The 288,358-nt window shown below is 44.7% G+C and overlaps 5 protein-coding genes across 12 annotated transcripts; 2 read left to right on the forward strand and 3 right to left on the reverse strand.

The window, feature by feature from the left end:
* Nucleotides 1-11,530: 11,530 nt before the first annotated feature.
* On the reverse strand, nt 11,531-54,431 carry CCDC50 (coiled-coil domain containing 50). Of its 2 annotated transcripts, XM_086843036.1 has the most exons (12): nt 54,200-54,379; nt 36,443-36,505; nt 34,987-35,116; nt 30,497-30,587; nt 27,710-27,827; nt 23,428-24,126; nt 21,760-21,866; nt 21,149-21,193; nt 20,502-20,606; nt 19,527-19,606; nt 18,450-18,547; nt 11,531-17,468 (listed from the first exon to the last, which is right to left on the reverse strand). In XM_086843036.1, the coding sequence occupies exons 1-12, from the start codon at nt 54,246-54,248 to the stop codon at nt 17,449-17,451; spliced, it is 1,605 nt and encodes a 534-aa protein (XP_086699162.1). In that variant the 5' UTR covers nt 54,249-54,379; the 3' UTR covers nt 11,531-17,448. The 2 variants fall into 2 exon arrangements, with proteins under 2 accessions (XP_086699162.1, XP_086699163.1); XM_086843037.1 differs by lacking the exon at nt 23,428-24,126 and having other exon boundaries at nt 54,200-54,431.
* A 10,240-nt stretch (nt 54,432-64,671) lies between these two features.
* UTS2B (urotensin 2B) lies at nt 64,672-73,863 on the forward strand. Its single transcript, XM_023933059.2, has 5 exons — nt 64,672-64,909; nt 67,071-67,172; nt 70,066-70,103; nt 71,433-71,526; nt 73,244-73,863. The coding sequence occupies exons 1-5, from the start codon at nt 64,786-64,788 to the stop codon at nt 73,267-73,269; spliced, it is 384 nt and encodes a 127-aa protein (XP_023788827.1). The 5' UTR covers nt 64,672-64,785; the 3' UTR covers nt 73,270-73,863.
* A 4,188-nt stretch (nt 73,864-78,051) lies between these two features.
* OSTN (osteocrin) lies at nt 78,052-146,065 on the reverse strand. 4 transcript variants are annotated; one of them, XM_086843657.1, is made up of 6 exons: nt 124,394-124,742; nt 112,621-112,702; nt 88,062-88,160; nt 85,720-85,937; nt 78,691-78,787; nt 78,052-78,405 (listed from the first exon to the last, which is right to left on the reverse strand). In XM_086843657.1, the coding sequence occupies exons 3-5, from the start codon at nt 88,158-88,160 to the stop codon at nt 78,703-78,705; spliced, it is 402 nt and encodes a 133-aa protein (XP_086699783.1). In that variant the 5' UTR covers nt 112,621-112,702; nt 124,394-124,742; the 3' UTR covers nt 78,052-78,405; nt 78,691-78,702. The 4 variants fall into 4 exon arrangements, with proteins under 4 accessions (XP_086699783.1, XP_086699782.1, XP_023788825.1 ...); XM_086843656.1 differs by lacking the exons at nt 112,621-112,702; nt 124,394-124,742 and adding an exon at nt 146,018-146,065; XM_023933057.2 differs by lacking the exon at nt 112,621-112,702 and having other exon boundaries at nt 124,394-124,666.
* Nucleotides 146,066-166,886: 20,821 nt separating this feature from the next.
* On the forward strand, nt 166,887-177,564 carry GMNC (geminin coiled-coil domain containing). The gene is made up of 6 exons (XM_086844161.1): nt 166,887-167,120; nt 167,237-167,446; nt 169,822-169,978; nt 170,064-170,149; nt 171,544-171,660; nt 173,035-177,564. The coding sequence occupies exons 1-6, from the start codon at nt 166,887-166,889 to the stop codon at nt 173,677-173,679; spliced, it is 1,449 nt and encodes a 482-aa protein (XP_086700287.1). The 3' UTR covers nt 173,680-177,564.
* A 38,795-nt stretch (nt 177,565-216,359) lies between these two features.
* IL1RAP (interleukin 1 receptor accessory protein) lies at nt 216,360-269,677 on the reverse strand. 4 transcript variants are annotated; one of them, XM_086843384.1, is made up of 11 exons: nt 269,528-269,668; nt 252,744-252,811; nt 240,870-241,155; nt 239,929-240,121; nt 238,053-238,218; nt 237,043-237,114; nt 235,760-235,889; nt 234,689-234,837; nt 231,880-232,029; nt 230,872-231,015; nt 216,360-221,383 (listed from the first exon to the last, which is right to left on the reverse strand). In XM_086843384.1, exons 2-11 carry the CDS (start codon nt 252,808-252,810, stop codon nt 220,665-220,667), a joined length of 2,076 nt encoding a protein of 691 aa, XP_086699510.1. In that variant the 5' UTR covers nt 252,811; nt 269,528-269,668; the 3' UTR covers nt 216,360-220,664. The 4 variants fall into 4 exon arrangements, with proteins under 4 accessions (XP_086699510.1, XP_023788822.2, XP_086699511.1 ...); XM_023933054.2 differs by having other exon boundaries at nt 269,221-269,660; XM_086843385.1 differs by lacking the exon at nt 216,360-221,383 and adding an exon at nt 224,171-228,283 and having other exon boundaries at nt 269,528-269,677.
* Nucleotides 269,678-288,358: the final 18,681 nt, after the last annotated feature.

The following is a 288,358-nucleotide window of genomic DNA, read 5'->3' on the forward strand; positions in this document are numbered from 1 at the left end:
CCAGGAACATCCCTGGTCTCCTTATGACCCACTCCCACACAGAGCTGGCTTTCCTGTTTATGGCAGCACACAGCAATTCCTCCATGCAAGACCCCACCAGGCAATGGGGAGGATTTTGGCCTCATATTTGCTAAGCTTCATCTTCTGTAGGGAGACACTGCACCAGTCTGGCATCTTGGGCCCCTTCTGGCACTGCATTTCTGCAGAGGGGAAGCAGACAGAGATGGGGCTGGCCAGGACTCCCTGTCCCAGATTTCTGGGGCAGGTTCTAGACCTACAGCACTGATGGGTGCAGAGCCTCATCAGCTCCCTGTGGAAACTGGCTAACCAAATCTTCCTGCTTTTCCAACTGTCCTGAAAATCTGAAGCTCAGTAACGGGAAGAAGCAGGGAAGGGGAATGGCACAGAACTCTAGCAAAGGTTCTCTTCTGAGGAGCAAATCCATCCCTGCTGCTGCTTCCATCCAGCCCCAGGATGACCTCTGTTGATTTACCCATGGCTCTCCACAACCCACAGAGACATCAAGTGGCCAAAGGATCCAGTTGCACAAGCTGAGCACACTGCAGACCTGCTGAGAAAGGTTTGGGAGGGCAGTGGAACATCTGAGCTTAAGCAAAGTTGGGCCATTCACAACCCAGCAAGGATGTTTTCACCCAATGTTATTTCATTTTATTCTTCCTTTCTCTCTTTTGATTATAAGCAAAAAAAATTTAAAAGAACCCACAAAAACAAACATAAAATAGAACAGTTGATCCCTGAAGACCGAATGTGGGCACACACAAGTCCACACAGACACTGCCCCTGAAGGGTGAGTGGCAAAGCCCCTCAGCACAACAGTCTGCTAAAGGAGACCCTGGCACTGGGGCCTGTGCTCAGGCAAGAGAGGCATCACAATAAACAGGTTGTGCAAATTTATTTCCTGGAGTCTGCCCTCCCTCTTCTTCTCCCTGTATAAAGTAAATTGACTACTATTTATTACTAAGTATTAGTATTAGTATTAGTATTAGTATTAGTATTAGTATTAGTATTAGTATTAGTATTATATTTTGGGTTTGGTTGGGGTTTTTTCCCCTGAATCCCTGCTGTGATGTTATCAGCAACACAAAGCAGAACAGACTAGAGGGAGATATCTTTCTCTCAGGAAGTTGAAAAAGAAACACTTCAAAGCTAATCCTGGAGCAAAACTCACATCACTTGCTTCTTTCTACTCCTTCCCCTCTGCCAGTGACAGGCTGTGGCTGGGAACCTGGGCAGCAAGTCCAGGAGCCCCAGAGGTGCTGGTAGGTACCATCCCCAGCTGATGATGCTGTCAGGAGCCTGCCAGCACCTTCTGGGAACCAGCTTACTAAATCTTGTATGAAATCACTTGATTCCAAGGGGTTTCTCTCCCACCAGAAGCCAAGAGGGTGAGGAATTATAGGACAAGTGTTGTGTGCAGGTGCCAGAGGTGAAGGGAAGTCACAGCTTTTGCAAGCCAGCCTTACAGGTTTCCTGTGCTTCAGCTCTTAAACACCCCAACAGGGTCTCTGCTTCCTGCAGTGCTATTTCAGAAGAGACTTTTGCTTTCCCACTACCAAGGAATTCCCATCATAGTCTGCAAAAGAACTGAGACCATGATCATGCCTCCTTCAGCTTTCCCAGGAACCATCTTAATTAGATGCACAGTCAGTCCCTCCTGCTCGGAACAAGTAACTCCTCAAGTTTCCAATTTCCTAGAAGGAACAAGAAGGAAGAGTCCTGGGACAGAGACCATGGACACTTGAACAGAGAGGCCAGGCTGAAGGCATGAGGAAATGTGTCCCCAGCCACAGAGCAGAGAAGAAAGCGTTCACCAGGACCCACCAAGGACGTGGCTAGGTCAGCTCTCAGTCTCCCTGCTGCTGTAAGCTTGCCAGGATAAAAGGAAAGCATGTGTGATGGGATTGTTACAGAAAACCTGGATTAAACCTGCCAAGAGACAAGTGTTTCACACTGAGGTTCAGGCACTCATTTGAACCAGCAGCCCTTGCAGCCCTGAAATGCTAAATCATGACAAATTTCCCCCTAAGACACACCGTCACTCCTTCCCCCACTGTTGCCTGTGGAGGTTTAATACCCAACTCAAATTCAGCTGCCTGGCTCTGGGGAGAACCAAATATGCATTGCTTCCTGAGCTGCAGAACATGCCAAACCTATTTTCCCTCACAAGCAGCAGTGTGGATTCTCTTGTTGAGCACCCACAGCAATGCCTAAGATGCCTCTGCCCAATTTCACTGAGGCTCACCTATTGTAGGTTCAAAGGGTAAAGGAGCACTGACAAAAGCTTCAGCTCAAACCACAGGAAGCCAGGCAAGGGAAAAGGTATATCCCAAAGGAATTTTCACAGAGGAGAGTTTCCCCAGCTTAAACCAATACCTCCACAGTAGCTAGACAATAATTGTGTTTGGCAGAGCAAAGCTTGTTTTAGTGCACTTTAAATGTCCTCTCTGGGGAGACCAGAGCTCCCCAGGGCTCCCAGCAGTGCCCTTTCATACACATTTGAAAATAACATCCAGATAAACTCTTTCCAGCTGGATTTGTCTTTCCAATTCAGGTTTAAAAGCTGTGCAGTCTGTAAGAACTGACATTGCTGCAGTCAGAGCTGCACGAGGAAATTCCATTTTTAAAAGACAAACTTTGTTTGCCATTGTGCTCAGTTCAGCACAGGTTCCAGGAGTGCAGCTGGGGTAGACATCACCCATGGGTGTTCCCTCTCCTGGCAGTGCTCTGACACTGCCCCTACTGTGTTGTCTAAGTCAGGACAGGGCTGCAGAGAGCTGCTCCAGATCTGTGGATATCAACCAGACAGCTCTATTAAACCCAAAGGACAGTTGTCCTCCCTGTGTTTCAGATTGATCTAAAACTGTGCTACAGGGGACAATTAATCTTCAAAATCAATTTTTTGTCAGGAGTCTACATTTCAATTCTCAGGAATGGTGGTGCTGGGCTGGTAATAACTGTCTGATGAGGCAGCCTCTGAATTCACTGCCCAAGAGAACACTTCTTATTAATAACTTTTGTCACAAACCACAGTTACTTTTTTTGACTTTGAGAAAACACGTTGCTTTATTTACTGTGTAAAAAAACTCGTGCTGTCAGGAGTCAGAAGATTTGCTTTGGGTTTCCATTGCATTGTGAGACAGGGAATATTTTAAGTAAGATATTCCCTTTTCCCCAGGAAGGCAAAGCAAACCTCCCAGTTTCTTCTAGAAGAAACACAATAAAAATGCTCTTTTTCCTTCCTTTGCATTTGTGGCCTTTCCCCCCATGTCCCACTCCACATTAATCCTGATTTCCCTTCATCTCCCTCCAATTATTTGTTGACACAGTTGTTTGCTGTCTGGCTGCTGCATTTGGCCCCCAGGCTCACTGCTTGTTATGATCCAGGGGGACACAGCTCCCAGAAGATCCTTGGAATCCTCAAATGCACCAACTCCACCCATGTGCTGAAGGTGAGGCTGCCCCAGGACTGCAGCCCAGTGAGTGCTGAGCTTGGCTCCCTACAGCGAGGATATCTCAGTTTAATCCATGACCCTGCCAGTGCCTGAATCACTGCAGGAGCAGGGCTGACCCAGGACTCTCCTCTTTCCAAGGGACACTGAGGCTCCCCCTTGCACTGCCTCCCTTGGTCTGGGAGCTCAGTTCATCAGGAAACAGCGCATTCTGAGCAGCAGGGCTGGAGATCACAGCAAACCTGTGTAGCCAGCACACTCTCCTGGCTCACTGGAGACATGGCTTTGCATCTCAGTGAGCAGGCAGAGTAAACCCCGGCTTTTCAGCTTGCCAAACACCTATTTTTTGGATGCAGATCTGCTATGCTAATGCAGAGGGTGCTGCCTGGAGGCTGTCTAGATCTCCTCGAGCCATGGGAGCCCATGTCAGGCACATCCCACACACATTTCCTGCTGAATAGTCCAAAGCATGTTGATACACTGAGCTCCTAAATCATGCTTCTGAAATCCCAGATTTCCCCAGGAGAGGTCTGGTGTTGGCAATGTGTTTCACATACCTTGCTTGGCACCAGGCACCTCTCACTGGTACCCTCAACCTTGCCAACACTGCACTTCCACTGAACATGGCCCAGATCTCCCATTTTCTGCTACAATTGTCCTTCCTACAGAGGAATCTCCAGTGTTTCAGGAAATTTGACTCTCCAGGAGCTACTTTTTACTAGCAGAGGGATACTAATGAATTGAATTGCTTTTAAGTCCCTGCATGTTCTTTATTTCCAGCTCACCCAGCTAAAGCTCATTTGATTTGAAAGATAATCCAATAAGCATCAATTAATAAAATTAACTTTGCAAGGATTGGATTTCCCTAGTGCACGAGACAGATTAAGGACAGGCCAAAAGCGAAACAGAGCTGAAACTTCTTTTACAAAAAGGTAATTTTGTTAAATCCTGGGCATTTTCCTTCGTGCTTGTGAAGGTTCAGAGGACTCCTACCCACAGAAGGCCAGGCCAACACTGTCTGTGGGTGAATAAATCCCTCCCAGGTATTGAAACTGGCACTGCACAGGTCCTGAAAAACTGGCTGAAAAAATGGCTCCTCCAGGCTGGTCCTGCAGGCCCTGAGAAGCTGCAGAAGTGTTACAGACAAGGCAGACCTGCCAGGTCCCAGCTCACTGCTGCAGGCTCTGCTGTCCCCAGAGTCACTCTGAGCCCCATCCAGCCCACACAGGCTGGAGCATCTCCACCATGGAACACACAATCATTATCCTGAGGAGTGAACAAGTGGAAGGAAGACTCAGGAGGAGAAAGGCATATGCAGAATGCTTGGAACTGAGGACAGCAGTATCTGAAAGACCTGTAAGAGTGTTCCTTTGCATCCTGTAACATTTGTATTGCTGCTTGCATTACCTGATCACAGCTGGAAGGACTCATTCTTTGTTACTGAAGACCAAATTGAGCTTTCTATAAGCCCTGAAAACAAAGGTTTGGTAAAAGCTCTCTGCTGTCCAAATATGCTTTTGAATGACTAGCACCAGATTAGGCTCTTTCACTTCTAACCATAGAACCATTTTCTTACCACAGCCAGAGGACTTCTGAGACAGTTCCCCCTACATGGCTAAAGGCAAAACACATCACAAGGACTCTCCTGAGCTGCTGCAGTATTTTCAGATCAGGTTGGCTTCCAAGCACTGAAATGGGAGTAATCCTCTTAGTGACCACAAATACATTCTCAAGCACAAAACTTACTTTCAATTCATATATCATGAAAACACCATGTATGTCAAGGGAAATAAAAAAAATAGAGCAGTTTGCTGAGTTACAAGGAAATGCCATTAACCAGCAGTCTGGGGTTGCTGCAAGACTGAGCTCAGCCTATGAAAAATTAAAAGCAACAGAGACCTCTAATGCATCACGTATCTGGAGAACCATTAAGTAATCAGTCAGCATCCAGTTTTATAGGCATTTTGGGCATAATTCAATCTCCATTCATTTTAGATCATTTCCTTAATGAAGTAATGCACTGGACATGAATATTTCAGTGCAACTCTCCAATGCTCTTTAAGTAGTAAGCAGCTTTCAGTAACACAGAACCTAATTAAGCTGTACAGGATAAAAACTGGCATTCAAAAAAAACTACAGAAGGACTAGATGCAGGAACAGGGATGTGCCTAAGTCCACAAGACTGTGGATTATAGATACAGCTGTGCTCCTGAAGAGCCATTACAGACAACAAACAAAATCAGAATGGAAGAAAAATCTGGGGCTATTAAGATGCTATTCTATAGCTAGACTGCCTCTCCCTTACATGTGCACCTCAAGCAATTTGGGGTAAGGATTGCTTTTCTGTTTCAGGTTTGTTCAGCATCAACACAGTGAGATGAGTATTTTGAAGGGAATTTCCCAGTTTTCTGCACAGCAGTGATGCTTTTCCTGCCTTCATGCTTAGCAAAAAAGGAATGGGTTGGCAAAAAAAAGGTTTCCTTCAGTGCTTTTTCCTGTCGTTCACAGCACTGAGTGGTAGTTTTGCTATAGAACATCTCTTTTCCACAGGTTATGGTAGCTCAGTAAGATATTTACTGGGAGGTTACTACAGCAGGCATGTACCCATCCAGACCTTCCTGCACTGCAGAAGCCACCCACTCCTGTCCCCTTCGGAGGGAGGCTGCCAGGCCAAGTTTTCAGACAGGTTGCTTGACACACAGGTATCCAGCACAGCCTTACAGAGGTGCCACACATCCAAAAGTCACTGCAGGCTTCAAAGCAGCAGCCACAGGTTTCTCTGGGATTCACACCACAGTATGACAAGATTCTTCAAAACAGAAAACACTGCAAGTCCAAGAAAAGCATTTAATGCCTTTGAACCACAGGCTGAAGTATTTCACACCAGAAGTTACAACAAACATGGGGGAGGTAAGCTTGGGAATTAATTTTAGCATGTAAGAGTCAATTTTTAATCCTCTGAAGGGTAAACCAAAACACTTCACAACAAAAAAGAGAGAAAAGTTTAAATCCATCAGAAGGATGGGAAAGAGTCTTTCCAGGTGTGAAAAAGCCTATTCCCAGGAGAGCAAGCTGGGAAGGGCAGGTGATAAAAGGGAGGAGTCGCTTCAGGGCATTAAGTGCTTATAGGGGAAGGTGATGGAGATTCTGGCTCCTAGCTGGATTTGGGTGTGAGTGGTTGTGTTTCTTGTCAAGCAGAACTCCCTGGGGAGTTTTGACTTGATGTAATGCTTTAGAACTTGTCAAATTTTCTTTTCTGTTTTTTCTCTCCCATAATGTCCTCGTAGCTGATGTGCTGTGTTGGTAGAGAACAGCATTCCTGTGGCTGCCAGCACAAGTCTGAGATCATGGCAGCTCTACTCACAGCTCATCACAGTGAGCTTGCCCTGGGCTGGAGGCAAGAGCCCAGGGAAAAGTACTGCCTCTGATCTTCCCTGGATTACACTGTGCACTGGCAAAGGGGCTTCTATTGCTTCAATTCTGCTATTTTTTAAAGTTTTTGGGTGTTTGAGAGTGACAGCTCTCAAAATGAGTTCTGTAGTGAGTAACTGCCCCATGCAGCTCTTACAGGAATGCTCAGCCCTGCAGCTCCTGGAGGGTTTCAAATGCCTTCATTCAGCACAGCTCCCTTGCATTTTTTTCACCCTGAGGACTTTGCAGGACAAAGTCTGTCCCAGGTTTATTTCTGTCTCTGCACACCCCAAAGGTGTGAGCTGCATTTCCCTGTGCTCCTCGGGTCTGATCAGAGAGCCTGTGGCTTATCTTCTGCGTGCTGGGGGCTGTCAGCACCCAAAATCGCAGCCCCTGGGTGCAGGTGTGTGTCTCTGGGTGCAGGTGTGTGTCTCTGGGTGTACACACACACACAGGTGTGTATCTCTGGGTGTAGGTGTGTGTCTCTGGGTGCAGGTGTGTGTCCCTGGGTGCAGGTGTGTGTCTCTGGGTGTACACACACACTCAGGTGTGTGTCTCAGGTGTGTGTCTCAGGTCCGTGTGTCTCAGGTCCGTGTGTCTCAGGTCCGTGTGTCTCAGGTGTGTGTCTCAGGTGTGTGTCTCAGGTGTGTGTCTCAGGTGTGTGTCTCAGGTCCGTGTCTCAGGTCCGTGTCTCAGGTCCATGTCTCAGGTCCGTGTCTCAGGTGTGTGTCTCAGGTGTGTGTCTCAGGTCCGTGTCTCAGGTCCGTGTCTCAGGTGTGTGTCTCAGGTCCGTGTCTCAGGTGTGTGTCTCAGGTGTGTGTCTCAGGTCCGTGTCTCAGGTGTGTGTCTCAGGTCCGTGTCTCAGGTGTGTGTCTCAGGTGTGTGTCTCAGGTCCGTGTCTCAGGTGTGTGTCTCAGGTGTGTGTCTCAGGTGTGTGTCTCAGGTGTGTGTCTCAGGTGTGTGTCTCAGGTGTGTGTCTCAGGTGTGTGTCTCAGGTGTGTGTCTCAGGTCCGTGTCTCAGGTCCGTGTGTCTCAGGTGGTGTCTCAGGTGTGTGTCTCAGGTGTGTGTCTCAGGTGTGTGTCCCAGGTGTGTGTCCCAGGTGTGTGTCTCAGGTGTGTGTCTCAGGTCCGTGTCTCAGGTCCGTGTGTCTCAGGTGGTGTCTCAGGTGTGTGTCTCAGGTGTGTGTCTCAGGTGTGTGTCTCAGGTCCGTGTGTCTCAGGTGTGTGTCCCAGGTGTGTGTCCCAGGTGTGTGTCTCAGGTGTGTGTCTCAGGTCCGTGTCTCAGGTGTGTGTCTCAGGTCCGTGTCTCAGGTGTGTGTCTCAGGTGTGTGTCTCAGGTGTGTGTCTCAGGTGTGTGTCTCAGGTGTGTGTCTCAGGTCCGTGTCTCAGGTCCGTGTCTCAGGTGTGTGTCTCAGGTGTGTGTCTCAGGTCCGTGTGTCTCAGGTCCGTGTCTCAGGTGTGTGTCTCAGGTCCGTGTCTCAGGTCCGTGTCTCAGGTGTGTGTCTCAGGTGTGTGTCTCAGGTGTGTGTCTCAGGTCCGTGTGTCTCAGGTGTGTGTCTCAGGTGTGTGTCTCAGGTGTGTGTCTCAGGTGTGTGTCTCAGGTCCGTGTCTCAGGTGTGTGTCTCAGGTGTGTGTCTCAGGTGTGTTTCTCAGGTGTGTGTCTCAGGTGTGTGTCTCAGGTCCGTGTCTCAGGTGTGTGTCTCAGGTCCGTGTCTCAGGTCCGTGTCTCAGGTGTGTGTCTCAGGTCCGTGTCTCAGGTCCGTGTCTCAGGTGTGTGTCTCAGGTGTGTGTCTCAGGTGTGTGTCTCAGGTCCGTGTCTCAGGTCCGTGTCCCTCGGGCAGGTGCAGCGCTGCCGTCTTTGAGCGTCTGTTCAGCCTTTCCTTTCTGGCCACTAGAGAGAGCCCCGGGATAGAACTGGATGCTGCTGGAGCATCCCGAGCCCGGGCACGAGGGCCATAAGAACCACTTAGAAGAAGAATAAAGCATTTTTCTGCCTTTCTGCCTACTTTTTCTTTTTTCCCTTTTTTTTTTTTTTTCTCCCAAAAATTGTTGATTTTATTCTTTATTAATCCGATTTCATTTTCAAGCCATTGTTTTTAGTTAGATCTTCATTTCGCAGGGGAGAGCTGGATTGGTAGGTCATAGTTTTCTCCCATCCCTTGTCAGGGATATTTGTAAGAAAAAAAAGTCTTACCAGGAAGGACTGGACTGCACACCATAGCTGGCACTAAAGCTGCTGTGTAAAGGAACTTATTAAAGTTCCTTTTCAGTTTTGCTGGGACAAAGCCCACACTCCCCAAGCACCCTCTGGTACCATGGCCATGTCAGCACTCTCTGGACACTGCCTGCACCGGGGGAGGATGAGGAGGGGAGGAAGGCAGCAGTGTGGAGCACTCTTGGGTCACAACCTGTCACAGCTCCAAGCTCAGCCCAGGGAAGGAGATGCTGGTGCACTTCTGCTCTCCTGGGTATGAACCCCACCAGTGAGACACACGTGGGTTCCTCTGGCTCACAATTAAACCCTGCATGTGTCAACCATGTTTGCAGTAAAACGAGAAATCATTCAAATCTAAAATAGCCAGGAAAAACCTGTCCTGTGACGCAGCATTACGCTGTTCACACATAAACAGAAATCATGTGTAGCATGACTTGGAGCCCTCAGCACCAGCCAGGGGCTCACTGTGCCTGTGCTTGAAGCCTGGCCTCGAAAGGCCATGAGGTGACTCACCAAGGTGGAATTAGGATCTGTTTGGGGGGAAAAGGGCAGGATGGGAGCTATTACTGAGCAAAAGTAGTGCCAGGGGAAAGGAGACCATGAAAACTGGTGTCAGAGCTCCTGCGCACCAGCAACAACATGAAACAGGAGCAGGTTTTGGCAGAGCTGCTTGGGTGCTTGTCTGGGGCTCTCTGGGGTCAGGGAGGCACTGACATTCAACAAACAGCCAGCTGCCAGACTCAAGTTCTGTGCTTGTTTTAAACTTGTTTTGCAGCCTGATCCCAGGTCTCACTTAGTAAATCTAATTTTTGTCATTAACTGTGACAGGAATTCTGGCCAGAGTGATTCAGGACCAACTCAGAGCATTGCTCAGGGATCACTGTCTCTGAAAGAAGGAATCAGGGTGACAGACACATGTACCTCAGACCTGAGATAACTGTTTGGTGCCAAGAGCTGTCACTGGTTTGCTAGCAGGATGCAAAGAATGTAGGGACTAGCTTTGCTCAGTACTGAAACTGAGAAGGAATAGTTTCAGGAATAAACCACGGTTTCACATAGCAGAGAGGATGTTCTCCACCTCCAGCCATGTTTTAACCCACCAGGTCTCTGGAAGATGAACTGGGAACGGTACATACCTACCACATGTACTACAACAAGTCATTTGTGCCTCAGATACCTCACCTGGTTTAGGTTCTGGGTCTCTGCAGCCATGATTTGCCTTCTGAACAAAAGGAGCATTGGTTCCAGGTAGGGAACCCCTACCAGCATGGAGCTGGGCAGGAGATGAGGATCTGGATATGCACACAGGTGGGAGAGTGCAGCTGCCACCTGAACTCCCACCTTGCAGGGCACTCAGGCTGCTGGGCACCCAGCAATGGTGATTTTTAATAATCCTCACTGGCTTAACTTTCTCCACAGACGGAGGATACATGGCACAATGATCATCACCAGTGGCACAATGGATTCACCCACCATGGTATACCCACAGCCTGAGAGCTGCATGCAACTTGGAAACTCAGAGACCAATGTTTTCTAGTACAGAAAAACGTCCCCAGGGGCTCTTCAGTGCTCTTTTTTGTGGTCCCCACACCCAGTTCCATGTGCATATCACTGCAGCAGGTGGAAGATGTTTTTCTGGGCTCCAGCTGGCCCTGCTCCCACCACAGCCTAGTGCTTCAACAAGTGCCAAGGTTGGAATGAAAGAAGCCTTTCAGAGAAAACAGAGTGACCCAGTCACTCCAGACAGGAGGCTGCAAGAGGTTGTAAGCTGGCAGAGCTCTTGGCACTCCCAGGAGCCCTGTTTTTACAACCAGGCTCTTCCCCTGCCAGCCCCATGTGTGTTTTGCTGATTCCTATTTCCACTCACTGCTAATACCCAAGGGACTCAGAGATGCAGGAAGATACAGATGACATCGAGGCACCTGGAAGCACTGGGGTAGTGGTGTGACATAGACCCTAATCTAGCCCAAAAATGAACTCTGTTGGAGTCAGCACTCACTTGTGCAGCCCCAGCCCCTGGCCCATGGAGGGAAAGCCTGGTGCACCCTGTGCTGAGGTGCCAAAGGGCTCTCTGCTCCCCTGTGCAATGCTTATTCTCGGCAAGCAGGGAGAAATGAGTAAATAAGCATTTAAGAAAGGTTTACAGTCTGGTTGCAAGATCCAGAATTTATATTTTGTAGCCCCCTCTTCATTTCAGCACGTTCAGTCACAAACTGAGCTTGTGAAATGAGTAGGATCTGGTCTGCTCCTGTTTGAGCTGCATGTGGCTGCATCCTCAGCTGATGCCTTTGAAGACAGCAGTCAGTCCCAGGGCATTTGCCATTTTTCCTTCTTGTATTCTGTCCCGCCGCTGTAGCTACGTGCTGTTTGATGGAATCAGCAGGCTCTTTGCAAACTTAAAAGCTATGTTAATGAAATAAGAAAGAGCATCCTATCCTTGCAAATAATCATACTGCTTTATTTTTCCGTATCACAGTCCCAGGAAATCAAACAGTCCAGATCTTTTCCAAGATATTACATAGCCTTTTTTCCATGTCTGTCAACAAAATAATCAAATTAAATACAAATTTGTTTGTTTGCTACATCTATTACAGTGGAAGAACATAATTGTTGGTAGAAGCAGCTAAGTTTCAGGAACAAAGGGTGGAACAAAGTCTTACTTTCCCCTGCTCTTGTGTAACCCTCTTAGGTTTCCAGAAAAGCACACGGAGGGACAGAAGGAAGTGGCGAATAACAAAATACGGTGATTTATTGAACAAAATGGGGAAAGGCAATGTTCCCTTTACATTCAGGACAATTCAGGAGTATGAAGCAAAACATGCTATACACACACACAGACATGATACTTTGGTTAAATGTCATTCAGAAGTTCTATGCCAAACCTGGTAAAATTATAGAGTGAACAGTCAAAATAAAACCAAGAATAGGCTTGCATAGACAAGATTATTGTCAGTGTGCAATTCATATTTAAGGATTAGCTGTTACAATGCAGGATACACTTGCAGCTCTGAGGAATTTAAGCCTTCTGACTAATCCAGCTCATTGCATGGCTAATATTTAGATTCAACCAGCTGAAAGTTTACCCTGAAGAGCTAAATGAGACAACTGTGGTTATTTATCCGAGGCAATTAACTATATTGCAGTGCACAGATGCAGCTGGAGACAGACCATGGAGTCTACTTAGAGTGAACACTGATACAGTGGAACTTGTTTACCATGAAGTAGAAAATAGTCATTTGTGTGTGCCACTGTCCTCTCTGGGACTCTCCTGAAGAGCCCAAACTGCCTAGCTAAGCCTTGCCCTGTGCTGCTGATGGGGAGGAGGTGGCTGATAGTATTTCCAGCCCAGAAGCTGAGGCTTGGGCAGCTCCTGAACATGAAACCCATGTCCCAGCACCTGTCCTGAGCAGGGCAGTCCAAGTGGCACCTGTGTGCAGCACAGCCAGTACTGCCCCAGCTGCACAGCCACGAATGTGCTGGAGTGCAGCAAACTGGGAGCTCTCCAGGTTTATGCCTGTCCTCTGAAACAAAAAGAAGATGCCCATGGTGCGCTCCATGCGAGGGACTGTGTCCCACACCCACCTCCCAAAGCAACTGCAAAACTAAGCCCTGAACACCTTGGGAGAGTGGAGCAAAATCACCTGTCCCCTGGCTGGGGACAGGTAAAGAGCAAACCTCAGACACCACCACCCTGCTGGGCATTCCTGCTGCAGCACCCACCCTGGCACAGGACAGCACCGAGCTCAAGCACCCGTCAGGCCGTGCTGGGAGCTGTGCTCCAGTTCCTATTGCACCCCACACACTCCTGCAGTGTCAGTGCTGCCAGGAGGGACAGCAGGAGCCATCTGCTCAGGGGACAAACACAGCAGATTGCTCTGGGAAGCAAGCAGTGAGTTTCATGGACTGGCTGTGCTCAATTACAAGAGTGTAAACTAAGTAGGGGAATCCTCACACTGTCTCCAAGTGCTCCCCTTTATATATATATATATAAATTAGCAATCCACAGTTAGTTTGCATACAGGTAATATGAATTAAAATAAAAACTTGATAATAAAAATATATAATATACACATTGATGAACAGCAATAAACTGAATGAAAACACTAGAATGTAACAGTGGCTGTAATTTGGCACAAAATAAACACACAGATGTTTAGCACTGTAAAAATAACAACCCATTTTTTTCCATAAGTAGAGAATGTTATCAATCCCAATTCAAATCCTGATAGGTGGGAATGCAGAGATATAAAAATACTGTACATACAAGATCCCTTTTATAGAGAGAGAAGCAGACTGCAGCATCTGTAACTTCTGTCCTTCTTCCCCAAGAGGAGAAATTCAACGATGAGAATTCGTCTATCCCTTAACAGCTGATATTTCCTCACCCCACCAAACTCAAACCCATGAAGTTCTTTAAAAAAGATGAAATAAACCTGTTGGATCTATCCCTGTGACAACAACTGCTTCTTGCTGCAGGAAGCTTCACAGTCCACATTAAGACAGTGTTTCATAGCAAGGTGACTCAGGTCAGCCTGCTGAAGACATCGAGCATCCCTGCGTGTAAGGCACGATCCCTCCAGGTCACCCGACCTCTTCTGCAGATCATTGTGCTTTGGACGGAGGGGAGGAGATGGTGAGAGCTCCTTCTGCTGAGATGAGCCTACTAGGAAGGTTAGGAAGTGCCAGGATTTCAAGGAGATGAACTTTCCGTGTGGTACCAGATGCCTTGTTAATGCACAGTCAGAAAGGGATGCAGGACCTGAACGACCTGGGCAGGGGTCCCAGCCAGGGCTCCAACATGCTACTAAATCCAGAGCAAACCCACAGGCAAAGCTACTGAGACTTGGCAAGAGCAAACAAGTGAAAAAAATCAAGATACTTAAACGTTTTTCTGTCATAGGAAAGAAATATTGCTCTGAGTGTTTTTTTCAAAAGATCAGCTTCATTGTGCCTCTTTCCAGGGACACATGTACAAGGTGCTGATTTTGTATCTCACCTACACAAACTGCACCTTCTTGACCCTCAGCAGAACTGTGGCTGCTGAGCCTGGAGGAAAGTGGCTCTTTGTTCATCCATAATCTTAACTCTTGTTAACTTCAGTGGGACCATGGAATCCCTTTTCAAAAGTAGTCTCTAAATATGCAAGTTCAGTTTCAACCTCTTCCTCAGGAGGTCTCTAATCTGTACAGCTGCATAAGGACCCAAACATGTAGAAGATGAACAATTGCTCTGTTCTTATCCCATTTACTACCTGCTTTCCTCAGCTGCCATTCCTAGCATTCCTCTCTCTCTTCTAGCAAAACCTTGGGAACCCCCATTTCACAAGGACTATGGAGTAATAAAACAGGAGAAACACAAGGGACAGCAAGTGAATAAAGACAGGGAGAAAGAAAAAAGGATAAGGACTAAGGGAGGATACAGAGCAAACCAGCCCATAAAGCATTCAGCATCCCTCAAAGGCACCCAAGAAAGCAGCAACTGCTCCTGGGACCCTTCTCTTGGGCTCTTGTCTCTTGGTGTCTTGAGTGGAGAGCTTGACTGGCCACTAAGGAGATCCTACAGCTCCACAGGGAGGCACTGAGGTGTTCTTCAGACTCTACTCAGCTTCCAAACTGAATCTACCACAGTTTTCCTTCACATTTCTACTCACTACCATTGACACCAACAACTTGGATACTCCCAAGCGTGCCTCCTGAATTAATATGTTCTTCAAATGTGAGAGGGCTCAGGGTCTTCATGACTTTTCTGACTAGGTTAAGACAAAAGTGACACCAGCCAACTGCAGTGCAAGAAAGTCCATCACAGCCAGACAGAGAGGCCCATGGAGGGCTGAATTCCTAGTTGGTGATCTCCCCTTGCCTTTAGCAGAGAGTCACCAGTTTTCTGCCAACACAGCCAGTACAAAGCTCAGCCTCTTTCTGATTTGGCAGGACTTTTCTCCATCCACTTTTCACAAGTGCACCAGGTGGTACAAGCAGCAGTGCCTGGACTAGGGTGTTTGTAGGAAGTATTAATTCTTACAAACCCACCAGGCATCCATTTCACAATAATAATTACTCTGATGGCAATGGAAGGGAAAAGCCCACAGGAAAAAAAAAAAAAAGGCATTTTCAGCAGTAGAAATGTTGACTGTTACATGAAATACAAAAATAAATCCTTACAAAATAAAACCTTGGTAGATGAAGCTGCCACACTGGGCCAAGTTATCAAATAAGAAAGAAAAAAATAGCATCTATTTTGTTGGGTTTTTTTGTCTTTTTAACCAATATGAACACTTCTGAATGGAGAGAGACAGAATGAGAAGAGGGAACAAAGTAAGGACAGTAAAATCTAGCTGCTGACTGGGATATTTCCTGAGAAGCAGCAGCAAGGAAGACCTTAAAAGTCACTTTGGAGCCCATGCAGGCATGTAAGCCACAGTCTGGAAGCAAGGGTATGCAGGTAGCAGGATTCTGCCCATACACAAAGTCCTATATGGCAAAGTTTTTGGTTGGGGTATCCCTGGAACAGAGATCTGTTGGGGCTATGTGGTTCTTCACAGGTACTGAACTTCTGCCAATGGGCCAGTGGGGGAAGGAGATGGAAGTCTCTTGAGCTGTTGGTCAAGGCAAGACATGGGCTTATGGTGTGGTATTAAACCTGCCCCTGCAACTTATGTAAAAAAGGAGCTGCACTGTTTTCACAGTGATTTGGCCCAGAAACTATTCTGACCAAGGACAATAGCCAAGGTTAAAGCCCTACAGCTGCCTTGGGGCTTGAGCTGTGCACAAGAGGAACAGCAGACAGCCACGCTCTCTTCCTGCTTCCTAGAGGTGCTCCCTCCGCACAAAACTCCCAAGAGCTGCAAAGGCCCCTTTCCCAGGCAGATCAGTGATGAGGAAAACAAGTCCATGCCCTGGGCACAGGTGTCTCCCCTCCTCTGCAGAGCCTGAGGCAGAACTGCAGCTGCTGGAAACAACAGAGTGGTGAGACAGACTCAGTGTTGGCACTAAAGTCAGGCTGCAGGGGCAAGGCAGCCAAGCTCTCTGCCATGAACTGGGCTAGCCCATGAATAACCAGCTTGCCCTGGCTGAACAGACTCCAAGACAGTGTCCAGATATTCAGCTTTGTAGTTCAAAAATACACCTGAAAATAATGGCAAAAAATATTATAAAGACAAAAGCATTGAAATGAGGGGAGGCCAAGGGAAAAGGCTACATAGACAATAAACCTGCAGACCCTACTGTGCCTTAGAGAGCAGTGATTTTTTTTTATTCCTGACAGGAGCTAGCCTGGGGTGCTGGACAGAGCAGTAGAGAGGAAAAGCAGTCAGCCCAGACATCATGGGACTGTTCAGCCCTCTGTGTCTGGTTCAGGTTGCCTGTAACTGTAGATTCTAAATTCGATGCTCAATGCCCATACGGCCCATCCTCCATCAGCCCCATGTTTACAAGACATATCCAAGTTCAGAAACAAGTTACTCTATGCATCAAAAACTGAGCTGGGAGATCCTACTTGGCTTCAGTGAAATTCCTTGGCTTCTACCACACTGAATCTCAAAGCAGGTAACCACAAAGATCCCTTCAGACACATAGATCTGTTTGTATGAGTCTTTCCAAACCACAACTCACAGCTTCTTGAACTCCTTGGCAACTCTTAAAAGTCATGCACACAAGGTCTAATTTCAGTTGAAATTGTCTTTCCTTTTAACTATTCTATCCTATATCCTGGAGCTAAATGCCTATACACGTTCTACTCAGGTTGTTGGAAACCCTAGAAAGAAATACAGCAGTTAAAAAATTCTGTTTCATAGGCAATTCCTGCCTCACCAGTCTCAGGGTTTGGCTTTTGCTGGTATATGTTTGACAATGCCCTCTCCTTCCTGCAAGCTCATATGACTCGCTCAGCTATCCAACACAGGAAGAAACACAATTCCTCTTACAGCTGTCCTTGCTAAGTTACCCTAATACAGAAAGGACTTGTACTTCTGATGTTCTGCTGCATTGCCATAACCCAACTCATTTCTTCCATTTTCCTCGATTGTACATGCATCTCAATTTGTTCCATTTGTCAAAGCTCCAGCCAAACTTAAAAATAAAAAGAAACCCTCAAAAGAATGTATGAGAGAGCTGCTGAGCCAGCTGGTTGATTTGCACAGCCCAGTGGCAGCTAGATTATACTGCATTGCTCAAGTCATCACAGATGAGTAAGAAATTGAAACAAACAATTTTCCTTAAGATGATGACACTTAAAGAGATGATGCTGGGAGCAGAGGATGGGCTTTCCATCAGGTCAGAAATGGAGAAAGTTGCCTGGCAGTTCCAGTAATGTTTGCTACAGAAGAGTCAGTACCAAAGCAAAGGCTAGCACAGTTTACTGCTTCCTACGGGAACCTGGAAAACAAAACAGAAAGGAAACAGTCTGTGAGGCTAGATCCTGGTGAAAAGATTACTACCTGCAGTCATATTTTACCTCTTCTGCCCTCTTGTCTGTCTGTCTTCTAGGGTACTAGTAAAGTCAAAGGCTAAAATGAAACTATATGTTACATGACTCAAGCAACAGGAAGGACAGATCCACAAGACAGGCAGACATGCATTTCTTCTAGGGTGTGAATGGTGCTGCAGCCCCTTTGCACAGTCTCACTAAAGCAAGCAGACCCTACAAAGTGCCATGAACTTTTCAGTTTGCTTGATGAAGACAAAGTATGTTTACTAAACTAAATTTTGGAAAGTGTCCACATTTAAGTCTCACTAGTGGAGTTGGAAGAAATCTGAGACTAAGCCATACTCAGACCGCCCCCTTCCTTCCCCAGAGGCTCTACAGATAACTCACACAATGGGCATTCACATTTAAAACAACTGCAGGGGTGACCCTACCCACACTGCTCTGTGCCAAGTGATTTCAGGAAACAAACCAACAAAGCAGTGCTGAGATGCTCCAGCCTGCTCTCAGGACAAGTTTCTGTCTGATCATCCCATCTGCTCACCCGACAGGCGAGGTTCTGTCTTGTATTGGATTGTTGGAGAGTAGTGAGTCACCTAAAATCCATCATAATGTTGTCTTCATGTCATTTCTTTGTCATTTGCTACCTGGATTTACAGTCATTCATCATTAAGAGATCACAGAGGACATACAGACAGCACCTTGACAAATGCCAGGCAAACCAATTCTGTTTTTCAGTCTCTCAGCCTGCAACGTGCTCAGCAAGTCCAACCCAAACACTGCCCAGCATCACCTGCCTGCTGGGGCATTAATTCCTACTGCCCTTCTCTATTTGCATCACTTTCAATCACTCTGTCCCCTGCAGGCTCCTTGTGGGAAGAAAACAGCTGCCAATAACCCAAGTTATTGGGCAGCCCTGGGCTTGGTCCTACCTTTAGGAGAATGCTCAGGTTTGGGGATCTGGCGCAAGGGGCTGGGCTGGCTCGTGTAATACCGAGAGTGTTCCAAGTCATCCAGGAGAGGCTGTGACCTGCAAAGCACAGTGTGAAAGGGTTGTTGGGAAATAACAGCACAACAGGGTAGTAAAAGCAACATCTCAGCTGTCTGGTCTGCTACTGTTAGTTTGATGCAAACCCTGGCTGGCCCAGGCTTTCTGCCTGAAGAACAGCTCCTCTGAGCACAGCCCATTACTGTTTCTGCAGTGAGAAAACCAGAGTATTTACTGCTTGTCATGGACTTCTTTCATTTAATAATAGTTAGAGTTGTCAGGAAATAAAGAACTTCCATTATTAAGTTTGCTGCAAACTTCATTTAAAAGGGCAGCGTTTTAAAGTGGTTAATGTTTGCACAGTTTTACTCCCAAAGTATTTTAATATGATCTCTCTCAGTTTACACCTGCACACTCCATTTGCTGTTTCTTTTGCATGTTCAACAAGAATTTCTAGGTTCCTTTCTGGAATGGAAATCAAAGCCAGTGGGGTCACTTCCAGGGTTTAGTACCTCATGAAAAGCATTGAGTATTAAGGGATTCAGAAGCAGCACTGGGCTACAGCATGTACCCAGCTTGGGATGCACAATGCTCTTGCTTGCAGGGTGGTATTCACATGGAGCAGTGGGAGATGTATACAGTGCTTAACTGGGAGCAAGGACCAAGGGAGCAGCTGTGCAAATGCCATGGTGATTATGCCTTCCTGCCCAGAGATGACATTTGGTTTCACATCCCCCAAAGCTGTTTAACCCTCTCAGTGTTTCTCTGGCATTTAACAAATGTCACTGCACAAGCTCATCAATCTCTGTCAGCACCGGGCACGGGGACCAAGATGGACAAGTGCCACGAGCACAGTGAGTGACGCACATCACCAAACACCTCATGAGCTCCGTGCCCCCCATCGCCCTGCTCTCCACCGAGTCCCTTGAGGGTGGGTCATCCCACAGCTCCTCCCTAAGTCTCAGCTTCTCAGCAGCTTCCCAGCTGCACTCCCCATTCTTGCCAGCCAGTTCAAGCTCACCTTGAAGGCCTGTCACTTCTGTGTCGCTGAGTTTCGGGCCCTTCTCTTGACCTTGACCGTGTGGAGTCACCTGCATCAGGCTAATGGGAAGAAGGGAAATCAGCTCATCTGTGTGCCATGCAAGACACCAGCCAGTACACTGGGAGTGCCACAATTCCACACAGACCTTTTGTGCTTAGTTTACACACAAAATTAACTACAGCCAGACACGCAAATGGCAGCATCAGGACTTGTTTTCAGTAAACCAAACACAGCCTTGCTGAACAAAACTCAAATTTTGCACTAAAACATGACAGCAGTAAGGGACTGTTCTGAAGCTGGGGCTGAACAGTCTGTAATGACTGTGCACAAGGCTGGGCTGAGCAGGAAGGACCAGCTGCAGGCAGCTGTGCTCCTACAACCACTGAAACTCAGTGAGGCTGAAAACACCAGAGCTGCCATCATCCAGCCCCAAGATTAACACCATATCCCCTTTAGCATCTTAGCAGTGCTGACTATAAAACCTGCTGCCTATCCCCTTCCCTGCTGGCCAGCCAAGCCTCTCTGGTGTTACTCCTACAAAAATCAAGAATGATAGACTCAGGACTTTCATTACACAGCCAGTTATGAGGCAGAGTGACAACTGAAGCAGCTGCATTACCCTTACACAAACAGAACCAACTCCTGCTTTTATTCCTGCAGTCAAGATTTCAGCAAAGGGAAGATCCTGCACCAGGGACTGACAGTGCTTCAGGGAGGCCACAAGGTGCTGTGACATCCAGTGCCATCCTCCAAGGCCAGAGCCCAAGGATTACCTTGCTTGAGGCTGAAGCCAAAAGCATCTAATCAAGGAGGAGGCTCCAAAAGGCTCGGGAAGCAGCTGAATAACGGACAGCAAGACCCTTTAGATGCATCACCACACACAATCACCTCCCTCTGGAAATGGGAATAATGTTATAGCACCTTATCTGTGGTGCCTCCTGAAGCCTGGCATACCTTCCAATCTTGGTCATGCCTCCTCTTTTCAAAGGAAGACTTTTCTCTCTCTTTCTCTTTTCTTAAAGCTTTTTTCTCCTCAGCCATCAAGAGTCGAGCAATTTCCTAGAAGGGAAACACAGACTGTCAGACAATTTTACTGCACTTGCGGGTTCAAGTTATTCAAACCCTTTCCCATGGACAATTGCTGAATGGGAAGGGTGCAAATCCAGGATTTCATCCATCTGTGATCAGAAATCAAGGGACAGGGCAAAATTAAGACTGGTGACATGCAGCATGTCTAATAGCTCCCTGATTTACCAGAACTGCATTTGCAGAACCTTTCTGCCCTCTATCCCTTCTCCTTAAAGGGGTTGGTGGTTTATCTCACAGCATCTTGGATAGTCTCTCATGGGGTTCAGTTACAAGAAATGCTCTTCCAGAACCATGAACTTCCTGCTTTTGTCATGGTTGCAACAGGCAGCACAACTCCCTACTTGGCCAGCCTGAGCATATACACAAAACCCATCTGGGAGAAAATCCCACTGGAACCCCAAGCTTCCCCTACAAGGAGAGAAATTAACAATTGGAGGGTCAGAGGAAACAAGGGCTGTTCAGCAGCTTCTGCAAAGTAAAGGAATTCCACAAGTATTTGACTTGTTGCTCACCTCATCTTGGGCTACCTGAGCTGCCTTCTGATCTGCTTCATTAGCCTGGGTTGGGGGAGGGAAGTGGGGAAGGAAAAACAGAGACAAAAAATTAGCATCTCTGAATTAATCATGCTCATTAACCTGCTGGGCAGGGCAAGTAAGTGCCCATACAAATACACCATCATCCTCTCCAAATATATTTAGGTACCCCAATACTCACCTCAGAGCCCAACTTCTATCTCCCATTTCAGTTTTTCAACTGAATTTTGCCCTCATGTACCTGCCAGGCCACATCACAATGCATTTCCCACTCTGCTGTCTTCTCTCTCAAAGATGGGCAATGGCCTGTCTCACCCGTGAGCTGCTCACACTAACTATATCTTCATCTGCCTGGAAACATCCACTTAATATCACTCTGCTTCAGTACTTTAATTCTGGAGTTTATTTCAAAAAATAGGGCTTATTAGTTGGAAGCCAGCTGTCACTCCATATTCACATGTATGGAAGACAGAGGTAATTAGCAGAATGCACAAGAGCAAGACCTCATATATTAAAGATTTTCAAATTAAAGTTGTCCATGTTGGTTGCCTTAGTTTCTTCAAGTTGACCAATGCACCCTCTCTACTCACCAGGAGCTCTTCCTCCTGCAGCTTGCGAGCAATCTCTGCATCAGACAATTCCTGTTCCATTCGGCGTCCATCGTACATGCCTTGTTTCATCCCCCTCAAGTTGGTGCCTACAGAATTATAAAAAAACCCAGTCAACTCAACCATTCTCCAAATTCTTTGGTAAGGAGATGCCCACAATCTCCTCAGCCACCTGCAAACCCTCCACTCAAGAGAAGCAGAGATCACCACTGTGTACCTGCCATACCGCTGGTGTGCGAGCACCTTTAGCTGAGGTGCAGCACACACCTCAGGGAGGTTTCTCTATGCACATAGCAGTACCTGGCACACCCTGTCTTAAATAACAAATGCAACTCCACAGCACAACAGGCCATGTCCCTTGAAGCAGTCTTTGGTGACAGCAATGCTAGCAAAGGAATTGTAATTTGTCACTCTCTGCATCGATAGAGATACAGTGGCAAAACTAGGCAGTAGAGAGCAGCCCAACGTTTGATGTGAGCACAGCAGAGTCTGAACACACTGCTGAAGCAGCAGGGGCTGCACGTGTTACCTGGGACAGGCTCAGACAATGAGTTTTCATACAATTTCTTCCTTGGGACGAGCCATGAATTTTACAATTCAATGAGAAAACAGACAAAAGCATTACTGAAGTTCATGTAACGTTCAGTTCTTGTATTGAGTACAGAGTTCTGTTATTTTAAGCTTAAACTGATTAACACTTATTTTCCTACAGAAAGCATTCGTATCATGAGGAAGAAGAAAAATTGTCCCAGTATCTCCAGAGACAGACACACATTATCTATCTTTCTCACCTTATCTTATGTGAAGATCAGTTAGATGGCTTAAAGCATAAGCTGCCCCACACATTGACAGACATAGATCCAAGTCTCTAAACTCCTACTTTCACTAGGTCACCCCTACTTCCACTGTGGCTTTAAAAGTAGAAAGATGGATCTGGATCTTTAAAGCCTCCAATCCCCAAGTGCCTGTTGTGCAAAGACTACACAGGTACACATTTCCCAGAAAATTCCACTTGTAAAGAATTTGGCAATAATCTTACAAATAGAACCCAGCTGGATGCCCAGTGCCACTAGTGAAATTTGCCCAAAATGAATTAATTAAGATGCCAGCAGGCTTTTCAGTAAGAAGTGGATGAAAATTGTTGGGTTTTTAGTGCTTAAGCAAAGTGTCCTCACTTACAGTCCTGCATCTCAGCTCTACAAAATACAACCATAACCTAACATTCCGGGTTTTGTTATTTTTTTTCCTCCTGTACAAGGAGGCCACCACACAAAATGTATCACAAAAACAAAAGCTGGGTGTTGGTTGGAATTTTTGGGGGGGGTCTTTTTTTGGGGATGGTGTGGTGTTTTTTTTAGTGAGGGGGGGAGAAATTTCTTTTCTTAAACAGAAGAATGCCAAGGGCACCACTTCCAACAATACCTTCTTACTCATCCTCTCCAAAGCCATGGAACATCAGGACACAGCAAGAACATCAGTGGATAGGAAGAATCCTGCTAAATCAGGGAGAAACCTGGGCAAGATTCCCTGTGTACACATTGCAGGTAGATACTGGAGAGAAGCATCTTCAAGGAAGCCAAACAGACACCAGCATGGGGCACACAAAGGTCCAAACCACACATATGCACACCTTCCCCATCTCTTGGTTACCTGGGTCTCGCTGGCAGTCTCCAACCTTCCCCTGGCTCACAGCATGAGGGGATGGGGAGTGTCTCTTGTGTCCTGCCATTTTGTAGGCTTTTGCCTCACCCCTCCTATGGTCATCTCTAGATGCAGCATCATAGAGCTTCTCATCACGTGCCATCCTGTGTGACGAGTGGCCCTGATGACGAGATTTATGTTTCTCAGGGTGCCGTCTGCCACCCCGATGCCAGGTCTCCTGCTCTGCCTCCAATTCCATGTCAAGAAGAGGAAGGTGCTTTTCTCTGTCTTGCCTTGGTGGCTTTCTGCTGTGCCGTGCTTCTTCTGTGAATCCATGCTCCAACTCCAGGTCAAGACTGAGAGGTCTCCTCTCCTTCTCCCTGCCAGCTGTCCTCCTCTCCCGCAGCTCCCAGCTATTGCTGTGATCATAGGCACGGTGCTCGGTCTCTCCTTCCAGGTCAAGGCTGGGATGTCTCCTGGACCTTCCCTGGCTGGCTGTCCTCTGCTGCTGCTGATGGCCATTGCTGGCCTCCCTCAGCTGAGGAGACCTTTGGCAGCGCTCTGAGGTGGAGTGCCCGTGTTTGGGGGCACTGCCAGGCAAAGGCGAGTGGGGTCCTCGGCGTTCTCTCTGCTGGTGCCTGCACCTGCCGTGACTGTGTGCTCTGGGAGGTTCACAGATCTGCTCTCTGGGGTCACCCCAGGGCTGCTCTGAGCAATGTAGGGACAAACAAGGAGCGGGTTAGTGGTGCAGGGGTTAATGGGGGTTCAAGGCCAGACTCACAGCAGGGAGATGAAGGAGCTTGATACAAGGTGCTAAAAATGCAGGCAAAGCAAGATGAAAGAAAGAATAATAACAGGGACAAAAAAGGCTTGCAGGATACAAGAGGGGACTCAGTGAAATGGCAGGCTGGCTAGCAGGGCAGCACAGGAGGCAACAAGGTTGGAGCAGAAAGCACAGGTCCAACCCAAAAGTGTCTGAGCACCTCCTAGATAAGGACTAGTCAATATAAAGACAAGTGACTTTTAATGATGCCACTGAGGCTGAAAAACAGCCAAGAGAGCAGCTCATCTCCTGATGACACATCACTGCTGCAGGATCCTGAAGCCACCTGGGAAAGGTTTGCAAAGAGAGGCACAAGAGGCAGGAAAGGCCAGGAGACAATGAGGGGCATAAGACCGGGAGAGGCCAAGCAGAGTGATCAGGTTAGACCCTGGTTTGTAAGCATGGGTGCCTTGCCCTGGCCTCAGGCACAAGGTTTTTCATCAGAAAAAAACAGTCTCACCAAACTGGGGGAAAGACCCACACAAAGCAGAAAGGAAGTAAACAAGTAGGATAGCATTTTTTGTTTTTTGGGTTTTTTTAAATACAAGATGAGGATAGCTGCAGCATCCAAACATCCTCCACCACAGGCTGTCACATATCTTTTGCAGACCCACAAGTTTCAGGGCCTGCACTTATTCATTGTCTAAATCAGCTCTGAAAGCAAAGACAGTTATGGATAGAAATTTTAGGATAGAATAAGATTTCACAAAACCCAGGCTCCTGACCTCAGCGTTGTAGCTAGAAAAGCTGTTTACTTGACATTTTGGTGGGGTTGTTTCCTCTGTGCTTTCCAGAAAGCAGGTAAATTTTCACTGCTTTTTATTTCAGTAGTAAACCTGAAGCAGCTAGGAGGATGCAGCAGTCTGCCTGCATACAATCTAGTAATTGATTTATTTTTTCAACTAACCTATTTACTAAGAAAAATCATTGCACTGAGTGAACTATTATCTCTCTACAGCAGCTTTTCAAAATGAAAAAAAATGCCTCGAAGCAGAGATTGATTTGAAACAGAACTACATACACAACCCCCACCAAAAATCCCTGCAGCAGCAGACTTTCTTCAACTGTCCGGAGTTTGTTTTATAGTATCTCAAAATATTTAAAATATATTTCACTGCACATGAATTACATTCTGTTTTAATGAATAGCTCTGTCTCACTTACAATCTATCTAGATTTCAGAGGGAGAAAAAACAAACCTCACACCAAAACTGAATGTTCCCTTTGAGTCATTCTATTCAGAAAAAACATTGTCAGAGCCAGTAAAAATAGACCCTACAGAAAATCCACCTTCAAAACAAGTCTGTGTGACTTTTATCCAGAACAAGTGAATTTTTTAAAAGTCCAAGAACTCTAACAGGAACTGCTGTGGTTGCTCTTTAACTGGTTGGATTTTTTCTGTTCAGTTTTAGATCATTCATATGATTTACAGAAAAAAAATACCCAATCAAACAATCCAAGTGACTTACTGAACAACAGAGACCAGAATCTGAAAGCAAGAGTCAGTTCTGAACAATACCCATAAGGATCTAAAAATTAATTCAATTTTGTCATTGAGGAAAGCTCAATAAATACAAGAGCAGAGTGCAGGAGAACACAAAAGATCAAAGCCTGGCTGTGCTGGGAAAGGATTGCAGCAGGTAGCACAACCATGCCAAATAACCCAAGCAGAACATTTGTTTTTAGGGTATCTCAGGGTGATTAATTCATCAGCAGGTGCTGGTTCCTGTGGCACCTTCCACAGGGGCAGTAAACACTCCACTGACCCTGGTGTTACTCCCTGAAGCAGCAAGTGACTGAGTGAATACAAAACTGTTTTTCATGGCACAAACACTTCTGGGAGGAACTCTGCCTTTTCTCATGTTTATTTTTCCACTTTTAAAGAGCTCATATTGCTTTGGAGCAATAGGCCTAATCCACGTTCCTCCTGGAGGTGGATAAATTTTACCTCAGTCTCAAACAACAGAAAAAAGCCCCAAAAACACACCCCACCCCCCACTAAAACAAAAGAAATTTAAATCAAGGAGGTTTTATTTGCTTCAGTTTACAACTAATGAGGAAAATACAAACCAAGGCTTCTGAAGCCTAATCACATGGTGCCCAAGTAATTAAGAGTTCCCAGAACAAGAAGCTAGATGATCCAGGCATAAAATCCACTCCAGTCGTTCACAGCTTTTAAGGAGCACAGATCGAGAACAGCAGGAAGAAAACTTAGACCCATGAGATATCCTGCTCTCCAAATCCACACCACAGTCTTACTTCAGGAAGACACAGGCTTTGTCAGCTGATTTGATATAAAAATCCATTCTGTCCTACTATCTCTGCAGGCACACTGTTATCTATGCTGCATTTTTTCACATTTTTCCCATTTAATTCTGGAAATCTGAAGTGTGGGTTAACCATAGTACTCCAAGATCAATTTTTCCCAGCTTTGAACATGTAGCAGGACTTGTGATCATGAAGTTTCCACTTGGTTACTGTTTTGCACTTTTGAACTTTGTGCTTTGTACTTTCTTGGTTATCTTTGACTTTCTTCCAAATTGAAACTAAATACTTTGTGTAAGTTCAATTAATAGGCTTTAAAACTGCCAATGGCATTGATGTTAAAATAAGAAATGAGGTTTGATCTTCATCTTCACAATCTGTTAATCAAAAGCAATCCATCTTCCCCACCAGATTTTAGAAGAACAAACACAGGAACCACCACCAGTGCACAGCAAAGCCATCCAGAGATTGCTCCATAATTAAACACACCCTGATTCTCTCCTCCCAGTTCAAAGAAGGTCTGTATTCAATCACAGAAGCTGACCAAAAGAAAGCAATAAAGCATTGTGGATCAAATCATTTCCACACTGTACAGTCCCAGATGATAATCACAGCAGAGACATTCTGTAGAGATGACCTTGTTCTTCAGTAAGTCATTCAAGGCAGTTGTGCTAATTATACAGCTTGGGTACATACCTGCAAGGAGCTATTTTTGAAACACATCTCCATGAACCAGCATTTGCTCCTTCATGTAGCTGTGCCAGCATCACAAATGAAACGGCATGGAACAGTCTCTCTTCAAATGCAAGCATGGAATTTCACCAGCATTTCTTCCCCACATCCTTGGTGTCACACAGCAGTAACTGCCTTATCAGCCACTGTCTTTTTCCACCAACACTTTCAGAACATGTATGTGTGGCTACACTTGCACATACACACACACCACGCTCCCTATCCCTGCCATTTAGGCCGCCTTCAAGGACAATAAAAACTACTAAATTGTCTTCTCTGGTTTTCTTTTCTTTTTTTAAACTAAATACTTCCTGATTATGAAATAATCCCATTCTAACACCGGAAACTGATGTAATGCCACAGTGCTAAATGCAGGACTGTAGGATAAAGGGAGTTTCCCAAACTGGTTGTCAGACCACCAAGTCCACCTTACACTGCCACGAGCCTGACCTTTTATCTTGCAGAAACATACCTCCATTTTCTGCATAGTAACTCTCTTCATAGCCTGTGTGTCCCTGGGACTCTGGGTAGTGCTTCTTGCGCTTTTTTTCTTCCTGCAGTTCTTTCTGTTGTAGGAGACGGGCAATATCCTGCAGATATGAAAGAAAACAGATATTAAATCACCACTAAAAAGTATTTCCAGATTCTTTTACTCAAATTCTTTATTCAATTATTAAAATCCCTACAAAAAAAAAAGTTTAATTTTTCAGACAGTCAACAACAGTTACTCAAATTTAGCCCCTGGGCTGGATGAGGCTTTCAAATTAATGGGTGACAAAAGGGACCATGTCAGCAATCAGTATTCAACCTCACGCAGGCCCAGTGCTGAAATTCCAACACCATGGTAAACTCACAGGTTCCTGCTCCTCCTGCACACGAGCCTGCTAAGCCCTAATGACCAAGGCAGGGCAGAAGGTACCACATGTGCAATCTCAGGCTTTCAACAAGGATTTGGAAGTCACAGAAGTGCACACCCACTCACGGGAGTGGGCAGGATCTCCCCCCAGCACTCTGCCAGGGAAGGAAAAACACAGCGGCAAAGACTGTCCAGCTAAAGGCACTTCTGACTGGAAGGAGCTCCCAGAGCAAACTGTGAACTCACTTCACACTAGCTGTAATTTTCAGGCACTACAGGATGCCAAGCATAGAAATGCATCAGTTTGACAGACAGAGACTTGAAGGAAAAGAAAATCGAAAGGACATTAGGAAGAGCAAACTAGGCACAAGGCAGGAGCACAGTGGGGACTGCAGCCGTTTGTCTTCTGTCACAGTTTTGGTAGATATGCCAAAGAGAAGAGCACTCCATTTTCCTAATTGGTTTTCTTTCGAGATGACTAATGGATCAACAAGGCCTAGGAACTGCAAACAGCTCCCTGGGCCTTGCTCCTCTGAGGCCCAGGAGCTTGTGAGTCAGTGAAGCCAGTCTGGAGCTAATGAACAAAGCTGGGAGATACCAGCAGGGCATGCTGCCCCTTTGGATGCTATTCATTTAAGCCTTCCTAATCCTCAGGACCTTTACAGAGCCATGCATGTAAAGTGGACACTGCAGGCAGGAAAGGCATGGCTGAAATGCAAACTAAGAGTCAACACCCTCCAGAGCCAAGCCAGCACTGGAGGACATTGGATGGCTGCTCAAGTACAAAGCATTACTTCAGGATTCAGGTAAGATCTGCTCTGAAAACAGCACTGTGAAAAATCTGGGAATGCCACAGGCTCCTTAAAAAAAAAAAAAAAAAAAAAAAAAAAGAAATAAAGAAAAAGCCCCAAACCAAACAAACCAAAACATTACAAACCTCCACAAACTCCTTCGCTGACAAGGTTAACCTTTCTAGCAAGTACAGTAAGTCTATAAATACATGAGCTAAAGCACATTATCTCCAGGACTGAGACAGCTCAGGACTTGCAAATCCATACAAACCACTTCTTACAAACAGGATTCATAAGCAGGCAGGGCAGGAAGGTTTAGTGCTTCATTTAAAAACCCTGCACTCCAGAAAGGATCTGCCTCAGTCCTCAGCTACATTTCAGCCACACTTGGGAACTTCCCACGTACCAGCAGGAAGAGATAGAATATTTATGACTTCTCCTTGCTTTAAGCCACAGTCAGCTGAAGCCTGCTTCCAACAGCACAAGATGGTCAGCAGGCAGGTTTGACAGGCTGCAAGGACCTGTTGTCAGACCGCTAACATCCCTGCAGTTCTCTACCTAAAGCAGGAAGGAAAGGTGCAATTCCAAGAGTCAACATTAGTTTTGCATCTCCTTCACCTTCCCGATAAAAAAAATGACAGACTGGCTACGGGATTTTTGCTTAAGAGGTAGTAAAGTGTTCCTCCCATCCTGTTACCACAAGCTCTTCTTGGAAGCCAAGCCATTTCCATCTGTCTGGGCAGCCTTTCAGTACTTGTTTGGAATTAATCGTAGAAAAAGAAAATGAAGTCTTGCAAAAAAACCCCATGCATCTGTCAGGTAAGGGCAGATTCTTATTTCAGGCTCTTCCAGGAAATACAGCCTTGTGTTCAAGCTCTTTGTTTACAGAGAATGCCACCAGGTGCCTCTTAAACATCCTGAGACAACTCAGGCCACTTTGGAAATCATCTGAAATCAAAAATGGGGACATACTCCAGGCTCTCACAGGTGTTCCTCTACTCTGTGGATTTCTTGAAAACTTAATCTGACAGGCTGATGACTGAGGTGACCAACAAGCAAAATCCTTTGTGCACTAAGAACAAACCACACCACCCACTCTCAAGCAAAAGCAGCAGAGAAAATTCTGAAGTCACAAAAGGAATCTGCTAGCTAGAAACTCTAACAGGGTGCTCAGGCTGTGAAAGACTAAACTGAAGAGTGGAGAAGCCAGAAACAGATGGCTGGGCTGAGAGTCCTGCTGAAATCTTTGCATCAAAGACAAAGAAATCACAGCCTGTCTTGCATTTGAGAAAGCAAGCGTGTCTCAGAGTGTATAAACAATTACAATTTCCTACAGCAGGGCAATAAATACCCCAACAAGACTAACCTATTACTTGCCCTCTTCATTAGCAAGGCCACTGGCATCAACAACCCTTATGACACTTGAGCGTGAGTACTACGACTGTATCTTATTCCTATAACAGGACTCCCCAAAATCTCTGTGCATACAGAGATCTGTCAAGACAAGGACTGCCACCATGCAAGCCAGCTCCTGTGGCCACTGGCCAAGAAATGTCTATCCTGAAAGGGCTGCTACAAATAGCCCTGCCATCCCTGCAGCTTTAAAGGTTACCTCGTCTTTTTCCTCTTGCCTGCGGCGTTCCTCTGCTTCAAATGCAAGCTTCACTTGGATTTCCTGAGCAATCTCGCAGTCCTGTCGTTCCCTAGAAGGCAAGGAGACAGGGATTATAGGCAGCTGAAATCACAGGCATCAGTCAGCCTGGAGAAAGGGATAAAATAGCTAAAAAAAAATCCACCTGATTTACAACAAAAGAATTATTACTCAGTGTTAGTGCAGAGCTATGAATCCTCATCAGGGACCAGAACTCCCTGTACTTACTGGTGGCCAAATCTAGAAAATACTTCCCAAAATATCCACGGAGTAAAAAGTAAAAAGAGATTCATGGGCAGATTGCTAAGAAATGAGATAGGTACTACAAAATAGGGCAGGCCAAGGTAGTGCTCAGGAGTCTGCAAAGCTAATTCTGCTGAGTTTTCGTACGTGTGGTATCAAAGGAGGGGTTCACATGTATGGTTAATGCAGGCACTTCTGGGAAGTGGCTTTCACTTGTAAGCCAAGGAGAAGGAAGTGCAGGAATATGGTACATAGGCCAAGTGGAGGCTGGAGGTGGCAGTTAAGTAATGAATGAGAAATGCCACTGAGGTGGGATGAGACACGAAAGCAGGACCAGTGCCAAGAGGCAAGGAGAAACATGTCTCAAAACAAGGGGGAAGGAGCCATTGCTACAGTGCCAGTAAGGATGCAGGAACACAAGACTGCATTAACTGGGGACAGGGAGAGATCAGAGCAATTGAGACATGAGAGGTTTGGCTGTGCAGACAGACCAGGAAGGCTGGAAATCATCTGCAAGAACAGTGCCACATTCAGCAGCATGCTCTGATGTCCATCAAACAGGCTGGAACAATAGCCAAGGATTCTTCAGGACAATTCAGAAACGAGCTGGGAGATTTGAAAAGAAAGACTAAAACCTCTCTCTTTCGGCACTGTTGAGATTGAGCTAAAGAGCAGCTCTAAACAGGTCAGAAAAGTCAATCCCCACAATGGCAGCTACTGAAAGGCAAGGCATAGGAGGAGAACAGCTGGGAGCAGCAACAAGCAGAGCTATCAGAATACAATCTTTTGCAGAACAAACTGACAATGAACAGATAGGTGATGAGAAGACTACCAAGAGTGGAAAATAAGCAAATAACTGAAGCGGACCAAGCTATGCCGAAGCTGTGCTACGTGGGCTGGAGCGAACAGCTCTAGGTTTGAGGAAGAATCTGGGCATAAATGACCTAGTGAATCTGGAGGCAAAAGACTGGAAGAGAACTGAGGACATGAGAAGAGGAAGATAAAACACTTAAGTACAGACAAGCACTTTTTGTTGCAAAACCAAGAAATGTGGCATGGCTGGAGCAGCCAGTGGCACAACAGGGCCTTCTTTTACAGAAAGTGGATAGAAGAAGGAGAGAAGCAGACAGGGTGGATATGTGGCAAGGGTGGAGAGGAAGGACATTGCAACATGAGTGTTTGGAGGACAGATGTCACTAAGAAACAACTCATTTGTCATAGGCAACAAAAAGGCACACAGAGCAGGAAGGAAAAGAAGACTATTTCTGTCAACAGCTCCTTGGAAGCAGACCTGCAATCAGGCTGGAGTTATCAATAGGTTAAACATGACATCTTACGACATGAGTTTCTTTCATCCAGGTAACAAAACCTGGCTACATTTGCATGTGCCTATGTGTGTTTCATTTGACTCTGGGGACAGATCTGTTCAAAGCCACAGGAGTTCACACAGCAGCACATCTAGCTCTTAAGCGTGCTTTTTAAAACAGGGACCTTGGCAAAGCTGGCACCAGCAGAGAACCACATCTCCCAGCAAAACAATAGCTGAATAAGTAAATCCTAGGGAGCAGGCTGTCAGTGAGCCTGGTAGTGGATCCTTTACAACCCCAGGCTCTGAGGACATGAAACCAGGTAGAAAATAAGTTAGAAAGGTCAGACACATCAAGGCATTGCACGTCTCCAGTTCCCCTGGCACCTGTGAGCAGAGCTAAGGTGCCAAGTTCATCAGCACAAAATGACTTGCTAAATGCTTAAAATACATCCTATTGCAGACAAACAGGACAGAAAAATAACTAATCATCTTTCACAGCCAAGGCAACAAGGTCATTGCCTCTCTGTTAGCAGCAAAGAACACCACAAGTATTGGAAACACAAAAGTATTTTCTTCTTTCTCATGGCACACCACATCAATTCCTAAGAACTAAACAGCCACAGAGGATTAGATTTGGGGTTTTATTGCTCAGCAGTAATTAAATACTGAGACTTGATTAGTCAGTCAACAAAGTAATGTATGAACTTGTATGAGCATAAGAAAATAGGTTCAAGAGTTTTGACAGCTCTTCTTGTCCTTCAGTTTCCTTAATGTGAGCTCCAGTGCCCATCAGACCCCAGAAATCAACCAGAGCAACATAAAAATCACCATTCCTGAACATCCCACTCATGTCCTTCACTCCTGGACAGCCAGGAGTGTTAAGGATGTTGTGAAAACTCTACATCAGTTTATAAAACTAAAATTTTGTGTGATCAGAAAGCTCCCTCCCCTTCACAGTGACTGCAGCTACTAGTTGCTGCCAGGTAAGGATTAAAAAGGGAATGTTTAAGGGAACTGTTCAAAGTAACTGTTCACATCAGTGCGACAGAGCTATCACAGCACTGGGAGCAAAACAGGGAAAGAACATATTTTCACACTATTTTATTTTAGTAATCTTGCTACTATGCTTAGCAGTGTGCAGGCTGCTCAGCTAGATGTGAGAGATGCTTTTAAAGCACAAAAATCAGGTTTGATGCTTCCCTGAATTCTTAAAAAGAAATGTTTCTATTCTCTCATTTATCTTCACAAAGTCTTCCTGAGAGAAATTAGGACTTGAATGAGAAGAAAGAAAATAAATTTGAAGAGTTTTTTTGTTTCCTGCTTCTAAAGACCTCTTAGTTCTGCCCTCTTACTCCTCCCATCACCCTGTTCTTCAAACTGTCCTAGATGACACAGAGAGCAACCACAGGGATTATTTTGTTGCCAGATCATGGACAAGGAAGAGACAGTGGGAACATACAAAAAACTAAGGAAGAAAAAGATCCAATTATAAAAGGATGCCTCCAACTTCTTTTACTATTCTTGCAAAAGAGCTCCTGCTCTCAGAAGCAGAACTGCTGCTGACACAACATTTTACATCAGCAGTTCTGCCTGTGCTTTAGCTCCAAAGTTCGTAAATCCCATTTTACAGAGTCCTACAAGAAAATTGTTTGCAGCTCCTAGCAAGAAGAATCATGTCTGCCATACAAAATCAATTTTTATGTTGTCATTTACTCACATCTCTAATTGGTAATAAGACAAAACTATTGTCTTAATAAGACTTGAGAGATGCATATGTACATAAGGTCTGTCCCAGTGTGCTGATCTGTCACGCCCCAGCTTCAAAGCTTTCATGAGACACTGCTTTGAAGCCAGTCCTGCATCTCCCACATCTGCAGCACAGAGCTCTTCTGCTCTGTCACTGGTCCTGTCAGATGAGCCACCCAGGCTCTGTGATCCACCACCAACTGCACCTGGTGGGTGGCATCCCAGAGCCCAACAAAAGCCAGGAGGCAGCACAGCTGCTAGGAGATGCATCCTGCCTTGTAGACCTTGTATTTGCAGGGACCCCCATCCAGCCACCTCTCACAAGTGGGATCTGGCTGAGCCCGGTCACACAAACTCTGCAAGTCCACCCTGGATTGGAAACAGTTTGTTTTGACCTGTGCTGCCATGTTTAGCTTCTACAGCAGCTCCACAGCTGAGAGCCGTGACACACAGAGAGCCAAACCACAGACCACAGGGTTAAGATGTGGTGAGTAGGGACTGAGCAAACCTGCAGAGCAAACTGGATCACTGATTAAATACCCTCCCACAGTTGCTGCAGAAGTCAGTGACTGCAAGAGAAGGCCTGTCCCCCAACACCCATCCCATCGAGCCACCCTGGAGCAGCAATTCCCCTTCCCAGGTCATTTCACACTGAACATCTGCAAGCACAGGCAGGGGCTTTCAGCTGTCAGCAGGACACCAAAAAGCATCACACCCAGCTCCTCAAAAGCACATCATCAGGCACAGGGAAAACACACTAACATCTGCACTTACCACATAAGGGAGATTTCCCCTGTAGCACTGTGGCACAGGTCCCTCACTCTCAAACTTCAGCCAGGGACAAGGTCAACACAAGTGGCCAAGTTACCCCATTTTGACAACAAGCAGTACAATGGAAAGGCTCCTTCTGATCAACAGACAACAGTATCTAAGGCAGGATGGGCTTCAGGACCACCTGCTCCCACCCTGTTCTCATTCCTCTGCGCCAGAGCCTGCTATCAATACTTTTACAGCAATGGACAGCCAAAGCAAAAAAGAAACAAAAGCAAAAGGCTGATGAACTGCAAGCACTGCCAACTCAAAGCAGCTGATATTAGTGCTCTGACCAAATTGGACTAGCATTCCCATTCCAAGATCTCCAGCACAAACTCACAAGTCTTTTTGGTGTTTCTGGATTTGAGCACGGGCTTTCTTATCCTCCTCTTCTTGCAGTTGCTTGGCCATCTGCAAGTCATGTTGCACCAGACGATTACGCTGAACATTTGTGGCCAAGTGATGCTCAACTGGAAATAAACACAGACAAGAACCCTCAAATCAGGCTGCAGAACTTCACTGTGTGAACAAGATAAACCAAGTGGGAGGGAGATTCCAGCCCAGAAAGGAAGGCAGATCTTGGCAGGGAAACACCGAGCAATCTCTCTAAAGGTGGGAAAGTCCTGAACTGAAATTATGCTAGCAGCTTGAGATTGCCTCTTTTCAGCACTGAGGGGGCTGTATACGTGTCTGTTACCAAAACAAGCTCTGCATGTCTTAACATATCCACGTTTATGGGGAACAGTTTTTAGGCTTTGGATTTCATTTTCTGACCATGGAAAATCACCTTAGATAAATGAAGTGGGTCTGGGAGGGACCACCAGAGGCCAGTGAGGATGTGCTGAACCTAAACCACTCCTTATGGATACTTTCCAAATTTGTTCTCAAGAACCTCTACAGAAGAAAACTCCTCTCACTCTCAGCATAATCAGTTCTAAAAATCTCACTACCTTTATATTTAGCAACAGAGCAACTTAGTGCTCCAGTGAGTCCTTTACCATACATGGATATTGCCTGCCAGAAAAAATGGCTACATGAACTGCAGCCCAGTCATCTTTAATTCAGTGGTCTCAGGTTCCAGCACCAAGGGCACAAGCAGCTGCACCCTTGGTGGAGCAGCAGGAATGGCATTAGCACCTGGTACTGGCAGATACCAAATTGGTGAGAAGTTGATTAGAGAGGCCACCACACTTGAAACTGCAATGTAAACATACCCAAAGTAACAGATAAGCATGTAAAAAAAAATCATTAAAAAAAGAAAAAAAAAAAAAAAAGGACCAATCACTTTGAAGTTCCTGGCTGTACTTTTATTTCTCCTTTATAAACCCTTCAAGTGTACAGCTGCCCTACCTCAAAATGTCTGAAAAGGAAGGCTCCTTTCAAAAGGCAGACACTGGCAATTCTGAAATAAGTAAACAAACAGACCTCTTCTGGTTGTACTTCAGGTCAGACTATAAAACTTGAAGCTTCCAAAATTGCTAGTCATTTCTAAAATCCTTGCACAGCAACAAAACCCCAAGTGCACTCCTACATGCAATTTTATCATAAATGGCATAAACAAACTCAGCACAAAATTGAAATATGAAATGCAACTATCTCTGGGGTACAATGTGAGTTGGAGCAGAGCAAAGTGTAGTATTACAGGATAGTGAAGACAGCAATAATAAACTGTATTCCATTAAAAGGAAAAAAATTAAATAAAAGCAGGAAGCATTTTTCTTGGCAAAATCAAATAAAGCCAGATATCTGTTGGGACAAGGTTGCTTCAGTTTGTTCTGAAGATGATTGCTACTTACTCTCTTGTTCCTGTAAATTATGGGCCAAGGTATGATCTTCCAGAATAGCAAAGTCTCGACATACTGAATAGGGAAACAAAGTAAAGATAATTAGCATCAGGAAAAACAAAAACAAACAAAAAAGCATCAAACGAGCTATGGCAGTCAGGGGAGCATAGAGACATATGGACTTCTGACACACTTTCTACCAGCCAAGGTTCAGACTTCTGTTTTCCCCTGCTCCTGCCATCATGTCTATTTTCGTATGTATTTATTTCTTTGTCCTTGTTGGCATAAAATGCCTTCTCCACTCTCCCCTCCACCTTCATTTAAAGAACAGAACTGTCCATGCTACCACTGGATCAGATCTTATGTACAAACCTCTGCATTCCATTCAAACAGAATATATATTATATATTTATAGCAATGCCCACACTGACTGCATTGGGTTAAAACCAAGGGCAAGCATTTGTGCTTACTGTGACTTCCTGTGCCAGGTTAAAGAGTCTGAGAATACTATTTTCATGGCACAAGGGGTATGTGCACACTGGCACCCCTCCAAAACTGAACAGACTGAGCTCCATGGCTCTCACTGCAAGGCATTTCCACCAGCTCAGGCATTATTTTCAATTGTTTCTTGTAAGCTTTACTGATTTAAAGTGCAGATGCTGGATTTGCACCTAGAACCCAGATATGGGATCAACAACAGCATTATGGGCAGGGAGAAGTAGAGCTTCTTCAAAAGATGTTGAAAATGACCTTGAAAAAAGTGAAATCGGAAACAGATGAACTCTCTTTAGCACCAGTTTAAAAGCAGATTTTTGCCAATGCCTATCACTTTCCCACCTTGACTTTTACAGGAATGCTCTACTTGCATTGTATAAAAACACCAGAGTGTATTTTTAACTTGTTATGATATGCAGTAGGGCAACAAAACACAAGCCACATACATACTGGGACAGGGACAGACACACAGCATCAGGCTCAGCCTTTTGGTGGCAGGTTCACATCGGCTTCTCAGTGAACCCAAGACAGAAAGTGACCTGTCTCACACACCTGCCAGACCTGGCATTTCTGCCTGCTTCAAGAGAAGTTTAAGGCAGTGGCACCAAAAATTTACACTAGAGAGGTCTGTCACTTATTTTTTCCTCAATGTGACAAGCTAAGAAGCTTAACAGCACCCACAGAGGGGAGTATCTCCCACTTGAAACACATCACAAAACAGAGAACTACAAGGTGCTTCTAAAGCCACAGAGGGAAGTACAAACTCCTCCTGCTGCACTCCACTAGCAAAACCTCTGGGGAAGACCAAGATTTCTCTTTAGCAGAGCACAGGTACAGCCTAAAAGATTAACTGAAAATAATCCCAAAACCCCCAGCATGCATCAAAAGTACAAGGGGAATTTATGAGGATTCTGTTTGTGAAAGGGTTCAGTCAGAAAAGATAAAACATTTCCATCACCACAAAGGAAATGAGAAAGTAGCTGCATTTTCCTGAGCCACAATCCCACAAGCCTTCCCTTTTCTCACAGATGCACATGCCCCACTAGAGAAGTATCAAGACATTACTCTACACCCAGGTATCCTCACAAAATATGTGCAAGAGTTTCTAGTAGTCTGTACCAAGAGATCAGATAATACTTTACCATATTCAATGGTACTTTTGGTCCAGTCTGCATTGAAAGCTGTTTTCAGATGACAAAAATCTCCTAACAGCCAGAGCAACACTTCAGGGAAGTGACATGCAGCAGGGTGGAGATGAGGACAAATGTTAGTTATATGATCCCAAAGTGGCCCACTTTAAGCACAAACAAATCTGGATGGTGTAATTAAGGTTTTGTTGTTGCTTTTTTTTCATTGCAACTTCTTTTAAAAAAGGAAAGATGATATGAAACTCAATAGCATTGAAATGCTTCCAGTGGCCATTTCTGTACAAAGAAAGAAACGTTGCCTTGAGCCACAGATCTGGAAAAGCCACAGCTGAGTCACAGGCAGCAGTGCTATTCACAGGTGACAAACCCAGAGTGCTCGGTGGTCACCATCACATGCTTTTTACTGGACAGGGCAAGAGAATCTTGCCCTAGAGACTAATTTTGAGATCCCTAATACTACTTCAGCTTCCTGATTTTGGAACAACTACCTTCTGCTCACAAGAAGCATCATCTGGCTTGCTGGAAGGACACATCTAACTCAAGAGGTTTGAGCCTTACCATGAGTTCAGAGCTAATCAAAGACACCTCAGCACAGAGCCAGTCTGCTCAAATCTAGGGCTGACATTACTGCTATGTATTTAAGAAGCAGCACTTACTCTTGCCTGTTTAAAAACAACCAACCACAACAACGACAGAGAGAATGGGAGGATGGGAGGGAAGTGATATTTTTAACTGCAATAGGTCTCTGAGCAAGTCCACAACACAGCTGCCTGAACTGCTGTACCAGTAAGACAAGGCAGGCAGCACAGGAGCAAGGATGAATATTTCAGAGATACACATTTTTTTTTGCATAGGGATCACTGCTACAAGAAATGCTTATAAAAGTACATCCTAGCCCTTCCCAAACCCATCCTGCACAGGCTTATACACTGTTCTGATCCCTGTGGTATTCAAGAGCTCTGTCTTGTTAGTCAGTCATGGTGCTAGCAGTGCTGGTGGGCGCTTTCTCCAGCCTCCCCAGAGACATAAGCATGGGAGGACTTTAGCTTTAGTTTTGTTTTTTTGGTTTTTTACTTCATTCTACTCACACCCAGACACACTTCTCTGCTTGGAAAAATACACGTTACAGAAACATGTTTGGCACATGGTAAGAAAGTGGGAAGGCCATGGTAGGACATTGATCCTTGTATTCTGATAGTCTTGCACCAACCCCAGAACCTCATCTGTATCACTGAGCTTTATTCCTACAATACAGCAATGATTGTTTAACGTTTTTGGATTTACAGGCCACTAAAGACTTCCTAAAGAAAGCATGTGCTCAAAATAAAAAGGCAAAATCCATACAGACTCGTGTTCCATAAACAGGCCTGCTTCTTCTAGATGCTCCTCCAGAGAAGTGCTGGAAGTTGTCCATGGCTCTCCAAACAAACAAGCAAAACAAGCTCCTCAAATTCTCAGCTCTGACAGGCTACAGCTGAAAGCTGCTGGATGTCACAGACATAAAGCAGGGACAAAGGCTCCTGTTTAGATTGTTTTGAAGTTCAGTGCCAGGAACAAGAAGCACATACAGGCCAGAGTACCAACTTCCCTGGTGCAGCTTCCAGCTCCTGACCCAAAGGTGCCTAGGTCCAGTGCCATCCGCAACATGGCCACACAGCACCCAGACCTGAGGCTGTGCCCTGCCACCGCCTGTCCCACATCCACACGACACAGCAAAGTGAATGGGGACGCTGCCCTGGGATGAGCCACCAACTTGCAGGCTTCAACATGAATAAAGAGGCTGGGTCTTAAACCAGGGATATTAACCCACCAAGGTCCAGTACAGAGAGAGGGAAGCTGGACAGTTAGCACAGATATGCACACTGGAGGCTCCTCAGTGTCCGTGTTCCCTGGTATTCCCATCTCACAGAGGACACAGCATGGAACAGACTGGTAGGGCAGCAGCAAGCCTTGGGTTTGTCCACACATTTGGAATTATTTGAGCATTGCTGAAGAAGCCATTTGGCTGCACACACACTCCTGTTACAAACCCAAACAGACAGTTCAAGCACACAGCCCTCTCTTTGTGCTGCTGTGGCTGCTGGCAAGGCAGGCAGCACAAGACCTTTCGTCACTGTCAGAAACTTGGCTGGGCTGGCTGCCTCCAACTCATCTGAGCACATTATTCTCAAGTCCCATCAGCCTGAGAACAGCATGCAAAGGAAGATGAGAACATCCCATTATGAAGACAACGAAGCCCTGTCAGACAGCCATGTGGCAAGGCATGGGGACACCTGCACCTCCCTAGCAGATTTTGGGCTGATGGCAGTGTAGAGCATTCCCTCACAACTAGACCCAGTACCCATGGGACCCAGCCAAGCATGACAGCAGCTGCAAGTGAGGCCAAGGATCCTTGAAGACTCACAATGAGACAACTATGAAATAATTGGAGATGTGGACTGGCTAGGCACAGCCCAAACTGAAGTTTCATCAGCACTAGTTCTCATTCCCTGCCCTATCTCAGCAGGGTACAGCACAACTATTACTAGGTATTATGTACACTGGGTTTGTGCTGAGAAATAGGATGGCCCCAATGAAAACAGACTCAATTTCTCCTCTCTGAAACACTTCATATTTAAGGGACAAGAAATCCATTTCCTTGCTCCCTAACTGTATGTCTAAAAAATGAAAGGTGAGATTAATATTACCTTCACTGTTGTAAATTAACTTCCCATCCCTGGGCCCTGGCTGGGAGTGACCAGGCAGTCAAACAACAGCAGGGTGCAATCAGAGCTACAATTGGCAAGTCCAGTGAAGCCTGAAACAGTCACACCAGGCTTACCATAGTCTGATTAAGCCAATCTGCCTTGGCATAGCAGGGAGCAGACCAGGAATACACTCTGGCACAGCTGTCAATAAAGAAATGCCTGCCCAGACACAGTGGCTGCTGTGTCCAGCAGAGGTGCCAGCTGGGAGGATGAGGGCAGAAGCATCACCCTTAACAGTGATCCAAAATCCATGTACAGAAGAGGCTCACTTGCCAGCTCACTTGTCTTGAGGAATCCTCGAGAGCCTCTCTGCAAGCTTCAAGCACAGGTCTTCTCCTCTGGTAGTTCTCACTGGAAATATGTCTTTTTGTGCATTGGTGCATCTGATGCTCTTGGAAGCAAGGCTGCAGCCCTGCCTTTATGGCAGAAAGTCCCTAGGTACAACAGCTCAGCAAAATTTCATTAAATAACCTCTTCCATTTTACATTCTGCCACCCACCTCACTAACTTTCTACAGCATTACCTCAGTTCCACAGCTCAGCATTTCTGACACCCCAAACTGCTTCAAACAGATCAAGGTAACCACAAGAGAGGAGCAAAGGCAGCCTTAGATGTTGTTAGTGATACTCAGGTGTGTGACAAAGAGGTAGGTAACACCCAAGAATGGGTGGTGTGGAACACACAGTCTCAGCAAGAGGTCAGCCCCCACTGGCTTTTCCAGAAAGATTCACAGAAAAACACCGTCCTCACTTGTGCCTGAAGTCTTAGATCATGTTTTGACATCCACTGCAGGTCCCAAGGGCCCCCATGGCTCATGAGGCTCACATAATGTGTCCAGGATACAGGCCAGTTCAATGACCCAGGGACCACAGATGCATGTTCCAAGCATTTCCTTTTGGGTCTTAAAAACCATCTCTTTCTCCCCACCCCCTCCACTCCCAGAATTTTCCGTCAGCACTGTGCGCTGGGTAATTCACAAAATAAACTAGGTGTGAGTCATACGCAGTTTAGAACATCTGCAGTTTCCAAGTTCTAATCTGAAGGACAGGAGGGAGAGGAAAGACAAAAGTAACATGAAAAAGCAGTATCATCAGTTAAAAAGTCATTTTTAGGGCCTACAGAGCTGATAAATTAATGCCAAGCAGCAAATGCAGCCTTTTACAAGCCAGCAGTCGCAGAAGGACGCCTGAGTTATGTAGATTCCTGCAGATTAGAAAGCAGGTTGGGATCTCTTAGAGACTCTTACCAGTAGGGACTGGTCAGGCCACTCCAAGCCAGGTAAATCTCCAAAACCTGCAATTTCCTTGAAACAAAGCCAACCTGACCCAGCTGGAGGTGAGAGGCTGCCCTGAGGGCAGCTTTCAGATAAAACATGCAACTGGGACCTTTCCTTCCCAGACCCAGCAAAGCTGCTCTGTGAGATACATGGCCCAGCCTCGCAATTCCCATTTCTGCCCTGCCTCTCCCATCACACTAGGACATACCCAAGCTCCTGCTACTACACATGGGTGCTGACAGAGACTGGCTAGGACACGTCTGGCTGCTGCAGTTACACAGATGACATTCCTAGGGCCTTGCTCACCAGGCCCCATCACGCCATGGAAATCAGAAAATCATCCAGGGAGAAGGTGGATCCCCCCCAGACAGAGGGCAGGTCTGGGCAGCATGAGAACTGGAACAATTTCTGCTTCTCAGCCACAGCACCAGAGCATCACACATAGCTGAGAGTTACAAGGCACCACAAGGAGCCTGAGTGACTCCATGAGGAACCAAACTCAGAGGTCTGAAAGTGTAAACATGCAAAATAATAATTAAAAATAAATAAATCACCAAACAACCATGGTTTTTCTAACAGCAGTCTTGGCCTGGAAGCTAAGAACATCTTGGGATTTGGGAAGGAGGTTATTCTCTCTGCTCTAAGATAAATGCCTTGAGGTCAAGGCCATGAGATCTTTGTGCTCTGTCTGCACCATTCTCCAACATTAAACTCTCATTCGCCAAACAATGCTTTAAAAAGGAACACTGTATGCATTTTGGAATCAAACCCTCAGGACATCATTTTATTTTTTAACCTGCCTTGGGACAGAAATCATCAACATTCACAAAGTGCCTTCTCCAAGGCTACTAGTTTGGCAATCTCACTTCTGTAAGGAAGCCTGTACACTGTACCAGAGACCAGTCCTAAAGCTGAGAGAGAGTATCTGCTGAACACCTCAAAGCAGAAGGTGACGTGCTTGCAGTGTAAACAGGAAACTGGAGATACTCAAGATAGTGAAAAAATAGCACAAGGCACCTCAAAAGGTTATCCTTTGAGCAAGCCTCAGCCACAAAATTTGATAAGATTTATCATTCTTCTTTTTTATAGAAGGCTGCCATGTTTTTAATCACTGGATAATTCTACCCTACCTGGTTTCACCTACAATGTTTCTAAATAATAACTAGTCTTCTTATTCCCAAAGCTTAAAACACAACCCTTAGGTCAAGAATATTAAAGACCATCTCTTTGACGAGTTGGAATATTTCAATCACAAAATCCTAGAATAACTTGGGCTGAAAAAAACATTAAGTCATCAAGTACAACCACTGACCTGGCACTGCCAAGCTCCCCACTAAAGCATGTACACTCCTTACTGCCACATGTACACATCTTTTTAATATCTCCTAGAATGGTGACCCAAATACTCTCCTGTTTCGATCATTGGCCATCCTTACACTGAAGACTTTTTTCTAACATCCAATATAAACTTCCCCTGACAGAACTTGGGCCAATTCCTCTTACCCATCATTTGGTACTTGGAAGAAGAGGCCACGGTCACCTGGCTGCAACCTCCTGCCAGGGACTTGTAGAGAGCAATAAGGTCTTCCTTGAGCCTCCTCTCCTCCAGGCTAAACACTCCCAGCTCCTCAAGGACTTGTGCTTCAGACCCTTCCCAGCTTCACTGCCTTTCTCTGGACTCACTCAGCACCTCAGTGTCTGTGTTGTAGTGAGAGGCCCAGAACTGAGTACAGGATTTGAAGTGTGGCCTCACCAGTGCCCAGTACAGGTGATGGTCACTGGCCACACTATTGCTGATCCAGGTCAGGATGGCACTGGCCTTCCTGGCCACCTGGGCACACACTGGCTCATATTTAGCAGGCTGCCAACCAGCACCCCCAGGTCCTTTTCCACTGGGCAGTTTTCCAGACACTTGGTGCCAAGACTTCAAGATGTACCTAAAAGCAGCATTGAGCCTTAAGAAGTAATGACACCCATGCTTTGAAAATTCACCCTTTTCAGCCATGTCCAGTTGGGCCCTCAGACACAGAGTAACCTGAGCAACAAAAACTGTCCAATACTCCCAAGTCCTACTGCAAACATTGCTGTTACAGTTGCTGCTTTCTATTGCAGAGGCTCACCACACAGAATATATTAATACTTTAAAGCAGAGAGCAGATAGATAATACGATATGTGTTAATGTCTGCAAGTCATTACCTGCCAGGCTTAGAACACTCATCTCTGTAGAAATTTATTGATTGCCCCAATGTACATCTACCTGTCTAGGACTGCCTACACCCAAAAGAGCACCAGTGAGCTCAGCCATTGCACTGCAGACCCACCAGTAACACCCAGGTGGACAACTACAAAAACTTCAAGCTATACCTGACAAGGTATACTTGTCAGGAATGGCTTGGCTGGTTTGACAGCATAGTCAAATAGTAGACCTCAGGCAGCCAAACATCTCACTCACAGCACCTGAGATGTAACTGAGTCTGTATATGGAAGAAGATAATCTCAATCATCAGCAAGAACAAAAGCTGTTTGTGTAGTTCATCCTCTCCAGCATTTGACACAGCTTCAGTTGACTCAGCTAATACCACATGTGCAAAAGGAACAACCAGCCAGAAAGGCAGGGAGAAGTTTTCCTAGAAGTTAGTTTTAACCACTGCCTCCCAACATGGACCACAGCAAAACAAACACCACTTGACTCCAACAGCTGTGCTTCACCCTCATTTAGCCCAAAGGCAAACTACCACGCACATCACTAGAGAGCAGGGCAGGAGCTGCCTTCATCAGGAGGAGTCAAAATCCCTGGCCCAGACAGGCCCCAGTGAGCATCACTGTAGCTCTAAGACATGCCTTCAGCTGTGCCCCATAGATCATAGGATACCCCTTTTCTGGAAGGTTTTCTGGTTTCTTTTGCAGACAGAATGTCACAGCACCTTTAGCTTTAAGCTAAGCACCACTCCTTTAAATTGGTGTAAGGGAGGGGGAATAGCAAAACAGTCTCTTAGCAAGTGCAACTCAAAACAGCCACCCACTCAGAAAACTGCTGGGGGAATGGAGCTTGAATCTCAAGAGATTTGTACTGTATGTACACTCCCTTACCCCACACCCATCTCCAGTGATGATCACTGTATTCTGTTGCATTATCTGTTTAATTCAGCTTTTATTTCAGAATTTTAGCCAATTTTACACCAATTTTACATTTTATTTTTTTCAGAAGGACACACTGAGTTTCCCAGATAGCCAAAACTTTTGTTCTCTGATGAATGCACAGCTAAACCCCTTGTTCAGTTCAGCAGCTTCTCTGCAGAGCTGGCAGGCCCACTGTGATTCAGGGTGGCTTTCAGGAGCCATGACTCCCTGGATTGCAGATACTTCACCAGCATTTCTCAGCCCTGAGGCTGCGGTGAATAACCTCACACAGCAGCTCCAAAGAGGCAGCTGGGAGCAGAGATAATGAAAAGTGTCAGCTCTCACAGGGATATCCTCCTGCTCAATCCTGAAAGATAATGTAGCAAAAGACAAGGGAGACAGAATGCAAAAAGGAAGATTTGAATGCCCCTCTGGTACAACTTCATGCCCTGACTCAGTTTGGTGACTGCTTACAAAAGGCTGACTGCTGGAAACCTCACACCCACACAGAAGCTGCCAAGTGCCAAAAAAAGGATCAAGTTCCTCTCTAAACCCCACAGTGTGGTTTTACATGACAGTGACCTGCAGTTGTACAGAGAAACAAGAACCGCTGGAAAAAACAAGCAGAATCAAGAGTCCCCAGAGATGCCACTTTCTCTTCAGACTTGGGATGACTAGAGCCAACCCTGAGACTGCTCCATGCTCTGGTAGCTAAACCAGCTAAACCAGAGCTGCAGCTGAAAGGACACATCAGACTGTCAGTGCACATTTAAACCAGGTTTTATTCCTCCAGATCAGATACCAAGAGAAGTAAAGTTCCAGCAGGATGGGCCTCTGGGCAGCCTCCCGGCCTTGATGGAAACCCTGCCAGCTGCTGCATTTGAAGCTGAAGGTATCTGAACTAATCCTGCAGTCAGCTCCAATTCTTGCACAGATTCCCATCAGCTTCCTTTTCCCTAGAAAGGTGGCTGCTAGGATGCAAGCAAAGACAGCTGTCTGCCACCCATTCAGCTGCTGCCAGCACTGTAAAGATGCTCTGCAAGAACAACTATCCTCTTCCTAACTGAGGTTATTGGTTTGTTTCAAAACCCTTCTCCTTTGCTTTGCCAGCTCCCCACGAGTACTCTCCCCTCTCCTCCCTTGCTTCCTGTGTTTAAGTTCCCCAGGTTTATTAGTCAGCTCTGGGGAACACAAAGTACCAAAGCTGGCCCCAGATCAGTCAAAATTCCACATCCATCTACAAGTCACAAATCAGTAAAGCTGCAGCACTAACAATACATGTCCCCTTTCCTGTCACAGCCTTGTGTTGGCACACTGCCATAAATGCAACTACAGATTTAAAACACTGGCATACAAGGGAAAGAATAAGTCCCTGGCTTCTGAGGCCAGACGGACGGGGAGGCAGAGCTCCCTGCATCATTCTGAAGCAAACTGCTTTATGGCATCTGAGCCCACAGCTCATATGCATTGCAAAGCATGAGGAAGAAGCAGGCTGGAGCCTTTTCTTTTCTCTTCTCTGAGTGCACTAAATGACTTCCAGGTCAGTAAAGGTAAATTTGTTTTTGCTTTGGGAATTTTATCACCTTCAGGTGGATATTGCATACCCACAGCTTCTTAAAGGGAAAAAGTGAAAAAAGAACAGTTAAATCAGGACCAAGTTAAACTCACCTGTTACCCAGCCAGAGTTGATGCTGTGGGCAATACCAGCTGCCTGGAATACCAGGTAACTGAGCACTGAGCTTTATGCACCTTGCACCAGGGATGTGCAAAATCCAGGCAGGGCTGAGCAGCCCTAGCCAAGGACTCAGTCCTTCCAGCACTCAATTAAGGTCAGGAGAGCCCAGCCTCTTCCCAACATCAACTTTCTTCAGAAACCTGGCACCAACCAGATGGCCTGCAGGAGAGCACAGCCCTGCAAACGGCAGAGCTCTCTGCCTGCCATGAAAACAGCCAGCACCCTGGTGGCTTGGCAAATTCCCAGGCCTTCTCCGTGCTGTGCTCCACCACATCACCTCAGCACTGCCAAAGGCTCCAGGAGCTGCTGGTGAATTTAGGACATAAATCCTTCCCATCTCAACAGCCAGCACCCCAGTAATAAACTAACACCAGAGCAGAAGGAGAAGCCATTTCTTTGCACCAGGATACTACAAGTAATGCTTGCTGTATCCAGAACAGATAGATATAATAAGCTGCTTTTGCAGTGCAAAGTCACTGTGCTGTGCAGAGGTGGAGAAGCTTTCCATTCAGCCCAGGGGAGGCTTCCCTGAGCTAGACCAGCATTACCCCAAACCATGTGCCAAGTCAGTGGCAACAGTCCCTCTGTGAGGAGCATTTCCAGCCAGAGCACACTCCAGCCTCTTGTCCTGTCTGGATGTAAAGAACCAATGCTACACATACAATGAAGAATGGAATTAAAACTCCTGCCTTCTCAGTGCCAGAAAATGCTGCTGTTTGCATAAACTTCCTTCCTCCCTGTTGCCCCATTACTTCTCATGTCACTCCTGTCAGTATCCTTATGGAATGTCTGTGTCTCAGTGTTTTCAAATATTTCCCCACTTATGTCCTTTCCCTCTTTGTCATCACTTACTGAGCACTGCATACTAAGCCCACAAAACATTTCCCCTTAGACCTGACTCTAGCTACCAAGTTCTGGTTCAGCAAAAGGGCTCAGGAAAGGATAAACTAAAATGCACACAGGAACTCAGTTTTACTGCACATGGCTTATTACACCTCTTCTGAAAAGAGAAGTGAAAAAAAGTGACTCACAAACCCACTTTGACTTTCTGTCCTCAAGAGCACCTAATGTAGGGCAGAGCTACCAAGAGCACACAAACCAAACCACTATCAACCTAGGCCAAAGACAAAAAAATCTCACCATTTTAGTTTGGCTGACAGACCATTGTGGTGGTGACATCGTGGGTTGGTGTGCAATTAAAATAATCATCAGTTGAGCTTCAGGAGCCTGACACAAATAATATGGGCAGGTGAATATGGGCTGTGCTAGGCTCTGAGTAGGTTTTCATCTACATCTTTCTCCCCAGGAAGAGTAACACTTCTGGCAAGCATAATTCACAGCATGCCTGGGGTTACCAGGTAAATTTTATGAGCACTAAGGCCTAACTGATCCCCTTCACTCAAGACAAAGTTCACAACATCACTGCCCTGTACCCCTTACACAGACAGCCTGATGCTGCACTCTCCTGTTCTCTTTCCAGCCCTGCCAGAAGTCTCTCCCAGCAGCTGTACAGTGTCAAGGCCACACTACACTCAGCGAGCTGTGTGGTATCTTTTCAAGTACTGAGAAAGAAAACAGCAGGAAGGCTCCAATTTCTACTTCTTAAAAAGGAAGTATAAATGAAGTGCCAAGGGACCTTCACGAAGTCCTATATATGTTCTGTGAAAAAGCCAGTGCTGTAAGGTGAACAGAGAGCATCACCGATACATGTTAGCCTCCAGGGAGACAGCAGCTTTCCCAGTGGGAATGTCCAGCAAACATGCCCTTTGCTCCCTGCAATGCAGCCAACCAGCAGCAGAACAGCAGCTGTCATTATCACCTTCTTGGAGAACAGCTGAAGGTCAAGCCAGCAGTAAGTGTCACACTAGAAAATGGACCTAAAGCTTCTGAAGTTTTAAAGCAGTTTCATCAACAGACCAACCTCCTTCCTCAGTCCTTCAGCCTTCAAACCAGCACTACACACAAGCAGCAGTGACGGAGCAGGATGCCAAAGAGCTGGGGACACTCTGGAAAGGGGAGAAGGAAGCAGGCAGGGGACTTGTTGCTCTGTCTTCTAAATCAGTGCATTCATGTGAACTGGATGACTCTGAGCAAGAAAAAGAAAGCTTATTCCAGCAAAACAGAAGTTTCACACAGGCCCAAGGCATATCCCATTGTTTTTCCAAGTGGAGTTTTTCTTGCACCAGAAACAGCAGAACTGGCCTTTCCTGCTCCTTGCAGCAGCCATCTCAAACTCCTGCCTGGCATCCTCTGACATTTCCCATGGCCACAGGAAATGAAGGATTAAACAGAGGCCTGTGGTGACCGTAAACACACCGCTCAGCTGGGAGCAGTACTCAGAATGGGTGATGGACGATGCCACAATGTATTGTAAACGAGAGAAAAGCCTCCGTGGATATCCCTCTATCTATCCCCAGGAATCAGTGCAAAAATAGGCTGTGTCCCCTCTTATCCCCATCCAAAAATCTGCCAGAAGCCAAGGAAACATCTCTGCAAAAAGCATCAACAGGAGTCTTGGAGTGTCTTTCTGCCAAAGTCTGCTTTTCGAGCAATCTTTTTGCCTCAGTACAACCTCCACAGCAGCTCACAGAGGACAAGTGTTAAGGATTTAGGGATGGGAGGAGGCAGACCTGCTTGCTCAGTTGCCTTTCAGAGCCAAGAGCATGAAATATGCTAATCCTGCCCATCTCTGCCAAGTACTGCAGACCCAGAACCACTGAATGCATAATAAAACTTATACCCAGCTTTAACCAGAAGAGAAATAAGTGCCACAGCCTCAGCTACTGAATTCATGCATGCTGGAAAAACAGATCTTGTATTACCCAGAAGAGCTGGATATGAACCAGTGACCTGTATCTATGTCCCATCACTCTCCACCTCCCCGCTGCCCTCAAGCCATCCATCTTGCCTGAATTTCTCAGTGCCCTTAAACAAGGAAGTCACAAAGCAGAAAATCATGATGCTGCAAGGAAAAATCCCAGCTGGAGCCAAAGGGCATGGGGAAGGTGGCTTTACAATGACCCGCCTGACCCCCAGCTGCTCTCAAAATTGTTGTCGTGATTATACTAATCCAGTTAAAGGCCAATGCTTCCTTCAGATGAATATAGCTGACAGCCCATCCCTCAAAACCATTCCCCTGAAAAAACCCTAAGCAGAATCTTTCATCATCAGACATCATGCCAGCCATTCACACTTCCTCAATCCTCCTCCACCTCTGACAGACATCAAATTTATCTTGTCCACTGTCATGTTGCTGAGCACAGACAGGCACCAAAGGCCTCGTTATAAGCGTATAACCTCAGCCTGTTCCATGAGAGCCTGACACATTGCACACCAGAGCTCATCCCCCTCCCCAGTCACTTGGAGGGTCAGTAGCCAGGAGGTTTTTATTGCAGGAGTCTCAGCAAAGGTCATGTTAAGCTGCAGAGATCAGCAGAAAGGTCTGTAGCTGGGAGAAAGAGGAAGACTGATGGTAACAGAAAACTTCTATTCAGTTTATGCTAAGGTAAAAGAGAGCCAGCCAGACTGCCTGCCCCAGAGAACGCCTTGCCAAGACAGAAAATATTCAAGCTCCTCCTGATTCCCCGAGGTCGCAGTCAGAGCTGTATCTTTTATGACCACATTTGGGATACTGGCCTCTCATGCAGCAGATTACAACCAGCAGCATTTGAATTTATAGCTCAGGAGCTCCCAAAAGTCAAACCAGGTGCTTAACACAGAGTAGAAAGCATAGTGTGAGCATTCTTGTGTCTCTCCGAGCACAGGCGCCACAATCACCCTTTGTCAAGGCTGAAGCTCTAGACAGCAGTAGCAGGGTCAATTCTAAACATCATCTCTGACATATCACCCTTGCGTTTCTTTACGGTACTACTAAAAATAAAATTCAATAAAAACACTTTACCCACTGCAAAATTCCATAGTTCTCCAGAGCTGCACACTGCTGGGGCAGAGTTTACAGTCCCCCCCGCAGCCACCTCTCCCTTTTGTCTTCTCACAGAGGATTCAAACTGGCAGGAAGATGAGGAGCCCCTGGGAGAATGCCCAGACCTGGGTTTTTTTCTGTTGCTGCTAACCACTGATGGCTCTTGGAGACTCCAATGGATGAGAGAGTGAGCCTCAACCTGAGCAGACAGGTATTCCCTTCACAAAGACGTTGCCTCAGACCTTTGGAAAGGCAACAGCAGACAGGACCACAGGTACATCCTCCAGAGAGGACTATGGTTTGCACAAAACACCTCCCGTGCAGCTCAGCCTGCCTGCAGCCAGAAACGCCTCTCAACTCCAAGGGCTCGCTCGCAGCAGGCAGCCAAAAGAGGGTGGAGCCCTTCCCAAACACAGCTCCTCGTAATGCATCAGGTCACAGGAGATGAGAGGCAGTTAGAGATCAAGCAGAGCCCAAGACAGTTTCATTTGCTTTATAAGTAGCTAATCAAAATAATGTTTCTAGGATGTTTTTAATTACCAAAAGGCTCACAAATGAGACCTCTAGTAAAAAAGATCTACATACACAAAGCTGAGCGATCTCCTGAGGCAGGTCAAAAGAGCAAACAGCAAAGGCTGCTTTGTGAAAAGCAAATATGTCACACACTTGGCAGGTGAACAGAAATGCAGGCAGATAAGCACAGGCCACAGATTGCAACTAACACCAAAACCTTCAACAAATAATTTACAAGAGGTTTACTCACCACAGAGGTCAGATCCACTCTACTACTCATGGAAAAATGGGTCTGTAACACCAGGCTGCAGCAGCAAGGTGTAGTTTATGCTACAAAAAGTGTGTTTTGAAGGTATAATTTACACCAGTAAACTCCTGCCCACAAAATAAACTGGATCAGCTGAAGTGGTTTTCAATAGCAAAATGCCATCCACATCAGGCCTTCAGCTGATATAAATGCTTTTGGATTTATATAGAGGAAAGCAAACAGAAGCAGCAAGACTTGCTGCAGCACCTAGCTACAGTTATCAGATTTTCACTGCTATCGCTGCACTAAAATTATCCCACTTTTAGAAAAGCTTTTGAGATCACTCCAAAAGAGGAGGATGACACTGTCTCTCAGCAGCCCTGGCTACCTACAGACAGGGAGAATCTGGACACAACACCTCCTCTCCCAAAGCAGAGCAAAGTACTCAAACCAGAACACTGTTCTTCATTGTTAATGAATGACTAAACCGACCTTTACCCCAAACAAAGAAAGGGAATTCTTTTTCCAGAAAGATCAACAGTGATTTCTCTATCAGGAACAATAAATATTTCCCTCAGTATGGCAGGCAATGCATTTCTTTCCTTGGCTGGCATTGACACAGAGCACGAAAAGACCTAATCCAAAGCATAGCTCAGTCTCAACGCTTTCCAAAACAAAAAGAAGTGATGCCATTAAACTAAAAGCGTGACACATGCCTGAGGCTTTGCAGAACATGGCTCAAACCTCATCTACTTTGCACGTTGCTCTGGGACACTACTTTAATCCCATTGCTATCAAGTAACAACAGATCATAGTAACAGGACACTCCTGAAGCTTAATCCACACTATACCATAGGTGCAAATTTCCCATGGACTGGTTGAGTTACACTTTAACACTGTAAATGTACTTTCATTCAGCATGTAAACGACCTTTGCTCAGTCTAGTTAGCTCAATTCAAAAAATTAATAAAGGCAAATCAAATCCAGCCTACTTAAATTGTGAATATGAGCATCTACACAGGGATTTAATTCACTTTAATCAACCCACTGGAAAGGTTAATTGGATTCATTTTCTTGAGTAACCAACCATGTGTGGACAGACTCTAAGGATGAGATCTTGACCACACTAAAATGGCCAACAACAGCGTTGCTTCATAGGAGGAACATTAACCCCTAAAATGTCAGTTTCAGCTTTTGTTCCAGTAACACTAAGTGAAGCATTAAAGGATGACAGAAGGTCAAAAGGAACGCCCAGCTGCCTGCACAAAAATATGTTTTCTATTCTCGGACAGCTAAATCATCAAATTCACAATTGCAATTTTGTAAGAATTGAAATTTGAAAAAAAAAATACCATTGGCATGGGAAACAATTTTAAGGAAGTTTGGTTTCTTTTAGGTAGGAAACCATTGTTCTCTATTACTAGAGAGTAAATCTAAACTAACTTGATTATGATGGAGCTTCTACTGGTTTATATCACAAATCACTGTCAGAAAGAACAACCCATCTCCTACAAAGCTTTCTAAAACCAAAGCAGCTCCGGGGCACATTTAATTCAGCTCAAAGGCGCCCGTGTGAGGCAGACACTGTTCTAACTGTGCTAGCAGGGGAGCCGAGGCCAGCCCGGCCCAACAGAAGGTGAATCCGGGCTCTGAGCACAGGCCAAGCCAGCGGGACCCCTGAAAGCGAGGGGGGCACGGGGTCTGCGGGGCGAGAGCGGCTGCTTGGCGCTCCCAAGCTCAGTGCAGGCCAGTCTCCATAAAAACCGGTGGGAGTAATTGTTTATAACCGGGGCCTCAAGATCACCAGTAGCCCTCCAATCGCCAAATCTCTGTATATTCACAGTTCCGCTCCCATTTTTCCAACGGCCCGAGCGGAGCCTGCGAGCCCGGCCGAGCCGTAACTGCGAGGGGCGGACGGACGGACGGACAGAGAGACATCCCTCCTCGTCCATCTCCCGCAGGGTGCCCCGGCTGCCTCATCCCCCGCGGGAGCGCAGCCCCGGCCGGCGCCCCCAGCCCGGCTGCCCGGGCGCGGCGGGGGGAGCGCGGCGGAGGCGCTGGCGGCCTCGGCCCCGGCGCAGACAAAGGGCTGCGCCCTCCCCCAGCGCCGCTCCTCGTCTTCTCCCGGGGAGAAGCGGCGCTGCCAGCCCGCCCCCCGCCGCTCGCCCGGGGAGGGGAGCCGGGAGCGGGGCCGGCAGAACGGCCACGGTTCTCCGTCCAGCGACTGCGGTTCTCTGCCCATCGACCGCCGCTGCTTCGCCGCCAGCCTCCCCCTCTCGTCCCCTCCCGCCACCCGCCGGACAGCCCGCAGCGGCGCCGGGACAGCCCCGCCAGCGCCGGGAGCCCCGGTGCCAGGGCCGGAGCACGGAGCGCCCCGTCCCCTCCCGCTGACCCGGCTCCCCGCCAGCACCGCGAACCGCCGCGGCGCCTGGAAATTGTAAAATGATAATGTTGTAAAAAAAAACACCCCAAGCCAACTGCTTCTCCCCTGCCTCGCTCCCATTTGCCCCACACCGCCCCGTCCCGTCCAGCGCCCCCTCCTCCCCGCGCCGGGGTGAGCCGCACCTTCCTTGACTCTGGGCAGCTTGGAGTGGTCGATGCCGATGCCGGCCATGGCCGGGCCCGCGCCCCGCTGAGGGCGGCCCGGCTGAGGGCAGCGCGGCGGTGCCGCCCGCGCCCCGCACCACAAAGTTGGGAGCGGATGGAGCCGGCGCGGCCGGGCCGTACGGCGCGGGAGAGCGGACAGAAAGCGGCGGGCGGGGCGGAGCGGGGCCGCCTCGCCGCCCCTCGCCCCCCTTCCGGGAGGCGGACGGGGGCGTCCCGGGCTGCTTCCCCCTCCCCTTCCCTGGCGGGGCTCGGGTACCAGCTCAGCGGGACGGGCAGCTTCCGAGGACAGTTATTTATAAATTTTGGGGTTTTTTTTTCATTTTTTTTATTATTGTTTTATTATTTGGCGGGGGACAGGGGAGTTGTGTTGGCTGCTTTGAGGCCGCGGCGGGAGATCCTCGGCACCGCCGGGGCGGCTGTGGGACCGCTCGGACAGCTCCGCTCCCCCGGCGCTCTCGCCTACCGGCTCCGGCTGCCTCTGTCCCTTCATCCCAAACCATCCCATCCCTGTGCTCGCAATGGGAAAAGCGGACGTGTCCCGGTGGAGCCGCAGAGCCACTGCCCAGCGGTGTCACGGCGCCTTGTCCCTCGGGGCGGGGCGGTGACACTGTCGGGACGGACACCTCTCGAGCAGGGCAGTGAAGGCGAGAGGTTTTGGAGCGCTGTGAGAGGCTCAGCAGTGCTCTGCCACACGCGGGTTGGTGTCTCGATGGAGACGGGAGGACTCACAGCTGATGCCCACCTTGGTTTGCAGGCAGCAAAGAGAGCGAGGTGATGTTCCGTGGGCAAAGGGGAGAAGAGGAAGAGGATTTGGGGTTTAGGGACGTCTGAGCTTCTCTGGGCTGTGCTCAGCACAACCAGTCACTCATGCCAGCTGTTATGTTTGATCATAAATGCATGACGCTGAGGACTGTGCAAGCAGAAGTTAATATTGCCACTTTCAAAAGGAGTTGCTCCCAGCGTCTATTCCAATTGTCCATGACCTCCATGCCAGTGGTGAGCAGGGGGGCACAGAAGCTGAGCCTGTTTCCTGCTCCCCCTCTCCAAAAGGCTCTGGGAAGGTCTGTGCGGTGGCAGACTGGGATGGGAGCTGAGAGGGAGACAGAGTAGGATGTCAGACGTCAGAAAAAAACATCAAAGGGAATAATATTTCCATTTTACTAAAAAGCAAAAAACATTAAAGATAATGACCAAAATAATTTATTTCCAGAAGATTAGTCTTGTGCTACTCCTGAATTTTCTAGCCCTATTTACTGAAACTCAGGAACTGTCTGTCCTGAATTCTGCCCCTTTCAAACAATACTTTACCTGCCCCAATGTGGGAATGGATAGACTGTCTTGAATCTGACTGCCTTCAGCTTGTCTTCAACTTCTTAGCCTCCTGCACAGAAAAAGCCACGGAATTGTGTGTATTTTTGGTCCCTTCTCACACTGCACACACCTAGCACACCTCTCCTGTGTGCTGGCACACTCTGAGAGCTGATGGGCCTCCTGCCTAGAGGGATGTAGAGAGAGGAGAGCGGTGCACAGCTGAGCCCCACTCCACAGGTCCTCCATATGATCACACAGATGGCAATTAGTCACAGGGTCTTGCCCCTCCAAGGGGCAGCTCACACAGATTATCTCCTGTCACAGTCCCAGCTCTGCCCAGCCCCTCCTTCTAATCCCTCTGCCATCCACACAAGCAGTACAACTGGGCTTCTTGCAAATAATCCCCATTGTTTCAGCCATCTCTGAGTTAATGACAGGTCTAAAATCCAATTCTAGTTTCTCTTAAAGTTTTTCTGAATTCAGTGTATTCCTCTGGACATCCTTCACCATTTTCATAATCAAGATTTTTGATAGCTTAATAAGATTTTTTATTAGACATAAGCATGGACGAAAAAAGGAGGCCAAGCAACTAGGACTATAGAGGAGAAGTGGCAATGAAAGTACTGATCTGACACAGGTCACAGCTTTCCAAGCCCAGAGTATGGTTTTCTCCTGTCCTCCCATTATGAAGTATTCAAGTCAGAGCAGCAGAAGCTGAAATCCTGGAGCATTCACATTTACACAGAAACTTTAATGCAATAGAGCTGCTTTATGACCCTACAGTTATGAACAAAGCTTTAAAGCTGTCCATCCCAATGCTCTTGCACTTTACTCCACAAATACAGCTCTTTGCTCTAATCTTCAGTAATGAATTTATATTGTATGAAGTTGTCTGTCTAGGGCCAAAACCAGCAACATAAATTAGTCATAAATCTGCACTGCATTCAAGAAGTTCCATGTTGGGCTGGTGTGGCTTTGGCTGCTGTTATGAGTGAACCGTCTCCCTGGATGTGTTTAACTTCACTAAAGTGAGATCTGTACCCAGTGCTCAGAGTCACAGCAGAGAAGTTCCTGATTTCAGGTTTGTAATACACAAATTATGGGCTCCTCATTCTTCCTGTAGCTGTATTTAATTATCTTGCAAGGTCTGCTGAAGCTCAATGATAGCCAGTGGATGGTGAGCTCTGCTAGGACCTAAGGAAACTACAGGAACACTAAGTAAGTGAGACTTTGCTCTTACTGCTGGAAATGCAGGGAACATACCCAGTTGTCAGAGCACAGAAAGGCTGGAGCAGGCTCCTGGGAAGGGTAATGCAGGCAAAACCCTGTCAACACTGTCAACCCTTTCCCTAAGGCAGTGTATTACACACCAAAATATTTTCTTTGCCTTCTTTACATCAGATTTCTCTCTCATTTTAGCTTGATTTTTGAGAGATTATTCAGATAAAGTCTCTGAAATTGGAAGATGGTATGAATCACTTGATCATAGAAGATCCACAAATGACCATAGCAGGGCTGAGGATGAGAAGGAATTAAACAGGAACCAGGAAATGAGTTAGTGATGTAATGCCAGCACTGCAGCAGCATCACATCTTAGGCTCCCCAAAGGACTTCTCAGTGTGGTCATCTCAAATCACCCTCCCAACTCTCACTTGTGTCTACAAGCTGCAGCTTCTAGGCAAAAAGCACGAAAGGTGTTTGTTCTGAGAGGCTGTCATCAGCTTTTCCTGCGGAAATTGTACAGCACCTAGCTTGACAAGTAGCATGTGTTGCAGTGGGTAGGTGAATCCCAGTGAAGCTGGGAAAAGTAACCACTTCCTTTTATTGAAGATAACAAGACAATGACACTCCAATCTTTTATAAAAGCAGGCACTTATTCTCACAGGACCTTCTGTCAGAAGAAAAGTCCATATTGTTTCCCATGCAAAAGAGCAGAATTATATCTGACTTTAACTCTTCCCTCATGGACTAATTTCATTCTGAAGAGATTTTGAAGGGCGCTAGTCCAAACCCCTGCTCAAAGCAGGACTGCCTTAAAAATCTGATGAGGTTGCTCAGTGCCTTCCCCAGGTGTGGTTTGAAAATCTGCAAAGCTAAAGATCACACCATCTCCCACTGTGATTTTTCTCCTTGTGTCTTGGTGGACTTCTCCTGGCTGCAGCCTGCAAGTCTGGACCCTTGTCCTTGCACTTTGTGCCCAGTTTGGCTCTGCTTTCCAGCTGCCCCTCTCCATGGCAGAGCACATACAGCAGGCACATCTGTGAGGGGTGTGCTCCACCAGGCAGCTGGGACAGGGGCTCGGACATGGCACTGCAGCTGGACCGTGCCACCACACAGGTATTAAACACCAGGGAGCTCCAGCCCTGGGCACTTTGCTTACCTGCATCCAGGCATCTGATCTGCCCCTGAACACTGGAGAAAAGCCAGATTGTTTATGCTGGTACACCACATAACACTTTCCCAGCTTTCACAGCACCAAAAACACTCCTGAGATGATGCACAAAGGAGAGGCTGGGACACTTTAAAAGAGAAAAAAAACAACGAAATCTGGACTGGCCCTCAGAAAAGCCACAGTGAGCTTTGATGAGTAGGAGCTGCCAGACAGAGCATTGGGACTAGGAGCTAGGATTGCTTTATGCTGCTAAGATCTTTCTCCAGGCAGGGAGAGACTGTTTTGTGCTTGCTTCTTAAATAAGCTGGGCACCTCTCCAAGTCTCCTGCTGTCATTTTAGGTCAACAGGATGACAACAACTGTGAAATAAATTAAGTCTCATCAAGATGTTCACTTTCCACAGAACAGTCTTTGTTAAAGTCTCCTTAATGACGGCAAAGCTCTCTTCCAACTGATGAGGCTGCTGTCTGAATACACACAGAGGATAATAATCCTACAGGCAAGAACTTGTGCATCCATTGATGCCTAATGCAAAGGGATGGGAAAAAATGGTCCTAGGTCTCTCATGCTATCAGGTGCTGCACAAGCCCATGTCCAAAACTAGCATGTCAGTGGTGACTGATGCCAGGGAACTGACCTTTCTGGGGACATGGGCTCTGTTTTTTTTCCAAAGCCAAATTCCTGTATAAAACTTTAAAACCCAGTGCAGGACTCCATTTGATCTGCAGGAAGCCTGAATGATGTGAGTGCATTGTTTTCCCCTGTGATAAATAAAAGTAACATTTGGGGGCTCAAACAGGACCTGCCCCCAGCCTGAGGCAAGGATGCCTCAGGGCTGTCCAGGGAGGGAGGCAGGTGATGTAGTGATGCAGGGGAAAAAACAGGGAAAAAAAATAATGCTTCTGTCATCAACCTCCCTGCATTTCTAAGCTAAGACACTTCAAGAGAGGTTTGAAGTCCTGTGCCAGAAAGGGTGTATGAGAGGAAGTGAACATTACAGCACTGGTGAAGAGCACCAAGAAGCAGGTGTGTAATTTCCGTAGGTAGCGGAATGGTGCCTGTGGGAATTCAGGCTCCCTGAAGAACAAGGAGAGCAGAAGCCTGCAAGGATTAAGGTATTATAAAGCTCACCGAGGTAATTAATGGGGTAATTGCAAAGAATGAGCAAAGAGGAAACATAATTTGTGCTTACATGTAACATAACAAGAAGCACTAGGAAAATCATGAGCCATGCCACAACAGAACAAGGGGGTTTTATGACTGTCAAGTTGGAGAGTAAACATGTGCAATCTGAAGTGAGGTATGCCCTCCAAAAACCTCAGAAGAAAGTGTTATTGAAAGTGTTACATAGTAGATGAGGGAAGAAGAAAGTAGCTAAATGTGTCATTCCTGACTCTTATGTCACAGGAACAGAATACCCACGAGAATAGTCAGTTACTCTCTTAGCGCTCTTCAGGGAGCTGCCTCCATGCCCACTCAATCCAGGCATAAGAAACATTAAAAATGCAGCAGGTAGTGATGAACCACCTTGCTGTTTCTCAGATATTCACAGGAACTACCACCTGGATGAAACCTCAACACACTGATGTTGTAAGAGAGAATTTGGTGGGGGCTGAAGTAAGCGCAGTTCTTGCCTAGAAGTGACTTTTCTATATTCCACTGAAAAATTTCTAGGTCTACCTAAAAAAACAATCACCTAATATGATTGCACCTGTCCCTCCTCTTCTGGATTAAAAAATATTTTTAAAAAATTAAAATTCCTGTATTATTACTTGTGCCAGCTTTGCTTCCCAAGCTGCAGAGTGGTAAGGCATGAATATGTCCTACAGCCTCAGTTGGAGCCCTCATTTCAAATCACTTTGTATGTGCAGGTCTACAGCCATAACACATTGTTCATACAACAAAACACCCTTCTGCATGTGCAGAATTCTCACAGAGTCTCAGTAGATCAAGGTGCAAATGAAAAGCTAAGTAAGAAGACAGGCTGTCCAAAGGGCAAAGTTTATGGTTATCTGCACAAGTTTCACCAAAACACTACAGCTCTGTGTATGCTCCAAGCCCTACCTGGGGTGACTTGTATTGACAGTTTTCCAAAAAAATAGGCAATATTTCTCAATAAACCAAAACACCAGATGGTAACTGAGAGCAGGAAGACAGGGAAAGGGGAATGGCAGTGAAACTTGTCACTGTTAGCAGATAGAGATAACCTCCACAACCTTAAAAGTGTCCTTACTGGTATTTTTAGCAGAAAATTACCCAGCCTTGTCTTTACTCAAAGTAATGCATACACAAGCTACATTCATCATCCAGGATGAACTCGGGGCTTGGAGAAGGCAAGGCAGAAGAGAGAGAGGTCAAGCTGAGGGTAAATCTGGTGGTTTAACCAGGTCATTCCAGATCATGCCTCTTCAGGACACTGTCCTGGCATGGAGGTCAGATTAGTCCTACACAGGCACACCAACATTTACCATTCAGGAGCATCACTGGAAGCATCTTTGAGACCAGCAGGTCATGGCACATTTAAAAGCAGAATTGGTTTCAGTATTGCCTTTCTCTCCTCACCAGGGACCTCAGCCAAGTCACCCCAGTCAGTAGGGAGGCTGAGTCTGGAGGAGGTGTTTCAGTTCAGGATTAAGAGGCAGAAGTGAGAACTAGGGCATGACTGCCTCTGCCCCCTGTTTTCTCCATAGGCTGCCTCCTCCCACGTCCAACACCTTTAGATTCCTGATTTACTCTTTCAGCCCCTCACTCCAGGGCAACAGTTTGGAGCTGGCTTGCTCTCTGAGAAGTTTAATGGTTTCCTGGCAAACCCTGGGCTGTAAATGAAAGGCAGACAGGCAGTACATCTTTATTCCTTACCCTCCACAGCCTTAACCTCAAGGAACTGGTTCTCTTTAGTAGAATGCCCATTGGGTGTGAGCTGGTAACACTTCCCTCTGTGTGTGATCCTTGGCTGCCTGCAGTGAGGTGGCAGCTGAGCTGCTCTACACACTGCCTTGGACCTTTCCCTTTTCTTTCTCTGAGCAAGGATACAGTTGAACCACAGCATCTAATTTTATATCAGTAGCAGGCCAAGCAACAGCTGAGCCCCAAAGACAAGCACATAGAAGGGGGAACAAATTGCGTGAGTCAGACTAAAAGCTTCATAAATATTGACTGGTTTTAACAGTCCCCTAAGGAACAGAGAATCTCATTTTATAACTACATCTCCCTCCCCGTTATGCACTCCCTCCTCTTAGGAAGTTGCAAGAGGAGTTAGTCTCCTGGCTTATGAGTACAATATTTTAATTCTTCTCTGCAGTCAAGTTGCTCTGGCTGGGACTTTGCACCACACATCAGCAGGTTATCTGAGTACTTTCCAGTCATGCTTTAAATAACATTCTGGAGTGGCCTTTGTTCTCTCAAGTTGGCTCCAGCATAGAAGTGACTTGGTTAGAGGAGAAATCTGACATTAAAAGTGTAAGAGATGAAGGCTGTAGAGCACAGGATGCATTTCAGTACCTTCTCCTCTGATTCCTATCAGATAAAGCATGGTTGGAGACCCAGAGGAGCAGACATGCAGTAGGAGGTGGTGGCACCATTCACATGTGTTTTCTTAAGCACCTTAAGTAAAGGCACTTCCCTGACAGGTCCTCCCTCAGCAGGTTGTTTGCTTTGAGATGAAACAAGCTATGCTTATGTGGAGTCCATAAGACCATGCAGCAGGACAGGAGCCCATCCTGAGAGGGGCAAGCAGGGCAGGATCAGAGACTGCAGCCAGGTTCAGTCAAGAGCCCCAGCGTTCAGGGAAGCCCATGATGACGAGGTAGATCCCAGGTCAAGATGGAAACCAATACGCTGGTCAGCATCAGGCCTGATGACAGCAGGCAGAGACAAACAAAGCTCAGTGAGCACCAGACAGGTCCACAGAGATGGGACATATCCACAGTCCAGCAGGGAAGTCCACTTGCAGGTCTGGATCCAGATCAATAGGAACCATGGGCAGGCAAAGACATAGCTGAACTCTAGACCAGAATTCCTCCAGCATAGCTCTGGGAAAAACAGGAGACCAGGCTGAGACTAAATGGGTCTCCTGAGATGACAGGCAGAGAGGGCAGTGGGGCCCCACCTGAAGATGCTCAGGACCATTGACACCCTCCAGGCACTGATACTTGTTCATCTCTCTCACACTGAGAGCTGGTGCAGCTGGATTTGGTGGCCCTGCTTGAACCAAGTCCTCTCTATTCCTGCCCTCTGGGCTGTTGACCCTTGCCATTTTTCCAATCTGGTCATGTTGGGTTACCTGAATTCCACATAGCGTGGTGAAAAGAGAAACTTCAACATGAAGGGACAGATTGGGATCATGGGAGGTAGAGATGGAGCTCACATCTTCATGTTCTCGTTATCCTTGAACTCCAGACACAAATGGATGCTTATCAATGACATTATCAGTTATCAGACATTATCAATGAGTGAAGTAATAGAAAGAATGTGGACACTGCATTGTTTTCCTACGGAGAATAAAATACATAAGAAAAATAAAATGTAATATTATTTCCAGCACCTGGACTAATGGGAAAGAAGCAAAGGAATTTTCCAAGTGGGAGCCTTAGAGAAGCTCAACAGTGCAAATCAATTACCTCCTAACTCCAAAAAATAAAAAAATTCCACTAGTGCCTGGCAGCAACTGACAGGCTTCTCTCCACCAACCCATCCCCTGAAAGCATCCACTCCTCACAGCATCCAGTCATCTTACTTCTCATATGTAAATCTGGCATGGCAGTTCCCCACCTTCACCAGAGGCATCACTTGAAAGGCCTGGCACACTCTCTACTCTCTCTGTGAGTTGCTTTGGGGGCTGAACCATTGCAATGATCCAGAACTGAAGTTTCTGTGCAGGGAAAGAGGAAATCCCAGGAATAGCTCAACTTCCTGAAAGAGCCTGCCAATAGCCCATGAGGTCTTGTATCCAAAGGTGGGGAAAAACAGTCAGATATCTGTGGATTTTGCATAAACTTAGATGAGATGGAGAAACTCACCTTCTCTATCCAGGCAAAGTCGATTTCAGAGAAGTCTCAAGACAGACTGAGATTTAGCCATTTAGCACTAAATTGAAATAGACTTGACCTTCCCTTAGGCATATAGTTTTGAGCAAAAGCTGCTGTTTTCCAGGTTGGACTCCTGTGCAAAGTGGTGCTCATCAAGCTATGGCCTCTGCTTCATGGGGGCTGCTCACCTCTGACCAGTTTGAAACTTGTACCTTGGGAAGATGGAGGTAGCTGGAAAAGTGTTCCAATAGGACATAGGTGTCCCTCAGTCCAAACAAAACTTTGTGAAGAGGGTGAGTAGTTCAGATAGCTGTTCATTAGTTCACAAGTCTGAGGGAAACTACAGGTTTGGTTAATTTGTACATATTATATCTCCAGGGAAAATTTTGGAATATTTTCTCAGTAGAGAACCCTTTGTTAATGAAAGCATCACATTCATTTTTATAGGCATATCCCACAAAAATCTGAGCCTCTTCCCCTCCATTTTGTTGATAATATATCAAATAATAAAATAATACAAGGGTTATTAAAAGGCTTGCCATCAATACCTATCGAAGGCACAAGTTGTAGGGAGAGCTGGGGACCTGAAGCCAAAAGCCCAAACATGGAAATTATACTTTTAGATGAGATGAAGTGCAGGTACCATCAGATGAAACTATCTTGGGTAATCTGGCATGACGTGGTGTCAAAAAAGCACACACAGTGAGTCACTAGGAGTGTATGTACAAATCAGAGCTTTCCCTGATCCTCTCCCCCATCCCACCATGGGGGGAGTGAGCTGGCAGCTGTGTGGTGCTTAGCTCCTGGCTGGCCTTAAACCACGACAAGTACAGATGATTCAGTTCTGCAGGAAGAGGGGAAGTGAAGAACAAAGCCTAGAACTGTTACTATTACAATATTTTTCTTGATAAGGTTTTTGTGGAAAAGTAGTTGCAGGTCCCTGATCAATAGTGATGGATAGGCAACAAAGGTAAGTCAAACCAAAATGTAGTCATGGCCTGAGAAGACATGGAATATATGCAATGTGTCGCTGTACTTTGCTCTAAAATTATAAAACAAGGCTGTGCAGCCAGAACCAGCATCTGACCTTCCACTTCTTTTTTTTTCCCCAAGAAAAAAACTGAAGACTCTTGCCCATCCTTGACGTATTCCATACCTACTGCCAAATCTGCACTCCCCCACTCAGACATAATCCCAAAATAGGATGTGATGCCTTTCCCGTTGACAAAGCCATAAGTCACAGTGAGCAAGACACACTCAACGTTCTCCAATCAGTTAAATGAAAAGAGCTCTCCCCCTCTGTTTCCCATCACTTCAGCAGTCATTATATCTCACATTAATTAATACAGGCACTAGGAAGTGAGATGATAAATTACAAAACCCCATTAACCTGATTCTGTCCAAACTGGTAAAATATGGCAGCTTGTACACTAGGCAAACCTTCCATGCTAACGTGGGAGTCCTCATGCCTGAACTCTGTTAAAGCAGCAGCCCTGAGAAAGTATTTTTAATGTGTGTATGTATGGAATGTGTATCAACGTGCGTGAACAGTGCACGCCTGTGGGAACATCAGAATTCATTAGATCAGTCTGATATGAGATATATTGAACAGGTTCCATCTGACATATGTTACTGGGTTGTTCTGTCCACTCCCAGCGGAGTGAATCATATTGACAGGTTGAATTATATCTCAAGAGATATTTTTCTCCCCTCCTCCAAAGGCCATTTGCAATCACGGCACATCCACTGCCTCTTAAAAGTGAGCTCATCTGGTGCTGGTTGCATTGAAGTCCTCCACCGTGCCTGAAGGAAGGATGCTTTTGGGCGCTGGGAACGTGGAGAAGATGTGGTCTGCCCAGCTGTGTCTGGCAGTGCTAACCATCCTGACCATGGCTCTCTGTGTCCCATCTACGCATGGAGACCCTTTTTTACTCCAAGGTAAGCTGGAATACAGGCTACATGACACAGGTAGGTGGTTACTTTTTTGTTTGCTGCTTGCCATGGCCAATGCAAGATTCACTTTTCTGGGAAATAAAACAAAATGAACCCCGAGCTGTACTGAACAATCTGTTAACCTGGGTGCTAATGAGAGGCTTTTTCGTATTATCATGAGCTAAAGCTGTCCTTCTGCTCTGCAGCTGGCTGTATGACACCTTCTGATAATCAGTGAAAATATTAGATCTGTTGAAATCTGGTAAGGGTAGCTCTTTCCCTCCCATTAAAAAAAATAAAATAAAAATAAAAATAAAATATCAGAGAGTAGCAATTCCAGTATGTACCATAAGAGATTTGACAGCTCATAAATGTCAGTAGTACAGCAATGCTGAACTTTTTTTTCTTCACAGAACTTCTTTTTATATGTACTTCTCCAGTAATTTAAATTAATCTTAACTTGAATTTATACTGCAAGGAAATGTCAATCATTAGTGCTCTTTCTCAAAGAGGCTTGGCAGTGGAAGAAAAGAAAGAGCCGCTAAATATAGGCTTGAAAATAACATTGCTTTTCAAATGATTTTTCCTCTTATATCACCTATTTATTTTTGTAATTATAACCAAAACATTCCCCAGGCCACTCTATCTAAATCCTGCTTCTGTTTAGCTTTTACTGGAGTGTTTATAGCATTGGTTTTGGTCTTTTTTTTTTTCCCTGTAGAAAATCCCCCAAAAAACCATGAGTAACTATTTTAAAATTGTAACTGTCCTTCATACGTAGGACTGAGGTTTATGATGGCACTCCATGCTAACTGCAGGCTGCTCTGCTCGCTCCCCTGGGTTTATTTCCAGAGATCGCAATCGGGACCAGCAGCTTCAGCCGCAGCGTGAGGCAGGGTTGAGTCTGGCCAAACACTTAAAACATCCCTTTGGCCAGTGTCCCTCAGCTTCTGCAGATTTATGTGACGTTGGCTAATGGAGCTGATTCCCTCATACTCTTGAGCATCCTTCAGGCTCATCTGGTGCAACATTTCGTTTCATGTGTACCAAGAATAATCGCATTCATCCCATCAGAGGGCTGATAGACATATGAGACTGCATTGAGCCGAAGTCCTAAAGATCCTGGAAGAAGAGGAAAAAATCCTTTCTGTAGAATCTCAGTATTTTCCATGGAATTCTGTAGGCATCTTTTAGGGCTCTGTAGGGTCTGGGTGTAGGGTACGGCTGTTCAGACCAAAGATTTTTTGAATGGCCACTCTTCCTATAACGTCTGCTCCTGGTCTATCATTCTCAAAAATTAGTGCAACATTCCAGTCTCAGATGACTCTGGAAATCTGTTGAGCAGGGCTGGGAGGGTCTCAGAACCTCCAAGGCACTGAGCTGCCCCATCCCCTGTGTCTGTTGGTTTCTGCTGAACTCTTGACCTTCACAACCATTCATTTGAGGGCATAGCCACAACCACTAAAGTAAAACCACTGAGAAAGCAACCTAAAGGGACCTCTTAGAGAGCTCCAAATTGCTTTAAGATAGCAGCCAGGGAAGGTTTTTCCTGGAAAAATTTTGCATGGTCTTGCTTTAAGTTCCTCCACACTTGAACTCTGTTCAGGAGGAATCCTTCAGTACCACTGGCAATCAGAGAGAGAAGCCCCATGTCTGAGTCAAGCTCAAGGAAGGGCTCTGGGGCTGCAGGGCTTTTCAGCCCAGTGAGGAGGGACTTCCCACCTCTGTCAGCCCTGGGAAGGTACAGGGAGTGAGCGGGGGAACTCCTGCAGTTTTGAGAAGAGAGGATGTTGTGGGTGCCTGTCTGGCTTTGCAGAGGTGCCCACTCCGCCCGCCTTGCAGAAGAGCTCGGGACTGTGTAAATCAAGGTGATGTCTCCAGCTTCTGCAGGCAGTCATGCTGATGAGGCTGCAGTGGGACTGGCCAGCAGCCCAGGGCTGGCAGGGAGGGCTCCCCATCCCACACCCTTCCACTGCGCAGCCCTCGCTGCCTGGACGTTTTATTCTGTGCTCACACACCTTCCTTTTCCACCCTGATGAGTGCTGACAGGAGACATTTTCATTCCACTTCTTAGCCTTCTTAATTTGATTAAGAGATTAATTGCATCAATTGATTAATTGATTCTTAATTTGATGAGATTGAGAAAGATATGTTTTATGTGCTGCAGAGAACCGAGTGCTGCCAGAGAGAGAAGACACAAATCACGAGGACACATTGCTGACTCTGCTTCTTAATAAGAAATTCGCATGGCGGAGACCAGAAAATATTGGTAAGTGAAGAGGAGAGCTCTGCTTCTTGAGTCTGTGTTTGCATGAATGCAAGGAACCTGCTTCTCAGGTTCTTCAGAAATACCAACTGCTCAGCAAGTGGAAGCAGCAGTGGGTATGGGGCCTACTTGTGATTAATGTCAGGTGCTCTCCATCATGGGACTCTGGGACATGCTTTTGCAAAGTAAAGCCACCAAAAACCACATACCCTAGAGCCTCAGCCACTCAAGATTTTTCTGGGAACGTAAGTAAAAACAAGAAAATTTTCTGCTGAGTCCTTGTGGCCCTACTGTCCCTTAGATGTTGTGTGCATTGCCCAGGCCATGGACCAGCTTTGGGAGCCACCTCTCTGCCCACACCCCAAACAGCCCTGTGTGCTTTTGAGAGACAGCAGCATCGTGTTATCCTTTGGGGCAGGGGGATTTTGCCAAGATTTTCCAGTGAGATCCCTTGGGGTCAGGTGTAGTTCAGGACAAGGGCAGGGGGAGCTCCTGGCCTGGGCCTAAGCCTCTGCTACTGCTGGAAGAGATTGAGACAACTGGCTTTTCCCACCCAGCCACCAAAGGTGGGCCAGGGAGAGGCTCTTCCTGGTCTGTGCTCTGTGAACAGACATCAAATTTAAAAGCCACCCACCTGTGGCTAAACTCAGACCTGCTGAAGAGAAACTTGGGCTTTCCCTGATGAGGCACAGCGATCACAAGCACCAAATGGATTAGAGAGGTCAGCTATTCCCATGGCCACTGCAGCCAGGGGAGGGTTTGGGCTGGATGTGGTGCTCTTGGAGCAGGAATCTGCCCTTCCCTGTGAAAACAGCTGAGAGGGGTCCCAGCAAAAACATTATGAAAATCCATTTATCAAACTCACTCAGTGCTCTTCCCCAGACCCTTGTTAATGCAGCAAGGCAGTGGTTAAACAAGCCTGGGACAAATAAATAAACATAAATAAATCAAGCCCTTATACTAACAAAGGCATTCTTCTTGCAAAGGGGATGCATTCAAGAAATAACATTTTTATGATAAGTTTATGGATTATTGCACTTATTACTCCTAGAGGAAAGGCTGCATTTTATGCCAGACAATTGAATATAATGAATCTCTGAGCAGAGCACAGACAGAGGATTTACAGCAGGCAGTTTCTCAGGGCTTCCTCCATAAATTAACTTCCTTCTCCCTGTCTGAGATAATCTGTTCCAAATTTCAGCCGCTGTTCATTTTCTATTCATAGCAGTCACTGGCCAAACTTACAGTTTGAAAAAAGTCAAGCCAAAACAGGCACTTGAAACTCGGAAAGAGGTAGTAGTAGTAGTAATAATAATAATAATAATAATAATAATAATAATAATAATAATTAATACTTAAGTGACACTTTTGACTTACAGATATGCCAGGGTCTGTCTGTCTCTACCTTATGGGTATGTCAAGACATACTTAGCAGAAATCTGCCTGAGGTCCTTGCTGTTAGTGCCAGGAACAGAGCCCACACCTTCTGATTCCATCCCCACCCCCATCCCTGTCTCATCTCTCAAATCGAATCCTGATGTAATGGATTTGCTTAGGAACTGCTGCTTTTACTGTTGGATGAATATCAGAAAACATTCAGGATTTTTCAACAAAACTGTTTCTTTCTTGAAGGAGAAATCAAGAAGGCAGTCAGCTCTTTCTTGGCACCCTCCTGCTCAGTTTCAAATGTTAAAAAAAACCCAAAAAAACCCCTGAGTCTGGCAATGTGTCTGTGTGCTGAAGTCTTATCTGAAATCTGAAATCAAGGGGAATTATGTCTTAAATCCTCCTGATGATCCAGACCAATGCCTGCTGCCATGTTAGGAATAAAGAGCCATCTCCAGGCCTGTTTTTTTTGTTGTTGTTTGCTTGTGGGGCCCAGCAAAAACATTCTTTTAGCCCTTTCCTGGCTCTTCTGCTTATTTTAGTGCATTTTTTCCCAACCTAGCACTTAAAACCAGTTGATCACTTTGCACTCTCCTCCCAGGAGAACTACTGTAGCCAGTCACTCAGCTTTGACTGTGCCCATCTCTCTTATTAAAAAATTAACCGATTTTGACATCAGTTTGTGTCTGGCATAAGAGAAGTGAGACTGAAATTCCCCACCCCTGCAGCTTTTTCCTTTGCTATTCCAGGCTCTTCTGAGTTCAGCTGGATGTTTTAGATGCTGTTCTTAGGCACCTAACTCTCCCCTCTTTCTGCATGGGCAGTTCATTCATCCACCTGCATAGTTTTTTTGACAGTAGTAGAGTACTGACTAGCCTTGAGATCTCTAAGTCTGATCTATGAGGCTGGGCCCCAAGTCCTCATGCTCCCCTAACATTTACAAGTGTGGAACCTGTGCACTTACCACTATATGACTTTTCCTGTTGCTCCTCTCTGCCAGCCTGGATCTTTGCTGGTTTATAAATCAATAACTTATGCTAGGCTAAATTAGTGTCTTCTGACTTCTGCCTGCATGGGTGATGTGAGGATAAACAAGTCTTAAAGGAAGCAATGGGATTTCATATAAAAGCCAGTGACAGAAAAGCCAGCATTTGAGGTTTGCAGTTAGCAGGATAAAAATCAAAAAGCAAGAGTTTCTCCTGCATTGGTATCACACAGTATGTGACCTCATAGGGAAAATTCCCCTACGGCCTGGTGAACAGTAAAGAAGCCTCCCTCTTAATGGAGAATTAGGATAAGATCCCATAGGGTTCAGCAGAGAAAACCTGCTTTTCTGTCTGTTTTTGCTGTCATTCATTTGAAGATCACTAGCAGGAGTTAAATGATAACTAGGTCTTAGCTTTGTTGTAACTTGTCTTTGCCCTCCGGAGAGGGCAAATGAAGAAATGGTTTTTAATTTGAGCTTTGGGAAGCAATGCAGATGCTGATGTTACTCTCTCCCCTCTTGCAGACTGGGAGCTGGCAAGGAAATTTGAAGAGCTTGAAGAGGTGAGAGGAGAAAATGCACAGACACATAGATGCATGTTCTTGCATGGGTAGTTAAACAATTTTGTAAGCTGTCTTTATGCCCTATCCTTCCATCTTTGCATCCTGCTACCCTTCCCCCTGCTGCTATAATTTAAGCATGGACTGAGAAAAGGGAAAAGCAGAACCTGGGCTAAACATCTGCACAAGCTGGAAAAGGCAAAAAGAGAACAGGGCTATGGACTGGTGAAATAAAAGCTGATCAGCTCCTGCCTCTGTCACCAGTGAAAGGCCAGGGAAGGCCAAGCCAAGAAAGAATTAAGCACCAAAGGACATCTCCATAGGAGAAAAGGGAGTGGGAAGAGGAGGTTGTGCTGCCTTCCTAGGCACTGTATGAGCTGGCTGCATTAGGTAACAGGTTGAAGTTGGAGGGAAAGCCACTGCCTGCCTAAACCAGAATTTTTTCTCTGCTTGTAAGAGCAGCCCTACTCAAGGTCAGAGCCCTTCTGGGTTTATCAGAGCACACATATACAAATACCTACATCTGCTGCCCAGGAACAGGGAAAGGTCTGCAGCAACTTTGGCGTGACTCCCACTGTGATCCAAACCCTGCAAGCAGTGGAAGTACTTTTTTCCCCTTCTCAGGGCAAGTTCAGTTGTTCCAGATGTTTGCATGGGTGCTGGAGGTCCTGCTAAGTTCCACATGGCACTTTTCATTTCAGACTGAAAAACCCCCAGTGCATCGTGCCAGTCAGGAGGCTGCCAGCCCTACACTAGCCTCTCGCTCCAGTGCTGGGGGACATAAGCCCTGACTTTTTGAGAGCAACTCTGCCAGAGCAAAAGTTGGGATAAAGGCTGTAGATGTCCCCAGTCCACAGGAGGAGAGTAGCTAAAGATGACAAAGTGCAGCAGACTGCCCGCATTATAACCAAAGAAAGAACTGTGAGGGAGAGAGAGGAAGGACAACCACGGGCAATGGAGTAGCAATGCCCTCTGCTGCAGTGCCTGGATGCCTGCAGACTTCCTGCCCCAGCACTGTCCTGACTCTCTGTCCTGCAATCTCCTTCTACACAGCCTCCTCTCCTCAGGGACTCACACAGAGGGTGGAGGGAAAGAGCAGGGAGTGCCCACACCACTGCCACCAAACAAGCAGCTTAATGAAGGAGGCCGTGAGGGTAGGAGTGTTCCAAAGGCAGATCCTCTGGGAACGGTCCTGCTCCAGGGAGCACTCTATCCTTGCCAGTGATGCTGCCAGCCAATCTACATGTAGCCCCTTTGCCCTGCATTTCCCAGCACTCTGTGGAGCTCCTCATGGAGGGGCCCTTGTTTACTGCTGTGTTTGTGTTTAAACAGCTGGAGAAGTTGAAGGATCAGCTCTCAGCTGAGGATGGGTCAGAGGTGGCCTATGCTTTGGAAAGTCTCTCAGCGTCCCAGCCCAAAAAACGCGGTAGGTTTTGAATTTGAGCCTTGCAGCCATCCTGTCCACTCTCATTTCCAGGGCTTCCTTTGTGCAACAAAGACAGCCACAGTAAACATGCCCCAAATATGTTGAAAAACAGCTGGCTGGCAGCTTTTTGAGCAGTCCTGGCCTTCTCTTATGGCTGGCTGGTTTAGCAGTTGGTGAGCAGGATTGTGTTCCCCAACTCTGTCTGCTGTCGAGGCAGATACACCAGGTCTGCACACCCAGGAGCTCGTGGAGGCAGGCAGTGTCACATCCTGCTTCTCACAGAGGAACGTGGGGTTATATGAGCCATGAGTGCTGCCCTGGAGTGGGGGAGTTCTGTATGAACATGTCCCCACCGTGTACCCCTCGCCTTGCTCTGGCCTCAAAGCAACTGCTGGAGGCATAATGAGGCATGTGGACTGCAGGCATTCCCCTCTGCCAAGGTCAGTGCCTCCCCACAGAGAAAAAAGGAGTGCTTGTCTGCTGCTGAAAAACAGCTAAAAAGGATGTGGAAATCAACCAAGAATGCAGGGAACTGAGATCTGGTATGTCCCCCAGCTGGTCTCCAAGCTTTGTCCAGTCTGTATCCAGTGACTCAGGAGCGTATTGCACCAGTGCTCCCGTGAAGCTGCCCCTGACAAGCACATGGACAATGCTGTTCATGCTGGCTATCAATGGATTCCTCCACAAAGCAGTAGCAGCTGTGAACCAGAAGCCACTGCTGACAGATCTGGCCTAAAAACAAAAGAGCTGGTTCTGCCCTTAGCCCACATGTTCTGTGCACATGGAAGCTGACAACTGCCAGACAGCCAAGAGAAAATCCCTTTGTGCAAGGCTTGCTTAGACCGTAGGTGATCCTTGGGCAATATGCAATTTATAATCACCCCTGGAGGCTGTCATTAATTTGGCTACTGCAATTCATGCCCCCACCAGTCTGGAAGGTTTAATGTAGATAAAACTACTTCCTATTTCCACGTTTAAATCAGATTCTGACATAAATGAAAGCAGAGAATTGTTGTCTTCATCTAATGTCCTTCCAGGGGGGAGCTCATGTCTCAGCATAAGCGCTGCTGATTCAGTAGGAGATTTTTTCCAAGATCCTGGTTTCAAAAACCAGGTACAAATCTCTTATCATACTTGATAACAGGAAACTCACATGGGATTCACACTTGTTGTTATACAGTTACTTTTTCCAACACCAAAATATGCATCTTTCCCTAATTCAGTCTTGTTTAAAGATTCTACAGAAATCAGTGTTGTTTGGAGGATGGTTGGTAGCAGAAAGGTAGTGACTGGGTTTAAAAAAAGAGTAAGAACCAGATCCAATCTCTCCAAGTCAGTATCCTGTTCTTCCAGTCAGCCACAGGTGAAAACCCCTGCACACACCCCTGAAGCAGCAAAACTGCTGACCAGTAGACAGGAAAGAAAAAGCTGGTTCATGACATTGCTGAATTAGAACAAAAGGAAACATTTTAAATCAAGAAACATGAAGACAATTTATACCCCACGTTTACACTAGGAGTAGCTAAAAGAAACACCTTCTAAAAGTGTTATATGAACTCAAAGCTGGTTACTGAGATGTGTCCTGAAAGCACAATGCTGGCTGCATGCTCCAGCTCTCTCAACACATGGGTCTTTTGAAACCTTCTCCAGGGCTAGAGTGGGAAGCTGAAAAAAGGCCCTTGTATGCTGACATCTTTTTTTTTGTATTCCTTCACAGCCTGCTTTTGGAAATACTGCATCTGAAGGCTTGTGAGGACTGGAGGGTGAAGATAAGCCCTTCCCCAAACTGCCTCGCTGGGTATTAACGTGTTAAGAGTTTGTTCTGTTCCCTCATCGTGCTGCTAATTTGGAAGCCATCCTCCACGACTGCACCACAGCCAAGACTAGCAGGGGCCGTGACAGGAGCTGGCAGCACACTGCCAGTCTCTCCTGTCCTCTTCCAGGTTTAACCTACCATGGTCTTCTACTCAGAAGATGCTTCCCAACTTTCTGTGCTGTCCTGTGTGTGCCATTCAGGCTGCTGCCACTGTACACTCTCCCCCTTCTCACCAGGTCCCCTGAGGCACCGAACACTGACTCAGCTTCCCCGGGCTTGGGGCTCTGGCCACCCCTGCAGGCTCTGCTCTCAGCGGTCTCTGGGCTCCTGGGCAGGTCTGTGCTGCCCTGGTGGCCGCTGCTGGGACAAGAAGGCAGGCTGGGTGTGATGTGAAGGGCTCAGGGCTGGATTGCTGAGCCAGAGCTGCTCCTCGCCGTGTCCCACAGCGCACAGGGGAGGGCAGGCAGACAGCTCTGGATCCTTTGGATACCATTCCAATAAAGATTTTTTGTTGCACAGAAGCATGTGTTATTTGCTTTCTCAACCCCTGCAGGGACCCAAAGTGCAGCACATTTCCCTTGATGTCGGCTCTTATTACCTTAATGGTTCATGTGGAGTTCACAAAGGAAGAAAGTCTCCCATTAAACACCTAGGGTTTGAATGTGCCGGGTAATACAGACCCTTCCTTTTGGCCAGGATGGGGAATGAGACCTGGGTCTTTTTCATAGGTATTTATGGGTTACTGTCCTCATTGGACTGGACCAGACCCACTGTTTTTTCTACTTACTCACTCCAAAGACATATTTTGAGAAGAGATTTTTGGTTCATCTGGCTGGTCAATGCAGGTGCTAGCTGGCCTTTTCTACTGCAGAATTATATCTGGCCCTGTCCAAAAGGAAAAGATCACAATCCATTAGTGATTCCTGCCTATATTCATTTCAAGTCACATTACCTACATTTATTTGCAAAAGCAAAGGACCTAATTCCCGAAAATGTAAATTCAAAATAAATCCTGATGTTAACTTTGAGGTTTCCAACAACATAAATGAGAGCAGGATCTGGTAGCCACTGTGACTGTGTGGAATGATTTTGACTAGCACTGAACTGTCTCTCCAGCTCTATTGAGCCATGTGATTTAACTGCAGCTTGCATATTACATATTCTTCCAAACGTTACCTCCCCAAAGCTGTAATTGCCATTCTACACTCATTGCCTTGGGCTCTGGCAAGAAGCACATGCTTACCTCAGCAGTACCTTGCATGTACTTCATTAACAGGAGACCTATTCATCCTGTTGCAGTCCAAAGCCAGCATCTAGGGAATAAAGCCAGCTTGCTTGATTGTATCAGTGAAGTCTAATGATTTGCAAATGACATGCAAAATACTGTTTCCTGTTACCATTAGTTGTTTGTTATTTCTTTGGTGGTGATTCAGGACACATTTCCCATTTTCTGTTGCTTTTGTGTGAGTGAAAAGGTACGTGGGACCACACTTTCACATATCCTTACATTAGCACCAAATCCAGGAACAAATTATACCCTGTGGACAAGAATAGTCTCTCTCCTTCTTTAAAAGTTTGGTGCTCCAGGTGAAAGAGAGGTGTGTTCCAAGAGTTGCGCTGCCCCAAGCTGGTGTTGAGCTCAGATGACTTCAGCCTGCAGGAAATCACAGTGCAAGGAAAGGCCGGAGCAGCAGGCTCCATCTGTCACCTGTTTGCTGTGGCCATGCCTTCCTGACCCGGTGTGACAACTCATCAGCAAGTCAGGAAAACGAATACCGTGTCTGCGGATATTTAACAGCCTGCTCTGACCCTAGACAGGAATTCCCTGGAGTGCAATGCATCATGCTGCTTAGTAGTGATTTTCTGCTACATCCTATCTGTGCAGTTATTTAAGTGCTTGCGGTACCCAAACCAGCCCCTGTTTCCTGACAGGCACTCTGCTGCTGCATTAGCTGCTTGTGCTGCAGAGATCAGCATGTATTGAATGTAATTTATTAACTAACTAGAAGCAGAGGTGGTGTTCCCCCCTCCAAGGCTTAGCCTCTACATGGCACTGTGGGAGTCCTGTCCTTTCTCCTAAACACACAGAACAGAAACTCTTCTCCTCCACAGAGTAGCTGCTCACACTCTACCCATGCCTGGACAGTCACTCTTGCTAAAGTTAATGAGCCACAGGCAATAATTAAACAGATTTCCCTGAGACATTCTAGTAGATCATGTGGATTTATTAGAAGAAAATTCTCAGAGACATCTGAATGGATTTGCAAATCGAGGCAGCACAGGACAAGTTAGTGTGCAATGGATGCTGCAGTTTATCCTCATTTTCACGTTTGCTGATCTTCATGCTGTGCACAATGGCTGGAGCCATCCAACATTGCCTACAAAAACAAATTGTGGTGTTTGGCCTTTCAGACTTTATCATATTTGAAACAGCACTTGCTAATTTACAGATTTTAAAAGAGCGATTCTTGAGCCACAGGAAGTCTCAGTGTGCTCAGTGATGGATGAGACAAAACAGAAGGACTGTTGCTTTCTCCCATGTAATCCACACAGTGGGGTGGAAGCAGGATGAAGCTTCCAGCTCCCAGTTCTACCAACACCACCAGAGACCTGTCTGTCCTGCTTTGCTTTCACATTTCCCTTCAGATGAAGGTCATTTCTGAACACTACTTTCAGCCTTTAAAACCCTGCTTTTTTCTGGAAGCCCCAGCTAATACCTGCCAATTATTAAACACTTCTATGATCTGGCAGTATCTTTGCACAGCTGCTGTGTTAGCACTAGATACCTCTGGTCTCAGCCTCAAAAAATATGTCACACACTGACTGCCCATGGTTCTTTTGACTGGCAGCTGTTGAGTGGTCAGGCCACCACTCCCATAATCTGCCCATGCCCCATGCATATGGCTGCCCTACAAGCAGATTATCTGCAGCCTGTCTGGATGAGCTCAGTGCAAGAAGATAAATGTTCCCTAAACCACAGGGCAGGCTCAGGATGGATGGTGGCAATGCCCTGCAGAGGATTGCCTGGGACTGCATTTGCAGGCTTGCTTCTAGCAGGGACTGAAACCCTAGAGTCAGTCAGTCTACATGCACCCAGAGTCCAGTTCCCTTCACCTGGGAGCTTAAAGGCAGAAAATCAGCAGTGGGACCAGGAGAAAAGCAGGAAGCAAAAACCCAAGATCATCACATATGGACTTACAGGCCTTCTTTTTTCCTCTGACTTTTGAGACATTGGTCTGGAAAGCATGTGCAGTGCTTCACCTCACACACAAACACTGTCAGCTCACTCACTGAAGGGAGAATGATCTCCTAACTCAGCTGCAGTGCTCTGGCAGATGGCAAGGATAGGGACACCTCTTGATGTGAGTCACTGCTTTGTGCTGCTGCTCTCAGACGCATCAGCCTATATTAGAAATATCAATAAAAGTGAAGTTTCTTGTAAATTTTCTAAGCCTGGGCCAGTCTTGGTCTCTGGGCAGCGCTGAAGGCAAGGAGGAAAATGGGATAGGCCCTTGTTATGTCTGAGCACATGAATTAGATGTTACCTGACCTTCTGAGTGGGAGCCTCATGTCCCACCATGGCTGAACCAGGGCAATTGTCCCAAAATCCCAACCCTCACAGTAGCTTTTAACTTTCATTGATTTCCAAAGTACTTTTTTTTTACTTCTTTATTATTATTATTATTATTATTATTATTATTATTATTATTATTATTATTATTATTATGGATATACATTAGGGAATAATAATAATAATAATAATAATAATAATAATAATAATAATAATAATAATAATAATAATAATAATAATTTTTAAAATTTTTTTAGAGCTGACTCTATTTCTCCCCTTTTTGCTAGCTGATGGCCAGGTACTTTTTGCCTCATACAAGATTAGGAAATTAACACTTAATTCCCATCTCCAGCATTACTTCCTGCCTAACAGGGTGTTTGGCAAGAATATTTTTTTTTTCCTTAATTCTGCATAATCCCTTTCTCAATGGATCTTCTTTTGCAATGCTAAGGGTGATTTATACCCAAGAACAGCAATCTGAGGAATTTAGCTGACATGGACCCAAGTCCAAAACAGAGAGAGAATGTGAGGTTTAGAAAACATCAGCTAGGAATCTGAGCATTGAGATGTCAGCAGACAGCACTTCTCAGATATATTTTATAATCTGGAAAGGAGTGAAAAGGATGAAAGAGGATTTAAGACAAGCTGTTTCATTACGAAATGGAGAGGACATGTTTAAATTTTGCCAGAGTGAGAAATACTTGAACTTTTAGAATTGGATTCTGACCATGCCTTGTGCACACATCAAGAGGCTAAAATAAGGCATATGATGCAGATGGCCTTGGAAGTAGATGACTTCATATTTGGACACTATCCTCTGTTATGCATAGGGAGGAGTAAAATGTATCCATCCACTAAAAGTCCCACCACATTTCAGGATCTGCCATACAATGAAAACATGTCTAAATATGCTGCAGAGATAAGAGAGAGACTACTCAAAACATCAAGAAAAATACTAAGGTCTTGTCACTGTTCTTATTCAGACTAACTCCTAGTGAAGGCAGAAAACATCTCCTCCCAAACAGCAGTTCAAATGCATTCTAGCTTTGTCCCATAACTGTTCTATCCTCCCTTCATCTACCAAACAGCTCCCCTCCAGAAAGAAATGTGCAAAGCAAACTCTCTGCTTTTCATGGACTGCTGTTTGTACCTTTGGAAGTTTTATTTTCAATCCAAAAAATCTCAGTCCTGCCTAGGATAATAAAATTTCGCAAGTTTAACAAAAGAATGCCATGCAATAAAAATAAAAACATATTCTCTGTTCCCTCCTACCATGCCAATGTGCATATCTGTGAGAGCATTCTGACCTGATGAACTGAATATGTTATTATTTATAAATGCAACATTTGTAAAATGCAGCTTGAAACAGATTTTGCAGGAGGTCAACTCCTTGAGTGCCATATCATTAGGCAAAAACAAGACATGGTGTGAGGCATCTTCCACATCTCTGTAATGTTTCCAATGCAGCATCACTCATTCAGAATAGACGCATCTGTAGGCAAAAAAAGAGCAGTAAAATTACATTTTCCAATGTCAGAAATGGAAGGCTTGGGCAAACACACTATAAGGTAGACTAGAGGATGTTAATGTTAGGAATACTGGTTTGCTTGTAGAGAGACACTCTCTAGAATTAGGGAAATTAGGGCATTCCATGTTCTAAGAAACCATCATTCCCTGAACCACTCCTCCCGAGCCTGCTGACATGACTGAGTACCTCCAGCAACAGAGAACAGGTGGTTTCTCCAAGCCTGCCCACACCTGGAATACTTTGGCTCACCTGCAGGAACTGCTAACCCCTGGTGTTGCCAAGGTGGTTCACTCCAATCCGGTCCAGAGGAACTCCAAACCTTCTCTTAGGCAGCTCAAGCACTTTCCTGCACGAGGAAAATGAGCAGAGAGGGAGGGAAGCAAATGGGAAAAGACATCTATGAATAATCAAAATGTTTCCTCGTGTTTGATTCCTCCATTCCCACTAACACCTTATTATTCAGATAGAACAGTGTGCAGGAGCAGCCAAAGATGTGATTGTTTAAGATGCTGCACTTGTCTTACAAAAGGCCTCAGCTGCAGCTGTTTTACAGACTGGCTGAGCTTGAGCCACTATCCCTATTTTTATTTGGCAGCAAACTAACTTCACAGGTTAACTGCTATTCATAAAACAGAGGTGATACACTGCATTTATAAAGGGGAATTGTTTCCTGCACAGCATCACATACTGCAGGTGACCCATTACCTGGGTCTTTGAAAGCTCCAGGGGCAGCTGGAGCTGGGCTAAGGTAAGCAAGGAGGTAGAAAGTATTGCACAGTAATAGAGGGACAAGTCAGAGATGCTCTAGCAGATGTTTCCTGTAGGTTCTCTGGCAATGTAGTGTTCATCAAAATTGTATAGGAGCAGTCCTTTGATGAGATTGAAAACGTGAAGATTTTGGGGTTGATTTTTTTTTCCTATGTATGGTACATTTCCTGACAATTTGATGAATGAGGGCACATGGAACATGTGAAAGAATTTCTACACAGCAATTTTTTTTTAAGTCCTTTTTATATAAAATAATAAGTTTTCCAAGCTAAATTCAGTATTTTTTTGAGCATTTTTTCCACCAGCAGAAGAAGAAGGCTGCAACAGAATAATGACCCACAGACCAAAACCAGGTTCTTCACTGCAGTCTTAATCAGAAAGTTTGGTAAGCATTGTGCATGGACGAGGAAGAAGAGCTCTAAGACAGATGTAGGATAAACTTTGGAATAAAACAACCTTATATTAGTGACCTATTTTCTGAAACCAGCTTATCTTATATTGAGTTTCTGTCCTGCTAAGCGTATCAGAATTCTTCAGCACCAAGATAGCTTCCTCACAGGGAGAGCTTGTTTCAGCCAGTCCTGCACAGAACTGTGTTCCATGTGCTCCTTCTCGTGCCCAGTATTAGACAACAGTAGTGTGTGTAGTGTCTGTTAGCTTAGGATGTGGTCATGGAGCTACAAATATATTGGTTCAATCCTAGCAGCTTTGCTTCATTAATGCTAAAGATCGTTGTGTTACTAATTGATATTGAGCTTGATCTATTTATCAAGTCTTTTACAAGCAGGAGCTGAAGAATTAAAGCCACTTCATCCTTCACAGAGAGTAAGCAATAACTACTTATTATTTTGAAGGGATCTTCCTATTGTTTCACAATATACCTTAATTGTATAATGCAATCCATCATAATTCATCACCATAATCCTCCAGTATTTATTTTACAGCAGTTACAGCAGTTTTATTCTAATGCAGATTTTTAATAAGAGATACTCTCTTTTATCCATAAGAAAAATAATAAACTATTAATCATGATATGAAGAATCTCTCTTAGCACTGACAATGACTTCTTGCTTAAGATGAAGCATTTTCATCAGTGAGCTAGTTGTTATGCATTACCAGCATGTATGCAGTAGCCTAGCATGACACCAATTTGCATAATTTCCCTCCTCTAACAGGCTTCAAAAATAATAATAGGCATATGAGATAGAATCCATTATTTTAAACTTACTTCAGCAGCTATCTTCAATGAGCAGTTATCTAAAGAACTTCTAAAGAATTAAGTTAAATAAATTATAAATGTATAATTTGGGTTATGCTTTCTGGGCCTATAGCAAATAAGCTTAGTTCTGTAACAAAGACCAAGGCAAAACCACCAAGCAATTGGTTTGATGTCTTCCCAGAAAAGAGGCAGGACTTGGATACTAAGCAAGTTCACAGATGATGCAAAACTGTGAAGAGCTGCTGACTCCCTCAAAGGCAGGGAGGCCCTGCAGAAAGACGTCAACAAATTAGAGGGCTAGACAGTCACCCACCATATAAAGCTGAGCAAGGGAAAGTGCCAGGTTCTGCACCTGGGATTGGGCAAGCCTGGATGTACAGACAGACTGGGGAGTGATGTGCTGGAGAGCAGTGCCACAGAGAGGGACCTGGGGGTCCTGGTGAGTTGAGTGTGATCAGCAGCCCTGGCAGGCAGGAGGGCCAGCCCTGTCCTGGGGGGCACAGCATCACAGCTGGGCAAGGGAGGGACTGGCCCACTCTGCTCTGCTCTGGGGCAGCCTCACCTTGAATATCACGTGCAGTTTTGGCCACCACAATATAAGGCATTAAAACTATAGAGAAGTGTCCAAAGAAGCACAACAAAGATGATGAAGGCCTTGAAGGGAAGCTGTATGAGGAGCAGCTGAGGTCTCTTGGCCTGCTCAGTCTGGAGAACAGGAGACTGAGGGGAGACCTCACTACAGTCACAACTTCCATGTGAGAGGAAGAGGAGGGACAGCACTGATCTCTTCTCTCTGGTCACCAGTGACAGGACCCAAGGGAATGGCCTAAAGTGAAAAGACACAAGCACCCCAGGAGAAACAATAGATGCCAATACCAACAAGAACAAAAATTCTCAGAGCTTGCTCTTGTCAGCTATTTCACACTGAGAAGCACTAATCAATTTCAATTCCTACTGATTCAGGGGATTTGAAAGAGATTAACGCCTCCAAGAGTTGTGATCTTGAGGAGAAACAATTTAATAACAACAAAAAAATTGCCCATGAACTTTCAGAATAGAATTTAAACACAGGATAAAGTACCAAGCTGGCCTTTCTCCCAGATTAACCCTTGGGCTGCTGCAGATTGTCTGGAAGAAACTTAAGAGAATGCCTGAACTTAATTTACAGAGAGAAAATATGACAGGTAAGAATGCTGTATCACACACTGGGTCATAAGCACCAATTTAGTTTTCTTTTATACATACTGTTGAGCTTATGTAACAGCTCTGTGTTCAATACTGGGGGGTTTCAAAACTCAGAAGAAAACATTTTGTGGTACCATTTTGAAAAACAGAAAGAGAATAGATAAAATAGTTGTATGTCACCACAAGCAGCACTGAACTATCAGTTAAGGTAGACTAAAAGTAGATTAGATTGTACAGACAATATGAAACAGGATCTACTGTATTCCATTTTTAACAATGCTTCACCTTCAGCCATCTTCTGTCACTTCATACAACAGTGGGTCATTTCCCCTTTAGGAGGGATTCCCTTTGCAAATAGCCCCAGCTCCTAACTTATTGTTCAAGCAGAGAGTACCTGCTAAAAGAACAAAGTTTGAAGCACCATAAAAGCATGATAAGCAAAACAGAAACTGACATGATCCTGTTTAGAAGGATATCTTTATATGGTGTGAGTGATGTGCTGTAATGAGGATGCTTCTTTTGCAAGATAGCATTACAAATAAAGACAACACTTCAAATAAAATCCGAGGAGTTCGGAGAACTCAAGAGATCCTCTTGACTAGAACTCACCTCCTGTACTGCAGAAATCATATTTTATATATGCTTTAGGTTCTATTTACAAATTGTACAAACTAGTACCTTTCAACAGTAACACCTTGTATTGAAAGGTGTCTCCTGCACAGACATACCAAGCTACAACTCCCTGCACATTACAGCAATGTCCCCCTGCAACAGCCCTCTCAGAAGTCTCATCAACTGTTGCCAGGTAACTGTGGCTTGCCGTAAGCATCCCTTGAAGCTCAAAGCATGTACGTTTTGGTTTCTCTTGTCAGACATGTGACTTTGTAGACTACCTCAGCCACAGAGGCATGCTGGCAGCTTGTTCTCCCTTGCCTTGAAACCCTCTCTCAGCTCCACAGCAAGCGTATTTTTAAATACCTTTTAAAAATGATATTTAAAGATATGTGTGAGGTGAAATAAATATATGCACAGACTTAACAGGGTTTCTGAAAACCCCTTTACTTCACCTATTGAAAGGAATTGGTACGTGTCCTGTGCAAGGGGAGCCCCACATCAGTGCTGGAGCAGTTACAGAACACCACAAAGGAACAGGAGACATTTGTTTGGCCTGTTCCTTCCTCAGGCACCAGCACCGCTGCTGCACCAAGCCCTAGGCAAGGCAAAGGGAAGGAAATTTTAGCAGCAGGATGCTCAGCCTGTTACCTGAAGGGAAGCACTGCTTTCCCCACAAGTGGGGAGGCACAGGAGGGACACTTGGGCGAGCAGAGCCATCCTGAGCCTTCCTGGAGAAAAAGGGATTAATTCCCCGGACTGGCACTGGGTGGCGAGGGTAGGGCGGTGTCTGTGCCGCCGGGGCTGTGCTCGCAGGAGGGATGCGGAGCGGTGCCCCTGGGATGTTTTTGGAGGAGGGATGTGGAGCGGTGCCCCTGGGATGTTTTTGGAGGAGGGATGCAGAGCGGTGCCCCTGGGATGTTTTTGGGAGATGCAGAGCGGTGCCCCTGGGATGTTTTTGGAGGAGGGATGCAGAGCGGTGCCCCTGGGATGTTTTTGGAGGAGGGATGCAGAGCGGTGCCCTGGGATGTTTTTGGAGGAGGGATGCAGAGCGGTGCCCTGGGATGTTTTTGGAGGAGGGATGCAGAGCGGTGCCCCTGGGATGTTTTTGGAGGAGGGATGCGGAGCGGTGCCCCTGGGATGTTTTTGGGAGATGTGGAGCGGTGCCCCTGGGATGTTTTTGGAGGAGGGATGCAGAGCGGTGCCCCTGGGATGTTTCTGGAGGAGGGATGCAGAGCGGTGCCCTGGGATGTTTTTGGAGGAGGGATGCAGAGCGGTGCCCTGGGATGTTTCTGGAGGAGGGATGCAGAGCGGTGCCCTGGGATGTTTTTGGAGGAGGGATGCAGAGCGGTGCCCCTGGGATGTTTTTGGAGGAGGGATGCAGAGCGGTGCCCTGGGATGTTTTTGGAGGAGGGATGCAGAGCGGTGCCGCTGGGATGTTTTTGGGAGATGCGGAGCGGTGCCCCTGGGATGTTTTTGGAGGAGGGATGCGGAGCGGTGCCCCTGGGATGTTTTTGGGAGATGCGGAGCGGTGCCCTGGGATGTTTTTGGAGGAGGGATGTGGAGCGGTGCCCTGGGATGTTTTTGGAGGAGGGATGCGGAGCGGTGCCCCTGGGATGTTTTTGGGAGATGCGGAGCGGTGCCCTGGGCTGTTTTTGGAGGAGGGATGCGGAGCGGTGCCCCTGGGATGTTTCTGGAGGAGGGATGCAGAGCGGTGCCCTGGGCTGTTTTTGGAGGAGGGATGCAGAGCGGTGCCCTGGGATGTTTTTGGAGGAGGGATGCGGAGCGGTGCCCTGGGATGTTTCTGGAGGGGGGATGCAGAGCGGTGCCCCTGGGATGTTTTTGGAGGAGGGATGCAGAGCGGTGCCCTGGGATGTTTCTGGAGGAGGGATGCAGAGCGGTGCCCCTGGGATGTTTCTGGAGGAGGGATGCGGAGCGGTGCCCTGGGATGTTTTTGGAGGAGGGATGCAGAGCGGTGCCGTGCGATGCCCCTCTTGCGGCCGCTCCTCGCCACGGCAGCGCTGCCGCCCTCCGCTCTGCACTGTCCCCGTGTCGTCGCGTCCGAAGGACAAACAGGCTTTTTCTACCTAAAACAGCCTTGTCTAAGATTCCCTGAGGTTCTTTGTCTCGCTCCCGTTTCCCATGCTTTTCAAAGCAAGCGATGTTGGTGCCCGACCAGGATCTGGGTTCTCTCGGTGGGTGTAAGAACAAGCTGCTAAGCAGACTAACATTTGATCTCCTCTTTTCCAAAAGCTTCTGCTTTGTGCCAGGCACTGTACACACTGCATTGATTCGGGGGGCTCAATCTATTTATTTCACAAATTTCACAAATTAATTTCCGGGTCTCTAAAGGTGATGGGCTGAGCTGGTACAGGAATGAATGAGCTGCTGGCTGAGCGGCTGTGACACGGTGCTCAGGCCTCCGCTCTACTCCTCCGAGTGCAGCAGCCTCTGCCTGTTTCTATCTAAAGGCACTTTTCTATCAAAAGCCTTATTACTCTTCCATAGCATCCGTCTGATCTGTGGTCCATGCTGCCGGTGGTGTCAGACCCTCACTGCAGCCATCAAAGCAGCTCAGGAGGTTCTAATAAATGGCTCAATCCCAAATTTAAAAGCTAAACAGCTCCTCCAAAATGATAATCCCAGCTCAAAACTGCAAACTGTGCTGATGCTGCTGGGAAAGGGGGAATTTTGTGCAGCATGGCACTCATTTTCAGGAGCTCATTATTCAGAGACCAGATGTTTTTCACCACAGTTTCCCTTTTTCAGTTTTGTTTGTTTGTTTTTTGTTGTTGTTTTGGGGAATTTTTTGCTTGTTTCTTCATTTAGTTTTTCCATTGTACTGCACAAAGAATGAAAGACTTCCATCCAAAAAACATGATAGAAATGGAGAATACCATGTACCTTCCATGGGGAACAGCCCCAAACTCACTGTCTCTCTGCAGCCACATCAAGCATCATTCATTGCTTAGCCCTGTTATAAACAAGTTTATCTTCAAACACACATTGCTGTATTGATTAAACCCTGACTTATCCAAAGCTGATGGAAGTCCTGAAGCTCATTCTACTGTCTGCCTGCTCATTTTCATGTTTTGTCCTTCATCTTTGTGTTCAAAACATCCATTCCACCACACCTTCTTCCCATCCCAGTCTCAGGATCACCCAGCCCTGTCCCTCTGCTTGTGAACCTCAGGCACATTTTTTTGCTTTAAATAAGCTCATGATCAGAAATGTAGTTTTAAACTGAATGTTAGCTCACACCAGTGGAGCTGAAGTACTGGAAAATCACATATACTGGAATGTCTGGTAGCTGTGCAGCACTGTAGAGATGAATGAACTAGTGCATGTATCATACATCACACTCTGTTCAAATGGTTTCTGATCAGAGGCATCTCACAACTGACCAGCAAACCTGCTGGGGGCTAAAGTGTCCAGGACACCTAGCAACAGCCTTCCTCCAACTTCATCACTGGCAGAAACATTTAAGAGTTTACCTCTGTTTGCCTCTAGCATCCACAGAGGTTGAAGAAATTCTGTCAATTGGGGAGCCAAATCCTGGGAAGCTTCTTTTCTTCTTGGTCTCAGTCACCTCATTCTCCAGAGACACCAAGTCATCAAGAAGGAATAGTTTGGCTGCCAGGTTGGTGGCTGACTTCTCTCCACTGCCTGTGGAATGGTCTCCCATGCCCAGAGCAGTAGAAGGCTCCAGAGGCTGCGAAAGAAAGCAGTATGTGCTGGTTTGCTTGTTTTCTTTACTTAATTACAGCATTAGTTTTAACACCATTTCAAAACCAAACTTTGCTATAAGAATAGCTGAGAATAGTGGGGTCTATCGGGAAAGAAATGAAACTAATCAAAGTGAAATAGTTGTTTTGCATGTAACAGAAAAATACAGGGCAGCAGTTAGTCTACAAATGAAATGCACCTTCTTGTTCACTTGATCATCACAGAATTAGATAGAAACATTACAGCTTGCACCATCAAACAGGTTTTATTCTGTCTTTACAAGCACACCACTACCGTTGTTATTCACAGATGGTGGGTTTAGCACACGTGTGAAGGAAGCACATGGATGACACAATATCCTTGTCCACTCCAGCTGTGGTGGGGATGCTCCCCACTACTGATGGGTGGCAGACAGTGATGGAGTGTATAAAACTGACCTTTATATGAGGAGGAGCACATGACCACAATGATCACACCAATGGTGTAGCACTGTTGAAACCTTTATAAAGGATCTCACATTGCCCCCTGGCTCTGCTTTTTGTGAGCCTCAGGTACACAGAACAGTCCTCTCTGTTCTCCTTTAGGGTGATAAAACTTCCATAGAGGTATTCAACTGAATGTTGCCTTTAAAAAAGACTGAGCTCTTCCTTCTGGTTAGTGGGGATAAATACCTACAGTTGAAACTAGAAGGGCAAAAAAGAGACTCTGCTCTTGAATGCCTTGCAACTCCATTTACTTTGTCTTCAAAAGATATAATAGAATTGTAAGAAGTAAAGTGACAGCTAAAATGATAATCAGAAGTAGAAAACAGTTTTCTTCTGGTGAAGCACTGAACAAAGTACAATTTCACAGATAAGCAGAGATGAGAGTGGGTGTAGGTGGTATAGTGCAGGGTTTGCAAACTCAGGAACAGCCATGAAATGAATAAAAACTAGTAATTTTTTCCTCAAGAGAAAGAGCTTCCCAGTCCACCCAGTGAAGTTACCAGATGGTGGATTTAAAATAAATATAAGGAGTTACTTTTTAAACACAGCACACAGATGAAGTGGAATACATTGCCAAAGAACATTGTGGATACTGAGATTTTAAACTGGTTCAAAGACAAATTCTGGCCCATCAGCAGCTAAAATATGCCCTGGTCCAGTGCAGGTCTCTAGATCTAGAAGGCTGCAAGGATGTTCTGTTCCTGTATCCTTTTCACAAAAATCTATCACTGATGGAGGCAGGATACCAGGTGCCCATGGCACCAGAACAGCAGCTACTGCAGCAATTTGGAGAATCAGGTCATGTTTAAGTGAAGACAGAGAGAAAGCTAGAAGGATCCATCAGTATTTTTCAGTAGCCATCTAATGTTTAAGTTGATCTTAAAACCGATGCAAAAACCCTAGAGGCAAACAGTGCTACTTTGAGAAAACTTTTAGATAGTTGATTTTTATTTTTTTTTTTATGGCATGAAACCATTGCATAAATATCTTTAGTGCCAAATCTGCCTTATGTCAAGATGACATAAAATTAGGGAATGCAGTAGAAGTATTTCCAGGTGCAACCTCTACATATCATCCCAGGTGAAACATGAGACAACTCATCCATTTCATCTCCTGCTTTCCTTTGCAAGCTTAGGCAAGTGATTTTGCTCCTTCCCCCTCCTGGTCTAGTCCATCTCCTTTAATTTGTAATTTTTGTGCTGGTGATCTTCTCCCAGGGATCTCCTTATGGCTTCTGAAAGCTTCAGCTTTCTCACGCTATTATTTGTCTTTAAGAAGAAGAATTAAACTTTTCCGTTCGAGATATTTGCTTTTCCCCCTGCCATCACCTCCTTTCTCTCTTCAGGAAGTTCTCTATCCACTGGACAATGTTTTAACACACAGGAAGTCCCCAGATGTTTTGGGAGGGGCTGTGAGAATTTGGGTGAGGCCTCGTTCTGTCTGTCCCCCAGAGCCATGCAATTTGCATCTCTCTCTTCTTGAGGCTCCTCCTTGGCCCTTACAGAGTCAATACTGATCCTTCACCTTCCAGCTGTGTTTGGATACTCCAGTGTCATCCTCATGCTGTGGCTAAAAACGCCCAAGGAAGAGCAGTTACCTGACAACCATCAGAAACCTTCACCTACCTCTGGAGCCGCCTCTGCAAGGAGCACAGAGCTGGAGTTCCACCACAGCAGGGCAATCACAAGGGCCAAATGCACCACCATGAGCTGGAACTGCAGCATCTGCAAAGGAGAACAATCCATAAATGACTCCACAGCTGCATCCCCTGAGGAATCTTGCTCCACAGGCCTTAAAGAAGTAAAAACAAAGGGAGACTCTCTTCATGACTGTTAATAAGTTGTATCTGTCACTGTATAAAGCCTGGCAACCAAATAATGCCAGCTGAATGCTCCTCACCCTTGCATGCAGAATGAGCTCCCCCCTCTGCTCCTTCCTGTACAGCCCTGCCAATCTCTTCACTCCTTTCTGCACAGTGGTGCAATCCTTGCAGCAGCAGCAGTGAGGAATGCAAACTTGCCTTCAAACCAGATGAACTGGATGCTCACTTGTAAGCAGGGAGACTCTGGCTTGTAGCCCAGGCTGACCCTGACCTCCCCACATGCTGGAGAAGTGCTTAAAGCTGTGACAGAAGTCATATACCCCTCCAGGAGTATTTTGAAAGCAAGGCTGCATTTTGCTAGTTCTCAACACAGTCCAGTGGGAGCCACAACTTGCAATGGCATTCTGCAATGCAATTATTCACAATAAGCTTGCAAAGGGATGTGTTGCTGAGACTGGTGGTGATCTGGCCATGTGTCACAGCTGCAGGACTGCGGATGCCCACCAAGCCTTTAAATAGTGCAGGGAGTTTTGGGAGGCTCAGGATGGGGAAGGTGCTTGCTTACCTCTGGACATGGGTTTAGCCTACATTTGTTTAGACCCTTGTTTGGATCTAGATCTTAAAACCTAATGTGCCTCCAATTCCCCAGGTGGGAATGTTACAGATGACGTTAGGAAGAGCTGTGCTGGGGCCTTTTGCCAAAGGCATCTGATAATTTGATTTCTCTGTCTCCAGGTCCTGTCCCAGAGTGTAATTCAAGTCTGATTCTTCCATTCTTTGCTGACTCTCCACTTGGCAAAAGCAGAAATTCAAAGAGTGTATGAATATAAATACACATATATAATTAATATCACTGTTGTCCACAAGGGATGGGCAGCTAGGAAGAAGGCTGCTGGTTGTGCTGTAGGGGTGAGGCAGAGAGCTCACCAGAATCAAAGGACAAAGTCAAAGCACTAAGCCAGGTGGTACCACTGCCTCAGTGCCATTGCTTGACATAAACACAGGGGTCTGTCTGCGTGGTTTTAAAGCTGTAACCCTCTACAATGTGTATTTTTGTATGTGGGTGTGCACTGAAATTTGAAGTAGCAGTCTACTACCTTCACAGGTAACCACATCCTGATTACTTGGATACAGAGATGTAAAAATAAATGGGCAAGGTTAAAAACATATGTTTATTATGGTTTAAGATCTGTGCTGGTACTCATTCAACTCAAAGACTAAAGAGCTAAAAGTAGCAACTGGTACACTAAGGAAAATAAACAGTAAGGCACATGCAACACTTAAGATATTTGATTAAGTGGTCAGAACTCAAAGCCAGTGAAATTAGAAGCAGAGGAAATTGTAAGGACTTAAAGCTTGGCTCTACTTCTTAAAGAAATAAGCAGCTAAAGAGGTGGTGTCACTGACTGAAAAGGGAGCAAAACATAAGTCCAGCAAGACCCTGTTGTACTGATTTTCATGCAGCAAAGGGACCAAGGCAGAAGAAAAAGGCAGGGTTATCGTAGTGGAACAGTTTGGCTTTAGAAAAACAATTGCAAAACTAATGATGCAGTGAGGACTATGTAAATACAATTAAAATCACACTTTCTTATGCCACTTTCTTCTGGGACTTAGTTTTACCTGATTCAGCCTTGTCATAGGACCTTAGTTGTTAAAAGAAGTTACTGGTATTTCTCCTTGAGCTCATTTGCAATTATCCAAGCAGAGCCCTCTGGCCAAAAAGGGGTTTTCCCTGTCATGCACTGGCTATTGCTTCACCCCATCCATATTTTACCTTGACACATTCCAAGAGAGGCTTTAAGAGAGGCTGGACAGTATATTTTACTGAACGAGAGCAAGCAAAGCTCTGACAAGCTTTTCAAGATGCACCCTTACTATATGTATTGAAATTCCATCCTTCCAGAAAATTCTTCACCACCAACTTCACAGAGCTAGGTCAAGAGATTGGTGTATAATCCCATGTCTGTAGTATCTCAGGGTCTTGTGTTATCTGACATAAAATATGGTTTTCCCTTCTCCAAATGTAATTGCAAGTCTGAAATCCAGACATATTTATGTGTCTTAGCGATACTTTAGCTTGAAATGTGTCAAAACTAAAATTCCTCATATAATTAGGTATCTTTGTTGCAGGTCCAATTAAAATAAAACTAAAAATAAAAGAAAGAACAGTGTTCTACCTTATCAAAGTAGGATAAACATACAAAACTTTTACTTAGGAACCTGTGCAGAGCCATTTTCCAAGAAAAGATCACAAAAAAGCAAAAAGCTTTACCAACAGAAACCGTTAAGTCTCCGACATCAAACCAAAGGACTTAAAAGATGTTTTTCTTACAAAGAAAAAAACAAAACTCAAAATGACATCCTGAAGATAAGTGGGCTGAACAAACCCCAGACAGAATGCAATTCATCAACCAAGCTCCAAACCCATTGCCTGTCAAAAATGGTAACAGCCATCATTGTTCTTACCCATTTGAACTACGGTATTTCACATTACTGTGGAGATTACTCTGCAAGCATAAATCACAAGGGACTTATTTTTCTTCCTGGCCTGTTTGCAAGAGAACTGAGGGAAGACATCATGCCTTGCACTGCAATCCTTCACTCCAGCTGCCAGTCTGTATTGATGGCTGTGCTCTGCTTGCTGCTGCACAGCACAGGACGTGCCCCAGCCACCTGCAAACGAGGACCTTGCCCTTGCAATGAGAATTGTGGCAAGCCTTGAAACCCCTGAGGTTTTGCCCTGGCTGCTACCAAAATGACCTGATGCAGAGCCAAGGCTTGGCTGTCCCACAGGCAGTGGGAACATCCTGGCAGTGCCTCTTTGGCCTCCAGTGCTCCTCTCGTAACACTGGGATAGCCCTGGGAAGCCTTCATCATCTGTTAGGCAGGAAAGTCTCTGGGACTGGGCAGATTCCAGCCATGTGAGGGAAATCAGGGCTGTCTGTGTCTGCAGGACAGTTATTGAGCTATTTTGTTACTGCTCAAGCACCACAAAATAGAATATTAACTGCTGCTACCTATCTTAATCAAATTGATTAATTAAATTGAGTACTCACACTGGCCTTGCCATCCTCGTGTTGTACACCTGATGGGAATATAAGAAAAATTTGTGATGGATGATTATCTTTCTAAAAGAACAACTGTGGCAAGCTCTAAGAAGTCTTCTCCTGCTGGAACAGAACTTTTCTGACTCTTAGAAGTCGTAAAAGGTATCCTCTGATTATATACATCACCACAAAGCCAAAAGTACTGCCCCTACCACCAGTCCTAGTGATTTCAGAACTGCTAAAGGACTCTGTGTTTCTCAGATACAATCTTACAGTTATGTAAATGTCAAGGAAAAGGAAACAAAATCAAAACGAATCCCACCCTCAGGATAAAAAGCAGAGCTCAAAAATAGGTTAGAGTGGTGTTTTTGTTCTAATCCCTCAGATGAGATATGGATCATTTCTCATATACTGCTTTCTATAACATACTGAAGCCACACATTGAAACAGAACTTTTGTGACAAAATGAAATGTAAGCTGACAGTGTCAGGCCCTTAATGTTATTAATAATGTGTTTTCTGTTATTAATAATGTGTTTTCTGGAGTAGGCGTAGCTTTTTAAACAATGCCATATATTTTGTTATACACGGTACAGACACTGACAACTTCTACAATGTGTATTTCCTTCTGTTTTCAGTTTCCTGAATATAAATAATTAGAGGCAGGTAGGTTTCATCTAGTGGAACCAGAGAGAACTTAAAATTCATAAACTTATGCAAGAGGCCTATAATTAGTTATTTTGAGATAACTAAACGAACCCAAACAAAACTTTTTGTCAGACAGTATATCAAAGCATGTTCCACTTCCTGAAAATGAAGTTCCTTCAAGGTTTCTCAAGGCAGTCAAGATTCATTGATTGATTTCCAAAGTCTTCATTTCAGTAATCTCATTCCCTGTCACATGATTTCCAGTGTTTGGTCCTGATGTGCTGTCACATCACCTCTTTAGTCACCTTTGCCTGTTTGACAGCTGTGCTTTGGCTCAGAAGATGCTGGAGCACACAGCTGTTCCTACCACTTGTACTCAGATAAAACAGAGTTTTATGTCATGGCTTCAGTCATGGTTTAGTCACTGCAGGGCTCACCTGGACCCTGCCCACACAGGACACGACGCCTGTGGGAGCAGCACTCGCGTCATGTGAAGAAGGGATGGAAAGGTGACGCTCTAATTCCCATGAGGAATTCAAGAAGTGCATTAATGAACACAGCCCTGACAGGGCACCTCTGCTGAACAGACACCAGCATGATTCAGGAGCAAATTAACTGACAGACACTTGTGAAAGGCTAGTCAGTGATGGTTCTCATCTTTCCTCTTGAAAACAGGGAGTGAAACCAAATGGTCATACAGAACAAATGAGGACAATTTTCTTTAGAATGGGCTGGAAGGACACAGTTTGGACATCTTGCAAAGCTGACTACACTTTTACACTATTACACTGTGCAATAAATCAATTTTTAGAAGCAGATTTCAAAAACTAAAGACCCCAAACTCAGATACATACCATAAAAGTAGGAGACCATGAAGCAACAGACAAACAGAAGTGATGAAGCCCATGTAGAAGCAGAGGGGCTATTGAAAAAGAAGGATGCTATGAAGTGTAAGAAAATATCTCTTAGTGGGAAAAACCTAATTGCTACTTTCCTCAAAAGATAATTGAGTGAGCTGCAATGTTCCTGGTATGCACAATGGAAAACAAAACATTATTAGGCTATTCTTCATTGCCAACAAATTCTCAATCCTACACTATTTTTATAGGTACTGACTAAACATGCCAATTTTTCTTAACATTTCTAATAACTTGACATTCAGCTTTCTTTCTTCTTTACCGCAAGAGCAAAAAACTTTTCACTGTTAGAGTGCCATCTTCAGCATTTGAAGCAGAAATGAGAAACCTTTCCATCAAGAAAAATACAGAAATAGATTGTAGTTTCCTATAGAAAAAAAAAAAATATTTCCTAACATCATTGGAGTGATAAGTAGAAGATCTTCACACCAGGTATAAAGAGTATATTAACAAAATAGGTTATCAATATAAAACCAGACAATTTAAAGTATAATAAAAAGATCCCTCAACATAAGCTTTTAAGAGACAAGACTGGCATTGGAATTTCTTAAAAAGACTCAAACATTGATTTACTGGATAAACACTTAAACATTCTGATCAAGGATATTACTTGGAGAAGAAAGTCTTGGGGGAAATGCATTGCAAATGTAAATTAGAGAGTAACTCATCTCTCTGAGTTAAGTAAGAAGAAAAGGAAAGCTGCAAGCTCTTGCAACCTTTGTCAGGGTCTAACAACAGAGCTCTTACAACTGTTTTATGTTTCAATTGGCTATTCAAGAATCCCAGAAAGGCATTTGTCATTAATTCAAAGAGTGAAAACAAAGTCCTAATCTGCTGAAATCAGACTGGCAGGTATTTATGAAAAATGAAGAATGCCTGGTCCAGTCAGATACATTTTGCAGTTTCCCCATCATTTACACCATAGATTTGTGTGATTTGAGCAGGGTTTTTTTGCCTGTTATTCCTCATAATGTTCAAAGTATTTTACAGGAAAGGTAGATTGAGCAGCATTTTGAATACAGGTGAGCAGAGACAGATAAATGCAATAATGTTTCCTGAGTTAAGCAGTGGGCAGAGGCACGAAATGCCCTCTCAGCTCCTCAGCTTTCAGCTCTGCCCTCCCCATGAGAGAACAGTGACTTCAAACTGAAAAAACAAGTAAGGAAAACTGAGGGCACTGCATGCTAGTGCTTCAAAAATTAGATTCTGAACTTTACTGTAGCCTCTGGACATCTAAACCAAACATCATTTGCATGTATTTACTTGTAGTTGTACTTTACAACTTCAGCGTAGGAGGAAAAAAAAAGTGAAATAGTTTTGAACTCAGAATGGAGAAATTACAATGACTATCACAGAATCAGTCTGTCTTCACTTACAGGGGTACAAAACTGAACTAGTCAGATCACTGGATAATGATAATTGCTCTGTCAGTGTTGGAATGTTTTTGCAGTTATTCTATTATTGCAGGAATGCAGCAGAATCTGCAGCAACATTTATCTAATATGGGATATAGTAAAACCCTTTTGCAGATCCAAAATTACAGACTTTTCCTAAATCATTTATCTCATGTTTTCCAATATGTTAGATGCAGCAAACTTGTCTACCACATATGATATCTAGTAATGTAAAAGAATTATTCTGTCACATTTCTTCAGCCTATTTTAAGAAGTAATATACATTTGACAATAACTTACACAAAAGGAAAATCCATAACAATATAAACAGGCAGCAGTTTACTGCAAAGCACTGCAAAAGCATAAAAGTAATTTGCCACTGTTGTAAAATGCACTGACATTCTGTTTAAATATTGACTGATTAACTGAAGGAAATAAGTCTCCACTGAATATTTGTAACTCAGTTTTAATATACCAAAAATCCTAGGTGATAGGCACCTTATTTTCTTAATTCCAAACAGGAAAAGGTAGTTGTGCTTTTCCCATCAGATCTGGCCATCTTTATACCTTTTGCATGTCTGTTAATAAAATAAAAAGAAAAAATGAAGAAAACATCAAAAAGAGGAAAACACAGAAGGGAAGAAAGTTTATGTAAAGAGAGCAGAAGACACAAAACACTCCCAGCACATTCTGCCCTCAGTTCCCTTACCTTGCATTGGATGCAAGCAATTCCAACCTTAATGGTCCTGCTATGTTCTTCCTCCTAACTTATCCTTAATGTTCAGCTTTCTTTCAGAGTTTTTTATAGTCTCTGGTGTAGACTACAAACTCCAATCCCTGCCTTTGCTTTCTCTTACATCATTTCTAAAGATTTTCCACTGATCCTTGCCCTAAACCTTTCTCTGTCCTGCACTCTCACACACATACTTGACTCACATTTGTTATATTTATTGCTGTGATCAAAATGATTAGGTTATAATTAAAGGTCTAGGGGTTTGTTTTGTTGTGGTTTTTTTCCTTTTTTTGCATTTAGTTTCAAGATTCAGACAGTCATGGGAATAGAAAGATTTTCAGCAGCATCACCATTCCTCTAAACTCTCACTTTTGTAAACTGTAGTACAGAAACATGATGTCCTGAGCTATTACTATGGTTCATTTTTAAACTTAATTTCTTTGGGATATAAGGAGTACTGTATTAGCTTTGGAAAGAAATAAGTGTGTTTTTAGTACACCAACCACCACTGTAAACTAAGCATTAGGAAATGAGTGTGCTTTGTAAAGCAAGTGACAAGAACTAAACTTTATTTCTGTTATTGAAATGTTCAGTTGTTGAATTGTAAAGCATGAGCTGTGGAGATGCTTGTCTTTTCTAGGCAGTACCAGAGGACTTATTTCTTTCCCTGTTTGCCTCCTTACAATAAGTCTATCTTATTTTTTGCCCCTTTTCAAAACTCTCAGGTTTTAATAGATTTGTGGAGCATTTTAGACCTGCTTTAGGGTTTAAAATTCTGACCAGTGCAGACTCCTCAAGAGTTAATTCACAGTAATTTTATTCTCTAAATAGGTAGCCACTGTACTTTCAAAGTAGTTTTTACTCTGACTTGCCAGAAGCTGTTCCTACAAGCCATGGACAACATAAGGAAATTTGCAGTATGTGGAGAAAAATGCCAGTCAGGAAGCAAACACTTTAATTTCGTTTGTCTTGGTCAAAGTGATTAGAAAAAAATAAGAATTTAGTCATATTGAGTAAGAACATCTGCCCCATCCCTGGGCATGTTCCAGGCCAGGCTGGATGGGGCCCTGAGGAGCCTGGCCTAGGGGAAGGCACACACAGGGGTTTGGCACTAAATAATGTTTAAGGTCCCTTCCAGCCCAAGGTGTTGTGTTTCTACAGCATCTCTCAGTACAGACCAAGGTGGGAATGTGGCCCAGAGCAGACCTGCAGAAACACTGCAGACACACAAATGTGTTGGCCACAGGAGCAGCCACACCGGTGTCAGGCAGGTTGGGACTTCTCCACTGCAGGTGTAACAGAGCACTGATGGCAGCTGCAGAAGTCCAAATGGGCTCTGTGGCTACTAGAGGAGCAAGAGAATCCAAAGAGCAGAGCCAAACACCACGAGACTGCTGAAACACAGCTGAAAACACTGCTGCATAAAGAGACTGTGGTCCATTTCACTGCATTTAGGTGGTAGTTTGCTGCTGGAAGTCCAAGGACACAGCAGTACTTGACTGATGTGTCTAAAACAAGCAAGCAGGATCTCAGGAAAAAAAAAAACAACAAACCCAAACAATCTAACAGGGAGGTATTATTAGTTTGTGGGGTAACTTAATGACATATGACCACAAGGTGCTGCTGACTGGCTATTGCACTTCCAGGCACTGTTCTTTCTTCTGTTGGAAAGACACAAGGTGGCACTCACAGGCATTTACTCCTCTTGGGAGTTTTTACAGGTTCTATCTTAAGATGTTCAAGCAGAATCTCTGCAGGACTCCATTCTGCCACCATGCTGGTGTGGCTGGTAGCAGACCTGGGCTGTGACAGTAAGCTGATGACAGAGAGCTGAGTGCTGGCAGTGAAGGCGTTTTGGTGTTTCACAACACAGGGGAAAGTCTGGAGAACAGCTGAGACTCAGCCATCCACAACTCAGCACCTCACAAGAGTGAGGGAGAGGAGGGAGGACTGCAGAAAAACCAGCAGGAGAAGTGCAGCCATAGTGTCACCTCCTTTGGCTCCAAGAGGATGTCTCAGAACGAGCATCAAAATTTTCTTTTATGCTCACCATGGATCAGTGATGCTGTAGCAAAGCTCCAGCCGTTTTTGTTCTACTTATTGGACCTACTCTGAGGCTGAGGTTCTTTCTTTAAGGAAAGTTATTTTCTATTTCACAATTTATCACTGTATCCTCCCTACAAAATCTGAAAGATTTCAGAAATGGCTGCTGATACACAGAACTATCATCAATTCTGACTAGGAGGTGTGAAGGGGTAATTTGTCATCTTCATGGGCTACTTCTGACCTTAGCATGAGACATTTTAGCAGCACATGTGTGTTTTCTCTCAGGGGGAAAAGAAACCCCAACAAAGCAACCAATAAACAAAGAAAGCAAATAAGCGAACAAACAAAACAAAGTAAGAAATACTACTAATAAAGATGAATAGTGTTAACATTTAATTTCCTACTCTAAAATGACTTTGATCTATTAGCACCTTTTTAACACCTTCTAGTGAAGACTGCCAAGGAAGCTTCCCAGACAATGAAAAAGGTATATGGTGGTTACTCTGCTGGCAGATCATCTAAGGAACAGATATCCTCAACAACATTGTGGTTTAATTACACTTACAATACAATTAAGTTAGAGCAGCCAAGAGTTTGGAAGGAGTCTTTATTGTCTTAACCATGAATGAATAAACAAATATAATGTGATTTTTCTCAACTATGAAGACAGAAAAAAAAAAAAGGAAATTAGAGGAGGTAAGGACACAATAAATGAAGCTCTTTTTGTCACCATCCAAGAGAAAGGCAAACTCACCTCCCTACTGCCCTCATGATCCCACAAGAACTTATATAAATCTTCCAACACTGGTTTGCAAATCAGTTGGGCTGGCTGTTTTCCTTAAGTAGACAAGTTCTGATTCAGAGAGCAGGATCTAGCAGGGGTTCACTTGTGTAAGTGTTGAGCAATCTTGCTCTTCAGCACCCTTGCCTGTGGAAGCTATATTTGGGGTTGTCAGACCTCGTCTGTAAAGGCTTAGGAATGGCACATGAATACACCATACTTGATATTTTTGCACTTTTAGTCCTTCCCTTCTCCCACTAAAACATGCAGCAGTGCTGTTACATCCTTGTGAGCTAAGCCACAGGAGCCTCCTCATTCTGTCACTAAGCTGTCCCATGGGAGCTTCCCCTTCCAGCCTCTCCAAAGAGTGTAACCCTTTCCTGCAACCACTGATTCTTCACACAGCATCACACATCTGCCACTCACAAATCAGTGTGAACATCACACATCTGCCACTCACAAATCAGTGTGAACAGTGCAGGGTACAGCAGCTGTTATGGCCAAAGCAATAACAGGAATTTTTGATTGATCTGGCATGGAGTGAAGACTTGTGACCTGGCATTCTGATTACTGGGATTATGCATATTCTCACTAAACACTAAGTGTGTCATCAGGAACAGTCCAGTTCGTGGTTTAACATGGGAAAACAACACCACACTGAAGTTAGCAAAAGTGGACATTTTTCCAGGTTTGCAAGGCTTGCCCCAAAATTCTAAGAAATAATGCAAGTGCTTTTTTTTTCCTTTTCAAATTTAAAACTATATTCCTTAGAAGAAAGAGCTGATTTTCATGAGCCAGGTACTCAGCTGATGCTGATTCATATATAGCTCTGAGATAAAAAAATGAGATATTCCTAATTACAGTGACTTCAATTTATTTTTACTTCTTGAGACAATAAACTTCAGATAAAATTGGCCCAATTCTGACACCAATCTGAAAGAGGAATAGCATTCCACCAGATTAATCAAAACATAGCATTTTACAGCTACATTATTGGTACAGGGAGAGCATCCAACATTACTTTTGTTGCATTTGCATTCATATCTTGTCTGGAGAATGGAAAACATTTAAAAATAGCCACCCCAGATTTTTAGTCAATACAAAAGAGGGAATTTCAGAAACCAAGCTAATTCCCACTTATTTCCATGTAGATACACAGAACAGAGGGCAGATGACTCCCTGTAAGACAGACTCTATATAAACAATGTGCATTAATTTTTTTCCAATAGAAGGTACATGCTACCTTGGAAGGAAAACCTATGTTAAGACAGCTATTTTTAAATCTGCAAACTATCAAAGTGGGTTTTGCTGTGTCACTTCCATTTAAGATGAATCCTTACAGCTAGATAGAGTTGGAGAAACGAAACCCACAAAGTGAAGGTAGAAAATAGCACTGAGGACAGTAACATTCTTTAGGAATGTTGGGCTTCCTACTAGCAGTTTCTATATATGTACTTTTTAAAAGTCCTTTGTGCTGGGATTCAGTGCCTGTGATAGGTGCTGGGTCATGACATGTATGAATCCATAAAAAGCTCTCAAAAAACAGAGCAAAAGTCCCAAAAAGGACAGCTTCTTGAAAGGCAAGGCATGCTCTGATGCAGAAGGTTGTGTTTGGAAATAAAAGATGTTTTATCTCTGGTGCCCATGCCATTGGCTCCCAGCCCAAGATGGACGTGAGGAGTGGAGATGGCCAAGAAAAGCAACAGGACCTTTTGTGCTACGGACACAGCGGCCCATGAGCCAATGGACAAGGGGTAACAAAAACACAGAGATGTCTCAGTGTAGCAGGCAAATGGTAATAGCTCTGGGCCAGTGTCAACCTGGTCCTGACTCAGCTGGCAACACAGAAATGAAAACAGGTAGATTGTGTTTCCATGCCCTCTATCTATACTCCATGGAGTCAATGATAAACATAAAGATAACAAACTGGGGACCAGCCCTATCTGTCCGTGCTAGGAGTAAGAGTGTTGATGTTTTCACGCTGCCTTGTCAAAGACACGTGTGCTGATGGCCCCTGCCACTGAAACAAACTCCTTGTGGCCCATGAGCCACAAGGTGCCACAGTGCACGAAGCACAGTGAAGGGTGCACCTTGGCCCCAGAGCACACACTTCAGCTCCAGAGCCAGGTACAAATGTGGCCATGCAGCACAGCACTGAATGTGCAGCAGCAGCTCAAATTTAGATGTGCTCAAAGAAGAAAAAATGTATCTGCCCTGAAACTTTCCTCACCTCACACTTCATTTCAAAAGAATTTTCATAATTTTCTTGAAGAACTGAGGAGTACAGTGGAGTTTTGTTTATCGGCACCAGGACAAGAGATGTAGAAGAAGTAAAGAAAGCTGCTAATCAGCAAAATTATGACAACAGACTGGGGAAAGAGAGGAAGGCTAGGAAGGATAGATATTCTTCAGTCAGAGGTGTGGAAGCTGGGCAGAGCCATGTGGACCACTCACAGCATCACAGGAAGCTGTAGGAAACCTCACCACCCATTTCTAGCAGACATGAAGGTAAAGGAAAGTGGGGCTGGGAAGCTGTTTCTCCATGGAAATAATTCCTGCACCAAATGGTATTAATGATGAAAGTTCTGCCCCCTCATTCCTGCTAAGTCCACCCCTGGGATGGTGGCTTGCACAGCAGGACTGTGCTGGAATCAAACAGAGCACGCTGTTAGTGTCAACCCGGGAGCTCAGAGCAATTTGTGCTGGCTAATTTGACTTTTGCTCTAGTATAAATGTGCTTATGGATTGCTTCTTTCCAGAGAACCAGGAAACAAGAGAAACAGCAAACCAATGCTGTTACAGAAATGAAGGTCTCTGGTATTTATAAGAATTAACGATCCCACAACAGTTTGTATATTTGTCCTAGCACTCGAGCCAAATTCTGGTACATTACTTGTCCACTTCAACTCCTCTATTGTCGTTCCGATTGGGAACGGCGATAAAGAACAACAATGGACTCTCAAGGGAGTCACAACACGAGAGTTTTCTGGTTTATTACTTCAGGCCTGTTTTATAGACTGGTACGTGGAAGGTACAGAAAAGAAACTCCTATTGGTTAACAAAGTGCTACATCACCATCCTTGGCCAGGGTGGCCCATCACCCCCCTGGCCTTCTCCTGCAAGAGAAAACAAGACTGCAAAACAACACCTGCCAGGCTGTTTAGTATCTCTGAGAATTGTTTTAATTCCTTCTCATATTTTTCCCAGGCTATTTTCTCAGGCAGCCCGAGGAGCCAGGCGGCCTGTAATTTGTACAGGCACTGTGGTTTAGATTTAGCATCCATACTCTATCACTTCAGCTGGACACAGACCTGTGTTTGCTGGGCTCTGCACCTTTCTGCAGGGAAGCTGCCATTCCCTGAGCAGCTGCAGATGCGCAGCTGGATTAGTGCAGGATGTTTCAGGAGTGATCCCGGCCCAGCAGAGCGTTCCTCAGTCACTCACCGCCCTCTAGAGGTGCGTGGGGCTGAGCTGGGGCTGCTGCAGCCAGCATCCCACAGCCCCGCCGCTCTGACAGAGGCAGGAGCAAGGTCTTGGCTGGTTTGAGTAAATCCAGGTACGCTTGTGGGTACCAAGGACTGAGCTCCGATTCCCAGCTCCTCTGTTATTCCTTCCCTCTCCACCTTCGAGGAGACCCAACCAGCAGTATTTCCTTCACGCATTTTGCATTCTTGCCACTGCAGAGAGGAGTGAAACACATAGAATGACAGAGAACTGCATGACACAACTACAATAAAAAGCAGTAAAAGCAACTGCCAGACTAAACTCTTGTTACAGCTCCTTTTTTTCCTCAAGCAATGAGCCACTGCAGGAATGGATTGTGCCCTCATGAGCTGGACGTGCTGCTATGAGAAAAGCAGCAAACCCTTCTGTACAACTACACACTCACATTACTTTTCCATGTCTGGAATAGCTTGGAAGTTTTAAAGAGAAGAATATAAAGAGTGATGAATAGTAAGTAACCCACCACATAATCAAGTGATGCACGTACTGTTCCTGGTGTGCAAAGACCTGCTTTGAGGAGGTATTTAAGGGGAAACTGCTCTGTACAGAGACTTAACACAAGACCCTGGAGGGAGGAATAACACATGGCCAGTTTCCCCAGACACATCCTTCCACTATTTTTTTTCCAGCTGGAAATTCTGTCTAGGTGGAATTTATCAATCTTTTACATTTTCTTCTTAGAGGTTGGCTGGATGTGCTAGTTTTCTTGCACGTGGAGGAATTCTGCAGGTAACCCTGCATGTGCACAGACCACCTGTGCATGGGCAACCCCACAACTGATCATATACTCCTGCTGGCAGTATTTCATCAAAATAGAGCAGATGCCCAGGATCTCAGTAACCATTCCATTTCAAACATCACCCTGGGACCCAGAAGAGCTGTGTTCTATTACAGAATCACAGCATGGCAGAGCTTGGCAGGGAACTCTGGAGATTGATTAGTCTAACACTCTTCCTCAAAGCAGGGTCAACAAAAGCAACTTTTTGCCAGTGCTCTCCACTCTCTGGGCAGCCTGTTCATTCTTCAGTCACTGCCACAGTAAAAAAAAAAATAAAAAAATCTGATATTTAAATGTAATTTCCTGTACTCAGTTTGTGTTCCTTTGTGTCCTGGGCCTTGTTGCCCATGGTGTTGATGCCACTGATCTCTTTTGTAAAGCAACTTCCAACTTTGTTTATCTGATATAGGTGTTATTTCAGTTATCCTTCATAGATAAAATTGTTATCATCCTCCTTTAATGTGTAGCTCCTCATATTGGCAACATTCACTTCCATGTGGGCTTTTATAGCAGCCACTGTCCTGCTGCTCAAGTGCCTCAGATTGGTTTTAATTTATGTTTTCTTTAGGTGCTTATGCACATATATGCTACTCTACATATATATATATACACTACACTACAAGTCTAGAGATTGGGACAGAGGACTGAGCACTGTATAATATCCTGTGGCCAAGGGCTATAGAGTCCTGTTCAGAACATTATCACATGAAAAATACCCTTTCATTTTACCAGCTTTTTTCCCTTCTGTGGCTGCTGTATTTGAGATAAAAAGTGAGGAAGAAGCCCCAGTCTTAGTCCCATAGGGAACACAGGGCAGTCCCAGTTCTTTCTGCATGGAACTGAACAATTTGTGCCTGGTTAGAACTGAGAGACTGACAGATTCAGAAAGCTCAAGGTCCTAACACTGCCTGCTTATTCTTGCTGTGTGTTTCCTTGTCCACCCCTGCACTGTGCCAGCCACAGTGACCAGTCAGACCTTTCCTCTCTGCAGGCCAAGGTTGGTTTTCCATGAGGATCTCTGGGTTCCTTCATGGGTTTTTCTGTCGCATTCAAAGTTACTGTGTCCAAGCCCTTTGAAAATAAACCATGACTCATGTTTTCACAACACCTTCAGGGGCAAAGAAGCACAATGATTCCCTGCCAAATTTCAAATCCCAGCTCTGGAAGTGCAGGTTTGTCTCAGCATAACTCTTCCCCTGCTCACAGGCAGTGGGAAGCAGGCTTGTGCCATGTAGCAGCAAGTCCCTGGAACTACAAGCATTGCTGCTGGCATGTCAACCAGCTGCATAAATCCCCAGAGGTTCATGTGAGCCGTGGAATCCTCTGGGCTTCAGTTACTCACACCAAGCTGGGCCATGTCCAAAAGCTGCACGCTGCCCTCCCTGCAACGTGGCTGTTCTCCGGAGCCTGTTTGGTGCCTCTCTACCTGTCCCTTGTCTTCACCTCCAGAGGAGGCCTCCACATCTTATACAAGGACCTCGAGGAGGGGACAATCCCACCTCCCTTGCACTTGCTTGGCTCATTAATCCCAGGTGTGAATCCACGGATTTGTGGGTGGAAGGAGGTTTTCCCTCTATCTCCACAAGGGCAGACACGCTGCATTTGTGCTTACTTTACAATTACACTTGGAACCACGGAGCAAGAATATTATAGTTTCTTATGTAACCATATATTTATTTTGGTTATGTGGGGCTTCAAGGCAAATCTAAAATGGTGCTGGACCAGGCTGCTGCCCACAAAAGAAGTTTGTCAGCAGAGTAACAATAATGTTCTGCTTCTGAAAATGATGTGCTGGGCTTTATGGTCAGCTTTTAGGTTTCAATGCTTTTTTTTTTCCACTTTGATATTTGAGCTCTCCCCCCAAAGGAATTTCTTCGAGTGTGTGCACAGCTCTCCAAGCAATGGTCACGGGAGGACAGGGACAAAGCACAAAGAAAGAGATGCTGACGGCATCTGAAAATGATTTGTAATCTCAGCCACAGGAGCTCAGTTGCATTAGCACAGTAATTTATATGCTGGGGAAGGTTTTTCTGATGTTCTTCTAGAAATTTCTTTTGGAATTATTAGGTATCCAAGATACATTTGGAACTCACCAACCAGAGGAGTGAGACGGAACAGATAATTCTGACTAAGCACCCCAATCCCTGTCTCGCAGCCCCAGCTAAAGCACATTGCAACCAAGCACACAACTACAGCAACCAGAGAGGATCTGGAGCTGGGTACTGAGCTAAATCACGTAACACAAGCTGGGATGTTCCATCATAAGAGGATCCTTCTGGGATCTGAATCATCTACACTTGCCAAAGCCCAGTCTTGCCACAGCAAAGCCTGGTTGTCTTTGAGAAAAAAATGGCATTGTGAGAGTATGGAAGCTTTGAACATCAGATGTGTGTGAGGTAAACATAGAAGAAGTGGCTGATCTTTTTTGCAAAATCTGCCTTAAAATAACAAATAATAAAGTACATGATAAATAACACAAGGAGCAATTAAACAACAACAAAAAATGTGAGGTGGGCTACGAAGGCTGCTACTGAGAGAGTACCAGACCTGGCACACTGCCAGAAATAACTCATCTCTGCTCATCCCGTGGGGCAGAAACCCTGCCCTGTCTGCTGCACACAAACATTCCTGGGCACACAGCAATGCACTGGTGTAAGTCCTGCTGGTAGAAAATGCTTGGAGAGCTGCAATGCTCTCAGGAGCAGGGAGTGCCTGTTTCGTGGAGAGATGAATTTAGTTCTCAGTAGACCAAATTAACAACAACAGGCAGAAAAAATATCCAGCTACTAGCCATCTCTGGCTCTTCCCATCCCAAACAAAAGACTGGCTTCTATTCAGGCACATTGTAATGGAATAACTGCTCTAAAGTCAGTACCTTGATAGCAGAGAATGCTGTCATGGCACTGGGGTCAGCACTGTGACTGACAGCAGTACAAACAAGGCCAAAGCCTGGCTGCAGAGACTGAATGCAGAAAAAGTCAGACTCTTTTTCTTCAAGGCATTTATCTACACAGTCACTATCTGAAGCTCCTCAATCCTGCCCCTCTTCCATCTCTTTTTTCCACCTGGTCCTGTAAGTTCCTTGGGCCAAAGGGGATTTCCCCCATCCCCTCCATCTCAGGCAGGTCCCTCACTCTCCTGCCACATGAATAACTCCATATGACCAGTGTCACCCTGAGGCCACCAGGGTTGATGAACTGAAGCCTTTTCCCTCTCCTGCTGCCTGCCCAGGCTCTGAAGCCTCTGACCAGGCAAGCACATCATCCAGAGACTCCCCAGGCTGTTTCCTGGGGAACATGGGGAGCACAGGGTTAGAAAGAGATGTATGAGCCATGCAGCCCCATGGTTAGAGAGGAGAAACCTCAGCCCAGGGCTGACAGTGACTAATGGCTGTAGGTGCTGCGAGAATTCACTGCTCCTCACGTTACCCAAATGTCAGGGGATTACAGAGATGCTATTAAAGCACCACAGGAGTGCAAAGATCTGTGTAAACTGAGAGGATAATCACCAAGCAGAGCAGAAGCTGTTTGACAGTGTTGAAATTATGTTCTCTGGTTGCTCTCTGACTTGGCATGTGACTTGATACATGAAAAACACCCATATTGTGTTTTATGTCCATGACAATTGCTTTTCCTGTAGCAGAAAATGATTTGTAAAATAACTTTTCTTATTCCCAAGCCACTCCAAATTTTGCAAATTATTTTCCACGAAGTAGAAGTGGATTAGAAATAACCTTGGCTCAGGGAATGGCTCTGTTATGGGGGTTTTGCTGCTATGACAGCCAGCTGGGAGAAGACAGTTATTTCTAAATTACTCTATTTTTTACATTAATATCTCTTTTAGAGCAAAAGAGCAACAGAAGCAGTATTATTTCTGTTGTGTGCTGTGTGTGTGTGTGTGTTGGTTCCTAGGAACCACAACTTGCTATCATCCCACCATAGGCATCCCTGGTCATTTCATGTGGCAGCATATCCACTGTGTCCCCAGTCCCAGGCCCTGAGATCACTGTGGGGAACAGGGGCAACTCCTTTTCTCTGTACTGGGATCTGCCCTCAGAAACAAAAAACCCACTTTACAGGAGACAGCCTTGTGTGGACAAAACCCTGCACTCCAATATCATAGAATGGGTTGGGGTTTTTTTGGATTGCAAAATCTGACCCCAAAATTTCCAATGGAAGATATTCATGCCTACCCCAACTTTGCCCTTGGCCCATCTGCCACAGCTGTTGCAGGGTTGAGGTAGTGTCAGTACTATGAGCAATGAACTAAATGTTCTTTAGAGGGGATGAAAATCCTGAGAAATTAACGAAAATCAATGGAGATATTCCAGATGAGGGAGGTATATGGCTCAGCAAAAGTAATGGAGCAGAAAACACGCACAGATGCAGGAGATGCTGTCCAGACTGTTAAGCTACCCTGGCTCAGCCTGCCAGGAGCACAGCCCTCAGCACCCATGCAAAAACCTGCACTGCAGCTTAACCCTGACACTTCTCTCCCTGTCACTGGCCCCCAGCTGCTCGCTTTGCTGGCTCCTGAGGAGATTTTTCCACTGAGGGGAAAGCTTAACCACTGACATTACCTTAAAAATGTATTTGGCAGTGTTCAGGAGGGGTACCCTGAGTGCCCCTGTGAGTGACTCCAGAGCAAACCCAGGGGTCACTGCCAGGGAAGGCTTGGGGCAGGAGCACTGAGGAGAACCTGCTGGACAGGGTGAGGGACACACACACACAGGGTGAAGAATAAACCAGTAAAATAACTATAAGGTTTCTTTTATCTCACAGCATTATTTTGGTGTTAGAGCTCCTCTGTCCTCAGCATTTCCTTTGGTGTAACTGAAATGAAAATGTGGCTCAGGAGCATTGGAGGACTCTGAGACCAGCTGAAAACAGAGAAAACTTTACTCCACCAGATTAAGCAGCTTTCCATGGGGCACATGCCCTGAAAGGGGAAACAAATCACTGTACAGAGCTGCAGAGATTTTCAGTGACTTTAAATCAACTAAACTTGCCAAGAGCTGAGATTCTGGGCAATAAACTTGGCTGGAGCTGAGCCAGCCTCTGTTAGGCTGAGATGCTGCCCTGTAAGGTCCTGAACAGAGTGCCAGACCCACCTGTGCTGAGTGTGACAGGGAAAATGCTGAGGGGACAGAGGCTGAAATCAAGCCTGGAGCTCCAAATAGAAAACACATCTGGCTGCAGCTGCAGAAATAGGGATACCCAAAGGAGGACATTTAACCATCTGCCCTTGCCAGGACAAGAGCACCTGGACTAGAGAGGTGAGCTGGGCTCTCACATCTCCTCTGGGAACAAACATCTGCATTTCATGTACACACTTTGCTCACATTTGAGAACATTAATCCAGCACAATGAAAACAAGAAAACTCACCAGCTGTGTGCTGATGAAACCAGGCCCTTTGGCTACTTCAGGGAGTTTACTAGGTGTATATAAATAAACATGGAAGACTTCACTGCAGCAGTTTAACAAAGTGCTAGAATCCCTTCTGAAATCTTTATGAGGTGAAAATTAGTAAGCAATCCCTGCAAAACCAACTGACATTTTTCCATTTATGAGGCTTCCCATGTCACAATGTCTATTATTTTACACAAATATTTTAGTTTAAAAACGACCTTTCTGAGCTATGCTGAGATGAGAAGGCTGCTGAGATCCAGGGCTGATGTCCCAGAAACCTCAATAGAGTGCCTGGTATTCACAGTTGAATTTTCTGATAAGGTGGTGCATCTTTCCAAAATGTCACTGCACAAGTGGCCATTGGTGGAGTTATTTTAAGGCAGCTCTTCAGGAGGGCACTTCTTGTGCCTGCTCCTGAATTGACAGACATGCCTGCCTGGAACTTGCTTAAGACCCTGCTGTGAAGAGACTTCAATGGCAAAGGCAGCTCCAGGATCACTTACTGGAAGAGATTTTTATCTCTTGATTTTCTTCTCTTTGTACTGGTGTCAATTAGAAAAACAAAAATTTCTGAAATTCAAGGGTAAGCCCTGGATAAAAGCAGACTGAAGCCTAAACTGAGCCATATAAAGCAGCTTCTGCTTTAGTGGTATTTTCCATGGGTATTCTGCACTGGAATAGATGGAAACAACCATTTTCTGTCTGCCTTTCCAACATCACAGCCTCAGGGACAGCTCTGGGGCAGTTCTATTAAAAGTGCAGCCAGGCAGGTTGTGGGGTATCACAGTGAGTGTTTGCAGTGCCAGGCAGTGATCTGAACTGCATCTCCAAAGAATCTCTTCTGATTCTTACTTCAAGGCTCTGAAAGGCACATACCTTCATCCCACCATCCCTCACATCCTCTCCCTGGGAATCTGACTCCTATCCTTGGTTTTGACTTTATCTCTCCTGCCTGAACATTTTTAAAGTTGGACTAAATGCTCATGAAGCTACTGCTGTGGGGGATTGATTTCCTTTTCCCTTCTAGAATTGTGCAAGATCCTTCAACCACTGCTGGTACTATTTCACAAAGATGGCCATGAAGGTCAAAAGAGTTTTGTTCCCTAAGTGCAAGGTAGAAAATCCAGAGAGCCTTGAGGTATCTGCTGTTGTTCCTTAAGACACATGGGAAATAATTTTATTTTTTTTTTCTCCATTAGTCAGTATTTCATCATTCCTTCCTCACTCCTCAACTTCTGTTAGAACATTTTGTGACAGACTTTGTCATAGACTTAGGGTGCTGCAAACAAATTAGACCAGCTTGGCTTCCTTTAATTATTATTTTCCAGCACAGAAAAGGCCAATCATTTTCATTTGTGAAAGAAAGCGCTTTAAAATTTGCTCTGGTGCCTTTGTCATCTGTCCAAGTATGAACCTTAACTGCCTTCTTCTATGGAAGACAAACAAACAAGCCAGAAACAGTGAAATTGCAGCTTTTCACATATTCTCCTAGTCGTGGGAATGACTGCAGGAGATGTTCTTTGGAGAATGAGGAGCAGTGTCCCACCTACACTCAAACACTGCATGTGCAGAGTCACAGTTGGTGTGGAAAGGATGTGGCAGCAGAGGAGCAGAACTCCTCCAGGATCTCCCTCACCCTCCCTGACCATGCCTTGCCACCAGACACATTTCTTAGATTACTTAAACATTTTCTACTAACTACTAAAATCTCCTGCTTCTGATGTTATTTCTTTTCTTTTATGCTGGAGAAAAACTGTCATGTGAAGGAGAAGCAATGCCTCTTGGCACACTTCAAAATTCACTGTCAGGGGAGGATTGAAAAGTCCCTGTGGAAGCTGCTAGGAGGTGACAGCTGCCCTGCCCAGAGCTTCTGAGCACCCCTTCTCTAAGCAAGATACCCACTCCCTTTAGAGCTGAGAGGTTAAACTGACTCAGCAAAGGAGCCATTGCTCTGGAACAGATTTCACAAAGGATTTTGGGACAGGAGGCTTGGCAGTCCCCAGTTTCATTGCAGGGGCAGAGGGTGCTTCCCCCCAGGCCAGGTGATGGCTTTGTTACCCTACAATTCCTTCTCCCCCATTCAGGTGTTCCTACATCTGCCTGACAATCCTACTTAAGGAAGCCAAGTGCCACAAAAGCCACTAGGACACTTTTGTGAAGATCTGTCTGGAAAAGGGAATTTCTGATCTGTGGGAAGTTCCAACATTTTGAAATTTGCTTTTCTTTCACATATAAACAAGAGGCCAAAATTCCATGGTCTGTGTGGAATGGATCTCCTGGAGAGGAACAGAGGGAAGGAATGGAGAAGATTAAGAAACTTTATTTTGAAGGAAAAAAAAATAAATAAAATCCTGTGGATACTGTTTTGGTGAACTTTGCCACTTTTTAATTTCCACGGTGGCCAAACCAGATCACAGAAAAGACTCTCAAAATCTGCAGCTCACAGGGAATCTGGGAGAGATACATGAAAAACAGACAAACAATTAATGATCAGTCAGGAGCCCCCTGATAAAGGAGTTCTTTTCAAATTGGTTATATATTTCAAACAATACACATAAATTCAATATTTGTGGACATCTATACAACTCCTCAAAGAATGCAGCAGAGGATTTAGGTATGGTTTTCAATTTCAAAATATGTGTCCCCACTAAAAATATTTACTCAAGCATGTACAGTTGAAGGTTCATTTAACTTTTTCCTGGACTAGTTCCTATTCATTCTAACTCAGGAACATTACTTTTACATTTGATACAACACCCTACTGATTTCTAAGCAGGTTTCACTCTCAATTTCAGCCAGCTCTGGGTCTGCTACTTAATGTTTTTAACCAAAATCTATTGGCCTTTGGTATCTCAAGTCAGCCCTTTAAAGTTACACAAATAAAAAGTACTTATTTTTCGTTGAAACAGAACATCTGCAGTTTTCCTTAATCATTGCTGTCAAGAACCTGCAACATTCCCTTTTACATGACTCATGAAATTTTGGGATGGGCATGGGCATAGCAATATGGATGGTCCTGGCAGTCCTGACTCCAACCTTCCTCATTTTCATCATATGAAGTGGCTAAAGCTGCTAAAAAAAAAACTCTTGGCATTTTTAACTTGGGAAAAACAAGCTTTGTGCAAGGATCTAGAAAATACAGACAATAGTTAGAAGACAGTTTGCTACCAATAATTATGTATTCCAAAGTATTAAGGAATGATTATGGAAAATTTTAGGTGAAGGTGACAAGATGGTTTGTCTGACCCAGAAAATGGACAGATGACACTGAGTGTCAATAAATGTGATGCACACAGAAAGAAACAATCCTAAATACTTCTACTTTGTCTGCACAGCAAAGGGCTTTGAGCTGACTGTTCCTGATCCAAAATGAGGACCAAGAGGGGGTTTGGCAGAGGCTGGCTCTCAAAATGATTGTTTCCAATGTAACAGCTTGGCATCTTGAATTGAAAATGACAGGAAATAGGCTTAAAAACCATAAAGGACTTCTTTTCCACCAGAGCATATTTTAACAGTGGAACTCCTCACCAAATCACATTCCAGATGCCAAAAGCTTACACAGATACAAAAAACAAAGCCACCAAAGGAAAATCCCTCAAGGACTATTAAGCACAAAACATTGTGTCTGGTTCTAAAATCCCTCAGCCACAAATTGTTGGAGGCTGGGAGAATATTTGAAGGAAGTGTCAAATATGCTTGCAGGATTGGCCACTGTCAGAGTGAGTATCCTGAGCAAGACAGACGCCTGGGCTGACCTGGTATGACTGTTCTTGCACTTTGATATCACATTTTCCTGTTTCCTTCTTCTCAGAAAAACCTAAAAAATAAATCACTGAAACGATCATTTACATTCATACACGCCCCATATTTTATTCAATAGACAGAGTTGGCAGGGAAAACTTCAACACATAGACTTACAGTTTAGTAATTTCATAAGCAACCAAAGAAAGAGAAATGCTAAATTTTTACAAGTTAAGTAAGAGACAGAGCTACTGGCCGTACCTTTAATTAAAAAAAAAAAAAAATAAATATTTGGAGTTCCAATGGATAACACATATCAATAATTTAGGGCAATACACAATACAGCAATTATATAACTGCTGATGCAGTCAGCTGAAGAAATTCAGAGAAAATCTTAAAATTGAAAGAAACTCAAATGTATGGACACATGAAAATACATCCAGACATAACGTGGTGACATTTGCAATGTTTCCCACAGTCTAAAAGACTCTAGTGGTTTTAGAGATATCCTTTGCAACAAAACTACAGAATCCTAGTAAACCTAATAATATTCCTCAGTTTGGTTGGAATTTCTTGTGCACACATATACATTCTGCATCTTTGCTTGAGAGGCCAGTGTCAATTACATTTAACTGCTTCCCTTGTGGACTTAAATCATGGCTGGATGCTAAATTAATGTATTTCTATATATACTCTATTTCTAAGCCATTCTTCTTCAGCAGCTGCACCTTTTCCATGTAGTTTAGAACAGAGGCTGGCCTTCTTCTCTAGCACAACCTCTAGCATGAAAGCACCAGAAGAAAGTCATTACTCTTAGCTGGCACCTCCCTTGTTTAATGGTGTGTAAATGTCTTGGTGCCAGTCCTGTGCTTGGCATACAGGCAAAGGTTAAATACAACAAGCATCTGCAGCCCAACTAAACACCAGTGAAATGCTACAGGACATGTGATAACCACAGAGAAACACAGGAGAAATGGAAACACTAATGATGGAAGGGCACTGTTGAGGATAATTTCTAGTCATAGAAGGATACTTTAAAAGTAAGTGCAGGGAAAACGTTGCTGGAAATATTTCCTAATGGGGAGACCTAATAGGCTGTGGAATAATCACCCAAGGGAGAGGAAGGAAATCCTTTTGACTGAGTCATTTTTTTCTGGACTGGGTGAAGCAAGGAAAAAATGTGCTGGCAGACAGAAAGACTACCAGCTCTGCTGCTCAGAAGCCTAAGGCACTTCTGTTCTCAACAGTTGTAGTTTTATTCAGAACAAAACCATGCTCATGAAAACTTTTTAAATTGTGCATGAAGAGACGTGTGACTTCTGTAACCTTTCCCTTCTCATTCTCAAATTTAATTTATTTACATACATTTATGGCTCCTTCTTGAACTGCATTTGCAGAAGAGAGGTTCCCAGGGCTGAAGTCATGTACTGCCTTTGTCCATCTGATGCTGTGTGGCAAGAACAGATGCAGCTTTATCAGGAACTTGTCCTGATCAGGCTCTGGCCAAGCATGACTAGTTTAATGTGACAGATTATAGAATGAAAGGAGAGCGAGAAGGGAGCAATAACAAGCGCCAGGGAAAGATTAGATTCTCCACACATTTCTGCATTTATTGACCTTTTCTTCTTCAATATACTGTTAGTTCCCCAGATTTGCAGCTCGAGATGGCAGATGAGCTGTCAGGTGCACTGCTTAGGTCATTGATGGTGTTATGAACTCTGCTGGAAACTGATTTCATTAAACAAAATAATGTGGCTTGGCATTTCATATAGCAAATATCTAACTGGCCTTTTTAATTGCTCTTCATACAATTCCTTTGTAATTAGTGACATCTTTCTAATAACTTTTTAGGGACTTAAAAATTTTAAGAATTTCTTGTGGGGTACCAACAGCTGATCTACAGCACCATTCCCTGATGAGCAGTCAGTGTATGTGCATGCAGTTTGGCATCACTGTACATAAATCTGTCCCCAGTCTGCAGAGAAGCAATGTTTTATACTGAATTTTCTTGAAGGCTCACTTGGATGATTTCCTTTCAGCACCCTCCACATCAAGCATTCAATCATAAATTGGACTTGAATTGTAATTTACTCATGAATAAAATACCACCTCTGGGATTTAATCCAGAGAGAAAGTAAAGAACCTAACTACTGCTGGCCAGCAGAGAGAGTTCAACATGCAGGACAGCAGTCTGAAACAAAGCAATAGGCTACAACAGTGCAAGCAGGATTTCCTAACCTTTACAGCCACATTTCTGAAGGAAAAATCTATACTTTGTTTAAAGCACATGCAGGTCTGTATCTTTATTCTGAGGTCTGAGCCCAGGCTGCTGCTCATTACTATCACAGTTTAATCCAGCCAGGAACAAAGCACCACAGTCACTCACTCCCTGACCCCAGTGAGGGGGAAAATTCAAATGGTAAAAGTAAAAAAAAATAAATAAATGGTGAGTTGAGATCAATTTAATAGTTGAAATAGGATAACATTAATAAATTTTAATGAAGAGGAAATTAACAAAAGGAGAGAAATAATTCTCAGGAAGGACAAGTGATGCAAATGAAAACAATAGCTTACCATGGACTGACAGATGCCCAGTCAGCCCCTGAGCAGCCTTGCCTGACCCTGACCTTCTCTCTAGCTTCTTGCTGAGCATAATGTCAGATGGTCTGGAATATCCCTTGGGTCACATAGGGTCACCTGTCCCTGCTGTGTCCCCTCCCAGCTTTCCGTGCACCCCCATTCCTGTCACTGCTGGGGTGAGGTGAGACAGAAAAGGCCTTGTCTCTGTCCAAGTGCTGCTCAGCAACAGGGTTCTAAAACATCCCTGGAGTTCTCAGAACTTCCCAAACCCCAGCTACTGTGAATTTACAATAAAAATTAATAATACTTTATCCAAAACCAGCTCAATTACATTGGTTGAAGCAATGTAGTTTCAGTGATACACAAAGTCCCCACCATTGGATCTGGGTAAGAGTTTGATCACAGTTCAGCTGTAGCATGTTGGAGCCATGCAGCATGTGTGCCTCCACACATTCATCTTGTTAGAACACTTTCAGGCTACAGCACATCTCCTAAGAAACCCCTCTTGCCCCTCATCAGACCTGGTAATGCTTTAAAAAGGTGAGCATTTTGGGGAAAAAAGATTCTCTTCACCAGCCCACTTGCCCCTGGAGGGGATGCTTGGTTGGTGTGGTTTAGACTTTAGCTAGAAGGGTGTAGTGTCATTTGCCATTTTCAAAGAGTTAAATGCAAAATAGCTCCACACTCAGATGGGTTTAATCTCTGCATCTGTGCAATGTGGCTGTCATGTTTTAGCAGCATGAAAGGAGCTGGGTCTGAGCTCTGGGGCTCTTGCTGGCTGGCTTTGGCACATCCTGTCTAACTGCTGCTGAGAGAAAAGGAAATATTTGCCTTGAGCCTGAGCACTAAACACCTCCTCTGTGGTCAGGAGAGATGCAGCTTTCTCCTTGGTGGGGTGGTGATGAGCCTGAGCCATTACCTCCATTTTCCCCCTTTGCAGCAGTAATTGCTTTGCCTTGTGCCCCTCGCTAAGGAGACACTGTGGGGACAGGAGGGCTTCTGAACACTGGGTAACCTGAGCACACAGGCTTTTGGAAAAGGGGCTGGCTCAGCAGATGTGCGAGTGGGGGATGTTTGCTATTCCACCTTAGGCAAGAAATTAATGGCTCTGACTGTGTCCCCTCCTTGTATTCAGCTGGCAAACCCTAACCCGTGGCCACTGTGTGGGGTCAACATCCAGTTATGGGCTGGTTTGTGGCCTGGTTTTCACACCCATGCTTCTGTGCTTCACAGGAATATTCCTTGCAAGGCAGAACAGGTCCCTCTGCCTCTACTGAAGGACAAGGACTTGAATGGGCAGCATAAATTTTATTTCTTGTGCGGAAAGCTAGAGGAGACAAGCCAATTTTGCTTGCATGAGAGATGCAGAAGACCAAGATGCTGATGAGAAATTAAGCCACCTGTGGTCCCAAAACAGATCACAGCTTTATGCTGCCAAGAAACAGTATAAACAGAACAGAGAGATCCTGCCCTGTCCCCCAGCATTGCTGTTGAAGGATTTGGGCACAGTCAAGTTAACAGTATCATCATTCTCTGTGTTGTATTCCAGAAGCTGAAGGGCTGTGATTTTATTAAAACACTGCTGTTGCAAGACCACAAAATAATACACTGACATTTTGAGCTGCACTTAAACCTAATATATATTTTTAATACTACATTTATGTTCCATCATAAACTGACACTGGGCAGAATAAGTCACTATTGCCACTGTGACTGCACTTGAACCTCAAATGGAAAAGGTTGTACTATGTGGAGCCTTGCAAAAGGCCCTTTTCCTATGACAGGGTCTAGCCAGGGATTTGCAGCAGTGCCAGTTCCTCTAGTTTCTGAACACCTCCCTCTTCATTAGACTACAAAGCAAGTTGCCAGCAGGGCTTCTGCAAGCTTCATCCTCTTTCCTTTCCCCAGTTACAGGAACTAGGGAATTCTCCTGTTACAGAGAGAGGATACACAACACCAGGGACTGCAGTGCTGGGAGAAACCCAGCCCTTCTTCAGACACCTTGTCAAAAAAGAAAGCTCCTGCTGCATTCCATGAGGATGGCCAGAGTCACTCTTGGCTTGGTACAGCAGTTCTGCTGCCCTGGCAGCACTTCAGCTCTGTTTTCTTTGCTCTGTCTCCTCTGCCCCATCGGCAGCTGCCAGGGCAGTTTGGTGGTTTGGTACCCAGCAGGAACACACATGCTCAGAACTGAAAGAAACAACAGCAAAAGACTCTGCAGAACTGAGGAGACTTTGTGTTTCTGGTACTGAACAGCCACAGAAACATCTTTTCTTCTTTGCTGCTTTTTTCAGGATGCCCTTAACATGCTTCCTCACATGTGGATTTCATGGGGCATATTCTTAGAGACATCACTTATATAAATCTATAATTTTTTAAAATGACCTCAGGGGCTAAGCTAGGAATCACACTCACTCTCCTAATTTCTCTCCAGATACACACCAAAAATAGGCTGATGCCCAAAGCAGCCTGCACTGCTCCATACACTCGCTCTGGGGAACTGCATGAATGAGGCTGCTGTGAGTCCTCCCTCTCTTTGGGGAGAATCAAGCCTCATTTCCTGATGAGAATCTGTCTTCTGGTTGTGCAGCTGTACCATGAGATCTTCTCTGACAAGTAGGGTTCTGGGACAACACAGCAACTGAAGTACAACAATAAATATATGCTGGGTGCTCAAGCCACTGTAACAATTATGTATAAAATTAAAAAAAAAAAAAAGAAAGAGAGCTGATCATCTTGTAAGGCTTTCTATACCTTATTGCTTGGTCACTCATCCTGAACTGATGAAATAGATATTTCTAATTGAAACATAATGATAATACTAAATGCAGTACCAAGGCCACTTTCATCATATGCAGAAAGGAACAAAACCACTAAGGGGTTTAGAAGAGGACTAGAAACCAGATTCAACAGCTATTTCTGAAGAAATCAGAGATATTTTCAGGACTGCTGTCATTCCTGTTAGTATATTCTGATGTTGGTATTTCAGTACTCCCAGCAGTTTTAGACAGGGATCAGGGTTGCACTGAAAAATGTCTGCACACACCTCTCAAAGCAAGATAGTCCCTAGACATGAACCTTATTCTCTCAACAAAGTATTTATTGAAGCTAAGTGCTTCCCCACTTTACCTGCCAAAAGAGACAAATTATCACACTGACTATCACAAAGTCAGGAAGACGACAAGAAAAAAGTTTTAGATATATATATAATTGCATAGGCCTGGAAAAGGAAGAAATTTCACAAGGGAGAGATAGAGCAGATACAGGACCTAAGAGAAGAACAGATTTGTCACATAAATGCAGTGTGTTCCAAAAGACCCCCAATTTAATACTTTAGAAAAGAGCAATATCCTCTTCATGGCTCACTGGGACTCCCTAAGGAATTTTGGAAAACATTCTAGTAAGACATGCTTTGGCTGATATTATCATTGGTTTGCTGGGATTTGATGTTTTCATTCTTTTTTTCTTTTTGGTTTCTTGTTGTTTTGACTTGTGAGAATGAACACTTGTCTCAAAAACAGGATCTTGGTTACTGAGGAATCTGTTTATTTCAGGCCCTTTTTCCTAACTTGGTATCAGTTGGAACCACTCACTGTTCTTGGTATTTTAGGGGTCTAATTTTAGGCCCTGGTTTTTCAGATCTTGGCCAGAGGCCCCACTTGGTCTCTGCACAGAAAAACTCTATTGGAAGATTTTCTTTTATGTCTGGTGCAGATCCAAAGCTTCTGAAGACATATGGATTTCTTTCCATTGAGCTCCACAGCTCCAGGTCTGGCCTCCTGCTTGTGATACCATTTAGTCTGAGCATCTGTGAAGGGCCTGAAATGGATGTGTGGATCCATCCCACTTCAGGCACTCACTAAGTGAAGAGCTGCTCTGATGAGCTACAGTAAATCTAGTGTCCATGGCTGCACAATCAGGCAGAATTTCTCCATGAAAAGCATTGTTAAACACTGGAATGGGCTGCCCAGGGCTGTAGTGGAGTCACCATGCCTGGAGGTGTTCAAGAAACAACTGGACGTGGCACTTAGTGCTGTGGTTTGGCTGGCAGAGTGGTGTTTGATGAAAGGTTGGGATCCATGGCCTTTGAGGTCTGTTCCAGCCTAAATCACTCTGTAAAGGCAATTCCACTGCCATCAGGAGCCAGCACCCCAGCACCTTCACAATGCAGAGCCAGCACACAGATTCTAATCTTCTCCTGACAGACTTGTGAAGTCCATGCCAGTTCTCTCTGCATCCTCATTTAGCTCATACCATCACTGGTACAAGTGCTGCAAGAAATCTCCAAGGCATGAGCTTTGCAGGAAAGGCTCTGCTCTTTGACAAGAACAAAACTTTCCCATAATAAGCAAACATCATCTTAGCTATCAATGCCAAATCTTAATCCCAGGAAAAAGATAACAGGATGAATTTCTCGTCCAAAAAAACCTCCCTTGTCTCTTCAAGGCACTGATATTCTGCTGGAACTTCCCTACTGCTTCTCCCTCCACGCTGTGTTTCAAACTGCACAGCAGCACAGGTCAGCCCCTGGACATGGCACCACATCCACCAACACATCCCAAGACTGAATTCAGATCTCTGGGGGCAGGTCAGAGTCCCTCAGGGCTTTCCCCATGCACTGCAGCACCCACTGCACAGGTGTGGGCTGGGTTCATATTTGCCACACAAAAGATGAGAGCTGTTGGAAAGCAGAATTGTCTCCTCACCCTGGGGCTTGCACATGATGAACGTGGGGTTGCACTAAGGCAGAAAGAAAAGGCACCTTTGGAGTGTAATGGTGTTTCAAACTACTTTAACTGCTGCTATTTTCCTTTTTTGTCACAACCATCCTCTGTCAAGTGGATTATATGCTACATCTAATTCTGCCCCCCCAAACAAGAGGCATGTGGACCACTGATAGCTAACAAGTGATGGGAAGCAAAACACTGAAGGCCCCTCTTGTAACCAGAGGAAAAGACATAGTAGAAAGGATTATTTGCACAGAACTCAGCCTGGGCTTTCAAACCAGCATTTATAGTTTGGAAAGAACCGAGAACAAAACCTTTAAAATAGTTATTAGGGGTTTTATGGAAACTGGATGAATGGATGATTTAAATTGAAAGCCAAATAAATATTAAAAAAATGATCATCTAAGCCTGGCAGGAAATCTGAGGATCTTTAATAATAAAACTAAAAAAAAATTAGGAAAATAAAGCTTTTGAACTGTGACACAAAGCCTCTGGAGTCCAGAAGAAAAATGTTTCTATCTCAGTAGTAGAGATGCTGTGCTTGAATCAAGGAATAACAATTACTAAAGTACTGCCTTGTTAACACAAACTGCTGTCCTGTGCATTGCACTCTAACCACAGCAAAACACTCAGATAAACCATGCACTAAGCACAAAGATGCATCTGAGAGAGAAGCTGGGATCAGCCAACAATAACACCAAGCTATGCCACTGCGTGGCTTCTCCCACTTTGTTTTATCTAGGAAGCCATGCATAGGGATTTCAGCCCTCAGATGGTCCCAGTGGTGTCTGTGCTAACCACAGGCACAGCCCTGCAGGGCTGGCCTGGTCTCACTGGGAGCTGTGTGTGGCTGCAGAGTCTCTGTAGCTGGACACCTCTCAAAACCAACCCACAATCTGTGGGGGAAATGGAAATCTCCTTGCTCTCATCCCTTTTCTAGAAAAGCAGACACTTACTCCAAGCAGTGACTGCAGCTTCTTTGTACCTGAGCATCTGCACTATAAATGATGCTGTGGTCTTTTTGTAGACACAGTTGTAGGGAATAACAAATTCAGGGCAGAGATGATAATGCTTATGTTGCAAACAGTTTTTATGCCAACCAAACTGCATCTCCTGTGGAGTTTCAAAGGCCTTTTACAAACCAGTAGTAGATGTAAAGTGAGTTTTGTTATTCTAATGAATTTGGTAAATAGGTGAGATATCCTCAGCCTATTATGCACTGATAAATAGGGGAAACTGAGGCTGAAAGCAGTGGAGAAATCAGCCAAACAGTGGGAACTCAGGAAACAACCCAGAACTTCTGACTCATGTGCTTGTGCTCATTTGGCAAACAATCCTTCCATGCAAGCCAATTCCTGGTTCTGATCTTATTGAAGCCAATGGTAGAACTTCCATATATGTGAACAGAGCAAAGATTTGAAATTTCAGTCTGTAATCTGCACTTTATAGGTTTGTGCCTTTATAGATGGGGCAGATATTTCATTCTGCTCTGTGGTTCAGCCAGCTGGATGGTGCTATGTATATTTAGGGCACAATGAGGAAAATAAATAGCAATTAAAACACACACACAAAAAAAAAAATCAACCAAAAAAGTAAAATCCTTTCTTCCATATGGAAGATTTTAGTATTTTTAATGGTAAAATTACTCTTCCACATTTTTGGCACTTTCACAGAAGGAACAGTTGGCTGTGCCCATTAACAGCAGCAGCAGAGGCTGAACTGGTTCTGCCAGAGGTGTGCTCCAGCAGCCTGGCAGCTCCCCACAGCCACAGGAGACAGCTGCTCATGCCCATCTGTACCATGGAAGAGCCAGTGTTGCACCCAGCTATCCCCTCTGCCATCTTCTGGCTTTACTTTGGCTTTTGACAGCAATTAATGCTTTTAGACTCTTTTAAACTATCAGCAGGCAACTACTCTAGCTGATATCCTCAGGGGGAGAAAAAAAAAATGCAGCAAGAAAGTTTTAAAACTTTCTAAAGATGAAAGAAGTGGAGATCTGGTCCCATCTACCCATCACCTGTAATGGAGGAAAAAAAGGAAAACCCCTGTATTTCATTCAGGTCACCTCTTCTCCAAGGCCCTCACTCTGTCAGTGCAGAAACACTGCTGGATCAGTCAGGGATTATCTGCAAGAGGCTTTATGCCTTCCCAGTGAAAACTCAGCTATTTTGTTCCAGTGTATACACTGATGAACACCACCACCACTTTGGAACCCCGAAGTGAGGGCAAATTCAGGGTAACTGCTTGCCCCAGCCATTCTGGAATGAAAAAAATGTCAGAGGTAAAACTGCTTTGTGTGTAAGGGATGCCAGCAGGACAGGAGGGGGATGGATCCCTACTGCAGCTGAGACTGCCTTGGGCAGAGCAGATGAGCCACCCTGTTGAACACGCTGTCTCCTCCTTCCACAGGTGAGGCTCCAGCCAGCACACTGCCTGTGTCTGCTCCACAAGTTATGTACAGACAGAACTCTCCCCATTTCCCCATCACCTTGCTGCTCCTGTACACATTTGAGGGAACCCCCAGCAACTCCACCTGGATCAAGCTGACTGTGTCACCATGTGAGTACAGTACACATTTTATTCACCCCTGCAAAGGAACCAAGGCCCTGTAGGTCAGCAGGGTGGGGCAGGTACACAGCAAAGGGGGGAACATGTCACCTTAAAAGTTCTTCCACAAGAAGTGCCTTATCATCCCCCCAGTTCCCGGATTCTCCGAGTGAGAACATGTTAGAACATCCTGCCTCTCCCCCAGGGTAGAAATTTTCAGTCATTGAACAGCTCAGGCTTCAGCAAAGCAGGGTGTACATGTGTAAACATGCTCACACAACAGTAATGTCCAAATACTCCCAAACCCTAACGACATCAAGATTCTCTTTAATTATTGTATTTTTAAACCCTTGATTGTCTTGTGGTGGAGGCCTGAGAACCATTGGAGACCTTGGGGTGTGGAGGGGTGCCAAAGACAATTGTGGCCTGGCAATATTTGCCAGTTGGACTACGTGATTTTTTTTTTTCATTCTCAGTTTTCTTTTTCCCTGTTCTCTTTTCAGATCCTGTGTTCTGGCTTCTTGGGGTCTGCAAATGCCCTGATATAGAAACTGCAAAGCCAGACTGCACTGCTGCATCAGTCCCTGCAACTGAGAGCCAATGCAACAGTGAGCAGCAATTTGAGATACCAGGAATCCTGCCTTTAACAGCCTGCACTCACCACAATTCCCATTGAACTTTGAAGGCCCAGGTTTGTTCCTGTTTGCACCTTTTCACCTTTAACAGCTACCCCTCACTTATATGAGGAATACAGTTTGGAATCTGGCATTCATTTCCTATTCTAAAGAAAGAAAAAGAAAAGAAAAAACAGTTTGGATCCAGCTATCTTGCAGGCTGAAATTCTGTTCTGCGTTTTTTCTTTCCAATGCTGCAGCCTCCTCTGCTCCTTCTGCCTATTTTCAGATGAACTGCTGAGATGCTGAAATTCAAACTACATCAATGTGCATCATATCTATCACTCACAAAGACTGTGTTGGTGCAATATCTTCCTACCCACCCTTCCTACATCAAATCCTCTAAAATCTAAAATCCTCTGGGTGCCTGACACAGCCAAGACTACCAAGCAAGTACGACTGGAATTCTGCACAGAAGAGGGTAAGTGCAGCAGCAGCTGGTTCTTGTGGCTGCTGCCCATCATGGAGATGTTCAATACTGCCTTGAACTCAATCCCCAGCTGATCTGCCAGCACAAAGCACCAAGACCCATCCTTGGGAAAAGATACAGGGTGTGAGGTGAAAAGATGTTGATCTGCTCCAGCTGGCAAGGAGGCAGCGCTCACTACCAGCTGCACACAGAAAGGAAAGCTGGAAGGGTGTTTTGGATCTCACAGGCCCTCACCATGGAGAATGGCTGAGATCAAAGCTTTTATATGTAATAATCTTGAGACACTGTCAGCAGCAGAGGTCTGAGGGGAATGGCTAAAGCAGGAGGAGGACATCACAGACCCTAATAAGCAGCAATCACATAATTGTTTGGGACAAACTGGGGCTGAAGATGAGCTCCTCCATAGAATCTGATCAACATGAGATATCTTGCCAGGGACTGAAGGGACACATACAGTCTTGGTGCTCTCAGAACAAGACATGAAATAGCATAGGTGGAGAGCCTGAAGATTCCCATTTCCTGCAATTCTTGCAAAAGACTCTCTGTGGCCAGTTTATAATCAGTTTGGTGCCATCTCTTTTCTGAACTCTTTCGTCTTCTCCTCATGAGTCAGCTCCTGCAGTACCTGAAGCAAAACAGATCCACTTTTTGATAAGGAAAAACTTGTCCTTATACACTGGTTTTATCTTTAGTAACCTGAGCCAGCAAGATACCTAAATACCAGGTGGGCTTTCACAATCTTGCTGAGAGAGCAGGAAGGGGAAGCCTTGCTGGAAGGCAGAGCCTAGATATACATGGCAGTATGGACATCCCTGCTCCACCCTCTGCTGTCCCCAGTAACTTTTCAGGACTTGATCCACTAATAGGACACAGAATGCAAAACACTTGGAACTCATGGTCTTATTTGGAGACTTTGTCTTACTCCTCACCCAAATTAAACTGCTCTTCTGTGAGCCTTACCAGGAGTTTCACAGAATTTTGGTCACTCTTTTCAGAAAGGAGGAAAATACTCCATCATCTGGATATGCCACAAACATCAAATGAGGATCAGCTTACATGAACAAAAGCAGAAGCACGCTACATCTGTGCTTTTCCAAATTATCTGGCAAAAAATAAGTATACTGGGAAAGAACAGATAGATGAGGACAAAACAGAGGAATTTTTTCCTCACAAAACGCATTCTTAATAAATAACTTGACTCATTTTGCTAAGAATAATTTGACTGGAACATTTGACTTCAACTGTTTAAAACTTTCATTTTCCACTTGCTCTTCATGCACAGATTCTGTGACAATTTAACTTGTTTTTACTGGGTTGGGGGACCAGAATTACACCTCAGCATTGCACTATTAAGCAGCAAAATTACCATTGTTCCTCTTTGTGTGCCTCCTCTCTGTTTTAGACTTCTTCACTGGTATGCAATGTATTTCTATCCAAACAGAAATCCTAAAGTGCAACTGTAGGGTAAGATATAAAGTCCCCTACGTGGCTGATCTGGACCACACAAAACAAACTACCGCAGCAAAAGTTGCTTCCTAACCTCCTACCACTCAGCAGCAGAACTAAATTCAGAAAGGAATTCAAGATGGGCTTCCTTCCCCTCACTTTTCCTTTTCCCTCATTTTTCCTTTTCCTCCAACCTATGCAGCTTCCACATGCACAGTTTCATTTGTGGAAGTTTTTAGCTCATCTATCTGGGTCACATATCTGTGGGTTATACCAGTGCAAGTTAAATACTTAAAAGAACTGTGGGGGTTTGCACAGCATTTCTGCCTGGAGCAAAGCTCCTGATGGCATGCAGGCTCCATCAGAGCCATACACCCTACAAACTGCTCAGGCACAGAAAGCTGATTTCCTTGCCATCTCCCACGGCTTTTTCTTTTCCTCACAAGATCTGTTGTCAGAGGAAGGGAGTTCAGAGCTTCTTTCCTTCCACCGGTGGATTGGTTTCACTTTGCTTCACTTTCCACATTAATGGAAATTGCAGGTGCACTTCAACCCAAATGTTAACTTCTTCAATCAGCACAAAAGACTACACGCACTTGGGGAGAAAAAATATTCATCCGTTCATGCAATCTTAGCTTTCAAGGGGAAATGTGCAGTGGAAAAAGAAGGAATGATAGGGGAAATTAAATTAAAATGCAGGAAAAAGAATATTAGTAACAGAAGGGAACTTTTACCTGTGGTGCTTGCCAAGATGGTTTCATGATGCTCAGTGAGAATACACAGGTGTACAGGAAGCCCAGCAGACTATCCCAGTGCGATGCCGAGTTGCCAGGTTCCAGGGAAGTTGTCCTGCAACTGTAGCCTTGGAGAACTTAGCAGCTGAGTCCAGCTCTGGTCTGGGTGTCTCTCTTGTCCCTTATCTCCCCAGGCTGGCAGCACAGCCCCTGGGGCATTCCTGCCATATCTCCTGGTTCTCCTGCCAGATGCTCTGTGGCACCTCCCAAAGTGAGGTGGGGATGCAGGGCTGCACTCCCTGGCACGGCACAGGGAGCTCTGGCAGGAGCTTCCCCAGCACTTTGTGACAAGCAACAGGGGAGGCTGTTTGCTCTTACAGTCCAAATTGCTTGCTCACATCTACAGAACTGCCCAAACACTGCCAGCCTGCACTCAGATAATTTCCAGAGCCTTATTACTGTGCACTGCAGTTCTATTTCCAGATATTTCACCAGTTCCTTGTACAGAAGCATGAAACCATCCCTATCCCCACAGGTCACCTGCCTAATATACCTGGATTGTACTGACATTAGAAGAGAACAGACAGTGTTTGAACACCCAAAGCTGCACCACTGCTGTTTCAGTTCATATTAAAAAACCCCCAGAGAATTTGCTAAAACACCGACCACACATAAATATTGTATAAAAATTATTTTCACATCCTTTTCCACTCCTTCCCATAAGTTCACTGGAGTGGCAAGGTTTCTGATACAGACTCCAGCCCTTGGAATAAAACTTGGCAAGTTCCACATCACTCATTTCATACAGCAGAGTGCTACATGACATCAACAGCTTCCAGCCATACCACTGACACAAGGAAAATAATTCTTCCTGTTAGCAGTGACCTTCCAAGGTAGCGTGCTAACAGCCTTCCTTTATTTCATTGATTTTCCCAAATCATCATCAGAATTTCTGGTAATAGGTTCATTAGTCTCACAACGAAGAGATGATTAATACATCCACCAAGAGGAGAGCAGGAGGAGCTACAAAGAACATGAGAACACAAGGATGGTGTGATGTGAATGACAGATCAGCCTGGGTCACAGGTGGTGCTGCCTGCTGTTGTTCCCCCCTCTGTGCTGTTATAAATTGGGGTGCAATCAGGCTCACTCCCATCTGACCTGACTGACCACTGCCATCTGATCATGGACCTTGCCCAGTTCCAGGCTCTGGACACAGAATTTGTTCTTGAAGACCTCACAGCTTTTCCACTTTGCTGCACACAGTTCAGCTCACCACGTGCTGTTGACTTTCAGCCAAACAAGCCCAGTTATTGTCACTGCCCACACTCATCTCTGCCAGCCAAACTCTGCCTACCACCACTCACCCACATCAGGGAGAAAAATGCTCCTGCTGAGGGAATTTCCATGTGGGGCTGACACAGTCCCACAGCAGATGAATGTGGAATAACACATCAGTGAACCAGTACTGCTGAAAAACATGGAGAAGCCACTTGCTGCCAGGCCAGGCTAATGTGGCAGAGCCCCATGTTCTGTGACACAGGCACAACAGTTTGTTCAGGGCTAGCTCAGGTCTCTGACTTGGTACTCAGTAAATACTAGCCCAATCAACCCCTTGGCAGCATCCTCCCACACTGGGGGTGTTTTAATAAAGATTTTTAAGGGAGTGATCTGTTTTGTCTCAAATTCCCTGTGTGGCTAAAGTCTCTCTTACTTGCTTTTTCTATTTCTGGCTAATCACCTTGCAATGGACACAAATGCAGCTGAAAACTTACCAGCCTTGGCATTACCTGAAATCACTATTTTCCCATTTTTGTCAATTCCACGTCATTCCCCCTATCTGTAACTAGAAATAATGTCTCTTGATAAAGTCTCCTGAGTGGTTTGCTTAGAATGCAAACCCATCAAAGCACATGTTCATAAAAATTGTCTTACTTTCTCAAGTAAAGAGCAGCAACTTTGAACAGGTTTTAAAACAACAAAAAAATTAAAAAGCAATAAAAATTGTACTGAAATAACAATTGTTGATATCATGGCATCGTGACCTCTTGAAGGCTTAGACCAATGCTATCTATCCATGCTTTCACTCCTGCATATTTCTAATTTCAATGTACTGTATCTACATCCTACCAGACTGTGGACTCTGAAGAGTGTTATTTTTCCATTTCTCTTACAGGATGAGATTGCAGAGAGCAAGTACCACAACAAACTCCTGTGTGCATCTCAGAATCTCGAGGAGACAGGAGTACACCCAGAGCAAGAGGCCCCAGGCTCAGGGGACTCAGCAGCAGCTGGACCATCTGTGCTGCTCTCCTGCCATGGTCATGTTTAATACTTTCCTGAAGCTACACCTGCATGCCAAACTGAACAAATTCACATCCTCAGCACCGGAGAGAAGCAGTTTTAATGCTCTCATGCAATCTTCTCTGGCTTGCCTTTGCTGTTTGTAGCATCACTACGGAAACCAAACGTGACACTGGTGATCTTTATTCAACATGTGCCTTCCCCAGACATGATCTCAGCTAACTTGTGTATCACCTAAGCCAGCCCATTCTCTCCCATACAAATGCCCAGGAAATCAGGTTGAACTGGAAGGATGATAGCTGTGACTGGATAATTTCTGTGTCTTGTGCATGAAGAGCTGCAGGCCTTTGGAGCTGCAGCACCTGTGGTGCTAAACACAGTACATGGTGTGTGCTTGTTATAAAAATAATAATAACACCTCTTGCTGGAAGGTCTCAGTACACTGCACAGCAGTGGGATATAATTACCTACCAGAAATGGAGACAAAAGGATGGGATGTGACTCCTCTAAGATCATCTACCTAACCTGGAACAGCCATCAATCTCCCAGTTCAGGACTTCTGTGTCCCTACCCAATGCTTCCTCCAAGTGAGCCTGGCAATAAAACACACTGGACTAGATAAAAAACCAGCCAATTCTGTCTTAAATCCAGGCTCTGCTAGACCCTTCCACAGCAGCTGGTACTTTCTTTTTAAAGCACTCACCCTAATTTCTGAATAAAGTGATCACTGTGTGCCGGTCCTTGGTGTCAGTTACTGTCTGTGGAAAAGCAGGGTTTCAGTTTTGTAAAATCTGAGGGGAAAAAAAACCCCAAAAAACCCAACAAACCAACAAAACCAGAACTCTTTACTTTTGATTCAAATTCCTGCAGAAATTATTCTGGCTTGCTTCTTAGCCTGTGAGCCAGCAATGGGTATGGGATGAACTTTTCATGGCAATATTAAAGTACAATCAGCAGTTTTCTGAACTTGGAATTTCCTGCACTTTCCCACATGATTAACCTGTTTGCTGGGGATGTGTGAGCTTTCCCAATTCAGAAGTGGATTCACACTCAAGGCTAAGCTCTGTGATCACCCACACAGCTACATCTCACACTCTGGACGCAAAGTGCAGCTGATTCACACGGAGAACCACCAGCCATGCAGGGCAGCCCCTTGGCTTGCGGTCAGGCTGGCCCTCCTGCATCTGGCTCCAGCCACAGGGTGAGGCAAATGTGAGTTTATGTCACTTTTTACAGAGTGGCCAGTGGCACCAGTAAGCCACTGTGCACCACCCAGTGCAGGAGCCACCCCTGGGAAGGCTCTCACCTCTCTGCAAAGGCAGAGTGTCAGACCTATGCAGTAAAGAAAGCTTCACTAAGACAACAAGACCTTACATGAAGGGAGAGCTGAGCACCTGCATCGAGACAGTGATTGTGACTCAGTGATCTGCAATAATTAGTCAAGTCACAGCAATGTGAGCATTTATCCAAACTCAAGTGATTTCCCAATAGTTACAAGAAGCCCAAAGCACAACAGAAGGAAAAGCTTCTCCGTTTCCCAGAATCTCAAATACCAAACTCAGGTTCCCCTCCCTCCCCTGGTAATGAAAAGGAACATTCAGGGGTATCTTTTTATCATAAAACCAGTACTTCTCTAATTGCTCCACCATAAGAGTTTTAAAAGTATCATTCATTTAAACAGCTCCTGAAAGCACTGAATCTGTACTAATGAAGATTAATAGCAGATTTGCAATAACAAAGCTTGGAAAGGGTACTTGTAGATAATAACATCTCACCAAAAATACATTTTCAGCTGTACATAACTAATTCCATGGCTGTCCACTGCAGGGTTTCTTGGTCTTCAGAAATAAATGTATTGCAGGCTGTGGTGTGGGGACCTCAATTTCTGTGCAAGACAAGACTTCCCTGTTATAGGATTTGCCATGTTATCAAGGCACTTATGCACCCTTGAAAGGGAAATATAGTAGAGTTTTACACAACTAACAATCACTATTCCACCTTGCAGCATGAAGCTGTTCTGCACAGATATTAAAGGTGGAAGCTGATTTCCCTCTGTTTCTCTTGTTAGAGAGGTCAATGCACCTCATTTCTCCCACATGTTGTTCCTGCTCAGGCTGACACTTGCATCACTTGCAGCCAAAGAGGAGCATCAGACTGGTAATCTTCCATGTTTGGCAGCAGACACACAAACAGCAAGGCTGACTAAAAGCCCTCAGTAACTTTTGGTTTATGTATGAGTTGACAGCACTCTGACACTTTCAGGAGGTATTAAATACCTCATAGAATTGGGCCAATAGCCAGGGCACAGATCTGGCACATGGAAAATAGTAAGTGGAGTATCTCCTTGTAACCACAGCAACTTGAAAAACACAATGGAAACAGTGCATATCCCTACAGAATTACTGAGGATGAACAGACATGTATTTGTGAAATAGTGAAATAAATATTATAATGATGCTCCTGAACTGCAGAACAGATCCTACTTCATGCAGATGTGAATGTCAGAAAGCCAGATGTTGTCTATTGATACTGAAACTTCCTATAATCTCCTAAAATTTGTTGGATAACATACAGGAACTGATTGTACCAAAGCTGAAAGAACAAGAACAGCCTTGACACTTACACAACTAAACACAGGGCAATACTGATAGTGTTTCAGAACTTGCTCTTGATCAAACTTTAATGGGTTTATTTTTAAAGGTCTGTTTATTTACTTATATGGATTGTGTGGCAGAGACCTCATCCATACTACCAGAGTTTGCATCAAGACAGACAAGGCTTTAAAATGTAATGCTAAGATAGAAGGGTAATTGAATGTCTTGAGATAGGGACTCCGATGCAGAAAATATGAAATTATTATGTACTCCATCAAGCTCCTCACAACAGCTACAGAGAAGAAACTAGAAACTAATTCTTGGAGATAAAAGATATGATAATAATAAAAAAAATGCAGCAAGAACAAGAATGTCCATGGTCAGAACCAAAGTGACAATGGAAGGCCCTCTTGGGTCTTGCTGAGTTACAACTTTCTCATATTGTCCATCTAGAGATGAGGCCAAAAGGAATTATTTTCTGGATCAGTCAGACACTACAGCAATTCTTAATTTAGTGTACCTAAAATTCTCCACTGAGCCTGTTTGATTTTCTTATCACAGTCAGGGTGGGAGCATTCAACAAAAAGGATGAAGGTGAATCTATATCCAAAACTTGAATGAAAGCTTTGGGATTCATGAACTTTTCATCAATATTTTCTTCCCTAATGGCTAAAATTTCTGTTTGCAGTTCCTTGATTTCATACATCACTGCTATTAAAGGTGGGCATTACCTTGAAGATATGAATACTATCAGGTTATGAAGAAATTTGCAGATGTACAGAGTTCTTTAATCTGTGGGTTTACCTAGCAACTAAAAGAAGTCTCAAATACACTTAAAAAACTAATGATGATAAATAACCTGATGGATTCAGTCTACAAGAAGAAAGCCCAGAATATTTCAAGACAATCCATTTGTGAGCTGTTCTGTGGTAATGGTAGGAAAACCTGAGGGCATGGCATCATTGTGTTTATCACTATTTGTCTCAGTTTCACAGAATCCCAGATCAAACAAGGGCCAGGAGGAATCCTGGGAGGTCAACCTCATCCAGACACTTCCAGTGCTGCAGATCCCAGACCCCTCTTGGCCAGGTCATACATGAGCTTTGCTGCCTTTCCATAGGAAACTTTTGCTGGTAACTGTTGTTAGACACAAGACAGGGATTTGCACAGGAATTGTTGTTTCACACTAATGAATCCACTCCAACCTCACCAGATCCTTCCAGAGACTCATAAAAGAGGACAGAGATCCCTGCTTCATGGGAAATGGACCACTGAGAGACCGAGTGAGATGCCCAAAAGAAAATGCACAGGCTGCTATAGAGCCAGAAAAAGAGTAATCGAAACTGAATGTTGTCAGATGTTCATTGAAAAACTGCAGCTGTGTTTCCCACTGGAGAGCTTCTGATCCTAAACCAGTGATCCAAAGGGAACACAAATGCCACACGCTGTTAACAAGGTCTGTTTCCATCATAAGCATACATTTATCTCATCACCCTCTCTCTCGGACCTGGATTTTTTCACTGTAAGTCACTAACATGTCACAACAATTTCCTGAATTGATGCCAAAGAAACTGTTGCTTGTGATTGCTATAAATATGTCAAAGCTCTGCCTTGCTTTTTGGTTTGTTTGTTTTCTCAAAAATATCTTTTACCTGATAGTTTTTCCTTTAGATGTGGCAGTTTAGTAAGAAAACATACCTCTGGTCTATCATTAATTTGAATTGTAGTTTTTCCTTTCAATGCTGCTGTCATTAAAAAGCTTTGTGGACTAAAGGGAGCCTGACCAGTCAAATCTGGGAATGAAATTGGGTCAAGCCAAATAGAGCACAGAGACCCAGTGAGATTTACATTAAGAAAAAAAAATAATAATAATTTTTAAAAAGGGTTTTAGTAATAGCTTAGGAACATTAATTCAGATGTATCTCTCCAAACCAATATATATAAGCATTTTTCATGTTGATAGCATCAGTTTAAAGATGACTCCATGGCTCTTAGCTAAAGGTTTGGAGAAGAGTTTTTTGGCCCTGTAAGTCACTGTCATGGAGACAAACCTCACTCTTTCAGGTTATTTGGTGTACATGGCATCACAGATGTGATTTTTGCAGGGCTGGCTCTGTCTCTGTAGTTAACTCTGCTCTCTACAGTGCAAAGCTTGCTGCTTTCCCCTTAAAAGAGTTTCTTTCCTTTGCCTTTCACCTGCCAGCAAAGAGAGAAATCTAAACTTTTCAGTGTCTTAATCTTGTTGCTCTGGTGAAGTGCTCCATCACTCTCAAGCACCACAGATCTAAGCAAAGCCATGCCAGCACTCTGGAGTGACAGTAACCCTTTCCACACAAACAGTTTTCCAAGACTGATTTTTCCATTTCCACTTAATCCTTTTGGCATGCATTGTTCTGACTTTATGAAACGAAATCTGAAACTTCTTCCCCTTGATGAAGAAAAGGCTTTTGCATGCACCACAAAGCACTGCAGCTGCAAAGTGGCAGTGTCTGTGTGCACAGGCACCACGTCCCTCTGCCAGAGGCCAGCAGGAGCACCCAGCCAGAAGCTGTACATCAGACATCCCAAAGCAGCAAAGAGAAACATCCAAGCTATCCAGACACTTTCTGCAGCTGAAGAACCTGCATTTGACTCTCTGAACTCTGTGAAGATTTAGGTGTTGCAGCTTTGCAGGAGCAAAGGCACCTTCTGCAGCCGGCGTGGTGGTGCTGGGAGGAAGCTCAGGGACTGTCCCAGCTCTCTGCAGGCTGGGACAGGCGCTGCTCCGGGGCTCTGAAGTACACTGATGCTGTCTCGATGTGGTGGGGAAGGAGCTGCAAGCAGAGCTCAGAGCACGAGGGCTAATAATGACTTTGTGTTGGCAGCCTGTGGTAGGGAGAGCAGGAAGTGCCGGATCTGATCAGTCCAAGTGAGAATTCCGACTACAAGTCACAGGCTGGGACAGGGCCCTGCTGCGGACAGTGAATCACCAACCAGCCCAGAGACACTTCCTTCCATTAGGCAGGGGAAAGCCTCAAGAACGAGAGTTTATTCCACTTCTGGTTTTAATTTCCACATTGTGGTTAGCCTTGAAAAACTAATAAACATTTAGCATAGCTACCACATAATTCTATGTTTGCCTGCCTGTATAGGCGCTGTAGGGAACTAACACAACAACAGACTTCAAATCAAACTGACAGTCATTTGTCCACATCAAAGAAATAATTCCATGTTTTTTGTTGAAAAAAAAATTAGCTTTTCAACCCCTAATAAATTTGAAATCAATCACATAAGCCTGAAAACAGAACAGAAAAATAAATTTTCTAAAATATATGTGTGTGCTTACATATGCAGATTCAACACAGGCTGGAAGTCTTCCCACAATTAATTAATTCTGGGTTTTTTCCAGTTTCTAAAAATGCTGATCTCCTGCAGCCAGTCCAGCCACATAGTGGAAGGCTCCTGGAATTACATCAGCCTATTTCTCTATTTCTAGATCAATTCCCCTATATTGATACTGAAACTTTCTTAAATCACCAAGATGCTGCTCTTCTTCAGTAGCCCATAGGCTCACCACAGACTAGCAGCCTTCAAATGACCAATATTTAATACCCTTAATAGCCAAAAGCCCAGGATATGGTTTCCCTCAGCTGAACACCCTTTCCTATTTCCAGATCTTCTCTTCCCCCATCACTCACAAGCCTAAACAATACATGACAGTTCACATTAAGCTACCTTTCTGTGACAGTTCTGAGATGATTCCTCAAAGAGCTACAACTCCCTTTGTGCAGCAGGTTTTTAATGAGCTTTAGGAAGGGCTTTATAACCTCTCAGAATCAATCTGAGCCCTTATAAACACTCCTCAGGGACCTGCTTCTCAAATAAAGGCTTGTGGTTTTCATCTAGGAAGATGCAGAGCCGTGCTGATTATCTAAGCAGTTGTTGAAGTGAGAGAGGAAAGAAAAAAAAAATAAAGACTGCCCCAACCTGAGCTGGCAGCTGGGCTTCCCAAAAGGAGGAAAATCTCCATAACCCAAAGGTGGGTCTCCCCTGTGATCTACCACAGACAGTTCACCAGCCCAGCAGTGTGACACAAGCTTTTGCTGTATGTGTGAGAGGCTGCATCACAGGGCACAGAACCTAGTAACGCACATGTACACACACAAAAACACACTGCTGCCATCCCCACAGCAGCAGCATTCTCTAGAGATGGTTAGGGCAGGAATCTGAACAAAGTCCCGTGCCAGCTGTAACAGAAATCACACCAAAAGCAGCTTGATAAATAAACATTGAACGAGCATCAGAATTTTGCTAAGCGCATAGGAAAGACTCTGTTTCAAAAAAACCCAACTGAACAAAAAACAACCATCAAACAACTAAAATAATACCAAAACCCTAAAACCAGAATTCTCTCTGTTTTATGCACTCAAAAGAACTTCAGTCAAAGAACTTCCTCAAAACGAGCTGCACCTTCATTTACAATACTTGATCAGGTTTAGAACAAGTCACTGTAACAACCTGACTATAATTACAGCCATAGAAATCACTGATTGCTACACTTTAGTGTTACACATTCGTCACTAAACATGCAATGAAGCATCTGCAGCCAGTCCCAGCACTCAAACCCCATCATTCACTGGAGCTGCATGGAGGGAAAGCCTTTATTACCAGGACAGATTAGAAGGTCTGCAGGTGCCTAGCATGCCAAGAAAGAAAGCATTCTGCTTTGTGTCACTGAATCTGAGAGAGGTGACACAAGTTACAGCAGACTATTGCCATGCAGAGAAAAGGCCAAGTTACTGACAGCTGTAGCTGCTATCCCACTCTGGAGCAGACTGTCTAACAAGGCAGCAGGAGAGTAGGGATGGATATTTAGCCAGTCCCCAGTTAGAAGTATTTGTAAGTTAAATAAGGCAAAATGTTCCTTGCACTATTAAAGCCACAATGTCCTTCCCATGGGTCTGTTACTCTGCCTTAAAACACAATGGATGTATGCTCCTGCCTCAGTTTCCCTCGGGTGAGCTGGCTAATCATAATTGATTGTACATCTTCTTATAGATAAAATAACAGTGTTTGAATTAAATTACAGCCTGCTTTTTGTGCAGAATTTCACACTGACTATAAAGGCTGCTTTTGAAAATGGTCCCCAAAACAAACCTGCAGCTTTACACTTCCTGCAATTCCTCGCTGACTGAAATTTTGCTTTAGCAATTTTATGGATGCTAAATGAGGACAAGCCAAGCACCCAGTTTGGGAAGGGTTGTAAAACACTGATAAAATCTGATCCATATTTTAACATTAGTCAGTCTTGCAGTTATGTAAATGTAAAACAAAAAGATCCCTGAAGATGTGTTTCCTACCCAAGGAAGTTACAAGAACAGTGATTCAGATTTGAGTACCAATGATGTCTTGCACAATTCAAACCTGTGTTTACCTCAGGCAGCTCTCAGCATGCAGCAGAGCAGTGTAAGGCAAATGGAATTCTCTCTTCACCCCTTTCACATACTCTGCACAGCAAATTTCACCCCCTGGATTTCCACTTTTCAGAGTTATAATCTGAGATCACTTTAGAAAAATATACAAAGGAATTAAACTCTAGATTTGATGGGCTGCTCCAGGAATATTTCTTTCCCAATAGCTTCCTGTGAAGTAATTGAAAGCCCAGGATAAGTGAGCCCTGTGCTGTCACACTCGGATGTGCTGCAGTTAAGTGTTACTGCACATGGTCCCATCAGCCAGGGGATGGTGATCCAGGGGCTTGGTTTGGCTTCTGGGGGACAAGTGCACCTGAACTTGTTTGCTGGCAGCAAAATCTTTACAAGCTCTTTGGGACTACATGGCTCCTGCAGTCCTCATTCCCCTGAGCTGGAAATACACGGGACTCTGCTGCCAGGGAAGAGTGGACACCAGGAGGAACACAGCAAGGACCATCAGCAGGGGCTGGGAAGAACAGGGGAGTCTTCTCTCTTCCATCAGACAGCTCTCCCACTAAACCTTATCCCACAGCTCTGACACCCTCAGAGAGCCCTAGTGATGAGTTAAGAAGTGGTCAAAAGTAATTTAAAAGAGCAGGCAAAAATTAATGCAGCATGCTTGACTGATGGCACACTGAGGAGAGAGCAGCAGGAACAGGGACTACATCAATTACACTTCCAGTTTTCAAATACAGTTATTCTTCCCGACTGGATTAAACAATTACTCTTTGTAGCACTGTTACTGTATCTGCTCAGCACTCACATGTGCCATTTCAGTTATTTCTGTTGGTACCTAATGATCCAGCATCACACAGGCTGCTTCCAGGAAACATGTTTCTGCCTCTCTAGCTGTCCACAATTTAAAATGGGGTCCCAGAACAAAAGAAACTTGATCTGCGAGGAAATTCAGATCCAGATTTGAATGAAAGCCCAAACACCACATCTGGTTTAAAGAAAACGAAACAATCACACGCACATTACACATACGGAGATCTGCATTCCCCTGGGGTTCCACACCCAGGGTGTATTTTACCTTTATCCAGTAGTCTTCCTAGATAATATATTTTCTATTAATTTCTATCTTTACTCGCAATATTTCCAAAGAAAATTGTGTGTGTTTTACTGGGGGAGACGGGATAAAGCCGGGGGAGAGTTCAGACACTACGAAAAGACTCCGTCCTCCCGGAGCTGCTCGCTGGAGGAAGGATTCCTTTTCCCAGGACTGCCAGGCTGGAGGAAGGATTCCTTTTCCCAGGACTGCCAGGCTGGATGATTCCCTCCTGAGGCCACGGAGGAGCCGAGGCTGCCCGGGTGGAGCGGCGGGGATGCGGCAGCCCGGGCCGTGCCGCGAGATGGGGCTCTGCGCGCACCGCCCGCCGCTCCGGCCCGGCAGGGACAGCCCAGGGCCACGGCTGCCGCTGCAGGGTATTAAAGCGAATGCCAGCTTCCCTGCTGAAATCCTAACCAGGAAGGCAAGATTCAGCTAGGACGAGAGGCAGATGGGAGCTGGATACTGACGCAGAGACCTTCCTGCTGAGCCCCTGGGAGGAGGTGGAAGGCAGAGGTGTCCGAGGGATGCGTGAGTCTCAGCATAAAGGGGAGATGGAGCTTGCCTGGGAGCGTTTGGAAACAAAAGACAGCATCTGTCTTTAGAAGCAAGAGAGCAGGTTCACCAGTAGTAAGTTTTGTCTGGAGACAGGACCCCTGTCTGGGCCAGCCACAGCAGGGGAAAATGGGACCCAAGAGGTGCTCAGCAAAGGGGAGCTGCAAGCCTTGCCCAGCTGGGGTTCTGCACACAGGCCTGCCAGGGAAGGCAGCTCCATCTAAAAGCTGCTTTTTGCATAAAGGAGGGAGCAGGATATATGTAAGGCTCTTTTATTTTAAAAGGACTAGTAATAGCTGGGAGGAAATGTAAAAGAGCAAAAATAAAGTGCTGTTAAGTCCAGAAAACTACACATGGGGGCTTCTGTACAGAACAGTCCTCAGCTGTCCTGCAAAACAGAAGTATCAGTAAAATGCACATCAAATAACTCCATAAGAAAAGCTAGACTGGAGCAGATGTCTCCTGGCCATTAAACAGGCTCCTGTGGCAGAGGCACAGCCACAAACAGCTCCCTTTTAAAGCAGCCACTTAAACTCCCTCCAAAATCTGCTGCAGATACCACCCACACCCTACAGCTTCCTCCCAGGGGCACCTCTGCCTCTTTCCTTGATGTCTGTCACATTCAGGGTGTCTGCAGAAGAAGGAAGAGCTGGGCTCAGATGATCTGCCATCAGGCAGAGCCACTGGACACCCAGCCCAGCCTGTCCCTAGTGCCACTGGGCAAGGCAGCTGAGTCTGTCCAGGTACACACCACGGGCTTGTGGGTTATTCAAAGCACCCAGACATCCAGGATGTGAAGTCCCACCTACATTTGGATGCTACATTTTGGTGATTTCACCAAAAGGTCTCTGGGCTGTGTGGAATAGCTCCACATTGGCAGCAATACATAGAGGTGAGGCAGTAAGAAGCATCCCCCTGTGATTCCACACTGCAAAGCAGACTGCAGGGGCCGTCCTTAGTGATCTCTGGGGTGCCTAGAGACGTATGCATGGTGATGTGAGGTTGGGGTAGGAGACAGAAACCAAAGAACCCTGTAAGAAGCAGGAACACAGGAGAAACTTCAGCAGACACCGTATTTTTCTTGCAGCAAGGCTGAGCCAGTAGGTGCCTCCCAAGGAGGTTGCTCAGGGTGCTCCTTTTCCCTTGGCAGCAAGGCAAGAGCATTTACTAATGAATAGGACTCTTAGAAAAGGCAAGGAATTTTTTTCCTCTCTACACATATTCAGAGAAGCAGAGAAGTGTTTTTGTTGTTTTTTTCTTCACCCCCCTCTTCAAGATTCTTTCATTTGTGATTTCTAATCATCATTCCACTCTTCTTTCCCTCCTATTCTTCACTCCCCATTCGTGAGTCACCCCCCCAGGCTTGGCACCACTCCAGACCCAATGAACTCCAGGAAAGTTTTTTTTTCCTCTCCTTTCCTCACCACCACCACCTTCTCCTCCCTATTGAAGCTGAACTTGTGGACAAAATAAACGCTGGCATTGTGTCATTGTCTCTCGCCTCCCCATCACAGGATTCTGAGAGAGGATTAAACTAATCTCATACATCGACTCACTCCTGGGTGCTGGCCTGGACTCCTGCCATGCAACGAGATGGCATTAAGTGCAATGTCCCAGCAACACATTTCTGCAGTGACTTCCTATGCAAAGGCAGCAAAAGGATCCAACTCAGGAGCTGGTGGTTCTATATTGTGCAATGTCAACACAGTCACCACACTTAACACATTGCCCTGATTTAAAAGGTAAAAAAGAAAAAGAAAAAATATATAATCAAAAAGCCTAGGAGGTCCAAGGGAATGGACAATCCAACCAAATCGACCATTTAAGTGCTTCTACATTGGCTCATTAGTTAATTAATATTTAGCAAAGAGTACCCAAATTTGGGCCATGATGGAAGGGAGGCTACTGATGGTGGGACTTTCTGGAATTATTTGGGTTCTCCTCCTGTCTCCCATATATTCAGGTGATCAGTACCTGCAGCAGCCTCTAAGGAGCTGGCAGTGCCTGCCTGCAGGGAGCCCAGGATCAGCAGCCTTCGAGTGCCTCACAAAGGAGGACAGCCATCGCTGCTGCCTCTCAGCAGGTGGGGACTGAGACTTCGGAGAACACGGTGACTCCTACAACCCACACCAGTAAACAAACGGGTTACTCTGGAGCTTTAGTTTCAGAAAATACCACCTCACTGCTGACATCTCTGAAAAGATACTGCTAGGGTTCAGCTGCCTGGATAGCTCTAATGAAATAAAGCTGCTGGGCTGTGTGTGCAACTCCACCATCCTTCACTGACTTACACAAATCTACTTCCATCCAAAGATGTCAAAACATTCAGCAGACAAGGCCACAACTCAGCAGAGTTTGTGAATCCTGTGAGTCCCATGTGACAATGAGTTGACATAGCTGCAACACATTTTTTAAGAGCTAGTGGGTTTTAATTAGTAAGGTTAAGTCAACCTCAAGAACCAGGTGAGTATAAAGACAGAAATGCACAGATGATTGAGGAGCAGTTTGCTGTTGATAGGGAGTGTGTGTAACACATTTCTGGTATGCAGTGACATTCCTTCAAGGCCTGGAATACCAAGGTGTATGGATATAGAGGAGCTGTGGTCAAATGCCCACAGTGGCTGTATTAACAGCATCATCCACAGGGGCACAGGATGAGGGAGAACTGCAGAGCTCTGCCAGGCTGGCTGTGCTGTGGCTGTGCTGCTGCAAAGCCGGTGAGTGTAAAGCTCATCTGCACAGCCAAGGTGTCCTGGTGGCCCTGAGTCAGGAGCTGTGGCTACTCCTCATTCCATGCCACAGATCCCTCCACATCCTTCCGCAACACACTTAACCTCTCCATGCTCCAGGCTCTCATTTCTAGGTGCAGCTAATACAGCCAAGGACACTTTCCTATGCCACCCACCACCACCCTCTGTGTGCAAGCTGGCAGAAGGGTAAAGGTTGCTGGGAAGAAATAACTGGAGAAAAAATGAAAGAGTAAAGACATGACCAGAGGGTAAAACCCTTCCTGATCCATCTCAGACAGCAAGAACTAAGGGAAAAAATTCTCATTCCTGCATCAGTCTCGCAGCTGACGACTGAACAGCTCTGAAACAATCCACAGATAGCAAACAATTCCAGTCACAAACACCCAGGCACAAATGTCTAGGTGGTTTGTCAGTGAGCAATTAAATCCTGTGCTGAATAAAAATGTTAAAAATGCATCACATTGTGGCTTTAAATAGTCTCTTGTTGGAGAAATTGGTCTCACTGCCAACTTGCACTTGGGTAAACTGTTTTTGCCACTGCTGGGATTCTCTGAATGTCCATCAGGCAGTTGCATCACACACTGAATAGTTTGGCATTACCTCATGCCTTAAGGGAAAGGCAGAAGAAAATGAACTAGCAGCCTGTTTTCTCTGTCTACTTATTTATTTACTTTGGTGAGGGGCTTTTTTATTTGCTTTTGTTTTGGGGGTATTTTTCTGTCCTTTTCCCTCCTGAGCTAAGGGTAACTTGAGTGCACAGCAATCAAAAAATGTGGTGAGGAAAGTACTTTGGAAAGCAGTGGGAATGTGGAAGGCAAAAGAGAGAAGGAAAAACGTGAGTCGAAGGATTAAATCCAAATTCCAGTCTGGGACTTTTTAACGAAGATGGAATACTGACTAGTTGAGCAAATTAAGCTTTTTCAAGGGGGTCTGGGGAAGTGATTGGTTTCTATCCAAGCAGAAAATGTCATTCTCCTCCATCGGTACCAGAGAAAATAAGAGAGACAAAACACTCCCAACCCTGCTCCGAGAAATCTGAAAAGGTGGGAGAACAGACAAGGACAAACAAGCAATTAAAAGGAAATTGCTTCTCTCTCCCCACCAAACCTTTTGTTTCTTCCCAAATGAAAGTGGAAAAAATTGATTAGGGGGTCAAAAGGAGGAAGAACCAAAGAATTGCATCATGTGCAGTGCCACGTGAAAACAGACACTGCTGCACCAGGGTGTGGGCAAAAACATGCTGCAGCAATGGGTCTAAAGACCTGCAGGAAGGGACAAAAACTCACTTCTCAACCTGCTTGGCTTGAGCCTTCTTTCCACCTCTGAAGCTTGACAGTTAGTTTCTCTGCCTAAGTCAACCATGACATGACTGAAAACTTAGAATATTTTTGTCTGTGTTGTTATTGTCTCATCAAGCCACTCCAGCATCCCTCTCAGTGTGGTTTCCCAGGGGACAGCAAGCACACACAGACCAGCAGCTGCTCAGACCTTCAGCTGGAGTCCCTGCCTGCACAGCAGCTCAGCACAGGGGAAATGGTGCCCTCATCCCTGCCACTGCAAAAGCTGCTCCCACATCATACTCAAATCTGGTTTAACAGTGGATTAACTAATATTAGGCTAATAAAGTGGATAAAAGGGATGCTCAACACTTGTTGAGCTGCTGCCCTTCTACCACACAGAGCTGCAGACAGCAGCTTTGTCAACTTTTTCTGTAGGATTCACACAGGACTTCCCTTGGAGCCCAAAGCATAGCAGCCACACAGGAAAGGGGACACAATTCATGAGACACTAAGCATAAACTTTATTTTCTGCAGTAGTACAGTACCTTTTAAGGAAGTAAAATCTTTGCAACGAATCTAGATTCCTTTCTAATGAGCTTCAAAATGCTCATTCAGCTCTGGATGGAAATACCTCAATTAATACCCAAATTATCTGAGAATTCATTACTCACTAAGACTGGAATATAAGGTTAGGAAAAAACTGTGTCAATACAAAAAAGTTTTATACAATAACAATGTTTGCTGCATTGGATCAGAGTGAACACCTCCCTAAGTAAGCAGCCTCAACAATGGTCTCAGTTGCTAGACAGAGCACACAGATGTGTGATACTTCTCCCTTAAATTCCTCCACCCTCCAACTATTTTCAAACCAGAAACTTCCCAAGTCCCAAGTCAGAGGGACATTTTCAGTGGTTGGTAACCCTGGCTGGATTTCTCCTTTCTGAACTATTCCAGTCTTTCCTTGAACATAAGTCAAACTTTAGCCCCTACAGCATTTTTTTGGCAAGGAGAATCCAGTTTCTAACATGGAAGGTCTTTGAGGAGTTATTTGAAAAAACAGGCAGTGATGTACATGATCACTTGGTGGTGTGCACGGTCTGCAAAATTCTCAGCTCTTTTCTGTTAAAAACAGTGTTTAACACTTCACAGGTGGGGAAATCAGAACCTCTCTCCTGCATATCCAAGCTGTCTCATAGGATGAGCTGTGGTAACATACTGGGCAGCTCAGCTGAGCAGAACTCAGCATCAGAGATCCAAGAGCATATTCTGCCAGAGCAGCTGGAAACCCCCTCCAGACACCCCCTAATTCTACCTTACACTGCAATATCCACCTGTGCAAAGCTTGGACAGTGATACCCACACAACCGTGACAACTGTGAATCTGTCAGCAAAACAGTGTGAGAAATCATATCAAACCCACCAGATTTCTCAAGAAGCTTGAAGCTGGCACATTTGCAAGTGTTTCCTCGATGTCTGCATATTTCCAAGGAAACCTGGGAGAAAGTATCACTGATTTGAAATACAACCACTCAGAATTTTGATGAAAGTGAGAAATCTAAGACATTTTGTTAAGCTCCATTTCAATGTTTCTAACTCATGTGTGACTGCAAAAATGAAGTGACAAATTCATTGTGAGAAACACATTGGTAGCACAAAGGGAAAAGCCAGATGAATTTCTGCAAAGTGTGAAGTCTGTTTCCAGCATCTCTCCTGTTGGACACACATAGCTAAGAAAGCTTTCTATAGTAATTTAAACAGAGCCAGGAGACCTATGGCCAGCAGCAGAGCCTCATCCTTCTGACCCTTGCTTCACCATATTCTCTCTACACACTCTGTGCTGGGGAGGTTTATCCTGGGAAACTCCTCAGGCATAAGGCATTAGTGACACCAAATGTTTAGAGGAGTTCTTGCACGTGTAAAATGAGAATGCATTTTTATATTAGATAAACACTTACACAGTCCCAACCTGCTGCACATCAGAGATCAGGCTGAGCACTCATTATCTCCAACTCAAACTTCCCTTGAGAATGTTAGAGACCATTTTTCTCTTTCTTTTTTTTTTTTTTTTTTCTTAACTAAAGCATTATTATTGCTCTTTTCTGGATATAATACATTTATCTACTTGAGATATTCACTCTGTACAGTACCAAATTATATAATTAAGCGATGTCATTATATACAAGTGGCTTCATAATCCACTTGCAAGTGCCATGCAGACAGACATTCCTCAGCAAGCTGAGGAGGGCCAGGGCAGTCAGTCTGCACTGGGATTTCATTTTGTCCTGCAAGCCTTCTGCTCACAAGGGCCAGGTTCAGTAACCCAGAGGTCCTGGGTAACCCAGAACAACGATGCCTCACTCGTATGTCCCAGGCTTTGACTGGTACTACGGCAACAGCTAAGTCTGCTGGGACATTTTCATTATACTCTCAATGCTAGAAAACAAACAAATTTGTACAGCACACACAAACAGTCTTTTCTAATCTCTTTTAATGGCACTCTGAAGACCAGACTGTCAATTGTCTGCTGTGTTCTCAACAATTTGCTAATGATAATTAAAGATGCTCAAAGTTTGCCAACTATTTCAGCACTTTATTTAACCAAGAAGATAAGGGTTCAGGAGGAAAGCAAATGAAATGAACCTGATCCAAGGAGGAGGTGTTACCTACAATGGAACCCATAAGGGCATAAAGATAGCAAAGGCAGAGTAAAATGTTCTCTAAACTGCACAACAGATACACAGGGAGATGATGCCAAAACCCTGGAATGAGATTACAAAAGCAGAAGAGTGAGTGGATTCTTTTCCTTTCTTTCTAAAGGATTCCATCCCAAAGAAGTTGCTTAGACAACAGCAACCCCCCTACCAGGCTATCTGTGTATGAGGAAAAACAAATCCATGCTGTAGTAATAGGAAGATCAAAACCTGGGTTGTGGTTGGTTTTTTTTGGGTTCTTCCTTCAGCTGAGAGAAATTAAATACTCCTGGCTCCATTTCTGCAGAAAAGGACCATATTTCCCCCATGGGCTGTGGGATATCGGGCATGCAGCCCCCAGAAAACAAGAAGAGAAAAAGAAGAGCAGGCACCTGTAACTGGGAGCACAGCATTTGTTGCTCTGAAGTTCTGCTGAATTAAGGGTCCTGTATAAATTCCCAACTCCAGAGAATCATTTGAGGTATTCAGCTGACCCACACAAGAACATTCACGTGACCACTAAAGCTGTGAGTTCACCATCTTAATAAGATCTACTGTGGCAAATTCCTAAATGTGTGTCAACACATGCAGCAGGCAACCAAGCACACGCCTGTCCCCTTGTGAGACTGAACTTGTTGCCTTACAGGAAACATCTTTCCTTTCTGAAGGTCACCAACCCTTGCAGAGGTTCCTCTGCCATGATCCAGTGTGATCACATGCCTGCTTTTAAAATTCTTACAGGATCCTATCAAATTCATACTTTCTACAAGCCCCATACATGCAAAATTGTAGCTATGGTATTCTGGCACCCTTAAGGATCAGGCTCTTTGTACTTGTACTGGATTATTGCATTATGTTCTAAACCTGTTTATTTCTTGTGTGTGCCTATGTTTGGAGCAGCATAACAACTTCCCAACAGAAAATTAATAACATGGAGAAAAGTTTGTACCAAAGGGCAGAAAGCCTTTATTGGGAAGAATAATCTTGTCTTATACCTGAAGGAGCTTTATCTGATCACCTATTTTCTGAGAGCATCATATTCAACTTCTGCTTATTTCAGTAAATTCTAATGAATTCAGCAACACCCACTTGGCGGAATTATGTCCCCTTTAGGTGAGAAAAATAGTAATGGGCTTTCAGAAGATTGCCCTCCACATCATTCTCAACTAGAAACTCAGTGAAAACACTGTATTCTTTAATTCTTAAATCACACTTTTCCCCCTCCAAATGACTGGGACTACAAACCAATAACCACAGAACCTTATTAAATGTTAATTTTGAATCTGGCCATATCAATGCTCAATTAGCTCCTATGACCTGAACTGTTTTTATAAAATACATTCCTGATAAGATTCAGATAATTGCATTCTCTAAGAAATTCAAATTTCTGTAGAAAACAAAGCAACTGTCAAAAGCAAATAGAAGCCTACTCCCTGTAAATGCCTATTTCCAATGTCTAGTTCAAATGTCTAGTTCCACTTTTAGTGTCATTTATTTTTAAAATCTTTTAAATTAGTAGAGTAAATTAATAACTCAGGAAGAATTTAACGTAAATATTTATAAGTTTGAAAGCTTGCAGCATTATGTTCACAGGTTTTGATATTAGCACTTTGGGGCTAAATAATCTTCTTTTCCCCACACACTTCCGTGCTCCCAAACTCATCTGAAGTAGGAGTCAATTTTCTACCAAAACACCAGTCATTTCATTTTCATCTCAGATTCTTTCTGGTCTAGTGGAAATAACTCCAGAAAGCAAGGGGGACTCAGCACAGCATTCCTTGCCCAGAAGGTGTTTGACTTGAACCAAGTACTTGGCTCAGCAGTGACAAATCAGGACATAAGGTGGCATTATTTCCCTTCCTTAACTGTCTGCAGGGCCAGAGTCCAGATCTGCATGTCAACAGCACTACAACATTGTTGTTTGGAATTCCAGAAACAGTTCCAAACAATAAAAAAGACCCAATGAGAAAATCAAGTCTGCACCAAAATGCATTCAGTATACTACACACAGCCAAATCCTGACTGTTCCCTGACTTAAAACTTTCCCCAAATACTGTGTGTACAAAGTAGCCTGACTGAAAAAAAAAGAAGAAGCAAAAAAAAAACACTGGTTGGTTTCTAGTGCATTAACTGTACAGGACTTCTGAAATAACATTTTAAAAATCTGGACTTCATTTGTATCCTTGACTCAGTGTTCAGCTGTGATTGCCCACAGCAGGAACCCCCATCGAATTTATACAGATGCTTGGAATAAGAAATGAGAAAGTAACTGCAAAGGATACAGAAACTTTGTTTGCATGTTCATCTGTTTTCCAGTTCACACCAAAAAAATTAAGGATTTGAAGCTATTTTTTTTTAAAATTTAAGAGAGCTGATAGCTGTACATTTCAGACAGAGACATGAAACTACAGAACAGGGAACAACTTTTCCTGGTCTTGTCCACCACTTGTGGTGTATTTGGATTGAGAACCATCTTTTTTTGTATGTTCAGTCCAGCAAAAGGGAAGAGCAGCAAGAGACCAACAGCATGTGAGCATGTTTCCAGTTCCAGGAACACACAGGATCTTTCATTCAATAGTTGGAAGCTACTACTCACAATCTCAAGAAGGGGAAGACTTCAAATAACACTGGCAATTAAACACTGGAACTGTTTCCCACACAATGGAAGTGTCCCTCACACAGTCCTCTAGTACCTCAAAATCAGGGCAGGTGCATTTTGGGAGAGGATGTTTTAACCACATACAAAACCTCAGTGTAGAGAGAACTAGAGAACTGACAGAGCTATATGGTGTCAGAGGCAGGGTGGTCTTCTTTGGTTTCAAGCTCCACAAACACTTGATTCTACAAAATAAAATTCATTGGAATATCCCCAAATAGGTAATTCATTCATTTGTCCTAACAAAATACACTCATGCCTAATTTTTTATTATGCATCCAGCATGAAACTCACCAATGTCAAGTCCATGTCTGTATGAATACAGGTTTTAAGATGAAAAGCTCTGCAGGTGTAACACAGACAGACACCGTGTTCTCCTCTGCAAATCTTGTGCCACTTCAACACTGAGACATGGGGGCCATAAATGAGCAAAAGTGGGAAGCATCCAGTGAAAAACCATCAGAAACTCAAGACAGCTCTGAAAAGGATTTGTTTGTGCTTGGTTACTGTGGCAGTGGCAGTTGGGCTCCAATTACATCTGACCTGTTGCACCACTCCACTGAAAAGGAGCCCATCACAGTCCAAGAGATGCCAAGCACAAAGGTGCTTATTTAAATTTGTCTTTCTCTGGCTCCATTAATCATGACCTCCTGACAACTTCTGGATCCCACTTTCCTCTTCCCCATCTTGCTGCAGCTCTGAAGGGCCTCTTTTATCAGGTCCATTCAGCCAGTACCTCGATCTCTGTGAAAGCTCCCTGTGTGGCTCACTGTCAGATGTGGCTCCAGCTCATTTCTTTCCAGTCCCCTGACATGGTTATTAATCATGGCCTCACTGACAGGGCACTGAACTGTCTGGAGATGAAACTTCATATTCCCATCCAGGGCTCCCCAGGTAGGACATGGAATTTGTTTCATCTTTGTGTAATCAAGAAATAGAGCACGTTAGGGGAGCGAATTAACCCCAACTTCAGGTTCATAAAGGTATCCCTGCTCTGTTTAATTAAATCTGTCTTAAAACCTCCTAATCCCAAACTAAAGACTTAATAATGTTCAGGAACCTCGTTTTCCTTACAATATATTGGTATAAACTGCTGACAGCTTAATATTGAAATAAACATGCTGCTGCTCTACCTGACCAGGCCTGTACAAAGACCAAAACCCACATGACTAAGGCCAGCTTCTCCCAGAGTGGTAAGAGAGCAGTGCACCACAGATGTTAGGTATGTAAAAACCTTTTAATTTAAAGCTACAAACTGTCGAAGACTAGAAAAAACATTTTAAAAAGCAAAATAAAAATCACAAATGGAAGCAAAAACAGAGTGTAAAGGTCAGATTCTTTCTCTGAACATGCAGAGACCTGTCCTTTTAGACTGAGGATGGCAAATCCTTATCCGTGAGTTTGGGGTATTACACTTTCCTTTGAGAGAGTGATACACCAAACTTTGACATGAGGCACCAAATATCACTCCAGGCCTGTTTGATAGTGGTCAGAGAGAAGCTCTGCTCAGGCTCTCCAGATCTGGTGGCAAATCTGGTTTTGTAATTCCTTCTTAAAAAAAGTGAAGAAGACTTGTTTCAGATTGTGATTACCAAAATTCAGACCTAGATCAGAGCTTTCTTCCCTACATTAAAAAACAGGTGGTTGGATTTGGAATTGTGGTACCAGAAATTAAGTACCCTGGAATCTTGATCTCAGCATCTGCTTAGTCTTGAGAGGTACAAAACCATAATCAAAATTTTAGAAGACAGCTTGTGGAAAGCAGAGTGACTCTACATGAGATCTTGAAGGAGGCAACCATATCAAGAGCAAAGCAATGTGGTCCAGCATTGGAGAAGACAGCAGGAATAAAGCACACAGGTACAGAGGCACCAATGCAGGCTGTAAGGAATGCCCAAAGTGATTCATGGAGGCAGACCTATTCCTATTGCTCTCCATCCCAAATCTATCCAGGTCCATTTGAGGAAGGGTATGACTTGTAGTGCTTCTCCCTTCCTAAGATGTCCTGCTGTGCCTCAGAGGAGACTTGGACACAGCGAACACTGCATCCCAACAGAACATGGAGCAAATGGAAACGGTTTCCACTCTTTCTTTCTCTAAGAGGATTATGTCAGCAGGGCCTGGCTGGCGTCTGCACCAGAGCTAAGCGCCAGCAGCCACGGCAGCCAGCCCTACCCGCCTGTCAAAGGCTTTCATTAAGACTTTGGTTCCCTGTTGCTCACATGGCGGCTTGCACGTGCTCCCTAAATATCCTGAATGCACCTCCAAGGTATTTGCTGATATAGAAATCTCTTCCTCCCCCTTTGCCCCTCCTCCCAAGAACCTGGGGCCACCGCACAAATCACCACCCTGCTGAGAAATTTTCATTACACGAGGATGGGACAGAGGACTCAAGCTGAATGTGTATTATCAGAGAGGCAAGGATCTTATAACTGTACATGGTGTCTACTCCTCTGAGCCTGCCATCAGTCAGCTAAGGGTGCACACAAACCCTGCAGAGCACAGCACACAGCAGCCCCCTTCTCTTCATGCACTGCTTGTGTTGGGAATGACCAAGGGAGTCACTGCTCTTGGCCAGCTCTGGCTGCTCTGCTCTGGCTGCAGAGCCACACCACACTTGGCACCTTGCACTTTCCTCATTGCTGAAGTGGAATATCAAACCTTAGAATGAAATAAAAATCCCAAAATCCCAAGGACTAAAGACCCTTGTGACTTTTTCCCAACCTGTCTTTCCCTCAGGCCTGCCTCTGCCCTGTGTCCTCAGACAGCCACAACAGTCATGCAGATCCAACAGGGTGAGATTCATTTGGCTCCAAACAGGCAAGTCAAAGGACAGCCCCAGCCATTTCAAATAACAGCACAAATCTTTAATCTAGTTTTGAGATGAAAGTGAGGGATTTTCACCATTAAGAGGGAGAAAAGACAGGATCCTTCTGGTCAGTCACACAGTTAAATCCACCCAGCTGCAAAGAATGACCTATTGCAGTCACAGAACCTGCAAGAGAGGATGTGTTTCCCCAGATATTTAGCTCCCCAGCATCCCAGTAACAAGAGATAGCTCTACCTGTTTTTATTCAGATAACACTTCCAGCAGAATCAATCAATAAATCTACATGGAAACCAGCTCATCCCTTTCATCTCATTTCCCTGTTACCAATTTGAACAAAACCAGGAGAAAGACTGTGCAGATAAATTAAAAGCAATTCCATTTACAAAGCACAGCATATAAAATTGCATATACTCCTTCAGAATAATTAGCACTTGTCAAAAATCACTTATAAATCCCATTTGTTTGAAAGCGTGGATTTTGGCTTCAATTTTATGTTGATGCTACTGTTGATGTTTCTGAAGTAGCAACTACAGCTTGAGGCAGGAACCAAAGCATCACACAAGTCAAATGTACCATCTAATGTGGAACTACCATATTTTTTTCAGTATGTCTCACACATGATACCTGCCTCTACAGATGTTCAGTATGAAAGCAAAGAGGTGATCATAAGCTGGGGTATTTGGAAAGAAAAGGTTTTTTTCTGACAATAAACAGAAGCCTTTTTTTGAATCTCTCTCAATCATTTGGAAAATAAGAACTATCTTTACTTGACTGTCTTTATTTTCTTTCATTCTATCCCAGTTTGCATTCTGTCACCAGAGAGGTCATACTTAGTTCCTTTTTAATTTGAGGAGACTTGTTTTTTCCTTCTTTCCAAAAACTGAAAAATTTGGAGAACACAAAAATCATTAGCAAACCTTTTAATTTTGAAGAGGGATGAGCCTGTAAAGTGTTGGATCAGGTCCAATAAGTTATCTTTGAATTTTTATGGTGATGCACATGGAAAAGTCAGAGACTAAAAATATTCATATTTCCTATTTAAGTCACAGAATATTGAAGAAAATCTACTTCCTTGTTAAAGTTTATATTATATTGTATTTTTCATCTGATTCTTCTTAAAGCTTTGAATTCCTTATTTGCCAAAACATTCAAAGATTGAGTCCCTCCAGAAGCATTTAGAAAACTACACGTTTGTAAACACAATACTGTTGGAACTGTGACAGCAATTTCACCAATCATATTGTTCATTGGGCTACCTAAAGTCTTCCTCTTTCCATAACCATTTAGTCCTTTAGCAAAGAAATATAAAGACTGTATAAGCTAATGCTTGCAATCTAAAATGCAAAGCAAGTCTTAACTCCGGGGTTAAAATAGGAATCCAGCTTTTAGCAAAAACCAAATATCCAAGCAACAGCTATAAAGGTGATAATGTGACATATTTAAAGGGATAAGGTTACCTGTACATGAGCACACACACTGCAGATAAAGATGTGATGCAAACTGCTGATATAAAATGCAATTCACATGTGATTGGGTGCAGCATGCCTGTAACCCAAGTCTTAAATCCAAGAGAGCCTTGGTGGCAGAAGGGTATTTCACAACTAGTGATTGCCTGAGGTGGCTTAAGGCAGTTCCACTTGCATCTCAGATGGGCAGCATGTTTTCCAGAGTGCAGACTAATGCTACCATCTCTTTTGGATGTCCTTGTCTGTCCCAGGTGTCAAGAAGCCCAAGCAGAGCCAGTCAGGAATCAGCCTGGACAAGAGCCATGGGCACAACAGGTCCAGGCACGGGGCTGGGGCAGAGCACACCACTGACAATTGCTAATGCTGGCCTTGAGCACTTCCAAAACTCAGCCCAGTAATCCCTGAGCATCCTGGCACCCTACATCTAAGACCCAGGCAGGAAATAATATTTAGAAAGGGCATCCTCAAGTCAGCACTTGGCATTGAAGGGTTTGGTTTTCTGATAAAATCACTGTGTTTCTGGCTTTTCATGCACTCCTCCCCAAACATGTATCTTGCAAATCAGTGGAGAAATCACCTTGAAATGTGGTCTGCCAGTCTAATTACATTTTAGAAATGACCACAAGAGCCACTACTAACTAAAGCCCACCAAAAGAACTTTTCAAGAACATACAACAATATATATGGCTATGTGTGTGCAATATATGAATAATGCCTATGTCTAATTCCATAGTTTTGTAAGCAAGTACCTGTGCCATAAGGGAGAGTCACCAGGATGAACCTGCATCGTGCACAGCACTAGATTCTGCTTTATATGCACAGATCCCAGTGTAAGGGCAGATGGAGGGGCCAGTTGTGTTAAACCCAGGTGATTATGTCACAGGTTTGGGTTTTTTTTCATGCTTTCTTTACCAGAAAACTGTCCATTAACTTCACTGAGAGCAGAAAGCAAAAGGAGAGGAATTTGTGAAGTTGGTAGCCCATATGGCTGGTGGGGAGTTAATCTGTGCCTAAGCAGCAGGTCGCATGAGCCAGGCTGTCTGTTGGGGTTGTTAGTAACCTAGGGGCAGATCATGGAGCAGCAGGGAAGAGGATAAACTCAGCCTACAAATACAGTCAGGAATGTGGCAGGAAATTATTTTTGAAAACATACTCTGAAGCATAATAGCAATGATCAGACGGTCAGGCCGTGTGTATGAAATCTATCTGGACTCGGGGCACACAACAGGAGGGCACGCAAGGGTGTGATAAAGCAGATTGGGTGTATACTCCTGTGTCCATACATGCATGTTAAAAACAGAAACTCTGCTCAAAGAAAAAGTGCAGGCACACCAGAGTGAATCTAGACAAACACTGCTTCCCCTACCCTTCTAAACAAACGAGAAGTTATTTGTTTATGCTTCATGCAAACCATCTGCCACACAGCTTTATAAAATTATTAATTATGACAACACCAACATTAACATAACATTGATAACATTAACTCTCCAGCTATTTCCAACTTTAGGATAAAAAATGGTATATATTGGACAATTGAAATAACATGACACCACACAGCTGGGTAATCTGCCTTCATTTTGAGGAGAAGGGGTAAAAGATAATCAAATAACTGCTGTGAAAATGTAGATTTAACAGCACCAATGAACCATTTAGCTCTACAACCTGTCTTCTGCTGTGGCTAGCAAAGGTTGTCCCAGAAAGAATGCAAAAGCAGGGCACTGCTTCAGCCATATACTCTTGTACTTGTGAGGAATTTCAAGTTCAGGAACTTCTAGAAGGATTACCTTTGTATTTACTACTAGTGATCCGTGCAGTAGCAGGACTTTATTTTAGCCCCAGCAAAGAGCAGCCCTCTTTACTGACCATAACAAATTGCAAAGCAGTTCAACTCAGAGGGAGAGACTCAAAACTTCCCGTCACAAGTGAGAGCTATTCTTCCCCAAACTTAAGCACCAGAGCAAATCAAACGTGACAGATGTCATTTGTGTTACATATTAGTACACTACAGGAAAGCCAGAGCCCACCAGCAACGTGCTTTATAAAAAGCCCCAGCACAGACTGCACACTTAAAGGAAGAGACAGCCAGCAATATGGAATTATTTTTATGCAGTGACTGATATTCTTTGAGGCCACCTGGAAACAAAATTTTTCTGAAAGTGGCAAAATGTTGAAAAGTGAGTGAAAAAGAAGATTGCTTTTTTAAATAGGAAAGGCTGCACCTTAACTCAGGTGAGCACTAGAATGCTATTCAGGTCCATGTACTAAGTCAGGCAGCAGGAAAGTTTTGACAGAAATAACATTCCTCTAGGTTAATGCCTGTCCTCAAAAGTGTAGGATGACAGCAAAAATGACAGAGAAGAGTTTCTCTTGGGAATACAAAGAAGCTTTGGAGGGGCATTAGATGTAAACCAAACCATAAAGGGAAGAACAGGTCAACCTAAGTATGAAAAAATCTTAAAAGAGGTTATCCCATGAGAGACCTTTAGTCAGAAATTGACAATATTTTAAATCCAGCAAATAGGAGGAACAGAAGGAATGGAGAGTCAATGGATGAGAAGCACTGTATGCTACTCTCAGGATCATCTCTGTATCTGCCTAACAAGTTTCAAAGTTGCTTGTCCCAGCACAGAAGGATCCTGTCATGCATTAAACTTGATCTCAGCTACCTCTCCTCTCTTAAGGAAGTCCTGCTTAGTTGTGAAATAATCTCATCACAGTATCCTAGAGAAACATAAGAGAAGAAATCAGTCTTTAGTGGGTGAATGGAATAAATCTGAGTATTTCTCAAACCTCAGGAACTGCAGGGTCTGAACACACTGCCAGCCCTGTCCCAAAGATCAGCAGCACTAGGGATGCAAGTCGCATGAGCAGAGTACCTCTGGGGCTAAGTGGCACATTTACACGTGAGCTGAAGGTGAGGACTAATCCTTTTCCTCTTCTTTAACCATCAGACTCCACCTCGGTCACACACAAAATTGTCCAGAAAGACTCTGCTTTAAGCATCATCTGAATTTTAAGATGCATATGGAATTCAAAGCTAATAAACTGCTCCTCAATGTTCTTTGCCTCAAAAGGCATTTCCATTAGTCCTCAAGCTCTGTTTTTCTGCCTTTCTTCAAGTTCAGATATTCTACATAAATCTGTTCCTACAGACACTTCTCTAGCTTACCTTTAATTCCCACAATCCTTCTCCAGTTCTATCCTAGACCTGCAGCACGACCTCAAAGATTCCAGCTGTCACAGATCACAAATACTGACATATTGGTCTTGAATTCAAAGTGAGATTTCTTCTAATACTTTAGTTCATAAATTAAAAAATTCCTTCCCTCCTGCATTTGCTTCTCTCCCTTAGCCATCAGGCCCTGCAGCAGATGAAAATACTTCTCTGCACCAAGAACCACTTGTTTCACGTGAGCAAGGAGAAGAAAAGGAGGTTCATCTCTTCAGAGGGCTGGTAGCAGCTGCCTGCTGGTCCTGGCACTCAGGCAGTGTAGGGGAAGAGTTTGACCTTTTATACAAGTTATTCCATCAGGTATCTCAGCTGATACTGACCAAAGAAAGACAACACTGATATCCCAAATACTTCCGTACTGACTGCACAGCTCCCATCTCTGATGGGCTGAGGGTGCCTTGCACTGCTCGGTTCTTTAAAAGGCAAATGGAAAACTGTAAAGTTAATGGGGAGGTTTTGTGTGTGCTAATTATAGCACACAAACCCTCATTGTCTCTGCCCCAGACTGGGTCACACTCTTGTTACAAAGCTTTTGTAACTCTACTAATGCTTTTAATATAAGCTCATATTAATTGTGTAGTCAATTCCTAAACCCAGTGCTACTGGATTGCAGTAGCCAGGCAGCTGACCATAATTACAATGTGCTTATAGTGTGCTTAACCTGCATTTATAAAGCATGTTAATTCTCATGATTCTGTTTTAATTTGGTGCAGGATTGACATGACTTTTGATTTTACTCCACAGATCAGATCTAGCACAAGCAGCAGCCAGGTAAATATGCCATGCTGTCCATGTGGAAGGAGGTGACACAGCTCTTCATCCTCCCTTGGGTAACTGGAACCACACTGTCCCCACAAGCTCTCTGCAAGTTCTTTTTTTATTGCACATCCCGGCTCATTGGAGAACTTTATCTCCAAAACAGCCACCTTTTTAGAAGGCACAAGTGGGAGTCCAGGACAAACAGGAGTTCCTGTGAATGTCACCACTAATGAGGGGTCCACAGCCTTCAAAAGAAGAGCTTCCCTATCCATGAAGCCTGCAGTTCCAGGTCAATATGCAATTCTTAGGCATTTTTAGAAACTAAATTAATTTTTTCCTCAACCATTTCAGACCAGACTGGGACTTGAGTGACTCAGGTGAATGCAGATCAAGGGAAACACCACTTTGTCCATTTATTCTTTGTCTCTAAAGAAAACCTCAGCAAAGATTAAAAACAGAAGCCAATCCTCCTTTACTCTGCTGGCTGTCAGCCCCATGAAAGTCCATTTTTTTAATTACTTAGGGGCACTGAGGCATTCAGGTCTTCCTGGTGCTACTGCCATGAGCTGCAGATCAGGGAGCTCAGTGCTTATATTCTACAGAGGACAGGATGAGGGTGGGCCACTCACAGCTGAGATGTGCTCAGACTTCAGGATGACAATTGTGGCTTGGCAATATCCAGCACTGATTCCGTTCCCCTGATACTCCAATCAGCAGGTGACTCCTACCTACAAAAGTTCTCCTGGGTAAAAACTCTCTTTGCAGCAGGGTCCTGTTTTACTTTTCCTCCTCCCCCATCTTCTCTTGGTTGTTCAGCAAATAATAAATAGCAAATAGACATTAGAACAATTAGTGATTTGGATACTGTGAAAGAAGACAAAAATGTAGTGTTTCTTCTGAAGAAGATTTAAGAAAGGTATCAAATATAGAAAATGCTGCTGAAAGAGGCAAGTTGATTTATTTTATGCTCAAGGAGTACAGGACATGAAGCAATGAACTTAAGTTACAAATTCAATATCAAGGAAAATCTCTGTGGTATGAAGAGTGGCATGCTGCAATTGGTTGGCAAGGGGTCTTCCATTCTTCTGTTTCTAAGAGCTGGCTAGGTGAACACCCATCAGGCACAGCTTAGCTAAAGGGCAGCTCATTTTAGAGCATACAAAGAGATGTAACAACTTACCAGGATTTCTTACAGCCATCTTTTTAAAAATTCTTTTAACCTTTATATTACCTTTGTGTGTCTACATTTTTCTCTTCTTAGCTTTTTCTTTGGCAAAAATAGTTTTAAATGGGAAATACACTCTTATTTTAGAACTTAATATCTGTATCCAATCTTTCTCATTTGTGTTTCCTCTCCAGAAATCAAGATATATAAAATCCCTCTATTTTTTCATAAAACTACACTGATAAATATTCTTTGAAATAAAGAATGAACTTTGAACTTATGTACACAATGCTAACTTCAAAAAAACTTCACTTCTTTTAAACTATAGACTCTCATGAAAAAATATCACCATTTTAGAAGACAGTTTTCAGCAAAAAGGATCTTTGACTTATGCTTTCAAAAGAAAAGATAAACTTCCTAATTTGAAGAAGTGATTACATTGTTCCTTGCATGATTCTCTCAACATTTCCTGCATTAAACTCTTTATTAATGTATTATTTTTATTTCTTTCTTTAGGTATTTTTCTAAAAACAAAGGCCACCAAAACCTACAAATTGAAAGTGTTTATATTGTGTACTGGATCACTGCCCATGCACACGAGCACTTGTTTCAACACATGCTCCAGCAATAATATCTCAACCTTACAAATTCAGAGGCTGCTTAATCTCTGTTTAACAAAATCCAAACAGAGAAGGCCTGTGTCCCCAAATGCTTCTCTGCCTTCATCCCAACAGGTGGGCTCTGGGCTCCTCTGTCGATGTGATTATTGCTGTCCAATTCCTTGCCTTTCTCTCAAGGCCATTCTCCTTCTGCAGGATGACTCATTAGCCCCGTCCCCGGCAGGGAGCTGACATCCAATTAACCAGCTGACAGTCCTCCAGTGGCTCCCACTACCCCTCTAAGGCTCTGTTTACAAACACAGGCTGCTGTGCCCATAAAGGAGGGGAAGCTGAAAGTCCCCCTGCCAGGCCAGTTTGTTCAAAGTGTTCAGAGCCCTTTAAACAATACCTTTGTAGGGTAAAGATCGGGCATATTGTGTGCAGCGGGCTGCAAGTCACCCTAATGGCTACTGCTGCATCGGGCGGGAAAGGGAGCAGCAGCTGGTACCCAAACAGGAGCACCAGGACTCAGATCCCAGTTGCAGCTGGGAAACCAAAGGAAATTAGCAGATGGGGAAATATCACTGAATTCTATATTGGAAAGCACCTAAAGCGTGCATCCAGAGTGATGTAAAGGTCTCTCTGACAAAGAAATAAACCAGTATAAAACCACAGGTTGCAACTCCTGCACCAGGAAACAAGTCATTTTACCAACACATACCCGAGAAGCTCCAAGTCCCCCACACACTTGAGCAGGAACATGATGTTCCTTGCAGAGAACAGAGGTTTTTCACTTTGCAGGGACTCACTGCAGAATGCCTCTGCCTTTGATCTGTATGTGTTGGTCTCATTCATTGGCACTGGGAGTTCTGCTTAGATTTTTTCCCCATCTTTGGCCAACTCCAGAGGAAAAAACATGCCCAGAAAACTATGATCATTGCTACGCAATTTCCATTTGGCACCAGCTAAACCAAAAAAACTGCTCCTATTAAGTTACAGGTCTGCCTTGGCACAACAACTTCAAACTTAAGTCCGAAAAGCTTCTCCTAACTTGGCAGCTAGGAGATCTCTCTTACATCAAGTCTGAAATTAGACTTCAAATTCACAGATTTCTGAGTATTTACTGTATTTTTGGGATCATGATCTACATCCTAATTATTACCCCCAGCTCCCCTCTTGAGTTAGGTAGAAAACCACAAACTGATCCAGTCACTTTCAAATCTGAGCCAAATTCAGTTGAATTTTTCATAACTGCAGTCTCATCTTTTTAAATAACCTGCACTTGCTACAAACCAAGGCAGTGGCTGATTTTTGCAGTGAGGAATGACAACATGACCTCAAGAAGGTCCTCACTGTAGTACACTGCATCTCTGGGTGAGAAACACAGCAGAGATGATCTCCCAAGAGAGATAAGGAAGCACCAAATCCTGGTTCTTCTTTCCTCCAAAGCTGTTTTGCACCATGCAGACATGCTTACAAAGTGTTATGCTGGGATTAAGTGTCCATTCCTTCAGATTTCTCCCTCTCACACTATCAGAGTGATACAAATGAGAATTTATTGAGAATTTAAGGCTGAAAATTTGGTCTCTGTGCTTTTTCTTTCATGTAACTCTTCCTATTTGGTTACACAGAAGGCAAAGATTTGAGCCAGAAAAGGTCCTCATAGGCAAATACAAAGCAATGCTTTGGCCAGAAATATACTGTTAGAGCAGATTTAATAGCCTGAGAATTTATCCCTCCACCTCCTGTAGATGACTGTTGAGTAGAGATGAACATATCAATAGCCTGTACCTGTAGTACGAGTGACTTCAGTGCTTCCAACTTGCAGCAGTGCAGCTCAACCAAGTGAACTCAAACCATCTTCAGAAGCAATATGAGATCTCACAAGAACAGCTCACATTCTGGTCCTCAACTCACCTGCAGCATCCTCTCACAGGAGATAAGAAATAGATGAGGGACAGGCACTTATTTAGCCTCAAAAATAATTTCAACTGTAACCAGCTAATAACAGCTGAAAGGACAGCCTCTGCTTAGAAAAGCTATTGTTGTATCTGGGTGAATTATATTCTCAATTATTGTGTACAGATCAACTTTATCCATTAATTAACTGCCCGAATTCATTACATTATAGACGTAGCAATGATAATTGCTATGACCATTGTGATGTGACACCAGAGCCACAAGCCAGCCAGCACAGCACCACAAAACAGAATGTGAGCCATGTGCCCCTGTCCCAGGCCCTGGGCTGTGCTCCAGTTGCAGCCTGGTCATAGGAAAATTAATTCTTTCCAAAATTAGATCACACTGCTCAGGACTTGGCACAGGCAAGTTTTCTTTATGAAAAACCACAGAAATGGTGATTTCATTATCTCTCTAGCTTATTGTGTCTGGGTTTTCTTCTTTTTCTTTTTATTTCCCTTCCTCTCATATCTAACTGAAGTATAACTTCTCCCAGTTTCACTTCCACTGTGCATATGTGAGTTGCTATCTGTCTTCTCTATATGCCTCCACGACAGCAGAACACTGTCTTCAGATTCATTTAGCCCTTCTCTCCAAGCTAAGCAAGCCCAGTTCCCTCACCCTCACATTCTCCAGACTCCTGACCAGCTTATTGGCCTTCCTGTTTGATCTTTCAGTTGATCAGTTCTTGACAACAACTTTCTTGCATTCTGAAGACCAAAACCAGATGCAGTACTTCATTTGCAGTTTCACCAGTGCCTAGTAGAGGTCACCAACCATCTCTCTCAACCTGCTGATTGTGGTCTTGCTAATGCACCCCAGCACACAGATACCCTCCTCTGCCTATTTTTGCTTTGTCTAGGTTGTCATAAAATGATCTTTTTGTTGGCTGTGTCAAATCACTAATCCCTGGAGTCATTTTTGATGCATTTTACTAAAACTGCCTTCTTTCTACGCTCAGCATTTGCAGCTAAGTGAAGTCTAAGAACCCTAAAACTGTTTTAAAAGTTTGGGCAGAAATAAGCTCACTCTCTCTGCAGACCATGTATGCCCACAAAAAAACAGTCTCCAACTACACTGCTTTGAATCCTGTGGCATAGACCAATTCACTTGTGAAAGACCAACAGATGGACAGAAAGGGACACCCTCCTCCCCCCTCTGGCTGGTATCAATTCCCATTAAAGGCTCTCCTGTGTCCAGACTGAGCATGCTGACCACTCAATGCAGGCAAAATTGCAATCCACCTTGATTAACTTCCTAACAAGTTCTTTGCGCCTCCCTTCTTGTTCCTCTACCAGTCACACTCTTTCTCTCTAAAGTTTTCCTCTAATTAATTCCATATTAAGCACTGAAAATCGGCAGGGTCCTCTCAGACGCCCCTTGTCCCTTTCTGTGTGGACCCTCCGGGTCCCCAGTGCTAAGCCCACTGGTAAAAAGCTGACATCTGTGCAGCAGCTCCCAGGCTGCACTTTCAGGTACAGCATGTGTTGCACCTTGAACTACCGTCTCATTTCAGACCTCACCATCGAGACCAATTAAGTACAGAGCATGCAAGGAGCTGACCGAGTGTCACATGCTGGCTATAACCACAAGGACTTAGAGGCCCCAAATCTGTTATTACCAAGCTGTTCCTGACAGCAGCATGCTGCCTCCTAACAAAAAGAATAGATTAAGATCAATCAAGTCTCCCTCTGGCTTGTCAGTGGGACTTTGGACCACACCTTCCACCCAAAACTTCCCTCCTCTCCTGCTTCTGAGCACCTAGGCAGCTGCAGGCTAACAAGGTGGCTGCTGAGTCCAGCGTGAGCTGAACCATATGTTCATAATTAGTTAACTTCTTGCTTTATTGCTAGAAGCACTATCAATAAATCAGTGACAGCCTGTAGTGGCCTTGGGAGATGCAACAAGCCACCCCCAGACAGCACAGAGCCCTCCCCTCCACACGGGCAACTGGCCATATTTCATTCCAGCTGTGGCATTGTGCACTGAATTAACTTTATCCTCAATTTAGAAAGCCAGCATGAAATCAAGAGACCTGAGGGAAAGAATAAAGAGAAAGAAAGAGAGAGAGAGAAAAGGAAGGGGAGGGAGGAGAGGGAGAAATCCTAGCAGGTCAACTCAGAAAAATAAGTTTGTTGAGTGACCATCTACAGGGATGGTGCTGCTTAACCCATTGCTGCAAGGCTGGTTGCTGGTAGCACATTTATTAATAAAAGCCTTTCTGCCTCTTATTGCCTGGCACTGCAACTGAAGGTTTCTTAGCACAAGCTGAAGGGGGAGCCCAGTGATATAATTGGTTTTTAACCAGTCAAACACTGTTAAGTTGCCACCTAAATAGCAGGTAAAGCAGAGCAATGGGAGGCTGGTGCCAGGATGAGTCTGGCATGAGCTCTTGAGGTGAGCGCACTCACACAGAGCTGCGTTCAGCTTGAGCAAAGCGATGTGACAGGTCAGATATTCCTGGAACTGGGAAAGCACATGGCAACTGCCACACTGCCAGGTGTTAAGGCAGATTCCCAATGGGCAGTGGAGAGTGCTGGAGGCTTCTATACAGCAATTCACAACACCTGAATCCAGAACCTGCCTCTCCTATGGTCCTCACACCTCTGTGGACCACAAAGTTACACAGCAACCTGAACATTACCCACAACTAAATGCTGAAATGCCTGTAGTTAACTCATCCTGGGATCGTTCTGTCGGCCTGGAGGTTTAACTGAAACAAAGCCTGTGCTTGCAGTGCTCCCACTGGCAACTTTTATCTGGTTGAAAATGCACCTGAAAAAGTCATTGCCATAAGGCAGAGTAAGTGCTATTGTCCTCCTGGAGCTGATGGAACTTTGTAGATGCAGCACAAAAGAATTCTTTCCCCCGTGTTTCTCAGTTTCCCCTGTCCTCAAAATTTAAATCCAGCTGTAAGACCCTGAGTGAAGGCTTCCTGATTTACTTAGCCGAACCTTCCTGCTGTGCCCGTGTGGGAGCAGAAGGAGGGATGCTAGCAAGCCCTCTAGTGTCCACCTGCGACATCCTTCTATGAAACATCCCAAGGTCCAAAACATTTTCAGCAAGAAGCTAACCCTCCAAATTCATGGTACCAAATCACATCTTTGAAAGAATAAAGTGTATAGTTAGTGTTACACTTGAAAATAAAACTGACAGCAATTACAGAGGGCTATTCCTCAGTAAGAACATCTATCATAGTTAGATTGTTAGATTATATTAGAAAAATTAGGTAAGTCTTTCTCATGACACATTTAGGGTGAACAAAATGATAAAAGCAAGTTATTGAAGGGAACTTTGGAGACCATCAGCCAACCCAGAATGGAGCATTGTAGGGTCTTTCAGTTTCCCAGTGAAGTATTTTGTTCCAGGGGGCCACACTCCTTTCTGCCCAAGGCACCAAAGGTGCTTGCCCAGACTCTTCCTTATAGATTTGCATCTCCTGGGTGCTGGAGATTATAGAGAGGTCTAAGACCTGTCCCTGAACATAAATCTCTCTTAAAATTTGTGGAATTGCAAAGCAACATCCAACAGCTAATAGTTGATAATCCCAGATTAAATTAGTTCAGTTCAAATGAAGCTGCAATTTCTCAAACAACAGTACACCTTTCTAGCTCTAAGGGGGAGGTCAGCAAACATTGACCAGAGTCAACAAAGTCCCCATGTGCATGTCAGGAGTCTGCTGAGCTTCATTTCTGCTCATGGATGACAGACCAGTCATTGCAGGTTCTGTGGGTGGCAAAAGGTCTCATTTCTTTCTGACTATAAATCGAGAAAGGAGAGATGATACAGAATCCACACGAGCTTCTGGACAGCTCAGTAGCTGCCATTTAAGTCTCTGTTCCTTCCAGTCACTTCAGGAGACTCAGATACAAGAACCTGAAGCCAGGAGAACATCTCCCCTCCAAAGCCTGTTCTGTTGCACTGTACTAATCTCTTCTTTCTTGCCCTGCTGTACTATTTCAGTTTGCAATGGAATTGTAAAATTACAGTAAGGCATGGATGAATCCTGCTCCCTCATCCAGGAGCAGTTAAAAACCAAATACTTCTCTTGTTTCTTATTCACTCTCAGGCCCTTTTACATTGCTTTGGCACAGTATGAGGCTGCCAAATGGATACAAACCTCCCCCCACCCCTTTCTCCTCCAGGATAGCATAAAATATAATTAGGCCAAAAAAAAATCCTGTTTGCAGTTATTATCTACTGCACATCATTGCTACAAGGGAAGTCATGCTGCCATTGAACTGTGTAAACTTTTGGTTAAAATTAAATTTTAGCAAAAATTCAGAGAAGAAAACAGCTCTGATGTGTTTTGAATGGAATTCTTTTAAAAGGCTTTGGGATTTGGAAGACATTTACTCTTTTAATCCATTATATCAAAATAATTGACAAAATCACAATGAAACATTTTGTTCCTTCCTAAAAACAAAAACCAAAGAGGGGAAAGAAAAAATCTCTCACAGAGAATTAAAAAGCATTCAGGTTTCATTCCAACGAGCTGGGCGTCAGGACCTCGGCATTCTTCGAGAAAAGAGATTATTGTCTCCAGCCAGCTCTGGTGTAAGCCTGTAAAATCCTCTGCCAATCTTTTAGATGAATTACCAGCCAACTAATTCCTTTTCATCACCAGTTCATCGAACACTACCTGCATGGACTAGGAGCTGGAAATTTTGTGTATACAGACAGAGCTGTTTTACTAGGGTATCTCCCCAGTGACTTACTGCTTTAACTCAGCCTTTGAAATGTATGCACAAAAACCTTGACATCTTTCTCAGCTCATGACAACAACATCCTTCACCTTCTGACCCCCAACACATTTACACACATCCTAGAATCTTTCTTTCATTATTGATTAGGGGAGGCAATGCCATACAGCTCTGCAGTGAAGAGATGCCCTCACACATATTTACTCAGATCAGAGATCCCTGCCAAACATCCCAACTGGCAGCCAAGAATGGAAAGTGCCCAGCTCTACACCCAAAGCAAGATGGAAAGAAGCCAGACGTCCAACTCCTGAGCCACAGCCAAGAGGAAAAGCACTGTTAAATAGGTGAAGCCCAGTACATTGGTACTGGCAGCATCGTTCACACAGGAGGAGCTCACAGGCCAGGTTAGAAGCAGGATGGATCATCAGTGGATGATTAGACACAATGCCCCATTCAGCTCTGCATCTGGCCCCATGAAAATTCATCCTAATTTGGACACCCGTGAGCTAAGCTTTTCTGGCAGGTCCCCCTGCAAAATAGTTTGACTTCAATAGAAAACACCATGGAGAAAAACATGGCTTTTCAGTCATGGTCTTTCTCTTGTAAGCGCAACAATTTCCCCCAAACCATGATGGTCAACAGTCTGAGCACACTCCAGAAAAACTGATTCTGACATCTGTTATTTAACCCTGGGACTACCTCAGAGCATTTGCTTGTGCTGCTGAATCATTTTCTGTGATGTAAAGGTTACTTAGCTGCAGCATGGCAGCTCAGTGCAGTGGGAACCTCTGGAATGAGGGATGTCAACAGCAGCAGCGTGCTGCTGATGCCAGGCCAAGAACAGGCTTTGCTTCCATAACCACATCATGGTTTATATTAAAATTCCCACCCAATTAACCCCCAAAAAATGTCATGAAAAATTACCAGTTCACAATTAATTTTCTGTTCTGGAGCCAATTGGTCTCAGCCAAGAACAAAGGGACTCATTTGGCCAGGGGCTACAGGGGGACATTTTTTATTACAGAAATGTGAAATCTAAGCAGACATACCAGTCCTGACTGATAAATGAGGAACAGAAACAAAGATGCAGAGACTGACTTAGACCTCTGTAAATGGGTGATGTCCTGATGTTTCAGGCATTTAAGTGCTACTATAAAACTGTACAACATCAGACTCGGAAGTAGAATGTATTTCTCTTCATACACCAATCAGATCGGCAACAGTAACAAATTCTCACCTGCAGTTTTCAGGAGAACCCATCAGCTCATCAAAAGCCAGCCCTGAGCTCAGGACCTCGGAGTTCTTTTATGATACAATTCCAGCCAAAGGAAAGGGCAAGAAACAGGCAACAAATAGAGCCCGGAATAAGTTCTGAGAGAAGATGTCCATAAGATACTAAATCAGTGCAATTAATGTCCTCCTCTGACAAAAGGTCAATAAACCCAGTAGAATTAATGAAGACATTCAAAAGAAACCCCCAGAATTATAAAACTCTTTTTTTTTTTTTTTTATCCTCTGACCCTCAGTGACATTCTGCAAGCAGTGAATTCTGTAAATATACTCTGTGTTCATAAAACTTGCACTTTTTCCATTTACCTATCCATTTCAGGGAAACCTAATTTCTGTACCTGGGGGTGTAATCAAGTGCAATCTAGAGGACTGCTTCTCTGATGGTTGGCAGAACAGACAAACAATTACACAAATCCAGACAAAACCAGCATAGACTGTTGTATTTAACACATGAAATGGCATACAGGGCAAAACAGAAAAAGCTAAAGCCAAAAATGTCTGTGAAAAAAAGTCAGATAGGAAATTGGAGTGAAATTTTGAAGAGAAAAAAGCAGTACCAGCATCACAAGAGCAAGTCTCTTCTAGTCCTTCACAAGCAGTTATTTGTGCTTTCCCTAACAGATCTCTCTTCAAAGCAGGGATCTGCTGTTCCTTTTGAAACAACAGCTACATCCACAGGAGAGACCCAAGATTTGCTGTTAGCAGGGGTGATAACAGATGGGGGAGCACTCGTGGACACAACACATGGCACAGATGTTATTCAAACGTGGTCCTTGAACATTTCACCTGTAAGGATCTCATTTACATAAAAAGTGCCATTATCTATGTAGAAAACCAACTTTTTCAGATAAATTCCATCTTCCAGTCACCGACTCACCACTCTTGCTGTAAGAAACTGCAGGTAAACCCAGAAATGTGTTTTGCAGTTTTTCCATCTTGTAGTCATCTTTTTTTCTTTATTCTAAACTCTTGTGAAACTCCACACTACCAAAAAGTATCAACACAGGAGACCTGGAGCCCAACAGCACTGAAGACTCAGATTGAGTGCATTTTACAGGAAATAAAGCCCACGGGTATATCCAGTGACATCTGACAGTGCTTTCAAGACTAGTAACTGGTGTGAGAGTGATGAGAAAGGTAAAGACTGCCCTAAAATATACCAGAAAGATATAAAAGAGAAAGATTTCCCCATGCCTTTCGCTAAACAATGGCATGTTATACAGCAACCTGAGTAACTTTGGTCATCCATCTAAGAAACAAGTGAATATCAGCTGAATATTTTCTGAGATGGGTTCCTAAGGTTAGGTTAGATTATAAAAGAACCTGCCTTATTTGACCTAAAGTAAAAGACAATGTGTGACAGAGCTTTGCAAAGACATCAAGGCTAAACACTGGCGAGGGAGATGAAGTGTCTAAACTAGAGCAAGAGTTTGGCACAACGACAAAAGGGATTATACCTGCTATGAATACATTCAGCCTGGAAACTAGAAAGTGTCCAGCCATCAGAACTCAGAGTACGGTGTAGCCTCACAGTGGGAATAACATAAAGAAAATAACCTAATTAGTTTTAAGAGGGAGATTGAAAAGTTTAAGAATGTCTCAACAGCAGGGGACTGGATTTGGGAAGTGCCTTTTACTCCTGCGTTCAAGGAGGAAGACTGATCAGAGAAAAACAGCCAGAGCCTGTATCTGCATAAATTCCCTTTCAAAAGCATTTCTGCAAATCAGTCTCATCAGGTTTAATTTGTCACACCTTTGGTTTACAAACACGATCAGAGATTTATGCAAGTGCCAGGTACCTGTGTGTACCTGTCTATAGGTTAATATCCTGAGTTATAAACGAGCCTCTGTTTTATCACTGATTCACTTAACCACTCTTAACATGGATAAGAAGAGACATAGCAGTAATATGTCAGGACAAGTAAAGAGAATTTGGGGTGGGTTTGGACACCAGTGCAGGTGTCAGTGTGCAAAATAACCCATACTGTAACTGTTGTAAGTCTGGTATAAAACTTGTGTTAAATTATCTGTAAATACTATTTTGTTCTGTGTACTATCCCTTCTGAGAGCCCATTCACTATCATGTAAATGCAATTTTAAGGCCATTTTTACATAAAAAAGGGATAAAACAGAAAAAAAAGGCTTTTGTTTTTATTTGTTTGGGTTTTTTAATATTAATCTGAAGGATTAGCTTCACCACTGTTGATTAAACAAAAAACATCATAGAAATTACAAAACAAAATGTAAGTACAAGGAACATACAGTAATTAACACACTGCAATACACTTAAATGTGTGTTCCCAGAACTATGACATTCAAAGTGAAATCTCCACTGAAGCAATATTGTAGTCTCGATAAACATTTTGCCCCAGGACTTTATTCCAAGAGGTCCTTCATTGACTGCAATAAGCAGTAAGAGGTCCAGATGGAGGAAAATTAGCAGATGATTGGTACTCAGTTCTGTTTTACATACACACATATCAATGTGTGAATGCTACTGTTACTTCAACCTCTTCCATCATCATGTGTGACCACCCATGATCCATTTTGCAAAATTAGGTGTTTCTCTCCTACGACAGCATTTCTCTTTCTTTGGCAGTTACCCAAAGGGTATCTCCCCAAACGTACCAGGGCTCTGATCTGGTTGTCTTTCACCCATTTACCACCTTTCACTCCCCAGCTTTGGTGAGTTGACCTGAATTGTTTGAGCTCAGAAAGCCGAGCACTGTCAGCCCGCAGCCAACACCACACCAGCGCTGCAGACCCCACAATGGAGCGGCCACGGGCTGCCCGGTGGGTTTGAGATGTCTGCGGAGGCAGAGACCCCACACCCTCCTTGGGCAGCTCTTCCAGGGCCTGCCACCCACAATAGAAAGAAGTTCCTCCAAATGTTGAGGTGAAGCTTCTCGTGTTCTCATTGACGGCCGTTGTTCCTTGTCCTGTCACTGGGCACCACTGAAATGAGTCTGGCACCTTCCTCTCGACCTCCACCGTTGAGATATTTATATGTATTAATGTGATCCCCTCAGGACAGGCCCGGTTCCCTCAGTCTCTCCTCATAGCAGAGCTGCTCCAACCCCTAATTATCCTCTGGATTCAGACAGCCAGCTCTCCTCTGCTGCTGCCCCGACAGACGAGCCGCGAGGTGCCTCGGGGCGACATGGGGGGCATCCCCTGGGCAGGGCATCCCTGCTCTTCACCCACTGCAGGCTCCTCTGCACCTGCCTCATCCCTTCGGGGGCCAGGCGGGCACCGGGAGCCCGAGGAGCCGGGCACCGGGAGCGGGGCAGTCCCGGCCCCTCAGGAGAGACCGCGGCCCCCCCGCCAGCATCCCCACACGGCGGGGGAGGCGCGGGTTGATGACGCCGTCTTGGGCAGCCCCAACATGGCCGTGGTTCGGGCGGCGTGAGGCCGCGCTGCGGGACGCGGAGGCGCTGCCGGGGCCCGGCGGGATGCACGGAGAGTTCGCCTGTCGCACGGGGCTGCTGCGGGCGCTGCGGGCTCCTCTAGCCTGCCCGCCCCTGCAGCTCTCCTCTCCCGGCTTTACCCGCCTCCCCCGGGCCAGTACCCAGCGCGCTGCCGCCCGCGGGGCCCGGGAGCAGCGGTGCTGGCCTGGGATGTGCCCGTGTGAGGGGCCGCCGGTGCCACAGCGCCCTGCGGCAGCGCGGCACAGGGAGCAGAGCCGGCCGAGGAGCTCCGCTGCGCCTTGGCGCGTCTTGGGTGTGTGTCAGAGCTCGTGTTCCTCGCTAGCCGACAGATGACAGCCGTGCAGAGTGCTTGGCATCTGAAGGGAGTGGGTTATCGCAGCAGTTATCAAATGTGCTGTGCTGCGGGTTAAGAAAGCTAAAGGGTGACCCCAGGCACTGTAGGCTCAGAGTGTGAGGCCTTTTAAAAACACTTCTGTTAGAAATAAGAAAACATAAAGGCAGGAGATGACAGTAGTTTAATTTGGTACAGTTTCCAGTTGGGCAGCAACCTAGGAAAATAGCCAGTAATAAAAGAACAGAAGGCAAATGGCACTCTTGGTATGTCCCTCATGTATTGTCCCTAAGGCTTGCTGATGGGGGAACAGCACTGAGCATCCTCCAGGGGAGACATGAAAGACCCTCTCATATACCAGCATGGCTTGCCCTCAGCCCAGCCTCATCCTGGCTGGCTGCAGACAGGTCAGGATGGCACCTGGAACAGCCCTTGTCATGGCAGGGGCAGGATCCTGGCGGAACAGCTGCTCTGCTATTAGCTTTATTCCCACCATTCCCTATGCTATTCAAAAACCTTCAGGGAAGATTTTTTGGGGGTTAATTTTTTTGTTCCTTCCAGGAAAAAAATTTATCCATGGGTTTTGATTGCTACGTAAATCTGATATGAATCAGAAATAACCATATGGAGACAAACTCCGTCTTTCACACACCTGTTTGTGTCTTTTGCAATGTTACAGTAGTAAATAGTTTATCATAGTAAATCTTTTACCAGTGCCTATATTTATATCCTTAGATCTTCTGGAAGCCTGGCACTTGACAGAAAACATTCCCAATATAGTGAGACATTTGTAGGAGGTTGTCATTGCAGACTGTTGTTCTGAAACCTGCACTTCATTCCTCAGAATTGTCCACAGAAGTGCTCTGAATTATATTTACTTCTACACACCTCTGAGAAGCCAGGCAAAACCCACTCATTCAGCCAGGCAGGTTGGACAAACTTGTTTCTTCCTGCTGGATTTTACAACTGCAAACAAGGCTTCAAAACAAAACAAATCAAAAAACTCACCAGCAACACCAGCAGCCTTATTCTGAACATGTGGGATGCTTCCCTGGATGCCTGTTCATTTCCTGGAGTGAAACTCAGACTCACCAGTTCACTGCTGCCCTGAAGTGTGTGGAACCTTTTTTTTTTTTCCTTCTCCCTCCTTTTCTTTTCCCTGCTTCCTTGTGTTGATTTGTGGGACCAGAATGACTTTGATTTCAGCAAGTTTGCTGTTTATTCACGTCACAAGTTTGACAGCTTTACACCAAATCAGATTGCTGGGTTTCAGGAGAGCTCTGAGGCGTCACTGGGAGCTCCTTTAGATTAAACTCGCCTCCCCGGTCTCCCCCCTCTCCCCCTCCTTCAGAGCCATTTAAACCTCTCTGGGGCTTTAACAGAAACGTGCTCCCAAGACCTGCATTTCATTCTGCAAACTGATATGGTAAGTGCTCTTTGTATTTCTCTCGACCTCGAGGTAGAGGAGGAGAAGCTGTCTGTCCCTTGGGGGAGTGCAATCGATTTTGTGCCCTCTTAAGATGGGAAAGAAAGAGGGCTCTCCTCTACCTGCCAGTGCAGTCTCTGCTGCTGTGCCTTCCCATGGGTGGGCAGACTCTCTGACTGAGGCTCCAAGTTGTGCCGTTGCCTACCTTGCAGAGATTTAGAGTTACTGCAGATAGGGAGGAAGGGTGAATCCAGAGACAACCCCAGGCATTGCGGTCTGGGACTCCTGCAGAACTGCAGGGGCAGAAGAGAGTGCGAGCAGCCAGGAGGTGACTCTGCTGGCTCTGTGCTGTTGCTTTAGAGCTGAGTCGAACACCCATGGTGGCAGGAACGGTCTGACCAAGGACAGCATGGGACCTTCCTTCACCCTAAACCCACGCAGGACGGTAGCATTTCCCAAGGGGTTTCAGGAAACTGAGCCGCCTCCCTGGCACAGCTGTGCTCGGAGCCCCAGTGCTGCCGGGGCAGGCGGAGCGGCACTGCCCGCGCTCGGGGAACGGAGCGGAGCCACCGGCAAAACGGGGAGCGGGCACCGGGTCAGGGCTGGGCGCTGCCGCGGGGGCCGCCAGCGCCGGGCAGGGCCGGCGGGACCGCCCCGCGACGGCACCTGAGCACAGCCCGGCCGGGACAGCAGCGGGCAGGCACCTGAGCACAGCCCGGCCGGGACAGCAGCGGGCAGGCACCTGAGCACAGCCCGGCCGGGACAGCAGCGGGCAGAGCGCTGCCTCGGCGGGGCGCTTCTGCCGGGGCGCGGCGGGGCCGGCCCGGCACCGCCTGTCCTCGGGGCCCGCCGGCGGCTGGGGACGGGGCCCCGCCGAGCGCCCCATCACCTCGGCCCCTTCCCTCCGCAGAGCGCCGGCCGGCCGTGCCCGGAGCCGGACTTCGCCGGGGGCTCGGGCTGCGCCTGCCCCTGGTCTGCCCCCGCCGGTGTTTCCAAGGAGACCTGGGCCGCCGTCTGCGCCGCGGAGCCGCCTCACAGCCAGGTCCAGCGGGAGGCTCGGCCGCCGGGTGAGTGCTCAGCTGCCCCCGGGACGGGAGCGGTACGGGACCGGCAGCGGTACGGGACCGGGCTAACCCTCGCTCTGGTTCGCAGGCCAGTTCTGCAGCCCGCAGCTCGGTGTCCAGGACGCGGTGTGGCAGGGAGACCAGCTGTCCTCCCAGCTCTACAGGAACAAGCAGGTAAAGGCTCCGCGCCCCCCAGCACCCCCGGGTTCACCCCACGAAGTTCCCGAACTTTTTGTCACGTTTGGCACCTTCTCGGTTAGCTTATGATATTGCATATATGCGCTCTACTCTGTCACTGGTATGGATGTTAGAAGTGACATGAAACTGTTCCTTGCTTTAAGTGTTTGTCTCCATGTTGTCCTGTGAAGTTGGAGCAACTGTAGTGGGTTTCCCTATCCATTCCTCCCCTTTTACATCATATTGCAGCAGCAGCCTTGGCACTAAAGAAAACCAGGGGTATGAACGGGGGATCCCTCAGGCTATGACAATGCTGTTGGCTAAAAATATGTAGTGCATGCCTTCCTAATTCCACCAGGTTTAAGTTCATGGGTAATGATTCCACCAGAATTACCTAGAAGATCAACCATTTTGACCAATATGTTTTCCTTGTTACTTTATTTTCTCTTATCTTTCATTTTTTTTGGTAAATCCCAGCAAGAGACAGGAGCAACTCAGAACTGTCTTAGATGAAGGAACTCCAGATTAATGACTCTGATCAAGTATTTGGAATGATGTTTTGACACAGTGAAGTCAGTGAAAATTCAGATATTAACTTAAAAGTCCCTGGAATCAAACCATGGTTCCAGATGTCAATGTACTTCTTTCTTTGGTTCTTCCTCAATCATTTAAGTCTGTTCTTGACTGAGCCTGTGCTCAGCAGATGCCTGTGGTCCTTGGCAGAAGATTCTTTGTTCTCCTAAATAAATCTCCAAAGCTATGATCAGGAGCCAAAAATCTATCTGTAAACACTTAGATTTCCCATGGAAAAGTGCTAGGTGTCTGCCATTCCTGTTCAGCTTTTGAGACCAGGGATTATCTCAGCTCTGTATATCTACCAGGTCTGGGACAATAGGGTCCACAATTGAAGAGATCACTGAGTGCTGCTGTATCATAAAGAATGGCAACTGCATCTTCCTTCTGCACTCTACCCCGTACATTGTTAGTGTGCAACTCCTCCTCTTTTTCTTCACCAGCCAGCTATAAATGGGAAGGAGGGGTGCAAAGGGATGTTTACTGCTGCTCAAGAGGAGATCCTGAAGCTGCTGTCATGCCCGTGACCATTTCTGGCTGATCACAGGGCTACCTGTAATTCTTTTCTATTATTATTCTGAGGTTGTAGGTTTTTTTCAGAGTAATCTTCTTAAACAGTCACTTAAAGATTAAAGGAAGTCAAAAGTGAAAACTGAACAGTCATGCCACTTAGATTTATAGAGACAAGAGGCTGGAGGGGGTGGCTTGAGCTCACAAAGCAAACACCCAGATCTTCAAATCCAAGCAGCTTGTACCAGAGGGCAATTGCTATTAAGTTACAGAATCAACACCTATTCATCAGTATCTCTATTCCACAGCTTCAAGATACTTTGCTTCAGAAGGAAGAGGAACTTGCTAGGTTACATGAAGAAAATAATAACCTCCGACAATACCTGAATTCTGCCCTGATTAAGTGTTTAGAAGAAAAAGCCAAGGTATTGTGTTCAAACCTGTCATACAAATGTGTGTAGAAGGAACAGGTTGATTAGGTATGGGCCAGTAAAATATATGGAAAATCTAAGTGTAGACAACCTGCAGTGGAACTCACACTCACATTTAAATTCACGAAGGTGACAGTTTCCTCCAGGAATGGTATCCTGTCAGGTGCTGACTGTGGAAACAGTGTAGCACCTGGAATAATGAAGTTTAATTTAGTAGTTAGCTATAAGTAAGTTAAGATTATACAGTCAATGTAAAATTATTCCCTCTAATGCTTTTTTGTTTTTTCAGTAAAAAGCTCAAATTTGGATATATATTTTTGAATGTCTACTTCATCAATTACCCCTTTTATAAGGATTTTTTTTCCAGTTTATTAATTAAAACTTGTCTTTTTTTTTTAATGATGAAATACAAAATTAAACGTTTTAAGTTAGATGAAACATTCTAATAAACAAGTGTGAAGGGTTGCTTTATTAACATTTGGATTATTTGTCTCTCATCTAAACAAAAATAAAATCATTCTTGTGAGCTTGAAGATGTTTTTTGCTATTTTAGCATTGCTCATGAAACTGAACTATTGATTATTTGCTCAACTCTGTGGATTGAGCATGAGGTAAAGACTGTAAGACGTAGGAGACTTTCCTTTTCCATCCTGTTGATGAGCTGATAGCATGACATCCTCCTTCCCATGGCAAGACCTGGCTCCTGGCAGTGGAAAAGGTCTTCTTCACTGGGCAGAGCAGGGAGACATGGCCACGCACTGTGTCATGTGGGGAGGGGTCCAGTGTGGAACTGTCGTGGGAGGTGTCTGAGCAGTGAATTCATGATGTGGTGGGGAGTTGCCTTGTTTATTCTTGCCTTCCTTTGACCATCCCAGGATGCCTGAAGGGCCCTTGTCCTGGGATAATGACAATGGAGGTGAATGGATGAGTGCAGTGCCACTCAGGCTGCTGCTCTGAGCACTGCTTGTCAGCATCACCCTGTTCCAGCATGAGTTACCTTTGCATCCTCCCTCTTTGTCAGGCTGCCACTTTTCCCCCCCATGCCCTGTCACCTGCCAAGCACTGCTGGCACAGATCCAGGCAGGAGTGCAGGGGCTGGGAATGCCACCAAAGCACAGGTCTTACTGACATAGTTACACTCTTCTCTTTCAGCGATGGGGTTGTTGCAGACACTGTAAAGATACAAAATAGTTGGCCATACCCATATGTTTAAGCAGAGTGGGAAAAAAAACTTTATAAGGACAGTACTAACCATCTTGTGCATCTAAAATCTGAGGTCAGAAACACGTTGCTTTCAGGTGTCTAGAAATTCAAATTTTAATCTTCTCTCTCCACCTGGGTTTTTGTTTGTTTTGGTCTTTTTTATAGAAACTGCTATCTGGCCATGGGCAAAAAACCTGTGCTATCCTCAAAAGTACCAAGAGGAGATTAAAAGAGGACCACTGCTTTGTTCCTCAAGAAACTCCTCATGCTTCTAAAGCTAGAAGGAACCTCTTCAATGAATTCACTGCCTGTGAAGAGCAAGCCAGCCCTGCTGTGGACAGCTGGGTCTTGCAGACCTTAGGATTAAAAGATGTGAACACCATTGATGAAACTTCAGCTAACTACAGTGCCCTGTCCCCAGACTTCAGAAAAGACACATACTGCCTGAGCCCTGGGGGAACAATAGACTATGAGCACAGGGAAGGAGCAGCAGCAGTGTTTAGCTGCAGCCATGTGCCTCCAGCCAGCAGCAGCACCCATCCATGCAGCGAGGATTCTCTCTTCCTTCCTCAATTTTCTTCAGCATCATGTGTCTCCTCACCAGTGCCGAGTGTTTCCTCCCTCCCAGCCTATGGGTTGCCTTATTTGACTGGTGGTTTGTCACCCAACAAAACAGAAGTGGCCTTCACAACATCCCTGAGTCCCCACCGCAATGTGAGAACACACAGCTTCCACCAAGGACAGGCCTTTGTGCGCAGGGACGATGATGGGGGATGGAGATTCACCTGGGTGCCCAAGCAGGCTGAATGATGCACCTGGATCAAGGGTCAGCCATAGGGGATGTAGGAGTCACACTTTACCTTGTGCGTGAGACAGGTTCAGGCAGAAAAAAAGGACCCCTTTTGGGCTTCTTTAAATGCTACTCTGTCATTAACCCACTCCTCATTCCTTCACAGATTTTCACAGATGTGACTCCAGATTTCACTCGGACAATTTTCTGCCCCAGATGTTCAAACTGGATTCCTTTCTCTTGTGCCTGTGTTAAGATACCTGCTTTTACTTGTTTCCGGGGTTTTTGTCATCAGCTCTTCCTTGTTACTGGTAGTTTCCAGGCTTGGAGGGCTTTCACCTTTGTTCACTTTCACATGCACCAAACTGGAAAGCACTTTGGGATTGCACCTCTCTCACTTTGGAAATAGTGTCTCTTCCACAAATATCCACAGACAACAAAGGAGGCATAGGATGAAGACTGAGGATCAGCAGTTTGAGTGATTTAGTCTCTCTTGACTACACAGATTGCCTTGGATTTAACAGGTACCCATGGTTGCCTTAGGTGCTGCACAAGCAACCTACCTGCAGTTCCATGGTGCTGTCACATTCTTTGATGATGCCTCAAAATAAAAACAGGATTTACCTCTAATGCCTGGAGGCTACTTACTTACAAGAGATTTTTCATGTGCAGGGGATCTTCCTAAGGTGTGTTTAAGAGACTGATGTCTTTACTAATACGTTTTAAAGGTATTTTGTCTGTCAATAAAGGGAGTTTACATTTGGGGAGGCAGTATCACTTAGTGGTTGGAGTGGGTCTTTGGGAACCACAGCCTTCATTGCCAGCTCCTGCCTCTCTGTGTCTGCCAGACTGTGATGGGCTAAGACCAGCAGCACAACTTTGAGAATGCTTTAAAGCTCTCTGAGAGAAGGTGCTCTAGCACTGCACAGGACTTGACTTTTAGTAGTGTTACTAAATGATATGAATGATTTAATGATATAAAGTCAATGGACATGAAGGAAGCTCACCAGTACTGTTTTCTGTTTCCTTTGTCTTTTGTTCTACAGTAGTTTGATGCCTAAGTATCAAAATAGATTGACTTGGTTATTCTTGCTTTCAGAATGGGGCCACTGACATTGAGGAAAGACTTAAGTAAAACTGAGGATTTTCTTCCAGTGGCTTGTTTTCCTATAGAAAACTGGATATTCTTCGATTTTAGAGGATAAAAATATTTCCTAATAGCCTGTTGTGCCTTAGAACTGCAATACTTGAGACTCTCCATCAGGACCAGTAATGATTTCCCTAAGGACTTCTAAATGAACAAACTGTATTTCTGGGTAAATTTACTTAAAGGTAAAGTAAAGTTAGTTTGAAGTAACTATGGCAGACTTCCAGAATAGGCAATTTGCAAGCATTGATTGTAGGCATTATTTCACTGGATTAAAAGCCAACCAACCTAAAAAAACAACCACCACAAACCCAAACAACAACCACTGCAAAATAAACTCACAACAAAAACTCAGTAAAAGCCAAAAAACCCAAACCAGACAATGCCCATGGAATAAATATAAATATTTGTTGGGGGGCTTGCTGTAGTCCATAAAATTGTAGTTGATTGATGAAGACTGGTCAGACAAGACCACTATTTCTGTGGCAATTTTCTTCTTTTCAGTGAAAGCAGAAGAAAAATCCTGTCCTACAAACAACTCATTTTTTTCTCAATGCATTTCTTTTCTATTATTCTCCCCTTGCCCCACTATATAAGTGATCATTGAAGAAAATACTCCTGTCACTGGAGTTTTTGTTGATGTGTGTGGTAGTGTAGAAAATACCTGAACTTAACCTGAGAATGTGATGGGAACCCCTGGTACAGGTGATGTGGAGGATGCAGAGCAAACTGGGAATAAGACAGTGTGGCCAGAGAACTACACCCAGCACAGCTGTAGACGCCACACCTCTCAAAGCAGCTGTGAAACAGAAGTAGAGAAACATCTGTCTATTCTAACACCACAGAATGTTATTACGTGTGAGTTTCAGTGCTGTGGAGTCAGCAGCACTAATAAGTGCTTTTGTCCTACCAACAGATCTTAAATCAGGGGTTTTTTTCTCTGAAGAGAGAGAAAAGCTTTCCATTTGCCTGACACTTCCTTTCCACATTTTTATATCACTGTGTTTGAGAACTTCTCCTGCAGAGATCCAGAACAAGAGTGTCAGATCTTTGGTATAATCCTGACGTAGGGTTTCGGTAGGAACAAACTGATGATTGAGCCTTTGTCAGCCTTTTGTACAGGGGTGACTGACCCTTTGTCTCATAGCAAATAAATTATGAATGTGAGGGAATCATTTACCTGAATGAATCCTCTTCTTTTCCTGTGGGTTCCTGAATTTTATTCTATATGAGGGAGCTGAGTCCTGTTGGAGAGATTTTTTTCTGAGCCTGACTTTACTGGAGTTCATTTGGGTAGAGGATCCCATGGTGCTGCTCGTGTCAGCTGATGGGTGCTCCTGACTTACACATGCAAACTTAAAATTCTGGTGTAGGCAACTTCTTGAGCAAAGTTCTCTGTGATAATGATGCTCCTGGGCACTGGAGCAGAGGGAGCATGCTGGAAAGGAAAGAAGAAAATCCCCAAATCATTTTACCAAATAAATGTTACTTGTTTTACTCTGACACCACCATCTGAAGCAATATTTCCTGTTACATGTAGAAGAATAGAAGCAGGCTGTGTCTAACACCAATCCACAGCAAAAAAGTCAGCCCAGTGACCAAACCATTCCTTTAGATAAATATTGCTCCTGTTGCCAGAAGAAAGCCATTGCTCAGTGTAACTCACTCTAAACTGCCTGGTTACTGTGAAAATCCTGCCTTCCTACAGGTGTAATGGATACAGAAAATGAATAGGAGGCTGAAGACATCTCATGGCATACTGCCACATGGTGGGATGTGAGGACAGGTACTGACTGGGCTGGTCTGGGTTGATATGTTCATTGAACCTGCTGTGTCCCCATGATTTCCTTGGGCCTGGAAGCTCATTAATTGGGCCTGTGAAGCTGCATTAATGTGGTGCATTTATGCAAAGTTTGCAAAGATGTGAGGGATGTGCTTGTACAAAGCCTAGTTGGAGCTTTGAAATGGGTGTTCAGTCTTGCTGTGTGCTTGATCCTCCTTGTTTGTCCTTTTCCGTTTGTCCTGTATCCATTCCCAGTGGGGGAAAAAGCCACCCTGCTGCTCATGGAATGTCCAAGGTGAAGTCCAGGGAAGCCCATGACACATTCCTATGCCTCAGAGGTAGCTAGAGATCAATGGCAATGAAAGCAAAAAGTGGAAACAAAATCCAGTTCTTCACACAGCCATCACAACTAGGTAGCCAGGAGATAGCAGGGACAAGTTTCAGCTTGGTACTGCATTTCTAATTTCAAAAAACAGGCAGCTTGAAATGAGAGTCAGGAGGCAAAAGTTCTGGGTTCTGATACTGCCTCTGGTATTACACTTGGTTTAGTTGCTTTGGATTCTAACAAGAAAATATAACTCTTGCTGCTACAAACTCCAAGAAGTTCCCTCTTGCCAAGACTCAGTACCAGGCCCATAGAACTCCAGGATGGGGAACTATGACTTGAATGGCCATGGGGCCCTGGGTGGTACTTTGAGTATCAGTGAACTTCCTTGTCTGTAAATATTAATCTTGTATTAACATAATTTGTTTTATTTTTTTATTTGAAGTTTTCTTTATTATGTGAATGTAACATGCAGCTGCATAGTTTAAAATAATCTGTGTTTCTAGAAAGGTACATTAGAGAAATGGAAATTAACACTTAATCTGTTGATGTTCATGATTTTCGTGATTTAAAAAGGCCATGATTATATGTAAATGTCAATTTTGCCACTGTCACGAAGTTATGACTAATAAAACTTAACATCCAATTGATGCAATTCTCTCTGCCCATTTTAGCACCCATTAAACCATGCAGCTGTTACTCAGCAGCACAGCATCCACCTGGCACCTACAAATCTCCCCAGAGGACTGAAAGAGACTTTTATTTCCTGCAGTCACAAGTGTCCACACAAGGACATGCCATGTTTTTATGATACCAGATCAAACTATATTGACAGCCACAGGTGTGATCATTTCAGCCTGGGCTTGCACTGCATATTGCACTGATCCATTATTGCTTTGACTCAGGAATAGATGCCATGCTACCAAACAGCAGGGACAGAGGCAAATATTGTGCTTTTAGTCTGTTGTTTTTGCAGTATCTGGCTCTTGCACTTAATGGACTTGTACCTTCCTAAGCAGCTGGGCATCCTGATCCAGGACAACCTGATTCATTATAGTACTCTGAGTACTCCTGATTTTGACTCTGAAATGATGAAATGCAAAATGGCACTGAGGTGTCTCATAAAGAGACTGGGGATGAGAGACAAAAGCCTGATTAAAAAATTCAAACCTCTACTCAGCTCTACTTGACAACAAAGAAAAGCTGTGTTAGTTATTAACTTTCCCTTCTGATCATGAGCAGGTTTATTGGTAACCATGCACCAGCTGGGACCGGAGAGATTTTTCATTGGAGTGAAGATGGCTTATTGCTTATGAAAAGACACAAAGTGAACCTTCCTTAATTTCTTTTGCCCTCATCTAGAAGCCATACAAAGTCTATGAGATGATTCATAAACACTTTGGCCTGTTGCCGGGTAGCTGACACCCTGTCATAAAGAGAGAGCAGTCTATAAATAAATCGAGGAATGAGCTGTGATTCACCTAAAATGCCATCTCTCCAGTCATTCTTCTGCTTCATTAGTTGTGCATCACTGAGTTATTTCAAGGCTGAATACTTAAATTCAGTGCAACCCAAGGAAATCAGTATAATAATAGTTCACAAGGAACAGATTATAAAAATCAGTATGAGCATGAAGAGCTGGGAGGTCTGAGGTCCCCATTTTCCCTAATTTAATTTTAAAAATCTCACTCAAAGTGTGGCTGTAGTACTGGTATGGTTAGCTGAAACTCCCAACAGCTGCTGCCTCCAAAGCTGTTACTAGTCAAAGATCACTCTGAATATTCATTTACTAAACAATGTTTGCATGTGTAACATCTTCCACCGTGACATAATCCCCCGTTAGTGATCACAGAACACAGGGTCAGGTACCGGGAGCTTTGTGATGCTTTCAGGAGCACAAACAATGTAAACTAAGCCAGCTTCCAGCTGTGCAGAATGGGGGCCTAGCAGCCCATCAGAGAGTGCACACGTGCTGTCAGCGTCCCAGATGTGCTGCCAATGTCCCAGATGTGCTGTCAATGTCCCAGATGTGCTGTCAGTGTCCCAGCTGTTCCGTGCGAGCCCAGCCGTGTAGAACAGCAGCAGCCGCACAGCCGGAGCCACATCAGCACAGTTACACCCAGAGGTGTGGAGCGATGCCCGTTCCCGTGCGGGGCTGTGGCCCCAGGCTGTCACATCTGGGGGGTCTCAGTGCACATCTGGGGGCTCTCGGTGCCCACCGAGCCGCTGCCGGCGCTCGGCACCACCCGCCCTCCGCCGCGGCCCTGGCCAAGGTGCTGAAACGGCCGCGCCGCAAGGGCGAGCAAGGCTCCGCACCAGAGGGAGCAGCCGTATCACACCCAAAGGTGGTGCGACAGCTGGCACAGCCCTGTCCTGTCACCAGCAGCTAGCAGGGCTCGGAGAACGCTGTCACACGTGATGGCATTGGTTAGAAAAAATGAGCTTGCTTTGATCTCGAGGTAATCTTTACCTGACAACACAACAGGGGCCGAGGAAGCAGGGAGAAGTACCACGTTCATGTGGCGATGTCCTTGGTAACTGTACGTGACACTTTACAGGTACAAGCAGTGCTGGGCTCCTCTGCCAGGCTGTGAGGCAGCTGGGGATCCAGACAGGGCAATTTCAGAGTATCCTACTCCATATTGCTACATGTAGACAAAATGTCAATGGGAAAGCTCCCCTTTACCAGTGTGATGAACTGCAATTTATCCCAGATACAGAATAAAGAGGTTATCAACTGCCTCCCAGCTGGGACAGAGAAACCAAGAAATCCCTGTGACCTTTGAGAAGAGCACCTTTTGTAACCTGCAAAGCACTGCATGTTTTGATTGAGTATCAAGCTCCATGTATTAAGCTTGATTCTACAGAAGTATTTGTTACTACAGAATTAAAATAATCATCAGTCTATATTACAGGATTGTTTACATTATCCAGGTAGGAATATAGTCTCCATTATATAGGAAATTATATCACAAATGTTAATCACTCTATAGTAAATTTTTTTCTCCTTCCCCCAGACTAGGATCCCCAACAGCCTCCCTCTCTCTAAAAGGTTTTTTTCAAGTTACACTTACAAATAGGACCTAAAATATGCATCTATTGTTTCTGGTCTTTCTCCAACATCCACTCTGGAATTATATGAAAGATAGCTGCTAAATTGATTTTCAGTAATCAAGAGACAGAATATAATAATAATTACCTTTCTGCTGCTCTCCTACTTTTTGCTCATCTAGTACAATTTGATATCCAAGAGCTCAAAATTATCTGACAATGTCAAAAAATTATGAAAAAAAGGAAAATCTCTGCTGATGGAAAGCCTCTATGGAGACTCTGGTTTTAAGAAAAGTTGACATCTCTTTTGGTTAAAAAAACACACAGTTCCATGCAACTCCTTTTTCTAGGAAATACACATTCTTGTCCGAGTCTAGACAAAGTCTTCACCAACATAATCCAGGTCAGCTCATTCCCAAGATCTGAATATTACTGTAAAGCAAAGATCAGCTCAGCAATATTCAAACTCAGCTGTTAATTGTTGCACCTGCTTTGAATTCCAGTTCCCTCACCTGGGGATAGAATCAAACAGAACAAGTAGGAATGACACTTGCTTCTGTGCTTCAGCAAACCGTCTTGCTTCAGCAAACAGGGATAATTTTGTTTACCTATGGGTCATGAAATATTTAGTGATACCTTTCTGCAAGTGAGTGGAGAAACACTGATTTAATACTGGTAGGTATTGTTCAAACCTGCCAGCTTCAGTTTCCTTCAGAGAGCGATTTCAGCCTGGTAATTTTTCTTGCTTTCTTACCTGAAGAAATCAACAACACTGCTGGGGGAAAGGTGCCGTTTTCCTCCACTACAATGGCTTAATTTCAACAAAAGTGGTTTTCTGAACTGTGTCATTTTTACAGTCTGTAAGAATTGCAGTAACCCACTGAAATCAACATGACTAAGTCCAACCCCAAGAATAAAATGGAGCTGAGAGAGCTTTAAGTTTCTTCTTAGTAAAAGACCTTTTATCAAAATGAAATATCATTACCTCAATGGCCCTGTGGCCATTCCAGAGGTATATAAACATTTGCTGCCTATCTGAAAGCCATTCAATTACTAAGATCTTGATACTGTGTAAATATTTGACTACAATAGAGGATATAAATCAGAGAAAGTGATTCTGTTTCATTTCACTGGTGGCAGTAAATCACAGGCTATTCAGACTACTGGGCTACACCCAAATAAGTGACTGAGCTGTGAATACAAGCAGACATTACCTAAAATTTCCTGTAAAGCAAGTCCTAATTTAATCTAGAATTCATAGAGGGAAGACTAGCACTACCAAAACTCCAGAAACCTGAAGCACTTCCAGATATTTTTACTGTATCATCCAAGAAGGGAGAAGTTGACAACACCCAACCTTTGGACTAGTTCTCCAGAAGATGTGACCAGAAATGTGAAAGGGCTGCAAAAGCAGGTGCTCTTGAGTTTGGGCCCCTGGATATTGGTGACACAGGCAGCAGAAAAAAGGAGTAGCCAGTAAATTCCAGTCTCATTTAATCAGATATGACTGAGTATAATTAGAGGCAGCAGCATGATAGAACACAAGACTAGTCAGCCCTTATCCAGGGACTGATCCAGGTTTCTGTGCTGCAACGAAAGTCCTGGAGCTGCCACATGTGAAACAGCCATGCTGTGTGTCACTGCTCCAGAGACACAGCACTGGGCTCCCCATCACAGCAGGGACATGAGTCCCTCAATTCACTGCAGATTGAAAGTTAAAGTCTTCCAGGACTCGGATTTTTCTATGAGAATAACAACTGCAAACACATGGGCTCATGCCCAGCTGCAGCAGCAGCCACCAGGGACTGAGTCATTGTCGCCATTCTCCTGTGAAATGCCATTGCAATTCCCTCTTTTTGGCTTTCTGTTGTGCAAAGTTTGGTGCCAGAATTGGGGCTACAAGGATGGGTCACCCTTCCTCATTTCTAAGAGCCACCAATCCCACTGCTTGTTTGTCAAGACTTGTTTATCCTCACATCCTCATTTCCGCCTGTCCCATCCTCTGCCATCAAAACACTTCAGCCAGAGGCACAGTTAGTATCACCCAGGTGGCTCACAGACCCTTTCTGCAGTCTCTAAAGGGACATCAAGGAGACAAGAGACCAGCCAGTTTGAGAAAATAGAGTAGGAATGAGATTCTTCTACTGGAAAAGTATGGGATGCTTCTGTTGACATTTCACTGCCCCAAGGCACCTAACAGGGTCTCTGCTTACCTTTGGCTTTGCTCTGGAATGGGCTCTGTAGCAGAGAGAAAAGCAAGATTTGCTCATGAAAAGATAAGAAATGGGTTTATTTCTATCCTTTTAGATTTCAGGTTTATCTTCCTGCTCACAGGACACTTCATCTCATCAGTGCCACCTGGGGGGGTCCAGCTCCACAGACCCATGCCCAAGAGGAGGAAAAGGAGGGTGAGCCAGAGGCCCAACAACAATCGGAAATTCTGCATGACAGTGACTTCAGAGAGAGCAGGTATAAGCTACACACACTTTTCTCACCTTTTCCAAGCTGCATGGCCTCACCTGGGGCTGATGACTGTGGTTGTTAATCCGAGAAAGAGCAAAAATTCCCCCTGCCTGTTCCTCTTTTTCCACTTGGCCCACAGGCAGGTACAAATTCAGTGAGTGTCTGCAAGCCAGTGCATACAAACGAGCCTTGTGCAGCATTATATTTTGGTTTTCTCTACCCCTCCTTTGGGCTCCCCTGGCTAAAGTCAAAGAAACATTGAAAGCATCCAAGTAAATCAGTCTATTGCATTTTCTCATCAGCTTAAAATGCTCTTCTTGGTGCCAAAAAAATGACAATCCACTGAAGAAGCAGGCTTGCAGGATAGTTGTATTGAAGCTATTTCTTTTTGCCTTGCCATCCTGAGAGGCCTGCTGGCAGGGAACATACCCCCTACTCTCCAGTCCAGTGTGCCATACTGAGCACACAAAATTATACACATAGCTCTGACAGAGGGCAGAGGGTGTCCCAGCAAAACCTGCTCCATTAACACTTGCATCCTACCATGGTCATCCTAAAACAGGTCAAATTAAATGCCCCAAAATAAAATAAAAGTGCTCAATAAAACCCTGTCATAAGACAGGAGCCCAGATGTGTTTGTGTGTTACCCACCCTGAGGGACAGGGCTGAACCCATGAACCACCCTGAGCGGAGAGCTTTGGGGCTGGGTGACCCCCAGCAGCCTGAGCCCTGGGCTGACAGCAGGGTCTGAGGCCTCTTGTGAGCAGAGAGGGGAACTGAGCAGAGAGGCAGAGACGCTGGGGCTGGCTGCAGGATGGAACAGGCCAAGTTCCTAGGATGGCACAGCTGCTCCTTAGCACATGAAAGTGATTTATTAATAAAGAAGCAGACCCAGTATCCCCAAGAGTTACGTTCTGCAATACTACCCAGTCCTCTGTCCTGAACCTGAGCAGTTTAAGCCATGGCAAGCTTAAAGTTTAAGCTACTTGTGTCATCAGCAAAGCTCAGGCTGCCTGCGACCAACTGCAGCACTTCACCCTGCTCTCCTCTTCCATAGCAACAGAACCCAAAGAAAAAAGGAAGGAGAGAAAAGTGGGTTATCCACTGTTGGAAACTATGAACATTCACTACAATTATCATTTGCAATGTATTATTGGAACAGGTCAAGGCCTCCTGTAAAGTAAAAAACCAGAGTCTGAATATCAGCTCAGAGAAAGAAATTAATTGCTAAGTTGCTTTTGAACAATTTAGAAACACCTGTTTTACAGAAGCCTGAGGAAGTTTTAGAAGGATAGAAGAGATATAAAAATAATACTCTGAAACTCTTGATAACCTTTTTCTGGCTATTGCCCAAGTCCAAGTCAGAAGAGTTAACATGCAGTGGGAAGCAGCAGTCAAAGCTGGAGTAAAGGAGAGCAATAGTGGCATGTTTTTCTTTCTTATTGATTTAATTTTCACTCTGGAATTGGCTGTTCATTTCAGCATGGATGCACTCAGCAGTTTGTGACACACTGTGCTGCTTTGCTCTGCCAGCTGTGCTGTGCCTGCCAACATTTGTTGAGAAATAACAGGAGGTCACACGTGGTGTAAAAAAAAACTACCCCGGCACAGCACTTAGAAAAAAGGCATTGTATTAGTGGCAATGAATTCAGACCTACTGATGGTGGAATTAATGAAATCCATGGCTGGCACTCTCTTTGCATCCCAACGGAGGCTACAACGAACAAAGGAAATGTACTGGCCACTAGCCCATGGGGTCAGCAAACCAGCCTTGTCCAGGGCTGCTGGAAGCCCATTGCCTCCCCTGGCAGGCCCTGAAGTGAAGAATGGAATTCAAGTGCTTCCCTAAGACCTCTCTTCTCTGACTCTAAGGCAACAGGAAACCAAGAGACGGGGAAGCAAGGAGCTAAGTAATGCTCATGGAGGAAAAACAGCACTGAATTGTGAGATGGATTTGATTATTTTAATTTAATTTTCTTGGTTTTCTAAGCTCTTTTTTTATTTAGATACAAGGAAAGGACATCTTTCCCTTAGATTCTTATTTGCTCTGAAGCTGAAACTCATCTTTGAAGCATCAACATTCGCTTATTGTTCGTTTCCTGAAGGGTTTCAAGTCCCTTTTAGGAAGCCTTCAGAGATATTTCTGTTGGCCTTTGTCTCCCCATTCTCTTTATGTGATGTAGGGACAACTAAGGTTACATACATTTCTACATAAAGACAAAATTCCTCACAATAAAAGCAAGGATTTAGGTGGTTGTTGTGCATCCTTGCACATAGTCAGCAGGTGACTGCACAAGGCCCTGAGCAATCCAATTCAACTTTAAAATTACCCCTTTGAGCTGAAGTGTGGAGCAGAAAACCTCTGTATGTCTCTACCTTCAGATTTTCAATATTTCAGTGATTCTAAATCCACATCTGATCAGCCATCTTCATGTACTATCTACGTGCAAGTAAAAATCAGTCAGCACTCACCTGCCTTAGACTAGCCAACATTAGCTGGAGCTTGATCCACCACTTTCCTTTTTCCCCCTATAAAACAGGACTGTGGATTCTCACTTTTATCCTCACACTTTCTGCCTTTGTCCAAATGCATTTGGGAGCAGAATCCAGAAACTGCAGCTATTCCCCAGGCATGTAAAAGCATAGTCTGTTGATGTTTCTGCATTAACCCCAGCTGGGTGTTCATTCCCTTTTGAAAGGATAATTTAACTCCTACTGCTGTTCAAAAATACAGTTGGGTGCACCAAGTCAGACACATGCCAGTGTCAAATCTAGAAGAACCACCCACTGATCAAAAAGACACAGGTAATTCTTTTCTCCTAGAGCATTTTAATGCAACTCTTTCATGTTTAATGTTTAATGTGAGGGGAATAATAGTTTGTCTCTTGCTATCCCCCATTAACACAGATCAGAGGCACCAGATGCTTACATTCAGCTTAATACTTCCCTGTTGGTCACCCAACCAATAGGTTCAACATGGGAAATAGACTGTACAGTTGGAAGCCTCTCCTCTGACAGTTTCTAACAGGCACTGGCTAATCATGGATGCGAGCCCTTCCTCAGACTGCATTATTCTGCAATTCCACTGTAATTCATCCCTCATAGTAACCTGAGAAATCTGGTAACAATTTTTACTATTACAGATTGACTGATTCTCCCTAAAGCTAAGCTGAAAACAGGTGATTCTGTCATGCTGGGCACTGACATTATACCCTTTGTTTCCGTTTGAAAGAACAGAAGAAAATTAAAATGTAAACAAAAACTAAAACCTGGACAAGGAAAACTAGGAATTTTTGTGTCAAAGGCTTTGAAATAGAACATATTTGCAATACATTTTATGCCTGAACTGGAACTCTTCGCAGTTCCAGTAGTATCCATTACATCCTCTCTCATCTGGAAGATCAAGCTGCCCACAAAGGCCCTGGAAGAATCAGTTTTGCAGAAAAAATTCTGCTTAAACAGAGCAAGGAGGTGGACAAAGAGACAATAATTAGTAATTTATGGATGTTCAACTGTTTGTCCGTGCTCATAACCAGCCTGTAGCAGGGAAGCTTTACTCATCAGCTCCAAGGAAGCCAACTGTCTATGGCTGGCAAGTGAAGAGGGATTTGCCAGATAATACCAATGGTCTGGTGTTGGGGTTGAAACAGCTTTTGGAAGACAGAGGAGGCAACCATATGTGCTGATAAAGCCAGCAAACTCAGAACCAAGGCCTTTTGTTTTCTTTCCTCTGATGCCAAGGAGAGGAGCGTGCCTGGGTCTGCACAGAGTGTTCCCACTGAACAATGTCAGACACACGCCGGTTTGGAGGTCTGCCAGTCTAGGGCCACCTCAGTGAACTCATATGGCAAGGCAGAAGGAGCACACAAAGACCAGACCAAGGTTATCACAGTCTTCCCAGAGAAGGCCAAAGCAACCATTTGTCATCATTATGTTCATTCTCTATTCTTATTTCTGTGCTCCCTAGAAAATAAAGTAATGCTTACTAAGAAATAAAAAGAAGGAAGGAACAACCTGAATACCTGAGACTGGCTAAACTGATGGAGAAGATGATGAATAACCAGCATGGCTGGCAGAACTCCTATTCTTCCTTTATGAATGTTACACAACCCACTGCTTAAAATATCAGAGCCTTGATTTATTACTTGCCACGGTGTCAACAGGTTTTGATTGCTTGGCACCTCTCTTCTGTCAAAAAAAAGAAAAAAGAAAATTGAAGAAAGCATCCACCCATGGTGGTTTTCTGTGCAAGTCCTGTATAGCTGTGTCCAGCATAAACAGAACAGAACAGATGATTGGGGATACAAGCACCATAAAGTCATCCCAGGACAAGGTGAGTCTGACTTCTGCAGACTCAGCTTCAAGCAGACTGCTCAGCAAGTACCCTGCTGGTATGGGACTCATGTCAGTCCAGTGGAGTCTCTACTCCTCCTACCAAAATACATTTGCATGTGAAAGGCTAGAATAGGCATATAAACAGTAAAGAAGCAGAAACAAGAGAAAACCAGATAAAAACAGTGGAAAAAAATGGGAAATGCAAAGACAGATATGATAGTATTTTACCTTTCTGTGGTATTTTTCTATCAATGAACCTATATTTGCAGCATTTTGCACTTCTCTCTGGTTTTGCTCACTTTTCATTAACAGAGAAATTCCTGGTCAGATTTGCCTTAAGAGCCCAGCACCACACAACCCACAGCTAAAATGTGCCAGGGTCAAAGATCAGGGACAAGCCTTGTCTGGGCAGAGGGGCAAACTTGAACACACATCCTGAGACACACAGCTCCTGCTTGTACCTTCATATCCAGCTGTTGTTCCCACCAAATCCATGGTGCCTGGGAACAGGCTGCCTCTGACAGACAGCAAATATTCAGCCTCTGCCTCACATCCATCACCCTGCTGGCTGAGCCTTCACCACAAACAATGACTGTGCTGGCTGCACAGATCTGCTCCTGTAATCCCAATCACTGAGGGACAGAGTAATTCCAGAAAATCACAATTGAACATGAAGTGACACAGGAGAATGAACCCATTCATGTTGCATCCTGCCATATACTACTGCAGTCAACCCTCCCCAAACATGAATTAGGGTGTTAGAAAGTGTCCCATGAAATCAACCAACCAATTTGGACTATTTAACCAAAGTTTTCCCACTAGGGACATAACCTCTGCAGACTGTCTCCAAAGAAATGTGATTCTCAGCTCTGGCAAACAATAACAAGCAGAGAAAATGGTGTGCTCAGATACTTGCAGTCCCATAAAATGATAGGGTTGTGATCAGCAGCCCACACGGGAGGAGGATGGCTGTGCCAGGTTAATGCAAAACCAAGGAAAGGCAAACAGAGTGGGCATGGGGCACCTGTGGAGGTGTGTGCACTAACTGTGCTGACCTGGGTCTGATAATTTACGCCAGCAGCCTTTGATTAGCTGCTTCCTTGTTGACACTAGGTCTGGTTGAATTGTTAAAGAACAGCAGAGGACACTCGAGAGTCTTCGCTGTAACTGCTGAATTGAGAGCAAACAAGGAAGCTAAAATTAATCACTCGCACTTAAATTGTCATCATAGTGCACAACACATCACAACACCACAGATAAGCTTCCTTTCCCTACAGGGAGAGCCTCCAATGCTGTCCTGCTTCAAAAAGGAGGTGCACAATAGCAGGTCCAGGAGCTACAGTCAGTTTGTGTAGCTAAAACAACCTCAGGAGGACTGTGAAATGGTGGGGTATTAGCTCCTGTCTCAAGAGATCTCCTGAGGGAACCAACATGGATCAGGTAGTAAGGCAAGCTGTCAGCCTGGCTTTTACCCCAGCTTCTGACCTTGTCCCCTTGGTGGTTTTACTTCTCTTCTAGTCTGATCTCTTCAGTATTCTCTTGTTGTCCATTTTCCTCCTGGAAACACATCTCACTTTCTCGGGATCAGCAAACTGTGCAACATTTACAAACACTTTACTATCTTTGTTTCTGTTTGAGGGGGAAGTTGGAAATAACTGATCATTCACTCAGGTCAGAAGAGCTGCTCGGTTCTAAGTTATTCCCCAGTAGAAAAACCCATCTCCTTTTGGCTACTCAGCTTTGCAGTCAATCATGGAAATAGTAAAGGAGGAGAGAAATTTCCTCTTTTGCCACTGTGAGTTTGCCTCTGCCAACTTCTGGTGGGTATTAGGAGTCAGCATGATAAAAACAGCAGCAAGATTTTAATGGGAAATATCATATTTTGAAGATTCCCACAATGTTCTTATCTTGTACGAAGAACCAAGGTCTTTCTAGAGGTGAGAGTAAAACCAGAAGAAATGCAGCACCAAGTGCCCTGAGGGATACATCTCGTGATGGAGCCAGAGCTGCCGCAGCAGGAACAACACCCTCATGTCCCTGGAACAGGTGGGTAACTGCTCCTGTGCCTCCAGCTCCCAAAGGGCAACTACACAGCTTCATTTTCACTGGTGCTGAGGAATCTCTGGCAATGAACCTTGAGTTAAAACTACATTCCTACTTTAAAAATCCACACATTCTAACCAATCTCCCCTACACTGTTAAAACCTGTCAGCTGAAGCTCCAGGGGAGCAGCTACCCTGCACCCCAGTGCTGAAGCGAATCTTCAGCCATCTGATCTTCCCAAAGTCCTTAAAACACAGCTGCTAAATGTTTTTGGGCTTTACAACCACTGTGCAGTCCAGAAATGAAAGATCAATTAAGGGAAAATTGATTTTAAACTGCCACCTACATTCCCTCCTGCTGGATGTGCTCAGACACAGCCCACTGGTGGCTTCATCTGTGTAGAGGTGAAGCTGGGGCTTTTTAATTATTAAAAAAAGAAATCTGCCTGGAAGGATTTGACATATAAACTGCAATCAGCTCAAAGCACCACAGTACAATACTTGATTAAAAAAATAAAGTGTAAAACCTCATTTCTCATTGCCATCTTCTGGCCAGAGCAGTGTAGTGTATTCTCTTGCTAAAACAAGCTGCTGTGTAGGGCACAGACAGGCAAGATGCAGTGCACAAGTTGCACAAATGCAACCCTGGTTTGGCTGCAGTATCTGCTATTGTGCAAGCAGGGTATGAAAGCAGCTATCTGGGATTCACCATCCAGCTGAAACAGCTGCTCTGTTTTATTATTGTGATTCTGTGAAAAATTATACATTTGAAAGAATCTGAAAGCAAATCTCACTGAAACCTTTATCTTAAATGGCATTTACCCACCAAGATCTCAGACTGTAGTTATATTAAAATGGTTACCAATTATTTCATCATCCTCATGGTGCTTAAAGGAAAAATACCCTTTAAAAATCACTCTTTAGTAAATCTAATCTCTTCCAAAACAGTGTTCTCCAGCAAACTGTAATCTTTGGGGCTAGGCTAGTACATCTATATTCAATGACCAATACTTGCAATAACAGACAGTTTATTTCTGATTCAGAGGCCAAATTAGGCTTGGTACAAATGCAGCACACATCTTGCAGTGGTCTGATTGCACACCTATTGCCCCACTATTCAGAGTTACTGTCCCAGTCAGCCTGGAAGTTTATGTTCATACACCAAATAGACACAGACAGGAGATGATGTGGAGGAGATTGGTCGCTATCAAACTGAGTTGACAGCTGGATGGGAAGTGACTCTCCATGTCCTTAGGTCTTCCAGCTTTGGAATCACCTTCACAAGTGAAAGATTCTTAGTCTTAGCTGTTTTCTCTGCATCATTGTGAAATAACATTGCTCATAATCACCTTTCCCAGTATTTTCTCATCTTCAATACATCATCCCAAGCCACTTCACCTAAAGGCCATTTAAAATACACATGATTCCTTCAGATTTCCAGATGAGGAGTCAGCCCACAGAGTTTTTTTCCAGTTCTCCCTGCAGAGCTGAGGACAAAGGAGAACTCTGGATGCCCTCTGCTTGCCTTCACCCTTGTAGGGGAGCACCTGCCCTGTGGCCATGAATGACACCCCAATGGAGAAGCAGTTGTATATTTACACAGGACACACCACTTGAATATATTAGAATTTTGACAATTTTTTTACCAATTCCTAACCTCTGCTTTCTTTAGCCTTTAATTAAACATGGTGGAGGGTTTAACCAGGAATTTAAAATAGAATAACAAGAAAAGAGCAAATTATGTAAATAAGTTTAATCAAAGGGAATAAAATATAGCAGGATAAAAGAATAAAACTACAAGCATCATGGCAGTAGGTATTTGCAATAACTAAGTTCCCTACTCTTCTTGCAGAAATACACCTGAGCCAAGGAATGGTACAGTGCCAGAGCTGCTCCAGGTGCACTGGGAGGGTCTGTAATTATTCCCCAGAGCAGCACAGCACTGGAATTCTGCTCATGCTTTCCCAGACATTCTTCACTCTGTCCGTATTCCTTGTGCTCTCTATAGATGTTTCAAGAGTCCTTCCTGTGGAGTTTCAGCACATGCTGGCTGTGAAGGGGCTGCTCATGCAGCTTATGCAGATTTTCCAAATCCTGTGTTGTTCATCATGTGCTACTGTGACAGTGCTGACAATCTTCAATAGTCTCAGCCTGCCTGCTCTTTTCCCAGTTGTGCTGCTAAACTGAACTGCAGACAGTTTCTTTTCACCACTTGTTTGTAATGGCTTGCTCAACACCCTGATCTTTTCCTCATTGTCTTTTAACATGACACGTTTTCAAAGACCCATTTGTTGTCTGAGCCTTGATTTGAGAAAAATATGTTGTATATTCTTGCTTTGCAAAAAAGCATCTTCATAAATCCATATTCCCTTTGCGTTCCCACTTATTATTTAAACTGTTCAGTAGACAAACATAGGGATTATCTAATCATATTTGCTTATAGAGAATATTTTACTCAGTAACTATTTTAGAATATTATTAGGATGTTGAAACCAAATCAGATTAGGCCTGTGTCTTGTATGTGTTTATACAGACATCAGTCTTCAATCAAAGTTTTTTTTACCCACTAGTGCCACCGTTTTTCTGGATAAGTAATTGTATCCAAGCTCCATAAAATAAGTGGTGTTGTAAGAGAAACCTGCAGCAGTTCCTTCATGAGTACCTTCAGGAAAGTTTGTATCCAGATTTGTTTGAAGGCAACTCCACCTTCTAAGTGGATTATAGGTACCATTGTTACTCCTTAAAGCATTCAAATCACATCTTGGCCATCTTTATAATATGCTTTTACATATAGAAAAAGCTTTGAATAAAAAATTTAGACCTTGAATCACTTGCACTAGAGAAAGGGAGCAGATGTTATCACCTGAATGCTCCTTTTACAAGCCGTACAGCCCTTTAGGCCTGAAAGGCAGTAAGCAGTGATAAGGAATACATCTGAGGGGAGCAAGCAGCAGTGAGACACCCACTGAAGAATTATGTTTTTTTCTATTTATTCTCTAAGCAAATGTAATACTTTTTTTCTTCTTTGTTCAACTCTGCCATGCTAAGCTAGTTAATGGATCATTCACAGTGAAAACATTAGCAACAATCAATGAAGGAGAAATAGCTTGCATAGCAGCCTGCACGGGACATCTTGCCAGGAGACCACTTATGAAACACCACTTATTAACACCATAATTATGACTATCTGCTGCTTGCATTGTATTTGGCAGTTTAAGCTCCACTGCATAAATTCTGTACAAAATTGCTATAAGAACAGACTCCAAGCACCTAATAAATAGATCTAAAATGTTTGCATCTGTCCCACTAGTAGCATTTTGCAGCTCTGGGTGCTACTGCATGTGCTGTGTGAAGAACATATGGAAACAAATTGCTGTGCCCTACAGCTGTGCCTGCAGTGTGTGCTGGCAAAATTGCAGCACAAAACAATTGAGGTGGTTGAGGTTAAATCAGTGAAGCAGCCGCAGCTTTGAGGCAATCCAGGAGGCTTCTCTGAACTTATGCAAATAAATAACATTTACAAGACAGAAAGGAATCAAACAATTTAGGGTTTCCACCATGTCTTGGCAGCAGCCTGACTCATATCTGTCGTTTGTGGCTGCAGAACATTTTACACTGAGGTTGTCAAGCAGACAATTCATGGACTGTGTAGAGTCAGTCCCTGGATGCATGCAGGTGGCCTGCATTAAATGCCCATATGCTCCACAATTTCAGCTTTCAGACAGTAAAAGACTTTCAAGCATAAAATAAGGATTAAGAAGTCTGGCCAGAGGGAAAAATAAAACAGAAGTCAGAGGAAGATGAAACAGAAGAAAATGGGGAAAGGAAGAGAGAGATAAAGCAGCAGCTCGTGAAAAATGAGCTCCTTTACAAAGCAACTCTGTCAAATATGACAGATCGAGATATTAGTCTCTTTGATGCTGAATTAGAGACTGGTATCACCTGGGATGGGCGAGCAAGCCCTGCCTGAAGGAGCACACTGAAGAATGCTATGACCCCCACACATTAGCAAAGCCAGCAGGACACCCTGAAACCCAGGATCCACCCCTCTCCCTGGAGGACTGCAGCCCTCAGCCTTGTTCTCTGATCTCAGACCACTTTAACCAGCTTGTCCTGAACACTCAGACATGACAGTTTGGATTCCAGTCGAGCAGCATAAAGTGCATGGTCTGTTGCAGCTGAGGCAAGGGAGATGCTGGCAATGCAGCCCCTATTGTTTGCACAGCAAGGGCTCTGGTTTTGTTTCAGGACACAATAGGTTGATTTGAAGGAATTTTCCTCCTTGAAATAACTCATTTAAATCACATGACAAAATAGATTTTGAAACAAAACTAGTTTTTCAAACCCCACAGCTCTTTCAAGAACTAGGAACTTGGGCAATGTGTCCCCTGTACTCGGCACTGGTGAGGCCACAGCTTGAGGCCGGTGTCCAGTTCTGGGCCCTTCTGTTCAGAAAGGACATTGAGGTGCTGCAGTGAGACCAGAGAAGGGTGGTGGAGCTGGGGAAGGGTCTGGAGCACAAATCCTGTGAGGAGCAGCTGAGGGAGCTGTGGGGTGTTTAGCCTAGAGAAAAGGAGGCTCAGGGGGGACCTTATCACTCTACAACTCCCTGAAAGGAGTGGGTAGCCAGGTAAGGGTTGGGCTCTTCCAACAGGCAACCAATGGCAGGACAAGAGGACATAATCTCAGGCTGTACCAGGGGAAGGTCAGGTTGGACATTAGAAGAAATTTCTTCACAAAAATGGTGATTAAATGTTGGGATGGGCTGCCCAGCAAGGTGGTGGAGTCACCATCCCTGGAGGTGTTTAAGGAAAGACTGGATGTGGCACTCGGTGTCATGGTCCAGTTGACATAATGGTGTTTGATCAAAGGTTGGACTCGATGATCTCAGAGATCATTTCAACCTACTGGATTATGTAAATTCAAGTATTTTCAACAAGCAGGACAGTTAAACATTTCCCAAGGCATTCACAGAAGCAATCCTAGTTATTTATTCCCAAGAGTAACCATGTCTGTCTGCTAACATACCTCACCCACCTTTACACGCTGCCAGTGGCAACAGCATCCCCTTTAGAGCAGGGTCTGTTATTGGTAAATCCTGAATTCCAGCCCTCTCTGGTATGTGAGCTTATGAAAAGCAAAACAAAAGCGGCCGGAGCTTGGATATTTCTCTGGTAAGTATTTACATTTCAGCAGCACCTGGAATCATGACCAAAACCACACAAAGGTAGGTGCTCCGTATGCACTGAAAAGATAGCCCTTGACAAAAAGGGTTTACAAACTTGGCATACTGTGGGGTCTTGGTTGTGCCTATTCATCTACCACTGACATCTGCAAGGGTCACAGATCTGACACTCCCTGTGCCAAGGCTGCTTCAGTGAGTGCAGGGTCCTGTCAAGGGCCGAATTCCTGCACTGCACCCAGCTAAGGAGTGTGCAGAGGAGGCGGTGGCTGAAAACAGGCTGCTGCAACTTCTCCAAAGCAAGGCCCTGCAGGGGTGCAGGAGCAGTATATTCTTTAATCCCCTTTTGTCAGAATAGAGAGGAAACCCTCAAAGAAAAGGCATATCTCTGGTGCACTTACCCACATTGAAAACTAGCCTAGACAATTCCATGGCTAAATCAATTGATTTAGGAAACTCAGCTACTGCATTGAAATCTTCTACATTCAAGGTGCCCAGCACTTTTCCAAGGACTCACTGGCAGCCTCACCAACCAGGAGCCCATCCACAACACCCAAGCAAGGCAGGCCCCAGAAAGCAGCCAGGCTCAGCTGAGAATTCAGATTGCTGGAGAATCCACGGTGATGAGGCAGGTTTGAAGTCAAACCACAGGTCAGATTTAGGTGGATCCACAGCAGCAAGACACATCCAGAGCCAGGGCAGAAGTGACTCTGAGCATTGGAGTCTGGATCAGTGGGATTCATGGCCAGGAAAGCACATGGCCAAACTGCAGACCACTCCAGTCTTGCAGCATAGCTCAAAGCAGAGCTCAGTGGCCCAGTCTGAGACTAAATAGGATCCCTGGGTAGATGAGCAAGGGCTGTGGGTGGAGGTGAGGCTGATCAGGACAATGAAGAGCCATTGATGCAATCAGGGCACCAACTCCTGTGTAGAAGTAGCAGCTTATGAGCTGTGCTGGCATTTTTGTCACCAGTGCCACTGGCCGCTAGAAGACAATGATGGAATTACTCTGGGATCCTGGGGGGTTCTGCAGCCTCCTGCTTGCTTGGTGCCCATCCATTTTAATCTGTCCTGGAAAGAGCCTTCTGCAGCTGTGGCTTGAACCAGAAACAGTTGCTTCTTTAAGACAAGTGGAAAGCTCAAAGAAATTAATAGAAAACTCTTTTCCTGTTATTGGAGTGGACTTTGAATCATCATGGAACAGCACATCAGCACCTATTCTGCTGGGAGCCACAGAGACACTGTGTGCTGAAGAAATCATTCCCACTACTCATCTGGCTGCTGAATCAGAGGTTTATTTTTGCCACTGCTCCCTCTTCAGAGTTCCCATTTCATTAGTTATAGCCGTGCTGTGCATTAGCCCCATCACCAGCACTGCCCCAGCTGTGTCTCAGTTGATGACATATGGGAAAACTGCTCTCAGTATTTTTTTTTCCAATTCATTTATCCAAAATGGTATATATTGTTCTGATTGACTGCAACTGGAATTTGTTTGTATTTTTCTGTGCAAAATGAGATTAGAGGTAAATATTCTGACTTGCTGAGGAAGTGCCAAATGAAGATATACTGGGTACAAAGGTCTGTCTACACACACCAATAAGATATTTTTGAGTGGTAGACTCTGAGTTCAGTTTGGTTTGGAAACAAAAAGTGCTCTTGATTCTTGAAATGAAATGTTGCAACCTGAGGGAAGAATCTTCATGACAGCACTGCCAGGCCAGAATAAAGGAAAACTGACTCAACAAGACAAGAATATTCAGCAACACTCTCAGCTTTTGAGGATCTGCTCTGCTTGCAAGTGTTACAGGACCTGTACCAGCTTGATGGAGATAGAGAAAGCAATGACACCTTGCTGCTGTGCTGGCACCGATATCCGTGCATGTGTGTGCATGTGTGTACACAACAATTCAGATTTCCATTATATTCTGATTGTACTCCCTTTTCCTCTGGTGAAACACTCCCAAAGAACTTAGGAAGGGGAAAATGGAGGAAGAAATGTCTAGCAAAGCAACCAAATGTCATTTCACCTCAAAAATGCAGGGCAAATTATGGACCTAGATTGCCAAAGATATCTATTGTTTAGTTTTTATTTTATTAAAAGAATCACTGAGTATTTTTATTCTCTTATTTCTTGTTTTCTCTTGATAGAAGTTTATCTACTCTTTCAGCATACTAACCACTAACTTTTTAATGCTATAAAGTTTGGAATGATGACTTTAACTTCAACTCCTTTTTTACCAGCCAAAATGTCCAAGTCAGAACCCTGATGTACTTGATGTAATATAAGCAGTGAACATAATCCAAGAACTGTAAAAACTATAAAAAATTAAATACATGAAACTAAAAGAAATTAATACAGAAAGAAATGGCTGGCAGGAGAAGTCAGAGGGATGGTGATTTTCAGTGTATTTTCCTTCGTAGACATGAGTGTGGTGTCCAGTAGCCTGAGGGCTGGCAGTTGAACTGCTGGGAGCATTGGCTCTCAGGAAGATGGATCCTGTTCAATTGTATTCCTTTTGCTTGTTGTTTTGTCTGTATTAATATTCCCAGGACTTCTTTGTTTTGTTTTATGTACAGAGAGCTCTTAGCAGAGTGGGACTGAGTTTCTAAGGGAGGTTCCAGTCTGCATGTGAGCATCCACTCACATCAGTAGTCTGTACTCTTGTCCATTAGCAAGAGAAAATGTGTGTGAGATCTGCTGTGGAGGGCCCAGGTCAGAGAAGGAAAGCAATACCAGAAGCATTTGGAGAATGAGGACATGGAAAATAGCCATGAACAATTTCCAGAAATGTCTCAGGAGATCATTGCTTTATTCAATGCCTCTCATTTCTGCCAGACTATTTTTGTCTCAGCCCTGAATGTGTCCATCTCAGTATGTGCAGCTAACTTGGTAATTTTTAACTCATGGCACTAATTGAATTGTTATTGAATGTGATTAATTAGAACTGGAACAAGCCTCTAACAAAGAATTTATCAGATCTCTCCACTGACTCACTGCTTCTCAGTGGCTTTGAAACTTGCAAATTGGACATGTTCCTACAATCCTTGGCAGGTCCCAGGTATCCTGACTCCACTGGAACCTGCTGCCTTATGGACATGATGCCTGTGTAGGCAGCCTGGCCACCCTCCATTCAAAATCGAGCCTCTGGAGGGGCAGGTTTTTTTCTTGCACATTTTCATCTCCAAGGGCATCAAGGCTGGCTCAGCAGACCTCTGCTCAGAGCTGCAGCACTCCAGCCACAGTAACTGAGCTGGAATATTGCACACTCCATAGCAGGACAACAGGAGGGTCCTTCAGCCTGTCTGGGCTCCTAGACTTCAATAGGAACTTAGATCTTTGGTACAGATTAGAGTTACATTTCTCTGTGGCACAAACAGGGTGGCAAAAGGCTTTATATCATGTGCAAATACCTTAAAATGACTTAGGATACCTCTGGAGATATGTGTGTATGTCCAGGCAGAGATAGATGCACGGTCATCTCAACTCCAAGACTTTTCATGTATCCTGTGGTATTCTTGACCACAATGATGTCAAATAACACTGATTTCCCAGCCTGATTGTTCCTGCAATGGCAAGTGTAGTTTTAATTAAATTTGACCTTGGCTTCTTCTATTTCCTTGGCCATATCTTCCTGTATTCCCCATGGGAGCAAGCAAGGAATACTTCACTTCAGAGGTCCCTGGGCAGGAAAGCTGCTGCTCTTGTGTTAACTGGAAATCTTTTGTAATGGGTGTCAAAGAAAGGAGCACTTTGATTCCAGGAGCATCTTTCAGACCAGGGACCCATGACACAGGATCTACCTGGACAGATCAAGATGATGCTTTTGATGTTGCTCCTGTGCCTTCTACTGAGCTTGTTTTCTACAGGAGAGGAGCACAAAGCCAGACAGCCAGAGGAGATGTTTTAACTGAGCTACTTGTCAACCAAAATATCATTTTCATCTAAATGGAAAAGCAGTGTAGAAAAGCCAAAAATAGAATGATGTTTTTCTAAACCATTGAAGAACTTTTACATTCAACATTTTAATTTTTTTTTTTCCAAAAATTAAATAGTAATTGGCTTTTTACTTCTTTCAAGGGAAGCCACATTTTCTTTTAGTGTGAAATTCAAAATACACTGAAATCATGACTGGTCCTGGAATATTCAGTTCTGCCTTGGGACAGCTTCAGGCCAAAAAACTGAGTAACTTTTTGACTGTTTGATGATGAAAGTCAAATAATCTGTGAGAAATTATCATTCCCTGGAAATTATTTCAAGCATCAAGTTACCTCTTCTGCATGCATAAAACTGAGCTTCTTTTAGGTTGCATGAACCTGAGACTTCAAAGAGACTTAGAAAAAGTCTTCCAGCTTCTCTGACTGTAGATGGAAGAATTTGTGTCCTGGCTCAAGCAACACCAAATTTATTAAGCTAACTTCAAAATATGCCCAGGGAATTTCTAACTCACAGAGAATGATGACACTTTGGAAATTAAAAAATAACAAAAAAAAAAAAAAAAAAAAGGAAACAAAACAAAAGCATGTCAAAGCTTTTCTGTTGCTCTGTTCAGTGCCCAAGCAAGACACAGAATCCTGATGTGGTTCACCCCTGGCCCAGCCATGAAGTGCTGGGTGAGTGGTGAATGTAAGCTTTGGACACCAGACCCAAGTGCCCATCCTGTTCTTGGCTGAGTACGTGCTGCTTGGGAATCCTGAGAGAAAAGAGATGCAACCTGGCATCAGCTCAGCTCAAGCACTATTTTAAAACATGAGGTATAGCCCACTTAGACAACTGGACTGAAAAACAAACAGAAATATGCTGATAGCTATTTACACTAGATTTAGAGTTCCCTTTTCTATGATGTCTCAACTTACAAAAAATACACATATTTAATTCTAATTTTCCAAGGCCTTCACATATTCATCATGGCAACGTGCTTTGGCACCTGAGTCCAAAGGAGAAGAAATAAGGACAGAACAAATATATGCTAAGAAAGTTCAGTCCTACCCACTTATTTGAGCTAATCATCTCATCTGTACATGCTCAGCAAACAAAAAGTGATCCAAATCAGTTGTCCTCCCTGGTTTGCCTGGGAAACACAGAGCAGGTAGACCATGTCACCTGGGGGGTGAATTCATTGTTTCTCCTGCCAGCTCACCAGAAGTTCTGTTTTAGAAGCCTTGGGCTCATGAGTGCATCCAAGGGAAAAAAAAAAAAAAAAAAAAAAAAAAAAAAGGGGGATATTTACTATCAAATTGTCAAGTTTGGAATTGAAAACCTCCTCTCATTCTTTCACCAGTGGTAACTTCAGTGGATGTTATAGAGCAACTTGTAACACAAACTGTATTTGAGTATTTCAGCAGTCTTCAGTTTTCCCTCTGGGCCTTGGGTCCCCATCTGTACACATTTTCCTAACATTTTTCTGGCTCAAAGAAGTTTGGAGACAATAAAGAGGCTTGGCTTACACATCTTAAAAGGCAGGTCTTGGACTGATGATGAGGACAGGCAGCGCACTTTTGCTTTGGATTTTTCATCACTTCACCTGCTGCAAGCTGCCAGTCCCACTCTATCTCCTTGAAAGGTAACTAATGTAAAATCCCCCTTTGGGGGCCAGAGAAGGGATTTCCCCTGTGATATTGGACTTAAGGGATGATGGAATAGTTGTTCCCTCTCATTCCTCATATAACTCTCCTGTATGGCCAGTAAAAAGTTGAATGGGAAATGGCAGATAATTGTGGATTACAGGAAATTAAATGCCAATACAGTGCCTTTGACAGCAGCAGGGCCTAACATGGCTGAATTGATTGCCACAACACAGGTCCTCATCCAGTTTTATCCATCATTGATGTCGAAGATGGGTTCTTTATGGCCCCTCTTCAGGGAAATGACTGAGAATGTTTTGTTTTTATCTGAGAGCAAAACAATTGGGAAGTTAACAGTGTCCCAGACATCTCCATTATTGCAGCTCTAGTGGCTTTATGCCAGACAAGATGAGATATTTTCACTGCTGCTCCACTGTGGATGCAGCACTCTTTAAAGCAGCTCATGGCAGCCCTGCCAGCAGCACAGATGTGTCACAGGAGCTCAGACCCTGCCCTGGACTGGAGACAGATGCTGAGGCAGCCAGCCTTCACTGTCATCTCCACATGATGATGTGTGCCCTCTCTGGATGTGTGCCTCACGGGTTTTGGGGGTGTTTAATTTTGCAACTCCCTGCCAAGAGCTCCAACTCTCTTCTAACGTCACAAGATGCAACTTCTGTCTAGCATGGCCAAGACACGTCCTTAGATTCAACATGTTTTGAGCAGGTATTGGAGGAACATTTGCTTACTACCAACTACTTAAATTCCTTTTTTTTGCTTTCCACCCAACAAATATTTCTTCAAGCCAAACACAAAGAGTTATACTGTACACAGTCTTTGAAATGTACACTTCATTTTCAAGGAGCTGGCTTCAAGGAGGGCAACATACTTGTAGGTATTTTGAAGTAGCAAAAGAAAAGAAAAAAGATAATGTAACAGCAGAGAACTGAAGCATGACTTTTCTGATGTTTGGATTTTTTTTCTGTGCCAGCAAAGATTCAATAGTGTGGAGGATTTGTCTGCAAAGTCATTCTTTGCCCTCCTTCCCTTTCTTTCCATTTCATCCCCGCCCCCTCAGCTCTAGTAATTCTTTACTCTCATGATAGTTCATGAAATATCTCATTTGCAAAATAAAGTATGACCAGCACCTGTTAGGTAAAGGAAATCATGGCCAGAAAGGTGCTGCAACCTCCTCACAGGATAAAAACAGACCAGCAAGGTGCTCAGGTGGGAAATCACCCAGGCTGGAGAAGCTGGTGGGTGTTGCAAGATGTATTTCTCCTTTCAGTCAATTATAAACCACTGTGTTTGCAGAGGTGGTACATAAGCTGCAAACACAGAGGCCGTGACTATTCATATTCACTGAGTTGCTTATTTTTGCTAAGTTCAAATATGCCCTTAAATCCCAAAGCCCTGCATAGAGTTTCAAAGTCTGTGTTTTTAAGAGTTTTCCACATGCAGATCTCATGTCTGTAAGGACAGCTGGCTGATTAATTCTCTCCATGAAATCTGTGTCCACAAAGGCCTGGTACAAACAGTAGCCAAGAAGAGGACAAGGCTTCTACCGAGATGGTCCAGAAAAGAATAGATCCCCAAATTCAGACATCTACCAAAGGGCAACTACAGTTACATGCATTGACCTCTGCAGATTACACCAGAGAGGGTGTAACATATTAAAAAAAATCATAAATGAGTGTCTCAGGTGCTGATGACACAGCATTTCAGTGTATGAGGCCTCACAGAGGTAAAAATTAAATAGAAGAAATAAAATTCAATAGGTTGTCCTTTTTTCAGAGTTGTTAATCCTTTGCATTTTAATTGTTCACAATTTCCTTAAAAGTCCTGCGAAAAGAATTTATAAACTCTTGGATTATTGAATAAGTAACACATTTTAATAGAGAGCAAACTTTCAGCCAAAGGGGTGTTTGGCAAAAGAGCAGGACTCTTGATATTTTACATCAACCCCTTTTTCTTTTTATCCAATTGCAAAATATTTATAATAAAAAACATATTGCAGATCTAGACATCAAATCTGTTCCTGATTTACAGCACTATCATGAACCTCCTAAATATTCACGGTAACTGCATTGCTTATAGGTAAGAAAATTGCAGGTAAAGTGATTGTCTGTTATTACTTGAATGTGGGTAGCAGCAGGTGGGGTGTTGGCACCTGTGTGCAAGTGTCTGTGAGAGAGAGAAAGATGAAGAAACTTGTTTTCAGTAGTTCTTTGGAAAGCCCCATGGAACAAACAAATAAACCTTTCACAATCTGCCACAGCAAACTCAGAGATCTTGTGAATACTTGAGCAACATTATCCAGCAGCTCACTTCTGGAGGGTGTTTAATCCTTGGGAACAGTGAGGTGGCAGGGGTTGCCTCTGCTTTTTGCCTTCCACATCCTCTGACTCAGCTTGGAGCAGGACACCTCTCTTGCCAATCACCCCCCATCCACCTGCCTGCGCAGCAGTTTCGTGGGGATCAGGTGTGTGTGTGTCAGACTATCTCGCTTTCTGTTCCCTCCCTCTAAAAAGAATCAGTCTCAGTTGAGTTCATTTCATTGCCTTGTCACCAGAAAATCCCAAAGTGTGCATTCAGGTGAGTGAGTGGGCTGCACAGATATCCAAGAGAGGAACACTTAATCCCACTCCCACCAGTGCAGCCTCGGTCCCTGTGACACTGCAGCTCCTGCACCTTCGGAGGCTGTGACTGAATAAGGGATTTAATTAAAGCTGTCTGAAGGGGCAGCAGAGGGGAGGGTTGTGGGAGGTGATGGGATGTGGGGATTTGCACCTCTGTGATGATCAGTGGGTTTTTGTCTCCAAGGCTGAAGAACAAAGCATCATCAGTGCTGCGGTGCTGGTGCCGTGGGTGGGCAGGATCACACCCCAAAGGATGGATACCTTGATGATAAATGGGTTTCTAGACATGTGGAAAATGTTCTGGAACGGAATTTTGTACAATTCATAGCTGCTCTCGAAGTTCCATAGCTCATACAGGTCCATCAGAAGAATCACAGATTTGCTCCCTTTCCAATGAGGGTTTTCCACCCCCAACAATTTACTACATTGTAGAAATAACAATTCTATCGATACGGAAGTAAAAAAAAAAACACTGATATTTTGAACAAATCCTATCTGTGACAACAGAAAAAGTTGCATTTCACAGAGCCTGCAGGCAGACAGGTAACACACAACACAGCTGGACTCATTTAATTTTGTACATTTACTTTATGGTTATGCTGAAAGTGCTTAGCCATGAAACCTTCAATTTAACAGAAGATCATCTGTAACTACATTTGCATTAGCAAACAGGATGAATTAAGAGGAGCAGAGCCAAAGACCAGGAAAATTTTTGCTGAGAACTTGACATCCAAAGTGAATGCATTTCATGGTTTTATTTTTTGGGGCTTTGTTGTTTGGTTTTCTTCCTCTTTTTTAATTCTTGCCATCCACAGCCTGGTTTCCAGTAGTGCCTGGAATGGATTAGGAGACCACATGTTCCAGACAAGTTTCTTTCAGAGGGACAGTAATTCAAGCATCCTTAAGATGGCACCACAATGCAAACCAAACTACTTTTACAGGGAGCTCCTGATCTGAACTGAAATACTAATGCAGACACATACTCAAGGCTTCACAGCAGTCTTAATCAATGGATCTGTAATCTCAATTGATATTTGGGAAGGAAAACACAATTAGTAGTCCTCAAGTATTTATATTCTCTGGGATCACACCAGATGAGGCATTGTTGTTACTAAAGTCATTAATTTATGTGTTTTATCAACTCCCCAGTGACATATAAAGCTAATGGTAAAAACTTCCCATCTTGTAGGGGGAGGTGGAAAGAGGACTGAGAATAAAAAGATAAATAAACAAGAAATTAGGCATGAGATAAGATCAAGATGACTATTCATTTGCCCTAAGTGTGTGAGATAAATCAAAGAATGGAGATCTCTATCTGGGCAAAATGTGCATCCAGTACCCTTCTTCCCCTCCATTGAAGTAGGAAATAAGTAGCTTACAACCAGCTGGGACAAACTCTACTGAATGGCTTTGAGGCAATAAATCACAGAAGCTGGTTTGTCCACATTTCTTTCTTTTCTTCAGACTGTTTGGCTAAATCTCCCACAGAGAAAGTTACGCCATGCAGGGGATTCAGCAAAATGCATGAAAAATGTACTCATGTCACCTACAAATTCCTCAGTTCTGGCCAAAGTCCAGTTGTGGCTTTAATAGAAGACAATGCCTTACTGCTCTCTTTCCCTGAATCCTATGAGGGCAGCTGTTTAAACATTTATCATTAAATGTTTCAAAAAAGAGAGCTCACTGTAGCACAATGATGCTATTTGAGCCTTCACGTTTGTTTCCGGGACCTATGGAACACGTGTGGGTTTGGGTGGGGTCATCCCACAGCCCCACAGTTGGCTTATTTTGCTCACATTCACGCTAAACACCTCACTAATGATTTTTTCTGTGCGTTCCCGATTCTTCACAAATTTGGTTTAGCAAATCCAAAGCTGTGGCAAAGACTCAGCATGGTGGGAAAAGGCCTCCTTACAGCTGCATCAAGGAGGAATTGAGCCAGAGGAAAGCTGGCTTGCTTTCTCCCACTGCTTCCAACTGTTCTTCTGTGTCTATTCTCTGCAATTCAATTCTCAGATTGATTTGTTCCTGTCTAAGGATGTGTGGATGCAATAGGTCTGTGTGAGAAGGAGGAGGACAGAGAAACTTTCTGAAATAGAAATGTTGCTCAAGACAGAGAAATTCCTTCTGTCTCTGACCCTTTCCAAAGAGCAAATAGTTGCATTTGGGAGATTTGTGTGTCCTTGCTAAGCTCCTATATGTTTTTCCATGGATCCACAAATAGATACAGCAAGTTGGAAGAGCTGGATCTTTGGACTGAGGTGGTACAGCCACCTCTGTGCTCACAGGAGACCACTTACACGGGGTACCTCACAGGGCCATTCTCCTGTGGACAAGCAGATTCCTAAAGGGACAAAAGTCAGCTCATTCCAGAGCAGGATACCAAGAGCCACTGTTTGCATGACCTTCCAACCTGAACTAGTCATGAATCAATGATCTAAAAGCGTAAAACTCTGACTACCATTTTCAGAGGTCCTGTGGGGCTGTAGATCTCCTCTGTGTTCTGGAAACATGGTTTCAGGAATTTCTCCTGAGAAAGGAGTTTATTAAATGCCAGTGTGGATTTTGTGGCAGCTGTTTGAAGGCTCCCAGGTTGCCTGTGCTCTATTGGTGCAGCAGGAGACAACAGCATGGCCATCCAGCCTAACCTGAGCCTCTGTTTGCCTTGCAACAGCCAAATTTCTTCAGCCTGGGTGGCTGAAATGAGACAGCTAATGCTAAACTTAATGACCTATTTAATGGCCCATTTTCAGAAGTGATGAGAACTTACAATTATCCCTGTGCTCAGTGTGAGCTGTGGCTGCTTTGCAAACAAAAAGTCCAGAGTAGGCATTCAGCTACCCCACTTTAAATGGGTGAAAGTATAGAAACCTTGAGTCTTAGATCCTTGTCCTTCCTGCAGTAACATCAAACATCAATACATCAAAATAAGACATCCAGCCAGTGGCTCAGCAGCTTCTGCATGCTCTGGACCCACCTGCACCACATGTGCTGCTCACCACTAGCTCACCAGCCTCTGCTGAGAGCACCACTTGGAGCTGGGTGCCCACTGGAGCAAACCTGAGCTCCTGTTGACTGGAAAGTCCTGACTTTTCCAACCTCCTTTGGATTGTCACAGACCTCCCTGATCATTACATCCTCTCTGCTCATGTCAGGTTAATAGAAGATCTCCACTAAATGGCTCAGTGTAGGACACGTCCACAACTCAAAAAGCAATTATAATTTCCCAACAGCCAGGCCTGAGCACGTGCTTTCTTGTTTTTGACTGAGGATTGGGAACACTGACTTGCCTGAGGTGCTGTCTATGAGCTTGCCATCACATCTATGGACTGAAAAGCCTTTCCTGCAAGCAAAAAACAGGCTGGCACTCTGGAAAGGGAAACCCTGCTGTTCATATGGAGTCCCTTGTCAGCTCAGGGCTGGCTTTTGCCACATGGGGCTCAATCAACCTGTGTGGCACCAGGTGCTATCAGCCCAACTCTCCCTGCCACGTAGGCTGGCCCACAGCAACCTCCCCTCTCCACATGAGCAGGACTTAGTAATTGGCAGAGCATAGTGTGAAGGAGACTGTGACTGCAGACATGGATTTCAAATTTAGTACTCAAAACCTCCCAGCTAAATTGGTTGAAAAATAGGGATTCAGGTCTGTGAGAACAGTGGAAGGTGTTTTTAAGTGTTTCACTCAAATTTGGAACACTTTGAAGTATGTTCTAGGTAACAGGTCTTGAAGCCAAACATTTATTTTTGAAACTCCAAAAAATACCTGATTTTAATTCAGAAAGGCTTAGTATGCACCATAATGCTGAGAATCATGAAGTTCAGCAGCACAAATCTCATGTTTAAAGAGTCAGGGCTTCTTGCTGCATAAACCCTCTCCAAAGGCCTTTTAGTGCACACCAACATGAAAACAGCTTACTTTTGGAATAACGTCAACAGATTTTACTCCTACACATGAGATACTTCAGGCTTCATTGGCATCTCCTGTTATCCTGGCTTAGGTGGGTTTTCACATGTTGAGGCTGCAGCCATGCCAAGAAAACTATTTTGTTGCCCTGAAGTTGTCATTTCTATGTTTTGCTCTCCCAAGGTCTTCCTATGCTCTCTCAGTCAAATTTTCCCTGGTTAGCTTCACACTGAGTTCCAGGGGTGGTTTCTCATCTGCCATGCAAGATGAATGACTTAATCAGTGTCCAAACCACTGCATACATTAGGAACTTTCACCTCAGAAGATAAAAATAATAGGTGAGAACATGGCACAGCTACTTTAATTCACAATGGGCTTGCTGAGGATGAAAAGGTGGCTGCAGCTTTCTGCTTCTGGTATCATCTTGGGGGAATATGGTGTGAAGCAATCAATGTTCAAGAAAGACCAAAGGAGGTGTTTTTTTCACACAATGCCAAGTAAACTTCACGACTTCAGTGCAAGAGCACTGTAAATACCTAAGGACTCCTGGGATGCAAAAAGTAATCAGAAGTTAAAGAAAGAACTACATGTTACCTAAAAAGGTCTGAGCTCTGTATCCTGAATTATCTAAGCCACAGTTGGCTGGGAGGACATTCTAGGGAAAACAGCTCAGTGTTGGCATCTCTTAGTAACAAGATGCAAGACTGGATGGGTGCTGAACCCCAAGGACCTTGAAAGATGCTTTTATATGAACAAAACATTATCATTGAAGCAAACACTGTGTCCAAAACCAGAAACATGTGAGAATGGGCAAACTTGAGTATGTCCCAAACCAGGTAAGTCAGCAGTCAGGCTGGGACTGTCCAGCTCTGTCCCTGCAGACAGAACTACACCAGAGCCTCACAAGACAAAAGCAAGAGCCGGGGAGCCTCCCTCGTGGATTGCAGGTTTGCTTTATGGAGACCTGCTTTGCCCTCTAGTGACTATTAAGGATAAACCAGGAAATCTTGTACTATCTACTCCATCAATAAGTTCATGTCCAGCTACATCTGCTGGCTGGAAGACAAGCAGTGGGGTTGTTCTGGCTTTGTTCAGCCCAACTGAGAATATTTCTCTCCCGAGGCAGCCTGTCCCTGCCGTCCATGCAGGGTGGAGCAAGGGAAGGAGATGTTATTCTGAAAAGTTGAGAACAGACACCCTAAATTGGGAAATGAATGTCCAAGGGATTGGTAAAGGAAAATCCCCCAGGGCTGATGCTATTTCTAGTCTGCACATGCCTTGGAACTGAAAAGAGACTATTTGGGGGGAAAAGGAATGGATGAATAATGGAAGCAAAAATAGTTGCTCCAAATTCCTTTCCAAAGCCATGTTGCCTACAAACTCTTTGCAAACAATCGACAATTCATCAGAACATGAACTCATATTTTGTGATCTATGGGGCCATAGACTGTGTGAGATATGGTCTGTGGGACTATTAAAAGAGCTCATTTTTAGAAAAATAACAACACTGATCTTTCTTTAAAGGGAAAAGAGGGATTAGAATAGATATCTAGATTTTTGCAATTGCTGTGCTATATGGAAAGCAAACTCTTGGAAAACACTGTAGAGACAACTTTTCCTTTAAACTTAATAATAAATTCTTATATTTTCAGTTTTGAAGATGCTAGTCTGTCTTTGCTAAATTAGAGAGACTTTTGCTACAACCTAAAATAATCTAAGAATGCAAATGGAGCTAAATTCCTTAGTATCACAGAAATTAAAGGAAATCAACTTCCATTTGGAGACTCTCATTTAGACAGTTATTGTGACCACAAATAGGGTTATTATAATGTGATTGAAAAATACTTTTTTTCAAATAGAAAAATAATAGAATAATAGAATAATAGAAAAAAACCTGTGTATTTATATATAAACTATTTTACAGAAACTCAAATTCAGTCTAGATGCTTTGATAATAATATTTGATATTATTATTTTCATAAATACTAAGACAAGAGAGATATTTTGTGTTCTAATGCTCACTCAACAAAAAAAGCCTGGGGAACAGAAATTAATTTTAACAGAAAACTGCAGCTCAGAAATAGCCTTGAGCTTTTATGAAAAGGTTGATTAACAGGAATATTTCAGGCAGGCTGGAGCCATTCTCTCACACCACTGACTAGAGTGAGGAAAAAAACCAATACACAAAACAGAACAAGAACAAAAAAAAAAAGGGCAAAGTCCATCCCAGCTAATTTTGTGAATGAAAGAGAAGAGGCTGCATTTGACGACTTGCTCAGTCACTGATTTCTAGACATATTCATTAGACTATTACAATACCTACAGTTATGCCTCAGAACTCAATCCTATATTGGATTTTTTGCAGAGCTGTGTCATCAGCTGGGATACTGTTGGCAGAGGAAAGATGTTTAGCTTGGATTGTTAAATCACTTGGACATATTGCAGGAGTTAGAAGAAACTGGTAAAGACTCACACAAAGTCTGTGGTTTCATGTTTGAAGCCACATGTTGGTTTGTCAGCTCCACGTCCATACTGGATACCCAGAGCTTCACATTAGCATCTGTAGTTTTTTAAGGATGCTCCTTTTCTTTGTTTTTCTACACCAAAATCACTTTCACAAATGGTTTTCTGATAGACTTTTCTAGACTACAGTTGCCCAAACTCTGCTGAGACCTATGTCTGTGCCGAGGTCTAACATGGATTTGGTGGCTTGATTCATGCCAGGAGATGATTAAGATGATTAAAATAATTAATTAAGATAATTAATTAGTAGATTATTAAGATAATGAATTAATTTATCTATACTTTATAATTAATAAATTAATTATAAATAATAATAAATAAAATGTTATAAATAGACAGTAACTAAATAATCTATAAATAATTTATAAATTAATTAATATATTATTAATAATTAGTTACCTGATTTTTAACTTTATTACTCCAAGAATAGCCATTACTTGCATTGCCCATATCCCAAAAGACAGGCTGTTGTATGAATTCAGTGTTCCTCTCTGAGAGCTCTTTCTCAGTGGCCTGCAGAGAGGTGCTGTAACTCCGAGCAGCATCCTGCTCTTACAGGTTAGTTAGAAACCAGTGCAGCCAAAAGATATCTGTAACACTTGGGCTGCTCTTGTGTGGGCAAATTGTTTACCTGCATTCACAGTCATCTAGAGCACATGCAGTTGTCTATCCAGGCTTGGATTTACCATCCCAGAGGACGAATGCAGACAGTTCTTCCAAAATCAGATCACCTGGAAAATGTTGATAGGCTAAAACAGTGATTTTGAGGCTTTTAAAAACTACTTCCTGGGGTTTGACCCTTTAGAGACATAGGTGTGACTACTCCATAACCAAGTGTTTAAGATCTTGCTTCTGATAACAACCAAGTGCTTCAAAGGAAGGAAAACCACAGCACCAGATGTTTGACAGTCTCTGGCACAGTTTGTTATTGCATGTTAATTTGCTACTGATCTTAGTAGGTCATAACCAATTTAGACCTGAAAAAAACTAGAATGGAATCACTTGATTTTCAAGTGATTAATTTTTAGCCCTTCTTCACATCTCCAAGAGGTAGAAAAAGTATCAGGAAAAGAATGTGTAGCTCTTTTCAGAGCAGTGGCAGCTGACGGCCATCCTACAGACCAGCTCAGGAGTACCAGGAAGCAATAGAATGGGTTAATCAGAAGTATTTATTCTGAGTTCCCATATTTTTATACCTGAGTGAGCCAGTTTCGTGCCCATTTCATGCAGAGATGTGTCCTTTGTGGGAAAAGCATGGATATTGCCAGGCAGCTCCAGCTCTGCAGAACCACAGGATAGACTTGGACACAGCTGAGGCAGCACTGAGGTTCCTCAGGGAGCTCCAAGGATGCCATTCCCCTCAGCCTGGGAAACCCAGGTAACACACAGAGACAAGTTTAGTCACACTGCTGAAATCTACTCAAGGCAGATCTGACTACACTAAATTAGTAGATGCATAAGAGGGCACAAATTCTCTTCAGAGCTGTCCACCTGTACCCAAGTTCTGCTGAAAAAGTCTTGCAGTCCCATGAAGGTTTTCCAAGAGTAGACAGATGTTATCAGCATGTACATCCCACCTGATTCTCTGACTCTGAAGATTTCTTTGTGTCCCTCTTTTTTTTTCTTCTTTTTTTTTTTTTTTATGGGAGTCCCGAGAAGGCAAAACTTTGGCCTGGTCATCCAATAGGAGGGAGCTGGAGGTGCAAGGGCAAGAGGAATAGTCTGTGACAAAAGATGCTACTGACTTACTGCTTTATGGGGGAAAAGAGCAAACATTTGAAAAAAAAAAGCATGTTAAAACTGAAGGACTCAAAATTAATCCTGTTCTATTTTTCACAAACAAGTAAATTCCAGCAGGGCAAATTGTGTAATGGAATAGGTTACTGTGAAGGAGCATAGTGAAAGAATGATTTCAAGAAATATCCAGACTTTAAAAAACTCCATGTATTCAAACTGGCAACCTCTGCTGAAATTTCCCCTGGAGTGCTTGTAGAAAGAATTAGCTTAATTAAACCTCTGAACAATTAGTGATTGCATTTGAGGAAGCAAAGACAGCATCAGAGGTCTCAAAGGAATGGAAAAGGACAAGCAAAATACTTAGCTTAAGAAGAGGGCAAAGAGAGGCTCTGGGATTAGCCTTTCCAAGATCCAGGGCATGAAAGTGGTTACAGAGCATCCCATCATTAGTACTCAGTGGATAATGAAGCCATAAGGACCTGGCACCAGGGGTTTGATGAAAACAAGCATGTCAAATCAACCTGAATTCCTTGAGGTTCATGACCTGATGGAGAAGAGGGAACCAATGTGTGTGATCCTAATTTGAGATCCTGGCTTTCAATTATTTTTCCCCTCATAAGTTAACTGAGGAATTGGGCTGTAGTCACTTTGAACTCATGGCACTGAGCAGCTGTGCAGGGAAGTGCTGATATTCCTGTCATTCCTCTGGTACATTTGCATCCCACCAGTTTCATTATATCAAGAGCATCTCCTGCTTTCTTACCTGCACAAGCTCATGTCTCATGTCCCCACAACAACAGATGAAGCTGGGAGTTTTAGTACAGACCTTTAAAGATCAGCACCCATGGGGCCATTGTAGATCATAACTGTAGTTGTTAAAAAAAAAAAAAAACAACAGAAAACAACAACAAACTATATGAAGGTGGAGATAGTCCAGGACAAAAAGCTGGATCTCCCTCAGGTTGAATTTTGAGTATGTTTTTTAAAAACTTAAGGGTTTTATAAATACCCCATACCTTTCTTAGGGTTCTAACCAAAAGCTACCTTGACTAAATTCTTGCTGTAGCAGTAGAGTGCATTTGTGAACTAAATTCTGTGCCCAGCCTTGTAGGTATGTGCCCAGTGTCAGCCAAGCAGTAAGTCTCTTTTCCCTTCTATAGGCTATTGAGATGTTTTCTACAGTAAGCAGAGAGAGAAAATAATTCTAATCTTGAACCAAATTCCATCTAAAGAGATCTGCTTTGCCTACCTCCAGCTTTTAGAGAAAAAGCTGTCATTCCTTGAAATGGTGCAGCATTTTCTGATCCCCTCTACCAGAGTCCCCTTCAAACTGGGAAGCATGAGAAAGCAGCTTGGCAGAGCCTGCTTGACAAGACTTGACATCTAAATTGAATAGCCAGGCCTCAAGTTCCTGATTTGATTGAAAAGCCACTGGAATTGCTTTTTGGTAACTTGTGGACTGCAAAACTGGCTGTGTGCTCCTCCAGATAAGGGCTCCTTTGTGCACGTTGTGTAACGGCTGCCACGGGGTTGATGTGGGCCAGGCCATAAATAACTTCTGCATAAATATTTTTAGCAAATACTTTCTGCTTTCTTGAAATACACTGGACAGCTTGAAGTGTGTGTATCTGTGTGTGAAGGAGGTGGGGGGAGCTAGCAGAGCTCCCGTTGGGAGCACAGAGCAAATGTCACTGTGCTGCTGATAGGCACGGTAACGCGGCCGGAGCTGACGCCTCCACCCAGGAGTGTCCAGAGCAAGCAAGATGTCTCCAGAGAGCTGCCTTATCAGAGTGGCAAGGCATGCTGTGCTGTGGCAGGAATATCAGTGAGCCCAGTGCACACAAGAGGTAGATGCCAGCAAGAGTGCTTTGAGCAGGACGATCCCCGAGCTGCCAGCCTATCTGAAGGGACCCCTCCAAGGCATCTCCTGACCTTAGCGCAGAGGGAACTGCTGGTTGTATTCCCTGTGGGCATAACCTGTCTTTTGTTCTGCACCTGAAGGGCCCTGTCTGACTCCAGCTGTAAAAAACACCACTAATGTTTGTTGATGAGTGCAAACATAGCAAGGGTTAACAGGGAAGCACAGTTGCTAGAAGACTCCAGCTACAAGGGAAAAACAAATTGAACCCTTCTCTCTCATACATTAATCCTTACTCTAGGAGCCCAAACATCCCTGAAAATGCAGAACAGGACAAAGTAATCTATTCACATTTTCCCCCCACCCCAGAGGCACCTCAGGAAAGCGAGATATACTGGCAATGTGTCAAACAGCCCCTACTGGCAATGGCTGATGGCACAGTGGGGAAGGTGCTCACTGGTATGGATTCCATGTATTTAGAATTACTGATTTTCTGACTACTTCTGTGCAGAGCAAGTCATGAACACAATGCTAGGCAAGATTCTGTGTATGTCTCTTCAACACCAAACTGCTCAGGAGAGAAGGAGGAGTAAAAAGCTGGGAAGAAGGGATGGAGAGAGGGAAAAAAATGGTCTGGATTGATCCAGACTGGCATTGTCCAGCATAGCCTTTGCATTGCAACTGCTAGTGAAGGGAAGCTTCATAAATAGGGTTAACTTCACAAAAACGTGGAGACGGAGCAAGAACACTGAAGGATGTTAAGCTCACTAGTTAAAATATACACTTGGCATGCAATAGGACATAAGGATGCCTGAGTGAGCAATCTTGTCTAGTGCAGCCCCTGGGAATCTGGATCCCCAAAACTCAAAGGAACTTGCTCTGAAATTGGCAGGGAAGCACAAGCACATTTTTCTTCAGTTTTTCCACAGAGACAACATAGAAGTCGTATTTCAGCTGAACAAACTGAGCTTAATGGCTGAAAAAATTTCTCTCTCTGCTATGAAGTCTGCACGTAACCAGGGGCAATTACCTAGACTAAGGTATCTGGAAGCACTCAGATATGCACCTTTCAGAACCTTTTATCAAGGGAGGCAACAAGTCATACTTTACCACAGTGATCCATAAGAGGAGTGATCTCTGATGACCTTCTGGTAATATATCTCAATCCAGCCCCAGTTCTCAGACATTTCTGGAAGAGTTTGCTTGTCTTGCTGTATTCATCAGACACAGCCGATGTGATTAATAAATGTTGACCAATAATTTAATGGGGTGACCTGAAGAGAGATGCTTGAGGCAGTAAAGGAGGTGTTGCAGGTGGGACTTTTTGCAAATATTTTCCCTGCCACCTGCTAGCAATGTTACTTAATTATTTGGTGCCTTCTATCTTTCAAAAATGAAGGGAAATATTAATGTAACTAATGTAATATTAATCCAGTCTGCTCTGCTTTGGCAGACAGGACTGAGAGACAGCAAGTACTTCAAACTTTCCCTAGTTATAATAGGAGGGAGGTTGCAGCACAAGGTATTTTGAAAGAAAGGTCAAATGCCAACCTGAGAGGAAAGCAATAAAAATCAAATAATGAAGTAGTAAGTCCAATTCAGTGATCAAGGTGACAATGAGGAATGCTACTAAGGTCTCAGCCAGGCAGCCAGGAATGCTCAACAATAGCCCTAGAGCCTGCTTTTGGGCAATTCTCTCCTTATTCCTTATTCTGTAAAAACATTGACTAAACAGAGGATAATAAAAGCTGCCTTTAGTCTGTGAAATGAGTGGTGACAGTTTCACTTTGTAGTGGTATAATGGAGAGCTGCTATTTGCCTGCCAAGTACTGTATTTCCAGAAAAAAAAAAAATTAAAAAAGGAAAAAGAAAGAAAGAAAGAAGGAAATAACCCTATCATAAATAAAAGTATAAAAGTACAACTGGAAATGCCAGGATGAATACAGTTTTTTAATTGGAATGATGTGTTCTACTTTCTTTGCAACATCTTTCCTTGTCCCATATCCTTTCATAAGATCACCTACTAGGGACTAAATATAGGCCACTCACCCAGCTGAAACAGCCAGTGACAGGAGGTGACACCCTGCAGGCTGCTCTGATCTGGCTGCTGCAGTGTTTTGCTGGTAACTGGCAGACAAATGTCTGCACATAGACTTGGGCCAGGCTTGCTGATGGAGTCAGTGCTCCAAAGCATCTGTTGTGTTGACCTCTGCACTGGAAGCAGGGCCAGACTGAACAAATTTAGTGTACCTTGAGGAAGTTTGCTGTCAGACAGCTGAGACTGCACAAAATAAGAGTAGAGCCCCTTTAGAGAAGGGATCCACTGACATCAGTGTAGCACCTGGCACACACTTCCTTAGCCATGGAGCATGGAGAGGAAGAATATGCTGGAGACTGAATAATCTGGCTACTGATGGAGAAGAGGGGAGTAAGTGCAGGAGATAAGCTGCTGTACTTTAGAGAAGAATAATCAAGAGAATGCAAGCAAGCAGGTTGAGATGGAGTACAGCCAGATGGTGAGCCCCTGCCACCTGCTAAGTCTGTCTCTCTCTAATAGTCAGGCCGGTGTGCAGAGCAGCTGGAAATATTTGGATGCTGCTTGTGTGCATGGCAATGGTTGTCAGGAAGCTTCATATTAAGACAGGCAAGACAGAGGGGTAGCTAAATTAGAAAAGAAGATGGGAAGCTAAATCATCTTGATCTAGTTTTACAAAGTGGTGACCTTGGGTCCCCCCTTGGCATAAAATTCATGTAAGAGGAATTGAGAGCAGTTGAGCTGGAGTGAGCAGAGCATTAAGTTTGGAGAGAGCTCTGGGCATCTTCCCAATTATGTCTGTGTGTAGGAGCTTGGCAGGAGTGAGAGGCAGCTTGTGGGAGAGGTCTGGTTCACTGCTTACAACAAAAAGAAACAGAAGTGCAAGGTGTCCCCAGGGAAAGGGGTAACTTAGCCCAGTTATTTTGGTCTTCTTATCTAACCACCCCAAAAAAACCAATAACAATGCTTAAAATTAGTGATGTGAATGGACTCTGATGACACTGTGGGCGTTTATTAAACTGTAGCCTTGAAGTCCTCAAGGGAAAAAGAAGCACAAAGCCAAGGCAGCAGAAAACTAGGATTCAGCACTAACAGAGCAGCCTAGCAGGGGCTCTGATGGTTGTTGGAGGAGCTGAGTAGTAGCTAGGTGTTGACATAGCCCAGACACCCTCACTTTTCTTCATTCAGGTCCAGCTTGGTGCCAAATGAGCTAAAACTATTGTTTGGGTCAGACAGAACTCTGAGAGTATTGTGCTGCTGGAGTGGATGAAACCAGGCAAAACAGATGTGGGTATAGGGGGAAATGCCAGATATTTGTTGGCTGATTTGGGGTGGGTTTTCTTCATGTATGCAGATCTGAAATGGATAGTGAGTGAGTTTGAAACGCTGTTTGATATTAAATGCAGGTAAAAGAACATGTGCCAGGGAGGCTGACACTGAATGGGAGCTAGCAGCTGCTCTCTCCTGCATCCCCAAACGGAGCAGATGCTTTCAAGGCAGAGATGTGAAACAAAATGATAGATGTTACTCTTGCTTGCCTCCAGAAAGGAGCATGCAATTAAAATGTAAGCATGAATGGAGCAGAGTTTTCTTTCACTGGCAACAGTGTGCATGGAAAGAGTGAGAGCAAAGCAGAAGGCATGGATTGCTGTCTGCAGAGATATCCCCATTTGTGTTGGCAGTGTACAGAGGAGAGAGCTAGTGAGGTATTATCCTCAGCCAAGTTCTTGGACCTGATACACAAACAAGAGTGTGATTTGAGGAGCTGATACAATCTGATATGCAAACATGTTGATTTTTCTTCCAGTAAGCTGTAAGAATATAGTTTGAGGCTTTTCAATTGCCAGAGGGCTGGTTAGGGAGCTTGTGGCATTGCTGACCTAAATCTTTAATAAATCTTAGCAGACTGGGAAACTGCAAATACTGAAAACTAAGAGTGTTGGGCCAATATGCAGAAAAGGGTAATTTTGATAACCAAGGCAGATCTGATGTGTTTATAATGAAATCTGCTTTCCAAAGGAAAATGCTGTTTCCATTTAAGTTGAAATGTTTTAAAAGGCACTAGTCTTAACAAAGTATGCTGTAAGCAAAACAGAAGTGAAACACCAGACTGATTTTGACACTCTCAGTATAGCACATTTTGAGCTTTGTTTTAAAACTTTTCAAAACATGTTTATGTTAAATCAAATATAATTTTAAATGGCAATCACACGTTTTCCATTTTCATGGAAAATTTTGATGTCATCTTGTGCTGATTTTTGCTTGAGGACAGGAGAGGCAGAGGAAAAAAAAAATAAAGAAATGGGATTTGCTGTGAATGGAAGACGGGAGTTCTTTGTGAATCTGTTTAGCTCACTGCAGGCTCATTCTCAGACTGGTCAATATGGAACTGTCCACATGTGGAATTTCAAGGTGTCACTGTGATCAGCAGCAGCCAGTGAAAATGGCTCAGTGGGAGCAGATATTCCCAAATGACCTTTTTCCATCAATGGTACTTCCAGCTTGGCTGGTAACTGTGGGTACATAGATGTGGTAATGTTTTGCAAGCATCACCCTGCACACATTAATAGCAGAGTTTTGGTTCTTCATCCATTAACCTATAGATCTCAGAAGGTAAGAACTAGTTATTGAACATGTTTCTGAAGGGAGTCAGTGTCTCAGTGTCTTCATGGCTGATCTGGAGATAAATAAAACATCATTTGCTAATAACCACGGCAGATGGAACAAGGATTGCCTGTCATTGCTATTTCCCGCTTCACCAAGCATGCAACGTGATCTGCCTTCCCTGATGAACTGGCCCCAAGCAGTCACAGTGCACTGTAACAAAAAATTCATCTAAGATCATTCCAGTGGAGTGCTGGGAGACACCTCAGCCATAGCACTTCCTTGGGAAAAGTGTTGGAAGCAAAAAGCAATCAAGTCCAGTTTCCCATTGAGATGCAGTGGGATGAAGAAGAGGGTCAGTGGGAGGCAGTGAATAATGGGAGGTCAGGGACTTCACTTCCTTGTGCAGCCCAGCCTCTGCCACCTAAGGTCTGAAAATTATTAATAAAAAGAAAAAAAACCTTTTGAAAAACAATCCTTTTGCGGGCAATGGATTGTCAGATGATTTGGCAATAATGTACAAGTACTCCCACAGACAGAAAAATACCTGAAAAGTTTCTTTGCTGCAGCAGAGGAGTAGAACCACCACCCCATCTGGAAGCAAAACCCAGGTTAAACAGCAAGCAGGCACAATATTAAGGCTGAGGCTGATTATTCACTTGAACAAATACTGATGAGTTGGAAAACTCTTTGGAGTTTTCAAGCCAAATGACTTTGTGGCAGATACATTTTAGTGAAGCACAAATCATTAGCCTGATTACAGGCATTTCAGTGTAAATGTTGTGTTCCCTGATGTCTGGCCATTAGTGGTGCTATGAAGAATTCAAGTAATATTCTTCTGTAAACTATTCTGCAGCATCTCTATTTGTCATTAACATCTTTGTGAAAGGAGCATGTGTGGTGCATTTATGATGTCATTTTAGAGCCACAGCCTTTTCCCAGCACAACCAATGATGGTATCCAGTGTGAACTTCCACATGGACAACAGTCAAACAGTCAAACAGTCAACCCTGCACCTCTTTCTCATGGATTTGGGCAGGCAGCTGCAGGATCATGCGTGTTGCTCCCTGCTTGGTCCATAGTGTTTTAAGTTGTGCATTTCCAGAACAGCACCATATTTTTCTGGATGCCAGGTGAGGCCAAAGGTCTGGGTTGTGAGCAGGGAGCACCTACATCCCCCTATGCACCCTCCTATAGTCTGCCCTTCTGTGTGACATGGCTCTGGGTTTTACTCCTAGGCTGGGTGTGTCACACAGGGCAAACACCATGCTAGAGGTGGTGCTGCCCTTCATACGTATTGGTGGTGAATCAATCATGGAAGACAAAATGTAAATGTGGAGCAAGGATTAAAGGTTCGAAGCATTTTTTTCTCTATTATTGGCATCTGTCGGTTCCTTCACAATTTTGTCATTGTTTGGGAAAATGTCTGCTATAAATACATTTAGATCAGATGCTCTGAGATCAGCATCTAGTGTAACAGATGAGAATAAAAATCTGTTTGATGTTTGAAAGAGAGTTTCTTTTAGTTCTTGCAGGTTAGTGATTCATCTGGCATTTCAGATGTAGTGAGCACCTCATTATTGGCATGTCCAGTAGCACTTGCCAGGGACAAACCTCTTAGGTACCAGACCTTTGCAGTCACTAAAGTGAAGACAGGTTCAGGTGGACTTGTCTGTGTCCCCAACTGTTTTGTTAGCCGTGTTCTAGGGTAGAGGGTTAGAGTTAGTGTTAGGGTTAGGGTAAGGGTTAGGGTTAGGTTTTGGTTTAGGATTGGGGTTCGGGGTAGGTTTTAGTGTTAGGGTTAGGGTTTGGGTAAGCAGGTTAGGGTTAGTCTGTAAAGAGAAGCTCTTTAACTGCCAACAAAAAACAAATATGTTGACTCTGGAGGCTGATTGATTACAAATTATTTATATTTTTTTGCTGCATGTTTCTGCTCTAGCAGACTCACTGACAGTACCATCCCACATTTAATTGTAATCCACTGGAGTCATTTCATGGTATTTTGATTACATCTTACAACGCATCTTGCAGTTTATCCACTTGCTTTCCAAGTATCTCATTCCTGTTTCTCCTCTGATCACTGAGAATAGCCATTGATGGACAAACCTTTTCTGAGCAATTTACTATGTTTCTGATGGAAATTAGAGAGAAATCAACACCTGGAAGCTTCTCCAGAGTGTGAATTTTTAACTCCTATGAGTTGCTAGGGTTTTGTTGCCCTTGTTTTATTTAGACTGACTTAGCACCACATTTTTGTGTTTCTATTTCTCAGTCTGTTGCAGAAGGCTGTTAGGATTCAGCTCACAGAAGCTTTTAACAGGAGAGCTGTCAGTGGTGCTTGATCTCAGAAGGAAAGGATCAAAAAAGTAATGGCAATACTGAGGAAGAGGGTCTGCTGAGGGAAGGAAAGTGATATATGAATTATAACTGGACTTCAGCACTATTAAAATGGGTGAGACATGGCCCCCTCCTTCCTTACAGCTCCAGCAAGTTCACCTGAGGCCATCAGATAAGGATCATGGGGCCACCAGACCCTGTACCCCAAGGGCTCAGATCATATTTTCAAGGCTGAAGAATAATAATTACTTGTCAACCTCATACACAATTACTAGACTGACTAGAGTGGTGAAGGAGACTGTTTTTGGTGTCAGGGAAAGAAAACAAATGCAGTGCATTAGCGTGTCTGTCATGCCAGAGCATCAGCTGAAGGTGAGCAACCGGCTCCCAGGATTAGCACCTTTCCTTGCTGGGGAGGGAAGTCCTTACACAATGTGGAATGAGACAAATGAAGTTTTCAGAGCAGGAGAAGAGTGGGAAACACTGCTGACAACCAGCTCAACAGACTGATGAAACAGCAGCCTCAGGGAGACTGTTCAAAGGCTCTTTTGGTTATTTAATGAAGTGTGGTTGAGTTTTGACCCCTCAGATTCAGCGCCAGAGGTTTTCTGTGAGTGTTTGAGGTCTTGCTCCTATCCCTGAGCTCACTGACTACTCGGAGAATTTTTTTAATCATATTCCCTGTAATGGTTTTCTTTCTTGCTGCATGGAAGGCCATTCAAGTGACAGAACAAATTCATCATACGGTGAAGCAGGGATAGCGACCAAGCCCAGGAGCCCACTGCAAGCTCTGGGAACAGGAGGGGACCTCAGCCAGCTTGGGCAAACCAAATCTCCAGGAACCACCTGGTGAACCATGCTACAGCACTTACCGGTTCCTATGGAACTTTTTACAACAGCAGATTAAAGAAATCAATTTTATTTAGAGAGAAGGGGCTTGTCTTAAAACTGTTGAGCAAGTTCTTTTAGACCACAGTGGATAACTGCAGTGGCAGGGGCTCCCATCACCCTCATTAGCAAAGTTTAAGCCTTTGCAAAATGCAGGCTCCTGTCTCCAGAGGTTACTGCCAGCAGGATGGCTTCTCGCTGCTCCCTCCCTCCCAGGCCCCAGCTGGGGACCTGCTCTCCTGCACCCGACCCCAGCAGCAGTCCTGCTGCAAACACAGCCACGGAGTGAGAAAAGCAACGCCAGAGAAACACATTTTCAGCTCCACTCTGCAATTCAAATTCAGGAGAAGCAGCCAGGCAGGAAGGCCCCGGCCTGTGGGGCTCCTGCAGTACATGCTGCTCTGTGCATGGCTGCAGGTCCCTGGCTCAGGTCACCAGCAGTGACATTGCTGCAGTCCCCCATGCAGGCATGGGACTGACACTTAATGGCACCGTGCCAGCCTGTGACATGGTAAAAATATCCTGAGGCCGCAGTGAGTTTCTTTCACTGGCCCAGCAGCAGCAGCAGCAGCAGCGCTTCAGCCCTTGGGCTAGAGCACATAGAAGTCATTGTTGTTTGACAGGTCACTGTAATGGCACAGGGCGAGAGCAGGGGCCTGCGCCGCTGGGGGCTCGGCTCGAGGCCTGCCCTGAAGGCCCTGTGCCGGGGGCCTGCCCGAGTCCGGGCTGCAGAGGTGACTGTCCCACCTGGGCTCAGCCACCGCCTGCCGCTTGTGTCTGCTGCTGCCATTGCAGTAGGTCCCACAACACCGGCACGTCAGGAAGTGCTTGGCTCGGTGTTTGGCCTTTGACTCGGAGGCCGAGGCCGTCCCTCCGTGAGCGAGAGTCACGGGAGTGGCTCCCCGCGGGTCGGGCTGCCCTTTCAACCGGCTCCTTCTCCTCTGGACGGGGTCCAGGCTGATGTCCGACTGTGAGGAGCAGCTCTCGTTCCAGCCAGCGCTGGCGCTCAGGCTGCGCAGCGGCAGGGCCAGCCGCAACGCCTTCCAGAACTGGGAGCCGGAGCGCTTGGACTTCTCCCCCTTCCAGGTGACGAAGGAGACTGATTCCTTCAGCTGGAGAATGCTGGGGTGGGTGCACTGCAGCGGCCTGTACTCCACCACGATGAGCTTGGTAGCTATGGCATTCTGGCACATGATGCCCAGCTTGAACTCCAGGAGGCTGATGCTCTTCTCTGTCAAGTAATCGGGACTCAGAACAACGATCATCCTGCGGCTCCTCTGGATGAAGTCGAACACGGCTTCAGTGGTATCTAAGAGCACAAGGGCAGAGGAATTGGGGTGCACAAGGAGAAGGGAGTGGGGAGAGAAAAGCCAAAGAAGGTGTTTGGTGGCATACCTGCACAGATCCCTCTTCCCACAGAGGAACCTGGCACGAGCGCCGTGACTTTTGACTTGCCCACACTCCTGCTGGCAGCATTTTTGCTGTGAAGTGGGCTTCTGAGAAGGCTGAGGCAGTAAATGAGAGGCCACGATATGCCGTGACTGTACTCTGACTTCTGCCCTGCACAGCATCGGTCGTGCCCAGGGAAGTGCAGGCATTTGATAAAGGGTGGGTCTTGTTTGGAACCACCTGCCCACAGCTTGAGCAACTCTTTGCATCAGGGGATCAAAGCAATGGTGTCATCCTGCCCCAGCCTGAACTGCAGGGGCTGACCCACCTCCCCCCATCACACTCATCTTTAAGTAGAAACCTCCAAATTTAGAAAGCAAAAATGTCAGCCTTAAACCCCCTCCACCAGTTCCCCTAGGCATCATGGGGGGTGGAAATACTGTCCTTCAAAGCATTTCTTGGAATTAATTGCAAGTTGTAAAGCTTAGCAAGAAGCTTAGCTGGAATGATACCAGGCAAGAGCAACATCTCATTTATTACGAATTTTGAAAAGCAGCAAACCTGAAGGATGTCCTTGGGCTTCTACCTCTGGCTTGGGATGCCTTTTGAAGGTGTAGTGGCTAAAGGGTGAGCAGTGGAAAGGATGGGAGCTGTACAGCTGTGGCACTCAGCAATTTAACAAAAGCTGAGTTAGAAAACTGTAAAAAATTTTTAAAACCCATACACTTACTAAGTGCTGGTGCCTGAGATGAGAGGGACTCCAAGGACAAACTGGTGTTCAAGCAGGAAAAGGATCATTAGAGTAAGAGCTCTTGCACATTCAGACTGAAAAATCTGCCTGTAGGAATGTCTTTCATAGTGCTGTTCTGGGAAGAAGACCTACCTCCTGCTTCCCTTTTGCCATTTCTTCCTCAGGCTGGAGACTCTCTCCCTAACAGTGGAACACTGGTCTTTCATATGAATAAAAATACTGTTCCTTCCCTGCAATGGCAATGCCTCTTAATTCTCCCAGCACTTGGCTGTCTCTTATCTCACAGCAAAAGGTGTACTGTGTTGCACCTGGATGCACCTTATTTTAATATTGTACAGAGCAATACTTTCCAAAGAAGTATGACTAGTTGTAAAACTCATTGTCACTAGATTATTTGGAGACCGAGATAGGAAAAATTATCATCCAGTAATATCCTAATGGAAAAAGTAGGGCACTATTTGGTTAACAAAATACTGAAATTAAAATCAAATTATTTTGAGGGGCTTTTTTTCTTGTATAAAAAGTACAGGGGGATTTTTACCCCCAACACACACAGGAAATCACTGCTTCATTGAAACCAAAAGTAGATGATAGTCAGTTCTGTCAGAATTGTCACTGAGCACCATGACATGTTTTTACCACCCTATTTCAAAGGCATAGAGAATTGGCAGCAATCTCCAATTTACTAAGTCCAGACCTCATTCAAACTTTTCTACAACTGATTGAAATCTATTTTGAAAACAGCCAGGCTTCAACAGTTTGTGAAAGAAAATCTCTTTTGCTGGTTTGAAAGGTCTTTCTTTTTGAAACTGGAATCACAGAACCACAGCAAAATGTAAGAAGGAGCAGCCTCTGGGAGGTCACCTATTCTACCTGCCTGCTCAAAAAGCCCAGGTTCAATTAACATGAATGACTCTGATGCTGCAGAAGTGAAATGTTTTGATTGAGGTGACAGTGCTGGTTTTCTTTTATCAATTTTGAATTTGCAACACTTTTTGAGACTTTTTTTTTGAGACTCCTTTTTTTGACACTTTTTTTTGGCAGGGAAGGTGTTCAAATTTCCAAAGATACATTTTATTTCGAAAAAGTGATGCATTTAGGCTTGGCTGACCAGGATACCTTGGGATGTTCAGTTTGCAATGTTTACCCAGCTCAGGAATTATGTGCAGGTAGGATATTCCCTCCCAGTGAAACAGCACTGGATGGGACAGGCAGCAATAACACGGAAGGGGCTTGGAGATTCAGTACTCTTGGTTATCTGCTTTTTACTAAAAAACCTCCCATCTTTACTAAATGTTTGCAAAAGACACTGCAAACTGCATTTTTATTGGTTTACTTGTGTCTCCCCAATGCACCCCAAAGATGTAACAGATTCTAAGGATTATGGTCACAGATCCCACAATCATAGACCTCAAATCCATAGATAGTCACAGGCACTCATTTTGCTAGTGGTCTGGAAGTGCTGGGCTGTCTCTCAACTTACCTGCAGGCAGGCAAACATGGGAAATGGGCAAGAAAGTGACTTGGATGAGAAAATATGAAGCTGACTGAACCTAGAAGCTGATAGGCAAAGTAGCCTAAGAGTGAATTTGATTTCTGTGGTTTGGGCAGAATTCTAAGATTCTGATTTGATATTTAAAGCAAAGAGATGATGTTGTCTTCCCAACTTTCTGTCTTGTGATTGCCAAGTGAACACCCTTCAGATCAGAGACTTTCTGTGTGTGTGGGTCCACTGATGTGAGATATCTGACTGCTGTGTGTCACTGTGTTTCTGCTTGGATGGCCCTTGGAACTCAGGTGCCTCTGCAGGCACAGCATGAAACAACCAGGAAAATGTCCTGTTCCGAGAAGCAGTCCCAAATGATCTTGATGCTTGGGCTACACACAATCATCTTTCTTTAACAGCATTTCACAGACGTAATGGGAAGATGGTACTTATGAGAAATGCACAAGGACTGAAATGCAAAAATGAAAATGTTTTATTGAAAAGCAAAATAAAATAATACTGACACTTCACAGACCAAATCACACAAAGGCAAAAACATACAGAAAAAGGAGAACTCTAAAACAGCTGTACAACATCAAACAGAACGGGAAGGGAAGATATTTTTTCCAATTTGTGCCACGCTGTTTCCTGATGGAAAAACAATGAAGAATTTTGCATGAGCTGCATATTGATAAATGTTAGGTTAGTGCACAGAAATTCAAATGAATTAACTGATTCAGATGGATGCTGTGACAGAATCCCACAATGGAAACCGCATGTGGCATAGAATGAAATGGCAGGCATATCTAAGGTGCTTGCAGATTTGCTTTACAGTTGGGACTGGGCTTTACCCCTGTCCTGAAAAACCCCAGCAAGGCCAGTGGTAAAGCTCCTGGGTGAGAGGAACCTGATCCAGAACTTTATTTTCTGACTCCAGTATTTTTAGATTCTCGACTATGACCAGGGATTGGATAATTAAGTTACCACCTTCCCAAACACACTAGTCATGCGAAATGTCTATCAAAGGATGTTTCGTAGAAGGAATGTATAAACAACCTATGTTTATAGTTACTTTCCTGGTGAAGTAACTAAAATTATGAAAACAAGATCAGAAGGCTTAGTTTTCAAGATAGCAATCCGCATAAATTCTCTTGGTAACTCAGTCAAAAGTGAGATGTGATGTAGTGAGGTCTGGGATGTCAATTCAATTTATGAGTATTTGGGAGTCAATCTTTCAAAAATCATATAGGAATCTAACACAGCTCTGCTTTGGCCTCAGGCCCTTCCGTCTGCTTGCAGATCTGGCAGCTGATTAGAGAAATGCTTAAAACACAAACAAAAAGGTGAAGTTGGCACAATGACAGGGTTGCAATGAGTTCACAAAGCCAAGGACAGGTTTGGGTGCTATCTCTTATAAATTAGGTTTTCTGGAGTGTGGGAAGCAGCTCTATCCCTCCACAGACAACCACAGTAGAAAAGCTCATAACAAAACTTTTAAGCACCTCTGAGCAGATGACAAGCTCCACTGCCTCCAGTGAAGCTGACTGCAATTTTACCTGCTTAAATCAAAGCTTACTTGGGGTGGGGAAGATGAAGAAGACAGTAAGAAAGAAGCCCTATTTGTTACACATTTGTACAGTGTCCTGGTTCCGGCCAGGACAGGGTTAGTTTTTGCAGTAGTCAGGAGGAGGCATGTCCTGTTGAATCACTGACATTATTCTAAACCACCTTGCATTTGCAAAGGTTGGGGGAAGGGGGTCTCTTTTGGAGAGAAAGGGTCCCAGCACAGCACAGCTGGGCCAGTGCAGTGCAGAAGAAGGAATGGTTGGATATGGTCAATTGTCAGGGTTTTTTTCCATGGGAATCATTCATTTCTTGTACCCTCTATCACCAGTATTGTTGTTAATTTTTTTATTTCATTCCTGTTTGCAGCAAATAATTTTTTCTTATCTCATGGAGGGATCTTTACCTTCTGTACCTTCAATTCCCTCTCCCATCCTCTGCAGGGGAGGAAGAGGAGAAAAAAGAAGAGGGCACATGGTTTCAGGGGAAGCACTGAACTGTGGGGTACCATTCCTAAACATGACATACAGTACATGACTAAGGGCATGGGGGGCTGTAGCTCCCTGCAGCCCTGGAATAACATTATTAATCATAAAATGCTAAGGACAAGGTTTCTCTGACACCAGGATTCAGTCCCACACCTTTAAGGCTGGGCTTTTTACTGGGATGCTCTCAAAGCTCCCAATTCAGCTGGGTGAATAGTGCATAGACTCCTAACTGTAGTGCTTTTACAGTGCCATTATGAATGCTTATGCTTCACCCACTGGACACCAACAGAACAAATGCATGAGCCAAAGGTGACTCAGGAGCAAAATCATCACCAATAAAAAGTAGCATGCACTTGATGCATGTAATACTGAACTCCATAATTAAGCGGGCAGATCCTTGCACTAGGAGCTGCAAGAGAATGGAGCCTGAAGTTTTATTTGAAAACATTGTGAACCATAGCACCAGTCAATGTCAGGGCCTCACTGTGCTTCGGTCTGTCCTGTAAGAAAGGAAACTCCCCTCCTCAGCACCAGATGTGTGATGGGGGTTAACTCACCACGCCCTCTCCTGCTGCAGCAAGGACACCTACACAGCAGGTTTTTGTGCTTCCCATTTGCACAAGTGTTGCAGAAGCTGAGATACACCCTCTGTTTTGCAGCTCTGGGCTGGAATCAAGAAGGGGAGAGACTTGCTTTGTAAAGCCAAAGCTCATTTAAACCTAAGCCCTGAATTAAAAATGGCAATGCTGTTCATAACCAGGTATTGAAGACAGAGTCTTCATAAAATCATAGAATAATTTGGGTTGGGAAGAACCTTCAAAGACCACCCTCCCTGCAATAAGCAGGGATATATGCAATGGATTTCTCAGAGCCTTGTCCAACCTGGCCTTGAAATGCTTCCAGGGATGGAGCATCCACCACTTCCCTGGGCATCTTGTGCCAGTGTTTTACCATTCTCAGTGTAAAAGATGTACTCCTTAAATATAGTCTGGATCTACCCTCTTTTAGTTTAAAACCATTAGCCCTTGTCCCTAAAGGGGTAATTGCAAAAGGCCCTACTAAAAATCCTGTCCCCACTTTTTTTATAAGCCCTCTTTCAGCACTGAAAGGCCATGAAAAGGTCTCCCAGGAGCCTTCTCCAGGGAGAACATCCCCAGCTTTCTCAGCCTGCCCTCATAATCCTACCTACATGGACAGAACTAGTAATTTTCAGGAAGTTCAAGTAAGTTTCTCGGGTGTCCTTCTGAGTTGGGCATCTATCCAGTGTCATCCCAAACACCTTGGAAGCACCTGCATGATGCTTTCTCCCAGCCAGTGGCAGACAGTAGGCAGGTTCAGTAGTACACTGGGGTTTCTTGTAGTGCTTGTGAAGCCCCTGAGTTTACTCTACAAAGAAACATCTCTCATATGCCCATGGCCTGTACTTATGAGAGATTTCCCTGGATTACAAGCAGCTCTGAAGGATCTGGGGCACTTGTGAGACTGCAGAGTCCCAGAGACTGACCACTTGTTACTAGATGTGCTACAATACAGATAGCACCCAGTAGAGTTATGGGGGTTTTTTTAATGCTTCTGTAACAGCGATTTCCTATTACCAAACTACCTGGATGCATCTGCTTCAAAGGAAATTTGGGGAGCAAAGATGAGGAGCTTTAAGAGCCTACGCTCTTCACAGTGCAGCAGAAGTCTGTGATCCCACAAGTGATTGGGACTACAGACCTGGGACATGCAGGAAAGGCTCCACACTGGAGCCACCCTGCAAATTGCTCCTCAGCCTCTGCAACAGGGACTGAGGACCAGAAAGGAGTGAAGTCACTTAGGAGTGGAAAGAAGCTCTGTCCTGGATGCTAATGAAGATCCCAGAGGAACTGGATCTAGGAGTACTGGCCATGCTATCACAAGGTTCTGGATGCATCCCACCTGGATAGCAAATTTAGATCTTAAGCCCAGGACTTGTGTGGTTGATAACAAGGACATACATTTGCAGAGAGCAGGTGTTTGCATCTTTGGTCTCTCTACTGACAGAGCAATATCAAAGCTGCAGGGAAAACATGACTATCCTCTGAAATGCTTGGGACATGATCCTTCATGGAAAAAACCCTGAGTTCCTCCCCACTCCCTGGCCTAACTTGTGGATTTTTGCGGTGTGTTTTGGTTTGTTTTCTGATTGTGTCAAACATTTTTCAGGGATATGCATTAACCCATCAAGGCTTAAACTCCTGCTAATTTTTTTCACTGGCATTTCCACTTGCAGCTGCTTCCAGAACCTGCCCTTTGGGAACTTGGATTTCTCGCCTTTCCATTTAATGACATTCAAGGCCGCCTTGGCCTGCTTCAGCTCCTTCACTTTGCTCTTCTTGATGGCTTTGTACTGCACTAGAATGACTTTGATGTTGCCCTTGGAGGCCATATTCTCTAGGCCAGCCTTGAGCTCCAGCAGGGCCTGTGTCCCCTGCAAGACGTAGTTGGGGCTCAGGACAACAAGCAGACGTCGGCTTTTCTGGATGAAGCTCAGGGTTTCGTCTGTGACAACTGGGAGAAAGAAACATTGATGTGGTTAGTGATGCCCAAGAACATGCTGCTGACCTGCTGCTGTGACACCAGGTGCCTCTTGAAGGGGACAATAAATCCCTTGGAGGCCCTCTCTAGACTACACTAGTGCTTCCCAACTCTGTAAGTGACTTCAGGTGGGACCTCCTGGTTCCCCCTACCCATACAGTGACATCTTCTCCATCAGCTCCAGACTATCTATAGATGCATTTCCTCCTCTCCATGCTACACAGAGATAACCAAGAGAGCTACACCTAAAAGTCACTGTACTACACATCAGTGACACCAGACAGTGCTGTGAGGATGCCTTGTGGCCAAGAGGGCTGCTGATCTCCAGCTGAGATTTAGCTTCCTTCTAGTTAGAGGGGGAAAAGAGGCTCTCTGGAGCAGGGCAGGGAAACTGCTGGCTGAATGAACTCAACAGAAAGACTCATCCTGAAGAGGTTTCAGGAAGCCTGAATGTCTATGCTTACATCCTCCACAGGCAGATGTCCAGAATGACTCTGGATACTCCCTTCACTCCTCTTGCCAGTTTCCTCACACAAAATAAGTATTTACACCCTCCCCAAATGTCCTCATGGGATAGTTTGCTTTAGTAATGCTACCATCCTAACTCTGGTTACTCATCTATTCCTGCTGCCGTCATCTATGAAAGCAGATTAGAGCATTTTTAGCACTGACTCTGAGGTCTTTTAGTGAAGTGTCCAAAAAATGACACCTTTTGAGCTGGAGAAATGTCATGGTAACCGAGGATCCTCTTTAATTTTCTAACATCTGCAGGTAGACTGTCCTTGGCCACCTTCTTGTAATTAATGTGAAAATCTCTTGTAAGTGTGAATCCCGGAGCTTGTACTCTCTGCTGCAGGATCTCCCACACTTCCTTGATAAGGGCACACTCTTGACTGGTCAGAAATTACAATGGAGAGCAAAATAATGCTGACAGACAACTTCATTTAGCTGTCAAGCATGCTTGATTAGTTCCTGTCAGCTAACTCATGGGATAATCCATCTCCCACTGTTTCTTCATCAAGGACAACATAACTCTCTACCCATGACACAGATGCACACTCTGGAGGCATGACACCAGCTGCCAAAAGCTATTTCCTGGCCTGCCGTGCTTTCTTGAGAAGGAGATTAGTCAAATCCTCGCTAAGAAGCGCCAGGGAAGCCCCAGCAGCATTGCAGACGGCAGTGCAGTGACAAACCACTCCAGCAGTGCTTGCAGGGCTGGAGCTGGCTTAAGGCTGGCAGGGACTGAGGGGCACAGAGATGGGAACATTTGGGGTTAAGGGTGAAGGACAGAGAGCCCAGAAGAGCTATTCTGGAAGGAAAATGGCACTCTCCAAAGTGAACAGGGCAAGAAGGAGCAGAGGTAACAGGAGGGAGATGGACATCTGGTGAAAATGGCTCATAACAAACCTGCTCTGAGCCTGACATTGCCATCAAGCAAATTGAGCCTGGAGGGTGCCCTGCCATGTCATTCAGGCTCTCTTCAAGAAGGAACAGCACCAGGCTGGCAGCTATCTCACTGAGACACATATTTACTCTCAAACTTCAAGGTGCTCCTAGATTCTGGCAACCATCTAGGAGAGAAAGATAACAGAACCCAAGGAGATTCTGCTCCCTTTATCAGGCAGGTGGGCTGAGAATTCAGAAGTCCCTTCTGCTCCTACTCAAAAGGGACCCCCCAATGGATTTTGGGTCCTGACCCAAAGCCCATGAATTCAAAGTGGGGTGGTCTGCACTGGCAGAAATTCAGACTTTGAACTTTTAACATAACATAACCAACTCAGCCTCTGAAGAAACTGAAAATCAAGAGTGTTGTCTAAATTTGTGCCCTTGCTGTGGAACTTTTGTGAAAGTATCTGTATCTAGATAGCTTCACAAACTTCCACTCTTGATGATTCCCTGCCTCCCTGCAGCAGACACTTTGTCCAGAACCTTCTATGATTTATCTCAAAACAGTAAAAAGGGACTACATCTTACTGAAGAGATGAGTCTCACTACCTTCAAAGTATTTTTAATAATAGTAGCTTAATTGTATGCCATATTAGACACAAGCTCACTAATTAACGAGGATGAATGACACATTATCTTCTCACTGATTTAGCTTATTTTTCTAACAAGCACCATTCACTCCTTCCTGAAGTAGACACTCCTGGTTTTTACAAGGATCACTGTTACCCTCTGTGAGCTGATCGAGTATAACACTTTCCTTGCCTCTTCTAGTCTTGACTTTATCCCATCTTTTAAGATGATGAGCTCTGGGCAGCTCACAGGGCGTGCACGAAGGTCAGTTTTCCGGTTCCCCCTGCTGACATTCCTGTACGTCACTCCTGGAAAGAGCAACTGAAACAACCAACCACCATCCCCACAGCAGCCCTTTTGGTGGCCTGGAGCATCTGCAACACTGACATGTGAAGCAAAAACATTAGAAGACACCATAAAGAGTTCATTAACAAAAAACCCAAAAGATAATCTGGATAGGCTTGTTGCAGTCAGTGATCAATACCTCAAAGAACAATAAATAGAGGACGTGCATGGAGCAGTGCCCCCTGTGAGATACTCACTTCCCCCAGGGAGGCTGTCTCTGTCGAAGATACACAGCTTGTACCCGAACTCGTTCTCCAGGACTCCCCGCAGCGTCAGCAGCACAAATTCCTCCTCCTCCGCGTTGCGCGCGTAGGACACGTACACATCGTACTCCTTCCCGTCTGGGCAGCGGGAGCACAGGGAGACACAAACGGGACAAGGGACACCCGTGATACCGCCCATGCTGGGCCTTTCACTTGCAATAAAAGCAGGTGCGAAGGCTCACCTGGAGCCCAGGCACTGCAGGTTTAGGCACCTCCATTTCCACCAGTCCAACCCATTCTGTCCAGGCTTCTTTTGTCTTTTGACATTTTCGATTCTGCTCCCTCTCGCTGCTGTCTATCCGCACAAGCAGTCCCACCAGACAGAGACTTGCACCCTGCCTACACCCTCCGAGAGCTGCCGCACCCCCGTGGCAGGTTCACACCACAAGCTGCAATGGCTCAAACACCCTCCTCCTCCTCCAGAGGAGGAAATCTCACCTCAGAGTCCCTAGCAATGAACTCCCAGTAACACAGGGAAGCTGTGGAAGAACTGAGGACAGAATGGTGATTTCCACATCCAACCTTTTGGATGCCTTACCACATTTTAAAGCAGATCACTCTGGATCAGATAATGAATCCTTTACACAGAGTCACCAGGGAAACCAAGGACTTACTGAAACCTGATGACATATCTCGACAATCTAGACTGGATGGTGCAGCTAGATCAGCAGGGCAGGGCCCCAGGGAGCCTGGCATGTCCATTTTCCACCTCTGCAGAGAATACAGAGGACTTCTTTCTCCTTTTCCCTGAGCCAAAAGCCTGACTCCTCTTGCTCTAATGAGCAATGACCCACACAACTGCATGTAGATAGAGAAATGGAAGGTCAAAATGTTATTATGCTGTGAAGAGGTTTAAAAATAGCTTATAGGAAAATTCCTATTTGAAAACAAAGGGCCTGGCCTGCAGCAGAATAAATAAATGAAAACTTTTTAACTGCTTACCTAGAATGGTTTCATCTGTTCCAAAATGAGCCCGATAGAAGAGGACCATTTCAAGCCAATAGACGTGATAGACGACTATGAGCACCACAACGAGCAGGATGGTGGCCCCCAGGCCACAGGCCAGCTCCACAGTGTACTTGGGTGCTACAACTGAATACAAAAATAAACAGGGTGTCAGGTTTAAAGAACAGCTTGGACCTTCAGCTGGACAGGAGCAAGCTTGTGTCACAGGCAGCCAAATACCACAGAGGAACAGCAAGGAGCCAAGCTGACCCTTCAGAGTAAGGTGGCCAAGCCAAGTCTTTTCTGACAGGACACGTGATGGCTGGCCACCCTGGAGCCCCATTCTGGGTTATTAGGTCTGCTTATGCTGGCAGAGCAAGTCCATAGCTGGATTTCTGTCTCTGAGTGAGAGCCTGGAAGCAGCCAGGTTATAGAATGACCTGTTGGTGGAAAAAACCTGCACAGCCCAAAGCCAGAACATGAACATGACCTTCTCAGCAGTATCAACAAACTATTGGGGCAACACAATTGCTATGACTTCTAAGAGATCCAGATAAAGCATCTGCTGCAAAATAAAAGCAATGGCCACAGTTCTCCCTCCCTGTCAGATATGGGTCTCGTGGCTTGTCCCAGACTGACACCCAGGATGTAACTAGCCATGGCCTGACTCTTTTCTACCATGAAAGAAGAATCAGAGTTCCTTACAGAAAAGCTGAAATGCTTGCAAACAAACAGGACAACCTGTGGGCATCAAGCCAGAACACCACAGGTCTCCTCCAACTCATACACTGTCTGTCACACCACTGCTGTTTCTTTGTACTTAGGATAGAAAATTTCTAACTGTATCCTTGGGCAACTCTGTTGGTAACAGTTGATGTGCAAATTGGGAAACTGCACAATAAAAGAACAACAGGGAGTGGAAACACCACCAAATTCTAATATTTAATAAGTTTCTAATAAAACTGAATTACAAAATTGAAAATGGAAGGCATTTATCAATGTTCATTAGGTGATGAGCAGCAGAGGTACATGAGAAGGAGAGGGAAATCATCCAGAAAAAGCAAGATAAGTATATGACCTAATGTAATGAAAGAGTTGGAGCCAACATATAGAGCTGCTTGCTAAAAATGTAAGCGTGGTGCTGAGGGGTTATGTTCTGGCATGCCTAATGCTCCTGCAGGATGTGCAGTGGGATGGGCTGCACTGAGCTTAGCATAAGGTTGCTCTGCTAGCAGCAGCTAAGGATGGCTCTTGGAGTTTTCTGTGGAACAGAGAAGGACAAAGGAGTGGTGGGTAACCACGTCTGCTTAGAGCAAACCCAGTCAACTAACCAAGAACAGACGTGGGGAGGAAAAGGGAGGGTAGTACAGATCAGTCCATTAGAAAACAGTATTCAGGCACTGATATATAGATAAAGAATCTGAGTACTTCAGATTCACTTCTACTACATGTACAAATATTATCACCCCAGAAGAATTATATATGGAGTATGAACACACTGACAGATGGTTTCAGCCTTTCTTAGTTATGTGTGTGGTGTATTGTTCCTCCCTAACAATCCAGAAAAGGTTTGTCTCAATGGAATGAAACTAAAAAAGAAGGAGGACAAGTACCAAGAAGAAAAAGATCTTCCAGTAAAGACCTCCATGAGCCTTCCCACACTTATAATGCAGATTAGAGGGAAGAAGGTGTCTGGTGTAAGCTTCACAAGGCATGGCAGCATTCCCCGTGGGAGAGGGGAGGTCTGGCAGTAAAAGCACGTGTTGAAGCTCTAGATGAGGCTGATAAGGAGGCAGAAAAATCCACCTTAATCAGGAAGCCTCACATAGCTTTTGTTACTGAGAGGTGGGTCTGGGAAACAAGAACCAAATATTTGAAGAAAAAAAGATGTAAGAAAAGCCCACACACAACAGAGCTGAATCAGTCTATACCATCCATGGTGAGGTGGCTGTATCTAGACTGCAGCATCATGACAGCAAGGAGTAAAGCCAGAGTGTGTTGTGGTGTGACTGTCTCACTCCCTGAGCAAAGCCAGTGAGTGCAGACTGTCTTCTGGAGGATTCCAACTGGTAGCCATTGTGTCATGCAAAACCGCAAAACCCTCACACAACCAAATAACCTGAAACAATTTTAAGCAGCCTGTTCCCTCAGCTCTGCTTCAGTTGTGGTACATGGATAGGATAAGGACAACAGATCTGTCCTTTCTCTTCTGAGGAACTTGCCCATGGAATTGCCCTTTGATCCCTGGCTCCAAAAAGTGGTGCAGTATGACAGCAGTGCCTACAGAACAGGCTGTGTTAGGCAGAAAGGCCTGATGGAATTCTTTGCTCCCTTACTGTTTTGCAGGGCAAGGCTCAAGGCAGCAGCAAGAGCCCCCACAAGCACGCTCCCAGCACAGCCCTGTCACACTATATTGGGAAGGGCGAGGCAGTACAACACAGCTCTTGTGAGTTTTACAGGAGAACAAGGTTTATTACCTCAGATCTTCTTTTATAGACCGATACATGAAAGTACAGAAAGGTAAAACTCTTACTGGTCAGTGAACTAACACATCACCATCATTGGTCAGTGGGGTACACCACCCCTCGACCTTCTCTTGCAAGAAAACAAGAGACTGACAAACAGCACCTGCAAGGCTGTCTTCTATCTGTGAGGATTGTTTTGATTCCTCCTTATGACTTCCCAGGCCACTTTCTCAGGCGAGTCTGAGAAAGTTATGCTGCCTGCTTTTCCACAGGCACTGTGCTGCCTGCTTTTGCTCACATTTAGCATCCATACATTTAGCCCTGCCCAGCAGGTCTCGTACCTTTCATGCGCACCACGGCCTGGCTGCGCTCCTCGCCTTTGGCGTTCCTGGCATAGCAAGTGTAATTCCGCTTCAGCTCCTCTGCCGTGGCTTTTGCAACTGTTAGAGTCCTTATCAGAGTCTTGTCTTCAAAATCTCTAGTAATTTCACTGTAAGAGAAAAACTAGAGCATTACACTTGTGAAAGTGCAGCAAGGTTTTAGTGACAGATATTCCTTTCCCTGATACAACCTCTTCTTTTAAAGAGGCCAAAACACATAACTTGAGATTTATAAATCAATATACACTTCAGATTGTAATACAGCTGCAGCTATTCCTTTATCTGATTTTCCTTAATATTTATTTTACCACTCATAATTTTCTCATTGCAGCTGGGCCATATTGCCTTTTAGAGGAAATGGAAGTTCTTGCCTATAAACAAGAAGATCTCACAAACTCAAGATTCAGAGCTCACGTCACATTCCCTATACAGTCCTGGATGAGTCACTTTGTCTCTCTCTGCCTGAATTGACCGTCTGCAAAATGAGGATACACTATTTCCTTTTGCCTTTCCTTTTTCTACATTGGTTTGCAAATCAGCTAGGGCAGTGACTGCCTTCTGTGTGAAATTCAGCATCCAGCAAATGGGACTTTGATCCTCAGTTGTGCTCTTTATGTGATTGAATATCTACTCTTCCTAATCAATACTATGTCTAATATTACATTTTTGTTTTCAGCCTCTGCTTTTCTGAAACACTTTTATCCCTTATGCTATTTGGGAACACTTCTCTAAATAGAATTGTCTGCCCCTGTTTTATAAGTCCCACAACACAGCAGCTGTTGGCATCACTACCAGGACCCGAACAGATGATGATGTGAACTGGTTAACAAAGTTCCCTCAAATCCATCTGTAAGATATGACCAGCCCTGGAGGCCTCCTCCTTGGAGGTCCTGGTGCTCATCATAGCATGGTGCAAGCACAAGGGCTTCTGATTAACAGGGAGACTTCACATTCCATTAGGACTGTCACATGCCTGTACCCACACAGGTCCCAGGGGATTAGATAAAAATGAAGGTTCACATTACATGTTACCTCTGTGTCACTTTTATCTTGGGGTCTGAGATGTCATCTGTGTTTTTCCCATCTATGGTCCACCATACCTCAGTTCGGGAGTCCTTCAGGAATGTGAAGAAAACCTCACAGGGCAGGATAAGGTCATCACCTGCAAAGAAAGAACCATCTCCTAGGAGAAAAGGTATTGCAGTGCAGGAACAGCACCACCCTTACTTTAGTGCTTTCCAAAATCCTACCAGCCTGAGCTCTGCCCCCCTTCAGGAAACAATGAGGCCAACTTCCACTTTCTGACATAAACTGTAATAACAGCTTAACATCCCTGACATGATGATTTGTGACAGACAGGTAAATTAAAAAAAAAAAATGTCCTGCCTTCACAAATGTGTTACAAATTCCTTGATTGCACCAAGTGACCGCACCGAAAGGGACGTGCTCCTTGCCAACCACTTCCTTGGAAAGTGGGGCAGTGCTTATCAATCCCAGTGCACAGTGGACAGATACCATAAAGTGAAGGATCAAGCTCCACAAAACCATTTTGGTTTGGAAACACTTCTTCAGGAATTTGACTTCTGTTCAAGATCGGACTTGGGAGTGTGAATATTTTGGTGATCAGCCTGTAATCTGATTTTATCTTACAGGAGACTGTGGATGAAATCTGACCTTCTGAGCCAAAAGAGCTGTTCTTTAAAGTGAAGACTCTGGTGCGAATCATCATCATTGCCACCACATTTATTACAGCAATGTAATCGGACACAATCCATTTGATATAGGGAATTGCTCCAAAAAGCTATTAGGCAAAACTGATTGTGTGGGGGAAGGGGTGAGGGAAAGGGTGTGGTACCCCATTAGCCAGCACAGCGAGGTCAGCAGAAGGAGAGCTGTTATTAATTAGGAAGTCATCAGCCAAAAATAAAGGGAGATGAGCAAGAATTGGCTAGAAGGTTGAAGCCACTGTAGGGGTGAATGAGGGAGGATAGGAGCAAACCACAGCAGGGCCAGGGCTGAGACCAGGTCCTGCAGGAATTCTCCTATGCAGCTGAGTCCCCATTTGATCTGCTTCTACAGCTGCAGTTTTGTATCTCCATGCCTGTCTTTAGTTGTGCTTGCAAAAAAATCAACTTTTAAAGCTGTGCTCTCCTATTCTGGCATCAAGAACTGGCATCCCACACTGTCTACCAGGCAAGCCATGGCAGCTTGTGTGCTCTGCAAGGGAAAGCACCGGGGATGCAGTGGAAGGGGAGAGCTTTGTGCCTGGCTGGGTCTCCCTGACCCACTGTCAGGCTGCAAGTGTTGGACTTTACCTGCTTCCAGCTCATACACAACTTTCTCATTTGGAGAGGTGAACTGTGGTGGCAAGGCCTTGTTTGGAGATCCTGCAGGAGACAACAGAGAGCCCCCATGGAGACCCACATTTCAGGAAAACCTGGAATTCTTGCAGCCTCACTCCCAATGCCCTCGCGCCTCACCGCACATTCCCCAATCTAACTCATGATGCATTCCTGCTGCATAGGTCCATGCACACACAAATCTAATCCTAGTCCCCAGACTCAGGGCCACATCCAGATTTTGTGGCTCCCCCAAAGTTTAGGTAAGATAGTTTGGGGCTCTCACATCAGAAGAGCTGCATAACCTTCTCATCTCCCACAAGGTATAACCTGCACCAGTTTCTTTTTACTACCGCTTCTAAAAAACAAAATACAAACATCATTTAGTGTCACAAATATTCATTCCAGCCCTTAAAACAGCTCTTTCTGTGGAACTTAGAATGCATCCTACAGCTCACTACATTTTTAAACTCTACAATTCCCTGGCAGGTAGGCTGAGCCTGGGATGGACATGTCCAAGCAGTGGGTACCTAGAGCTCTGCCTGGCTGATTAGCAGTCTCAACCCCAGCACAAATGGCTTTGAGATTCCACGAAGATGAAGACAAGTTGCTTATGAAGTGACAATCCCACAAATAGTGACGAGCAAAGGGCACAGGAGACCAGGAGCAGGAGTGCCAAGGTTATGCATTCACATGCCAGCAGAGGGTACCCCTGGCCATCTCATGGGCTGAACCTCACCAGCCTGAGCCTGGCCACTCTCTTTTTGTGTTTGGGGCATTTGACATGGTGGTGGGAGAGACCTCTTTGGCAGTATGTTCTGGGCAGTCACACAAGTCTGACCCCAGCATGAAAAAATACACCAGGTCAGTTGGGTAACACAGATTTAATACAATCAGAAATGGATCCTGCAACAAACTCTTCAAGCTGTTTTTACCACTCCTGCAGTTACCCACATGCATTTTGCACATTTTCAAGTCATTCTTACCCACCACCTTCATCTTTATGGTTCTGGTGAGATTATAGGTTCTTCCGTGGTCCTTGAATGTCACAATGCAAGTGTAATTCCCTTTATACGCACTGCGGACAATGCCAATGACAAGCCTGGGCCCTTGGGGATATCGCTCATAGAAGCCATCCACAGAGTTGCAGTTCTGGAGTCAGGCAGAAAAATACTTGAGTTTGGGATTTAAAAGTACAGATATTGGTTTAAATCCTACTACAAAGATCTGATTTTAAACTATTGATACGACACTTGGGATCATGATGTAGGTCAGACCTAAATACCATGAACTTTGAGCATGTTGGAGAATAGACTGCTATGTTCACCTTGAAAATGAAGTGGTGAAGCAGATCACCCTAATGGCTTTATCCCACTTTTTACACAGACAATTTTATAAAGGAGAGCTCTCTCATCCAGAAGTACCTTGGCAATCAAAGTGAGCATCTCAGCAGAGTGAAGAAAAAAAGTAAAAGTCACAAGAAAAAAATGATGACGTATTCACAAATGGATACTAAGACTAAAGGACGTGTACCCCATTGATGCCCATCTTTCGGGACTAATCAAGCTCTCCTGGCTAACTTCAGCTGAGGATAAGGCCCCAAAATTTGCAAATAGCAAACGAGAATCTGTAGTACATAAACCTTAATAACTCCTCTCTTTCTGTCAGGCGAGGCAGGAAAACTGCCAAAATACCAAGCTGGAGATCCCTTTTCAGAAAAAGGTTATGCAGATAACATCTTGATTGTCATAAAACCCAAAGATGTGCGCATTTTCTAAGAGATTATTTTTGAATGGTACATTTCCAAATCAGATACATCCTAATGGGGTAGTTTAAGACAGGGGTCATATACCATTTTTAATGATTTTTATTAGGCATGGGATGACTTGCTGCCTGAAAAATTACTTCCAAGGGGCTTTTTGTTTCATTCTGCTAATTGATTGCCGAGATGTGAATTTCAATGAACGATACAAGTAAAGCATTTAAACTACTGAAGTGAAACAGCTCTTCTTGACACAAGAGGAACTTTTTCCTGAAGGGTTTAAGAAGTGGAGTTTTCCTTTTAGGTATTTTTTTTTTTTTTAAATCAGCAGGTACATTTGTTGACAACTTCCCTTGTTATTTATACAAAATCTTCTATCTAGAAACAGAAAAGCACTTTATAGGATGTTATTAAAGAATTTATTCCCATAACTCTTAGACTTTACATCCCCTGAGACTTCTTATTCTCTACTGACTAAAGGCATCCACCTAGAGTGAAAGAGTAAAATCAAATTTAATAAAATTGAGCAATAATTCTGTAGGCAAGAGCCTGAGGATGGCTGGAGACAGTCTAATAATTAAAAATGTATGGAGGGTGGGGTAGAGATGCCTCAGTCTTCAGAAAAGAGGTTTTATGAATTGTGTCAAACAGGACACCCATTGTCCTTGCAGAGCCTGCAAACTCCATTTCCTGACCTCAGAGGATTTTGGAAAGGATGAATATTTCATTAACGGGTGGGGTTTTTTTTTAAGAAGAGGGAACATGAATGGCAGTTTCCTTTACAGGGAAGTGAGAGGCTCACACACAGCACGTCAGGCACACTGCCCATAACTGAACTGAGCCACCTAAATCCCTCCTAGGAGTATTTTGTGCTTGTGCATGCTGGTCAAAAAAAGCTTCAGTGTTAGCTCTCAATTCCTTTCCAAGAGCAGTTTTACCCTTGAACTCAATTGGAGCAGAGCTCTTAAAATTAGTAAAGCTTCATTAACAACATTGTCACTGGGGAGACTCTGAAATGCAGTTCCATGACTGTCATGCCACCCACTGCTTTTTCACACACGCCACTGCATCCCCCTGCTGACCAAGTAAGCCCTTCTTACCAGGTACCACTTGACAGTTGGTGTCACACTGGCAGGGTAAAACCCATCAATATCTGGACATGTGATCTTCTGATTGGCATGCTCCAAGTAGAACATCTCCTCAGTGGGTTTTATGGAATGGCTCACACAAGAGTGCTGGTCCTTCGGAACAACCTCCAAGGGAAAAGCAACTTTGCTGCAGTAGGTTGTGTTCCTAAGGGTGGATGAGAGCAGGGCTGATTAGATGAAACTTGTTTACTCCTATAGCAGTGGAGTGGAATGAAATAAAAATTACATCTGCAATAACGAGCATCATAGCGCTGATGAGGTATGTACAGCCTTAGTTGACTCATTTATAAATGGGAAAGAAAACCCCACCAGAGGTGGCCACACAAGCTCACAAAAGCCTATAAAGATGACTAACAAGCAACATCCACTCCCCTGCTGCTAAAGCAGATCATAAGGTCAAAGACACAGACAAAAGACAATGTGAGGAAGATCAAAAAGAGCTCTTGTGCACAGCAGATGCTATGTTCATTTTGCACCACAGTTAGAGACACTTTTAATTTCCTAGAAGTCTGAATCTCATGAATCTTTGCCAAATTAGCGTGCAGTCAAAACATTACCCCTGCATCTGAAGCTATTTTTACTCTAGACATGCAGATCACTTCTTAATGGTGAGTGCCTGTGGATTTTGCCATGGGCTCAGCAATAATATTTTCACGGACACTTGCGGCAAGGAGAGGCACGCTCGTTAGTGTCTGCAAGGCTCCAAGCATTATTGCCATGTAAATTGGCTCAGCACTGAGCAGTCTTATAATTGTAACATTCTTTTCCCACTAATGCTTATGTAAATGGTCGTCTCCGCACAAAGATCTGGTGCTAACAGCATCGTTTTCCCACCTCCACTAAAGTCCTTTGATTGCACTGAAGACGTACAGAAACTGCACCACACAACCTACCTAAGCATGCAGGTGTAATTCCCAGTGTCATTGAGAAGGGCAGGCCAGAACCAAAGGGTGTCTTTATCCTTACTGATGTGATTATCCGGGAGACGGTAATTAATGGGCTCCTCCAGATCCCGGTCCTGCGCGATCCTGTACCAGATCAGGGTTAAGCCAGCAGAATGGGCTGTGCTATAGTTGTACTTCAAGAAGGTCTCAAAAAGTGGGCATTTGATCTTGGCAGGTTCCCCATCATAAATCTGGATCTGCTTCATGGTGTCCACTCCCCAGTCATCGCAGCGTTCTGCAGCCAGGAAGAACAAGGTGCCTTAGGCTTGCAAGTCTGCAGGAATAAAACAGTTCTGCCCATGCTCCCCACAGCCCTTTGTCCTGCCCCCATTAAAATCAGAGGCAAAACTGTAGTGTTTTTAATGAAAGCAAACTGGGCTTTCATAAAACAGAGCAAGAACATTGTGTTCATTTCTAGAGAACTCGGAAACTTCTGTTTTCATTTGTACACCTCCTACGTTTCTGCCAAGCTATTTATCTCTCATCAGCACAATAGAATAGGATATTCCTACATAAAACTAGGCTTCCTAGGGAGCTCCAAGAAAATTTACCACAAAAGTCTTATGTGGGAAGATAAAATCTGGATGACAGCAATGCCAGAGGTGTGTGTCCATACACGATGGTAGGGAAGATGGAAAGTGCTGAAATAGGAAAAAAAAAATAATAATTTAAACATCAACCCTCCCTTATAGCTGTGGGTTACTTTCCCTGCCAGAACAAGATGGATTTTGGGTTCCAGAAGTGAGGACTGTCTTTCCTGTGATGGATTCATGTGACACCTGTGCACACCAGGATAACACGATGAGTACAAGCAGGAATAAATGGAATAGTGGAAGTTTAGAACTGGAGGTTGGGGTGAAGAAGGGACAGTATAGAGGAGGTAGCAGCAGGTTCTTTAGTATTCCCAGGCAGTGCCCAGGTGCAAACCCCAGGCACAGTTCAACAACAGGCAGTGGCTCAGCGTGGCTCACAGAAGACATGGACTGGCACAGAAACCAGCCAGCATGAGAAAACACTGCATAAAGCTCTTTTCCTTTAATAACTTTTTAAAAAAAGATATTCTTGTCATTAGCAAACAGTTTCATGACAAAAAGTGCAGCCCAAACCCATTTCTCTTCTGAGGACTTTTCTCCACTCCATTCCTCCTACCCATCAGGATGTCCAGGCAGGCAGGGACTCGGTGCAAGCAAAGCGCAGTACCAGGGTGTCAGCAAACCTGAGAGCAACCTGCGCTGTCAGAGCCACACATGGAGAAGCTGCTGTCACTGCAACTCCTGTCTCCCCACGCTGACGAGGCAGAGCACAGCATGGCACATTTCCCAGTGCCTCTCTTGGAGCTGCTGGGAGGCATTTGCTAGGGCAGCCTGACGTCTGAGAACCCAAAATGAGTCAAACAGGAGAGGGGTGTGCTGCCTGCAGCAGTCCTTGGGAGCAGTGTCTCAGCACATCACACACAGGCTCACAGAGACTGCTCTGCAAAGCCTCTCCCATTTTCAGATATTAGAAGAACTCAGACTGAGAGGAGAAGCAGAACACAATATGCTCTTTGAGCCCAATTCTTCAGAATTCTTCTGAACTGACTTCACAGGCCCAAAGCAGGATTTCTGGCATTTATTCTTCCCTAAATAGACAGTGAAATGTAGCTTGCCCCCAAATTTTTACTTAATTAAAAAAGGCAGATATAATCCTTTGAGAAGACAGGCCTGCAGCACTTAAAGGCAGTGATGCTAACTCCTATGGCTCAGCAATGGTTAGTCATGGGCAGGAGGAATCTGGGCCAGTAAGAATAGAAATGTTTTCTGGCGGGTTTACACATAAATGTAAATGCAAGCTGCACTGCTCCTCCTGCAGTATGCCAAACACCCATATGACAGAGTGCTACTTCTGGAGGAAGAGAATTAATTGGGCTAGGAAAAGGCAGTGAAGCTACCCAGAACACAAGCATTTGTTCATAGGAGTCCCAAACCCAAATACCTAGAAAGTGCTCATTATCTAAAAACATACAGATCTTTCAAAAGTGCACAGCATCACACACTATGGCTACCACACTGCTACCACAGCAGTGCTGAGACTCATTTTCAAAGACCAAACCACTGTTGGAAGCCTCACACCATGGGAAGGAGCATAATGATCCATCACTACCATGATCAGGGCAAACTGGAACCAGCACTATGCTGGTGAGGCCATGAATAGGCATAGTGAGTGTCCTTATAGTGGTAATGAGACAAATGAGCCTGCTAACTGCATGATAAAGCATGGACTGTTACTCATGGAGACAGGGCATTTTTTTCTGCAAAGAAAGGCTTCCCCTCTGAAAGGAGCAGACCTGGGTCTGTAAATCAGGATGCCCAGGTTCTCTTCCCAGCACCTGAACTTGAGTCTCCTCTTGGGCTGCATAAAGGCAAATCATCCTTATTACTTCAAATGGCAGGACTGGGGAGAGAAGAAACTATATAAAACATTACTGTACTGAAATTCTAGGAGTCAAGATCAATGAAATTTGCAATCATGAGCAGCTCTTGCATTTTGCAACAGCCCTTAAATCAGCACTGTAAAACTACTTACCCATTCAACCTGAATGAGTTATTGAAAATAAATACAACTGTTTTCTTTTTCTTTCTTCCTACATTTCTCTAAAACAATGCCCAGGCCTTGCCTTCTTGGCTTGGGAAGAGCAGATTGCTATTGTTTTACTGTAAGAGCTGTACCTGGAGATTTTGTCTCAGAGTTGGCCTGGCTTCAGGGACACTGTCACAGCAAACAGGTGCTGCTGTGGCTCCCAGTGCTGCACCCTGGGGTGCTGCAAGCTCTGAACTCCAGACACAGCACATACCTGCTGGTAATGAACAGCTACACCCAGAGCACAGGAGAGGCCGTGCAGGGTGAGATCCCAGGCTGTGCCTCCCTCCCAAGGCAAGGACTCCTCCTGGCTGCCAGGGCAAAGCCACCCAGCACAACTCTGAGGGCTCAGAAGTACTGCCATGACCCATCACTCAGGGCAGAGGTGGCAGGAACACCACAGGATGCAGCAAATTGTCCTTAGTACACAGAACACCAAGGACAGAAATTGTGCTTTCCACAGCTTCCCTCCCTGTGCCGTGCTGACAGTTATGCTGCTATTTCTGTATTTTGGGGTGTTTTATTCCCAAGGTAGCCAGGCTCTGCTGAGTATAACGTGCAGGGCACCCCTCACACACACCTTTTGAGCCTCCTCTCCCTCAGCTGTGACCATGCTCTTCTCCCTGTGACAACAGCAACCTTTGCTGCAGTGGCACTTCTGCAGCAGAGCCCAGCAGATGGGGCAACGTGTCCACACACATCCATTAACTAGAGGGGTTACCCACATTATTATTGCTATAATTTTATTTGCATCCAACAGTTCCCCACAACATTCTGTGCTCCTTCTACTGTTTTAAGTTCTACTGGATATTCAGAGCCTACTTGCTGCTAACATCAACATGCGACTACTTGTGTGTCTGTCTAAACTGGAGATAGCCTGAAAAAAATGGCATGACTGCTAATTGGCATAGAGCATTCCCACTATGAAATTTTATATTTTTATATATATATATATACACATTGATTTATCCTGATTCCAGAAACAATATTTGAGGGTGCACTGCAGAAACCAGCAACAATATTTGAGGTTGCACTGCAGAAAGAAGATGCAAGGATCCAATTCTAATTGTGAGAAACAGCACTAACTTCTGTGGTGCTGTGCCCATTTGTAGCAACTCATACTTGTTTTCACTGGCTAAGCCTCAGAAGTTGGCCTCTTCTCTCTTGAAATGTTTCCTGCACAGGACAGCTGCTGGAGCAGCTCCTGATTAAATCAAGTGGGATCAGCATTCATGCTGTGATTCCAGAGGTTCCCTAACAAATGGAAACTGGTGAGGAATGGAGCTATATCCAACTCCACAGCAAATGGAGCACTACACACACACCTGAGGGACACAGAAAAATTCTCTAAAAATACACCATCCCACAAATGCACCTTCCTAGAAATGTCTCTGCAAAACCATTTTGAAAGAAGCCACTTTGTTCTCAGTACCAATCAAGAGCACTGCAGATACCTTGACCCCTCTTACTGCTGAACGCTCTGCAATTACACAGCGAGGCAGCCTCTGACCTGTAATACCTACCTGGGACAGACAAGGCAGGAAAAAGGCAAGAAATGGTCCTGTTTGCACAGCCCTGCTTAGGAAAGGAGTGAGGATCACACAGGCTAGAGGGAGGCTGCATGGTGGAATGAAACACTCATCTCCAGAACAGTAAGACAAAGTGCAGGCAGGGAAGAAGGGTGAGGATAAGGATGCCCACCTTGATTTCATGTGCCTTCAGGGGGCCTGCCATGCATGCAGACTGGGACTGTGCTGTGGCAGCAGGACACAAAGCCATCAGTGCTGCCAGCTGAATGATCCCTGTTCCTCACACCATTTCAGCTGCAGCATCAGATGGGGCTGTACTATCATAGGATGATTTGGATTGGAAGAAACCTTAAAAATCACCCAGTTCCAACACTCTTGATGTGGGTGCAGGAACATCTTCCTCTAGATCACATTACTAAAAGACCCATTTTACCTGGCCTTGAACCCTTCCAGGCATACATCATCCACAGCTTTCCTGGGTATCCTGTTCCAGTGCCTCACCACCCTTATAGCAAAGAATTTCTTCCTAATATCAAATTTAAACCTACCCTTCCTAATAAGCTTAAGGTCATCCCCCCTTCTCCCAGCACTACACGCCCTTGTGAGAAGTCCTGCAGTTTTCTGTACTGGAAGGGCTCTAAGATCTCCTCAGAGCCTCTTCCTTTCCAGGCTGAGCAGCCCCAACTTTCTCAGCCTGTCCTCATAGAAGAAGTGCTCCAGCTCTCTGATCAACTTCATTGCCCTCCCCTGGACTCACTCCAACTGATTCATGTCCTTTGTGTGCTGGGACCAGAGCTGAACACACCACTGCAGCTGGGGTCTCACCAGAGCAGAGCAGAGGGGCAGAATCTCCTCCCTTGACCTCCTGGCCACACTTCTCCTCCTGTGACCCAGGACAAAGTTGCCTTTTTGGGGCTGCCAAGACAGATCTCAACAGCTTCCTACTTTCTTCATCTGGCCCTGCTGCAGTACCTTAGAGCAAAGCTGGTATGAATCAGCCTCTGCCCTGGGGGCGCAGCAAGGCCAGCCCCTTATCCTGATGCACAAATCAGCACCAATAAGGCAAAAGAACTGATCACACAAAGCAATTAAGCAAGAATTAATAATTTTAACCATTTTGACCAGTTTAACCATTTTACAACCTTAAAAAAATTTTCCTCACCACCATCTTTCAAGCTCAGTCAGTGAGAAGAAAGAAGAGGAACCCAGGCTGTATGGAGGAGCCGTGCTGTGAGCACAGGAGGCACCAGCTGTGGCCAGCACCACGTGTGGGTTCATCTCCCATTTATGCCAGTGCCAGGAGCACCCACTCTACCCACTGTGTCTGCATTCTTCCTTTTCCACCCTGCATGAGACCACGTCCTGCTCCCCGGCTGTTCTCTGCTCTATAGTATCCCATCTGATCATGCAACAGGGCAGAGGGAGAGAAGCGTGGAACAAAAAAATGAGAAGTTCTGCCCGTAAATGGGAGAAGAGGCACAAAGCAAAACATGCTGAGATGGGTGAGAATGACGTAGAAGTTGGATAAGGCCCAGCCGAGATCAGCTGGCTCTCACCATTTGCTCTCACTGCTTCTGCAGCAGTGAAGGTGGCCACAGAACACCTAAAACTGGTTGTAGCTGAATGCAGCCTTGGAGGATCAACCTAGAAGCTGTGCCAATTCCACAGAAATTTATAATCTCACTTCCAGTGGAAACGCATCCAAAGAGGCCTCTCGTAACCTCACTGCCTTCCTCCCACAGCCTCTCCAGCAGAGCAAGGAGGTGGAAGTGGTCCTGGCACAAACTTCCTACACAGCCCAACCCCATCCATGTAGCTCTGCTCTGATGGCATTGGTGATATGGTTTTACACTTCTCCCAAGTTCCATCATATTCATCCTGTCTTGCCCCACAGAAGCCTCTCATCTGGTTGCTGCACACTAGGACAGAAACTCTCTGTCCCCCCAGGTGCTTTTATCATTTGGACAGGTAGGACAGCTGAGAAAAGAAGAAGGAAAAGGACTTTCTGTTGCAGAATGGCTCAGTTTTGAAAGGCCCTTGTACGTTGTGGTTGATTAACTTTAGACCCTGGATGTCTAATTTAAACAGGTGTGAAAACCTGCCTCTGTGAAAGTCATGAAAAACAAGCTGACTGAATAAACTTCTGTTGACTTCAGGGGAAACAGCCAAAGCAAGACATCCAAGAAATGATGATTCTGTAATGGAGCCCAGCTCTTCTGACTCTGAATCTCCTTATCAAGCACAGCCTGCAACATGGGGTAGTCGTTATTTGTGTCTCTTAGAACTCCTCCACAGTGAGCTCTGTGACTTCACTCTCTATCTGTGCATAAAGCTGTTTACTGCATGTGGCAGAGTATTTTGGTTACCTCCAGCAACTGGGCCAAAAAAAAAAAAAAAACCAAAAAAGAATTTATATTCAGATTTCTCTAGCAAGCTTGACATAATTTTCTGGAGGCTTTCTTTAAATTTGAGATCAAAACGATAAAGGTAGGGGCATGAACTGCTTCCCTGAAGGATAAGAAGAGCAAACAGCTACTTTCCATCCCACTTCATTGAGAAAATTTTTGCGTGAAGCAAAGCAGAGCAGCATAGGAAGAGGATAAGAACAGGAAATGGAACACCCCATTGCTCTCATTGCAAAGTCATCTGTAGGAGAGGCAGCATGAAAAGGGGGTTTATCTGATCAGCATCACTGCTGAGCTGTGCTTAAGCTGGCAGGGGCTCTCGTGTGCCTGGGACACCACACTGGGACTTGACAAGGTCCAGCCTAAACTCCCGGCTCTGCCAACAGGCTTGCTTAGCTAAACCCTTGCAGCCCAGTTACTGCACTTAGCCAGGTGTTGCCTGCTTTAATATACAGTCAGCAATTCTTCCCTGTCCATCCCACAGGGATGTCTGCATCACGAAGATGCTGCAGCAGTTGTCCTCAGATAAGGATGGGAGCTGATCAAAGGCAGCAGGCAGTAAAATGCACTGTAAGGTCCAAGAGTTCAGCAGAGCCACCCGGGTGCCACAAAACATCTGACAGTGAGAGCACAGCTCTGGGCTGTGGGAGGGGGACGTGACAACTCCCTGATGCCCCATTTGATACACACAGAGGAGCAAAAGTGACTGGTGAATACCATATCAGCAACACACCCAAAAAGGGCTGCTTTCCTCCACACATTCCTGCTCTTCAATGCAGATAGGTCACACCATGGAGATGCCTGCACAGAGCCTGCCCCCCTCACAACCCATTTCCTCAGCTGACAAGAAGCAGACGTGAGGTTTTATCTCCTCAGTGGGCTGGTGTGGAGGGAGGCTGGCGGCTGTGGGGACACGTCTGCACCCAGGTCAGCCCTGCTCCACGGGTTTTATCTCCATCCACTCCGGGGCTGTGCACCTTTCAACACCCTCAGTGTCAAATGACTTCATGCCCTCAAGTGCCATAAACTTCTACAATCACAGTAGCTCACAGATGGGTATGGATGGTTATAAAATCACATCCTAAATTAGGACAGCAAGAAGCTGAGATTGGAAGAGTAGGAGGAAGTCAGGAAATCCCAGGAGATGATGGTGGGGGAGGGATTTGGTCTCTTTAGAAAACAATAATGCAGTTTAATCTATTTTTCTTTTGACTTTACACACTAAAATAAGCTTCTCAGCTTCTGGGGCTGTCACAAATCATAAGGAAAATAAGGCCACTGGAACCCCATCAGTAGCATAAGAGCCATATAGTAATAATCCTGAGGAGCTGTACAGGGCTTTCCATCTTCAAAGTGTTTTACAGACAGTAATTTATTAATCTGCAAATTTCCCCTGGCCAAAAGCAACTGTTCTGCCTCTCTGCTAAGCGTGAGAGAGACACACATTGCAGTTCAGCACTCGGGAGAGACAGTGCAGGCAGTGGCTCTGACCTCTGGAGCCAGACCCCTGTTTCTTTCTCACTGCAGCCAGAACTCCACTGCTCCAGCCACCACCTGAACCCAGAAGCATTGGTGACATCTGGCACTTTGGAGCCAACTTCAAAGCAGACAAAACCAAAGTAGCTGGAAGCCTCTGATATGGGGGAGTGTAAATAGACATGTTCACAATCCAGCAAGTAACAGCAAAGCCTGAAAGCTCCCAGGAGAGAAGCTCCTGGCTGCCTTCCAGCCACTACCTGCCACGCTGGGGTATCATTCTGGCCCAGTCCTGGGCTCATCCTACCACACAGCCTGTCTGATAGCCCCCAAGGGAACTACAGAGGCATTTCCTGTGCAAACATGATGATTCCCCCCACCAAAGGGCTACTTATGCACAGCAGGTACCTGCTCACACTACATGGGTCTGTTAGATAATCAGCATGAGGCTGCTCCTCCTCTCCTGGCAACAATATTCTTCTGCTTTTGCAATTCCCTCAAACAATACTCCCAGCCATGGTCATCTCCCCAGCCCTCACCCTGCAGAAGCTCACAACTCTTGGATGGTGGGAGAGAAGCCTAGTTATCAGAGAGAAAAAAAATGGAACAAGAAGCACAATTTCAGCTACATCTTATAAATAAGTTGATATCTAACATTGGCCAGCTCTGTTCAGAAATAAGAAGATAACATTATTCTGTATTCATACTAGCTGTTATGTTCTTTGTCCACCTGTTTTTTCATCTCTTTTAAGCCAGAGTATATTTATATGACTTCAGTAGTGCCAAAGAAACTATTGTATGACCAGACCCGGGTCCATTGGTTTTTGTTATCCTTCCCTGGCTATCAGAACATCTGGGTTCATTAAGCACCCTACAACATGAGTTCCATCTTAAGGATGGCTTAGCTAGGCAAGGAAAGCAGAAGACCTTGAATACCTCTGCAAACACTGACCCAAAGGTCACGAGTGAGGAATTTAAACCCAGGCACTGCAGATCGTGCATATTCTCAACACTAGGAAAGGATTTGCCCACGCATTCAGCATGAGCGAATAGAAGACTCAGGCACCAATTCAGTCTCAGGCTCTACATCTTTTACTCTACACTACTCAGATCACATTTCTTCCCTTGTACAGCTTGCACCTCCCTTTCAGCAACTGATTTTGTTTCAGCACCAGCCTCCATACGCAGCAGAAACAGCAGAGCCCAGAGAACAGATGTTTAGAGCCAGAGTGCTGTAGGCAAAATCTGGAGGGGAAATAAAGTTTGTGGGTTTGTCTCTCCAGTAGGAAGTAGGGTGAAACATAATGCTAAAGCTTTCTGATGCACTGCCAGAGAGACTGACAGCCATAGTGGCTTAAATGGATGGAAAGACCACTTGCAGCCAGAGCAGTGCTGGTATTTTAGAGCTGAAATTTAGCAAGTGTTGGTTCCTCGCCTCTCCTCTGAAAGCTCACAGAGCTTGGGACTCAGCAGAGCTGGTACCCCTGGCTTGGGCAGTCCCTGGTCAGTATTGCTGACAAAACTGCTCCACTGGGAAGGATGGCAGAGGCAGGAAAAGTGGCAGCAAACCACAACAAGACTCCTGTCCCTGCCTCCAGCCTTCCTCAGTCCAGCCTGGGTTGGAGAGAGAGCTGGTCCAAACAACACAGCATTACATGACTTAACAGTCAAAGCACAGAAAAGGACTCCGCTGAAATGACAAATCCCTACCAAATCACACATGTTAAATATACCAGGAGACAGTTTCCCCAGTGAGAGCTACCCATCCCCATGGTGCTGCCTGATATTAGGTGACCACCAGGGCAGCAGTAGACTGTGCACAGCCCTTCTGCATTCACTCCAGATAAGCTCAGCTCTGCTCCCCCCACCTACATGCCCTGCTTCAAGAAGGAAAAGCGAGCCAAAATGCTTTAACATTTCCAGAACAAGGCCAGTCTCCCATACTGGTCTGTATTTGTGACTTTGCAAGGGTGAAACTTGAGCTCCAGTCTCCTTTTGGTGCCAGTCCCAGGAAACCCTGCAGTGCAACAGAGGGCTGCACAGAAGGCTGCCCCTCCATTCAAGTACAAACAGCCATCCAAGCCCATCATGAATCACAAAGGACATTCTGACAGCCCAAACTGGTTTATGAAGTCCATGGCACAAAAAGGAAGCTTTGAACTGAAAAGTGTGTCTGACACCGGCAGACGGTCAGGAAATTAAATGCATACACTGCAGTGGATTTGCAGAAGTGTATTTTAACTGATCACACATCTCATGTATCACCCCCTGACTTACAGTCTTGCTGGACTCTACAAGGCTTCTGGCCACCCTGCACAGCAAAACTCTGCTAGAGAAATATTTAAGAAGTACTAAATGCCCTGCAGAAATGCACAGAGGGTTCTGGTTCTGTCAGATCAATTGGCACAAGCCTGTGTGACCCAAATGCCAGGGTGCTCATTTCACCTGACTGAAATCAGCTTCTTCCCAGCCGACTGCGTCAGCTCTTAGAGCTGCTCAAACACTTCCTGGGCAATCCTGATTCAATTGCACCTACCTCCCATTTCTGCAAAAACCCAAGATGACTGCACGTGGGGTGTTGTAATGCTGTCTCAGCAGGAGGAGGATGTTGCGTTGGTGGAGAGCAGAACAGCTCGTCCAGAAGCACAAGCAAAGCAGGGATTTTCCCAGCAAGCAGCTGAGATCCATGTTGCTGGGTCCCTCCTTCCCAATGCACTAGGGATTAGTGGAGGAGACCTAGGCCATGTATTCTTTCTCCTTTGCTCACCACTTCCACCCAGCCCTGTTAGCCAGGACGGGACATCCCCCCACTAAAGATCACAGCCTACTGTGAGTGCCTGCAGCCCTTGGGCAGCCCAGGGAGAAAAACTTCCCAGGCTTCAGCCTCTGCATGAACACTGCACTGAGATGAACCTTGCTGAAGTGCACGTTGTGGATCTGGCCCACAATAATTCAGTGTGGTCCAAGAGAGAATGACAGAAGAGCTGTTCATCTGCTCCGGGTATATTGTAACTGCTTGCTTGCCAGCATTGCAGAGGGACAAGAGTTCACGGGCAGACTCATCAAATCCCTGCACAGGCCTTATTTCTGAACATTTCCCCCCCATAAAACCAGCTCCTGTTCTTTCCTCCCTCCCCCCCTCCACTTGCCTCCTGCAAATCATGCTGTCTCCTTCCACCCCCAAATAGGAAGTCCGGAGCCGAGACATGCACAATCTGCCTCTTCACAAGAGCTGGGCTGAACGAGTGCCAGAGGAGCTGCGAGCATGACAACATATTTCCTGTCAGGAAAGTGACTCAGTGAGACGGGTATCTGAGCTCCTCTTACTCTAGAAGTTCCCCTCTCCCCTTGCATTGCTGAGGCATGAGTCAGAATTGGAGAGCTGAATCTCAGTCCCCTCCAGATCCAACCAGGGATAGCAGAGTTCAGGTTCAAGCCTGGGTCCTTCCTGCAATTCAGTGATAAGGCAGCTCCATGGGCCAAGCCCTGGATTCACCCCTCACAGAAGGGCAATAATGATACTGATAAAGGGGACACTTCGAGTTTGCAAAGCACTTTTAGGTCGAGGTGCTCCTGCTATTTGCTAATGCACCTGCTCACACCACACTGGTCGTCTCTACACAGGGCATTGTACAACGCCTCCCCTAGAACTAACACTGTGCTCATGCATTTTACTAAAGTATTTTACACACAACCATTTAGTCCAGAAGTACTGTGAATGCTCAAAACTCACTGGAGACAGTTTTCTTCTATGCACAGTAAGTGAGTGAGTCCATCACATGCCACATCCTTACCTGAGCCTCTGCTGAGGGTGACCATGGACAGCCAGAGTGAAACCAGCAGGACACTGACCATCTTCATCCTGGTAGATAAAGCACACAGACATGGTTATTTAACACTGCTTTATCACTGCAGGCCATTTCTAAACTCTGAGTAAATGTGCTTATCCCTCCATCAACCCAGTGATCCTTTAATTCTGGGACATGCCTGTTTTATTTCATTAAGATTCCTTAAGAACAGCACCCTCATGTCAGCATCGCTCCTCCTGCAGGCAGCTTGCCAAGCCTGGAGGTGATGGCTCTGAAGAGGACAGCCCAGCTCATTGACTCGACCCACTGAAATAGTCTGTATCAGGGAGCACACAAGGAGTCAAATGGAGGCTACAAATCCCAAGTTTTGATTCCCAAAAGAAGGTCCTTTGCCAAGACCTCCTTCTGCTCATCTCTAACAAGTGCAGAGAGCGCTCACGGTGGCTGCGGCACATCGAACACGTGTTCGACACTTTGACGGGACAGCCACACCAGAGCAATCCGAATTGGCAAGGTCTGCTGCCAGTGACCTGCAAAGGGGCCAGCTGCCTGCTTCAGCCTGCTCCTGAAGGCACTGGGGGCAAGACACAGCCTCACCAGCTCTTCCCAGTCAAACCCGCCTTGGAACTCGCAGGAGGTAAACAAGCGCCAGGTTTGTACACTTTTTAGAAATGAGCTGAACAAAGGCTTAGACTTTCTAAGCAGCAGTGATAAGCAAAAAACAATCCCAAACTTTTCCATTCCTGCTACAGAACACAATTTCCTGCAATTTGAGATAAATGTACACTGCCAGAGTTTCACTGGCTGCCTGCTCCAGTATCTGGCATTCGGCTCTCAGAGCTGCTCACTCACTGGAATTAAATTTCCCTCTGTTTCTAGGTTTTTCAGGATGCAATTTATAAGCTGGTAGTCATGAAAACTGACATCTACTAGATGCTCTCATTAAAGGGGTTAAGGTCACATTTGATATTCCTGGGTGCTGTCAGATCACAAAGGGAGAAGAGATGGTTAAAAGGCTGAACTCCATCAAAGCATCTCAGCTCTGCCAGGCAGATGCAGTAATGAGCACGGTGATACTGTCAGGAATGTGCTCATGAGAAGACAGAGAAACCTGCTCCATCAGGGTGCACTGAAAGTGTGGGGGGAGAAGCCACAGAGCTCCCTTAAACATGTCCCTCAAAAACCTGTCCAGAATATATGCAGTACACAGAAGGGCATTGTGCATAAGCAGAGAACACCTAAGATTGTACAGATTGCAGAGATTAACAAGAATGCAACACGTGAACTGCACTACTCAAAACCCAGCAGCGGATATTGAATCCTTCCTTTTCAGAGCTTACATCTGAAAAGCCTTTGTGCGATGCCTTCCCTCTGCTGGGCACATCTCAAAGAGACAAAGAAAATCTGAAGCATGCCTGTTCTTCCCAGCACAGTCCATGGAAAGGGCTGCACACTGCCTCTGAAGCCATCAGGCTTTCAAAAATGGTCAAGAAGCAAGGAAGAAAATAAGGGTTTTTTTCCCATAGGGCCCAGCTGAGAGGGCTGATCACTCCCTATCACCTTCCTCCAAATTGAAATGCCAGCTGCTTATCAAACCCCTCTCTATTGCCACCTACAACCAGCTCCCAATGTTACTTAAGATTCCATAGGGAAGAAACAACATTAAGCACTCCTACCCCTTGGAAATGCTGAAGAAAGATAAAACATCTTTATGCCATTAGACTGAACAGAGAGATTCAACATGCCACACTTCTGGTAGGAATTTAGGAATTTTTGGTAAATGAGATGCTTGAAGAGAGGGGGCGTAAATAGTGGCGGGGAATCATTCCCATAATAAAGATCCCTCATGGTTCCCTCTCCATTTGTCATTAGCTAAATGCACAGCGTGTCCTAACTCACCCTTATTTTCCAGTGACTCTCTCCTGCATTTCGCACAAATCAGACTGAATTCAGCCCTGAAGCAAGCAGGAACAACTACAGACTTTGGATGAGTTTTCCTTGTATTGAGCAAGGCCATTTGTGTGGCCTGAGGCCAAAATAAACTACAACATTTCACTCGGTGATACATGAACTCTGCAACGAGCTAATATTTACATCCATTAGCTATGCTCACAGGAACATGCTCCTTTCAACTGCCTCACAGAGCCACCAGGTCTCTGCTCCCATGAGCAAGGTATCCAAGATTTCCATTCTCTGCCTACTAGTAGGAAAGTCCTTTTTTCCTTGCTCTACCTAGCTATAAAATCAGAAGCCTTACACATAGAGTGATTTACTTCTGGTTCATTCCAGGCTTTCCAGAGATCTTATCAGTGGAGACAGACAGACACAGAGCCTGTCAGATTACAGCAATTTCTCCATTAGAGAAAAGGGACACGGTTGACCACAGCCCTGGCTGCTCCCACTCGACACAAAATGCAAGGGGCCATGGAAGGGACACACACAGAGCCAAGGGCTGGTCAAGGGGAAGCATCACAACTTCCTGGATGCCCTGACCACGCCAGCATTTGCCAGCCCAGCTCCATTCCTATGGCACACAATTACTAAAAAAAAACCCCAAAAACCAAGTAGCCCCAAACCTGTGATATCCCCCAAATAAAAAGGTCTTTCCCACAGCAGCCCTGTGGTGACACAGAAGAGAACTGCATCCCGTTGCAGAGAGGGGTGGGTTTTGCAATGCTCTTAAGAACTGGACACCACAGGACTACAACCCACCCTGGTTGTGCCAGGAACAGAAGAGTTTTCTCAGCCTTTCCCAGCAACCTGATTCTGTGTTTCGTGACAGGACAGAGCATGTCACCATTTTTCCTGGCTGTGATGCAACTCCAGTGGCGTCGGATGAACTTGCGCAATTCTGTAGAACTGCACCAAAACTCCAGTTTATGTGGCTGCAGCCAAAGGAGCCAGAGGCCAGGGAGTGCAAGCCCAGGCTGCAGCACAGGGCTTCACCCAGCTGCATCCACCCAGTGCAAATAAAAATAAAAGGAAATGCAAAAGGGAGCCAGGAATAAAATCAGTGAGCAGGAGAGCTTACCAGCTCAGAAATCACACTGCAGCTAGAAAGCAGCCAGAAGGTAGCTGGAGAGCTCTGATACATCCTCAGCACTCCAGGAACTTCTCACGAGACCAATATACTCTGAGGTGTTCTTAATGTCTCCATAAATTAACATTTTAATAATAATTCATAGAGCGGTTAGGGAAAACGATCCATCACAGCCCTTGCTAGAATTTTTTTTTAAGGAACTTAACTTGAAATGTTCACTTTGTTTCAAATCAGAAATTGTTCCCTTTTCCTTCCTGAGCACTTTTTTCTTCAAACTTTCACCTTCTGTCTACTGAGGAGCAAAGAAAAGCGGGGTGGGGGGAAGCACAGTCATGGAAGTGTCTCATGCTTTTAATATCAAAGAGGGTGGAAAGGTTTGATTTTTTCATTTCATACTGGTCACAAGTGGCCTTTATGTCAGAAAATAACACGAATATTTTTATATAAAACATCTTCTAATAAAACATTCTTGTCAAACAGACTTCAGCAAGGCATCATTCCCTCCTGCCTTTAGCAGCATGGACCCTGCAAAGCCCACGCACTCTCCAAACAACTATAAAACCAAAGACAGAAGTCAAGTAATTAACAAAGAGAACTGCACTCAAAGTAACTACTGCACACCTATTCTCAAAGACACTCTACCAATTCCACAGAACAATGCTGCATTTTCCAAGACAAATGCCTTTGTCCCTCCTAACCACAGGCCTCTAGGGAGAGCTGAAAGGTTTTCTTCTTTTCACTGAGAAGTCACACTTCGGCCTGCAGAACAAAAGCACCCTTCAGAACCTTGCCACTAAGTGCTCTGACTGAAAGGGAATATAAAATAAAGCAGTTTCTGAAAAAAGTTATTAAATAATTTCAGCCAAAGCAGGTTTTTCATACTATTTTCTTTCTGTAATTCTGTCCCAACTCAAAAGCATTTGAGAGCCCCCAAACAGACAACAGGAAGACTGTCAAAATCCGGAGTGGGCTAGCTTAGGAAATGCCTTGGTTTTGTGCCACGTGGACTTGGAGATGAAGGTTGATTGATGGGCTGCAGAGCAGAGCTGGTGCTCAAGAAAGGGGCACGGCTCTCTGCTCCCAATCACAGCGTGCCCACAAGCCCTGGCTCCCTGCATCATCACCCAGCAGCACCGGAGAAGGCTGCTCGATGAGTTTGCTGCGTTTTCTTATGGAAAAAAATAAATGCACAGTTCAAGTAAATTCAAAGAATCCAAAAGGCAGACAAAGGGCAGCCTGAAAAAGCAGCTGCAGAAAAGTAACAGCAAAAACACTAATGGAAAATGGGAAAAGGCCCTTCAGCCCTCCAGGAAACACTTTTGCTTTTCAGTATGTGCAGGAGTAAGTCAGACAAAAGGTGGAATTACTGTAGCATAAACCATCTTGGTGCCACTTAGCCAGGGTTTGTGCAGTGTCTCTGACCCCACATCTCCTCCACAGGCCACGTGGGCACTGCCTGGCACTGCCCTTTGCTGTGGTGCCCAAGGTCCCCCCTCTGTCCTGCTCACAGGGGGGCCCCTTCTGCAGAGAGCTGGTCAGTCCCAGGGACAGCCCTCCAGAGAAACTGAATGTGACACCTGGGCAGAAAGACAGGCCACGGGTTTTGGAAGTCCAGCTTTTACCCCTCAGGAGGAATAACCACACTCATTACAATTTTCATCCCCAGATGGCTCCCAGGAGCAGAGCAGGGAGGAATCCAGCAGCAGTTTGATGATGAGCACCAAAAGCAGCTCGCAGCACTTTGCCTGCTCTCGTGCATGCTACGCCACACTCATCACTTCAAACACAGGCACATTGACCAGAGGGCCCCCAATGCTGTCCTCAGAACAAACATTCACATCTCTCCTGAGGGCAGGGAGCCCGATTTGTCTTGGCAGCAGCTCCCGAACAGCCAGGCGCATTTCAGCAGGAATCAAGCGGAGCTGAAGCCTGCCCTGCAATCAGGGATATGACAGAAGCCATAGGTGTGACCCAGTCACTGCATCCACTGGTGACACATCTAAGGCAGGGAGCTGCAGAATCGATGCTGGGTCCCACCTGTGCCAGGGTAGCTGCACTCACCAGGCCATCACATGCCTGATAGCAGAGCGGGCTGAAAGGAATTTGTTCTGAGATGTTTCTATTACAAAAGTCATTTATGTCATCAGAACCAAAGGAAATGCTGAAATTTGAGCAGCCTGAAAGCTTTTCACTAGCTAGAATTACAGCAGATATTACACACCTGCTTTTCAGAGGGGAAAAAAAAATAAACTAGTGGGAGTCAGATGGAAAGTTGCCCTGGTGAGAGGCATCTCCTGTCACCAGCACAAAGGATTTTCTGCCTTGCCTGGCCAGACCTGGCCATTGGCACACAGCTTTACACCCAGGGCTACTGAGTACACTGAAGGGAAAGAATACCAAACCAAAACCAAACATACAAGAAAATCTGTAAATAGTATTCTTAACCAGTGGCTCAGCCAGCTCACTGCCAGCCAAGGACATGACACCAGGCATCCAAGGTGCTCCATTTGCCTGTCCCCCACCACGGCCCCTCCCTGGCTTCCTGCCTGCACATCCAGGCCAAGGACTGTGGCCTGATGGCTTTTTAATAATGACATTTTACAAAATCCCCAACAAGGGGATGAACAAGCACAGCAGTGTGATGCTCCAGAGTCACTATGGGAGGTGATCCCAAGCTATTTCTCCTTCAACAGAGCAGCACAAATTGCAGAAGCAACGCTGCCCTCCCAAGAGCTCCCGAGGGCAGAGCTGGCAGCAGCCTCCCCTCAAGCTCAGAGGCTCGGGAAAAAGTGTGGAGACTTTCATTCACAGTGAGTCATTCCTGGGAGCTTCCTTGGTAGTGCAAAATTTACCTGTGCCAGTGCCAATGTTTGGGAAATGAAGGCGAGATTTCCAGGCAGGGAATTTGTGATTTGCTATTGGCATTTAGATATCATCTCCTGGCACTCTTTTGGCTTAGCAGATTTAATGCTAACAATGAGAATTCAGAGGAAGAAGCTTTTTTTTCTCCCTCTCAAAAGAAAAAGTACAATCTAAACATGGGGAGAGAAGTGGAGCAGCGGGCTTGAAAATGTACCTGAAGAAATTTGGAATCCCCTGCTTCCCTTTGCAGTTCTCCTGGGGTCCTCTCAGGAGCTGGAAAAGCAGAAATGCTACAGATCTTGCACACTGCTCTGCTGGAGTCCAGGGTGCCACTGACAATTCTCTGCCACCAATTTAGCAGGCAGAACACACTACATTTCATACATCCAAAATAAACGAGCTCTCTGTCACCTCTACAAAATATGCACACCTGGCCAAGTCAAACAAGCAGCTGGGACTATTGCCTAGAGATCTGTGGAGTGGGCTGGAGAGGGGCAAGTAGAGCCACAGCTATAAAATCAAACAGCACGGATTACAAATGGATCCACGCTGGCCACCGAGCAGTTCAGCCATAAGCTACAAGAGCCCTTCTGTGCTCAAGCAAAAGGTATCCAGCTAAGACAGTCTATTTTTTATGTGTGAATAGCCAGGGAATGAAAAGTTTCCAGCCGTGCTTCAAAGAGAGCTGAGATCGTCCATGAAGCCCGACACAATGCTTCTATTTTGGACAGTTATGTTATAGCGAAGGGAGAGTTCTGAGAAACATGCACGTATTGTGCTACTGCAAAATAAACGGAGAAACTAATCTTTGCACAGAAAAATAGAAATCTGTAATCAGTGTGGCTCAAAGACCTGAGAAGATTCAAGAAATCCGAAGTGAGATTCCCCCCTTCACTGGGAAAGTTCCAATTAACTGTCATGGAACACTTGGAGACATCTGACAACAAGCATTTAATTTATACATTCAGCCTGCTGACCTTTTTAATGGTTTTACAATGTAAGCAGCTCCAGTACCCTCCCTAGGAGGTTGTTCCACTGCCCCAGTGGACATAGCAACGCATCCACACTGTGCAACAGATTGCACAGCAGCAGCCCCAAGCTAGCTCAGCACAAGTCTCTAAATCCAGAGGATACAACGCAGACTTGAGCAGGTTTTCAGATGGGCTTAATGCCTTTTTCAGGACAGGCTCAGGACTCTCAAACTCCAGAGCAGCTTTCCCAGGAGGCATCTCCTTGCAAGCCCAGCCTGGTCCAACCAGTGCCCTGCAGCCCCACTGCACATCTCCCCTGCCACACCAGGGGCTGCACCCAGCCCTGCTCAGCATCACCTGCAGTAGGCTCTCAGAGTCAAAAACACTCCAAGAGTTCAAGTTCAAGCCCTTGCTGGCAGCTACATACCTGTTCCTTCATCTCCTCCCCTCACAGCACTAAGTGCTTGAGGACCAGATTCCCAGGATGGCTGCTCTATATTCAGACAATATCTTTCCCTTCTTGTTCCTCCAGAGAGGGACACAACAGGCAAAAATCCTCCAACCACCACCATGCTCCAGAGCACATCATCACTGTCTCTCACTTCCCAAGAATCTACCTTCTTGTGGTGCCACAAATTCCTCAAACAACTGCAATGTCTCCAGCATCACTATCAGGTTTACCCATGCTGCTGCCAGTGGGGAAGCCCCAGCTCTTCCTGAGGCGTAAGAGAACGATTTCCTCAAGTGACTCTGGGTATCCTGGGATGAGCAACATATTCAAGGGTAAAAGCAAGTCAGATGAATTTTTCTTTTTCAAGTTTGGGCCACACAGCATTTTCACACCTGGTACTTATATTAATCATGTTAATTTAATCCCATTTAACCTTATAAGTAAAAGCAAACAAGAATAAGACATCAAGATGCTTCAATCCCTGTCCTGCAGCTCAGACAGGCTGCTCCAAGTGTGCTTTACACATCAATCAATTTAAAGGAATATAAAAATAGAAAGCCCAGGAGCTAGAAGCCTCCCTCAAGACAGCACCTCACTTAAAAACAGCTTTCTAGGGGTCCTTCCAGCCCTCCACATTCCCAACACACCCACCTGGCCCTCCTGGTGGCTATGAGAGCACCTGTCCCCTTCTGGTCAGCATAGTATAGCTGCATTCTGCAAAGGGGACTAGAAAAAGCTGTGTACACACAGAAAAAAGGAGGAAAAGTGAGACAAGTGAGACAATCCTTCCCCCACTGTGATGTGGATTTCTTTTGCTCCCCATGTCTCTAACATTTCCTTCTGCAAATATTCAGTTGCACCATCACAAGAAACTTGCTCAGGCTCTGCCTGCACTGGCCCCATCAGTGCAGCTTGAAATTCAACCTTCAAAGAATAGCACCCTGAAATTTGAAGTCCAGGAGCCTCCTTTGAGAAAGTCTGCCCTCTGACCCACAGCACCCACACAGTGGGAAGGCTGAGATGGAGCTGCAGGCAGCAGTATGCTGTGACTGTCATCAATATTAATTATTTTGGGAGAATATGATTGATCTCACAAGGGCAATGAATTCATTCCTCCAGCTGAATGACAAACAAAAGGCAATACATGCGCTGCTGACATTTCCAAAGGCTATGAGGTGCAGAGACACAGGGAAATACTGCTATGCACTAAAGCCCTGCTGTAAAGGGCCAAAAATCTGAAAAGCCTCTGAAATTTTCATTTCTGAGCACCTTCAATGCCAGGAAGCAGATGCCTTCATATCCTTAAATCTGTGCCGACCCCAGCCCTGGGCTGGCTCACATCTTTGCATCGAGAGGAGGTAATCACTGAGTGTCTTTGGGAAGTTGGTGTCATGGTTTGACACTGGCCCAGTGCCAGGCACCCACAAAAGCCACTCACTCACCCTCCCCTGCCACAGCTGGGCAGAGAAGAGAAAAAATTAATGAAGGGTTCATGAGTTTAGATAAGGACCAGGAAAAAACACTCCAAGGGCCAAACAGGCTTAGCTTAGAGGAACAAAGTGAATTTATTACTAGCAGAGTCAGAAGAGGATAATAAGAAGTAAAAGTAAGCCCTTAAAACACCTTTTTTCCCCCAACCTCTCCTTCCTTCCCACCAACAGCACAGGGAGACCAGGCATGAAGGTTTTTGCGTCAGTTCATCACAAAGATTTTCTTCCACTGCTCAGGGAGAGGAGTTCATCTCCTGTGAGACTGTGGGGTCCCTCCCATGGGAGACAGCTCTCCAGGAACTTCTCCAGCGTGGGTCCAATCTCACGAGCAGCAGTCCTTCCAAAATTGCTGCAGCATGGGTCACTTTTCTATGGGGTGCAGCACACCAAGGACAGACTGCTCCAGCCTGGAAGCAGGGCCCTCGCTCTCCACTGGATCTCCCACTGGAGCACAGCTTCCCCTGTGGATCCCCATGGGCTGTGGGTGGATCTCTGCATCCCTGTGGATCCCCATGGGCTGCAGGGGCACAGCTGCTTCACCATGGTCTCACCATGGCCTGCAGAGGAACCTCAGCTCTGGCACCTGGAGCACCTCCTGCCCCTCCTTCTCCACAGATCTTTGTGTCTCCATGTTGTTTTCCCTCACATGTTCTCACCTCCTCTTCTCTGACTGGAAGGAAAACTACGCCTGCCCCACTTTATCTTGATCCTCTTCCCAAAAACGTTATCACAGAGGCACCACCAACCTCTCCAACTGGCCCAGCCTTGACCAGCAGCCTGCCCATCTTCAGAGCCACCAGGGACCGGCTCTGCTGGACATGGTGGAAGTCTCCAGCACCTTCCCACAGAAGCCACCTCTGCTCCCCCACCCATCACCACCAAAAACCAGGCTGTGCAAAACCAACACAGCTGGGTTGAGGTTCCCTCCTGCTCTTTGAAACCTCATCTCAGCAACTACAGAGTCATTGCACCTGTCAGATAAGGGGGCAAAAAAAAATTATAAGGGGGAAACACTACCCTCCTGGAGTATTCAACAGGGCTGAAATGCAAGGTACAGCTCCCCTGTGAGGTGGGAGAAAAGGAAGACACAGCAAACATGGAGAAAAGTGTTTCTATCTCTCTATGGCCTGTGGTCAGGGACTCTGTGTGTGTGAAACCTCCCAAGGAGACAGTTGAACAGGCTCCCGAAATTCCACATAGCAACATGAGAGAGCACAAGGAAGGAGGAGAAAGATAAATGCACTGAGACTATGGCTATTTTTTTTCAAGAGAAAGGATATGGGGGAATCCCATCCCAGTCCACAGGGATGTTATTCCAGTGGAGTTCTGAGTTCTGTCCTTCAGGCAGCCCAACACATCAGCTCAAATGCAACCAGCACAATTTGCTAGAGCAACACATTTTGGGATCCAGCAGCACATATGTGTTCATTCAGAAAGTCTAGGTGCCCTCAAGACCTCCAGAGCCTGCCAGCTGGGCAGCAACATCCTCCCACTACCCAGATCCATTCTTAAAAACAAGGGCTGGGAGCTAGCTGTGCTTGAAGGAAGAGGGGCTATTTCTCAACAGAATAAATTCAATTATTTGTATTACAGTGAATTTGCATGGCTCTTACTGACAAATTAAGTATTTTTTTACACATCTCAGAGCTTTGACTTAACAGATTGCTAATAAATTCATGTAGGTGGGGGCCTGGACGTTACTGTGGTGGGAGGGAAGTGAGGTTTTACTTTTTGCAACAGGACCAACCTGAGAAAAAATAACTAGGAATTTGTACTCCTTACACTGCCATTTACTAGGCTCCTGTAAGTCTCCAAGGTTTCAAGGCTGAAGGTTTCAAAAGTCTCTAGTTTAGGGTAGAAATATGAGTTTCTGGCTAATGTACATGTAATCTGTATGCACGCACCAATCACCAAATGCAGTGCATGAAAAACTGTAGTGCCTCCCTGATAATCAGGCATTAGAGAATTTACAAATGACTCCCCTGAACTGAGTGCATTAGTAGAGGCTTCTGAAATCTGTGCCTCTGTTTCCCCAGCCACATTTAGAACAGCCTCTCTCCATCTCACACCACAGCAGTGCATCTTAGTATCTCTAAAGTGCTTAGAGATGCTGAGATGAAAGATAACATATGAGTACAAAGTATGGATTAATTCCCTGAGCTCAACAGTCAGTGGAGGTGATGGGGCAAAAAGTAGCACATACCCATCACAAAAATGGGGTTCTGAGCCTGTCTGAAATAGTAACTATTTAAGGAACAGTTCCCTTGGAACAAGTGGTTTTGGGGCTGGTTAGTTGGGCACATGGAGCCTCAGCAGGCAGGAAACAGAGAAATGCAATACACTACTATGAAAAATAGATGCTTTTCCAGAAGGTCTTCAACCTGTTCCTATAGAATTTGGCAGTGGGATTTGAACTCATTTCAGATAGAGGTGTTCACATTTTAGCAACCACCACATAAAGAACATGACCAAACATAATTTGAAAAGCTATTTCCATTTCTGTTTGTTTTTATAAATTATTAAAAATCCAGTTTAAATAGTGCAAAGAAAACTTTAAATTGAGCAAGATAAGTTTTGGCATCCTTCCAAGTAGAAGGCAAACCCCAAAACGTTACTGCGAATCCAACAGATGGGAGTTATTTTTCACTCTTAAAAATTTCATTCCTTTACACTGAGATTAACTGTAATTAGCTCTTTATTTACATCTAAAACAAAAAGTAAAATGAGAAAAGAAAGGCAGCTATAACCACAACTCACAGGCAGAAAAAGGCCAAAAAAAAAAAAAACAACAAAAATTCCCTCCGAGAAGAAAACATGTATTTCTTGCCAAGCAGTATAATTGTTACAAATATACAGTTAAACAACTCCACAACATCCTGTCAGCACTAAAGATAAACATTTAAGACACAGTTTTGCAAGCTTTTACACACAAATTGATCAAATATCTAAGAATCTTCCTCCGAACACTGGAAACATCTCACATTCCTCTAAATAAACAGCATCAGGCCTAAGAGAGGTAAAATATTCCACTACAGTTTTATTTCAGTAACTCAAGGGATTAAACAAAACTGTGAGGAAAACAAACAAACAAACAAAGCAATCCCAGCAGCTTTCCCAGATAAAGAGAGACGTATTAAAACTTACTTTTTTTTTTTTACTCTTTTTTTAAAGCCCTCTTCTAATTCTGATAACACCTTGGCTCAGTAAAGCTGAAGAGGCTTCTTAAGTATTTGTGTAAGTGAATGATTCATGTCGTGCCTTCGTGCTTCAGCTGCAGCAGAGCCAAGCTGTCCAGGGAGCTGCTGGGGAGCCCAACCCCATCCACGGCCAGGCTGCACCACGGAGCTGCCACCGGCACCCACAGAGCCCCCGAGCCACGGCCGAGGCAGCACTGCAAGGGTTAAACAGCACAGCTCGCCCAGCCCTGCTGCTAGGAATGAAAGAGTGAGTGGGCCTGAAGGCAGCCCCAAATGCTTCCCAAGCAACTGGAAACTCTGCCATGGCGGCTCCGGGATCCCAACGCCCGCCAAGGGCGTGGGATGGGAGTGCGGGGCCATCCGGGCTCCTGCCAGGCAGAAATGGGTCTGAGGGCACCTAGGGAGAGCTGGGAAGAGCTGGTAGCTCCTGATGGCCCTGCTCTGAGTGGCATCTCCAAGCTAATGGCTCTCTGGCATCTTCCTAGTGTTCCCAGGAGAAGGAGCCACCTACCACTTCCCTGACAGAGCCCAGGATTCATGGAAATCTCTTATTCTCTGCTGCAAATAGAGCATTTAAGTTAACAGTCTCTTTTTGTTAACACATGTAAATGTAAAACGATTCCATGAGAATCAATATAACTTTTTCATCTAAATATCAAGTTGACACATAACAAGACAGAGTAGATGGAGGGAGAGAAGGAGGGAGATCCAAACACCAGGGGCCTTGAATTCGCTTACTGCAAAAGTTAAGGACTGAAATAATTCTCATTTACTCATATGAGAAAGTGAAGCTCTCACTCTCTCACACTTTCTCCTTCTCTTTCCCTAACACTCTCAGATGCTTCTATCTTTAGCCAATTATCCTTGCTGTAATTTTCTTTAAAGTGTAATTGGATAATCATCCAGACTCAGGGGAAACCTGTGTCAGAGGAATTCCTAGGGATATATTCCCATTTGATGAAACTGAGAGCTGTTAAATTAACAAAGGACTGACTAAAGACACGATTCTTGACTTGTAGTGAGGACATTATTTTACAAGCAACTATTTTTAGAGAACCCTATAACAAAACACATACACTTGTACACTCATTTTCCTGTGTCTTGCTTTCTGCAAAATCAGACTCTGAATTTATGAATATCATGTTCTGTGCATGTGTCTTATTGGGACCTCTGAGGCTGAACACAGTAAGCACACTGGCCAAGATCACAATTCCCTGCAGCGTAGGCACCATTTCCAGTGACTTCCCCAGATCAGTTCCTCCCTGCACCCTCCCTGAGCTCATCTGGCTCAGGCGTGTGCAAAAGCCCTACACGGACCAGCCTTGTGCCTGAGAAACATCAGATTAGCCCTCTGCCTGGGAAAAGCACTGGTGTGGGGGGGAGAAATCCTAAAATACCTCCCAAAAGAAGAAGCTGCTTTGTTCCAGTTTAGCAGCGAATCTCAGCCGCAGGTTTTGCTGGTGGTGGAGTGGAACAAAGCAGCTACAAACCGTGGATGGCAGAGCCCCACCTGCACACGGCCCCCGAGCCTCACACAGGGTGTGCAGAAGGGTCAGCTCAAGCATGGCACACCTGAGAGCCAGCTCTGCCTCCTTCTGCCTTCACATCTGGCCCACTTTGCCCAGCCAGAGATGCTCCAGCTCCCACCCGCCAGGTACAGAGCTGCCACAGGCTTGGCAGCATGGAGGAGACAGGCTCTGCTCATGGGGGCACTGAAACCCGTGAGCTGTGTCGAGAGAGAGGGGAGGAAGGAGGAGAGCAGAGCTCCACTGTAGAACGTGTTTTAGTTCCCAGATAACGTGGCGCTGTTCACAGATTTCAGCTTATATAGGCTTTTCCCTATTTCTATTTTTATTCCCAAAGCAGTCCCCGTTACTGTATGATAAAATAAAAAAAAATAAAAAAAAAAGACATGCATGCATTCACATGCTGATATAATCTTTCTAACTGTCCCCTGGCTAATGCAACCTGTGCTGTGAGAGACAGGCTGGGGCACCTCCTCTCCCACACCACCAGTCACAAGGGCTTTGTGGCAAGTTTTTGCAAGTCAGAGTCTTGCTGAAATGGGAGGACACTTGACAAGAGAGGAGACCCAGGACAGATGGGAAAAGAAATATGAATCATGAGCCTGCCAAAATAACCAACAGAGAAACCCAAACGTAAGCGAGAAGAAGGAATAAAATCTAAAATTTTGGCCTCTTATTCTGAAGGAGTATAATGCTTCCTCCCTAGAGCTGGCATCTGGTTCATGCAGGTCTTGAAGGAATAAAGCTGGGACAAAATCCTTCTGCCTCATTCTTCCTGAATGCTTATTTTAGAGCTTAAAATTACAGCTCTGAGGCGGCAGGGAGGCATTTTCCACACCTCTAAGTATCCAGGCACCATCCAACCTGCTGCCACACCACTCTCCCTACCCCCTCAAGTCTCTCTTACCTGTGTGTGCTTTGGGGTGCCAGTTGGTTTTGGGTAGCACTAGCTGACCCTGGGGATGAGGCTGCTGGAGCCCAGAACAGGGCAGTACTCATCCCCACTGCACGTGTTCATGCTCAAATGCAGAATACCTGCACAGACCAACAGAGCCTGGAAGGGGAGAGCCCAGAAGTGTTCATACACCAGCTTTCCTTCCACACCCTGGAGGGATCAGAGGACCTTCCCGACTCTGGGGAGGCATGGACAGACATCAGCAAGCATCATACCAAATGCAGATACTTTGAACTCAAGCTAGAAGCAGAGACTCAGAGAAAACAATCCCAGCGCTGTGTGGATGCAGCCCTGCCCTCTGCCTTGCACAGAGGCATGGAGTTAAAAACACAACCTCTCACCCCACAGCCCCTTCCTTCAGCTCCATGCGGCAGCTCCCACCTTCCCAGCTTAACATTTCCTAGTCACTGCAGTGCCCTGCAGGCTTCCACCACCTCAAGTCCTCACAGGCTTACTCTCCATGTCCCTCATTATCCTACATCCTTTGCTACTCCTCCAGACAAAGTGTTCCCAGCAACAACACCATGCTTACTTCCAGGGAAGAAGAATATCTGAGTATTAGAGTTCAATCCAGTCTGCTTGCCCTCTCCTGCTCGCCACAGGCAAGCAATGGAGACAGAAAGCAGGACCCTTCCCAGCACCAAGCCTGCCCACCCGAGAGCCTGTGGGCTGGAGTGATGCTCTCCATGAAAAAAAGGGATGTCTTTCCTGCAAGGAATACAAGACAGCAAGTAAATCTTCCAGAGCTGCCAAAAGCAACCTGTTATAAATGACCCTCTAAGTTATGAGATACGGACTCTCCACAGTACAGTTAATAAATAACACCTCACAATCCTTCTAGGTATGGAAGCGTATGTTGGGTGACAGTTCTGCTTGCCTGAGAGGGGCACGGTTAAAAATGGAGTGTCAAGAAAATTATACTTTTTAATTACAAAGGAGATAGGGTTGTTTCGTTTTTTTAAATACAAGGAACTTGCTGCCATCTCCCAAATCCAGAAGTGAAAAGCCTTTCCTAGGACAAAAAACTGAATGCATGGAACAAAATCCATCATTTTTTAAGAGAAAAAAGATCTGTAAAGCCAACCAGAATTTTATCCAAGCACTATAACCAGCTATTCACATAGCAGAGGTCAGGATGAAAAGAGTGTGCATGTGAGAGGGCATTTACAATCCAGTTTACATCCTAAGGCCCCAAGATCAGGATTCGGTTGTGCCAAGCACTGTACAGGCACACTCCAAGAAAGCAGCCCAGAGCGAGGAACAAGCAGTGCCACTGTAACAGGGGAAAGCGACACTGGCACAGAAAAGCGACACTTGAAGCAGCGCAGCCCTGATGGTTTCTTTTTCCCCCTTCTTTTTCAGGACCCCATCAGTTTCCCTCCAGATACACCCCCCCCACCAAAAACTGCTTCACACAAGGGGGCAGCTGCCCCCACCAAACACAGCAAAGGCCATCTTGCTGCCAGCATCTCATCGCTTCAGTCTGTTTTCTTGGGCATGTCTCTTCCACTTTATTTCCATGCTACGGCTTAAGCCTGACCCCTTCCTCTCCCCGCTTCCATTTCAGAGACCCGTTTGACAGCAGAGAGCAGATATCAGAGGCTCAGGAATTTGCAATCCGGATGAAAATGAAAGTTGCATTTCTCAGTGCGTGCAGCGCTCCAGCCAGGAATGCCCAGATCTCCACGGGAGCGGATGGAGGCGAATCCCTCCGCATGTCGGGGGCCGGGGGCACGGCCAGCCCGGCCGCAGGGCCAGCGAGACAAACCCGCGGTGCCGCAGCTCGCCTCGGTCCCCGCACACCGGGGGATCTCCGAGGGATCACCGAGGGATCACAGAGGGATCACCGAGGGATCACCGAGGGATCACCGAGAGATCACCGAGGGATCACCGAGGGTCCCCCGAGGTCCGCGGGGGTCGCCGGCACCATGGCCCCCGCTCCGCTCCCCCATCCCTCTCACCGTGCCCACCTGTCCTCCCTCGCCCGTGGCCGCCGGGCGCTGCTCCTCGGGTTCTCCCGAGCGGTTCCTCTTCTTTCTTCCCGATCTCCCCCCGTGCCAGCCGAGGAGCGGGGGCCGCTGCCAGCTGCGCACCGCCGCCCGCTCCCCCCTCGCCGGGGCTGGAATCCGCCTCCTCCGACACAAACTTTCCCTTGGCGTGCGGGGAAGTTCACGGGCGGGGCGGGGCGGGACAGGCTCCGTGTCGCCTGTCGCTGCCCCCGCCCACGCCTACAGGAGCACGGGCATCCCCCGCGCAGCCCCGCGCAGCGCGCCGCACCTGAGAACGCGGGGAGCGCACAGCCGTGCCCGGCGCGCCGCGCTCTCCTCCTCTGCCTCCGCTTCTGCCTCCGCTTCTGCCTCCGCTTCTGCCTCCTCTTCTGCCTCCTCTTCTGCCTCCTCGCCGTCGTCCCCGATCCGCGCCCCCGGGCTCCGCTCCGCCCCGCCCGCCCCTTTCCCCGGGCTCCGTTCGCGCTCGGGGCGGTCCCGCCGCCCGCGGCGGTCACTGCGGGGCCGGGGCAGCGGGGCCGGGGCGGGCACGGATACGGGCACGGATACGGGCACGGATACGGGCACGGATACGGGCACGGATAGGGATGCGGGGCCGGGCACGGCTCCGTCCCTCCGCAGCTGGCGGGCCGGGCCGGGGGAGGCGGGGTGCGAGGCGGGGTGCGCGGGGCCACGGCTCCCTCTCCTGGCCGGAGCCGTCCCGCCTGCGGCAGCCGCCGGGGGCCGGCAGGTGCCCGGGGCCCCTGGAGCCGGCTCGCGGCCCTTAGAGACCTCCTGGACACTTTCTGGGGGGAGCGGGCTGGAGGACACAGCCCTGCCGCAGCCCCTGAGCGCTCTGCCGACCACCCTCCCCATGGGAAAGTAAAGTTTCCCATTCTCTCCGGTGTGCTGGGATTCCTTCGCAGTAATTTCCTTCCAGGGCTCCCTGGACATTCCGATTCCACCTCATCCCAGAGAAGTGGCACCGTTTTTGTTCTATCGCTGGTACAGATACAGCCTTGATTAGGCTGAAATTGCTGATGGATGAGGAGTGGGCACCTGAAACAGTCTGCAGGGGCAGTGTCAGGGAGTCCGAGGAGAGGAATAAAAATCTGCAGAGATTTGGGCCAGCACCTGCTCCTGGAGAATGTGGCCAGCGATTTTATGTGCAGCCCCTAGTGTGGGAGTGCCCTTGCCCAGGAAAACTCATCGTCCTCTCAGGTTGGCCTGGAGTCTCTTCCATCCTGGCAGTGAGTAGCCTGCCCTTATTGGTACTTTTATCACATCTTGGCAGGCTGACAGCAGAGTGAAATGGCTGGACACAAAGCCTGTAGTGCTAAGGAAACTCCTGTCTGCTCGAAGTGCTGCAGCGCTTCTTAGCACTGTTGGCTACAACACCTGGACAGTGTTCAACACCTCAGTTGTTATCCTCAGAAGGTGATCCCAGGATATCTAGGAGACCAAATTTCACCCCATCCCTTGAAGCTCCTCTGCAACAAACCTGTCCTGGGGAGCAGGGTCTGGCCAAGGCATCATAGCCATTGCTAGCCCCCATGTCCCCATCCCTCTGCAAGGCAGCACTCCCTGCCCTCAGCAGCCCCACAGCTCTCCAAGGTGGGCACACCTAAAGCTTCCCCCACCCTGAGGAAGAGGAGCTGCAGCCCGGCTCTGCCACTGGCTGGGAAGGAGCTGTGGTGGGAAGCCAGTGCTATTCCTGCAGCTCTAGCAGGAAAACTTCCTCCTGTACCTCTCTCTCCTTCCCTTCCCAGGGTTCTGGCACAGCAAAATTAGGCAGAAAGTTTCTTATCTCAGCAGCTTTTGTGTCCTGGTGGTGAATGCCCTTGAAAATCTGCCTACTTGGCTTGTGCTTAGAATCAGCTCTACTCAAGCCATCTCTAACCCAATTCCATCCAAATATTAAAGCAACTTGTTAAGGCAGAGCTCTGTGAAGACTGATTTACCCCACTCTAAGGGCAGATTAGTGCATATTTTGCTCCATGCGACCTGCACTGCTCCAGAACCCAATCTTGTCTGGAGCTACTTTACGTGTCTGTGTAACTTGGCTGCAATACTGAATATAGACAAAACTGGAATAGCAATGCACATTTTATGAGCTGTATTTTCCAACATACTTACTGAGAAATATGTGCTTAAAATCATCTGTTGAAATATGACAGTCCACTTTTCTCATAGAAGATGAAATGAGAAAGGGTTGTATATTTTAGTCATGATACTTAATGCAGCTGTGGGAGTAGCTCAGCTGTCTGGTGATTGTTACAATAATATTATAATAATAATAATAATAATAATAATAATAATAATAATAATAATAATAATAATAATAATAATAATAATAATAATAATTCCTTGTTTTCCATAATATCTGCCATCCATAGATACAGATCTGGGATAGGACATGCCATTATTCTCATTTGGGAGGATCCAGGATCTGTTGCAATACTGGTAATGCAGGTTAACAGCCATTGACACACCCACCCTGGGAAATTCATACTGTTCCAAACTCCAAGCCTGCCAGTGCAAATTAGGGTCTTTAGGCCAGGGTCATTAATTTTCTCTGATCTTGATGAAAAGCCAGAATTCAACTTTAGACTTCATTGAAAGGCTCATAAAATAAGATTCAAGACCAAATTTCCAGAGAGTGGTCAAAAGCTACAGCTGATAGCAAAGCCCCAAACCACACCTGATACTGCATTTTCACAGGAAAGGTTTCAAACTCTTTTGTTTATGGAATAAAAGAATCAAAAATTTCCTACTGTAAAATAAGGGTAATATTTCTCACTTTGGCTCAATGTTGTCATAAGGATATTTTTATATTGCTATTTTTTCTCCTATCCTCTCTCCACACTTGCACATGCTATTTCTGTGCAGGTTAAAATGCAACACAGTTACACCCTAGAGTGAATTATACTACGTTTTGAAGAGCAATTCAGTAAATAGAAAACATTTTTAAGCTCAAAAAAGGCAGCATTGTTCCACAATTTTTGGACAGGGAGCAGAGACTAGCATTACTAAGTGAAACCACGGGGGGGACTTAAATAGCAGAGGAATGTGTTGGTGTTGAGCCAGGACACTGGAGCTTCTGGCATTGCAACTGCTGTGAAAATATTCCACAGACCTCCAGTAACAAGTGGCCAAAGGCTTTGTTTTGCTGCTGTTCCAGTCCCATTAGGCAATTTAAAGTTACAAGCACAGGAGGATCGTGGATCACAGAACCCAGTTCTCTGCTGTGCCAGGAATAATGTTGTTTACAGTCCTTTTCATGAAAGGACCATGCTCCGACTTTAAACAATTTTGTGGTTTTGCTTGTAACCCATTTGTGAGATTGTCCCAGGCTGTCCATGTCCTTCTGGGTCAGGAACCTTTCCCCAGATGTTCTGGCACCAGCACTGGCTCTCATTTCAGTAGCTGTTTTGCTCACTTCTCCTTACTCAGGTATTTTTATGGAGATGGTTCTTGTCTCCCTTTCTCGCTGAGCTACACCAGACTGGCTTTTCAATCTTCTTTCCTAAATGACTCTCAATTCACCTCAGACCTCTTCCCTCCATCTGCTGTGGTTTCAATTAATCTCAAAGTTCATATGGATTACCAAAAGTAGTTCGAGTATGAAATGGGAGGAGGTCTCGCTGATGCTTCATACACTGACATTAAAGTCCCCATTTCTCTCTGAAATATCTCACCTGGTAATCCCAAGATTGCACTTATCTTTCTGCAAATAAGATGTAGTGGTGACCTCATATTTCTCCTCCATTTTGGCTTGCAATGCTAAGTTCCCAGGCTCGATCAGAAACTTGTTACTATTCCCTTGTCAGTTCCCAATTCCCTTGCTTTTGTCCCAACTCTCAGCCTGCACAGAGTTTTCTGTTTGTTCTTAGCCAGCATTTATGATACTGGGAGATCAAGGTAGTTTCATAACCTCTAAAAGACATGCTCTTGCTTGTTACTCACACCCACCTAACCCATTTTTCCTCCTTCCTAGTTCAGGAAATAAGCCCTAGACTACATATAATTATAGTCTGTGTAGTTATAAATGAACGTGCCTTCTGTGTTTGACACCTACCTTTTAACTGGCATTGAGAGGAGCACGCCTGATAACCTAAGATACAGGACAGAGGGAAAACAGGAGAATGACAGATATTTCTGACATAGCAGCACATGAACCTCCCATCTGCTTCTGTCAAGGGAGCTGATGTTACCCACACATGGAGCTGAACATTTTCTGCTGAGACCATTTTGCAGCAAGGAACCTGTGCCTGGCTGAGCGAGCAGGCACGGCTTTCAGACAGGTATGAGCTGCTTGTTCACCAGAATGCACAAGGAGCCACAATTGTATGTGTCAGGTGAGCCTGGCTGAGAGAGACTGTGTATCCTCTAATGTATTGACTGTGTCCAAACCAGATCTTGGATCTCACTGCCCGGTGAGGCATTTTGTGTGAACCTCTGTAAGAGCCCTGCACAGTGAGGAGGGATTGAGAGCACAGCTTCGTTATGAGTTCATCTATGTTTATTCCTGAGGATGTAGCAAATAGCTTTTGTCCATGTTAATGTGCTAAATATCATTAGTGTCTCTTCCCCTGTGTTACCACGGTGGTAGGACTGCTAATGCAAATGGCTCTTAAATGGAAACTTGACCTTACATGACTTGCATCCAAGTCCATTTAAATCTCTGTCACACATGTTTTGATACAGCCTAAGGCTGGAGATATTTCCAGTCCTATGAGTCTGTATTTCATACAAACTGAAGCTGTTTCAAAGCAGTGATGAAGAGGAGTATCTTCTCATCCTGCTAAAGGCTTTGGCTTTTGGCAGGTTTCTGACCCACAGGTGCACACGCATTGGACACCGTTTGTGTTTAGGATGCCTGAACATTCTTTTGCACAGTGTATTCAAACACACCAAATTTATATAAATTCCCTGACTGTGGAGGTTGCAGGAACACTTAAACTGGGTTGGCATTTCTGTTGGGCAAGACCAGCACCTGTCTCAGTCAGTCTTTGAAGAAAGCCTCTAGCCTGGCCATTAATTAGGCTGCAGTTTACCTTGCTTGCTCAGTGGTGCCAGTGAGAAGTGGCAGGCTGTCAGCAGATTAATAAAGCTAGATAGGCTGAACACAGCCTTGGCATCGAGGCAATTCCCTACTGATGGGTATTTCAACAGGGAGTGGTCTCTAGAGATGATTTCAAACTCCTGGCTTCTCTGGCTGATGGTTTGCTGACACCATTGCAGAAAGGAAAAGGCACTGAGTTAACACACTGCCTTTCCTGGGTAAATGGAGCCAATTAAAAGATCTTGTAAAAGCAAGGAAAGGCTTAATACAGTGTATTTTTATCCTACCTATTTGTAAGAGTTCCTCCTGTCTTGCCATAGGTTTGTACAGGTGTTTCGATGCTTTAATAGTTTTTCAACAGACTTTTTCTGAACAAAACCCAACTTCTCTGGAGAACTGTCTGATAGTAAACTGCAATGGTTATGGAAAAAAATAAGAGAACATCAAGTGTGGTAAATGAAAAAAATTCCATTAGCATATTCCAAAATCTTATCATTATAGTCAATAACAGTTTATTTTCCCCTATAAATGCAAGATCATTCTGCAGAATGACTTTTAAAATCTATGATTTCACTTCAGCAGTGATGAAGCACATTAACCTTTAGACTCTGTGTTTATCTGTGCATATGTTAAGGATTTCTTAAGGAAAACAATTCTTTTGTGTAGCTCATAAAAAGATTACCCAAGCAACAGAAGATTTTAGGAGCGAACTCGAGAAACTGCAGAAAACCTTACACAATCACTGGAGAGGGCAGTGATGTAGGGAGATGCTGTTGCTTGCCAAAATCAGGAATTCCTCTGGAACAGGGTGGCGTGTTCTAACCAAAGGGCGGGACCCTCTGCTCCTGTTAATCAGCACTGCTAATGGAGATGTAGCAGTTCACGCTAGTGGAGGTTTTTGGCGATGCTGATTGCTCTGGTTAGGCAGAATACCCATCTGCACAGTGAGTGATTTCTGGCATCCTTGCAGCTCTTTTCCCAGGTCAGTGTATTTCCAGGCATTTGAAAGTTCCTTTCTCTTAATAGCTGCTATCCATCCTTATAAAAATGAGGATAACAGATGAAGCAGAATGGCCAGTTTTGCTCTACCTCTATTGACCTCACTGGATTTACATTAGAGAGGATTTTGGAGTAATAAATTTGCATTTACACAATTGCTACGAACGTGCTGTAATTCCCCCCACCCTGACTGCTATTGATTCCCAGGTGCCAGATCAGCACATAGTAGCCCTGTGCCAAGCAAAGGTGTAAAAAATATTGTTGGCCTCCGAGGATAAAACAAGCCTGGACAAAGCTTTTTGGAGGAATGGGTGAGCCACAGGAACATTTCATTAGTTTTGTGGATGGTGTTCAGAGAACAGCTGTAAAGGCAAGCAGAGGAAGTATTCCATTTATATGGAGAATGATGAAAAGCTGCTGCCTGCATGTGTGGATAAAACCTCCATCTCTCACAGGAATGTGGGCATCTTGAGGAAAACACTTCGGTTAGGACAGTTAACTACTGCTGTGCAACTTGACAAAAAAAGACTGAATTAAGTCAATGGAAATTGGATGGATATACAGGCAGCCTTACTCCACAAGTCATGCTTATGGAAACTTCTCTTTTTTGGATCAGATCTCCCACCTGCCTCTTCCTTATGAAATGAGAGATCTTAAAGATCACTGAAGAGGAGGGAATCAAGAGCAACGCATTTGTTAGCAAGTCATAAATTTGCAGGGAGAAAGCGCGGGGAGCAGAAAAAGAATGAACTCGAATTTCACAAGGGCGAGAGGCACCCTCCAAGCCCGGCAGTTGCTCGGCTCATGGCACAGAGCCATCAGCTGGGAGATGCAAAGTCTCAGAGCAGCATCTGACAATGAAGTTCACAAGTCGTTAACCAGCAATGGAAAGATGTTCTCGACAGGCTGCAAGTGAAACGACCTCCCAGGTTTAACACTTCGTCTTCATAATATGCCGGAGACATTTCTGAGGAGAGTAATTGGCCAAAAGGAAATGAACAATAAACCCTATGATGGAAGTCAATGCTCCTGAGAACTTTTAAATTTTTTCAGTTAACATTCCCTGTATTACTGTTTCTCTGTATGTAGCATGGATGAAAGATCCTGGGTGAACTGGAGTCCTCTGCCCATCCTGAGAAGGCTGAACTTAGAGGACATTTCAAATCAAGGTTGTTCATCCTGGTAAACATAAAATCTTCATCTGATCTGAAACAAAAGGTGTCCTTTCATGTTTGAGCCACTCAACTTTTTTTAAAACCACTTAAAATACTTCAGATTTGCATTTTTTTCTTTAAGATTTTGACTTCTATTTCAAGCACATTAAAATTCTCCCCTCCACTCCTTTTTAGTCAAAACTCTTCACTGAATTCTTCTTCAGTTTATAAATAGTTTTGGTCCCTCTAAACCATCATTTTTATGACTTTCATATTTCTGGAAAAAAAGGCGCTGCTATTATTAGTCATCTACAGTCCTCAAGACATTACCCAAAGTATTGTCAAACAGCTTCTGTTCCACTATTACTGGGAGGACACCCTATTAAATGGATGGGGTTTTTTCTTCGGCCAATCACTTCAGACAGGTTTCTCAACCCACAGTTGTGAAATCAGCTAGCAAAGTGAGGTTGAAAAATACCCTTGGAGGAAATTTCCAGCTTGTTCTCACGTTGCTGTGTGCTCCCAGTAGCCTTTTGACTGAGCCCAAACCACCTTGTTCAGACTCACCAAGAATTACACCTGTCCATAGGATGGGGAATACGTGTGAGGGCCCACCCTAATGGACAAGTGCATTGGACTGGGCTGAATTAAGTCAGGAAAACATCAGATACCTGCTGCTACAGTATAACACAGGAAATTTAGTGTTTTGGGTATCAACACAGGCTCATGGGGAGGGAGCTGTTTATAAGTAAGCTGAGACTCCCAATCACTTTCCAGATATATCTGTGGGTAACATCTGGTTGGTTCTTTCATTTAGCTCGACTTTTCTGCTCTTGCCACACCTGAGATATATTTACAGCCTGTGCTACCTGTACTTAAATCAGGTTTAAAGTACAATTTTTATCACATCCAATGAAATGAAAGTTCTCCTTTGCAAAGGATGGTCACAGAAAAGGTAATAGAAAAACAAATGTTATCTAGCAAGCCAGGTAAATAACTTCAAATCTGGACTTCCTTGTGAGGAAAAATATGGGGCTACAACTCTCCCCTTTTCCATGAACACTCTGCTGGTGAAAAGATATTTCCTTAAGCTTTTTATCTAGTGAAATCACCTAACCTATCCTTTTCAGGCATGGAATTTTTCTGCTCACACATGCTGTCAGTTGTTCTGTGGGGTTATTTCTCATGCAAACCAAAATAGTTCCTGATTTAAAATGTTCCTCAACCTGACTGTTCACATGATAAATGACATAATGGAGTCGCATTCGTTAGCACCAGAAACAAACTCCAAAATAGAAGCAGACAATTACTAAACAAACATTCTGTAATTATCTTTTCTTTCCTGACCAGCTGAATGATGAAGAAAGCAGCAATGTGTAGAGCTCATGATTAGAGCTGGTCATTTAGGCAAGAAAAAATATCGGACTCTGGTGTATTTCATCAATCAGAACGTGGAGGGAGCTGGTTTCAGCCGATGGGACCAATATTGTGGTGGATGTTGATCATTTTCCCAATGTTGCCTCCCACTGACTTCCCTTTTTATATTTTTAATCTGTCTCCTAAATCACTTCATGCAGCTGTCTCTGGCTTATTTTCTTCTGTTTCACATTAATAATTAATTCCATTGCTTTTGGTATGCCCTTGACCTTCAGCCGCTTCCAACACCTTGATATAAATCTTTGGACATATTGCATTCTATATTCCATTATACTTGTTTGAATACTACATGGAGGTGTTCACATGCAGGCCTGTCCTCATAAGAACTGCAAGAGTTTTTTACAGACATTTTTTACTACTTCTTTGGTGCTCATTAGTCCATTATCTGGCAACATAACTGCTTTATTCTGAGGCACACCACAATTACAGAATGATCATAATTAGACTCTCTGCTCATTAGGACTTCATTGCTTCATCTACACATGGGAACCTGTATAAATCTTAATTAAAAGAAGAAGAGTTGCTTGTTGTCTAAACACAAATTTAACCTTAAATAGGAATCTGCAAATTAAGGAAAAGTTTAAGTGCTTTTTTACATATAGGGAAGGCAGCGCTTACTGATGATTTGCCCAAACAAAATAAGTGTTCCAGATGTTCAGGGCAAAACCACTGTGGGATTATTTGCTGGGGATTCAGGGAAGGCTCAGGGCAGTTCCTGCATGATGAACTCTTGGGTCCCTTCCCCCAGCTGGTAAAGCCACACCCTGCCTGGCAGTAGAGAGGCAGAGTTCAGTTTCTTATAGATTAAATGTTAGGAAGAAATTCTTTACCATGAATGTGGTGAGAAGCTGGCACAGGTTGCCCAGAGAAGTTTTGGATGCCCCATACCTGGAAGTGCTCAAGGCCAGGTTGGATGGGGCTCTGAGCAACCTGGTGTAGTGAAGGGTGTCCCTGCCCACAGCAGAAGTGTTGGAATTGGATCATCTTTAAGGTCTTTTCCAACCCAAATCATTCTATGATTCTTAATATGCCATTCTGGCAAACATTTAATCTGTTGAATGAAGAACCAATTTCTTTCAATGTGAAGCAAAAATAGTCACTGGGGAATATCTTGAAGGGGAGAGTCTGAAGTGTAATAATTATTTGTTAAAAATATTCAGCATGTATTTGCAAAGAATGAGACACAACTGCAATGCAGGCTGATGTTTTGCCATTCCCAAAAGTATTTATGACAGATATTATCATTAGTTAACTTCTGATGAGCCCTATCATGGGAGTGTTTGGCACTGTGAAGTTTTGTGGCTCTGTGGAACTGGGTTTCTGAAAACCCATGGCACAAGTCCTCGCTGGGGTTTGTTCAATGCAGTGAAAAACCAAGCTGAGGGGCTTGCTAGAGACTTGTCTAAAGCAGAGCATGGACACCCAGCAGCAGAGCTTGTGAATCCCACAGGCTCCCTGCACAGCTGCCTGCAGGAGAGGGAGCTGTTCGAGTCCCCAGGGAGCAGCTCTCCAATTTCCCTCTCCTGCTGCAGCCAGGTGTGCCTGTACCTCTGGAAGTAGCTAAGCAAGTCTTTTGCATTTCAGTTACGTATCCAAAGGGCTTGTGCTTTTGTTATTGCTGGTAGCATCTGTCATCTCCCCCTGAAACAACTCTCCAGGCGTGCAGTAGATAAAATTTGGTGGTACTATGGATCAAATCAACTACTGCTGGTTTCTGTAACAAAACAAGGAACATTCCGGCCCTGCCTTCAACAAAGAAAGAAAGTTTAATTTGCAAAGCAATAATTCACAAAGCATCTGTTGTCCTCTTCCTATTAACCTTAGGATTAGCCAAGAAAAATGTGGAAGATCAGTCCTTTTCCCCTCCAAGCAGTGTCCAGGGCTTCAACTGATAAAATGCTTCCAGGTAAAGACAGCTCTATCTTATGGGGTTTTTTTTATAACAAGGAGTGGATTAAAGATCCAAGCAGAGCTACTTCATCACCATGGCCTAATGACATTCAGTAAATACAAGTGCTTTGAACCACTTAGATTCCAGAAGCAGGAGGAACAATGATTGATTAAACCTTCAGTGTTCAAGATCAGAAATAAAGTCAAGGGGATGCTGCAAAAACCCAGGAAAAATCATGGATGGAAATACTGATTGAAAGTCCCATCACATGTTAAGGGAGCATCTCATCCTCCCAATGTCCAGGGAAAACAATTATTTTTTTTTTGAATCAGTCAGTATCATCAAACTCATTCTGGTGGTCGACACTATCCTGATCTTCCCAATTTTTATATGCTCAGCAGATTATGCAGTAACAGATGGAACATTATTGCTCAAGGATTCGTGCCTTGTGGTTTAAAGCTGTGACCTGAAGTGGAAGTGCTGGGACAGCAGTGGGGCTGCCTGTGTCCACCATGGCTGGTGGGGAGAGCAGGGAGTGGCAGGGACAAGGAGAGCTGTTGGCTCAGGGCTCACCTGCCCACTTGGCAGACACACGAGTTTCCCTGGGAACCCTTTGGCTTTGGTAATGAATCAAAAAAGTGGAAAGATTGTTCTAAGTACTCTTAAAATTAAATATGTGGAGTTCTACCTTTTTTTTTCTGGTGACTGCCAGCCCCTGTTTCACGCTAGTGCAATAAACGCTCAGTTTTTTAGAAGTATACAAGGGTTGAATTGCTTAGGTGTTGAGAACAGTGTTATAAAATCAAAGCTTATGAAATTACAAATACAAAAATCAATCAGTTTTTTTATTTCCTTGCTTTTTGAAAATATCTCTTCTGCTGTTTGTTTAAACGAAATTATTGAGTATGGCTCACATTAATTTGTTGGGGTTTTTCCAAAAAGTATTGTCTTGGTAAGAACAGAAAATTCTGTCTCTCTGTGCAGTCTATCTCTGCATACAAATGATTGTTTTTAGCTGTGATTTTCTAACTCCTGAGGGAATTAATGAGTAAAGAAGAGCTCTCCATAATGCATGCATGTATGTGTATATGTCTGTATATACAGCTTATATTGCTTATTTATTATTTATGTCACAGGAGCTTATTCAAAACATTGCTCTATCTTTTTTTCTTTGAAAAATATTCATCTAGAAAAATTACTGACCTCTCTCTCTGCCTTGTCCCTCTCAGTTACAGCTCAGGTCCCTTTTTGTGATCCCACAGTGGGTCCAGTGCAATGACCCAGCCTGGGCTGGGAGCTGAAGGGCCTGATTCCTTCTTAGGGTTCCAGTGCTGGTTCATCTGTGACCTCCTGTGTGACACCAGGTAAGTGTCCTGCAGGGGTGGCAGTGGGGACAGAGCCTCTGGACAATGTGGGATGCAGTCCATGGCCCCGTGGAGTGGTCCCCCCACACCCTGTGGCCCTGAGGAAAGCCTCCACCACTCCCCAGGGAGCTGGGACCTGAGACTGCAGCATCCTGCTGGCAATGTCAGTCTTCTGAGGCAGAAAAACACAGCAGGCTCTTTTGATTAAAAATAGGTCAAGATTTAATTGAAATGAAGGAACATTTTTGGTAGTGCAGAAATTTGAACCAGCATTGAACCTTCTTTTTTTTTTTTCCTCCATTTGATGCTCATTATTTGAAAAATGTGCAAAATTTCTGGATTTCTGCAGTTTTCTGCAGATTTCTGGTGATGATCCAGGAATGTAATAAAACTCTTCCCTCACTACCCTCTCCCTCAAAATAATTCCTGAAGATTTATTCATCATTTCACACATCACTAAGTAAACATCCCCCTTCCCATCACTGGCCTGATGGAGACTTAGTACATTACTGTGTAAAGCAGAATGATCATGATCTGAAATGCAATACACAGGCAATCTCGGTATCCTTGAGGTATCTCTGCCAGGAGCATGGAAAGCAGTTCAATTTCAAGAGTAATGAGACTAATTTGCAAGTCTCTTCTACTGAGCCTTTTGTGATTTTGCTGTTCTCTCCTACAGTTACAAGTCTTGACTAATAAACAGTGTTATTATATATAATACAGAACATTTCCATGTCTCACTGTGCAGTGTGGCTGGAGAGGGCAGGCCTCAGCTTGAGTTTTGTAGTATTTTCCAATTAGATGGCCAGACATTAGTGCTCAAAATTCCTGTTTGGTGGAGGTTTGCAATCATGGCTCCTTAGCAACTGAAGTAACGTTAAATTAAACTGATAAATGATGTTCTAAAAAAAAAAAAAAATAACTTAATCAGAGTGATAAATTTGTGATGCCCTTTCAGGAAAGGTTTACAGGATGTGCTGTGCATTTTCTATCTGCCAAGTGCAGTTCTTCATCAGCTGGGTACACAAGCTTTGCAAAACTGTTTTCTGATGAAGTATGGAGTAGATCCATATGGAGTAGATCCACTCACCCCTCCCAGGTGATGAGCAAAGATCTACCCCTTTGTGAAAGTTTTTGGGCTTTTTTCACCCTGCCTGCAGTCCTGGGAAGTCCTGGCCATCATGAGATGATGTCCCAGCCCTGATTCTATGGATAATCTCACTCCAGAACCTGTTTCTACCATGCTGGGTCACTTCTCATGCACAAAGTACTGAACTTACAAACAAAAGAGAAGCACAGCCTCCACACCCCAAACTCTGACTTACCATTCCTCCTCTGTCTTTTCCTCCTTGTTTAATTAAAACCAAGTTTTAATCCAGCAATGGAAGACTCTGAGACTAAGCCTATTCATTTCTTGGTGATGAGACAGAGCCTGCTCCATCCACTCAGAGGGAGAGGCAGCATGTCCTGCCTCCTGCAAGCTGCTCCTCCATGCAGGCTTCACCCTGGGCAGTGTGAGACAGACTTCTGAGGGGAGGAGGCAGTAGGAGTGAGGCTTGGGGTGCATCTCATGCACAGCAAGGGAGCCTGCCTTTAGGAACCTGGAGAAAAGGACTGACACTCAGGTTGAGGCAGGGCTGTGGGCACTTCTTCTGGACTGAGCTCCTCAGCCATTTCCATCTTTCCTCTGGACTGTCCTGACATGTGCCACTGGCCTGCCATGACTTCTAGCTCCTTCACAGTGAAGTCACTAGTGAAAAGTTGCTTGTTTTATACCCTCCAGCTCCCTTTTCTTTTCCAGTGATTGCTGTTGATTGCTGGCAATCCTTCTGACATGTGCACTTAATCAGTTTATGACAGGAAGATGGGTCAATGGGCGAGCTCTGAATAAACAGTAAGAGCTCAAAACTGGAAATAGGGATTGCTTTGGTGAGCACAATTCTGGTGCCCTGGCTCCCACTACAGCCAGAGGAAAGTAAGACTGTAATTATGAGTTATGTTTCTTCTGCACCTCTGTTAGTGTGAATCTAGTTTATGCATCATAACAGAAAAGCTTTCCAAAAAATATGGTTCTGCAAATTTTCCAAAGTGATATCCAATTCTTTTTCTAGATTATGTTTGGCTCTTGTCCTAAATAATTTCCAGCAGCCTTGGATTTAACAGGGCATTTATACACTTGCTGTAAAATCTTCTGATGAGCTTTAAAAGGCTGGATTAAAGGATTTGACACCCATGAACTACCTGCCAGTTGGCTGACAGTGCCTTCCAGCCTCACTCCCTTCTGTTGCTGTTATCAAGCAAATTCTTGCCCAGAGAATATTTCTGATTTGCCTTGATGATAGCAATGATTCTCAAAGTGTGTCCTTGATAAAGACTGAACAATCTCAGGCTGGCCTCCATCAAATCAAGAAATTATTCTCATGGAATTGCACAGTCTTGAGGTGTGTCCTGATCCATTCCCCTGAAGCTGTCAGAGATGGAAGCAGACACCTCCAGGTTAGTTATTTCATCCCCAGGTGGAGTACTCCATCCTTAGGTTGATCCATCTGCTTTCCCAGACAACATAAAGCTGAACTTCACAATATATTCCCCATTCCCCTTCTGAGCAGCTCTTACAGCAGGACTTATCTCTGCTTCTTATTCTGTCAGCATAACCTGCAGACCAACAAAGAGGTCACTTGCTCCTGGCAGTCTCCTCTTGCCTCTCACGGCCACCCTCTGTGATCTCTCACCGCTGTGTACAATCACATTTTGCAATGTTTGTGCAGATAATAGATATCCATGGAATCTATGGAGCCCAAACCTTCTTTCTGTTCTGAAAACATGGCCTTTCTAGCATTATGTGCCCAACAGTCTGCAAAACACCAGACTCCCTCAGCAGAGTACAGGAAGCCCAGCTAACACACTGATTTTAGTGGATTGGATCTGTTTTAGTGCACTGATTCTACTGTTCTGTTGTTTTTCAGACAATGACATAAAAATATTCCTAGACATCTTGTGAGCACCAAGAAAACAGGTGTTTTGTCATGAACCACATAAGAGCTTGTTGTTTCCTCTCACTTTTAATCTCACCACCCATGAATTCTGTTTATAAAGTTTTTGGATAGACCACTGTGTTTCCCTTGCTCCATGCTGTCCTCAAGCTCTTCAGGCAGACAGCAGGTCTGACACAATTGGATGTGATGCTAGCACTTGCCTTGCATCAAGGAAGATGATTTTCCATAGCGTAATTCCAGATAGATTTATTGAATCAAGTCTTAAACCTCAAGAGGTAAAGTGGGCTGTATTTTATACAGAAAATGGTTTTCCCTGCCAGATGAAATCTTAGGGCAGAGTGTCTCATTTTATATAGCTGCTTGGACATTTCTCTATCTTGGGATTAATGGTGATGGGGTAATTTAGATTCTGTAGCAACCAGAGATAGCTGGATTTACAGGGTTATCAGTCCAGCCACTTACAGGCATCTTTGCTTTAATTGAGTTTAGTGCTGTGAAAAAGATGAACTTGATGAAAGGAAGCCTTTTCTACCTGACTTGAGAATAAAGGCTCAGCTGAGGCAGGACCAGCACCGTGCCTTTCTTGCCAGTGCCATGCCCACAGGTGGGATGGCAGAACGATGCTGTCTGGGGGTGCTGCCACAGCCTGTGCAGAGCAGGACAGAGGTTTGCTGCCTTGTGGTGCCTGTTCTAGAGTTTGAAACACAGCAAGGGGTGCTTCTAGACCTGTCAGCTCTGTGTTTGAAGTGCACTTGTTTGCATCACTTAATCTCCTAGAGGAGTAGGGTGTTTTGGACATACCACTGATGAAATGATGCCAATCTCTCTGAATCCTCTGGCTCCATAAACTGTCAGCCATTTTAGCTGGCTTGAATCATCTCAAACCAAATCAAACTTAGTCATGACTTCCTACAAGTTAAAAAAGAAAATAGTTGACAGATAGAAAAGATAGAAAAGAGAGAACTGTTAATCCTCCCCTGAGGAGGAGGAGGAGGACGCATCAAATGCAACAACGTTGGGACAATATGAATCTGGAACTGTCAGACTGAAACCTCAAGTGGGAAAGGACCATCTCCCTAACCAGGACCAGCTTCTCAGCTTTACCCAGTGCATCAGAAATGCCAATCTCCTGCTGTCTCACTCAAAGCCTGGCCACCCTCTCGTTTTTCTCACTGTGTTGGCAGGAGATTTGTGAGTACATCACCATGTGCCATTTCAAGCTTCATTTGAATAAGCGTCCCATATAATAGACTTTTATAGCTCTCTTCTGTGAATTCTAAATTAACACAACTAATTAAAATGTTCCAAAGTTTTATGTAAATAACTAATTAGCATTTGAGAAGGAATAGTAAATTCACAGATGGTCATGCTCCACTCAGGGCCCACTGTGCACCAGTGTCAGGCCCTTGGTGCAACATTCTGCCTGGCAGGACCAGACTGCCCAGGTATCACCCCAAGGATGACCCAGCACCTGCCACCTTGCCTCCAGGCTCTGGGAACTCTGCATCTCATGGGGTTAGGCTCATTCTCTCTGTCCCTGGCATCAGGACTTGCAAGAGTAAGGAGAACATGGGAACATTAAGGAAGAGGTCTGTGCACAGGAGATGAGGTGAGTGTCTGAGCTGTGATTTTCAGTGTTTTTACCGGCGTTGCTGTAAGGAAGTTCCTCTAGAAAACCTTTCTCAGGGATACTTTTTACAAGTAGAAGCTCCACACAACACAGTTGAACCTCAGCACTGCTGGGTTCCAGCCCCAGCAATTCCACTGAGACCCTGGAAGACTGTTCTGTCACTCAAACCATGTGTCCATGGACCACAGCTGGGAATGAAGATATTTTCTTCCTTTCTCATAGGATTAAAGCTCATTGATATCTGTAGCACAGTAGAGAGGTGATGCAGGAGTAACACCTTGTAGGAATGGGGAGATTTAAAAAATAGGTCTGCATCTAATTCTGATTGACATCCAGGTGGACATTGGAAAGTGTCCCTTCTCTGACATCTGGATTCTCATATAAACCAGGAGCCCTTCATTTATACAGCCCATGGCACCTGCACATCTTAGTGCTGTTGCAGCACAAACAGGACTCCCACAAATACAAGGAAGGAGTTTTGGCCAGTTGGAGTTTGTTTGCTCTAGAAGATGGAAATTATCATTACAGCAAGTGAGGAGGGAGAATTCATTTTCCAATCCCATTGAACAGGTCCTACAGGAGTAACCTCACCTGTTCCAGGGCAGCTCTGACTATTTGCACCTTCTGCTTTCAGAGCTGCAAAGACCTGTGGGAGATGGAGAGGTTATCAAAAACTGCTTTAGAGTAAGATAAGGGGTTTTGATGTATTTGAGCAGGTCTCTAAGAAGGGGAAATGAGTTTGGGAAAATTCGTGTTGCTAGGACAGTTTTGCTCAGCCAGAGGGAAATCGAGACAGCAGAAGCAGGAGTCGGTGGGGAAATCAAAGGGTGAGTTAAAATAAAGGAGTGTGAAGAGCCTGGTTGTTTGTGTTGAAATTATAAACAGGAGTGTGTTTTTCAGATATATTCTTGGGGAAGATGTAAAAGTGGGAGATGAAGTAAAACAGTAAAGCTGTTGAGGGGGAGAAAGGGCTAAGCTAAGCCTTCCTATTGCGTGGTCTTATTTGCAATCCCTGTCTGCCCTGGAAGCATCCCCCATATCTCTCTCTGTTTATACATGCAGAAAACTCCTGCAGAGTGGGGAGGAAGATTCAAGCTCTCCATCTGGTCTTCCAGACGTTGTTTCTCATCCTGGCACCAGCCTGAGAGGAGGTGAGCTCTGAATTGGGTGGCCAGAGGGTAGCCTGGCCATGGTACAGGGCTTTGGAGGCTCATGGGGAGGGGAAGCAAACCCAGAGGAACCTCATTGTTTCATCCCTGATCTCAGACATGTGGCTGCAACAGCCTTGGGGAGCACAAGGTGGGTATGTACACAGTGTCTCACCCCAAGTACCAGCTCACCGTGCTCCCAGGCAGAGCATTTGGCATTTTATCCATCACAAGAGGAAGGCTGGAGAGCAGCCTGCTGATCCCACGTTTCTTGAATCCATAAGTGCTGGTATCAGCCCTCACTAACTCTGGGCACACAGGAGCGTGGCTACAGCCTGTTCTGAACTGAGGAATGAGGGTCTGAAATCACTGTCCTTCCCTGCATGCAGGTGGGCTGGGCGTGCTTGGCAGGGGACAGGCTGCACCTGAGGCCCCCAACAATTCAAAATAAACCCAGAAAGGGCGCCTGGAAGGAATTCAAGATGCATGGGAGGCTGGTAAGCAATCAAGTGTGGCAAAAGTAGGTACTTGGATCATCTGAGGAAGTCTTAGGCTGAAATGTTGCCTACACTCAGGGACACAGCACAGGGTGCTCCTGTGGTGCCTGGAGCCTGGGTGCTGCAGGGGGCACAGGAGAGATGTTCCTGTCCCTGTGTGACCCCTCTTGCAGAGAGAACCCCTGGGCCGTGGGGTTTCCTGCTGAAGGAGCACACGTGCCAGCTGATAATGACCAGCATCACGATGCATTTCAGCATTCACTGCTAAACGGTTCTGCCTGGAAAATTGCCTCGAAAATGTGTTTCAGGATGTGCCAGATAGTCTCATGCTAATTTCTCAGCCAAAACCTCCCATGTGGTGTCCAATGTGATATCAGTAACTCAAAGGCAGGGGAAAATGAAGCCTCTATTTGCTTTCAAGCAATTTATTCTCCTTTTGTCTTTTTACATCCAGCAGCAAAGTAAATTACAGGGATGGAAATACTGAAAGCTTTTAATTTTTTCACTGTAATTTCTTAGCCACTGGGAACCGAGTAACAACAACAAAAAAAGAGATATTATGAAAAAGTACTAATGCCTAACTATAATTTTTAATTATTAAATCCACATACAGATTTTACTGATTAAAAGTAAGAGGACCTGTTGGAGTACAAAGAAAGGCTTCAGAGTTCAAGTAGCTGTAATCAGCTTCAATTTCACATTAGAAAATGAAAAGAGAAAAATTTCTGCTGGCAATAACTTTGTATTTCTGGTATATTTCATCTTTCTCTTTTTTCAAGCTGCTTTTAATTTTATCAGCTTTAACCTTAATTCTGCTTTTCTGGTTCTTAACTCTTGAGGGTTATCCAGCCCTTTAAACTGATTTCTGACATGTTCTGTGTGAGGTACAGTGGTATCTGGAGAGACTGAAAGATCTCTTAAACTCTTTTTCCAGGGGGGCTG

Source organism: Cyanistes caeruleus, chromosome 10 (genome assembly GCF_971803275.1).
Source record: "Cyanistes caeruleus chromosome 10, bCyaCae1.hap1.1, whole genome shotgun sequence".
NCBI classification, from domain to species: domain Eukaryota; kingdom Metazoa; phylum Chordata; class Aves; order Passeriformes; family Paridae; genus Cyanistes; species Cyanistes caeruleus.

Coding starts and splice junctions, on each gene's coding strand:
- CCDC50 (XM_086843036.1), bottom strand. CDS start 54,248: ATGGCCGGCATCGGCATCGACCACTCCAAGCTGCCCAGAGTCAAGGAA. Junction 36,506..54,199: donor GCTGCCCAGAGTCAAGGAAG/GTGCGGCTCACC, acceptor TTCCCTATTCAG/TATGTCGAGACTTTGCTATT. Junction 17,469..18,449: donor ACCTGAGCATTCTCCTAAAG/GTAGGACCAAGC, acceptor TTTGTTTTCCAG/GTTCCCGTAGGAAGCAGTAA.
- UTS2B (XM_023933059.2), top strand. CDS start 64,786: ATGCTTTTGGGCGCTGGGAACGTGGAGAAGATGTGGTCTGCCCAGCTG. Junction 70,104..71,432: donor AATTTGAAGAGCTTGAAGAG/GTGAGAGGAGAA, acceptor GTGTTTAAACAG/CTGGAGAAGTTGAAGGATCA. Junction 71,527..73,243: donor GTCCCAGCCCAAAAAACGCG/GTAGGTTTTGAA, acceptor ATTCCTTCACAG/CCTGCTTTTGGAAATACTGC.
- OSTN (XM_023933057.2), bottom strand. CDS start 124,420: ATGAAACCATCTTGGCAAGCACCACAG. Junction 88,161..124,393: donor CATCTTGGCAAGCACCACAG/GTAAAAGTTCCC, acceptor TCTCCTTTGCAG/ATGCTGCAGTTCCAGCTCAT. Junction 78,788..85,719: donor GATGCTAGAGGCAAACAGAG/GTAAACTCTTAA, acceptor TTCCTCGTGCAG/GAAAGTGCTTGAGCTGCCTA.
- GMNC (XM_086844161.1), top strand. CDS start 166,887: ATGGGGGGCATCCCCTGGGCAGGGCATCCCTGCTCTTCACCCACTGCA. Junction 169,979..170,063: donor GCGGGAGGCTCGGCCGCCGG/GTGAGTGCTCAG, acceptor TCTGGTTCGCAG/GCCAGTTCTGCAGCCCGCAG. Junction 170,150..171,543: donor AGCTCTACAGGAACAAGCAG/GTAAAGGCTCCG, acceptor TCTATTCCACAG/CTTCAAGATACTTTGCTTCA.
- IL1RAP (XM_086843384.1), bottom strand. CDS start 252,810: ATGAAGATGGTCAGTGTCCTGCTGGTTTCACTCTGGCTGTCCATGGTC. Junction 232,030..234,688: donor GGCCGTGGTGCGCATGAAAG/GTACGAGACCTG, acceptor TTTTGTATTCAG/TTGTAGCACCCAAGTACACT. Junction 221,384..230,871: donor AGACAGCCTCCCTGGGGGAA/GTGAGTATCTCA, acceptor TTGTGCTCTTAG/ATACCACTGAAGCCGTGTTC.